Source organism: Dunckerocampus dactyliophorus, chromosome 12 (genome assembly GCF_027744805.1).
Source record: "Dunckerocampus dactyliophorus isolate RoL2022-P2 chromosome 12, RoL_Ddac_1.1, whole genome shotgun sequence".
Lineage (NCBI taxonomy): Eukaryota > Metazoa > Chordata > Actinopteri > Syngnathiformes > Syngnathidae > Dunckerocampus > Dunckerocampus dactyliophorus.
In genome coordinates this window covers 22,590,001-22,805,000 of record NC_072830.1, presented here as the reverse complement: position 1 = coordinate 22,805,000, position 215,000 = coordinate 22,590,001, and the positions used below count along the sequence as shown (strand labels likewise).

Sequence of the window (215,000 nt, the reverse complement as noted above, 5' to 3'; positions counted from 1 at the left end):
AAAACAACAATATAATGATCTGAAAAGTGGACAAACACACATTTGATTTTACATAATGTATAGACAATACATCCTCATAATATGTATGCAGATGCTTTAATGTAACAGTAGTGTTTTATTCATTGTAACTGTATACTGTGAAACTGTTGACAGGAGTATAATCCATAGAAACTGCTTGAAAAATATGTAAAGCATGCATATTATTTAAATTGTTACATCAATGTCCCTCATCATGAACATTGAACTGTCTGCACTAATAAAAGCTGCATAGTAACACTTTAAAAACTTGAACTCTGCATGTGACATGATTGGCGGAGCTACGGGGTGGCCAGGGGTGGCCGTGGTCACTCTCCGGCCACCCCAGTGGCCACCCTCACGGCTGGGGGACAATTTTGACAAACGCGACTCTGTGGTGCAGAACATTAGTTAAGCCTAACCGGTGTTTCCGCTTGGACGCATTTCACTGCAGCACACAACAGAAGAGAGCTGTCTATTTTGTGGAAGAGCTGTCAATAAAATCGTGTTTTTCCTGAACTGCAACTAAGTAAGTTTTCCATGATTACTTTGGTCGGTTGGTCGGTTGACTTTTACTAAATTCAGCACATAAATCTGTTAATTTTCGACGCTCTCTGTAGCAGCACGAGTGGGCATGTAGACCAAGGAGTCTAGAGTTAAAACAGGAGGGCCGATCGGCATCCACCTTCGTATTATGCCCTGCCGGGTTTGGCTGCCATGGTGGTGAGGAGAATCCAGAAGCTCGCGGAGTGACAGCGGAGATGGCCAATGACACGTTAGAAAAAAAATAAGCACAGCCAATTGATGAGCTTGTGTCTGAAGCGAGGGCTTCAATTTGAGCAGCCGTTTGCCTCTTGGTCCTAGTGCCTGGGCGGTCTCAATTTCCGTTCAGCATAGCGTACCATGAATAAAATAAAATAAATGGCCATCCATCGGCCCAATTTTGGCAGGCCCACCGGTAAAACACCCTGTAACCCCGATGGCCAATCAAGCCCTGTTGATGCTTCTTCTGGCTAAAATTGCCTTACAGTCTGCAGCGCCGCCATCACTTTAGCACACACATGACAGCCTGTGAATGTGTTTTCTTTGGGGTTTTTTTTGTTTGTTTTGGACAGAGATTGTTTAAACGGCACTGTGAGGATGGAGATTTTTTTCACCATAGACGGGCAATGTGCGTTTTTGAAAATATCTGTGTTTGTGCCGACATACAGTACCATGAATTGCTGTTTTTAACACCTGCTGTTCTACATGATGCTGACTACACATTGTTTCTTAATGTCTACAAAAATCCTAGTATAATTCACGCAGCCATACCATAGAGAATCAGTTTGTCACAACCCAACATGGTGCCTGCATCTACATGGTGTGTGTTCACACTCTCCGCATTTGTTTGGCTGTGTGTGAATGTTGTGCTTTGACGGATGATGTTTTGTCGACTACGCAGTGTTCCAGGTTATCAATTTGACTTACATGCAAGGTTTTTGACCTCATATGTGTATTTTTGTGTGCGGATGCTCGGATATATTCTGTTGTCAGGCACAGAGGGCAACACCAGGAAGATCTCAACTATGTATGAGTGGAGCAGGGAACCCCTCAGGGAACACAACTCGACAGAGAAGAACACGGCATCCTGCTGTGTGTGTGTATGTTCGAGAGAGCGAAAGCATGAGGGAGTATGAGTTGGATGGAAAAAAATTGAAATAAAAGAAAGCCGCATCCACCCCTTTGAGCTGCTGTCACTCTTCTGACCACTATCTTCTCTTCCCCACCGGTCTTGTCCTTCCCTCCTTTGCTCCATCCTGCCAGGAGATTAGAAGGAAGAGTGCAATAGCAGGAAATACACCACAGTCCACTGAAAAATAGACACTAAAGTAAAGAAGGGGGCACTACCATGAAATAATATGTACAGCACGAGGATGCTCCACTGCTTGACCCGAGTAAATGTCTGGTTTCCATCTGTAATAAGGGTTCTGCATTGACTGAGCAGTGACAGGAAGACCTTGGCAGGTGGATGAGAAGAACTAACATGATGTAAAGCTTACATGCATCCAACCCCATTAAAGCAAATTTGAAGCCTCTCATGGCAATGCCAGGGTAATTTATCACAATTTTCACTGGTCATTACACCAAATTATTTTCACATTAACAAAAGACGTTGCAGAGGGTTTGCACTGAAACATTGCGACTTCATTTAATTGGAAAATTTTGGTAAGCGTCAGTTCTCTGTGTGTGACAAGAAATGAGGTGCAGGACGGGGTGAAATGACGGAAAATGAAAGAATATCAACTCGGGGAACATGGAGCTTTCAGCGCAAAAAAACAACAGCTCATGTCCATGTTAATAGCTCATATGGTGGTTTCCACTCCAATTGATGCCCTTCTTCCATCGCCGCTTGTATAAACTGCTCCTGTCCTGTTTTCCTAAGTTACCTATAGTTTAACCTCGCTTTTCGAATGCCACAATATTTAGATGATTCAGTTTTTGAAGAGAACTTTTACCAAAATGCTGTCCCGGTCTGGGTTATGTACACTATCGCCAAAATCAAACAAATCAATTTTCCCTGTACTGTATTATTCGGTGGAATCAAGTGCCCAAACAAAGCACTCTACGTGTTGGTGACTCAGTCTGAGCATTTTTTCTTGAGCTCGACTGCTAAATAACCAGCCATGGGCACATACAGCGGAGCACCGACAGATCGCTCTAATACACCACAAGGATGTACAACACAATGCGCGTTCATACGCTGTTAGAAATATATGCTAAATCACACTTTAAAAAAATCCACAAAACAGCAAATCCGCAAAAGGTGAATTGCAATGTATCATGGAAAGAAAAATACTTTAAACATGAATGTGTTCCTACAGTTCCTACAGTCTGATTATGACCACAAAATGTGACAATATCTAACTCACTTGTTTTCCTCCACTTTTGCGAGAAGAAGCGCGATTGGTTTTTATGACATCACCTTAGGAAACACCTTCCTTCCTCGGGACATGACCCAACCCTAACTAACAGTCCAAACTCTGTATATGCCCACCACTTAATGGAGGACAGCTTTGTAAAAAAGCAGGCTTCGCTACACATCTTAAAATAAAGCCAGAAGCGTTTACTAAGCACTTTTAAACTAAACTAAATTCCGGCATCAAGGTCGGATTTTGGGCAACACACTCGGAATACACGTGTGACCTCTGAGACGAAGAGACAAAGTTGATGAAAAACTGTATAATACGGCAACTTTAAATCCACTTATAGAATTTGTCAAACTATTATATCTTCATCGTTATATTTATTGTTAAAAACAAATTCCTTAAAACTGTTGTGGCACGGGAGGTTTATGCGTTCCAGAGGAACGCATAAACCTTTGCCTTTACAATAATGATTACTGGTGAATTAAACACATGATGAGATGAAGTTATATATCCACATGTGTCTCAAAAACAAATATGTTCATTGTGCCCAATGACACCAGTCAGCCAGTATCGTTGTCCGTGTGCATGTCTGAGGTAAAACGGGCTGGTGTTGTCGCTTTCTGATTGGAGTCTCTCAATCAGTCTTTTTCCTTCTCTCCTTCACCTTACAACCTTATCCTCCTCTTCATCCCTTGGAGCAGCCGTCGCAGCACTTGATGGATTGTTCAGGTCAGCAGGGTTGACGGGCAGGATGATGTAAGAGACAGAGAGAGTGAAAGACATGCCTTGCACGTGATGTGGAGGACTCTTCTTCCTGTCATCAATGTATATACTGTATTTTTTTCTCTCAACCCACCATGATTGTCTGCTTTTCCAGGACCCTGTCATTTGCCAATCAGCTTGCTGTAGTTTGACATTTTTTTCCCATCCTCTCAGGAGGAAAAAAAAACCTAGTAGGGTAGGGTGACCATGCCTGGTAATGAGGTACTCAAATGATACTTGAGGTTTACTCAAAGATGCCTTGTATAATTTGAATATTTATGCCTCCTCTGTATTGCTAGAAAATGGTTACATTACAAAATACTATATATAACCAAAGACACAAATTCCAAAGGAAGAACCTTCAAGACCATTCAAAAAAACAGCACAAACGTGATTCCAAAAACTAAATGACAAAGGAACCTGAGGTTAAATGCTTGTTAAGTTTTGGGATGTTACCAATATTTGCGGGAACATGTATACTCTAAAGTTACAAGAACTTGGGAATTTGAACTGCCGTTGTGTTGTGTTTTTGTCCCCAGTTTTACTAGTGTTCAACTTGGCAGTCATCAGAGGATGTTTTGCGTCTTCTTTGGCTTTTTGGCAACACTGATTCAAATAAACGGCCACATGGCAGCCTCTCAGGTATTACATCACATGCAGCAGAGTGCCCGAATGCTGCTCAGTTTAATGGCCCTATGAAAAACAGGACATTTTCATCATTTTCTCAAGAAAAAAAAAACAGGACATGTCCTGGGGAAACAGGATGTTCGGTCACCGTAGAATAGGGTTTACTTTGAATGAGCCTTGTCAGTAACAAAACTGTTGACATCAACTTCAATAGAGTAACCATTGAAGTCATCTTGACATTATAAAAAAATATGTTTTTGTACTGGAGTTAGTTTTTGTTTTAACCACGGTGTTAATATAATAAACCACTCATTTACACCATGAAGCACAACTCATTTGACACCACTCGCTCATTTAAATGCAAGCTCCTGTAGCTAATCGCATTAAGCTACCTTACCTTCAAGGAATGTACCTTTGATTTGATCCTAAAACACTCCACTTTGAACAATTAACCCTTTGACGCATAATCTCATGCATGAGATGTCAAGTGCAATGGTCCCAGCGGTGTACATTTGACTGTAGGCCTACATGCAGCAGCTACCTTCTGATGGCACATTTCGGATGCACTGATCCTCGGCAAGTCAAAGTGGGAGCAGAAAATCACCAATTAGCTGGAGGGTTGCTAACACTTTTGTTTTGATCTTGAAAGATAAGGTAGCTCTTTAAATTCATCGGACACAGTAATTGGTTACATTGACTGTGCTGTGGTACCTCAGAATTCAAACACTCCAAAGGTCCACTCTATCCATCCATTCATCCTTTTTCTATCCTTTTTCTTTCCTATCCCAGCTGATTTCGCAACGTTAAAGAGTCCTTTAAAAAAATCCTGGAGCCAGACCACCCCCAAAAGTTAATCAGTTCTTCCATATCTCTGTTCTGACAATACCTTTCATCCAAATCCATTCAGAACATTTCAGTTTATTTTGAACATAAGCAAATAAATGCCAGCAAAAACATAACCTCTGCACTGCGCTTGCATTTTTTACATCCGTTTTTTTGCATAAGTGTGCATAAGTTTGCATACGTAAAAAATGCGTATTTTTAGTGTTTTAAGCCAATAAGTTCAATAAGCTTCTGTTTTTGTTCTATGCAAGGCCTACGCAAGTGTAGACTACAGCTTCTGTTCGGATTGCTTGGACCGTGGCAGCTTTTGAACTGTGATGAAAAAAAGCATCTGACGTCTCATCATCGGAGCTAACAAGCGACGCTGGAAACATGGAGTGGATGTAGGATTGCAAGGTTTATAGTGTGTCTTTCTTTATAGTGTGTCAGAAAATCCACTGTCACCAACAGGTTTCAAAACGCTGGACGAAAACTAAAGGGCTAATTTGCCTCGAGACGACACAGAGAGTGACAACAAAAAAGAGAGTGACTTGCAAAGCGTGTGACAAAGGAATTATGAGGCCGTTCAATTCTGACGCTGAAGAAGACGACTTGAGTGGTTTTAGTTCCCAGGAGGAGGATGACGACGTTGATGAATGACTTTTCTAGTAGGCTACTGTTTAACCAGTCATGTGACACACACTGTTCGGCACTGTTTGGGAAAAAAGCATTTATTTAATCAAAAGTTGTAAAAATCTTTGTGTAACATCTTTCTGTGTACTAAATATTCCATGTTACAACGCGGACACTTGCGGCTTATAGACCGGTGCAGAATATATATGTACAAATCTTTTTTTCTCTTTAAATTTAGTGGGTGCGACTTATGTACTGGTGCGTTCTACAGTCTGGATTACAGTACTTCTTAGTCCTATTTATGTATTTTTTCATTAACTGAAAAAAATGTACCTTACCTTTTATTTGTATATGAACTACATGCAGCCTACCCTGGTGAGCGTAGATATAGAATCCACCATCATGGCAGTCGAATTCATTCATTCATTCAGCAGGCATAAAAAAATCTTTAATGCGTTTGACTTCTGGCTTTCCAGCTGGTGCTGCTGCTGTCAAAAAAAACATGTTTTTTCCTCTCTATGGAAGGACTGCAGAGACGAGCACCTTTCACCGCATGTCCTTCCCCTTCAGGACGATGCGAGTGCTACAACGCCTCTACGTATGACCTTTCTATGCATTTTATTGTCTGATTAGCAAGAATAATGATGTCACACTTACATTAAAGACATTACACAGCCTGTAGAAAGTCATGATGTATGTATATTCTGCTACATTATATTAATGGCGACATGCTGACAAACAAACTGGCAGGCCCCATGATCCAACTCAGTGACGGTAGACAGGGCTTGCGCAATCAACTGAGAAGACACTCGCAGCAGATTCCGCTTTCTGCCCTTTATTTGATCAGACAATGTGCAAATTCAGCAATTTTTACTTGAGAAAATGTTACAAATGATTGATTTAATGGGATCATATAGAAAATGCATTTATAATACAGTTCAATGGACAAATATTAATATTTATTTTATGTTATCATTATTTGTTGCCTCCCCTGACCGCATGTCACTGCTGTCCAGGTACTATGCATAGGAATTGTTGTGCCAAAGGCAAAATAAAACAAACGGAAGCAATACAAATAAAAGTCAAGGCTGTACAAATAATGTAACAAGGTGCACACTAAAATGGAAAGAAAATGAGCATAAGTAAAGAACAAAGCACCAATAATCTATGCAGTGGAACGCTACAGGTAAAACCAAATTGCACAATACAAATGGTAATTGTAATTCGAGTTATGGGAATGTAATCTGGTAATTTTAGTAGCTTTTCTACAGTGTCCCACTAAATTCTTGTTAGAACACGTTCACTGCTTTGTATGATAGCATTTTGTGTTTTGAACCCTGCCGTCTTATTTACATTTGAGTTTGGATTCGGATGTTTGTGTGGTGCAAAGTAAGACAAAAATCTTAGTGTGTTTCCCATGTGCATTCCCACGTCCACATGTGCGTTTGGGAGTTTGGATGCTGTCCAACTTTTGTGCTTCCTGCTTTTCTTTTTATATCCAACTTTTTTACCACAAGGCCAGCGATGAAGTCAGGACCAGAATGTCGATGAAGTACATGTGTTCATTTGCCTTTGCATGTGTGTGTGTGCGCGTATTTATAACACAAGGACAGTGATGGGGGGAAGAGCTGCATATTGATTAACTGAAGTCGAAGAGAAGGCCTCTGTGTTGGCAGGCACAGCAACACTGCAACAACAAGCTATTCAACCCATGTTAGACACACACTCACTCACACGCCCATAAGTCTATGTGATATACTCTACATTAAGAATGGAAGCAGATGCTTTGGAAGAACATTTTCACTTCTTTCAAGAAAGCTCTTATTTTTTCATTATGCTCACACAGACAGAAATATACAATAAGGCGTTACAGTCTTAGAATTGTCAGGCAGACCATCAAGGATGAAGGCATGCTGGTGGAAGAAAAACGCAACTGAAATAGTGGAAATAGCAAGGGTGATGGAGAGACAGAAGTCTGTTAATTCACTTTTGTTTTCTTGCGTGCAGCACAGACAGGTAATGATGACGATGAGGAGTCCCTTGAACTAATTTTTTTTATGACGAGGGGAAGCATACAAAAGCGGCATATCGGCAAGAGCGAGGGGGAAGGAAAAAAAGGAGAGCAAGTCAGGCAGCTGCCGGAGTGAGAGTGACAGAGCGAAGGGGGGTGGAGGGGTGGGGGGGGTGCAGGCTTTCACAAAGAAAAGCACATACACAGTTTTCTTTCTATCTTTCAAAAACTCAGTGAGGTAGGACACACACATACACACGCGCACACACACACACACACTCATAACCAACACTTTACAGCAAGCGAGTTCTTGGCACCTGACAAAAGTTCACTAGTTCAGAGTTGCCACGGCAACAAGGAGATTCCTTGTTGCTACCCTCACAGCTTCGACTCATTCAACATGATGAGATGAATAAACTATACATCAAGTCTGAGGTAATAAAGCTACTTCAATCAGAAGACAGATAATTGACCTGTAACTTTGTGTGCACAGCGTTGCCGTTTAGTCAGTTGCAAATAATACTGTATGTTTGAGTCGTTGCTCTGACATTTCCATGGGTATTGCACCATGATTTGCATTCCTGCTATTGTACAGTATGTCTTCGCAGTAATTCAATCAATTTTGTCTTTGGTTGTATTTTGAATGATTGATTATTAAATGCCTGATTTAAAGCGGGACTTACATCCCAACCTACATGTTAGCACACGCACGGGCTCTGCAATCTTGGGGAAATTTGTTGGCCGTGGCCAGCACGTAGAGGAAGTAGCTATCATAGGGATTGCAAGTGTGTCGTACTTAGGGAGCAAGTGGTGTATATTGTGGTGTATTAGGGGGCGTGCGACTCGTGCGTGCTAGATGTGCTTCATGTAAGGCTGTCATACGTTTCACTCACTGGGGACGTACCGTGTGTGGGCATCGTACGAGGCTCGTGAAGCCCACTCACTTCGATTGCAAGATGGGCGTACTGGCTTCCTACGGCACCTATCGTGACCGGGAGAACCAGAGTGTACGGCGGGAAGAGCCGCCCGCCGTGGCCGGGTAAGGTGCATTAATGTCAGATGCGCTATGTGAGTAGCCGCCGTGCGTCCACGGAGGTCGGGAGAAACAGAGTATACAGCTGGAGGGGTCGCCCATCATGGGAGGAGTTGCTGCAGTGGCCAGCAATGTACACAACGTACTTTTAAAGTTGAGACACACGCACTTCTCCGTTACCCTGCCCTTGCGACCTGGCTGCGTGCAAGATTTTCCTGCGTGCACGCAGAAAATAATTTGCATCCCAATTTTCTTGCCGCAGGCTTTGCGTGCTGTCTGCGCGTTTGAAAATCCATGCAGGCAATGTGCGTGTCTCTTGCGATTTTCCCCATTTTTGCACGTAGCCAGCACATAGGAGCACATACTGTATGTCGGGATGGTCCCGCTCTACATATACAGGGTGTCCTAAAAAATGTATACACTTGCTGAAACTGTCTGTCAGGGCAAGTATTAGAGAAGACTTTGAAGAGGAGAAGTTTAATTTTCATTTTCAATTTTTGTTTTTGTATGTGTTAGTTTTCGTCACGCCTTTTGGTGTGATAACAAAAGCTGAGGTGTCACTGCATCCTCCTGATCCCCGAGGGGAAAAAGTATCTTTCTTTTTTTAATTTCTTGCCTCTTTGGAGCTCAAACAACTCACAATTTTGAATTGTATAAAATGTTTTTATTTTAGATTTTACATTATTCCTCTCACTTCTTTAAATCCATGCACTGACCATCCTCCTCTGTATCCACTCAGACATCCACCCATCTCGGCTTACTTTCCTGCCATTACCCCCTTAAAGACCTCCATGCACTGACCAGCCAACTCTGCATGCGAATCTCGGCCTGCCTCCCTTTCTTTTCCGCCCCCTCACTGCCTCCATGGAGCTAAAACAACAACTCATGACTTCATTTTCTTATTATTTGACATTTTACAGCATGCCCACATTAGCTATGGTATTTTGGTAAGCAGTTTCTCATCTTTCTAATGCAGAGGAACATCTTCCAACTGATGCACGGCATGTATGTTTTGCCCTTGCAACTTTGGATTCAGCGCCTCTCAGCTTGGCTGCAGCCATCTCTGGCATGTGCCTGACCCCATATTTTTGCAACAATGCTTCTGGTTGTGGAATCCTTCTTTGATAAGCGGCTCATATCAACTCTTCTGCGCTCTCCTCGCTGTCATCTACTGTCTTGCCAGCGTGGTCAGGTAGTTCAGCAGGTCATTTTCCAGATTTGCCAGATGCAAGTCCAGGAACGGTTCAGTGTTTGTTAAACACGATGCTGTCAGACATGTACTGGATCCAGGACAACAAAGCATCCAGCATCAGACCATCTGGAGATGCAAGGACATATACGGTTAAGACTGTTGGGTGTGGCTTGCCTGGAATAAATTTCCTGATGGGCTCGGGATCATTTGCTCATCGACGCAGACGTTTGCTGTTTTGGCAGATTAAGGCAGTCTTGCCTTACTTTGTCCAGAAGAGGCCTGGCTCTCCAAAGAATATCATTCTTCTTTATTTCTTCTAATACATCCAGGTCATTGACAATCAGCCGTGAATAACAGCCATGAACGGCAGTTATTTTATTTGTGCTAAAAGGCCGTTCAATTTGTAATTATGTAAAACATAAAAAAATGTTTTTTAATTTGCTCTATTAAACCACTATTGATAACATATGTTAGCCGTCGGCGGTGTTCTTATATTTTTTTTGGTCTCAAAACATGTACTTTGAAGCGAGCTGCATATCATCTGTAGCCCTCTCTGATTTGTGCATGCCATAGTTTGAAACTGTGTTTTTTTAGGAAAGTGCAAAGATACAGAACATGAACAGTTTGAATAGTCTGAATGATTATTTTATTTTTAGTAAATTCACCACTCGGTGTACTCGGTGGTGCAGATGAACATGGCCTCATTTGCATTTCTTGCAGGGGCTTCCCCCTTAGAAGAAGTTGCCCACTACCCTAATTAGTAGTGCAGAGCCACTGATGGGTTGGTGGTGAAATCACATCAGTCAATGGCCATGGCCTCTTGACTAACTTTGACCTGCTTCCTGAGATGACCAAACGAATGGATACAGCGATACAGGGGGCTAGTGCACACAACAAAGCCCCAGGTAACTGTATGGCCAAATGTAACCGCTGGTGTATGCTTCTGTGCGTTGTGGATGATGAGTGATGACAGACACAGGGTTGCTGTGGTTGCGCTTTGTTTTATTGATGGAAGTAACACACAAATGATGCAGCCACAATGTGTCCGAATAACGTGCCCCTACTCAGATTACAACACAAGACAAGAAAGGATAAGGAAAGAATGTTCTAAACTAAAACACAAATTTCCGGAGCCATGCGGACACCTACCTCTCATATGGAGATCACGAACAAAAGGGGAAGTACAAAGGCCTGGCCCAAACTTAGAATTAAAGGTGTCACACCAATTAGTAGTGGTACACAGTGACAGCGTTGTTTATGTTCTACATTAATGACATGACAATACAAACACATCAAATATGAATTGAACTTGTACATATATTTTGTGTAATTATATAACACATTTGCATATTCATGCATATTGCATATTCACAGTGACTTAATTGACCCCGTTAAACAAATTCACAATGACTTGAGGCTTAGGCCTTAGCTGAACTGGTTTAGCTGAGGCTGAGCAAGCTGCTGTTGTGGGAGTACTGGCGAGTAGGGCTCCTACCCGCAGTTCTGGTTCCATGCTCCACGGTTTTGGGGCATTTTCTAAGTGAAGATGAAAGACAATTTTCATTATGCGGTACTCATGTAACCTCTATTATTTTGGGGCTAGATTTTCGTATTTTTTCTTGAATGTAGCAGTGTTGTTTATTTCCTACGTTCTTTGAATGCACCACAGCATGTACATGGCACTTCGTACAAACACGCAGCAAGAGAGGTTGCTCTCCGTGCTTTGGGAGCTGAGCAGTGAGCAGGTCAAATGTCTGATTAGCGTGCATTCGAGTAAGAAAAATAACTTTCTAAAATAACAAAATTAATTGTGAAAGTTAGTTATTAAGCTATCATTTGTTTTTTTGAAAGGAGATGTGAAACTAGCTGGTAGACAGCTGCTGACATGGATTTTTTTTTGTTTCCTTCGAATATCCTGGTGAGTTGTACTTTTCATTTATGTATCTGGCATTCATGTTGTGATATACTAGTGATTACACTGCATTTGAGGTACTTGTAATCTGTTGTAAATTATTATTATTCCTAAAACCAGTCAGGATATGCTAATTTGTGGAGAATGTGGTTGCTATATGTTGCTAATTAGCTAGTAGCCACATTAGCTTTATCATAGCATGTAAGCTAGCATCCCTGCACATGATTATTTATGTGTACTATGCAAAGGACAGCAACACTTAAGAGATGGACTAGGATGTTTCATAGTGGTAATTCAGATGCACATTGGTGAAACGTGTACTACTGTTGAGCATATTTGGTGACTGCTCTGTGTAACGAGTTTAAAGCATTGTTAATTTCACCAAAACACTTAGAGCGTCATTTTTATATTGTATGTATAAATATGTTAGTGTACTGGTTTTGTGTGGTGCGAGTGTTGCGTCAGTGTGTGCTGGAGCGTGGTGACGTCATCACGTCACGGTGCGTGTGCGCTCTCGTCCATACCTGTTTCTGGCATGGACGAGGTGAGACGTAAAATGTGCTCATTCCCCGAGAGTTGTGAGAAGTTGGTGTACTGTGTCGTTGCAGACTGGGCTGTGTTGTGTGTAGTATCATGGATGTTGAGTGAGAGTCTTCGCTGGTTGTTTCGTGTACTTTGGAACTTTAATTGCTGACAAGGTGGAGGCTAGCTTTGCTAGCACAGGTCGGCTAGCGGCCGTCTTTTCATGTCTGCACATGTGCAATCCATTTAGTATCTCCTTTTTGATTCCCAGGGGAACCAGGGAATGCATGGAGGAGCACACAGCTCACTCATTGTATGTTTCGCACAGGTATGTCATTGCACCCGTTGTACATTTGTATTATTTCAAAGTTGTATTGTATTGTGTGTCATGTGCTGTGTTCCAATGAGTATTCGATACCTGTTTCTGGCATGGACGAGGGGAACCAGGGAATGCATGGAGGAGCACACAGCTCACTCATTGTATGTTTCGCACAGAAATAAAAGACCTCAAAGACCATCAAGTCTCCTTCCTTCATAACCCACCAGAACACAACGCAGAGGAAAGTAAGGCGGGTTACACTGGTGCCGTGACCTCCGGAAACATCTTGAGATCGATGCCGTCTTGATCGCCGTGGGATGCTCAACATAGTCGGCTACTTTTCTGTTCATTTGCTGTGACATAAGAATATTTATTTTTTTTTTCTTCTTGGTTGCCCTGTCTCATAAGTGTGATAATAACCATAGACATGTCTGTGCTAAGGGGCGAGTCAATGAGAGGGAATGTAAATTGCTCTGATATGGGATTTGGAAGAGGGTGGTTTCTAAGGGGTGATATCCAGTCTCCTGAAGTGGGTGGGTTGAGTGCCCCGGGATTTAGTTCCACACCTGTTCAAAGTTGCCCTCGTGACCAGCAGAGCGCCTGTAATGTTGAACTGAGTACCCTCGTCACTGATTTGGCTAACCAGATTGGCCAGTCTATTGCTGCTCATCTGAAGGTTGACAGGAGGGAGGGCGAGGCCGTATTGACAGAAGTTGCACATACAGCGCCGAAGGCGGACTTGAATTTATCTGATGTGAAACTTGTGGTGCATTCAAATGTGAGGGAGCCACCTGTTTTTAGGGGTGATCTTAGTGACAAGCTCACGGTCCGTGAGTGGGTAGAAATGATGGACCTGTATTTTGTGAAAGGTAACATTCCGCTGAGCCTACGTTCCCAGGAAATATTAGCTAGGCTAATGGGGAGGGCTAAAGACATTGTTAAGGTTACTTTGCGCCATGACCCATTTCTTGACTACACTCAGACTCCAGACTTGATCTTTGACATCCTAAAGCAACACTTTGGTGGACAGACTTACTCCTCCATGCCCATGGCTGACTTTTACAACACCAAACCATTGCCACATGATGGCGTGATGGAGTATTGGATCAGACTAAACAATGCTATTGACGTGGCAGATGAGTGCTTGAAGAGGAAGGGACGCTGTGTTGAGAACCCAGGGAGTGAGGTAGCCATGATGTTCATTAAGTATTGCCCAGATCCTGTACTTGCCAACAGGCTCAGTTTTAAGGCGTCTGAAGAGTGGACATCAAGTGAGGTCCAGGATCGCATCGTTAAGTTCCAGTCCGAACGCAAAGCAGGTACTCAGCCCAGTTTTCATGTTACACAGGGGCGGACAGTTAGCCACACCCAGTCACTTGTGTCACAGGCTATAGATTCTTCACTAGAACAGATTTTGCCGGCGCAGGCGTCTTTGCCCGCTGATGCAGCACCCCAACTGTCTGCTACAGCAGCTCCATTCATTCTGTCCTCAACTACTGACACCTCACCGCAGTCGCCGCAGCTAACTTGTGGCCCTCCACCACCAGGCCCAATTCCAACTAGCGACGTTCAAGGGGTGCATGCATTAATTGGTCTTTTGGATCGTCTGATGGCACGTCAAAATGTGCAAGCGGCTGCTGCTGCACCCGTCCCAACACCTTCATATGCCCCAAGACCCTTTCAGAAGAAGGTTTGTCGAGTGTGTAATGGAACCAATCATTCTACCCTCATGCACTGTAGAAGGGAGCATCTGCGTCTGGCATGTTACTCCCCTGGCCATTGGAAAAAAGACTGTCGAAGATTTGGACACAATCCTGCCAGCCAACCCAATCCCAGCCAAGGCCACCAGGAAAACTAACGCGCCCACGCTTGGAGAGGGGCCGCGTGGGTTGTGACAGAAACACCCTCTGTGTTGATGAGCCAGATCTCGAACTTCTTTATGTCAACACCTGTTCAGCTGTACCTGATGACTGTGAAGTTGTTGTTCAGGGTTCACCAGGGGTGCCGGCTTTCAGCGAGCTGTTCTATACTCAGGTCCGAGTGAATGACAAGGTAGAGCTGAAGGGCATGATTGACTCTGGGTCCATGGCCTGCACTATGAGTGAGGAGGCTGAGCGGTTGCTTAGGGTAGCTGATGCTTTAGTTGGTGAACCTCAACCAGCAGATCGGATTTTGTTAGTTGGTTGTGGCGGTAAACAGACTCGACCCAAGTGTGTGCACAATGTGGTACTGTCCGTCTATGGGGTCACATGTTGTGTCCCAGTGTTGGTGATACCTGGTCAGCGTGACGAACTTATTGTTGGCTCCAATGTCTTGAAGTATTTGATGCGTGTCATGAAAAATGATGTGGGCTATTGGAAGCTCGTGTCTGCAGGTTGTGAGAAGCCTGTTGACTGTGAACACTTCTTGGATATGATGTCTTGCACCACCAGATGGAAGGGCGGTGATGTTCCAGACAGAATTGGCACTGTGAAGCTGCAGCGGGCTGTCACACTTTTGCCTCGGAGTGAACACTTGCTGTGGGGCAGGCTGCCTACACATGCTCCGATGTCTCCCGGAAGCACTGTTATTGTGGAGCCTTGCCAGTCTAGGTCCAGGCCGAGAGACATCCTTGTTGGTCGTCTTGTCACACCCATGTGGGGTGACCGGTGGGTTCCCCTTAAGGTAACCAATCTGTCTTCTAAGTCAGTCACCTTGAAACGTTACTCTAAGTTGGCTGATGTTTCGCCGTGTAGGAGGAGGATTTTAACATTCAGCAGGATTCCTGTCAGGTGCAGAACGAGGTGCCGCGTGAACCTATTGGATCAACTATCACTGACGTTGACTTGAGTTCCAGACTTTCTGACCTTGGGTTGGGCGACCTTGACATTGACTCATGCCATGCCAGTCCACAGTGTAAGACTCAACTTGTAAGACTTGTTTAGGAGTTTGAGGACATTTTTTCTAGACGCTCGCTTGATTGTGGCGAGGCTAGGGATTTTGTGCATCGCATCCACTTGACTGACAGCCGTCCATTCCGCATGCCATACAGGAGAGTGCCCCCGGCTCACTATGACAAACTCAGACAGGTGCTCACAGAAATGGAGGAAAAGGGCATAATCCGCAAGTCCATGAGTGATTATGCGTCCCCTCTCGTCTTGGTTTGGAAGAAGGATGGCGGACTGAGAATTTGTACTGATTTCAGATGGCTGAATGCACGAACTTTGAAAGATGCCCATCCATTGCCGCACCAAGCTGACTGTCTCGCTGCACTCGGAGGCAATGCTTTCTTCAGCACAATGGACCTGACCTCTGGCTTCTATAATGTCCCCATGTGTGAAGAAGACAAAAAGTACACAGCCTTTACAACACCTGTCGGCTTGTATGAATACAACAGGATGCCACAAGGACTTTGTAATAGTCCAGCTTCATTTATGCGCATGATGTTGAGCATCTTTGGGGACCTCAACTTTACCAGTCTGCTGTGCTATCTTGATGACCTTCTTGTCTTTGCTCCAACAGAAGAAGAGGCACTTGACAAGCTCCGAGTTGTCTTCCAAAGGTTTAGAGAAAATAACCTTAAACTGAGCCCCAAGAAGTGTCATCTGCTGTGGAAATTCGTAAAGTTTCTTGGCCATGTCATTAATCAAGATGGTGTCGCAGTGGACCCCGCAAAGGTGGAAGTGATCTCTAACATGCCCAAAGAAGCCCTGATGGAAGAGGATGGACGTACACCCTCGGTGAAGAAGCTCAAATCCTTTTTAGGCATGGTCTTCTTCTATCAAAGTTTCATCCCCGGTTGTTCAGCAATAGCCAAGCCCCTGTTTGCTTTGACAGCTGGCCAGAAGAGGAGAGGACAAGCCGTGCGTGGTGCAGGCACATTCAGGATGTTGACTGCTGCTGACTGGACCCCCGAGTGTGACAGAGCCTTTTGTAGACTCAAGGATGAGGTATTGAACTGTGCTGTGCTGGCCCACCCTGACTTTTCAAGACCGTTTGTTCTCTCTGTGGATGCATCTCTGGATGGCCTAGGCGCTGTTTTGTCCCAACTGCCTGTTGGAGAAGATCGGGCTCGTCCCATTGCTTTTGCTAGTAAGTCCCTTAGCAAATCTCAGCGGAGATATCCTGCCCATCGGTTGGAGTTCATGGCCCTGAAGTGGAGCGTCACAGAGAAGTTCAGTCACTAGTTGAAAGGGCACAATTTCACAGTGTGGACTGACAACAACCCACTTACTCATGTATTGACGAAGCCCAAGCTTGATGCTTATGAGCTGCGCTGGGTGGCCAAGCTGTCGTCTTACTCTTTTGATCTGAAGTACATCCCAGGCCCAAAAAATATTGTGGCTGATGCCCTGAGTCGTAGTCCCTTCACGTCCTCTGTCAGTAGACGACTCATTGAGGAACCTTACAGTAGTTTGGTACAAGAGGCAGAAAGTGCTGAAGCGGACAAGATCCAGGATGTGCTGAGACTCGGGGCCCAACACCTTCAAGTGGTCCAGCAGCCGAGGCCGCTGCTCATGGCGTCAGGCTGTTGCGGGTCGGCTGAAGTGGAAGCTGCCCTCATGTGTCACAGTGACTGGGAGAAGAACACGGGACTGAGAGCTGCACACCTAGCTCACTGTGTCCAGCAGTTGCAACCTCCAGGTCAAGACTCGCTGCCTTCATTCACCTTGCACGAGTTGGAAGACCACCAACTTCAAGACCGCATGATTTCCGGAATTCTGCCATTTTTGACTCGCAAGAAACGCCCTTCCAGACGGGACAGGTCCAACATGGATGCTCGGCAGTTGACCTTGTTGAAGCATTGGGATAGACTTAGGCTTAGGGATGGGATCCTGTACAGGGAGTCGAGGGACCCTGTCAGTAAGGTGAAGACATTTCAGTTGGTCTTACCGGCCAGTTTAAGGGACAAGGCCTTGGAGGGAGTTCATGATTTGGCGGGACACCAGGGTCAGGCCAGAACTCTCCACTTGGCTAGGCAGCGTTTTTTCTGGCCCAGCATGGGTCGTGATGTACAGGAATATGTTCGGCATTGTGATAGGTGTGTGCTTGCGAAGACACCAGAACCTTCAGCACGTGCTCCTTTACAGAGTATTAAGTCGTCAGCCCCAATGGAGCTCGTGTGCATTGACTTTTGGCCAGCAGAAGACAAGAACAAGAGGTCTGTCGACGTACTGGTGGTCACGGACCATTTTACAAAGATGGCCCATGCATTCCCTTGCCGGAACCAGACTGCCAGACATGTCGCCAAGAAGTTGTGGGACTGTGTCTTTTGTGTCTACGGGTTTCCTGAGCGGATCCACTCCGACCAAGGCCCCAATTTTGAGAGTGAACTGCTGTCCGAACTGCTGCGACTCTCTGGCATTGCTAAGTCCCACACCACGGCCTATCACCCTATGGGCAATGGTGGAACTGAACGATTCAATCGCACCCTTGGCAACATGCTGCGTGCTCTCCCCCTCAGAGCCAAGCAAGAATGGGCGCAACAGATCCACACATTGACATTTGCCTACAATGCCACTGTTCACGAGACCACGGGTTATGCCCCGTTCTATCTAATGTTTAGATGTGTCCCACGATTGCCTGTGGATGTGCTTTTCAAGTCTGTCCTCCATGATCCCCTAATTTCGGATTTTAGCACCTACTCCAAGACTCTCTTATCATACCTGTCGGAGGCAGCCAGAGTCGCCCGACTAAACACCGACAAAGAGCAAGAACATCAAGCTCGTCAGTACAACAAGAAGATCAAAGGTGTCGCTCTGATGGTTGGCGATCGAGTGCTCCTTGCTAATAAAGGGGAGCGTGGCAAGAGGAAGCTGGCTGACAAGTGGGAGCCTGTGGTTTACACAGTTGTTGAATGAATGCCCTCCATTCATGTTTACAAGATCAAGGACTCCTCAGGACAGCAGAAAGTTGTACACAGAAACCTGCTATTGGACATTTCCTTCCTTCCGGTTCGTGATTCGCTGGACAGTCAGTCAGTGTCCCCGTCCTCTTGTGATGACTTGAGCATGGCGGATGGATTGAGCAGCTTACAGCGGGAATCCTCCCTGGTGCGAACATCTCTGTGGGTCTCGACCGAGTCCCAATGTGCTGCACCTGACTCATCTGACTTACCTGATTTTCCTGCTGACGCACAGGACTTTCCAGTTGACCTTGACGAGACTCAGACCATGTTTAGTGGGGGTGTTGACTTGCATTCAACCCTTTTGCCTGTTGTCCTTCAACCTCCTGTTGATCCTCAGTCTACTTCTGACTTACCTGACCTTGACCGACCGTTACCGCGGAGTAGTGTGATCACTCGTGTGGGTAGGGTGATTAGACCTGTACATCGGCTTATTGAGACCATGGCTTAGTGACTTTGCTTAGGACTATTACTGTCTAGAACTGGTTATCTGGTAGTACGAGATGCTTAGTTCATTTAGGCGTACGTATGTTTTACGGATGTTTGTTGGTTTTGTGCCCTAGTATGGTGGGACCAGGGTTTTGTGGTGTAGGCCGCACCGCATTTTTTCCTTTGAGGGTCTGGAGGCCTGATCAACCTCTCTACTCTTATTGATCTGGTTGACAGATAGTTTTCTAACTGAAGTGGGATGAGATCCTTCTGTGTCCGGTGTTATTTGAGATTATTGGTGGTATGGTAGTATTGGTGTGTTTAGTGATTTTGGTGAAATTCAGGGGGGGTGTATGTAACGAGTTTAAAGCATTGTTAATTTCACCAAAACACTTAGAGCGTCATTGTTATATTGTATGTATAAATATGTTAGTGTACTGGTTTTGTGTGGTGCGAGTGTTGCGTCAGTGTGTGCTGGAGCGTGGTGACGTCATCACGTCACGGTGCGTGTGCGCTCTCGTCCATACCTGTTTCTGGCACGGACGAGGTGAGACGTAAAATGTGCTCATTCCCCGAGAGTTGTGAGAAGTTGGTGTACTGTGTCGTTGCAGACTGGGCTGTGTTGTGTGTAGTATCATAGATGTTGAGTGAGAGTCTTCGCTGGTTGTTTCGTGTACTTTGGAACTTTAATTGCTGACAAGGTGGAGGCTAGCTTTGCTAGCACAGGTCGGCTAGCGGCCGTCTTTTCATGTCTGCACATGTGCAATCCATTTAGTATCTCCTTTTTGATTCCCAGGGGAACCAGGGAATGCATGGAGGAGCACACAGCTCACTCATTGTATGTTTCGCACAGGTATGTCATTGCACCCGTTGTACATTTGTATTATTTCAAAGTTGTATTGTATTGTGTGCCATGTGCTGTGTTCCAATGAGTATTCGATACCTGTTTCTGGCATGGACGAGGGGAACCAGGGAATGCATGGAGGAGCACACAGCTCACTCATTGTATGTTTTGCACAGAAATAAAAGACCTCAAAGACCATCAAGTCTCCTTCCTTCATAACCCACCAGAACACAACGCAGAGGAAAGTAAGGCGGGTTACATCTGCACAGGTTTTTTTTTGTTGGACTCAAATTCCAAGGATAAGAGCTGTGCTGTCCATGGAATGGATGCTGGATGCAGCCTGAAGAGTCTTCGCTGGATGAGTTCAACGCCGATGTTCACCTCTTCCCAGAAGGGTGGTAGGACCTAGGAGGATTTCCTTTCCCTTGGTGAGGATTGTCTTTTTCTTATCTCTTTTTTTTTACCTGAGATCTCGCAGTACTCTTTTTGGGGTCAGGCCTGACACCAAAATAATTTGTACAAATCAATAATTTATCAAAAAAATATAAAATTTGATGCATTAAGCCATAAATGAATACTTCACCACTTTGAGCATCAAAGGTGAAAACTGAACACAGCTGCTTTTTGCTGAAAGGACAGTGGAAAGAAAAGTGCACTTGAAAGGAAAATTTAAGACGGACATATACATTGTATCTTCTTTTCCTCGATTTGCTCGTGTCTATGACTTTGGGACTTGTGTTGTTAGTGTTGACATTTGACAAAAAAATGCACTTGTTTATTTAAAATCTCTGTGTCTCCATTGTGGTTGGAGGTATTATTCTCTCCATGTAGAGCTGTCACTGCAAATCTCCTTACGAACCTGAAGCTACTGAAACCCTAGTTATTGAATTCATATATTTTTGGAACTCTTTCATATCCAGGTCATATAGAACTAGACCAGGGGTGTCAAACTCGTGCCATGGAGGGCCGAGACACTGCAGGTTTTCTTTCCAGCCAGTCACTAAAGCAGGTGATTTTAATGATCAACACCTTCAGTTTGAGGGAAGGAGCTCATCAATTAAATCACCTGCTGAAGAAACTGGTTGGAGAGAAAACCTGCAGCGTCTCGGCCCTCCAGGGCACGAGTTTGTCACATGGGAGCTAGACCTTCCTGCACAGTCAGGTACTTAAAGGGTTACGCTCACCAGCAAGATCTCTGTCTTAATGTTCAAAAGGGGAAATATGCTCACTTGATCCAGAAGAGGAGAGGCAGGGGTTGTATTCTCCCCCACTTCCTTTTTGCAAAAACACACTGGTGAGTTCCCTCCCATTAACAATTGAACAAATTCTTCAAAATAATCCCATACCAAATGCTCCGCTGAAGGCTCTATTTCAAGCCATTTGGGGCAGCGACTGGTTCACACGGTGGACCTTTGTGACGCCTATTTCCACATACCCATACGCCTGGACCATCGCCGGTACCTGGGCTTCACCTTTCACTTGCTCCCGTAAGATAGAATGGCATCTGAGTGCGGAATAATTTACACGATTGGCTTGTGTGTGCTCGTCTATGAGCCTGGCCAACAAACACACTGCAGATGTGTTGATGCACCTCACTTCACTCGGCCCGCATTGAGTGCTGCTGGGTCTTTCTGCCACAGCGGCACATGCTGTGCCTCTGGGGTTGTTGCCTCAAAATCCTTGCATGGGTGGAGAGGTCAAGAGCTGTCGAGGAAGGTGTTCCCCTGTGCCCAGTGGGGCTCAGGGTGATTGTGAGCACAGATGCCTCCCAAACAGGCTGGGGTGCTGTCTGGGAATTCAGATCTGCCCGAGGTATTTGGCACCATGTGTGTCATGCATGGCACATCAACCCCCTCGAGATGGATGCATTTGACTTCCGGTTCCTGTTTCTGTGTATTAGCATTAGCAAATATGGACGTTTTGTGATTAAAACTATATTAAGAACACAGTTGCACTCACACAGTTTATGACAAACATGACAAGACACGCGGCATATTGTACGCTGCCTGGAAAATGCATGTAAAGCGAGGCAAAATTTGGGCATAAATATTCAAAGAACACGCTAACCGAGGCGGATAATAATGTAGTGCTGCTGCTTGGGCATCATTCTCAGTCTTTGCCAGATTTTATTGGCACAGTCTACCTTTTATAAAAAGAATGAACTTTCACGGTATACATAACTACACTATACATAACTAACAGATTGTTAGTTAAAATGCCATTATTAAAAAAGCAAGAAATCCACTTAACTCTTTATCTTCGAATACATTGTCACCAGTACTTCTCACTTTCATTTCTGCTAGTAACTTAGAGCATTAGTAACTTCCACCGGTGAGCGCTGGTGCTTGTAAAGTTGCCGCTCAGCCAAATGTAACAAGCGTAAATAGAACGGCTTGGTGATAAAGGGTTCAGGCAACTCCAAAACTGCACTTCAATATTATCTGGAGCAGTTCAGAATCAATATTTATCTAAAAACATGACAAATACATCAAATTTAAATAAAATACATCTACTCACCAGAGATTGTCAGTCAATCGACAGTCAATTGACAGTAAATTTGTCCTCTTCAGTCCGCCATTGTGGGTTTAACTTGGCATGGCATAACACATCCGTAAGGGACAAAGATGAGCGCATAAGATTGAAGCAACATGGTGCCATTGTTCAGTAAAGATGAGAACAGTCCTGTACGCTATAACCATTAAATCTGCACTTCAGGTAAGAAACTTTGCTAAAAATCAAATAATCATCACCCTGTTCAAACTCTTACACTTGCAGCTTCCTAAAACAAACACTTTCAGCCAGGGGTGTTGGCCAGCCGCTTGTTCTTTGTTCTTTCTAATGAGATATATTATTAGATATTACACTGATATGATTTGTCACCTATAAGTTCACAAAGCTTGTATACAGTAGCTTATAGTGCAATATACTGACCTACGTTGGACTGCTTTTAACATCTTTTAATGTACAAGTGGCCCTCACATCAACTTTGTGTGCTCTATCAATATTTACATTTTTTTTTATTTGAGAATTTTATTTATTGCAGAATTACCTGCCAGTTGATTGCAAATTCATTTTCATGCTTCATTTTGAAAATAATTTAATAGTAATAAACAACAGAGAGAATTTTAGGAGAAAACAGTTGTTCTCTTTATGTACAAAAAAACGTACAGACAGCAGACCAAAACCATAGCCCAAATACCGAGGTACAGATAGTACCGTGGGTTACCTGGGCCATTGCACTCCTAGTGTTCACATACATGTATGTCAACTATCATTTTTAATCGCTGGTTTCTTTATGGCACTATCGCTAACCATGACTCTGCTAGCCAAAGGTAGCCAATGTACTGTATTTGTCTCTGTGCTTCCTTAATAGACTTAATATTATTATTAATCAAACCAACTGTGGCACCCCAGACTTCAAATGCCATTAAAGGTGGTCAAATTATTTCAAATTGAGGCTGCAGTTGGCAAAGATGAGGCATCAATTGCACCATCTGCGAAGATGAGGCATTCATTGCAAACTAACTCGCAGTTTTCCTGTGGGCCCTTGTTATCTAAAGTCAAGTACAGTAAAACCTTGTCTGCATATATGTGGGAGTTATGTGAGTTATTTATAGTTTATATAATAAAATATGTCTTTATAATTTAGAGTATCTGACGTGTTTATATAATAAAAGTGTTGCACTTTACACTTTACTTCCTACTGCACTCCCAGAGAGGAACTGAGACGCTCCAGAATACTCCATGGATAAATATTTGTCTACTTGCGTTGGTTCTGAAGCCAAACTCATCAATTTGATGGCAGTTTTTCAACATATCCATCACACTGTGAAATGAAGATACATCCATCATAATCCAAGACATGTTCAACAGAACTGAATCATTTGTTATTCTTCCTTCAGTGCCTCGACGCCTTAATTTGTCACAAAAATGTGAGATAAATGTATGTACCAGCGGTGTCATTAGACCTATTTTAGGGGAGGGTGAAGCCTCACTAAAATGTTCTTAAGCCCTAGGAAATAACTTGGTCTTGTTTTACAAAAAAGTGCAGACAAACTCAGAATAAATTGGGCTCTAAATGAGAAAGAAGTATTTGTAAAATAAGGCACTGTGCCAATATGTGGATTTTTTAAATTTTTTTTATTCTTATTACTGTAAACATACTGTTCCTGTAGAAAAAACAGGCTAAAATAATAATAACTTTCGCTTACATCCTGTGCATCCTCTGGGGGCTAAGCCTCCCTGTCCTTAAAACCTAGTGGTACCTCAGGTACAGTATGTACTGTATCAATATATAGCTGTAAGTGGCGTCCTATTGCTACATACCAAAGTATTTTCAGCCATTGTATTCTGTACAGTATGTTGATTTATTAACCAATTAAGTTGTATAACTTAAATAAACCCTGTGACATTATTCACAAGGTTATTGCAAGATGGCATTATCATATCCCTGTTGCTACCTTGCTAGTTTTTATGACGGTTGTCATTTATGACAGTTTTCATGTGTAGCGCCAAACAGGTTCAGGCCCAAATCCTTACTAATCTCGTCATGTTTGGAGGTGATGTGAGCTTCTGGAGTGGTGTTATTACCTTGTGATGTGTAAGGGCAAACAGCACTCTTCACCACAATGCTTCGTTCACCATCTGTGACAAAAACTTGAAAGCATTGTGATTTGTCCAAAGCTGATTCAAATGGATTATCATAAACGCCTCAAGAGAAAAGCAGCTATAACTGACGACCATGCATCTATCCTTTTCCCAGGACAAGGGTTATACACCTTATCCTTGTCCTCATAAAGCTTTCTTGCTTGTAATGATGCTGCTGGTATTTACATATTTACAGTAATCCTTGGTTTATCGCGGTTAGTTGGTTCCAGACCTGACCGTGAGAAGTGAATTTCTGCAAAGCGCGATTCCTTATTTATAAATGGAATGTTTTCATAGTTAGAGCATAGATACTTTGTAAATCCATTTTTGTAAACAATATTAGTGCCCTTTAGACATTGAAATAACACCCCTATAGTCACCTTTACACTCGTATTACCCAGTATATCAGACAGACCACTCTGGTGCTAGAGGAGCTGAGTGAGGGACAGACAGGAAGGGGTTCAGAGCTGAGTTTCAGCTTAGCCTGGGTTACGGCTGCAACACTAGCCCATGTTTTTATTATGGAGTTTTATTCAAAGATTAGGTGAATGTATGTATTGTATATATTTAAGCTATGTATCATTTTGACTTTGTGTGGATTACAGAAAATTCAAAATAAATTCAAACTTGTGCACCCAATTCTTGTTTATAAAAAGAAGTCAAATAAGGTGTAAGGTGTACAGTATCATAATTCCACCCTGAGAAAAGCCCAACATGTAAATGACATTCAGGCCAATAATGAGTGCATGGAAACTTCTGACCACAACGTTCAATATGGTATATAAAAAAAGTAAATGTATTTTGTGTAACTCTAGAATATGCCAATGTACTTTCCTGACCGAGATAGCACACCTCCATACACACTAGCACACATACATACATAAGCCTGTCTGGTTGGCAGCTCTCAATGTTGAGTGGCCACTTTACACGAGACAGGATCGATACAGGGGAGTGAATTGCCAATTTCAGTTTGTTCTATTGAAACCGGCTCAGTTCTGCAATCCAGAGGGAGAGCACCTGAAATTGGCAGTGGCAGAGTGGAATTGGATTTGTAAAGAGAGAAACGCTGATGAGTGAGCAGAATGATCAGTCAAGGAGTGAGGAAAATGGTGCTATTCAAGACGTACTAATGTTCTTGTTGCACACACAAGCACTGTAAAAGTACACCTCAACACTGATGTTAGAGCATCTAAACCACCTTTGCTCATGATATCATCTTGCTGCATTGTGTCAACTGAATTGTTGACAGGGCAGATGGAGGTAGTCTTAAAATATGTACATGATTGCCATCTGATGCCATACATTTGTTGTATTTGGATGGCACGACGTTCGAATCTCCGTTGGGCATCTCTGTGTGGAGTTTGCATGTTCTCCCCGTGTGTGCGTGGGTTTTCTCCGGGTACTCCGGTTTCCTCCCACATTCCAAAAACATGCATGTTAGGTTAATTAGAGACTCTAAATTGTCCATAGGTATGAATGTGAGTATGAATGATTGTTTGTCTATATGTGCCCTGTGATTGACTGGCGACCAGTCCAGGGTGTACCCCGCCTCTCGCCCGAAGTCAGCTGGGATGGGCTCCAGCATACCCGTGACCCTAGTGAGGATGAGCGGCATAGAAAATGGATGGATGGACGGATGGATGGATGGATGGATGGATGGATGACACCAGCAGCTATTGGTTAGAGTAGCTGTAGGCTTGTAGGTATAGAACAAACAAGTGAGGACAGTATCCAATCAAAAGGCGTTTTTGTTAAATTGTATTTAACACAGAACAGTTTTAACACAGAATTGTAAATTTATTTTCATACAGCGCGGTTTTCTGAGTAATTTATTTCATGTTTGTTATCTGTCCAGGAGCACAGTGGCGTCACTCCCCTGTGCGTCATTCAAACAGCCTGGTGGGCACGGCTGTCATAATTCCAATCTCTTCACCAGTTTATAGGGTAGTAGTGGTTGAATGCTTTGAATTCAGTATGGCAGTATGTTGTTGGACAAACCAGGACAAAGAATCTCAGCAATTCTGGCTCTGTAACTAATACAATGAAGACTTTCAGATATTTTACAAAAACATGACATTTACATTAGAAATCAATGTAAACATAACCAGCTGCATGATGCTATTGTTTATGTGAATGATTACATTATCATTTATAACAAATTAATTTTTACATTTTTCTTACCGGAGTATAAGTCGCAAGTCAAAAAAACATACTATAAGTTGCATTTATTTAGGTATTTATTTCACAAAATTCAAGGCCAACAACAGACATTTGATCAATGTCTGATCTGAATTCTAAGGCAAGTTATTTAACTACACAATAGCACACAAAACAACAGGTTGATAAGGTTTCTGGTATGTTGAAGTAACATTTGAAAAGACTCAATTAACATAACAAGCCAGCGAGTCCAACAAGCATGTTACCAGCAAGTAAATTCACCAATCTCCTCATCTCAATCCACATTATCGAATCCATGTTAAATTATACAGTAATCCCTCATTTATCACGGTTAATTGGTTCCAGACTGAAATAGGATTCCTTATTTATAATAGCATAGAAATCATTTACAACTTTGTAAATATGTTTTCTGACATTATTAGAGCCCTCTAGACATGAACAAACACCCCTACAGTATATTCACCATGACACTCGTATTACCCAATATAGTAGCAATAAGAGTAAAGAAGCCATTTAAAACATAAACGCTCGTGTGTGTTGTTATAAATGTATCCCCTACGGGAGCGGTGTGGCGGGCGAACAGATAGTGACGCCGGGGCTTCAGAGTTAGGTTTTAGCTTGCCGTAGGTTACGGCCGCAACAGTAGCTTGTATTTTTACTAGGGATTACTGTGCTTGCTGTGAGATTATTCAAACCTGCAATAAAAGGCTGTTGTTGTTGTTGTTGTTGCTGTTGGGAAATTTGAACCGCATGTGACGAGGGACAGACTGCATATATTTTGATATTTAAGTTGCAGGACTAGACAAAAGAAATGAACAAAATTGTAACTCATAATTTAGATAATACGGTAAGAATTTGATATCCAATGTTTAGTGATATACTATATCACAAGTTACTTTTACGTCAAATTTAGAACACTGCGAAAGATAATCTGCACAAGTACGGTATGTAGCCTACCCAAGTTTAGCATTTTATTCTTGTGCCCAATATGCAAGGCTAACTTTAGCCTGATGTTTTAAATACCCAACATGATTATGATCCAAGGCAGTCTGTGTTTCATCAGATATAGTCTTGGGAAATCACAGTGTGGCAACATGTTTCAAAAGACCAAAATAAATCTCAACAGCTCAAGCGTGTACAATAGGCAAAGGGAAGATGAGTGTCTTGCCTTGCATATTTGCAGCCGGACTGCTAAATGAAGACAATTGTGTCGCTGTGATAGTGTCACAACAGAGGGACGGTAATCTGTCTTTTCCCCACAAAGCCTGGAAACCTTTATGACAAGACAAAAGCTGTGTGGAAATGAACAACAGCAGAGCTCTGTGGGGAGTTCCTTGGAAAAAAAAAAAACTTCTTTGCAGCAACTTATTTGAATGAACCTCACGCCTTAATGCGCACAGTAGTTGGCACCAACATACCTAACAGATGGGCAAAGCGACGCTCAAGGTTAGGAAGATACCCGATAAGTGTTACACTTTTGTATGCTCATTTCAGAGCATGCACTTAGACCATTAAACTGTGGAACCTCTAAATATAAACAACCTGAAGTTGTGTAGTTTAGTCTTTCTGTGAAGAGACCACCAAAGCATGAGCAGTTATCTCCCTCTGCACATTCGCTAAGGCAGTGTGCGTGCGTGTGTGTGTGTGCGTGTGTGTGTGCAAGGTCAGAACAGATCATGTGCATTATAAGGTATCTGGCTTGAGGAGAACTTTGTTCAGGACAGTGTGGACAGAGCCGAGGTAAGACAACAGCTGCCGTTATTCACCAACAGCAAATGAATCATTTATACTCCATGTATCTACATTATTAATTTGTACGACAAGTGAACTGTCTTTTCATTGTAGCCAGATTGTAGCACTTGTTCTGCCGCTAAATGATTCACAGTCAAGAAGTCTAGTGCGGTGCTGTTGGGATTAATTTTAAGTGTAACCTCAGCTCATGCAAAATTAATAATGAAGCTACTTTAAAACCTGTTGCAACAAAAGAAAAGCATGTTGCATTATTTGCAGCCTGTTTATGACAGGAGAGAAGCCAGGCAATGCGGGTGCCTTTGCTTGTATCGTAAATGATCTGGCAGAAGTTTACGAGGATGGTTTGATTACTGGAGTGCAAATCCTTTTTTTTTATAGCTGAAAGATTCACTGTGCTTTTCAGGCTGAAAGAGTGAAAAGTTGTTTCATAGAACCTGATCAGTGCTTGCATTAAGCTACTTGGTTTGTAGTGTGCAGCCATATCTGTGTATCCTAACGAATATACACATATATGGCCATGGTAAGGGTTTTTATTTGTTTCGGACAAGTTACTTTGTGGAATAACCAATGATTACGGTTGTACAATTCAACATGTCCAAAAAAAAAATACTGATAGTTCACATCCTGCATATGTGTCGCCGTTGTGTAATAGGGAGAGAACATAATATAGAAAGTGTAGCAATTGATAGCTGGCTAGTAATGAAAGGAAGAAAGAAGGAAAAGAAGTGTTCAAAAATGTTTTAAAATACATATCAATAAGTAATAAGAAAAAAAAATTGAATAAATTCTAAACAAATACATAGACATTAAAATAAATGAAAACAAATATAAAAAAATAAAAATAAATAAATATAAATACAAATATAAAGATAAATTAAAAATAATTGAACACAGTAACTTATTGAATAATTAGAAATGAATGAAATACAGTATATTGTTTGATATTGTTGCAATTAATTATTAATAATTGACGGCTAGAATGAATGTTTCTTTTGTGGTAGTCATCCGTGTAGTTAAAGCAGTTGCTGCTAATATCGGCAAGTGGATCTATTTTATTCTCCAAGTTCAGTTTTCGCTATTGTAGAAAATGTGCTAAATGAAAGGATTTGTGCTATGGGCATAATTGTGTTGCTGTGTTTTCCCATCTCTGCCTTATATTGAATGTTGGCGGGCACTTTTCGCTGGCACATAATGTGCATCTGACTCGGAATCATACGGGGGTATGAGCACGTTTGTCTCTGTCTTTGCCCTCGCTTGATCTTCAAGGCACATTAAACAGGATGGCAATAAACGTGTAATTCACCCAAATAGACACATAGCCACACAAGCAGCTTGACATTCACCTCGTTTCTGTCTCCAATAGTACATTGGAGTGAAGCTTAATGGCTCGAGTGCTATGATGAATGTCTTTGAAATGACGAGGGCAAACCTGTCTGCAAGTTTGGGCAGTTAAACATGGGCAAAAGTTTTAGGACATCTTCCCATGGAAGGAACTGAAAATGGAAAAGTAGCAGTTTTGTTGGAAGTGTAGTGGTTCATATAGTTGACTTGGGATGACACGTGTCCTGTGGCTATGAGATCATTGTGGATACATGGGAATACCGTAGTTTTAACAGCCCAGGTCATGATGGCGGAGAGGCCCTAGTTCATCTAGTTTGTCCCAAATGGCCTTTTTCAATATAGTCCCAAAGAGTTGGAAGTCAACTGTCTTGGTAATCTGGATATTTAAGATTCGAGGAGGGTCTTCCCCCATCCCTTTTTTTCCAATTACTGTTTCCGCCTCTCTGAACTTCAGATACGTTTCGTCGATGTTCGTGTTAAAGGTTACTTGTTGTTAAAACCCAAGCTTATAGCAGAAAAAAATAATGTCCACATACAGTATGTAAGCATTTTTTTATGTCCACGAGTGTGTAATCCTGCCAATGGGCCTCATTAGGCAGGAAAGAATGTGTGACCTTTGAGACCTTGCCTTTGGAGAGCTTGGTGTCATTACTGGGTGCTAATGTTGTTGGCCTTTCTAATCACTTAGCTTGCATGCCTTTGCTTTTGTGGTTTTAGATGGGGAGAAGACGGTTCTCAGATTTGGAGGTGACTCTAATGGTCATGTTCGCATTGATGTTGGCAACAGCCATTGCTTTAATAGTTCTGTTTGCTACTGGCGAACCTGGAACGATTAAGGATGGTAAGTGGAACGAGCGAGTGTGTGTGAATGTACATAAAACATGAACAGAACTTGTTTTTGGTTGCCGCAGGTATTAATGGAGCACTCTAATAAGGTCCTTTACATACCCTCATACATTTGTCCCAACTCAATAAAAAAGATCACCTTCCCAAAAACTACTGTAAAAATATTAAATATTTATATTTTTCCCATTTTAAAAAGTCTTTCGTCTTCCACCTGAAATATACACATCATATATTAAGGATGCTCCGATCAGGGTTTTATGCTGCCGATTCTTATGCCGATCATCCATGAGAGAAATCGGACGATACCGACACCAATCACATGGATTAATTATACATTTTTCTATTTATTTATGATGAGTGCTATTGACCACGGGTGCCGTATAAGGGGGAAATGTCAGGACAATTCCAAGGTCCCCTAACTCCCAGAGGCTCAAAAAATTAGTAATTACTAATAAAAATGAGTAATTAATTCATAAAAAAGGCGGGAACACAGAATTTCTGGTTACTGGCCTGCCTTTGGCTGATATGAAATAAGGAACCATAAAATCACCTTGAATTTAGATGAAAACATACTTGACTTACTTTTTCAAGAGGACATATACCACTCGTGAAACTTACAGAGGATGAGATGCCTTCATTAAGGAGACTTTGGATGTGAGATGGAGTACATTGGTGGAGCCCTTCCACTAGCGAGTGAGAGAGTAGTCAGCGAACCCGGTGTCTTCCACCGCTGAGAAAGGCTGGCCATCTCGTCCGATGATTCAATTATTTTTCGGGTTTTTTGCTTAGCCTTTTGACTGTCAGTCGCATACGGGCGCGTGCTGTCCAGCATTGTCAAGTGTTTGTTCTTCAAATGCCGTATTAAAGTAAAGCTTTTTAACGTGCTACTGCCGGGAGATATTTTTCATGGCATGTGTTGGCAGGTAAGTTCCACACGGCAGACATGCTTGTTTTTGTTATGGCATGCCTATACAGTGTGAAGAAAGGTGGGCGGAGGACGCTGCCCAAGACCTTAGTTAGGGCTAGACACTGCACTTGCACGCCGAGATTGCTGCAGCCTGCAATAGTACTAGCCACATGTGATCGGCTTTTGTGATCACGGTATTTATCGGCATATCCGGGGACGATCGATCGGAGCATCCCTAATATTATTTTTATCTGGGGGTTTTTAACCCGGCCGAGTGGTTAGCATGTTGGCCACACAGTCAGGAGATCCAGTCCATAGGTATGAATGTGAGTGTGAATGATTGGCTGGCGACCAGTCCAGGGTGTACCCCGCCTCTCGCGCGAAGTCAGCTGGGATAGGCTCCAGCATACCTCCACGACCCTAGTGAGAATAATAACCCACCCATCCATAGAAAATGGATGGATGGATGGGTGGGTTTTTAACCCATTAAAGGTCAGTATGTGTTTTTGTTTAAATTGATGGAAAAACAAAAAATGAAAATCATTTCAATAAAATACATTTCAAGGAGTATTTGTTTATTGTTATGATTAATAAGGCCTGAGACAGGTCAACAATTGCCAGTAACATTTGATTTTCATTGATTTTCATTTAAAACAGAAATTCACACTCAAAGCTCTAAGGAAAAAAAATCAGATTCCAGAAAGTGCTGTTAATATACAATATTTTATAAGAAATAAGGCTTTATGTGTGTAAAAATAATATAAAAAATGGTATAGATAAAAAGATAAATGTTTCAGTGGTTTTCAATAGGAGTTGTGTCAGTATTTGTGAAATTTTTACCATTTTAGGCTAATTTAAGGAATAAAAATGACAATTGTAAATTATAAAAAAAAAATGATTATCCTGCTGTCCTAGCAAATGTGAACTGTATCCATACAAAATAGCTTGAAATAAACAGACAAAACAAAAATGAATGGCACAAAATTTCCCTAGTTGGAGTAGATTTTATTTTACTAACAGAGCTACAGTATATATATAGTTTGTAATAATAACAACAACACTTAACCCACTGAACAATTTGTAACTATTTTTTGTTATCTTTTGGCAGAGACAACTGAGGTATTTGTTCCACTCTGTCCAAGCATTTCTTTTGCAGAAAGAGTGGATTGTTTCCCTGATGCTGGAGCCTCCAAGGTATGTTTGTCAATCCACTTAGGACAACATTTACAATGAAAAGTTTTGTTTTTGAGATTGTAGACCAGATGTGTGCAAACCTTTTCCACCAAGGGCCACATACTGAAAAATGAAAGGATGCAAGGGACACGGTGATATTTTGTAAAGCAACACACGCAGATATGCTAAGAAGTTATTTACATTTCAAGAAAAAACTACATCTGAGCTTTGTCATTTAGGTAAGAAAGCGTATTAGTGTGAACTTTGGTATTTGCTGTTTTTTTTTTTTTTTAAAGTTACCAAATATTTCAAGTTCCTTCTTAAACAATCTTCATAAATGTTCTTGTCATAACATTATGACTTTATCCCCATAATATTCTGACAATGTAAAAAATTACAACTTTATTCAGTGTTTTGTTTGCTGTTAATATTGTAACTTGAAAAACAATAAACATTTTATTTGATATTTCAACTTTATGCAAGTAAAATGCACTCATCAATATTTTTCCTCATAATATTACAATATTATTCTTCTTAAAATACTTTTCTCTTCTTAAACTTTTTTCTTACTGTTTTGACATTATTCTTGAAAAATGTTTTCTTAAAAACCAAAAAAAAAAAAAAAAAATTATATTTTTAGAATGTGCCGCAGACACCTAAAAAAAGAGGCGTCAGCCGTTAATGGCAGTTGGGCAGCACTTTGGACATCCCTGCTTTAGACATACTAGAGTGTATACACAACAGCAAAGACTTGATTTTTTATTTTATTTAACTTGTCACTATTAAAGGAAATAGGTATTATTTAGTTCCAAAAAGTACGCAAGTTCATTAAAAAGTAGGCCTTATCATTAGGAATGTGTCTTTTTGGGGTTGTTGTTAAATGTCCACACCATCTTTATTTTGAATCCTAGTGTAGAGAAAATATACCAATACTACTGTTGGTATGATCAAAATCTCACCTAATTTTATATTGTTTCAACAGGAAGGATGCAAGCAGCGTGGATGTTGCTGGAGTCCACTGGATGAACGAAATGTACCCTGGTGCTTCTTTTCCACCAACCACGGATACACCGTTGAATCAGTGGAGCAACCTGATCCTTATGGTAAAGTCTTGTGACCCGTGTTGATGAGCTAAAACATGGGTCAGGCACCTTTTTGGCTAAGAGAGCCATGAGAGCCACATATTTTATATTTTAAAATGTATTTCTGTGAGATTCAAATCATTTTTTTAACATTGAATACAACTAAATGTGTGTATTTTTAAGAAGAAAATGTGGTTTTCATTGTTCTTCCTCGGGCCATTAAACTGAACGCCATTCGGGCACTGTTCTACATGTGACGTAATCCCCGAGAGGCTGCTATGGGCAGTTTTTTAACGCTCTTCTTTGGCACTTTTTTTAAATTATTATTATTTTTTTTTTTAGCAACAGTCTGGTTTTAGCAATAACTTTCCAACTGGAACAGGACCAGACTCACCTGTTGTAAAGCAAAACTGTTCCGGCAAAACAATCATACAGTTCACTCATACTGCATGACTGAACTGCTGAACAGGACAGGCAAGGAAAGGCAAGAACACATGGTAATTCATGGTTCTTTACAGAAAAGAAGGTAAAATTGCTTCATAAAATTATTACATAAAATTACATAAATCATTCCATAAAACAAATAAATTAAAAATGAATTAAAATTGAAGAGTTCAGATAAAATACTTTCAATTGTCATATACACAGTTGAATAGGAGTGTTTTCAGCCTGGATTTGAACATTGCCAAAGTTGAGCATTGTCGCACATTTTCTGAAAGAAAGTGAAGATTATGTGAAGATTTTGGGAGCATAAAACTGAAATGCAACCTCACCGTGTTTAGTCCTCACACTCGGCACCCGCAGGAGACTGAGCTTCTCAGAGCCCAAGATGGTTCATGTGGCTCGAACATGTCAGAGATGTACTTTGGCGCAAGACCATGAAAAGACTTATACACAAAAAGCTGCTGATGTTATTGATCTAATGTGGCTGTTAAGTTCATATCTGAGTCCATTATTACCCCCAGATTTCTAACCTGATGATAAGGTTTTAGAGAAAGAGTCTCACGGTGACTAATTATACTTTTGTTTTGTTTCTGTGGGCCACAGACAATGATTTCAGTTTTGTTCAGCTGGAGAAAGTTTTTGCATCCACACACTCATCTGCTTGATGTAGTGACAAAGTAAATCTGCTGGACTCTGTTCACCTGTTCTCAGTGACATATAGATCTGAGTGTCGTCTGCATAGCTGTGGTAGTACACATTGCAGCTGCGTATTAGCTGGCGTAAAGGAAGCATGCGCAGATTAAAAAATAGGGGTCCCAGGATTGACCCCTGGCGAATCCCACATGTCATAGCCCATTTGGTCTGAGACACAGTTACCAATTCTTTTATATGAGGTTTAGCAACACAGAGGCCCTTAGTGTCTCAGACAGCAGCACTGACGCTGTTGGGAATAACAGCTATGGACACCGATGGTGGGGGCAGAGCTGGGGAGCTTTGGTTGGTGGAGTGGGCTGAGGAGGCCGAGGGGCCCATTTCTTTTTTGATGATAGAATCCTTGATCTTGCCATGTCTGGAGTGAGAGGAAACATTTTAATCCCTGATTTCACCAAGGTTTTAAAACGGTCAGGAAATCTCAGGGGTGATGTTGGAGACAGGAACAGTAGTGAAGCATCTCTGGAGGGTGTAGATGCAGCAGGTGGGTCCCAGGCCTGTAGTGAGGCCTGTGGTGAAGCTGAGGGAGGAGCTACTCCATCTGAAACCTGCGTTCTGGATTCTGGTTGCTGTGGCTGAATCCTTTGCTGGGTCCTTGGGTGGCGAGGCAGGAGTTCTTCTCACGTCTCTCGGTGGCAGCAAAGGATCTGGTCCAAGCCCCTTGTGATGCCTCAAAGCGTGTAGGCGGTTATCTGTCAGTCGTCTCACTCCACCTCTGTTCAGGTGTGTAAACAGCTCCTCTCTTTGCCAGAAGAGATTGAAATTCTCAATGAAGTGCAGTCCTCTGGACTCACAGACTCTGAACAGCCATGTGTTCAACTGAAGCAGCTGGCTGAATTTGCTCATCCTCTTGTCGATGTTTGGAAGAGGTCCACTGATGAACGTTGATATTGCCCCTTTATCAAGACTCTCAAATACTTCATTAAGTCTTTTTTAAGGTTTCAGACTGTTGATGTCTGACATCCACTGCATCCACATGAACAATCAGGTGTTTCACCCCTTGGTGTTTTGCCAGTTCCTCGGGTATCAGTTTTGTAATGTCAGAGACAGTGGTACTTGGATACTGGAAGTCACTATTCTGTTTATGTTTGTGTTAGGTATGGCTCCGTCTCCAAGCACCAGAGTATCTTTAAACTTGACACTTGGCACAGTTTTTCTGTCTGCCACTTTGTGCTGACTTCATGGTGACTGTTATGCACAGTGATTTGAGAGTTTTCTCTCTGTTTGTTATACACAGTCACATTTGGCTCTGACAATGGCAAAATCTGTTTGTTTGCTTTATTTCGGGTGATGTTAAATCTCCATAGATACCAACATTTTGACTTGGCTTCGTCTTAGCACCAAGAGTAAGAGGGTTGGGCATCGCTTGAATTTGAATGATTCAGATTCCGATTCCGATTCCTTGTTTCGATTCCGGTTCCTAACGATGCTTGAAAGAGTAAGGGGCAATAAAGGTTTGCATGGTTTAAATGAGGACGCTAACCAGAATTCTTTTTGGATGAAATGTCTGAACTTCTCCATGAATTGTTTAATGATTTTGACTTTTTTTTAATCAACTTTACTATGAATTTCTTACAGGGCTATTTTCAACCAACATATAAATATCAAACCACTCAATTTGAATATAAATGTTATGAAGTTTCTTTCTGCAAGAGTACACATTCACAAAAGATATAGTTATAGCTAATATAGTTAATGAAAAAACACACGTGTGTGATGCTGCAGCCACTTAAACATGTGCAATCAAACAACTTGTAAAAGATTTGTCTATGAAAAGTACACAGGCTAATGTTATCACTAAGCAATAGTATACTTTGTTTGCTACCTCAATGTTGGTGTAAGCTATTTTTCTGACACCCTTATTTTGTAATAAGTAAACAGGATGTAGCCAACGGAGCTCTTATTTTGAAGGCCGGAAGTGTGTTGTGTGGGTTGAGAAGTTTTGAACGCTGCTAAACAAGACTAGCTGTGCACATGAATAAACTTACCTCCTAGAGCCGTAGCTCCCGTCCTTTATTTACACTGAACTGCCACAACAGTGGGCACCCTGAAAGCCTCGGTTACATCGGCATGAGACAGTCGTCAATTAGTGTTTGACTTCCCTGATTCTGACTGCTTCCAGGAAGTCCAACGTAGCGCATCAAAGACAAGGTATTCATGTTATTTCGCTAATTGTTTTCCATTTTTCTTTGCATATCCCCTTTGACAATTGGCGTAACCCTTGGGATACACGTACCCCACTTTGGGAACCTAGGCTACAGCCTAGCCTTTTCAAAATAATAGCTGCAGTTCTTTTAAAGATGTTTTGTACTCTCGCTTTTTTTTGTAACATAACAAATTGCCATACAAGTAATCATTATCTGCTCTGAATTGTAACCTGGACCTTGCTTTTATTGTGTTTTATTGCAGTAATGAAGGCGAGTTTGAAGAGAATGACCTCTCCTTCCTTGTTTGGAGCAGATATACAAGAGCTGTCATTTCATGCTGAAATGCAAACAGACAAACGACTTCGTTTTAAGGTGTGCAGGTTAAAATTTGAACATTTGCCACACAAACACATCATTACACATCGACAGAGAAAAAAGGTCAAATAATTTATTTTTAGCATGAAAAAGTACAAGCCCAGAGATGTGTAACCACACTTTCTTACTAGCTGTGGTCTACTTAGATATCTGATGCCCGCAAGCAGAGGTTTGAGGTGCCCCATGAACACGTCAGCAGCCTCAGCAATCACCCGACCAGCCCCATTGGCGACACACTGGAGATCAGACACAACCCTTTTGGCCTGGTTGTCCGCAGGAAGGAGAACAACAAAGTTCTGTGAGTGCTCACTCCTCTGTGATTATTCTCTCTTAGATTAGACTTCGTGGGGATGGAACAGTGGTAGTAGTTTTATTGTGGACAGTCACACAGTAAGAGCATCAAAACGCTATAAAGTGGTACCTTGGATTTTGTTACTAATTTGTTCCAAAACCAAATCGTCTGAAAACTGAAAAAAATGTTCCCAAAGCAAACAATGTAAAAGCCAATTAATCCATTCAAAACACCCATAAATGTTAACACAAAACACTTTCAAATTAGAACAATTACAGTTTTCCATGCAGAAAAAAATGCAAAATGTGTAGGAGAAGCGAGGCAACATTTTGGCAAAAATCTTTGTCAAAAACCGAATCCTACGAAAACTGGGGTGTTTGAAAACCGATTGTGCAATCCAATGCCTTGTAGGCATACATTGTATATCATATACGTTAAAATTGTGATACGTTAAAATAGGCCACTATTGTTAAAAATCCATATTCCCACATAATAACAACTACATACCATGTTGCTTGAGTCAGGCAAATGAATCCAATTATACACACGAACTATTGTATACAGTGTTCCCTCGTTTATCATGGGGGATAGGTTCCCAAAATAGCCCGCAATAAGTGAAATCCGCGAAGTAGCCTACTTAATTTTTTTACAATTATGCAGACAACTGCAGACAGAAGACAGGGAAGAGAGAGAGACACAGCAACCTTATGCTAAAGCACAGAACTACAACAATCAACTTATCACAATGCAATTCTTCTTAAAGAGCGCCAGGCTCGGCCTGTATCAGCTTTGTTACAGGCCGTAACTGCAATGCTGTTAAAAAAAAAAAAGCACTAAAATTGCACAAAAAAAACTTCGCAAAACAGCGAGTACGCGAAAGTTGAACCGTGATTCAGCGAGGGAACACTGTACTTAATGGCTTTCTTTGCAGCATTATTGATGCAGCAGAATGATGATGAAATCACAGCCTAATATGACTTTGTTTCATTCCAACCTACATCAGCATGAAGCAGTATCAGTGTGTTTCCCAAAACAACAAGTGACCTTTAACCAGAAGCTGTGAGACTGCACTGGATATTGGCTGTTGTTTAGCAACCATCAACCACCTCACCTCAAGTCATTGGTGACCGGCACCATAAAAGACATTCAAGAGCCACATAAATCAGCACTTGTTTGCTAATTGTCACATTGTCTTCCATATGCTATATTTGCAAATGAGTTGTAGGCTAGCCAGATAAGTCTGATGACTTCTTTATTTTTTAACTATCCTATCAAAGCAAGCCTTGTAGTAAGATGGAAAAAACGTCTTATCATGTTATATATTTACATTTCACATCATAAAAAAACAGCAGTCATAAAATACTCACAGAACTGCTCTTTGGTCTGACCATCATCAGCAGAGTTTTTCTATGACTTCCTGCTTTGACATGGGACATTTTTAACTATGGTTGAAAGTTAGACAAAGTAAGTATTGAAAAACACTGCATCATAAAGTCTTAAGAATTGTCAGTCAAAGTAATATCCTAATGACAACAGTGTAATATGAACATTTCAACATTCTTTTCTAACACTCCAATTTGTGACCTGTTGTTTTGCATTTGCCTCCATTTTTTTCACTCTTACACTCATACATTCAGGTTTGACACAACGATGGGTCCATTAGTGTTTGCAGACCAGTTCCTGCAGCTGTCTGCCAAACTTCCATCCCATAATATTTATGGCCTGGGAGAACATGTGCACAGGCACTTTCGCCATGACACATACTGGAAGACCTGGCCCATCTTCACCAGAGATGCTTTTCCCAATGGGGTGAGGAAGAGCAGGATATCTACCCAAGCATACTGTTACTCTGATTTTAACTGTGTGAATGTGTATTATCATTTTTATTATCATTTTATCTACACTCAACAAAAATATAAATGCAACACTTTGGTTTTTGCTCCCATTTTGCTTGAGCTGAACTCAAATATGTCAAACCTTTTCTATGTACACATGAGGCCTAGCTCAAATATTGTTCACACGTGTCTAAATTTGTGTTCGTGAGCATTCATCATTCATCCACATCACAGATGTGTTGATTAGAAAGTATAATTATTGCACAGGTGTGCCTTAAGTTGGCCACAATATAAACCTCAAATACCATATGGAGTAATCCCTTTTTATCGCAGGTAATTGGTTCCAGACAGGACGGTGATAAGTGAATTTCCGCAAATTAGGATTCGTCATTATAAATGGAGTAAGCATAGAAAACCTGTCTCTGATCTTCTAAATATGTTTTTTTTAACAGTATTAGAGCCCTCTAGACATGAAATAACACTTGTGCAGTCACCTTTACACTCATATTACCCAATATAGTAGCCATAAAAACATAAAATAAGCTATTTATGACATAAAAAAAGGCTTGTGCTTGTGTGTGGTGTTATAAATATTAGGGATGAGGGAGTACACCGCTGTCTGTGTCTGCATCTGTTCACCCATCTAAATGGTCTGTATCCATATCTGTACGCTGAGTGGGTGGGGCATAAACCGGAAGTGGGTGTGGTTTAACCGGAAATTGGTGGGGCTTAATTTGGTACATTATTTTAAGTCTGAAATTGACATGGATTGTTCAGAAGCTTCTATATTTGCTTATTATTCAGCTATATGTGTACTATGTATATGGGTAAGTGATCTGTAAGACTTTATTATTTAATTATATTTTTAATGATCTGTGTGAAGTTGGTGATTCATGTAAACATCCAGTGATGGTAAACAGGGAAATAATCTGTCAGCCTTGTTCACTGTAGTTTTCTCAAAATCACCGCGCTCAGCACTACGAGCAAAGTTGTCCAGCTGACTTTATATCACCAGCCAAATTAGAAGCAAGCAAACGAGGAAAAAAAAAAAAAACGCAGACAGTGACCGACTCAATATGAGGCGTTTACAGCGCTGTCTTCTCAAATGCATCGCGTGCGTAACGAAATAAGTTTACTCATTCAAACCTGTCCAGAGTGGAGGCAGTGACCAACGTGACACGAGCCGTTTTCAACTCTGTCTTGTGAAATGCACCACGTACTTCTCTCTCTGCTCCGGCTGCAGGGAGTCTGTCTTGGGAGGGGCGGTCGCTGTGTGTGACTGGCCAATCACAGACCGTGAAGAGTGAATACATAAGTAGTTACCCAATGGAGATTTTCCTTCATCACAATTATGGATAATGACGAGCTATGCTCGTTTCATGCTCGTACTCGGCAAAAATGCATTATCTGTCTAAAACGAGTATCCGGCACATCCCTAATGAATACCTGTATGTTCCCTAGGGGAGCTGAGTGGCAGGGATATGGGACTTGACGTTGGGGGTTCAGAGTTGAGTTTTAGCTTGGCATGGGTTACAGCCGCAAAAGTAGCCTGTGTTTTTAGCCTGTAGTGAAATAATTCAAACCTGCAATAAAAGGGTGTTGTTGTGGCTATCAAGTCTCGTGTGTGCGTGTCAGTAACAATACTGACACCTAGTGACCAGTCTAGTTTACTACATATCATTCATATTGAATGCCTTATTTTTGTATTTTATTTCATTTAGCCATTTTCCTGCTTGAAAATGCGTAAGTTAGGCAAAATGTACATAAAATTTGCTTCAATATGCATATTTTTTACTAATAATAGACCGTATTCAACCACGAAACAGTATGATTTATTAATGCATATATTTTTGAAAAAAACGTGATAAAGTGATGCCACAAACTGGCGAGGGACGACTGTGCACCGATCCACAGCATCTCAAACATGTTCAATGGGTGACGTTGACTGTGTTCCAGGAATGGTGTACAGATCTTTGCAAAATGCAAAGTGTGCATTATCATTACCTTGTTACAGTATCCCTGTGTATTCTATACAAATGCCAGCAATGAAATGCACCTGTGTTTGTTTTCCATAACATACGCCTGCCCATACCAAAACCCCACCGCCAAAATGGGCCACTTGATCCGCAACGCAGGACAGCATACTCATTGGACATGTCGCCCTTTGAGCATGCTTGGGATGCTTTGGATCGGCGTATACGGAATTTGATGCTCACACCAGATACCAACTGCTTTTCGGACCTCACCCCTACCCCCCAATACAGTTGAGGGCCTTTTATTGTGGCCACACTGAGGCACACACGTGCGATAATCATGCTGTCTCATCAGCATTTTGATTTGGATGGATTATGAATCATGAATCATGCTTACTAGCACAGATTTAGACAGATTTGTGAGCAATATTTGACAGAGAGAGGCCTTTTGTCTGCATAGAAAATGTTTTATATTTAGTTCAGCTCATGAAAAATGAGAGCGAAAAAGTGTTGTGTTTATATTTTTGTTGAATATAATTGAGTAATTACATGTCTTATACTTTATAACCATGCTCTTTTCTGTCAGTTTGAAATGTTAGCAGCTCAGACTACAGTATTGCAGGTTTTATTCAAGATTCAAGAGAGTTTTATTGTCATGTGCATGGTAAAACAGCAGTTATACTGCTATATATTGATATATATTGATAGCGCTATAAACCCTTGAAACGCGTACCCTTATCATAAAGTACTGAAAATACAATTCAGAAATTGTAATGTTATTCTAATAAATACTAAGCAAATGCAAGAAGGATGTTGTGTTGGGTGAGTCTTGGACATGAGAAACAGATCCAAATTTTCAGTTGTGTCAAAGTCTTTGCTTCCCATTTGCATCCCAAACTTTCCCTTCTCCAGCTGTCAGTGCACAGTAGTTTAAAAAAAAGCCAACAAGCTAGCTACATGTTAACAGCGTATGAAATAATGCCATCTGTTCAAATGTTTATCTTAATTGTTCTCTCATCATCTAATGTGTTTTTTTTCTTCCAGGGAACACACAACCTGTATGGACACTATCCCTTCTTCCTTTGTTTGGAAGATAAGAGTGGAATGTCATTTGGTGTCTTCCTCATGAACAGCAATGCAATGGGTAAATAACTGCATACAAACACACATGCAAGTTTATATCCAGAGAATAAAGTTTTAAATTGGGGTGTCCAAAGTGTTGACCCGCAGTTCGTTGTTTCATTGACCCTCAACATAAGATATATTATTAGATATTACACTATATTAGTCCCTCATTTATCACGGTTAGTTGGTTCCAGACCAGACCACGATAAGTGGATTTCTGCGAAGTAGGATTCTATGTTAACCGGAATAGTTATCATAGTTGGAGTGTAGAAAATCTGTTTATGACCTTCTAAATACAGGTTTTAATGTTATTAGAGCCCTGTATACATGAAATAGGAAGCTACCGAGCTAACTAGTTAGCCTCTCCAATTTACTTGTTCTAAAGTTAAGAAAGTGTTTCAAATGGAGTGGGGAAGAAGGACAAAGTAGCCAAAAAGTTACCACTTCCACACGGAATGAGAGGATAGCCTTTTTTTCACTCCATCTCAGCCATGGCATGTCGGCTTGCTCAGCCGCCAGTCTCTTTGCAGTGTGAAAGGTAATGTAACCTAACGTCATGTCTAATAACATTACTGATGCCTGACGTGACTATGATAAGACCAGAATACTACAAATACTTGTCTTTCAATATTTTTTACTAATAATAGGCCATATTTAACCATCACACAACGACCATTTATTAATTAAAACTGCAACCGCAGTGAATACATAAAGTATAATGCTTAAAATTCTAAATTGTGTCATTTGTACCAATTTCAGAAGTGACTTTGCAACCTGCTCCCGCTGTGACGTACAGAACAATTGGAGGAATATTGGACTTTTATATTCTTTTTGGAGAAACACCGGAGCAAGTGGTGCAGGAGTTCCTTGAGGTGTTGTATACGTTTTTTAAATGCAGTTTGTGTCTATATTTAGCACAGCGTATTCATTTTTAGTGAAACAATTCAGTGTAATATTGTCTCTTGACTATATCATAACGATTGTGCTCTTAGCTTATTGGCAGGCCTGTCATTCCGCCCTACTGGTCACTGGGATTCCAGCTTTCCAGGTGGGACTACGGTAGCCTGAGTGAGGTCAAGGCAACCGTGGAAAGGAACCGTGCAGTGGAGCTTCCATACGTAAGATGATTCCCAATGCACCTTTATGTCATTTCAGACAGCCAGTATCTTTTATGTTCAATAAGCTTGTGTCAAAAGGTTTGCTTGCCAGTAGCAGAAATAATGTATAATATAATAACTGCATTTAGATCAGGTTAACCATATACATTTTTTTGTTACATACTTTTTTGTTAGCATACAAAATAAATATATAATTTTGCTGCAGAAACGTAGTGTGCTTTGTACAGTTGTGTTCAATGTTTGAGGAGAGTGGTGCAATATAACTCGTTATGTTTTGTGAAACATACTGCAACAACCTGTGTAAATCTTTCAGTAAAGGGAATCAATAGTTCATCTTGTGCGACCTGTGTTACATTTGAACACTTTAAAACTTCTCTTCTGTTGTTCCATAGGCCTGACATGTAACACTATCTGGGTAGGCTTCATATGCACGTGGAAGTGGCAGAGCGATAGGAATGGCCTTTAGCTTCGACGGGGTAATTCAGCTTCCTGCCAAATAACGGAATGTCTGCTGGGCTCTATAGGTTCAATCCCAAGAGCACTATTTTTCAAGTGTAACTGAATGTTAATACTGATCAAAGATCAATCAACCAAGTTCCTTTCATGATCTTATTTATCCTCATCTCAAAACCTACTCCAGACGCTCTCTCCTTCCGGGATGATAAATACCAACTCAGGTTGACATTTTCTTGAAAATGTGTCTCTCTGCTTATCTCCATAGTGGCCAACAGTCAATCTGCACACATGCACTGATGTTTGACACTCATTTTATTAGTTAATTGCTAAAGTAAACTCCTAATCTTAACCTTTATACTAACTATGATCATAAATCTGTTTCACAACAGAGCGTTACTTGGAGTCCGCTTATCTAATTGCCAAATACAACAAATGCATCACCCTGATAGTGCTCAATCTTTCTGTGATATCAAAGATTTTAGGAGGCAGATGCTTCCTCTTCTGCCACAGGGCGCATTTATGACAACCTATAGATAAAACATCAGAGAGAAGATGATTGGAGACGACAACAATAGGAGGAAAAATGCTCTCGCTTGACTTGAAGTCATTTATTTTTGTATATAATAGACTTAACTGAACTCAAGATTCATTCATTCATTTGCAGAAAGAGGTCTTGTCAGAGTGTCTATCCAGCTAATTATGATAGATATATCATATATATAGGTATATCGTGTCAGTGTCAAGCTCTGAGGATACTTTTACTTCAACTAGTGCATAACTGTCAACATTTGCATTCTAAAATAAGACAAATGTTCTAGAAAAATAACAAAATAAGGTAAATTCTGGTCTTCCATTTTCCGGTAGCACTCCCTGGTGTAAACACCAGAGGCGGGAGAAAATTAGTGTTTTGCAAGTCTCAAGTAAGTCTCAAGTCTTTAATTCCAAGTCTTGAGTCAAGTCTCCAGCATGCCCGCGACCCTAATGAGGTTAAGTGGCATAGAAAATGGATGGATGGAGTCACGTCTCGATGACCAAGTCTAAGTCAAGTCTCAAGTCAAGACAGACAGTTCAAGTCAAATCCAAAGTCATACGCTTGAAATTTTTGTGTCCTTTTGAGTCATAAACACTGTTTAGTATTTAGTTTATGACCTTGTAATTTGCAAATGCAAATGAAAAAAATATCCTCTGTAGCATGTTGACATGTTAATTACTGCCACTCTGCAGCAGTCTGGCGCTGATAGAAATGTAATCCACACCCTCGTTGTTTGTTCTGAAGCCTGATTGGACGTTAATAGATGCGATGCATTCAATGAGGCATATATGTGGGAAAATGTGTTACCTTGCTGGAAATGGCACAATAACGGTCACTTTAGTTGAATACTTTTAATGGGGACACATTTTACTCAACATACTCACTGAAAATCTCAAATAAAATACTAAGATCTGAGTCAAGTCCTGAGTCAGTGATGTCAAAGTCCAAGTCCAGTTGCAAGTCTGTTATGATATTGTCAAGTCCAAGTCACATGACTCAAGTCCACACATCTGGTAAATACTCAACCACATATTGTGGTGCGATCGTGTTATTCTACTGGTGTGCTTCTTTTATTTTGAAGGCCTGACCGGTTACAAGATTTTTTTTTTTTTATGAATGTAAAAATACTATTGAAACGGGAGGGTATTGGGGAAAAAAAGGGAAAAATACAATAGTGTTCCGGTGAAAACGGGAGGGTCGATGGGTATGATACAAGTAATCAATGGCTACACTCATGTAACATAAAGTCACTGTCCAATGAAAAGCTTGTATCTCCACATTTTTTCTCAAGTATTTGTATCTTTCAATTTTTCCCCAGGGTTTCTCTTTTTCATTCTCTAAAATGTTTTGTATGAAAACAAAAATCTCACAAAATTTGGAGGTACGTGCTGTCATTGGACAGTGGTGACATGTGATATTTAATACATGAACATATGTAAAGAGTTGACAATCTAATTCATGCCAGTATATCTAAAGTGATTCATTTCACTATCGTCTTGCAGGAAATCCAGTATACTGACATTGACTACATGGAAGACAAGAAAGACTTCACCTATGACAAAATCAAGTTCAGCGAGCTGCCTCAGTTTGCTAACTATCTTCACGAGAAAGGACAGAAATACATCCTCATCCTGGTAGGAAAGTCACACTCAATGTCATATGTCATTGTAATCTACTGTATTGACACAAATACAGGACCCGTAGTCAGTCACATGCACACACACCAGTGACCTGGAGGGATGCAGCTATGACAGAGAGCAAAAAAAGTGGCTCAAAGGTTGGGAAAATTTGCAAACAACCGAGCTAATTTTAAGGTAATCTGTGATCACTGAAGCAGTGTCATCAAACAATCTATGAAATATGATGTCATATTATTTCACTTATATTGAAAACTTAATTTAGTCTTTTTTGTGTTGGATTTTGTTAGAAATATTTTTACAAAGAAGAGGGGTTGCCTTATATTACCAGCATACATACTGCATATATTTTTTTTAGTACTACAACATGTACATTGGCTCAACATGGTACTAGGGGTGTCACAAGATCTTGCGCGTGGTGATATTTCTCGTTTAGACTAAAGCTGTCTTGCGGGAACAGGTTAGTCAGAATCCAATCAGACTGTAAATTATGGCATCGCTACTGTGAATGATAATACACGTAATATGGAAGTAGCAGTGCAGGAGGCAGGATTGGAACCACACATTAACTGCTTTACACACACTATATACCTTGCAATCCAACCTAGCTCAGTGTTCTCAGCGTCACTTGCTATTGACGTGTGGCTGTTTTTTCCATCGGAGTCGAACAGTTGCTGCTGTGTTAATGTCCAGGCAAGAAGCTGTAGGAATTCTACATTTGATCAAAGTTGCTTAAGATTTGCCAGATCAAAATACGGCCCATACTTCTGATACCGGACCTTTTGTGCTCTGAAATTGATTCTCAAATTAAATATTGATACTTTTGATACTTCAGTCATTTGAGGTAATGTATATCATTAACAGGAACATAGTGGAAAGTAACAAAATTGTTGAGATCTTGTCTAAATGATACGCGGTTGGTGGGAGCTACTTCTTCTTCCACCTGAGCAGCGGCGGAACACAACAAACCTTGTTAAACACCTCAGGTTGAACCACATCACTGATTACAGCATTTCAGAGGTAGACTGAAGAGGAGAGCAGTCAGAGCACAGTGTCAGGCGCTGCTAGGGCAGTGCTTCTCAAATACGACCCCGGGGGGGCCGCAGTGAACTGTCAGTATACTGTTGCAGTATACTGTTAGTATATTATTGCGGACCTGCCAACATTTATGAATTTATCGTACTCTCATGGAATTTGACTCTTGATTACGCTTGTAAGGTTCACTGCTCTCCATTTTGTTGCATTTTACTGGTTTCGGTTCCTAGTTCAGTCTGTACAGTACAGATAAATAAATAGATATTATCAGTTTCTCAATAGTATTTCAAATTGGGGAGGGGGCACAAAAACATTTCTGTCCTCCAGTGGGGGCATGTCGGAAAATAATTCAGAACCATTGTGCTAGGACAAGACACATCTCTGCCGCAGTCCGTCAGTGCTGCTTTCAGGCACTATCCAGGTACAGAGGGATGAAAATGTGGAGCTTTAAGCGGTGCTCAAGCACTGTTGCTGTTAGAGTTGTTCAAACTAAATATGGTTACTAAATAAGCAACTAAATAAATTATTGCTTCACACATAGCTGCATTGGTTCAGCTTGGAGTAACAGCATGTGGTATATGTATGTGATAACATGCTATGTGAGCAAAATGTGGAAAGAACACTAAAGAACCTTCCCAGCCCTGAGCAAATTAGCAGTGAGATACCCAGGAATTACTGTCACTTCTGTACCAGAAGATAGTTGTTTGAAAGGCGGGAGGGTTTCAGCAAAAAATGGAACAGACTAAAGTGGAAGACAGTAAATATGATATTGTTTCTTCACAAAAACCTTGGAATGAGGGAACATGTCAATGCTGGATGCTCTTGTTGTGTTATGGACATGTTCAGTATTTTTAGGTTAAAATGTAACTGAATTGTGAATTGGTTTTCATTCTTGTAGTAGTCTTTAATAAACAATCATTTATTTTTGTGGTTTTATTATTTCACTTAGTCTCTTTTTTGTTTAAAACATAATTTTCACATATTTTATATGATGTAGCGCTCTGTTTTTTCAGGTGTTGTATAGTTCAGAGTTTAAAATACATGAATGCATTTCTCAGATTTTTATGCTATAAGCTATGTTATGATTTTAAGCACACTGCTCTTGAAAATGTACACATTAGGTGTGTAAGTATTGATTTTGGATCTGTATCACCAATACCAGACTGAATGTTACTCAGTATCGGATCAGAAAGGAAATTAGTGGTATCACACAGACTTCTATCAAGTCATATGATATCAGCATCCTTTTCACTACGTCCCATTAGCGCCGAGCATTTTTGTTCCAATTTGTGTTACACAGATAAAAGCATCATACGTCATGCGTTGGTCATGCATGCGAAGTTATAAAACATTTTAAAATGTACCTACATTGTTTTGTCTGTTTGTTCAGTCCTATATTTTGTCATTATAGTTTTCTTAAAAGTAATGATAAAATATCGTCGGGTCTCGTTCTCCTGAAACCAATATCATGTATCGTCTCGTCTTGTGAGCTGAGTGTATCGTAGCACTCCTAGTTTGGACCATCATTTTAAGAATCCAAATGTCTGAGCTCTACAACTGGGTTAATTTTCCCGGGAATTTCCCCGGGAAAACCACAAATTACATTTTGAGAAATACAAACGAATGTCAAATCACTATTTGAACAATTAAATGTCAAGTTTAATAACAGGTAAGTGTTATGACTATGACAAGATCCTGATCTGAGAACCAAATTATCCTGTTTTTGTACTACAGAGCTTTATTTTTTTGTGAATTGAAAAATTATGTTTAATGGAATGTTTGTCTGTTTCCTCCAGGATCCTGCTATTGCCACTAGTAAGAGGGTTGGGGGTGCCCCATATGAGTCCTTTGATCGCGGGACAGAGAAGAATGCATGGGTCACTGAACCAGATGGGAAAACTCCTTTACTTGGAGAGGTGAGACAAATGAGGGCATAGACATTAAACTTTTAGTGGGCTTGGGTTTGGGTTTTATCTGCATTCATTGCTAACATTATACTCTTTTTAACAGTCACATAGATTAGCAGGTCCTTCGGCTAAATGAAATGAAATTGATGTTTACTCTTTGTTCTGTATATAAACAAAAGTTAAAGAGAGGAGATTGGTATGAGATAATGTGTATACTGTACATAGAACTTATCAAACATTCTCAGGAAAACTGTTGATTGTATCTCCGTGTTCTCTTAAGAATTTAGTAAGAAAGCCTCACTGTTCCTGCCCCAGCTTTGTGCGTTTGGACAAATTACAGCATTCCTGAGCACAGACCCTCGTCAAGATTGAACTTTTAACAAAAGCTGTCTGAGCAGCGCAGTTTCCTTAACCTTCAGTGTACACTGTGACAACAATGAGTCCGTAAATGGCAATGAATTACCTTTTATTTTGAAGTGGCCCAGACAATCATAGGACTTGGGTGTCTGTCTACCTAAAAGCTCAACATACAATATTTTTTTTCAAAACAACAAACCAAAAAACAAAACTCATATTTAGCATAAAATGATGACTCAAAAAACAGATTATTCAGAAAGTTTACAAGAAATCTAATAGTTCTGGTCAGCAGAATGGCCCAGTGGCTTACTTACACTCTTGCCCCACTGTGGGTTGTGATCGATCACAGGGTAAGTCATATAGAAATGGATAGATGGATTAAATCTATACTGAAAGTCTGTAGAATGTTTTGAGCCTCTGCATTAAATAATAGGTCACCAATTAAATAAGAGTATTTGCACTAACAGATGTCAGGGTGACTCGTTGGTCCCAATTTCCATCAAACCATAACACTCTCTAATGGAAGTTCAAGCCCCTGGAGTGCTATTTTTTTCCCTTTCTGCCCCCACAGCTTGTATTTAAAAGGCTCTCTCCTGCTGTGAAGGTTGGATATGTGAGGGATAAACTTGTGCTGGTCTTATGCTTTTACAGCCTTGTTTTGATTATGCACGCGATTAGGTCCAATCCCACTGCTAATCGCCTTTTCATGCTGCTTATAACAGGTCAAACATATGCATTGATTCCACATTAGTATTTAATCTTAAAATGTTCTGCATCACTGCATCACAAATTAAGTGTGCACTCGAGAGAGAAAGAAAGATAGCACTTTATGTGCAATTGTGCCTCGAGTTCTATTAATGAAACACTGTTTGTTGATTATGTCCATGCAGGCTTTTATCTGTGATGATTACGGAGGCTTGTTTATTTTCATTTGAATGTATGTGTCCTAATTATGAGAGCAGTGGGGCTCTTTCTGAACCACTGCATTGGCCTTGCTCGTGAAAAGACCACAAGACGTTTCGTTGCAAGTTACTTCCAAAACGTAACACATCACATCATTATGTCATTTGAAAGTACAGTTGTCACTCGCCAGAACAGAACGCGGCTTCACTCTGTCACGGTTTTTCAAAAATAATTCAGCAATTTCATTAATTAATTTAATTAAACAATAGTGCTGTTTTGTGGTTGAATACGGCATATTATTAGTACAAAAAATATGCATATTTAACAAATAATATAAATACATATTTTTTTTGCCTAGCATTCAAAAGACGCATTGAAAGCCCTTCAAGATATGTAGTATTCCATTGTGGTCACTAGGTGTCAGTAGTATAACTGTAATATTTGGTGAGACACACAAGGATCAGACTTGATTGCCAGAACCAGAGGCTTTCATTGCAGGTTCGAACGATCTCACAACAGGCACAATAAATCCACTGGCTACCTTTGGGGCCGTAACCCACTAAAAGCTGAAACTCAACTCTGAACCCCCTATGTCACTTTTTGTCCGCCACTCTTTCAGGTCCCTTAGAGAACACATTTATAGTAACACACACAGGCACAAGTCTTATTCATGTCTTAAATTCTTTATTTACTCTTATTAGGTCTCTTGTATTGGGTATAGGGAATGTAAATATAACTGTAGGGGTGCTATTTCAGGTCTAGAGGGCTCTAGTAATGTTATAACTGTATTTAGGAGGTCGTAAACAGGTTTTCTTTACTCTAGCTATATTCCATTTATAAATAAGGAATCCTACTTGACTCTACAATGAATTGTACAGTTGTAAAATCGTGATTGTTATATGCTGGAATTTCCATTTTTTAAGTTGAGCACACACAAATACTGCTGCTGTTTATTCCAAACTATCTCTGTTTCTCTCAGGTCTGGCCAGGAGAGACAGTATTTCCAGACTACACCAGCCAAAATTGCATCGACTGGTGGGTTGATGAGTACGTAAGATTCTATCGGGAGATCAAACATGATGCCCTCTGGATAGTGAGTTGTTGTTTTTTTTTTTTATATCAAAAAAAGTATAAAAAAATACATAATACAATTGTATCATGTCATTTATAATTGTCATGATTCCTTAAACTTGAGCTATATTAAGCTAAAGCTATATAGCTATATTGAGCTATATTAAAGTCGGCTTCTCTTGGTTGCAGGACATGAATGAGGTGGCTAATTTCAAGAAAGGATCAACTGAAGGATGCGCTGATAACAACCTCAACTATCCTCCCTACACTCCAAGTAACACATTATTTTCACTTTATCAAATATTTAAAAGATGTGTCCTAGCTTGATTATGTGAAGTGTACGGCACTGGATGAACCATTTAGCAGTAAACACATACCGTAGATGGCTTCAGGTGAGCACAAATGGCATGCACAAGTCAATGGGCAAAATATACTGTCTGTCTAAACTTGTGTAAGATTATTATTTTAAGGAAAAGGAGTAGGAAGAAGCGGAGTTTATTTAATCCTCCTCCTTCTCCATGTCGATCACTGATAATTCACTCACATCATGTCTTTTACTTGTTGACACTTAAAATATTTTGTTCATTAAGTTTTGTTCACTTCCTGTGTGGAAAAAAAGGAAGGTATTTGTTCAGTGGGAAAAAAAAACAGTGAAATAAGATAAAAAATTTAACAAAAGTAACAAAATAGGAATGCATTTTGTTTTCATGGTCAAATAAATTTTTAAAAAGTACATAAAAATAACCACAAATAAAAAATTGAAAATAAATGAATTAGATTAAGTGGAGACATTACATAATGATGAGTAAAGCAAGACATTGAAAATAAACAAATACCGGAGTAACATTTGTAACTGCACAATTCGTAATTCATTTCTGGATATAAATTAAATAATAACTTATTAGTCACGTTCAGTTAATGAAATCTAGTACTTAATATTTGGAATTTGGCGTGATCTGTTGTTATTATAGCGTTAATGTTGATTATTGATGACATCAAGTGGCATCATGTTTTTGTGAGTTGTGCCTTTTCTTTTTCTTGTAGTCAAGATGATCGTCAGTATTTTTCCAGTTACATAATGTCTTCAACAACAAGTACTTTGGCTTCCTCCGGTCCTCCAATTTAACTAGATGTAGATTTTGCAGTTGGCGGTCCGATTCCCTTGAGTTTCCTCCCGCTTCCTTAAGTCGCATGCTTTCTTGGCGATGTCGGCGTTGCATTATGTCAGATGCTCACTGATGTAGTTAATGTAGTTTGCTCCTTTCTGCTTACTTCTCTGCCTCAGCAATGCCAACTTGTTTTTTTTTTGTTGGTGAACTTTGTGTTGTTATTCTAACCAGACATCGAAATGCATGTGTCGGTGTTGTCGACATCCACATTCGCCTTCTTCAGTTGTAGAAAGTTGTCCGCCTGTTTCTCTGTTGAAGTAACATCAACTTGTTCACCTCCTCTGTTATGAGCTGCTCTTGCAAAAGACCTGCGTATAATGTGGATTCCAGTCACAGGCACATTGTTCAAGCACACGGAGTGTTCCAAATCATCAATTCTGCACATCATTTGCAATTGGAAGCGATCCTTTTCATCATTTTGCTTCTTTAAGGCAACCACTTTCTCTTCCAGCCCATCAAATTGTTTACAAAGTGATGCGATATCATTCTTCAGTTCCTTAATGTGTTTTGTTAAGTACTTATGTTATCGTGCTGTTTATCTCTTATATCATTCGGCCTTCCTTGCATGTCGTTCAACTTCATTATTACTTCTCGCAGACTACCTGCATCCTGGCTGTCTTCCAGGTCCTCTTCCTTTGTATTCGCTGCTGTAGAAGCCCTTTTTCCTCTCATTTTATTGCTGAGCAGTATCATTGAAATTTGGATGTTAGCGACGGTTAGCTGGTCTTGCTAGCGAGTGTCGGCACTCGTAACCCGCTTTTTCCGACAAGTTAGTTAGAATAGTGTCAAAATAGTCTGAAACTTTTCAGCTTGTCCGTCCTCACAGGAAGTGACATTGTATTTGCATAACTTCATAACTAGAAAAGACTTTTGCATTTTGATAACCTATCTCCTTAGCCTTTTTCTACCTCCATCATCCTTCCTCTCCCACTGTGGCCTACAGATGTTCTTGTTTGTGTGTCTTTACTAAACGCTTTTTCTTTTTTAACCGTCCTCTGCGTATCTACCATAATCCTTTCCACCAACAGAAATTCTGGATGAAGTGATGTACAGTAAGACTCTGTGTATGGATGCCAAGCAGGCCTGGGGGAACCACTATGATGTCCACAGTCTCTATGGCTACTCAATGGTGCTGGCTACTGAAAAGTGAGTACGGAATTAGTGTTAGAAGTGTTTTGCCAACGTGTGCTTTGGAAGCCAACTTGCTGACATTCAATTAGAGCAATGAGGAATTAGCAAGGAAAAAAATATGCAGTGGAATTTCAAAAATAGTAGCGTGCACATGTGTTAGAAAATATATGCATTTTTTTTTTAGTAATGATTAGAGACCAGAATTAATGAGAGGAAAAAAGACCCAAGACAAATCTGATGATTCAATGCAGCATATTGACTTTTAAATTATGGCTGCGACTCCTGCAGACCAATTTCAAGTTGGATCCCATTTCTTAACTGTAGGAATATACCTTTAATGAGCTCAGCTCCCAAAGTTTGTTAAGGGATTTTGCATCTGGGTCAGCACTTAAGTAAACCAATTAGGAGTCATCAATGTGAGTGGATTGTAATCATAAATATACTCCATAAAACTGGCTTAACTTACAGTCCTGTCTGTGTCTATCGTTTGTGGTGGCCGACAGGGGCAAATGCGCAGCAACGTCCAAACTTTCCCCACACAAAAATAATCCGTACCAAACACACACCATAAAACACATGCAACAGGAAAATTATGCAAATGGCAAATGCTGCAATAGCATCAACGGTGCAGGATCAAAAACAAATAAAAAAGAAAAATGCTGCACATGCACACATGCATGAAGAGAAATGCCCTGAAATGACCTGAGCGTTATCCGTCTTTAAAGATGTAAGCCAGGAGGCAATTGGGGGACTGAAAAGAAAAAGACAAATGTCTCTAAGTCTTTGCTAAATGCTTGGCCGTAATAATTGGTTGCTCTATAATACCGTAAAATATGACACCTTAAGTCTTTAAAGAGGAATATGCCTTACGTTCAGCGCCCCTGTTAGCCTGGCTACCGTTTTGTTCCGTGAACTTGCAGCATTTCTCTTGATGGTCTCAGAAGTAAATTTGCTGAAAGATTTGTGGTCACGTTTATTTTGACAGCCTTCCCGATTATTTGTCTCCTTTAATTCAAACTGTCCAAAGTAGGAACTATTTTTGAACATCATAAGGGCTTTGTATTGTTGACAAACAGTACAGTCTGTGGTTTTGTATGCATGTAGTCACTGTGTGTGTCAAAATGTGTGTGTGTGTGTGTGTGTGTGTGTGTCTTATACTGACAACTGTTTTATTTCACTTTCTCTCCTGCCCTTTGGCCCTTTTTTAATGTTTATGACCTTTTGCTGTTTCTCCTTGTTCCACAGAGCTCTGCAGCATGTGTTTGGAGGCAACCGTACACTGATGCTGACCCGCTCCTCCTTTCCAGGTGTGGGAAAATATTCGGGTCACTGGCTGGGGGACAATGCTGCCAACTGGAACGACATAAAATGGGCCATTCCTGGCATGCTTGAGTTTGGTCTGTTTGGGATTCCTTATGTGAGTTGTGAACTTTCTCTGAAGGGCAAATAACGCTCTTATGGTGTTTTAAGTATGAGCTGCCCTATGAAATGACAGAAACCTGCTTATCTCGAGGGGATTAGAAACAAGTAGAACACATTTATGCACAACAATGGGCCTCATTTTTATGTCATTCTTTTTACAATATGTATGCTTCATGTATATATTATTAACATTGTTATTTTTTTTTATTCCATTCATCCATTTTCAATGCCGCGTATCCTCATTAGTGTCACAGGGGTATGCTTGAGCCTATCCCAGTTGACTTTGGGCGAGAGGCGAGGTAAACCCTGGACTGGTCGCCAGCCAATCACAGACAAACATAGCAGCTAATGTAGACAAACAACCATTCACACTCACATTCATACCGATGGACAATTTAGAGTTGCCAATTCACCTAACATGCATGTTTTTGGAATTTGGGCGGAAACCGGAGTACCCGGAGAAAACCCACGCACGCACGGGGAGAACATGCAAACTCCACACAGAGATGCCCAACGGAGATTCGAACCCAGATCTTCCCAACCTCCTGACTATGTGGCCAACATGCTAAGCACTCGGCCACCGTGCGACATTATTATTATTATTTTTTAAATTATTATTATTAACGTGAAGGCAGGTCATAATTCTCAGCCCATCTTCTACATCATTCTCCATTAATTTGTAACAATAGAGTGACTGGCACACAGTAAGGGTCGTTGTAAGAGAGGGAGAGATTGGCTTATCGGGCGCAGGAAGTAATGAGACCACTACGCTGCTTATGTGACTTATAAGTTACTACTAGGGTTGTCAAAAATAGCGCGTTAACGGAAGTAACTAATTTATTAATTTAATTACATCAAAATGTTTATTATAATAAACACATGTGCACCCATGTCAAGCCACCCGTCTCTGTGTCTGACGCTCTTTTATAACTTTATTCTGACCTGAACACATCAATAGCAGTGCAATTCCAACACCATATACTGTATGTACCTCCAACTCACAAATACGTCTCTAGCCCTCCTCCTAATTGTCACTAGGCCACAGCGAGGTGCATTCAGGGGCACTCCGAACATCACAACAATGTTTTTTAATGTGTATGTAATGTGTATGTGTGGTCTATACAAACAGAAAGACAAAGAAAAACAATAATTAACAAAGTTAAAGTGTGATTTAAATGTTCTGCTACTATTAAAGAAACAAGTGTTAGCTAAATAGATTTTCAGACGTGTGCTACAGTATCTTTTATCATGATTTACATTTTCAGTTCATTTGGAGCTGTTATTACATACAAATATACAGTATATAATCTTGTCCGGTCATTTATTTTTTTCTTGATAAGATACAGTAAAAGGGGCATATTTCATACGTTGTTGCAAATGGTGATTAATCATGATTAATTAATTTGAAAATTTTTTCATCATTTGCGATCCTAGTTATTACTTCATCTGTATTCAGAAATGACTCATGAATTGTGCAATATGGTCCAAATTTTTACCCCATCATTTACAGTTATTCTGAATAATTATTTATTTTCTTATCCTTTTTTAATGTCCCCACTTATGTCACGACTATTTTCAATTTATTTTTTTGATTTGTGTTTATTTTTATTTTAATTACACTCATCAATTTCTTTCTTGACAAGAAAAAACACAACATGTAGCTGTAATTGAACTACAATCCAAGTACAACCAACTGTGAACCGTGCCAGCAGAGCAATGGACGTAAGAAGAACATATCACAGAGGCTGAGCCAGAGGCAATATAAATGATGCATGTTTCATTTTAGTTAACATGCAAGTCTCACATTCCAAAAATCTTTGCTGCTAATTGTTCAGACGGACAGTAGTCATGTAGGCAGAAGGACAGGCAAGAAAAACACATGCACACTAACACACACATATATATACACACACACAGACACACACACACACACACATACGGATATAAACAGACAAAGAGAGAAAGTACGGGGGAGAAATGGAATTTAGATCGATTCCCTCCCACTGAGTTTGTTGTAAAAAGTGACCAATCATAAACAATGGAAAGCAAGCAGTCTCTAAGGAATGGCCTTTGACTGAAAGTCTCTTTCTTAGACTTACATTGTACAATCATTGTAAATAAAGATCACAGTCCACATCTACTGTCTGCCAATACCTGAGCGGACATCAAAAGGCAAACACGCAGCCTGTTTATCAAACTGGTGCCGTTTAAAATAGGAAGACAGAACTATCCTATTTTCACAGTTTTATTTGAGATTGTTTCACACAGCTGTAATATTAGAATACACAGAATTTGTCATTGAAGACATTGATTGAAATAAATTGCAAGCTGTCAGTAATGTCAAGTTGTTGTCCCTTCATATGCTTCAGATTGGAGCTGACATCTGTGGATTTTTTGATGACTCCAGTGAAGAGTTATGTCGTCGCTGGATGCAAGTGGGAGCTTTCTATCCCTTCAGCCGCAACCACAATGCTCAGGGCTACAAGGTTCTTACTATCTTGTAATAAACTGTCAATGTAATATGTACTGTATAGCATGAATGCAATGGTGTGGAAGATAATGAAATATAGAGGCGAGCTGATCATTGATTGACCATTGTACTGCTGCGGCTTAAAAGCAATCGCTCATCAATCTCAGAAAAAAAAAAGTATAATGGAACCTTGGTCAAAAGGTCAAAACCATTTTTCCCATGGAAATTGAATTATTCCGTTCCAAGGTCAAACTGTTGCCACGATAAAATCTTTATTAACTGTACAGGCAGTGTTTTAAGTAATATTAACAATAGCACCTCCAAGTGTGATCATACTCCAAAATAATAGTATTCCAAGAGAATAGTCCAAGTATAATTTCATCCATGAGTCATGACTGTTCAGATTCAGATGTGTTTCAGCCGTTTCTTTCATTACTCATACTCGTACTGTACTGGCGTATTTACTCATGCTGTTCTATCTAATGTCTGTGTCTTAAGACTTCGAATTTGCCGCCGTATGACACTGACTAATTGGCCACTCAAAATTGTTGATAGGTATGAATGTGAGCGTGAATTGTTCTTTGTCTATATGTGCCCTGCGACTGGCTGGCGACCAGTCCAGGGTGTACCCAGCCTCTCGCCCGAAGTCAGCTGGGATAGGCTCCAACATACCCCCAAAACACTAATTAGGATAAGCAGCATAGGAAATGGATGGATGGATGACACTGTCTGACATAAATATTTAGATGGCGGTAGACGGAATCGTTAAACAGCAGTATGAAACAGAGCCTTTACCTTTTTATCTCTGGAGAAGGGTACAGACAGTTACTTTTGAATCCAAGAATTGGCCCCAGAAGGTACATTAGTGTAGATTTTACTTTGACAGACATAAATGATGCGATGATTGGTGCGCACCCAAGCAGTGGTGACCCAGAATTTAATACGGTGGAGGAAAGAATTAGGAATCGCTTGATTTTGACTCGAATTTCACGAATGAGACGAGGTTTAATGGCACAGAGAGTCATGGGAAAACTACCCAATGAGCTGAGAGCGGTGTTTTTATTGACATCAAACACTGATTATTTCAGATGAGCACAAATGACTGGGGAGAAAAATCAGACCCTTAGTGTTAAACAGCATGAAAATGAAGGCTGTGGCAGCAGACATGTGGCATTTCCATGCTCATCAGTGCTACAAAGATAGAATGGTTATAAATGGAGTGTGCGTGCGTGTTTGTGTGTATGCACCAGAAGAAGAGCTTTACAGTATTTGCTAGACGATGGGGAGATGAACATCCATCCATCCATCCATTTTCTATGCCGGGGGCATGCTGGAGCCTATCCCAGCTGACTTCGGGCGACAGGTGGGGAGATGAACATGAATTTGAAAAAGAATTTCGACAAAATGAGACAGCTAATATGTGACCTTTGCTGAAACCGAATCAAGTTTCTCACCCCCCGGCTGTGCACACCAACATGCACACACTCAAACTCAAAATCATACACACAAAGTCTGAGTTGCAGTCAGAGGCGGCATACGTGGATTAGCAGGTAAAAGGACAAGAGACTGACAAGACCCTTTTATTCTTAGAAATAAAGTGAGTAATAGTGTAATGCAAACCTTTACATAACCAAAATTAATAAAAGTACTCATGAAAACAGTAGTGATTCATTAGGCCCAGGGGTACGAATACAACCAGATGATTGCTCACTTTTTCTTTCTTCTGAAGCACCTTTTATGTTTTAATACAGCGTACCAACACCAAAATGGCGGAAACTATAAAGAAAGTAACAAAACCAACCAAGAAAATTCCAAACCTGATTAATTGCCATGCATCAGTAACCACAAGAAGTAACTGTTTCAGTACATTTTGTTCCATTTTCAATGTTGATAGCCACATTAAGCTCATCGACGGGAAAAAAGTGCCAAAACATGTCAGCACAAATTTTAATGTGCGATTATCACACCGCTGATCCACAATATCCCAGTTTCAAACCATACTTTTTTCCTAAATACACCTTGCATGGACCTGCATATGCTTTCAAAAAAAACAACAACCCAAAACAGAAGCGTCAGGCTTTTGCTCATCAACTCAATCCCTGTAATCGATGTTGTCTGCAGCCTCAGGATCCAGCTGCATATGGCGCAGGCTCAACCCTGGTGGAGAGCTCCAAACACTACCTGAGGATTCGTTACACACTGCTGCCATACCTCTACACACTCTTCTTCAAAGCCAGCACCACAGGGGAGACCGTTGTGCGTCCCCTGATGCATGAGTAAGTCTTTTTGAATACTGTGAATATACTGCCAAAATCTCAAATGTTTTTTAAGGTATTTTGAGGGAATATACAGTTTTTCATTCACCAGACTATGTTTATTAGTTTTACTTGTTTTGTTTTAAATAGGAATAATAATATCAATGTATAGCAGTATCAATTAATCAATGCTAATATTGTGCTTAGGAGTGCTCACATTATATTTGTTTTTATTTTATTATATTTATTAATTTATACTTTAATACTTTAAGCTTATGTAAATGACATTTCTTCCGTCACTATCCCCCTTAAGGTTCTATTCTGACAGCGCCACCTGGGATGTGGACCGTCAGTTTCTCTGGGGGAAACACCTGCTCATCACACCTGTACTGGACCCGGTTGGTTGGCACACACAAACAATTCCATAACACACCATTAAGTACTACATTTCACCCCCTTTGAGACCCAAACGTGCTACTTTATTTATTAAATGCAGTATGCAATACGCAGATGGGATGATGAGCTAATCTGACACACACATAGTACATCCTCTGACCTCCACAGGGAAAACATGACATGGGGTTTTCTTTGTTGCCCTCCCCTTTTCTCACCCCTCGTTCTTCCACTTTCATACCCAGCCTCTTTTCTCTCAGCTATAATGAGAGCACTGACCTCATTACAAGCAGATTAGAAGTGTAGATGGAAGTGTGTGTCTGTGTGTGCAAGGGCTAAGTTTCCTGTAAATGTGTGCGTCTGCACATGCATGTCTGTGCGGGCCGATGTAACAATTTCGGTCATGTCAAAGTGCCCTGATTAAGCAATTTAGCATGGCCCCTTGTGAATTACGGAATAGTGGAAAGTAAATTGGATCCAAAGTGCGAATGAAGTTACTTCAGAGTGTAAAAGTTGAGAATACTTGAAGGTGGAGCTGTCAGGGATTTATGGAAGTAGCAGTCATGGGAAGACTGAGCTAAAACCAATACAGGTGCTCCTCAGTGTACCGCGTCTCATGTTTCATCATTTTGTGGTCCCTAGGGGTGTTACGAGACGATGCACGAGATTGGGCCTACGAGACGAGACAAGTTAACATTACTTTTAAGAAAAGTACAATGAAAAAATATTAAAAATGTATGACAATATATTGCAATCTACTAATTTAATTTCTAATACGTTACAGTCTTCTGCACTCTGTGTGTACGCTAGTGGCCCTGCCGCCACCCGCCGAGACAAAAAGACTGTATGACTGGCTAAATTGCTCACTCTGTTTGTGCCGTTGCTCTATGAAACAAATGCTCCAAGGTGCTGAAACCATTGCACAGACTGAACTCTCTTCCTGCCTGTTTGGAGGCGGGAGATGAGGAAAACAGACATGCACACACATGGCAATATATTGAGGCTGGCAAATTAGTCATTTCATTTTCATTTATTGTGGGATTACAAACGCGCTTCCATAAATTACGTAAAAAAACAAATTTTGGTGCGTAAACACGAGACTCGCTCAAGAACAAGCTACAGCGTGGTGCGAAGAATACACTATGTGCTCAGTATTGGCCACACTTGTCTCAATCGCTTGACTCTCGCGACCATCATTAAAGATAAAGATGGTACTATAACATCTATCCGGATGTTGTGAGGATAATGAGGAACGGATCGATGAACAATCTCTTAATTGCAAAAACAAAACAGGCTGCTGTTGGCTGAACCATGCCAAAGTAACATCAGCAAACTCAACTGTCTTCTCTGCACGCAGCCACATTCAGGACACATGTCATGTTTACAGATGGTCGGAAATCACAACACTCTTTAACAATACGTACAGTACACATAATGTAACTGCCAGGTTGTTGATCCTCTTAAAGCGACAATAACAACTCGGGACTTGGTGGTCTTGTTGAAATGGAAAGGTTGCCAGTGCTTTCGTTTTAATTTTTTATACTGCTTTACTTCTTATATTTTGTGTTTTAATTACTGCATGTTGTGTCCTTTGTGTGTTCTGTGTACAGTGTGAGTGACTTAGGAGTTAATTTCGGTGTAATTTGGTATGAGATCCAATTTACACCACAACTTAACTAGGAATGGAACTCGTACGTAACCCGACGACCACCTGTTGAATCAAAATAAATATTTGGACAAAGCAAAGGGTAACAAAGTATTTTCTAGGGAACTTTGAAAAGGTCACAGATGCAACAGATGCACTGATCAACCCCAACCTTATCACAGTCAAATCAGTCCGTAAGGACATGGCCAAGGTTTGAGACATACTGTGGCGTGCAACAAAATGTCAAGTTGATGACTGGTTTTTGGGCAGTTGCCAGTTCTCTTCCTGAGCACAATGGAAGAGATTCCATGAGGCATGCAAAAGAATGCGAATCATTATTGCATCCCATCTGGGGAACCCTTGGCATGCATTTTGGATTCTGAGTCATCTGCTGCCACAAAGATTGTTTGGTTGAACCACTTTTATCTTACAAATGCCTTCTGTTGGATCTCATTTGATTGTTAAAGTTGATCTAATAGACTTGGAGAAGGCATTTGACGGTGTCCCTCGCAGTTTCCGCTGGGGGGTGCTACGGGAGTACAGGATAGGCCATTCGGTCATTGTACAACCGAAGCAAGAGCCTACTTCGCATTGCCAGCAGTAAGTCAAGCCTGATTCCGGTGAAGGTTAGCCTCCGCCAAGGCTGCCCTTTGTCACCGTTTCTGTTCATAATCTTCATGGACAGAATTTCTAGGCACAGCCAAGGAGTCAAGAGGGTCTAGTTTGGGGGCCTTGGGATCTCTTCTCTGCTATTCGCAGCTGATATGGTCCTGATGGCCTCATCAGGCTGTGACCTTCAGCGTTTACTGGGGCGGTTTGCGGTTGAGTGTGATGCTTCTGGGATGAGACTCAACACCTCCAACTCCAAGGCCATGGTTCTCAGGCCATGGTTCTCAGTCGGAAAAGGGTGGACTACACCCTCTGGGTTGGGAGCGAGGTCCTGCCCCAGGTGGAGGAGTTGAAGTATCTCGGGGTCTTGTTCTCGAGTGATGGAAGGTTGGAGTGTGCGGAGCTCCGAGTCGCTGCTCCTTCACATCGAGAAGAGCCAGTTGAGGTGGCTCCTCTCATCTAGTCCAGATGCCTCCTGGACGCCTCACTGGTGAAATGTTCCGGGCATGCCCAGCCGGGAGAAGGACCCAAGGCAGACGTAGGACACACTGAAGGGATTATGTTTCACAGCTGGCCTGGGAACGCCTTGGGGTCCTCTCGGTGGAACTGGAAGAGGTGACCAGGAGATCTGGACTTCCCTACTGAGACTGTTGCCCCCGCGACCCGGACCAGGATGAGCGGAAGAAAATTAAATGGAATGGAAGATTATCTAATGTTCTGGCCGGGCTAGTGGTTTTGATGTACTTTAGGTTCATCAGTGGAAACAGAAGAAGGATCTCGTATAAATGGGAGTTTTTCTTTGCTTGTGCATTTGCAAAGTTTTATATAAAGAGAACAACGCTGTCAATCCCAGGATCAGTCTAGTTTGCTGTATGCTGTATATCAGTGGCACAGAATTTAAGGTTCTGGAACATATTTTGTGGAGTTTTCTGCTCACCCCATACTGTTTCCTCGCTGTACTAAAAATCAATGCATTCTGTTTTTGACATAACTTAAGTAGGCTTTGCAGGTTTGAATTTTTTTATTTTTTATTTTTCTCGAGCTTCTGTACCTCTCCTGGAATCTTCAGGCACCTCCCAGGGGAGGCCCACTTCACGCTTTGAAAACCCTGTATATAATTTGTATCCACATTGCAAAGAGCCATGGTTCCACTCTGATGATATCTAATTTCATATGCTTTTTTGGTTGTACTAGTATATGGCCCGTCAGTGGGTCCCAGTGTGTAACTAATATACTGTACATATACGTTAAATCTAAGAAGCATTGCACTGTTTGTAATGGATGATTTCACCGCTTAGCAAGGCTTTGTGGTATCACAGACAAGGTAGAGCTAAAAAAACGAAAACAAAAGCCATATTCCTACAATTATGGCAAATGGTGCTACTGCTTAGCAGTTCTTGTGTCTGTCGTCTTTACATCTCACCAGGCAGCCCAGCAGAGCAGCTGCGCCCGTCACAGCCACTCAGTAGCTTCAATTGGTAAAGGAGTAATGGGCAGTGACTACATAATGTACAGTGACAGACCATCTTCTCCTTTCACTATCTGCAGAGCGTCATTGTAATCAGCCAGCGTATTATACCCCTGTCAGAGTGACTCACCTACTAAACTGTTCTTAGATCGGAGGAATGGAAATGAACAAGTTCCTAATAACATCTAGATAGGGGTAGGGGTAGGGTGCTGGTGATGAAGTCATCAAAACACCAAAATGCTCACTCTATTGTGTTAACCCTTCATCTTCTTACCTCACGAACGATCTTTTGCTTGAATGTCTCATCTTTCTGTATTCATCACTCCATCCATCTGCCTACCCTTCGCTCTAATGATGCTCTAGCTCCACCATTCAGATCAATAGACGCGCAGACCTTGATCTCTCACCATCATCCCCTCTGGTCACCATCGAGAGCCTCCTTGTGCCGATCTCTCGTTTTTCTTTTTAGTTCATACTTTCATCAAATGTTGGCTTCATTTCTCATCTTGATTCTCCTAATCAGCTGCTGTCAACTCATCCTTGTTATCCTTTTTCCACGTCATTTGGGATCGCACTGTCTGTACTGCTTGCTGTCTTTCTCACCTCTCCTGTCTGATTGTAGCTCACACGGGCATCAAACCATGGTCTACCTTATATTGTACAGTAGCTAAGAGTTTTCTTCTGTAGTGTGAGTGTGAAGAGGAGCACTGTACCTTATGATATCATAGCAGCCACATTAAGCTATTCCCTCCCATTAGTAGGGATGGGTACCGAAAACAGTACTTTTATAGGCACCGACCGAATTTTGTTGGTACTGCCGAGCACCGATTCACATAAAATCAAAAGGTACCATGTTTCGGTACCAAAACAGCAGTCTCCGTGGAGCGTCATGGCACATTCAATTCACAAGAGAAAATGACAAAGTCAGAGGAAGGGGGCAATGTTTACACCAAGAAGGTAGCTGAAATAAGGTATATATTTTAAGTAGGCCTATATGGATACAATAAAATCTACCTGTTTAATAAATGTCACTGTTCTGGAAGAACACACTTTCAATTCGTGACACGACGACTGGATGCATCCCATAGTTTAGAAATGACCAAACAGCCATATTACAACCAAACCAAACCACCAAAACTTCATTTTTGTCTTTACAAATGAATTAATATCGACTGAACATCGTATGTGTGTATTTCGTTCGTCAGGGATAAGTAAGGGATAAGTATACAACAACAATAACAGGTCGGTATTAAAAGTATGTGAGAAAGAACCTTCACAGCCAGGATGTTTAGTAATACTTTATTTAGTAAAGTAAGCCTGGACTGTCCATATGCAACAATTTAGATGTCATTGGCATGTAATGAAGCAATTAAAAATAATTCACTACGTAGCAGACAGTTTCTATTTAGTTAACATAATCTACCCCAATGGTGATTTCTTTCTGTGCCTCTCAGGAGCACCATAACCACACGAAACAAAGCGGATGTCATTTAAAGACACATTAAAACATTACCTACAACACAAAAGAGCTGTAGAAGTTATATCATCCGTTAGACCGACGGCTTCTACATGGAAAGCTTCTCAGCTAATAGCATGCAGCTTCGTCTTCTTCCACACACAGAGCGATTCAATGACCACAATCGCCCCTTTGCGTTTGTAGTAGTGTATGTAGTTCACGGCAAAGGAGTTTGCTTCACGTTAATTTGGAGTTTGTATTGCGGTACTTTTGACTACTTTTTCTTCATTTGTAAAATATTATACCTTTTTTATTTTCACTCCATCCTCTTTTGCTCATTTGTTGTAAACTTATTTGCCCTCCGTAGACCCTCATCACACAATTTTGGACATGTGGATCTGTGAACAAATGATTCATGAGATGTATTCCATTGTAACCTTCATGTTCAAATAAACTAAACCAAATCCAAACCAAACCAAACCAAACCAAAAAAAACTGCAAATATTACAATACAAACAGCTGGATGTTGTTTTGGTATAGTTGTTAAAGTTTGTATATTGGGAGAGAAATATCTTACATAAAAAAAAAATTAAATTAGTACATTAACATTTATTCCCACATAAACAAAAGTACTGAAAATTAAAAATGCAGATTCCCAGATACCGGATATTGGTACGATATTGGTTCAAATGTGAAAGGCACCCATCCCTACCCATTAGCGAGTGCCTGATGGCTTTTCACTCATTCATTTCACATGTGACACATGTTAATGCATTTGCGAGGGTAAACACTTGTATTTGATGTGCTTTTTATTTTGTTTTTGTGGATTGAGAATATGAAATGATTTGATTAACAGCACAGACTATGACCCTTTCCCCCTTTTTTTTTTACATTTGCTCTTTACAATAAAAAAAAATAGCGTACCACAAAAAAAAAGAAAGTGAAATGCATTTGATGGGCAGGATGGGTCTTCACTGCTGGCATATTACATTTAATATTTTTCTTTGAGATGGACCTGTGGCTCCTTCATTCAACGCTCTCCCTGTCTTTATGTTCTCTTCTCTCTTCCTCCCTGTCACAAAGAGCAGAGATCTGACAACGCTATCAAAGGGCTTGTGCTCTTCTATTGATTGCTCTTGTCTGTCCACCACCTTAAGACATGAAAAAGCTGTCACCAGTTGTCATTTGATATGGTCTTTCCCATCGAAGGTTGTGTCCTACTGCTGTGGACTTAAATAGAGTTGTCCCTCGCCACTTCACGGTTTGAATTTTGCGGCTTCATCCTTATTATGGTTTTTGAAAAATATAGTATTTAATAAATCATGCTGGTATGTGGTTGAATAAAGCCTATTATTAGTTTAAAAAAAAAAAGTGCATATTTAGGCAAATACATATTTTTCCACCTAAATTACACATTTTCAAGCATACAAATGGCGAAATGAACTAAAATACAAATACAAGGCATTCAGAAGACGCATTCAAAGAGGCTTTGATGACATGTAGTATTCTACACTGGTTACTAGGGGAGAGTAATGTTACTGTAATGTTCGGTCTCAATTGTCTTAACAGGCACAATAAATAATCCCGAATAAAAACTTAACTCTGAATCCCCAAAATCACTTCCTGTCTGTTCGCCACTCAGCTCCTCTAGGGAACACATTTATAGTGACACACACACAAGCGCGAGTCTTATTTATGTCTTAAATAGCATATTTACTCTTATTATGTCTACTATATTGGGTAATACGAGTGTAAAGGTCAGTTCATGTCTAGAGGGCTATACTGTAGTAATGCTAGAAATCGTATTTAGAAGGTTTTCTATGCTCTCGAAAATATTCTATGTCTAAAGGTCATTCTTCTGAAACGGGTACCAAAAGCGGGACATTACAAGCAAAAATACAAGTTGTTATTTTCTAACCAATTTGCATATTAAAATAATGTCACTGTCATGTGTACAGTTTAGCGTTTTTGGTGTTGTTGGGCTGACCAGGACACGATGTAATGGTGACATAATTTGACTAACACAGAGCTGGTGGATGGACCCTGCTTCAAACTCTGTGTGAGACGCAACACTGTTCTTCAAAGCATTGTTAGTTAGCACAAGAGTAGCACACTTCACCCTCCAGGAAACATGATGTAATATAATAGTTCCCCTAAGTGTATTGATTTAAAAAAAAAGTGATTAGTAGAAAACCGAATTGTAACGTGTATTCATGGACATTACGGCATATTTCTGATTTTGAATCAGTGTCATCCGGCATACCCACGACACTAGTGAGGGAAAGCGGCATAGAAGATGGATGGAATCAGTGTCACTTTCGTTATTGTCTGAATATTGACGGAAAAACAGACAAATAACCCGGAAAAACTGCGACGTTCACATTGGGTGCAGACGTCAGCTCATTTGCATATAGACTTCCTCAGTTCAGTTTCAGTTTTACATTGTGTGTGTGGAATACGCTGTTTACGTTGAAAAGGCATGGCATTTTATCAGAGTTTGCTCAAAGTACATGTTTTGGATGCAGCAAAATGTGTGTGGTGCACAATGAGGTGTTATACTTCGCAACTCACAGTAGCTGAAACATAATTTGCATCATTTTGTATTATTTCTTTTTTGTCTGTGACAAACTTTTGAGTGTCACAAAATGGCAGTGAGCAAATGGGCTGAAATTGACATCTCATCACACTGTTTCCTCTGATTATTTGATATATTTGCAGTATGTTTTAATATGGCTATATCGTCAAATCACAGTAGTCTGTATGTCATGCCCCTCGAAGTGATGGCACCCTCACTGGTACCCCTTTCAGGAGAATCATCCATAAATCAGAACTTGTACTTTGCGGAAATGTATTTATCACAGTCTGGAGCCAATGAACCGTAATAAACGAGGGATTACGTATCACACGGGGCTTTGTAGAAATCTCTCATCCCACTGTTTTAAAATGAGAATGAGTTAATTATGTCTCATTATGTTGACATTTAAGACATTTAAAATGACTCCCTCCCACACCGTGTTCGATTACTGTCAGCCGAAGGGCAGCGAGTTCAAGCTTAAGTTGCTCTTTGCATACACTAATGCACTAACATGCACTAACATTCATATTCTTCCATGCAAAATTATGAGCTGCCACCTGCTGATGTACAGTGGAACCCCCAAAGTCAAGTCAGTTCCTTGACTGTGTTTGACTCCTAAGTCCTTATTTATTTATTTGTTCAGTTAAAATTGCTGACTCAAATTGTTGCCAAACATTTATGGACTGTACAGACAACGTTTGAAGTCATATTTATTCATTAACTGGCATACACATATAAATATAATCACTGTGTTTTGGTTGACTTTTGAGGCATATTTACCCAAATTCCACCCATAATAGAAACATTTAGGTTTAAATTTGAATGACAAACGTGTTTTTTTGTTTTGTTTTTTATTACAGGGTGTGGATATGTTGGAGGCATATATCCCGGATGCTTTGTGGTATGACTATGAGACGGTAAGAGTTTCATTGTTCACTTTTCCACTGATTATTCAAGCCTAAAATGTTTTTTTTTCACAAATGAATTGCTAAAATTAACATTGAATTGTGCAATTAATGAAAAAGTACAAATATGTACACGTGCAAATTGATTCATATAATATTTTTGTCTCAAGTATGCCAGTGTTTTGGCAGAACTACATACATAGTTTAAGGATCCAAAAATACTTGATCTGGCATGTAATCCAAAACAGAGACAAGTCCTTTATTGATGTCAGTGGAGTCAAGCTGGCATTTCCTTGACACACACTTACTGAAAAGTAAACATCATAAGCTGCTTCAACAGGGGAGAGGGATCATTAATAGGCTAAACTGGGTTCCTTGCGGCTGCATCATTGCTGGATTAATTTATTGTGCCTGAATGCATCAATTGTACAGGTGCAGCCACTCAAATGGTGAATGTGGTGCTCAAGAGAATGATTGCAGTGGAGGCTTATCAGTATTAGAGGCATTAGCCCACACATAGAACACAGTATCACGTGAAAGTCTTTGCCTGAAGTTCTTTGTCGGGGACTCGGAGACAAGAGAGATAAGACAGTACAAGACTGGAGACAAAGATAGGGTGAAAGCAGGGGCACCAGCAACAGCGGAAAGACCATCTCGCTCACAGAGAGATAAAAGAGGTGTTGAGCTCCTTTGGGATCTTATTTGGACGTCACAGTGGCGATGAGAAGCGGTCGTTGATCAGATGAACGATTAGATTCTGGTTTCTGGGCCCTTGTTCTTGTTGGTCTCTCGTGATTATCTAGGTAAAAGAATGAGGTGAGCGGGCGGGAGGCTGGGGTGTACAGATCTAGCACAAGAAGGATAAGATTAACAGAAAATGGCATCATGAGGAGGAAAGAGAAGCCAGAATGGTTCCAATTAAAAGCAAAGCAGGAACATTAAGGAGAAAAACAAGGAAAATAGGAGGTTATGATCATGAGTAGCACCAACAAGAGCACAAGAAACCTTCTTAAGGCAGTCAATGAGAGAAGGTTCTTAAATTTCCTGTATTTATTCCACTCCAGATGTCACACACACAGCCATGGCATTGTATGTCATAAAGTAGTACACACCTTGATGGGAACATTGAGAACAGAAGAATTACAGCACCAGATGAGAGGATAACAGGACACAGATTGGAGGGCAAACCAGATGAGACTCGTACATTTTAAATTGATTTTGGTTGTTGGAAGAGCTCAATCTTCTGGAGATCAGAAATTAAATGTGCTTGTGCATCAGTGAAAGAGTGACTGGAATTGTGGAGGACTCTTCAAAAGTATTTTTTTTTACTAGAAGAAAGCTAGGATTGATTTCCACCTCAAACGGACTGCATGCTGCGTGACAAAGATCATTTCTTACAGGCATCAAGTCGAGCTTATAGGTTTGTAGAAAGAAAAATGTCTACATAACACATACGTATATTGTTCATAGCACCATTTCTGTCTTGCCGAAAGCATCACATTCTCCAAATCAAAGTGAGTTCAAATGTTTTCTTGCCTAACCAACCAGATGAAACCACTGTCAGACCGCAGACAACATATTCAGCTGCATTTACCAGGCGACAAGATTGGCTTACACATCAGAGGTGGTGCCGTTCTTCCCACGCAGATGCCTGATGTCACCACCACATACAGGTACACAGATACACTCAATTTGGTTAGGAGATAAGAGAGGCTAAAGCCCAGGACGTTCAGTCTTTCGGTCAGTCTCAAAGATTATGGGAAACCGTCCTCAAGAAGAGGAGACTTTTGCTCCATTTGTTTACAGCAAGAAAGGAGAACTGCTGACCTTGACTTAGGATGTCACCCTTGGGTAAAGAAGTCCTAAACCTTACAGACAGGCCGTCGGTTGTAAATGAAGAGCTGGATGCTTTTGGGAAAGCCTCGTCCATATCCCCAGAGGAGTTCCACGATGTTATTGAGAAACTCCTCCATGGCAGGGCCCTAGGTTTTGACGGAAACCCCAAAGTTATTAGCTCTTTTGGAGGGCATCCTTGACAGGGGATTACACTACTGGTAAAACCGTTAACCACCTCTTTTACTTTTTAGGAGATTTAAGCGACTATTAACGCTTGCCCAATTAGGCCGACATTAAAAGCACGCTTCGGCCCACTTGACACCGACAGGTGCATTTGGCTAGTGTGAGTGCTCTTAATGTATGTATCGCAATTGCTCTTCACCAGTTCTATATGAAAAGCGCCAACTCTCATAGTAAACATATATAATAAGAATCAATATAATGCACACGTAGTAAAGACGTATCATTTAATTGATCTAATGCTACTCCTATGAGATAGAAAGCATTGCCGCCTCATTGGACAAGGAGAAGGATGACTTGTATATAATGTACAACTATCGAGAGACCCATCACTAGCTCAAACATTTTCAGCTCGTTTGTGAGGACCTCCAGGAGCAGGACACAACTGCTGGGAAAGTGATGGAAAGGGATTATTGTTTATTGCGTTTATCAACCTGGTTTATTGTGGTCAAATGGTTCCAGAACCGACCGTGATATGTGAATTTCCGCAAAGTAGGATTCCTTGTTTATATAGCAAATCTTTTCATTTTTAGAGCACAGAAAACCTGTTTACAACCATCTAAATATGGCTTTTAATATTATTAGAGCCCTCTAGACATGAAGTAACACCCCTATAGTTAACTTTACCCTCGTATTACCCAAAAAGTAGACATAAATTCGCCATTTAATATATAAAAAAGACTCATGCTTGTGTGTGTTGCAATAAATTTGTTCAGGACGTGTGGACACGAGGTGACGTCGGGGGTTCAGAGTTGAGTTTTAGCTGCATTAGGGCCACAATATGATTAGTCTGAGAATGTTATTATTATTGTGCTTGTTGTGAGATAATTCAAAACCTGCAATAAAAGCCTTTTGTTCCGTTGATTAAGTCTGATGCTCGTCTCACCAAACATTACAGTAACATCACTACTGACACCTAGTGACCAGTGTAGAATACTACATTTAATCATCTTTGAATGCCTTATATTTGCATTTTGCTTCATTTAACCATTTTTATTCTTGAAAATGCTAAATTTAGGCCAAGAATACCTAAAATTTCCTTAAATATGCAAATTTTTTGACTAGTAATAGGCCGTACAGTAGCTAGAGCGATAGAGGGGGGGTGCGATGTTTGAACCGCGAAGTCACGAGGGACGACTGTATATAATAATCAATGCACCAAACGTATATAACAAATTGCATAAAATAATGATAAGATGGGCATAAATACTTGGTAATGCCTTTGAATCCATTTTTAATCCTTTAAGGGTTTGGGGAGAACCCTTCCCCTTGAATCTTAATTCTCTGTATTATCAAGAATTTTTTTTTTCCCAGACGATGTCAAAGGTATGAATACTCAGTCTTCCATTTTCTGCTGCTACAGATGCTCAAAAGTCCCAGCACATGAATCCATACGATGTATGTAAAAGGTGTTTGTGTTTGTTTTTATCCTTAGTCGGCGAAAACCCATGGGTTTGATCGTTGCTCTTGATGATAATGGCGAGGCCGCAGGGGAGCTGTTCTGGGATGATGGAGATTCCCGAGGTACAAATGTATTATGTTTCTAAAATGGTGTATTAATTGAAACAAATACTAAATGTTACATTGCAATACAATTGTGCAGGCATTCGCTTGAAACATGACACACTTTCTATATGTTAAAACATTAAACCATTTTAGGAGATGGGAATCACATTTAGAAAACCCATGTAACAACATTTTGGTATTGTGTACAATAGCGGACAATGACTGTTTCGATAAGAGTTTATTGCTTTGCTTTTTACTGATAAACGTGTATTTACAGCTTTTCCATGAATGATTTATAAACTCAAAATGCTCATAACTGATAGCTGGTTTCTTGCCATAACTGTTTAAACATTTGGCTCACACAGATGAACAAGTGAAGGTCAGTCACTCAGTGTGACAGTACACCGGCTGTGTCAAATTGCTGTGACAAATCCCAACATCTGTTCTCTTTTTTTCACAGAGACTGTTAAAAGTGGCACCTACATCCACTACAAATTCACTGTTATCTATGTAAGCTTGCCTTGCACACCTTTAAAAAAGTCCAGCTCTTTCTTTGTGTCTGATCTGGGTTCAAGTTCAAATTTCAAGCCAGCCAAGACTTTTCTGGCAAAGACGGGGTCAGGATTAATCAATCCTAATCTTTTCAAGCTTTGATCAGTTCAAATATGTATATCCCTGACTTGCCCAACACTGATGAATGATAATTGGAAAATTGATGGATAAAATACATAGATTTACAGTATATCAAGCATACAAATATGCCTCTTCCACTTCACAGGGAGTACTGACCATGCAGGTGACTCACATTGGCTACAGGGATCCGAACAACCTAAAGTTTGAGGACATAACAGTCCTCGGGGTGCTTCACCCTCCTAAGTCTGTCTCTGTGACACATGTGGGCTCTAAAAACTCTACCAGCATGGTTCCAGGTGCCAGCATACAATTTGATGCAGCCAAGGAGGTACGCTGTATTCATAATCATCCTTTTTCATCCACGTTATAACCTCAATGCTTATTCTACTATGTTGTGAATGCAGTTAGCAGCAAGCGAAATGAGTGGTAGAAAATGTTAAGCGTACAGTTGTTCCTCGCCACATCGTGGTTTGAATTTTGCGGTTACAAATGAATAAATCACGCTGTTTTGTGGTTGAATATGGCCTATTATTAATTAAAAAAATGCATATTTAAGCAAATTCGGACACATTTTTTACCTAACTTAAGCATTTTCAAGTATTAAAATGGTTAAAAAACTAAAATACAAATTTAAGGCATTAAGAACACGCGTACTACACTGGTCACTAGGTGTCAGTAATGTTACTGTAATGTTTGGTGAGGCAGAGAAGCATCAGACCTGATCACCAGAACAACAGGCTTTTATTGCAGGTTTAAATTATCTCTCAACAGCACAATAATAACAAAATAATGATCTGAATAATAACATGGGGCACTGTTGAGGCCGTAATCACCACAAGAGTATGAGTTTTATTTTATGAGTCTTAGAGTATTTATGTCTTAAATGGCTTATTGTCTTCTTATTATGCCTACTATATTGGGTAATACGAGTGCAAAGGTGACTACAGTGCTGTTATTTGGTGCCTAGATGTCACATCTAATAAGGTTAAAAACCATATTCTATGCTCTACGAAAATATGTGATTTATAAATAAGCAATCCTACTTTGCAGGAATTCACTTCAGGTCTGGAAGCAATTAACCGTGATGAATGAAGGATTACTGTATACTACATTGCAGTTTTACGCCGCCCAAGCACAATAAATAAACCTAACTATAATCTTTTATTGTTGTAATGGCAGGATTTTTAATGCGGCCAGTGCTTCTTTTTACATGCTCACTTCTCAAGTCACACTGATGCATGACAAATGCTGGGTGGGTGACTTCAGTAGTTGCACTTTTTCAAGGTTAGCGACTAAATGTGAGAAATGATAACAATTTTCCATGGCGGTGTGTTTATAGAAAAAGAGACAGGAACAAATTACTAAGAGCCTCAACCCTACCATGTGTGTTCAGGTTTATGAGTTAAAAGCTCATCGGACACAAGTCTATAAATGAAAAAAAAACATCCAGTTAGCCAATACCTGTATATTGAAGATATTTTTTGATACACCCTTTCCTCCCCTCCTAGGTACAGAAAAGTGTTCCTGCGTATGTAGTCGTGTTCAAGGTCTTTGTGGTTACACAGGGTACGATACATTTATCACATTTTACTCAGTTATTTCCTGGACGTGAAGGACACAAGTGCTCTAAAACCAAAACTGCAATTTTTCAAGGTCAATATCCCTTATACTTCCTGCTGGAGTGGGTTTAAATGTCCGTCACTCACAGTCAATATTGACCAGTTTAAATGTCCTGTTTTTACAGTATGAATCACTGCTGGTTTGATTTCATTTCTTAATTGTACTGATATTTGTCTACTAGGGGTGCAAAGCTATGCTATAATTCCAGTGTGGTACCTACCTCGGTTTTAAGTTCACTACTCGGTTCATTTTTGGTACAGTAAAACAAAAATCTGCTTAGCTTTTGTGCAGCTTTAAGTATTTTGTAAGCGAAACGTGAAAAACTGCTGGCAGGTAAGTCTCAACTACAAATAAAAACTTCAGATTTACAGTAGATATAGCATACAGAAAAAGTATGTGAGCCACACCACTGGTGTATTTAGTGAATTAAAGATGCTAAAACCAATCCAATTAATTTTATTTTTAGAATATGCCAGGGGCCAACACAAAACAAGCTGTGGCCTAGCCACAGTTTGGATAACCCTCTTTTTTTTCGGAAAGTCAAACAATTCAGACAAGCGCAACATTAACAGTTTGAAGTGTCTGAAATCGGGTTTTATTTTTAGGAAATTAAACTTCCTTATTGTCTAAAGTGCAGCATTAATAGTTGTAGCTTGTAGCCTAACTGCCGATCTCAACTGCTATTGTCTTCATCCGTTTGCAAATTTCACTGTGAAGGCAAAGTGGAGGAAACAGGAGACTAAAAACAAAAGAGGGTCTCCACGCTCTTGCTTGTGTTTGGAACTATTACTAGCCATGATTCTCACTAGCAAAGACTGGGCTTCACTGTATACGGTATGTTTACCGATAGACGCTTGACGTGAGGCAGTTAGACTTCCTGTCTTTCAGTTTTAATATGTATACCGTGTGGGAAAGCGGTACACCTCTGTACGACACCAAAGGTTCTGTACCAATTTAATTTCTTTTGTGCTTGTGTGTTTATCATCAAACTCAGTTTAATGAACATTCTTAAAAGTCTGCCCAGCAGCCCAAGAAGCTTCAGGGTGTTACTGTAACTTTCAGGAGTCAAAGAGCTCCCTCTAGATTTGCTGTGACTCATAGTTTGTAGAAACTTGTTGAAACAGCTTGGGAAATGAACATCTGTGTTTTAATTGGTATAGCACAAGCGGTGTTCAGCACATAGTCTTGCTTAAGCAAGCCTGTCTCTACAAAGCTGAGACATTGTCAGGAGAATGGACTTCATTCCCATCCTACCTTTTGTCTCAGATAACCACTTACAGTATGTGGGCGACTTACAAAGACCCCACATGTACGCATGTTGACCAGTGAATATACTTGTATACTTAGCTGCTGTCAGATGTGCATTTTGCCTTGATAAAAAAGTTGTCTTATTATCAGTATCTTTATTTGGGTCGGTATATCCTTATAATCCGCATTCAAACACAGGTTTTGTTCTTACGGAACCTGTCCTTAAACCTGGGGGAAACATACCTGGTGCGCTGGGAGGTGGTAAGAGAAGACTTCCAGCGCTTTGACTGCCACCCTGAGGAGCATGCTGATGAGGCAAAGTGCAAAGCCAGAGGCTGCATCTGGAAGGTGAGGCGGAAACGCAAACGTCACAAAATTCTATTGTTGTAAATGCCTGCTTTCTTTTCCACTTTGCTAATCAGGAAAGCACAATTGAACGTGTTCCATGGTGCTTCTATCCCAAAGACTATGGATACTCTGTCAGAACTTTCGAAGAAACCAGCTCAGGCATTTCGTTTGATATCAATCGGAACAAACGCCTCCGGAGCAGTGGTCGCCCGGATTCACCTGACATCGACAACCTCCGTGTTCAGATCAGCTACCACAGCAGTAATATGCTACAGTTCAAGGTGTGGGCTTACAGTACACTGTGTCTGTGCACATGTCATAGTATTTACAGTATGGTATGGTTTATTTGTTTGACATGCTTACCAATTTTGTTCAGGAACATCGCAAGGTTACATTTGCACAATTAAAAATGTCTGAAAAGGAGTAGGAAGAAGCAGGACTTATTCCTACCCCCTCTCGATGTCTATTGCTGATAATTAATTCACACCATGTCTTTGTACCAACGTACATGTTGACACTTAGAACACTTTGTTTGCTTTCATTATGTAATTTAAAGTTTGTTCACTTCCTGTGTTTAGGTGTTTAGGCACAGTACGGTAAATTCCAGACTATTAAGCGCACCTGAATATAACCTGCACCCACCAAATTTAAAGAGAAAAAACCTTTTTGCACATATATAAGCTGCACTTGTCTGTAAGCTGCAGGTGTGCACGTTGTCACATGGGATATTTACACAGAAAGACACACTATAAACCTTGAAATCCTACCTACACTCGATGTTCCCAGCGTCACTCGTTAGCTCCGGTGGTGAGACGTGAGACACTTTTTTTCCTCTGAGTTTAACGGCATTCAAAGTAGAAGCTGTAGAAATTGTACACTTGATCAAACTTACTTAAGAATTGTCAGAGGAAAACATGATCGCCTCATAGGACTACAAAATGTGACATTAGCGTCCACTTTACTACTCCAGTTCACTGCTTTCTGACTCCGAACTCTAAGCATCATGGGACCTGTAGTTCTTTAAACTGTAACATAGTTGCATCATTGTTTAAGCCGCAGGGTTCAAAGCGTGTGAAAAGTCCAGAATTTACGCTATATAGCATATTTTATACAGAATCATTTTGTTTACACTAGTGCTGCAACATGCTTGCGTGCTTGCCACACTTTGGCTCACACACTAATATGCCCTGCTGTCCAGATCTGGGACCCAGCCACGGATCGTTATGAGGTTCCGGTGCCGTTGTCTGTCCCACCTGTCCCTGAGACTAATGAGGACAAGAGGCTTTACAAGGTCCTTTTCAAGAACGATCCATTCGGCATCCAGGTCATACGGAAAAGCACAGGAACCAAGATGTGAGTGCAGGTGTTACAAGAGAGTGTTTGTTTTTTTTTCTGACCACTGCAGTTTACATGATGTTTGCAGGTGCAATCTCAATAGATTAGAATTCCAAGTCACTCTGATATTATGTAGATTCACTATACAAAGTGTAAAATAGTTCACAATGTATTTCTTAATTTTGTAATAGCTTCGATAATAACTTACAGCCAATAAAACTCCCAAATTCAGTATTTCATACATTTTTAAGATTGTGCAAAAGTTCAAAGTGGTCACACGCTAACGAGCAAATAAACTCCATAGGCTTCCTGAGCCAAGCTTTTTCCACTGAGGGCCACATACTCAAAATTGAAAGAATGCAAGGGCCACATTTTGTAAAGCAGCACAGACACAACACGTAGGCATGGTAAGAAGTTATACGGTATATATTTCAAGAAAAAATGGCACCACAGCTTTGTGATACAGGTGAAAAAGGGTATTATTAGTATGAACTTCAGTTTTTGCTCTTTTCCATTTTGCTGTTGTTTTTTTTCAAATATTTCAACTTTCTTCTTAAATAATCTTCTTTTTGTAATATTCTGACTTTATTCTCATAATAGTTTAACTTTTTTCCCCAACCAAATTTTCCAAAAATGACAACTTAATTTTATTTTGTTTGCTTCTCATAATATTACGACTTTTTAAAAAAATAACTTTTTCTTTATATTTCAACTCCATGCTATTAAAATGACATTTATTCTCATAACATTACGAGTTTATTCTCGTAAAATTGCCACTTTTTTCCTCCTTAGAAAATTATTTTTTTCTCGGAATATTTTGACTTTATTCTCTTAAAATTACAGCTATTTTTTCCATTTCTGCTGTTGTTTTAATTTTCCAGCTATTTGAACTTTCTTCTTGTAAATTTTCTTCTTCTAATTGTGACTTTATTCCCATAATATGTTGCCTTCATTCTCATTTTCATTTTTTTGCTCAGCGAAGCATTGCACGGTGATGTACAGCCAACATACTGTTTATTACAGTTTCAAAAGCAACACAGAAACCCCCCCAGAAAAGATTACTACATTATTATCGCTTTTACGGTGTACAGTATAATACAACTGAGCCTTACAATCTTTTAGATACAGCTAGATGTCATTAGTTTGTCCATGGTCAGTACACGAAAGAGACTGAAGAAAGGAATAAAAATGCAATATATAATAAATAAATTAGTGTTCCCTCGTTTATCGCGGGGGATAGGTTGCCAAAATAGCCCTCAATAAGTGAAATCCGCGAAGTAGCCGACAACAATTATTATTTTATTAATGTTTTAGGCTGTAAACCCACTCACCATACACTTTATAGACTTCTCTCAGACAGGCAATAACATTTTCTCACATTTCTCTCTTGTTTAAACAGCCTCAAAACAGTTCAAACCTTTTGTTTAAATTTTAATCATCAACACAAGATATTATTAAGTCACTCGTGACTCATGTGACCTTACCTTTTCGTCCTGCCGCCATTCCGCTGTACTGCAGCATTTTTGTATCCTTGTTGATACATATTGCTGCAGACGAACCGAAGAGTCATTTACAAGCTAGCAAGCAAGCTAGCGATGACACAGGAGACATGGCAGGACGGCACGAAGTAGATTGATTGACAGTGGTTTACAGCCAATCAGGACGGAGAAAACAATGAGCGGGGCAGACAGACGAGAGCGGGAAGAGATAGACACTCAACTTCCTACGATGTAATTCTTCTTAAAGGGCCAGGCTTGGCCTGTCACGGCGTTCATATGCTGTAATATAAAAAAGAAGCACTTAAAAAAAGTCAGCGAATCTGCAAGAGGTGAACCGCAATAGAACGAGGGAACACTGTACTTCAAAAATGAGCTTTCATTACTTTTAGATACAGCTAGATGTCATTAGTTTGTCCTTGGTCAGGACACAAAAGAGACTGATTGAAGAAAGGTATAAAAATACAATATATAATAAATAAATTTTACACTGTCCTAACTATATAAATGATTCCATGTGTGGTTGATTGATTTTAATCAATAAAAGAAACACTTTGTGTCAATCAGGAAATTAGTTACTGAAGTTATTTACTTTCAGCAAGGACAAGTTGCAACTTCAAATATATGGCATTTGCAGTAAATCACTTCTTACAACAATATGTGACATCATTCAATACACAGCAATGTCGGACGTCGATGGCAAAAGCTTTTTAATATAATTGCACACCTTACAGACGGGAATATAAAAGTGGACATGAGGCGCCCTCGATGAAAAGTTAAAGACGTCCAGTTGAAGAAAATGTCCAGATCATCCATATGTACAGCATGCTTCATAATTCAGTCCTAAAAAGCAACACATCGAATATGAAACAAAAATATTTTTATTTATTGTTGCTTTACACACTCAGAGGAAAGAACTATTAAAAAGAAAAAAAATTTTACATAAAGTTCAAGTATCAAGTGCTTTGAGCAAAGGCATCCTGAAAATGGACAAATAAATGAAATACACACCATGCATGTAACCAACCAGCAACATTCAATACAACTATTTCAGAATCTTATGTGCATATTTGAGCATCTATTTGAGCAGGTTTATTGTGTCATGTCAGCTGAAGTGTCGCTAATTAATACGTCTGAATCGATGCTGGTACATTCTTGAGGGGGGGAACGGTTATTTGTGTCAAACATTTTTTGGATGACGTCCTTTGACAATAATCCCCTCTTATTGATTTTAATCCTCTTGTCACTTTTCTCAGTTGGGACTCCTCTCTGCCAGGCTTTACCTTCTCAGACATGTTCATCCAAGTGTCGACGCTTCTGTCATCCGAGTACGTGTACGGCTTTGGCGAGACTGGACATCAAACATACAAACATGACTTGAACTTTCACACCTGGGGTATGTTCTCCAAGGACCAGCCGCCTGGCGTAAGTAACACTGCATACATGCACTGAAAAGGAAGTTTTGTTTTTAGTGCTTAATAGCTTTTACTTACTAATTCTACTTTTTGTTAGCGCTGAAACAACGCACTCGGCGTTTTGAATGTCACTAAACATTTTTTGAGACTGGAAATTGTTGGGTTTTTTTTGTTTTTTTTTACCCTACGGTACCAAGTTCAGATTGGATGAAGTGTCCACCCACGTCAGCATTATGAAATCCAAGGGAATGCTTGTGGGAATCTTCAAATCAATGTTAAATAATCAGTTCTGATAAAGGTCACTGGGTGGTCTGTTTACTGAGATAGACTTATTTATATATAAATAGATAGAAAGATGGATTTGCAATATTGTGCATATGAAGATAGTGTCTTTATGTCAGCATAGCAGCTTATGGGAAAAATGTATTCGGTTAGAGTACATTTTGGTCAAATTGGATCAAATTGTATCAAATTACGGCGGTTTTGGCAAGGCCAAGACCAATAGGTTGTTGTTGTTTTATTTTTGTCTGCATTATTTTCAACTCATCAAACTATTGTGGTTTGTCTCAAATTCTGTCCCCTAATGAAGACAACATGGTAATGCGGTAGTACAAATGAGAAAACTGCTACAATCCTGACCTTTTTCTTTTTTTAGTCAGATCAAACTGATAGTAAGGCATTGGACACGCACACGTATGCACACAGACATTACATGAAAGTTTAACAGCTCCTTAGGTACCAGAAGAGCATGAGTCTGATGGAGTGTGACATGCCCGTGGGCTTTCATCATGGATGTTGACGTCTGAAAGTGGCAGATTTCCTGTCCCTGGCACATCACTAAGAATCCCCTCATAGTCCGGTCTAATGCTCAATTGTGTGTTTAACCCTCTTTGTGATTCCTCACGTCGACATTCTCGAAGTAGCACAGCTCCTACCACACCTAAACAATGAAGCAACAAAAGCAAAGTGACATGTATTGTCTTTGTTACAGTACAAGATGAACTGCTATGGAGTACATCCATTCTACATGGGACTTGAGACCACTGCGGATGCTCACGGCGTGTTGCTGCTAAACAGCAATGCAATGGGTGAGATTTCATCTCAACATGCACGTGCACACACACACACACACGCACATGCTTGATGAAACATGTTATGTCAGCACGTCTTGAAATGGATGCAGTGGGCATTTTCTGTAGGTATTAATACTAATACCATGTTTTCTTAAGCATGTTATTTTAACAAGACTTATAAAAGCCCAGTACAATATATGACGCATGTTTGATCCATTTCCACATTCGAATTGTGTATGGAGAACAGTTGCACATTGTGATACTACAGCAAAAAATACATACTCTAATTTAAATGTGGGCTCATTCCACATTAAATAACCCTTTGTTTGTAAGAAAATGGATAAAAGAAAAGGGCTAAAGTTTTCTAGGCTACAAGATTCATACACAGTCGTCCTTGGCCGCTTTGCAGTTCGAATATCGCTGCTTCACTCTATCACGGTTTTTCCAAACTATATCAGTTAATAAATCATGCTGCTTTGTGCGGTGAGGCACACAAATGCCAGATTTGATCGCAGCATTTTATTGCAGGTTTGCATTATCTCACAACAGCCACAATAATCCCTAATAATGGGCTACTGTTGTGGCCGTCACCCACGCCAAGCTAAAACTCCACTACGAACCCCCGACATCTCTTCCTGTCCACCTGTCAGCTCCCTTAGGGAGCACATTTAAAGCAACACACACGAGCATGACTCTTAGTTATGTCGTAACTATCTTATTTACTCTTATTATGTCTACGAGACAGATACTTTATTCATCTCAAAGAGAAATTCACATTTCCCGCAGCTCTGCAAAAGTGTCATAATAAACTTAATCACTTCCAACAAGACAAAATAGGAGGTAATGTGATTGTAAAGGTGATTATGCAGCGTTAGTTCATATCTATTGTATCTAATCATGTTAAAACCATATTTAAAAGGTGGTAAACAGGTTTTCATGCTCTAACTACGAAAATATTCCATTTATAACAAAGGAATCCTACTTTGCGAAAATTCACTTATCACAGTCGGGGTCTGGAACCAATTAACCGTGATAAACGAGGGGTTACTGTATAGTTATTGAAGACAATCAATTTACACATTGTGAAGCATCTGGCCAGTTATGGTATATAATAATAATAATAATTATTATTGCTTATTGCTTTTCTTTAACTCAACTCTACAATTGCCGTATTGAATATAACAACCCCCTCCTTGGAAAAAAAAAAAGAACAATAAAATAAAATAGACTAATATACTGTATGTGTGTATATATATATATATATATATATATATATATATACACACATACATACATCTCAAACTTGTCTCTAGTCCCTTCCTCCTGTGAACCACACTTCCTCATTGCCACTAGATGACAGTGAGCTGCGTCCACTGACACTCTGAAAATCACAACAATACCTTTATTATGCTTGTGTGTGTGTGTGGTCTAAATAAATAGAAAACAATAAGTGGATATTCTCATCTCTCACTAACGTAACTCTTACTCTTACTCCAAGTACAATTTGCTGCATTTAAGTATGCTCGGAAATGACAGAAAATACATTTACACGCAAAACATGTGAAATCAACTTAAGGTTACGTGGTGTCTTTGAATGCAACCCTTCATGGCTCATAATACGGTTAAAGTGTGATTCAAATATTCTGCTACTATTAAAGAGACTAGCGTTAGGCAAATACATTTTCAGACGTGTGCCATCTTTTAGCTTGATTTACATTTTCAGTTAATTTGGAGCTGTTCATACATACAAATATATAGTATGTAATTTTGTCCTGTCGTTTATCTTTCTCTTCATAAAATACAGCAAAAATTGGCATATTTTGCATATAGTGGCAAATGGTGATTAATTATGATTAATTAATTTGATAACTGTGATTAATTTGGCTAAAATTGTGTGTGTGTGTGTATATATATATATATATATATATATATATATATATATATATATATATATATATATATATATATATATATATATATATACACACACACACACATAATAAACATTGAAATGAGTGAATGAACGATGAATGAACTTGGAAATCAAGTTTTCATTATCAGTGAACTAACAAGCTACATCTCTCCACGTCACTGGTTTGTGTGAGTGACAGGAAGAAAAGGAAACCGTCTTTTAATGCCACCTTCTGATGCGCATATATAAACCTCTAGATGCCGAATATACTGTAAGACAACCCGTCTTAAATTGTTTCTGGTTCACTTCTGAATTACTGAACATATTTTAGCACTGGGACTCTCACACTTCTATTGGTCAAAGCACTAGGAAAGACATATTTGGCAACACCAAGACCCACAATTACAAGCACAGGCGGTCTACTAAGTATTCGACATTTTCTGTTCTCCAGTCTCATGTCATCTCATAGTGAAAGGGGGTGTTCATCTCTGTTAATGAGATCTTTCGCGAAATGATGATCACACCTAAAACGAGTACAGCTATTAATTATGCATACAATTTACCTTAACTATGCAAATGCAGACACACTTTCTACTTTCTTTTTTTGGTGCATGTTTCGCACGCACAACGCCATATTCAAATACTTTTCAGCAATAGTAAGTATCATTTGCTTTGCACCCAGATGTGACGTTCCAGCCCACGCCAGCTTTAACCTACCGAACTGTGGGAGGGATCCTGGATTTCTACATGGTCCTGGGACCTACACCAGAAATGGTGGTGCAGGAGTACACTGCTGTAAGTTTTCTTAGGTCTCTTATTTGTTTGCGTATGTGTGTGTGTGTGTGTGTGTGTGTGTAAGAGACAAACATTTTAAATTGTGTTTGTGAGCCTATGTGTTGTGTCTGGCCCTGGGCCTCTGTTGATGGACTGTAGCAGCTGGGAGTTCCTCGCTTCATTGCGCTCTCTCATTTGGGCAGTCTAAACAAACACACACGCTCACACACACAAATACTTTTTTTGCAAAACAACTTTTTCTTTGCTGAAGTGTTTTGACTTCCTTGTTTGTTTTTCATCTTTATAGCTGATTGGACGACCTGTTCTACCTGCTTATTGGTCCCTTGGATTTCAGCTTTGTCGCTATGGTTATGCTAACGACCAGGAGATAGCAGATCTATACAAGGAAATGAGAGCGGCAGGCATACCTTATGTAAGTTCTCTGAAATCCATGCACTCCTGTGTATACACACAATTTTCCAAGGAAGCAAAGTATTTTCATACAATAGTGCATAAAGGTTTGCAATCTATATTTTTTATTATTAATATGAGATGTATTGTGTACAGTGTGTCAAGTTGACCTATGTTTGACCTTCCATTGAAGAAACACATTTTAATTTCAATTAGTGTCGTATCATAAGAAATAGCATGGCTGCTTATTCTAGTATATGCCGATCACATGCTTTTCCATGGAAATCTGCCGAGCATCGCCAAATTACAATTAACTACTTACAAAAATGTCTGTACCGAATAGACCTTTTTATAGGATCAAGTATTTTGTGTTGGACATTTTTTTTGTGTTCATTCTTTGCAAATTGCTGATATTTTTATGACTTATGTTTGTTTGTTTGTTTAACTGTAATGTGCAGGATGTGCAATATGCAGACATTGACTACATGGATCGGCAGCTTGACTTTGTCCTGGACCCCGAGTTTTCTGGACTCCCTGCCCTCGTTGAAAACATGCGAAAAGAGGGCATGAGGTTCATTTTCATTCTGGTAATAAACCATCATCAACCAGTCAGATTTTCCTGCAGACTAATAACAAATCAGACTAAACTATGTGGAAAAATCATTCATTCATTGGGTCAGAAAGCATTCACAGTAACATTCGCACCAATGGATCTTCAGTGAACCTTACATGCATGTTTTTCGAATGTGAGAGGAGATCAAATTAAAAACAAAATGACAGCGAGAAAATGCAAACACAACAAATGTTTGTTTTTGTTTTTTTTTTTTACATTTTCAATTCCAGGACCCAGCCATCTCTGGAAATGAGACTCATTATCCTGCCTTTGAGAGAGGTAAAGCCGCAGATGTCTTCATCAAATGGCCCAAAAACCTTGGTGGTGACATTGTGTGGGGGAAGGTAAGACGAAGTGGGTTGCCATTACTATTATTACATTTAGATATTATGCCATGTTTTGATGTGATGTCACATCATTGACTCGTAGGTTTGGCCAGATTTCCCCAATGTCACAGTTGATGAATCTCTGGACTGGGACACCCAAGTAGAGGTATAAATAAGCTAATTACACCATTATTGGGTGTTATACTGTACATTCAAGGTGTAAGATCTGAACCAGAAAATGTCTTAATATACAATATTTCTACAAGTCATAGTGACACAATGAAAAGGTTTGGCTGACATTTTTCGAACGTAATCATCTGATCACGTCTTTGCAGATCTACAGGGCTTACACCGCCTTCCCTGACTTCTTCCGTGATGTAACCGCAAATTGGTGGCTTCAAGAAATCTTGGACTTCTATCAGACAACTATGAAATTTGATGGCATCTGGATTGTGAGTGACCTGAAAGAGACCATTCTAATAAACAGATCATGTTCTTATGCTGTTCTCGTTATGCCCAGTTGACTTCTATGCTTAAAGAATCCTTTCCTTTGTAGGATATGAATGAGCCTGCTAGTTTTGTGCATGGTACAGTTGGGGAGAAGTGTCTGGGTAACAGTTTGCTTGAGAATCCTCCATATATGCCATGTAAGACAACAGTGTTTGCATATGTTCAGGTCCTGTAATTTGACAATGCAGCAGTAATTAATCTGCATGTTTTTTGTGTCCTTGTCCAAATAGCCTTGGAGTCAAAACATCTTGGCTTAAACCACAAGACTCTGTGCATGAACAGCGAACAGATACTCAGTGACGGAAAGGCAGTCAAACACTACGATGTCCATAGCATCTATGGCTGGTCCCACACCAAACCTACTTATGAGTAAGATATGCAGCATGATGTGTTTGAGCTTAGTTGCGTGTTTGTGAGTGCATGTAATATCACCTCACTCATCGGACTGCAAGAGTAAATTAATGAATGGATATTGGAAAACCTAATTGTAGTGTCTAGGTATGAAGGAGTAGGTTAGTACTTCTATTGTCATAACTTTGTGAGTATGATGGTCCAAAAGCCATCACAGAACGTGAGCTGAATGATTAACTCCTGAAAATCCAATAAGAAAAGAAGCTGCGGGCCGTATATGGCCCTGCACTTTGGACACCCCTGATGTAAGCAGTTACTGGATTAAAAATAGTGGCCTATGCAACCGAAAATTCATTTCCAAATGCAAAGCAAGCCACCAGGATGTATTTAATAAACTCCATAAGACCAGGTTGTACTTTTGATTAGCATCCAACAATTCAGAGACAATCTTCAAACTAAAACTTGGCAAAGGATATTGTTCATTTGCACATAAATGAAAATGCTACTGCACGTACAATATATTACAGTGTAAAGTTATCTCTTATAACAGGTGTGCAACGATACATACAATTCACAGTTCGGTTTGGTTTGATACTTTGGTGTCACAGTTCAGTTTTTTTCAATACAAAATGAGAAATGTTCATGCTCCCTGCTGAAATTAGCTGCTGACACTGCTGTCAGTGACTTGTCTTTTGTTTTGCTGTGCAAAGCAGGAACTGCGGTATCGGTGAAATAGGTTCATGAAGGAATCTTGTAACGGGGCTCAAGTGACTGCAGCGTGTCTTGAAAAACTATGTTGTCCACAACACAGAAGGGTTGCATTTCGACAGCAATAAAAGTCCCATTCACCCGGTCAATTTCTTTTGCCCTCTTGGAATCATGTGCTAAGGGCTGTAAAGTTTATAGCGCTTGGGCTTCTTGTTTTTGTCTCGTTCCACTTGTTTTTGCATCGGGGTGTGTTGTCATGTTTGTTGTATTTCCACCAGTAGTTTAAAGGGATAAATCTGATGATTTAACATAAAGTTGTATGACATCCCCATCAGCAGTGTCGTTCAGCAACAGCGACTTACCCCCCCACTCGGTCTCCTAAGTCCAGTTCTGGTCGGATTTTGGTGATGAAGAACGAAGTTCCGCTTAGTTGCTGGGGACTTTTAAGTGAAGAGTTTGGCTTCTAAAAACAATATGCGTTCAAAAGAGTAATACATTTGCATTTGTAAAAAAAAATTCCTTCTGAAAAAAAATCCGACCTCACAAAACGCTCTGCGTTATATTTGTCTGCCGCCGTATCCCCGCGCACTGTCACCTGTGCATTCATGTGTATGTGACGAACACACTTGCATCTTCTTCCGCTGTGTAACACATACGTTAACAAGATGGCCGCGAGTGTGTTCATCACATACACATGAATGCACAGGTGACAGTGTGCAGGGATACGGCAAGAGACAAATACTGTATAACGCCAAATGCTTTGTGAGCTCTGATTTTTTTGAGAAGGCATTTTTGTGATGCAAATGTATTAGTCTTTTGAACGCATATTGTTTTGAGAAACCAAACTCTTCACTTAAATGTCCCTAGCAGTTAAGCGGAACTAATTCTTCATCGCCAAAAACTGACCAGAACTGGACTTACGGGCCCAAGAGGGGGGTAGGTTGCTGTTGCTGGACTACACTGCTGATGGGGATGTCATGCAACTTCATGTCAAAAAATCCAAACTATCCCTTTAACGTTGTGTGACACTTGCGACGTACCGTTGTACTTTTGTCCACGATGCGCTTGCCATTATGCGTGAGAATCATTTTATCGGCAGCGCAGACTCTCACGTTATGTTAGAGACGCACTGTCAACCGATTGCTAATCTCGTGATACCCGATGCATGTCTCACCGGTTGATTAATCTAAGGATTTATGGCTGATTGTTATCGATTGAGGAGGCGGCTACCGACGCTTGTCTCGCTTGTCAAAGCGGATATCCGGTTGTATTGGTTTATCGTTCACAACCCTAATGCATGTATGCCTTTAACCACTTCCCTATAGCTCAGTGAGCTGCAAGGAGCATACCACCATCTAGTGTTGTGTAGATCGACATAATTTGGCCAAACATCTCCCTAGATCCAGTGCATACAAACTGGGACGCTGTCAGAGACTCATCTTTGAGTTATTGCACCACACATTGAAGATGACAAAAAAGTTTGCTGATAATAAGGCAGGATAAAACAACTATGGACAGCAGGGTAGGAGTCCTCCACACTACACACACATACAGCCAAACAGACCAAAGTGCATGAGGGAGAGCTGGTGGAAAACATGACCCTGCATGATCACGACTCTGAAAGACCTCGCTGCACTGTATCCTTCACAATTAACCAGCTACTATTGACCACTGCCTCAGTCCATGGGCCATCACTTGATGTCGACATGTTGGCCTGACATTAAACACATGAAAAGAACAGTGTGTTGGCACCACAGACCCATCACTGTGAACAAATCGGTTGCGAGTTACAACCGATGGAGCGTAGCCAAAAAAAGAAACAATACCAACATGACCTTTGACTGCATGACCACGTCAAGCATCATAGATCGGATATGATTCATGCTCAGCTCAGTAAATCCTGAAATATTAAAGGTGAGCCTGACAAGGTACATGAACTTACCCACCTGACCTCTGACCTCAGCTGCTTGAAAACTTGGGTGGGTAACCTTTACAATGCATACGGTTCCTATTTGTGACTCCTCTGCCTTTTTCTGTTGCCTATCTTTTACAGCACTGCTTTTCAACTGATCTATCATCACCCCTTAATGACAAGCAATGGCCTAAACTTTCCAACTCAAATTTCTCAAAGATCTTATATTAGGATGTAGGGAAAAGTAGCTACTGTGAGGTTACCTAGCATGCTTTGCGGGTATAATTTTGCATGTATGCTACTAGAGGTGTTATTTTGAGACCTGCATAGTCCGTGTGGTGCAGTTGCATTATGTGTTCTATTTGTGTTGACTTGTTGTGTTGGTTTTCATTGCACCCCGAGTTAGCTAGACATCTGTGTTGATGACTCCCCTGTCCGTTTGTGCTGTGTTGGCAGAGAGTGTTTTTGGCTTTTCATTTTCACATGAAGTGGACTTCTTTAAAGCAAGCTGAAGATGCCTCTGACCATTACCTGTGCGACTCGTCCTAATATACTTCTCCTCTCTACTTCTGTGAAAATTAGTTTCAAATAGCCCTACAGAGTGCTGTTGCCACCTTAAGAAGTATTAATAGATGACACCCCGCTGCTACAACCTTATCGTGGTGGAGTTTACATGTCCCGATGATCCTAGGAGCTACGTTGTCGGGGCTTTTATGCCCCTGGTAGGGTCACCCATGACAAACAAGTGAGGGACCAGACATAGAGTGGCTCAACAGACCCCTATGAAGAGAAGAATCGTTGGACCGAGTTTTCCCTCTGCTACACATGGAGTCCCTAGAGGGAGTACTGGAGAGTGCTCCCTCTGAGGATCCCCTTGTTCTGCTGGGGGACTTCAACACTCACTTTGGCAGCGACAGTGAGACATGGAGAGCTGTGACTGGGAGGAAGGATCCCCCTGATCTCAACCCGAGCTGTGCTTTGTTATTAGACTTCTGTGCCCGTCACAGGACTTGTGGCAATATGGCGAGTTGTCTCCGATGGTGGGGGAGGATGACGGTCAGACCTGGCAGGCCCAAGCGCATTGTGAGGGTCTGCTGGGAATGTCTGGCAGAGTCCCCTGTCAGAAGGAGTTTCAACTCCCACCTCCGGGCGGAAGGAATACTTGGAAGACCCTCAATCCTACCAACACGTCTTCTAATGAGGAAGCAGTGCCTGGGGACTCCGAGGTGGGCTCTCCTATCTCTGGGGATGAGGTTGCCGAGGTTGTCAAAAAGATCCTTGGTGACGGGGCCCGGGGGTGGATGAAATCTGGCCGGCGTTCCTTAAGGCCCTGGATGCTGTCTTGTCTTGGTTGACACGACTCTGCAGCATCGCAATGGACATCAGGGGCAGTGCCTCTGGATTGGCAGACCGGGGTGGTATAATGTAGGGATTCACATAGTTGACTTTGTTTTGGGGTAAGGATGTAACGTTTTATTCTATATTTCCTAAATTCAATGTCTCTCTTCATTGTACAGTGCCCTGCTGAATGTAACAGGTAAAAGAGGAATAGTGGTGACCAGGTCCACTTACCCCTCCAGTGGAAAATGGGCCGGGCATTGGCTGGGTGACAACAATGCCAGCTGGGACCAGTTATATAAATCCATCATAGGTATGTACCTGTATTAACACTTGCTATAATTAAACTGTGATCAAAACCTTTGGTTCTGTTTAATGAAATCAAGGATTACGTGCATGCATGTATTTTCGCTTATTGTATCTTTACTGTATTAGTATCAACTGTAGAAATTGCTCAAGATTTTTCTGTCTTGCAGGCATGATGGAATTCAGTCTGTTTGGCATCCCTTATGTAAGTATCACCATCTGATCTTGTTTTTTGATTAGACGTAATCTTATTGATGTGACCTTGTCCACTGTAAAAAGATTACACTGGCGCAGTGCTGTTATTTTATTTTGCTGGACACTTTGATCAAAGGACATCTTGTAGAGTATGTTCTTACAACAAGAGACAGGAAAGCTGATGCTGTCGGTCAATATCTACAAAAAAAGTGTGTCACTTCTTTAACCACCTATTCCTTCATTTACATTTTGGACATTTGTTGTGTGTTTGGTTGTGCCTTCTTAATAGTTAATAGCTACATTTTTTTTCCACTTTGGGCCACCACAGCTACAATTGCATGAATGGTTGTGGCTTAGTTTGTTTAGGCCGGGAATCAACCCCATGTCTTCTGCCATGAAGAGCAGAAGCGTGTACAATTACACTAACAGGGATTTCATAGAAAAACTAGATGAAGCAATTTCAGCAGAATTTGCGTGTGAGTGCTGAAGAGTTGAAGCTGAACTGAAATGCTGTTGCAATGTATGAATGTTGTATATAAGAAAAACTGCTGAATGAATGTAGGAACTGGTAAAACTAGTAAAACATTTTGCATTCATTTTCAAGGGGGAAAGTGTCGTGGAAAATATGGAATTACATTAAGTGTGGGAACTTTTTCAAAGGTCCTGATAGCCCACGTGTCCCGAATGAGCTGATTATTTTGATGTTTGAAATGGTTTGAATCGGATGAAACACGAGGAAGTAGTTGACGGCCAAAGAATGGAGTTGGTGAATGGTGTTAAAATTTAATAAGGATGGAAAAAGGTCACAGTGGGACTGAACCAATGGGGCGTGGCTCCCCCGCTCAATCAACCAGAATTCACTCTCACCTCAGTTCCACCATCGCTCCTAATTATTCTACAGGTGCGGTCAGTAGAGGACAGTGATGATTTCTGTTTGACTTCAATTATTAGAGTTCTTTCTATTCGATCGGATACTCATGTTTGCGTTTCACCAATATTTATGCGTCAGTGAGACTGTAAAGTGCGCCTCTTAGAATATAAGAATAAAAATAAGTGTAATGTGATTTTATAAAATACAGTACAGGCCTAAAGTTTGGACACATAGAACATCACTGATGGTCCCAACCTCACTAATAAGGCAAGGAATTACACTCAACTTGTTCAATTCAGCCTCTGAAGTGAAAACCATTTCAAGTGACTACGTTATGAAGCTCATTGAGACAACACCAAGGGTTTGCAGCGCTATCAAAAAAAAAAGATAAGACATACAATATATGTCTAAAATAAGTCATATTTAGAGTTATTTTACACTTCTTTGTTAAATACTTAATTCCACATGCGTTCATTCATAGTTTTGAGAATCTACAATGTAAATAGTCATGAAAATAAAGAAATCGCATTGAATTAGAAGGTGTGTCCAAACTTTTGAGCCTGTCCTGTATGTTGAACGACTAAACCAGAATCGAAACAGCAACCTTTGGGTTGGCAAACAACCACTGTACCACCTGAGCAAGGTCACCTTATAAAAAAAAAAAAAGTGGACCGTTAAAGTAATGTAAAATGATTTTTCAAGTAATCTGTCATTCTAAACTATGAATAGTTTTGTATTTTCTTATTGTCTGGCTTTTAAAAAAAAATGTCTTCCTCTCCTTCAGACCGGAGCAGACATATGTGGGTTCTTTAATGCAGCGGAGTATGAGATGTGTCTTCGCTGGATGCAACTGGGTGCCTTCTATCCATACTCACGCAACCACAACGGCAAAGGCAACCCGGTGAGTATACTCCTAGCAGGATGATGAAAGCTTAGCTTTCTATGACAGTCTAAGAGTCAAATGATTTATTGTCGACTGGGTGCCCTGTATTTCTGAACTCTGATCTACAGTATACCTAGAATGAATAGAAGGTCACATTTAAGCTGTCTGAATATCTCTGTTACTCTGAAAGACACAGTCTAAAACATGCCGAATATTAGCGAAAACACACACATTCACAAGATAGACCAGTTTGGTGCTATTGTATTGGTGGCATTCATTCTTGCAGTGACCTTTAAGAGCCCTGGAACACATCTAAGAAATCCAATAAGGCCCGTCCAAGGATCGATCCCATGAGGCAAAATTTCTCTGCAATGGAGTCTGAAGTACTCGACAGGATAGTTTGTGTGTGCGTGTGTGCATGTGTATTAGGGTGGGTGGGATGATTTAATTGAAGTCTCAAGTCTACTGTTTTGTATCCGTCTATCCATTTTCTATACCGCTTAGTCCTCACTAGGGTCGCGTGGGTATGCTGGAGCCTATCCCAGGCAGGGTACTCCCTGGACTGGTCGTACATATAGACAAACAACCGTTCACACTCACATTAATACCTATGGACAATTTAGAGTCACCAATTAACCTGACGTGTGGGAGGAAACCGGAGTACACAGAGAAAACCCACACACGCACGGGGAAAACATACAAACTCCAACGGACATTCGAACCCAGATCTTCCAGATCTCCTGACTGTGTGGCCAGCATGCTAACCACTAGGCCACCGTCTGGCCCCAGTTGTTTTGTAATGGCTTGCAAATGATGGTTTAACCACAGACGGCATTTCAGAGAAGATGAAGAAGATTACCCAGATGATGTGGGTTTGCAGCTCAGAATCACAAACTTGAAGAGCAGATCAAGATTGCTACACAACAAATCAAAGAGAAGCAAAGAGAAAAAGCAAAGGGCACACAAGGCTGGAAAAAAACGGATATTTTCGATTATGAAGTTAGCTATCTTTTTTGGGTAATTCATGTTTTTTCTTAATTTCATCTTTTTATATCAAAGTTGAAATGCATTCTAATATAAAAGTGATAAAGGGGACATATGATGTATATATCACAGATTTAAAAAGTTCCTAGGTGTCTTAATAACATGTCTGTGACATGATTGGGTCAAAATATCCTGACGATCAAGAATTAGGGCACACTATAAATCTTCTCAAAACAGCCCTGTTCAGAGCAGCTGATTTTGGGGGGCTGTCCTGGCCCCTCTACTGCACTAGAAGTCAGACCTGATGTGCTGGCTCTTTAGCGAGCGAGCGCCTGAGGGAGCGGTACAGAGAGGAGTGTGAGCAGCTGGGCACATGTCACACACAGCAAGAACAGTTTCACCCAGAAAACCACAGCTCGGGTCTTATTTCTATACTGGAGGGAAAGAAGGAGATTAGCCCTGAAGTCAAGACATTACAGACCTCATCCTTGGAGCGCCAGACGGAGATGCTTTGCACGCCCGACCAAGGTCTGAAGTCCCAAGAGGAACGGCTAGCAATAGGAAATAAAATGAATCCCCTTTTCTCTGATGTCATCTGTGGCAGGGAGGTGATGTAACGATGTGACCATCTGAGTATCCAACAGCACTACAACACTGCTTAACATTCAGCTTTGACATGATAGTGAGTCCGTGTTGTCAGTTACTAAAAAAGAAAATGGCGGCTCTTCGCTCAAAGAGCGGGCAGAGAAACTCATTGCGCGGGCGGACTTCATGTAAATTTGCACTATTGTTTTCTAGGGTCAAAATCTCCAGACACATTTTCGGACATAGTTTATTTTATCAAATAAATTACTTGGTTGTGTAATTTAACACTTGATTGTCGGGCAGGCACTCCAGAGACCCAAATATGTGTACCCAAATATGTTTTCCATAATATGTCTCCTTTAAGATCAAAAGGCTGTTTTCTTCCTGATTAATAGGCTTGGAAAAGCAAATTTCTCATTAGTGTTGCCATCTTTTAACGTGTGCTCTCTACGATTTCAAACACACCAAGGAGGTGTGAAATGAGGGTTATTCAAAGACCAAGACAGGTGCAAACTTCTGTACTTCCAGTTAATTACAACCGTGAACATTTCCTCAGAAATTAAAAGGTAATTTCCTTGGGTCAGAAGATAATGGAAATGTTGTACATTCCATCAGTTTCTGAAATGTCAACAGTATGTAACCAGTTGTCCGCAGTTTAAAAACATTTTAATAGCCATTATGTTCTTGCAACGGAAGCCAGCTAGTTTAGCTGTGCGATAGTACGTTGATACCCTAGTCACACTAGAGGTAGAATGAGCCAGAATCCTGGATATTCAAAGTGCATTATAAAAATTCTGACTGCACTCCAGATATTAGGGCCCATTCTTGTGGCCAACCCAAATTATTTTAGCATGCTAAAAAACATTTGAGGTGGATTTGAAGTGGAAAAATAATGAAACGGCATTCGAAAGATATTCAAACTGTACTCTGACTCTATTCTAACAGCATTCCAAACATTCTGATTGCATTTGACAAACAAAAAACGCAACCAACTGCCGCTGAAAGTCACTATTCAGTTTCAACTTATTCACATCACATTCAAACCACCGCCAAGGAAAAAAGAAGCCAAGTTAACCCCGACAGCGACCGCCGGCGCGGAGAGTGCCGAGGTGCTGAAAAGTGGTTGAAAGCCAATAAGCCCACTGAAGCGTCACTCGCCACTTCGGCATCGTCAATTTACATCACGTCATGCTGGCAAGAAAAAAAGGAGCCAAACTTAACACTGGCCGTCCGGCGTGCACAGTGCAGAGGTACTGAAATCCAGGAAGCCAGGAAGTATTGAACAGCATTCAGATCTTGTCCCGAATGTGGCGCGAATTTTTAAACGTATTCATTCGGCTGGTTCTGCAGATTCTTGCTTTGTGTGACAGGGGCTTACTCCCCGACGCCTCAAGAGCCGTGTGGGTCAGTGGGTTGGGAGCTTGGGCTTTTAGCTTACTGGCTAGCGTGCTCGACTCTCTGTCAGAGAGGCTGAGGGCTGTTATAGTCTCTAATATTCAATCTGTCTAATACGATCACACTTCTGAAAATATTTAAACTCTGGAGAGAGTCACATTTCACCCTAATTTACACACAAATGCATAATAAATATCTCTGACCGTGTCAATCAAACAATATTATTGTTAAAAAGGCTGATTTTTTTTTTATACCGCCCTTGTATTGGATCTCATTAGCTTGTGTAGGTGCACATGCTGTTGCTGTTGTTGAAAATGGCGCTGACTCTTCTCTTAAGTTTGTATGACTTCAAATACTAAAAAAACATCACAAACCAAAAAGTCCCTTTGAAATGTGTTTACTCAAACGCTGAATACTTGTGAATGTGAACATCAATCGGTACTCCTACTGATATTCATTATGTATTTTGTCACATTTTTTGGAAGGCAAGTTCAGCAGGATGCCTGAGGTTATTCATTCATTTTTTATTCACACTGTGTGTGTGAAAATTGCTGACCTCACATGGTTGCTTGTTGGAGGTCGAAGGTGTGCAGTCATGGGATCATTACCTTCAACATGGGGGGCTTTCAGGATGCTCTGAAGACAGTGTGATTGTTATAGACTAGCATTTAACGTTTGGGGTCAAACATAATTAAAACAGGCCTGTTGCTGCTGTTATCTGCAGAGACAAAAACATGTCGTACAACTGAAACTGTGTAGACATTTGAAAAAGTATATACGGTAAGTGGAACACAATTATTTTGAAGTTTAAAAAAGAGCCTAACTCCTGGTTGACACTGTATTGGGCAGATGGCAGGCAGGGATATGATGATGAGATCCTCATGCCCATTGGTCGGCCTGTTGATTACAGGATGATAATGCACCAGTCAATGCTACAAGAATCTGTAGACAGTTCCTGGAAGTTGAGAACACTGCAGTTCTAAACGGCACAGACTTACGTTTTTCTCGGCATATATACAGTAAGCATGTATGAAGTCCTGTTCTATCTTTCAGTTCACTGAAAATGTGAACGGTGTACTGTATTGTTCATGTATTATTATTTGTTGTTATCAGAGACAAGATCCGGTTTCCTGGAACTCCACCTTCGCAGAGGCGTCCCGAAAAGTCCTCAACATCCGTTACACCCTCCTGCCATACCTGTACACGCTCATGTTTGAAGCACATATCACAGGAAGCACTGTTGTCAGACCGCTATTGCATGAGTAAGTGCACCAAACAATGTCTAACCATTTTTGAGAACTTACTAACATAATCATACAGTAATCTCTCGTTCATAATTGGTTCCAGACCTGACTGTGATAAGTGAATTTCCGCAAAGTAGTATTCCTTATTTATAAATCGAATATTTTTGTAGTTAGAATATTAAAAAAAACACAAATTACAACTTTCTAAATACGGGTTTCAACATTATTATAGCCCTCTAGACATGAAGTCTGGTGATGTGTGTCTCATCGAACATTACAGTAACACTGACACCTAGTGACCAGTGCAGAATATTACATATCGTGTTGAGTGAGTGTTAGGTTAATTGGCGACTCTAAATAGTCCATAGGTATGAATGTGAGTGTGAATGATTGTTTGTTCATATGTGCGCTGCGACTGACTGGCGACCAGTCCAGGGTGTACCCCGGCTCTCGCCCAAAAGTCAGCTGGGATAGGCTCCAGCATACCCCCGCGACCATAGTGAGGATAAGCAGCATAGAAGATGGATGCATGTGATAGAGTGAAGCCGCAAAATCTGAAACAAAGTGGCGAGGGACCAACAGGTGAGGATACTAATTTTAAGATAATGGTGCTCAATGAAGCAGGGTCATCAAACTGTCAAGAGTAAGAAATATGATATCCTTTTATATTGTCATCTACCAGTTGTTACAATTACTATAATAATAGTATAATAAAGGACATGTATTTCCATTAATGATAGTAAGAAAAAACATAACATGGGGTTGGGAATGGTTATTTTGAGCGACGGTTTGTGATTATAACTATTGCACTATCAATGTTTTGTCCAGCACTGTTTTCATCAGCCAACTGCACACAAACTGACTTCACTTGGCCTTTGTTCATATTAAAGCACCTTTGACATTAAGAATAAAAGAAACCACTCAACTTTAAAGGCACACTAAGAAACACAGTATAAGCTTGTTATTCTTGAGTCATCTTTACTATAGTATTATCATCTGTGCTGACAGGTTTGTGAAGGATAGAACTACTTGGGACATCCACAAACAATTTTTGTGGGGACCTGCTCTTCTTATCACCCCTGCCCTTGAAGCGGTATGTACACATACACACATATTTCACCATTACAATATACAACATGTACAGTAAACCTGAGGCAACATTTGTGCATCTGGATATTTTGTTACGGTGATTTTGTTGATTTTGGAATTGACAGGGAGCCACACTTGTAGAAGGCTATGTCCCTGATGCACGCTGGTATGACTTCCACACGGTGAGTCCTTGTAGAAAGCAACCTGGACATCATGATGTCAACATATTTCATCAAAATGTATTAGAGTGTTCCCTCGTTTATCGCGGGGGATAGGTTCCCAAAATAGCCCACAATAAGTGAAATTCGTGAAATATCCGCCAAATATATTCTTGTACAATTACTATGTATGTTTTAAGGCTGTAAAACCCCTCACCATACACTTAATACACTTTTCTCAGACAGGCAATAACATTTTAGCACATTTCTCTTTTGTTTAAACACTCTTAAAGTTAAAATTTTGATGATTAACGTATGAGATTGGACACAAGGAATTGTGACTCACGCATATTTCCTCTGATCGTGGCTTGTCCTGGCACTGTTAGGCTGTAGCGTTTTTGTATCCTTGTTAAAACATACTCCTCCTCGTTGTCCTCCGTGAACCCAAGATTCATTTACAATATTCCAGTCGGCCTACAGCCCCGTAACTGCTGCCTTCTTTCAGCATGTACAATCCTAGCAGCTAGCGATCATATAACAGCAAACGGGCAGTCCTGCATGGAGGAGATCGATTGACAATGGTATACAGCCAATCAGAACGCATAACACAATGGGCGGGTTCTCCCTTAGCCAATCAGGACTATTGTGGCTCTATATTTACGGAGACAACTGGACAGTCTTCAACTCTCACATGAGTATACACCACCTTCTACTGGTAGCAGTAATAAATACAATAACAGACACACAACAGAGCAAGGATAGATCACTCTAATACACCACAAGGATGCAGAACATACGGCGGGTTTATTTAATATTTTATTATTATTATTTTTTTATAGTATTGCTATAGGTTACTGATTGAAGTGGATGCTCAGTATTTTCAGGTACCTGACATAAAATGTAACATGGTTGGGACTTGAATTTATTTAATCACAAAATTCTATTCGCAGTTATCATTATTGACTTTTGCATCAGCGAGAAAGTGAAACTGCGGTTTACATTCGTCAGATTTTTACTCAAGCATTGGCATTAAGCTAAAGAGAAACTACAAAACAGCTGAACAACCACATTGGATGATGAGATGTAATGCCTCATAAACGGTACGACGCACAAATAATTTCACGAGCGTAAACAGGACTGTTGTCCTTCTGTCCCTGCCCTCTTAAAACTTTAACAGGATGCAGTCAACAGCACAGTGCATTTCTGTTCTGACATTATGTCATAAGTTTGCACAACTGTCCTATTACGTTACAAGGTAATAAGAGTATGGCACGACAAATATCAGTCTGTGTTTTTCAAGGAGATAACTGGTAGCTTTTAATCAATGGCCATCCTCAATTAGTGTTCGTATGGATGCTGGAATTGAAGCAGTTTTATCAGATAAGTAAACAGTAGCATCTAAGACTGTTATTGATGCAAATTATGTTGACTATACTATTCTTATAGTACACACATATATATTTATTTATTTATTTATAAACTGAAAAAAAATGTTTTTGTACATGAAGTACACACGCCTATCCTTCTCCAGGAAAGCTCTGATACTTTGTTGTAAAATTGGCCTTCTGTTGAGCTTGGATGTATACAGTCACTGCCATCTTGGCAGTCAAGCTCATTCATTCATTCAGCAGAGATATATTTAATGCATTTGACTTGTTGCTAAATCAAGGTGTAGAAAAAAATACCAATTTTCTTCTCTGTATGAAAGGATGGCACCGACAAGCAGCCTTCCAATTTACGCGCGCCCCCGCCCCTTCACAGTGAGGTTGGAGTACTGCAGAGCCTCAGCATGTATCATTTCCCTGTATTTTATTGTCTGATTAGCATAGTAATGATGTACACTTACATTAAAGACATTACACGGGCATTAAAAAGTCATCATGTGTATTAAATGTTTCTGCAAACATTATACTGGTGACATGCTGACTAACACAAATGGGCACACGTCATCCGCCATCCAGTGCACTCAGTAAAGTGCACTCAGATGGTAGCCTCAGCTTGTGCAGTCAGTAAAGTGCACTCAGATGGTAGGCTTAGCTCGTGCACTTAATCTGAGAGGAGACATTCGCTGCATATCAGCTCGCTGAACTGTATTTGATCAGGAAATCTGCAAATTCAGCAATGCTTACTTAAGAAAGTGTTAAAAACCATCGGAATCATACAGAAAATAGATTCATAACACAGTTCAATGGACAAATATTAATATTTATTTTATGTATATATTCACCTGCCTTCCTTGACCGTACTTCACTGGGGTATTTTAACTCATGCTGTTTTGATTAGGCCAAAGATGTCAATGTGCGTGGCCAAATGGTCTCGATGCCCACACCGATGGACCATATCAATCTTCACATCAGAGGAGGATACATCTTACCTTGGCAGAGACCAGAGAACACAACAACCTACAGGTAAACTTCAGTTTATGTGAGTGTACTGTATTCATGTGGCACACAAGAAAGTCAATACCAATAACCCATTCAATTTTTGTTAGGATCTTAACAAACGTGGATACGTAAATGATAGATCCCTGTTCGCCTATTACTAACACATTGTCATTGTCTGCGAATGAGAAAGTAGCCTAATGAAAAAAAAATAAAAGATCCCCTTTAACAGGACAAAAAATGGTATACAGTGAGTCTTGCTGTCCTCTTTGACACAATTCCTATATAAGACCAATTTGCCTCTATACAAGTGAATTTCCGCGAATTAGGATTATTTATAAATTTAATATTTTCATAGTTAAAAGCATAGAAAAACTGTTATGTTTTAACAGTTTAAATGTGTGTTTTTTTTAACATTGTTGGAGCCTTCAAGACATGAAATAACACCTCTATAGTCATTTTACTCAATATAGTTGACATAATAACAGTAAATAAGCCATTTAAGACATAAATAAGACTGTGTGTTCCTATAAATATGTTCCCTTGGGGAGCAGGAAGTGATGTCAGGGGTTCACAGCTGCGTTTCAGCTTGGCGTGGGTTACTGCAGCAACAGCAGCCCATGTCTTTATTTGGGTTATTGTGCCTGCCGATAATTCAAACCTGCAATAAAAGCCAGTTGTTCCAGCAATCAAATCTGGTGTTTGTGTGTCTGACCGAACATTACAGTAACATTACTGACACCTAGTGACAAGTATAGAGTACTACATATCATTCACAGCGTCTTTGAATGCGTCTTCTGAATGCCTTCTGATTGTATTTCAGGTCATTTATCCATTTTTATGAAAATACTTAATTTAGGCAAAACAAATGTTAAAATTTGTTTCAATATGCAATAGGCCATATTCAACCACAAAAATAATCTATTAATTATTATATTTCTAAAAACTGTAATAGAGTGAAGCTGGGAAATGTGAAGTGGCGAGGGATTACTGTACTTCTCAAAATAAGCACAATGATTTGTTAGTACATTAATTAACATCATCAAATCACTCTAGCTTAATATATTTAATAACAAATCAATAAAATATCAGTCAAAAATAAGTTTTAACTTTTTTGATTGATTTCAGACTTAATCGTAGATTTAAGTTTCTGCAGTGTAGTGGTTAAGCCATACATACAGTGGGCCTACATGTATGGAAGGTTGTGAATGGCATGGATGGTCATAGTAAGCTTCAGAGCGATTACGAGTCACGTAGAGGGGGGATGAGTGAGTAAGTGCAACAGCGATGAGGCGGGTCCCCGCTAGCAAGAATATAAAAATAGCAGGTGTCCTTTACTGCTACTACCCTGTCTAATACTCCTCTCTTTTAGCCGGAAGAATCCCTTGGGACTGATCATTGCCCTGAGCGACAACGGGACTGCTCAAGGATCATTCTTCTGGGACGATGGAGAAGGAATAGGTGAGTTAAAGGTCAACTGTGAAAACCTCGCTACACAATGGTTGCTCAATTAAGAGGAGGGCTAGGTACAATAGCATTTACATTTACTTCATAATGCTTGTATAATTTTCTTCTAACGAATGTTGAAGGCTATTGAAATTATGGGAAACAACAAAATGCTAAGTTGGCCATGATGAAACAGATGCACACATTGTACGTCAGTACATATTTTTTTATTTTTGTTTTATGGAATGATTTATGAAATGGTCTGCACGGGGACCGAGTGGTTAGCATGTTGGCCACACAGTCAGGAGATCGGGAAGACCCTAATGAGGATAAGCGGCATAGAAAATAAATGCACTTATGAAATTATTTTATTATGGATGATTTAATGAAGTGATTTTACCCTTCTTTTCTCGAAAGCACTTTGAATTACCTTGTGTACGAATTGTGCTCGATAAATAAACTTGCTTTGCCTGCCTTACACGTCGGTGGCAAAGCCACATTCAAATCAGCCCATATACTGTAGTTGCTTCTAATTAACTGTATTATAAAGCTATTGTTAACATAAAATCATTGTACAGCATTAGTTTTTGTCAAGCCAAGAGAAAAAAAAAACGTTTTTTATAGAAGTTATTACATTAATTCCTCGTGTGTATGCCTCTCTGCTACTGCGTCCCCACTCCTTTCTCACAGTCTGGCCTCATTTGTCTTGTCTTGTTTGCTTTTCCACTCACTTAAGCGACTTATTACGTGCGTTTTGTTTGAGATTCAATGTAAGCAATACATTGAACTGCCATTCAGATGGACACACGCTTGTTTATCACACTCAGCAACTGCTTGCCTCTCTTTCATTCATCTTGCTCCACGTCCACAAGTTCACAGAACTAATTAATTACACTCCTTTCATTAAGTAAAGCAGTGCAGCAGTCCATTATTTGCTTAAATCATTCCTACACTCATTATTCTAGATACTACTTGAATAAACTCCAATTAGATTATTTCATGAGCCATTTGAACCTGCCAAGCTACATAGCCTTTTTACACATTCATGCAACAACATGCTGTTGTCACCGTGTATTGGACAGTGCATATAAAAAGCAGACACTTGTAAATGTTTTTCACATAAAAAAGTGGTGCAGTGGTTGTCAATTATTGTCTGTCATGACATCTTATTTGTATCCCTTTTATCTTCTCAGGCACGGTTGAAAAGGGACAATATCTGCAGACCTCCATGGTTGTGCAATCGGTGAGTTCAGATGTTGACAACATTTTACACCTCTTTCTTTCATTGTTGTCATTGCTATTTAAGGCAGCAAAAGGTTTGCCATGTGGTTTTGGTTTGCTGAATGTGAAAAGGCTGGACGGAACTTTTTTTGATGACGCAAGCTTGAAAAAAAAATCTCGGTTAAGAGTGACTTTTGTACCAATTGTGCTATGAGAGTAGTTTAAAAAAGTACATTGCCAAGTCCAAATGGGGGTATGTACAGTAGTTATAATGCCTTTTTTTATTGTGTAAAAATGTTAGAAATTAACGTACATTATAGTTGTTTTTATGTAAATGTATGTGGTAAATGACGTGGTCAGGAAGCAGGTTGTGGAATCAGAATGTGTTGACCAAGACGAGAACAATGCAGATCTAAGGGACCTGTTATGCTTTTCCTCTTTTCTGACCTACAAATGTTACAATGTTGTATTCTCGTTTTAAACGATGCCACCGTGTCAGGTAATGAGGTTTGCGCATTTTAAAGTGAGCCCTGAAAGCAGTTTTGGACGGCTCTGCAGGCTGTGTTTTTAACACCGAGTTCCACTGACGTCAGTCCAACCCGGACTTCCTTATATGGGCATGCCCAGGCAAAGCTGCAGGCCTGCCTTCCCAAGGCTCTGCTTCGCTCTGCTCTGTTCACCATGTTAGCACGTATGGCTCCCAGGAAATGTTTGTTCGGGTGTGCCTGAAGAGGCAAGCGTCAGGCAGAAGTAGTTGGAGTTGCTGGTGCTCGGCCAGCGAGAGAAAAACATGCTCATCTGTCAACGCCACTTCACACGGGACTGTTTTGTGTGGCTGTTTTTGTGATTGGCCAATACGAAGTTGGACTATTCGCCAAACTGTTGCTGAAGTCCGACGCCTTACCAACGTTTCTTTGTCGTGTTGAAGAGTCAGAAGAGCAAGCTGTTAGTAACAATTCATCAGTGTCCTAACTGTTTAGTTTGTGTCAGTCATCGGACAAAAGCAGTTGTCTCTGTAGCATTAAAGAGTGTGCATACAGCAAGTGGAGGGGGTGTGACCAATCACAGTGGAGTGGGCTCGGCGGGAGCTGTACCTGGAAGAGGGCTGGCGGTGGAGTAAATTACACAGACCGTTTGGGAGGGAGGCAGGAAACACTGCAGGAAGAGGTTCAGAGTCTGGAAGCTCGAGATAGCTTTCTGAGCGGGTTATCATGTGTAGCTGCTCTATAGGAGTCCAGAACTCAATACAAAGGCCCGGAAACGAGTATCATAGGTCTCCTTTAAAAGAAACTCACAATAGTGCCCCACTGGGATCCAATATCATTTTAAAAGCCCCTGAATTGAGCAGGATGGGCCCTCTTTATGTCTCTGGTGATTTTGGTTCTATGATTGTCCTGTGGAGTTAAATGGCATACTTGGAGCCGACAGCTATTTGATACTAAAATTACATTCAACAACCTCATATACAATAATTACACACACCCCATGACTTTGGTTCATACTTAGGGAGCGTTGCAATAACTGCTGTAGCGTTTGTGTTGTTGACTAGAAAAATATTACACACAACATTCATGCTGTTCTAAAATGAATTATACTGGGCCCGTGTTCTTGCTAGGATGACCGAGAATTGTGTTCTGCGGTTCCTGCATTAAAAAAGTCACTGATCACTGGGACTAATGGATATAACCCAGGCCCATTGTCTTTTGAGCCAGGCACAGACACACTATCACACACAGACACACATACATTTAATCCCAAACATTCACGGATATACACACGCGTACACACACGGCATCGCGTACACATACGGCGACCAGAGCCAAACATCTGTGGCTGTCCTCTGCCTACCATCAGGCTCATTCCAAAGCAATTTCACACAGCGATAAAGCAGGCACACTGTCTGACAGCCAAGGGGAGGAGGAAGAGAAAGAAAGCATCAGTGTGTGTGTGTGTGTGTGTGTATGTGTGTGTGTGTCTGTATACATGTGTGCGCGCTTGTTTTTGTGTGCATGTGTGCGTGAACAGGCAGATGTGAGGAGATGAGGATAAGTTGGGCAACGAGGCCAAAGCTGCCTTAGCACATCGCATGCCACTTTGGATGACACTGAACGTAAATGTGTGTGTGTGTGTGTGTGTGTGTGTGTGTGTGTGTGTGTGTGTGTTTCTTCCTCTTAAGAGTTTTGAGCTGAGGGAAAGTTTTGCAATCTCAGAACACTGCATTCTATTTTAAGAGGATGTTGGTACCTACTTAATAAAAAAAAAAAAAAAAAGAGTGTACACATTGAAAAGTAGAAGAGAAAAATAATAATATTGTGGCTTCAAGCCTACATCTCATGACACGGACAGGAGACTTTTTAGTGACCTTTTTATTTGCTAAAGGCAATTCACTTCTCCGACACTGTACTGCAAGCAGTCTCTCCTCTCAGGAGAGGGACCATGTGTGGTCAATTAAGTGGTAGTTTAAGGCGGAAGAACAGGTTGACATCTCCTAGCTAATCTGACACTATTAAAGGAAAATTACACTTTTAAAAATTTTCCCCATTATCCACAATCCTTAAGTGAAACATGAACACATATTTCTTTCCCTTTTATGTGTGTTTTAACGACCAATGCATGTCATGGGAGGTACCTATTTCGACCATGAAGCCCTCTAAAAAAAACCCACCAACATTTTCTTGTTTTATATACATGCTGTAATCATTAATTAACAAGTACATTGATGATAACATGTAATACTTACAGTATCTTACCGTATTTTGATGATTTAAAACATGACTCCTTTCCTAGGCACATTGATCTGACATAGCCCATATAGCTAACGCTACTTCTGTGAACAACAGCAACATAGAAACAGCAACGACACTTAGAATGTCCGCTGTAATTGGGATGGGTGAGTCTTCCAGCACAAGACTTGTGCTCCAGTCCTCAGGTAAAATATTCTGACAGCAAATGAGAATCTTGTTGAGCCTTCATAGCGAAATTGACAGCCAGTAGTATCCACTCTTCGGTCTATGCGTTGCAGTGGCTTGAGGCGTTGTGAGTGACGCTGAGATAAGCGAGGCGTCGTGTAACTCTGCCAGAAAAAGTTTTTTGTGTTAGCTGCTACAATGACAATATGGCTGTAGCTTGGTTAATATACAGGTCAGTTATGTAAATGGGCGCTGTTGGCGTTTTTTTGAGGGTTTTTGGTTAGGGCTTTAGCGCCAAAATAGGTACTTTCCATGATGTGCATTGTTAGCTGGCTCATACTAACTCGTTTTTTTTTTTTTTTAGTTTTTTTCTCGTTAGAAGGGGAAAAAATGTGTTCATGTTTCACATAAGGATTGTGAATGATGGGCAAAATTCCCCCAAAAAGTGCAGTTTTCCTTTGAGAGAAAGGAAACAACAAAATAAAAGCATGTTATATTGATAAATCAAAATAGATTTTAAAAATGCTAATAACGACTTGTGATGATGTATTTTATCAAGTTGTCTCATTTCTCATTTGGTTCTTGAGGTGAAAATGTTTGTGAAACCATAGTTTTGATTACAGTAATACCTTATTTATTGTGATCAATTAGTTCCAAACCCGACTGTGATAAGTGAATTTCCATGAAGTAGGATTCCTTATTTATATCTAATATTTACTTAGTTTGAGCATAGAAAACCTGTTACGACCTTCTAAATAAGTTGTTTGACATTATTAGAGCCCTTTAGACATGAAATAGCACCCCTATAGTCACCTTTACAGTCGTATTACCAATATAATAGACAATTCCAATCTAGATACACAGGTTACGATACGATTCAAAAACGATATATTTTCAAAACAGAATAATTCAATACGATTCGATGCAGTATACAAACGATATTATTCTATTTAATGTTTGCTGATGTAGACATGAATCTTACATTATAAAGCAAAGATGGCGATTATTTGAAAGTGGCATTCTTACAGTAGGTTCTAATGTATAAACGAGCACATCATATCTCCCCAAACATGCTGTAAAGCACTGGCAAAAATGAAGTCAACAGAATGACATGTCAAATGTATTTATTGTATAGACACAGACCAAAAAAAGAGAGAGACGAGTGTTCATGTCTCACATAAGGATTATGGATGATGGGCAAAATTCTAAAAAAGAAAAAAAAAAGTACAGTTTTCCTTTAAGAGGTTTTTAATCAGCCCACCCTTCTTCTGTGTCCCTCAGTCAGTGCTGTACGTCTTAGCCAATCAGCTTTTTCCATGCGCTTATGCGCTACCCTGCTGTTTTTTGTCAGTGTGATTACTCTTTTGTAGTTTTTGTTTTATTTTATTCTATTTAGTTTTTTCAGAGGTTTTTTAAAATGTCTTTTTAGTCCACATGTAAATGGATATTTTTTAAAAACCTATCATTTTCCTACCTCTGAGGTGGGAAAAAAAAATTGCATCCACACACAAAGTATAAAAAAAAATGGTCTACTTCAAAAAACACATTTTCAGGCATTCATGCAAAGAAGCCTGGAATAACAAAAACAAATGATTCCAAAAAGCTGCCTATTACCCGTCTGCACACAAACACTGAAGGTAGATTTTTTTGAAAGTCTTCATCCTGGTTGCCTTTAAGGATAAAAACGCATACGGACAAAAGGCCGAAACACAGAGAATATATGTGTTTTTGTAAATGTCTATGGATGTAAGGACACGGTCGATGCCTCCCATTTCAGTTCAGATATGCATTTCACATGCATGTGCTCGGTGTGTCAGCTCCTTACTTGCGCTTGTCTTCTACCCAGCTGTCTCCTGACTGTCAGGTTAGTTTGAGTTTATTTAGACTCCCAGTTTCAGTCCAGCCCTGTCCATCATGAGTCTAATTAGTCCCCCAGTTTCAGCTCAGTCTTGTCCTTCATGTGTATTTACTTCTTGCTGTGTAAGCCAATCACCTCCCTGCATGCCCATGTTCCACCCAGCTGTGTCTTGTTTGTGTGATTGGTCTTACTGTATTTAGCCAACCATTTCACTGTCTGCTAACTATCCATGGGGGGATACACATGGGTGTTCTTGTGTCCAGCTTTGGTCAGTGATGACCATCCAACCTTTCCATTTGCTGTTATAATTAATTTAATGGCCCAATCTCAGGGAGTGCCTTCAAGGTCAGTGGCACAAGCACCAATATGCAGATATCTTTGAAATCCAATATGGTAGATTGCATCTCTCTCAAAGAATCTGGTGAACATGACTTCAGGCAGCTGCAGTTGCAGCACTGTTTTTTTAATATGAAATCTTCCAGCTGCTGGGAAACAAGTCAACACACAAAACTATTATTTAACGAATCAATACGCGATATTCCAATGTTATTAGATATCGGTTCATGTCGGTGTTGATTTTTCTACCGATAATGATATCAGTGCACAAGTGATGACGTGCGCCACACAGCAACAACTTGCTAGCTCAGTATGTCCGTGGTGTAGAATTATTTCAAGGTTCATCTTTGGATTGTAAATATGCAGTTTGGAATGAAAGCCCCCTGGTCACGTGAGACGGGAGTGAGGTGTCTTCCTTCAATACTTCTAATCGAATATGTTTTGTTTACTGTGCGTTCATGCATGATGTTCTGAATGAGCCCAGTTTGTAATTTCATTAATCGTAAATTGTATTGTTAGCAGCATTTCTTTGGATTCTTATTTGTGACTTGCCTGCCTTACTTGTTTATACTGCAGTAGGAGAGCATGTTATTTTAGTTGACTTGATTTTTTTCAATGACTATTTTCTCGAGACAAAATATTTAAAATAAATATGGCGATTTGTCAATAACTTGAATAGCATAATGCAATATTTGTCTTATTTTGCACAAACAGTGTTTATTTGTGAAATGCGTTCAGTGGCATCACAGCAAAAGTAGCATAATGTGTTGATTACATGAGATGTGACCTGACGTTATCCATCCAGCCATCCATCCATCTTCTTCCGCTTACTTTGAGGGAAAAGCTACTGCTTATGTCAGTATCGGAAATGAAGTTCTGGAGTATATTGGATGTTGAAATCTCACATAGTTTCTGTTTTAAAGTAAAGCAAGGTTCATCACTTCCTTGGATGAATTTGGTGTGGATGCAGTCTTGACCTCAAACCCCTCAAATACCTTTGGGATGATCTAGAAGAGAGATTTTAACACAAACAAATAAAAAAAAAAATCTTACAGCAAGACGTCCTAGAAGAGTGGATTCTGAAATTGCCAGAAAGGGATGAACTTCTTTTTTATATATATTTTCACTTCCTGTAGATATGTAGTAACTAGGGATGAGCGAGTACACTACTATTTGTATCTGTATCTGCTCACCCATCTAAATTATCCGTATCTGTACTCGGAGTGGGCGGGGCATAAACTGGGAGTGGGTGTGGTGTAATCAGAAATGGGTGGTTATTTCATGTATCAAGGGCTCTGATTATGTCAAACTATTCAGAAGGTCATAAACAGCTTTTTTATAGTCTAATCACAAAAATATTACATTTAGAAATAAGAAATCCTACTTAACGAAAATTCACTCATCACGGTCGGATCTGGAACCAATTAACCATGATAAACGAGGGATTACTGTATACATTTTTTTCCACTTTTATGATGCTTTCTATCGAATCTGGGCCCGCGTAGAAACCTTTGATCTGAACTGTAACCTGAACAAGGATTTTCAATTGTGCTTACTCTTCAAACTCTTCACCCTTTAACAACATACAGTTTTTTTCTTCATCACCAATCTTCTTTCTCCTTTCCAGAACACCTTGTCGAGTACGGTTGTACAAAACGGTTTGTTTGCTGCTGACCATTTGATCCTTGGGGTAGTAAAGGTCTGGGGGACAGGCAGTGCTAACATCACAGAGGTGACTCTAACAGATGTGGCTGGAGACACCCATCCTCTGACACCTCAGTATAACGCTGACACTCAGGTGAGTAGTTCTACAGGATCCAAACCAAAAACAATAGTATTATACCACTCTCTGTTGTGTTTTTTTGTCTTGCAAAAGACGTCAAAGGGCAGCGTACTAAACAACACAGATAAAACATTCACAATACTGTTGAGCCACCTAGCAGACGTAGATTAACTGGTGTTTGCTTCAGACCCTTGCTCAAGGGCACCTCGACAGGAGTCAAGGACGAGATGATCCTTTCTCTAACAGTTTCATTTCTGTGAAAAGAAAACATCTACTTGCAGGAAATGGCAACTTTAGGGACAGTGTGGAACCTTGCTTACTCACATGAAATATTTACAGGCGCACATATGGTAGTGGAAACCAGATTACAGCAATAGTTCTGGTCCACATGGCATCCAAAGTTATTTCATGTCTCTGACTATAATCAATCAAGCTCAGTGTTTTGTTTTTGGGTTTTTTTTTTTACTGTATATCAGATTTTGTTTAACCTCTTAAAATTAGTCACACGTACTGTGTATCACGGAGGGAGCAATTTATTTTCTAATGTCAATGTAAAACTTGAACCCTAGTTTCCCTCAGTTTACATGTAGTTCCATCCTCCAAGCTACAATGGCCAAGGTCACCTTCAGGAGGGATATAGTCAAGTTAACACACAACAGAACGTGGGTTTTTTACTCAAGGACACTTGAGCAAGATGAATGTTTACCAAAACAGAGCTTGAACTCACTTCATGAAGATAAAGGACAGTCTCTCACAATTAGACATTAGGTCACAGGCATAATGATCCGAATTCCTACCGGAAGAGATTAGGTCATTGGGGGAAAAATGGTTGAATTGGTGAATAGATAATAAAGTGACAATGCAAGGATGTACTGTATGTTTGTAGATAATTCATGCAATGCAGAGCTATTTTATACCTAACTATGTAACACAATAACAATATTTGATCCCATTCCCAGGTCACACCATCTCTGTGAAACTGGACTGTCTTTTTTTGAACTGAACATTTGTTCTTTTCATGTTATCTACAGGAGCTGATTATAGATGCAACTGCAACATCTGTCCGTGTGGATCATCCTTTTACTATTACATGGAGGGCCAGTGTCTGACAGTATGTTAGTATGGTCAGTTGGTGAATATTTAACATACCTGTGCATAGAGACCCACTTATACCATGATACATTATTGTTACCAATTGATGCATTCACACTGTGAACAGGTGTAGGACATGAAAATAGGTTTGACAGGTAATTTCAAAATGTACAACTAATTGCCCTCAAAACCATGTTTGATTAAACTTTATACACTGTTGACCTGAACATTCCCGATTTCTGTCACAGTCACAGTTTTCATGTAATTGTCCTCAAATTTCTCATTTGCATATTCAACCTTTATTTTATTTATCACGCGTGATACACGTGTTAGTAGGTGATAGTGAATATAGATTAACAATACTACAACAACTACCAGTATGTGAGTGAATTTGGTAGCTGGAATTAGCCTGATGCTATTATAGCACAGCTTAGCACCATCTGTGCCATTTAAGTAAACAAGTAAATGCAGCTTCTCATTTTACTGCAGGCAGTAATGTGATATAAATGGGTCTTTTTTTTTCCACCAGTATTCCTCGCAATCGCCGTATCCCAGACTCTAATTACTTGACTCACTCACCAGTTTGACCAATCAGAGACTGCTGATGTTGAATCAAGCTTGGTCGACAAAAGTAAACACCTCTTCCTGATTCTGTAGTTTAGTGTGTTGTATAAGAAACACTACGCAGCGATAATGGAATTTCCACATTATGATTGCTATTTCCTGAGAAGATACCTACAGTACCGGTCAAAAGTTTTAGAACACCCCAATTTTTCCAGTTATTTATTGAAATTCAAGTCGTTCAAGTCCAATGAATAGCTTGAAATGGTACAAGGTAAGTGGTGAAGTGCCAAAGGTTTAAAAAAAAAAAAAAAAAGGTCAGATTACCCAAAACTGAAAAATAATGTGTATTTCAGAATTATACAAAAAAGCATGTTTCAGGGACCACACACAGGGTCAACAATTTAAAGCTGTTGTGCAGAAATGGAGGTTGGTGCAACTAATTCCTACAGGTGCTCCAAGTTCTGGAGTACTTACTGTGTTCGGGGAAACAGCATTCGAAGCACATTGTGGTACTATACCCTCGTGAACATCAGTTGAACAGCATTGTATGGAGAAATGAATTTGTTGCTATAAAAATGGCAAGAAAAAAGGGAATTAACAATGGAAGCGAGACAGACCATTTTAAGAGGTTATCTCAAAGCAAACTATGGTCGAAAACCACCCTTCTCATACTAAGAAAACCAATTGAATCCCACATACTGTAAACACACTTGGTAGCGAAGGCAAGGAAAACCCCCCTCGAGGGAAGAGACCCTGAACAGACTTCGGGGTGGCCATCTGTCTTGACCGGTTGGATTGAGAGCAGGGATCACTAACTGGTGTCACATCCAATACCGACCTGGACATATAGTCTCAACAGGGTGCTTCCATTTGACCAGAGCGTCTTTTTTTAGACGTTACGGTACGGTTGATCGGCTCAGGAACTGAGCAGCATGTGAGCAAAGCCATCCCACGTGATGCTACTCAGCCAGTCAAATGTGTGCATTGGCGCTAAACATTGTGACTCTAAAAACAACAGAGACAAATGAAAAAGGAGCAAAGCGAGGCCAGCGGCATGGAAGAAAGGCGTAAAGAAGATGGAAACTAATTTTACTTGAATCAAATAGAGGGTAGCTCGAGAGACAAGACAGGATAGAGGGGTTGAGTGATTGGGGGAGGGATAACAAAACAACGGGTATAACAGTAAGTACATAAATACCAGTGGTGATACCATGATGACAGCGGCAATGATGATGTTCCTACCATTACTATTATTAGTTTAAATAATTACATCAATAATTATTACACAATCAGTAATTACAATCATTTGCAACTAGCTTCCCTAATCATTTTACAAGGACTACCTAACCAGTAGTAGCATCTGGTAGTCGTCTTCATATTTTTGATTTGCTCAATTATCTGTGTGTCCGTTTTTTAGCTTTTTTTCCTGACTAAATTTACACACTTGACTATGTAATTAATACCCTCAATACAGTATTCATATTCATCAGCAGATCATAAGAAAGTGTACCTAATTCATGTCAAAAACACATTACCTGCAGTGTGAGTCATTTTTCAAAATCACTTTTCTTTCATCAGGAAGAATTGCCGGAAGTCAAATCGACATCTGTGCCAAAAAAGCGAGCAGATGTTCCTGATAAAATAATAACTAGAAATAATGCTCAATGGAAATGCATCTCAAGAAGTATGCATTTGATAATTGGAAAGGCTTTGATTTGTGGTGGATGATACCCTGCAGCACATAGGTCACACACAAAATAGCAAAATAGAGAGTGGAGGTGCAAGTATCAAGTTTTTTGGTTTCCATCTTCCGGTGTGTATTTGGCATCTGTGCTCTTCCATAGATGTACATGTGTGGGAGTGTCTGGGGGTACGCCAGGAGCTAAATGTTAATTATAGCTTTTACCTGCCCCGAGCTGTCTCTGTGAGCTTTGTCTCATCCCACTGCCTCCCTCTATAGAACCATAGATTTAAATATACAGTCATCCATTATTCACCCTGCGGTAAATGTACTGTTAAGCATTAGCTATGGGCCACTCCCATCGATTTGCACTCTCATCACCCCTCCATGAGAGCGATACTTATTTTTCTCAAGATACAACTGTGTCACTTCTTAGAAAGGAAAAAAAAGAGAAAGGAACGAGAAGCTTGAGTGTTTTGCATCTTAAAATGTGTTTTAATATACAGTAAATACTGATTTACCTATCAAGCTCAATTCCCCGGAGCGCATGCAATTTGACCAACATCTTCGGAAAAAATAAAGTCACATGAAACTAAATTTCAGTGTGTGCTTGTAGCTTCTGCTTTACATTTTTTGCAACACTTATTTCAAAAGACGATGAGGGCAACCATTCAAAACAACTATTTCAGTGACATTGTAATCTTCAATCAGTTTTGCGTTATGCTTTTGCCATAAAACCTTTTTTATAGTTTTTCTAGGGTTCCGCAAGAAGTTAAAATTTAACATAAAACATTGCATGAACAGTCATTTCTGGTTCCAGTTGCCAATTTGTTCGCTTGCTAATAGAATGCTAACAAGAAAGGCCGTTTTCTGATGGAAAAAAAAAAAAAAAACATGACAAATACAGATGGACTCACACACTGTATTAAAGGGGCCCTATTATGCTTCTCTTTTCTGACCTATAAATGTTGCTACAATATGGTATTCTTGTGTTAAACGATGCCAACGCGTCATAATGAGGTTTGCGCATTTCGAAGTGAGACCTGAAAGCACTTTTGGATGGCTCTGCACGCTGTGTTTTACAGAGTTTTTTTTAACACCTAGTTCCACTGACGTCAACGCAACCCGGACTTCTTTATATGGGCATGCCCAGGCACACCCTGTAGGCCTGCCTTCCCCCCCGCTCTGCTTCGCTCTGTTGGTGAAGACTTCACTGTGCTAGCACGTTGAGCAGTGGCTCCCAGGAAGTGTTTGTGGGGAGGTGTGAGGGGAAAGATCATTTTGTTTAGCTTTCCTAAAGAGGTAAGCATCAGGCAGAAGTGGTTGGAGTTGCTGATTCCCAGCCAGCAGGAGAAAAATATGCTCATCTGTCAACCGCACTTCACATGGGACTGTTTGGTGAGCATGGGCCAATTCCAAGCTGGACTATCTTCCAAACTGTTGCTGAAGTCTGACGTCTTTCCAACGTTACTTGGTCGTGTTGAAGAGTCAGGTGAGCAAGCTGTAAGTAACAATTTATCAGTGTCCTAACTGTGTGTATTTTGCCTCGTAATCAAACAAAAGGGGTTTGGCAGCTCTCCGGAAGTCCTCGAGAGCGCTTGGGAGTGACCAATTACAGCGGAGTGTGCTTGGGCCGGCGGTGGAGTAGATTACACAGACCATTTGGGCGGGAAGCACGGAAACCAAAGGGAACACTGCAGGAAAAGGTGCAGAGTCTGGAAGAGGTAGAAAGCTCTCTGTGCAGGTTATTGTGTGTAGCTGCTGTATAGGAGTCCAGAACTCACTACGTAGGCCCGAAAATGAGTATAACAGGTCCCCTTTAATAACACGACAAGACGCATGCCATATTGTACGCTAACCGGAGACTGCACGCAAACCGAGGCAAAATTGCTAACCAGGACGGACACTTACCGAGGTTCCACTGTATTTTTAAAAACCGTGATAGAGTGAAGTTGCAAAATTCAAAGCGCAATGTGGTGAGGGACGACAGTGCATATTGCACATATTACTCTACTGGTTGCAGTTTGTATTCTGTGCTGTTATGCTATAGCCTAAAGTGTGTGTTATTTGTAGCCTGAGGTAAACATTTAAATACTTCATAGGCTCTGTGTGCGTGTCAGTCACACCTTTGCATTCTTCTGCATAATAGCGTGTTATTCACATCATTTTCAGAGATCACCTGCGGTTGAGGCGGCGAAGAGGAGTTGGGTGACAATCACTGCAATGCTGGATTGACATCTCAATGACAGCAGATGACATTTAGAAATAGACTGCAATCTTTATTTTACCTTCACTCACTGTCCTACCATTAATGCAGTGCTCTCCTACACACACACTCGCACACCAGTCATACTGTACACATAGCTGAACTAAATGGCCGCTACTGTACTTCAATAGCACTAAACAAAGGAACATCATTTGTTTCTGACTGGGGAAGGTCCACAAAAGAAATGTTGATCATTATGTGATTAGAACTTTGGAAAAACAAAACCACTGGGAAGGTTGAGGAAGAAAATGACCAATCTTGTTCAGGTTTAATCGCAACATCTTTGACGGTTGAAAATGTTTTTAAAGTAGCCTTTTTTCTTCATCAGTGGTGGTGTTTTTGCATGATCTTGCTAACTAACACATAAACCAACCAACGGATGTGAAAGTAATACGTCTCACTTTCGCATTTGGTGTAGGCGCATTGATCACATTTTGCTGTCCATGTAAAGTCAGCTATTGGAATTACAGAATTTCATCACCGGCTGATGCAAGGATGTGTAAAAGATTATATGAATAAAATAATAAGTATGATGGCTTGTGTGTGTGGGGATTTTAGTTCATAAATACGATGTGTGAACTGAAGGGGTTTGGCGTAAATTTTAGTAACAGAACATGCAAAAGTAAGAGAAGACAATACCTTTGATGCAAAGTACTTTCAAAGACAGATGTATACTCAACGTGTTCCAGTTGGGCTAGAACTGTTTAGAAGTCAGTGCAATCTGAGAACATCAAAAAAACATGGCTGGATTATGCAAGGAATATTATTTAAAAAAAAGAAAAACTTTGTGGCAGCCAGCCGACTATGGAATTAAGCACCACAGGACAGCCGCACGCACCCATCTTCTCAAATCACATCAAATAGCTCATCAGAACTAGCACATATTTATCCACTCACGTTCTTTACAAATCAAAAAAGAAAAAGGAAAAAAAACACAGCATTCACAAAGCAAGAAGGGCTTGCCAATTGGCCAGACCATCCACGCAGAAAAGGATTTAAATATCATTGGAAATGGGGCCAGTGTGATTGCATCACTTCCGATTCAGCAGAGCTATGGAAATGCATCTGGTGTCATTCTCCATAAAGCGTACACTTGTTATCACCAAGAAACTGTAACCTCACAGAGAAGCATAGCAGCATGTACAGTCATTGTCATTATAATATGCATATCTACTTAACCTTTTACCATACCGTCTTTGTAAAAAAAAAAATATATATATATATATACTTTTTTTTTTTTCCTTTTGCACCCTCAGCTCACGCTCAGCTCTGCTCACTTAAGGAACTTTGCTTTGAAGCGGCCAATCACACGTGAGGATATACAGGTAGGTTTTATACCATGTAGTGAATGTAGAGAGGGAAACGTGTTCATTTGGAGACAATCTTCCCAAAAGCAGGGCGAAATAACCTTGGAAAGGAGGATTCATCATCAGGGCGTTCAAGCTGAGACATCTATTTGTTCTTAATGCCAACATGCACTTGGGACATTTATGCTTTTGGTTATACTGTGATGGGTTCTGTTTTTGTTCATTTGGTTTTTTGTGGAACTAAAGGTTTGACTCAAATATTAAAGAAAAGTAGGGAATGATTTTGTAACAGAAAGCACAGAATGAGGCAATGACAAGGCCTCTCGTGAAAACACTGAACGCAAAAGGGCTGATCAACACAACAAACACTCGTATTTGCCAAGTTAGGCTAAATTGTGAGGCTACAAATGACACCACTTTAAGAGCTGTTTGGGTGTCGGTGTTTCTTCAGGAGTGGAGCCAAAAGCTCAGCTCTCACGAAAGCGCCCAACTTCCCATCACAAGTGTGAATGGCTGGTTGGCGTCCTGAGTGGAACGCCTGATCTGAACAAGTGACATAATTAGAAATCTTACCTCCAATAGAAAAAAAGTTCTATCTCCAAATTTCAAATTGGCCAATAGGTTTATCAGAAATTCACCCAGAAGAAGTCACTGGAAGACGTCATCACAGGAAGGTCTATCATGGGGAAGGTGCCATTATTTCTGCATTTCAGTATGCAATCAATGGACTACCATAAAAAAAAAAAACAGAACTTCATTCATATTAAACAAAGTTGTCAACAGAGAACAGCAACAATAAGACAAGATTCATAATCCATTTTTTTGTCCTCATGTCCAGCAGTTGAGGAATAATTAATACCTGCACCATGTGGCTAGCTTCAAGGTATGCAGTGTTTGTCGTGGAAATCTTATAATTTTTATGGGTATATTAGTGTTGTACAAAATACTTTTTTTAATAGTGCCCGTTCTCTTTGTTCTTTCAGGTTGACATTGTAGCTCAAAATTACTACTCTCGATGGGCACCTGAATGTATCACGGAAGCCGCGTAGCTTTTGCGCGGAGTTGTCTTAACACGGACCTTGTTTGCTGTTTTAAGTACCAGCGTACGTCTATAAACGTGAGTAACTTGTTTATTTCTGACTTGCTTAATGTTGGACACTGTTTGCACCATGCTGCGATAATGTGCTGTGTTGTGTGCCTTTTACATCCAGCCGCCGAGCTGGTTGCTAACTGCTGGGCTAGTTAGCCTCGTTAGCATTGCCACTAAATGTCCTGTAAGCTTTGTTTGTACTAAATATGCCACCTTATATTGTTAGCGTGCACTTTCAGTGTGCTTACGTAGTGTAATGCTGACAGCTGAAATGTAGCGTTGATGTGTATTTGTGCTCATGTTGCTAACTAGTTGGTTTATAAGCATTGCAGTAGGCCATATGCTTATGCTTTCGTTTCATTGTAGTCGCTGAATTGGCTTTAGTGTTTATGCTAGCGTTGTTCCTTTTGTATGTTTGGTCTTTTGTAGAAAACCACACCCAACCAAACCCAGTTACCTGCGGTGTGTCACGTGGCTACAAATAAATATCGGAAGACATAAATCAGGGTGTGGACATTCCCTCCTTTTGGACTGCACTCACCTGTACAGAATTGCTGTTTTGACCCACCTTGGACTGATTGCTGACCAGTATTACACCCAATTAAACCCTCTCACTACAGCTGCTTAATGTGTTGAGCTGGTTGTGTAGATGGGTATAGTGATCATGACTAATGATTATTATCAATATAGCAATTCCTCGTTGCCACTGGAAACAAGACAAGGCAAACAGAGAGAAAATACAGAGGTCAGCTTTATCTTGTCTCTTATGTCTACGGTGGAAAAGATTCATGCCAATTGAGCTGGCAAAAATAATGTCAAGATAAAAGATAAGAATCCTATTTCTTCAAGTTACAGGGACAGTGTTTTTTTATTTCTATTTTTGGGAACTGAAAGCAGAGGCTAGTATCGACTTATAACTTCACTGGAGATTACAATCAGAAAAGTCAGAAAACGACACAACAACGATTCCCACATGTTGCACACTTGTGCGGGCAACAGTGGTAAACTAATCTTTGTGGAAAACACATTACATTGTCATGGGACAAAGCAAAAAGTGACAGCACCGATGCATTCTGGTGTATGTGTAGCTGAGACTCAAAATTACAATATTCGTTTTTGCAGGATAAAAATGGATTGGAAGGACACAGTCGGATTCATGTCCATATCAACTGAATAGAAGAATATTAAATGATCCATTTTTATTCTTATAAAAGCATTTTAAAAAGGTGTTAGTTTGATTCCCCCCTTCATCGCGGTTAATCGGTTCCAGACCCGAACACGATCTGTGAATTTCCACAAAGCTGGATTCAATATTAAAAAATTGAATCTTTTTGTAGTTATAGCATAGAAAACCTGCTTCTAATTTTGTAAACAACATTTTTACCATTATTAGAGCCCTGTAGACATAATAACAACACCCCTATAGTCACCTTTACACTCCTATTATTCTTTGTTTACACCACATTGCACCATTTACACCACATTGCTGTCATGCACGGACTACGGGATCACTGCAGGGACACGAGATGGCCTCCGCTAGCATAGCTAACTAGTTAGCCTCTCCAATTCAACTAGTGTAAACTTAAATATTCCAAATGAAGTGGGGAAGAAGGATAAAGAAGCCAAAACCTTACCACTTCCACATGGAATGGGAGGAGAACAGTGAGGAGAACTATGTCGTGTCGGACATGCCATGGCTGACTACATACAGTGTGAAGGTAATCTAATCTAATGTTATGTAACATTACTACGCCTAGTGGCCAAAATACTACATATAACTTGTTTTTCAATATTTTGTGACGAATAATAGTCCACGGTCAACCGTGAAACAGCAGACATTAATTAATTAATTCATTCATTCATTTTTTAAAAGCTGCAACAGAGTGAGGGAGTGATGTTCGAACCGCAATGTAGCAATAGTTATGTACAATACCACTAATTTCATTTCGGACCTGATACAGAGTAAAATTCAGGCTGGTATCGGCGATACCCATCTGATACCGATACTTTGCAAATTCACCTAATGTGTCTGGTAAATTTGAAAAAGTAGCAAGGGACGAAGGGACGACATATTTCAAATAAAGTGGCACATTTTTTTGGAATCAAGATTAATACTGCGAGAGGCTTTTCTTTTAAAAGTTGATTTTCCTTTCTTGAAGATTTGTTGCACACAGCTGACAGCAAACTGGAAGGCTCCAGAGAAGAGCAGATTACCATCACACAACAATAGCGGCAATGATGATGAATTGAGAGTGATCACCAAGAGTGGAGAGGGAAAGATGAGAAATGAGAGTGGAAACCGAGACAGGGGAGATGAGAGATGGGGAGCTTTGACATGGTGACGGAGTGGGTCAGGAAGAATAAAGGATTGTGGATGACGGTCGGGCGTATAGTAAGTTGGAGGGTTGGATGGTGGGACCCAGAAAGGAAGTGAATGTCCTCTTGGTAGAATGGCTCTGATTGAGGTCAGTTTTCCCAACGGTTCAGACTCCACTTTAATCACCCCCCTGTCTGCCTCATCACCATGGAGGGGCTGGCCTCATCACAGAGAGTAGGGACAGGATGAATTATGAAGCAAGACATTATACAACATTTGGGGAAGAAATGTTGGAGAGATGATGCCTAGAACTACAATTCTGCGAGGAAAGAAATGCAGCATTACACTTGTGGAGTCACCGTTTCTTCTTACAAATGTCCTTCGTCGTCCTTTCCTCACACTGATGGGGATCAGACGCAATGGAAGTACAAGGAAAGGGTCACAGTCCACTGCACCGCCGACTTGGCTGATCTGCTTCACCAATTCAAGGAAACTTTGAAGTTGCAAAGACGTTACTTGAAAGTGCAGCTTTTGAGACACAATACTCGTAGGAAGTACAACACACTGTGCGAGCGTGTTAGCAGGATAGCACCGCAAATTAAAACAAATTCATTTTATTTGCACCACACAGCACAAACGATGATGAAACTGTTTTGGTTTCATTTGGAGGATGCCGGGTGACGATGATGTCATCAGCTGTTTATGTAATCACTGGGAAATTTTATCTTAAATAACTCAAAAAGTATGACGGCACAAACGCTCATTTTAAATGCACAAAACAGCACAAACAAAGAGGGGAAAACAATTAGGCTATTTTGGATTCTGAGCATGTCGGGTGCTGATTATGTAATAGCCCGAAAACTTAAGTTGTTAATATCTCAAAAACAAAAGCAGAGCAAGCATTCATTTTAATTGCACAAAACGGCACTAACGTAGCACTGAAAAAATTACACTATTTTGGTTTAATTTGGAGCATGTCGGGGGCTGGGTGAACTTTGGTTGACCTATAAAAGAAACTGTAATAACTCAAAAACAAAACCAGCACAAACGTTCCTTTTAATTGCACAAAATGGCACAAATGCAGCACTAACAAATGAGACTATTTGACTAGAGTTTTGAGTGGTGTGGGAGGCCAACTTCACTCAGGTCATAATTGATGCATATTGGTGGACCTGATCATTTTCTTATTTCTTAAAAATAATAATAAAAATATATATATTAAAAACCATAACACAGCCAAAGCTTCATTTAAAAAACAATACACTGTAGAACGGGATGTTGCATTTGCCCCAACTGGTGCAAATTGGTTTCATGCTGTGCCCCAATAAACTAAGAGCAAAGTAAAACGAAATCAATGAATCTCTTGTTTTCTGGGCAGTACACTATAATATAATATAGCACAAAATTGAACACATAACTTTCTTGAGTTTGCTCCTCATAAATGCTTGTGAATTGCTGATTTGCAACCATGTGACCTAGAGGCAGCCAGCGTCACTTCCAGTGATCGGACGGGAGCCACATAATGACTATGAACGCATACAAACTCGGCATCGTTGTACAAGTCGCTGAAATTATTTGCTCCAATTGTGTGAGTGCGCATGGTGTGATGCATGACTACATTAAATAGTTGGAAACAAGGTGCTCTTACAGCAGGCGTATCTTCCGTGTCAAACATAATGTATATAGCAGATGAAAATAATGCTTTTAACATGTCTATCTGCATTCTTACACCAAATCAGCCTGCATGAATACATTCTTCTATGTGTCCTCCATTCACCGTTTTTGCTGCTGTGTTTGGTAAAGTGTATATCTCCACATACTGACCACAAACTGGGTAAGAATATGTCATGTGCATTTTAAAATCAAACAAAATGTTGTGGCAAGAAGTCCTATCAGACTGCAAGAATGTGAGTTTTAACATTAACAAGGCAGCCGAATAAGTCTGTCAACAAAAGCAAAATGGTGTAGATCTTGAACACCTCCGTAAGATCTAAATATGTGTTTCCTGATAAGGTTTAAAAGGAAAATCAAGTCAGAGGAATGAATGACATTGACTTTTGACTGTGAAATGACTTTTTCACTTTTGAGCAATTAACTGTGACATTGTGACAAAAGTCACCTTTTCAATTTTCAGTGGATGGCTGCTGATTTACAGATTTGCAGTCGATTTTGTGCATGGTCGCTCATGTAAGGGGAACATCCTTATTTTCTGTTTTCTATGTTGGTGTGTGTGCAAAATGACAGAATGCACATTGATTACAGAGTGCAATTAAATAATTTTAGCTCATCAGTCTGTCAAGTTTACCTTCTATGTTTAAATGTGCGTAACGTGAGAAGGACGTCAACGTGCTTGAAGCTTGCGTCTGACCCTGGGGTAACCTTGCGGTAAGCGCCATCCTTTAAGCAAAAGATGGTCCGTGTAGGACTCTCTGACACTGTAGTGCAGCTTTACTGAGAGATTACTTAACACCACAGGGGGCTACATTTAAATGTGTTAGCATAAGACTGGAGACAATCTTTTATTAAAATGAACATGGATTCGAAGCAGTAAATGCTGACTCGAAAGAAATGAATAGTGTTAATAAAGTAATTGTCCAAAAAGTATATATATTTAGGATACTGTATTTAAAGCATCTTGATGTACTTAATGAGATCCAATTCAAGTCCATAGCAGGGCTGTGTAAAATTTTTGCCACTTCAAAGGTCATAGTTCTTTTTTGTTTTATTGAGTGGGCTTTGAAATATACAGTAGATTAGGGGTGTCAAGGCGACCAGTCCAGGGTGTAGCCCGCCTGTCGCCCAAAGTCAGCTGGGATAGGCTCCAGCATGCCCCCGCGACCCTAAAGACGAGAAGCGGTATAGAAAATGGATGGAAATTTGTGCATTATGTATGTACTTTATTTATCCCACAGCGGGGAAATTAACTAATTGTGAAATTAATTGTGATTAATTAATTACAGTCATATATATATAATATATACACACACAATATATATGTGTTATTTATTAATCACGTTAATCTAATTTTTAATCTCTATCTTTAGAGTGTCCATCTGCAAGTTGTCTTTTTCAAAATATTAATTTTTATGCGTTGAGCTTCTTGTGTTTTGGTTAGCGTGGAAAACAATGGTCATTCCCACCCTGAAGTGGACATTGATTGGCTGTCATTGTGTTTGGGCTGGTTTAGCATAAGCTGATAGGCTCTTATTGTATGTGGGAGGGCAAGGTGAGGAGCTGGGAGGATACATGAAAATGGAGGAGCATGTGAGAGTTGTCAGTCCAATGAATTGGAAATTTACATTTCAAAAACACCCAGACGGCACCATTGATTAAGGTAAAGTCATATGCCTTCATTGCAAGAAGTTTGCTTACCACCGAAGCAGCTCAAGTTTAGCCCACCACATCATTGCAAAGCAACCAGTCGCGAGTGCAGCCATGGCTGACGTTAGCAGCGAAGACATTATCAATTTAGCGAGCCATAGCAAAGCCCTTCGACAAACTAAACTCGAGGAGAGCACCCTGTGTATCAGCAAGTCTGCGAATGACAGACTGACGAATGTTCTTGCCAAGTGGATTGGGATGAACTGGAGGCCAATAAACATCGTGGAAGATGAGGGGTTAACAGAAGTGTTGTAAACTGTGTCAATGTGTTGCAAACAGTGACCCATCATACAAGCCACCGTGCAGGACTATAGTGACAACCCAAATCAGCGAGATGTATGACGGCAAAAAGAGAAACAAACAACATTTGTTTTGCTATAACCGGAGATCAATGGACCTCAGCTGGCAACCACAGCTATTTGGGGGACCGGACACTTTATTGATGGTGATGAACAACGTTATTTTTGATGTGCTAACTTACAGCACTGTGATTGATGGGTCTGTTTTATTCATTTTATACTCTCTGAAGCAGCAGAAAAGCAACAAGTTCAGTGTTCAATGCTTGTATTGCTCAGAAAAGTGTTCTTCCTGTTTTTCAATGTAGCGCTTTACTGTATATGGACCTGATGTTTTATTATTTGGAGATTGACAAAAGAACACAGCAATATTCTCCCCTGACGGTCTAAACCCTAGGTTCCCAAAGTGGGGTACACGTACTCCCAGGTGTGTGTCAATTGTAAAAGGTGTGTGAATAAAAATTAAAAACTCTTAATTACGAATGTGCCTGACGGTGCACTCATGAATGGAGCAGGAAGGAGACAGCACACGATGTTGTTCGTTGCTCTATGTACATCATATGAACAAATAAATAAGTTTGAGTTTTAAGTGTTTAAGCTGATCCCCGCACGTTGCAGCGGTGAAAACCTGCTTTATTGTTGGTTGTATGCATTTTTGTACTTCAGATACTGCTTTATTGTGGTAAACGTCCATCCATCCCATCCATCTACTACGCCGTTTATCCTCACTAGGGTCGGGGGTATGATGGAGCCTATCCCAGCTGACTTCGGGCGAGAGGCCGGGTACACCCTGGACTGGTTGGCAGCCAATGGCAGGGCACATATAGACAAACAACAATTCACTCACATTCATACCTATGGACAATTTAGAGTCGGCAATTAACCTGACATGCATATTTTTGGAATGTGGGAGGAAACCCGAGTACCCGGAGAAAACCCACGCACGCACGGGGAGAACATGCAAACTCCACACAGAGATGCCCCACGGAGATTCGAACCCAGATCTTCCCGATCTCCTGACTGTGTGGCCAACATGCTAACCACTCGGTGACCGTGCGGCCCTCTATCCAAGTCTGTTAAAAACAATGAAGCTACGTTTTTTGTTCTATATCAATCTTTCGATCAGCCAAAATAATCTAATAAATTTCAATGAAAACACCTCAAAGTGAGGGCTTTTCTCAGCAATATTTAGGTGAGAATAAAAAATGAGATACCTGCTTTTCATGGGGGTTCTGCTCCAGACTTACCAAAAAAAAATCTGAGTAATTGAGACATAAAAATGTCTACTTTTGACACAAAGCTTGCTAGTTAATATACCGCATTATACGATATTACATGATCAAGTAGTTACTTGAGACAATGACTGTATAAGCCTTTCTCTGAACTCTTATCAAAACAATTTGGATTGAGGATTTAATTCTGAATAATTAACTGAAGAAGAAAATGCCGTCCCCGTTTATGCTCTTCATGAACCACTTTCTTATGTGGCTCTGTGTTTTAGTGATTTGCTGCTCGTTCAAGAATTGAAGTCAAAGATGAAGGAAGGACAAAGTTGGAACTAAATACTAAAAATACTTAAAGACGACGCGATATATTTGTTCACCACTTGAACTATTGCCATGACACCAAGCATTTCTGAACCCCGTCCAGCCTTTAATACGAAATCATTAAAATTTTACCTTTTTACATTTTCATGTCCCCATGTGTATAAACATTATGGCGTATTTTGGTTTGGGTAATGCACATTTAATGAGGGTTGTTTGTTTTCGACTGGCAATTAAGCACATTTGTCATATTTACTACATCAGAGTCTATTTTACTTTGTTTAGAATATTACCCTTCACATTTTACCATCTGCCCGGCTTTTGAGATGTTCGTTAGTGCAAATGAAGCATGCAAATGGAATGAAGTCATATATTTTTGCAGTGGCTCAATGTTATGCTACACTATGCCACATCAATTAGTTACTCTGTCAGAGTGCTGCTGCTTCTTTTTGGAGATGTGACAAAGTTCATGCTCGTACACCATTAAAGAGGTCATGTGATGTGTGACTCCACTTGTTTATGTGCAGCTATTGTCTAGGTTTTGGAATGTTATAATGGGTAGTTATTATTCCGAGGAAGGTGTCATTCACATTTAAGGTGTTGAGATGCTGGGAATCTCATAAATTCCGTATCTTGTTATGGTCATGTCGGATGCTGTTACCTTTTGTTCCCTTGAATCAGGAGTGCTCTTTGGATCTGGATTTCATTTTATCCCATTTTAACACTTCAACTCATAAATGTGACGACATTTTGCAAACAGTGACAGACAGCTGATTACAGTATATGGTAATAGTAATGGTTCAATTTATTTTGAACATGCATACTTGTTACTCGGGCGATATGGACCAAAACTCATATCCCGGTTGAATATACAATATATATCCCGATATTTTTTTAAGCAAAGTGATTTTAGACAAAATCAAAGCCAAATATGTGTGTCAAGTTGTTTTATTAAAATAAATACTTAACATGAGGTGTTTTTTTGAAATTTTAAAGATGCACCTAAAAAATTATTCACTAAAAGTAGCCTCTAAAATAAACTAGGCTCTTTTTTGAAATAAATATAGAAAAAGTCAAATATAATATTTTTTTCTAGCAAACATTTAGCTATGCTCAAATCCTAAGCTATAAAATATGAAGGAGTGCCCGGTTAAAGAGGAAATCTAAAAATGCCAGCAACTCAAAAATACATAAAATTGAACAGTAGTATGTTTTTAGGTAAACATTTAGAAGTCACAAGCGTGTCCTTTTATATGTCTTTATTTTTCCTTATTTTAACATTACATTTAACAAAATTACAATGAAAAAATATATGACAAAATATTACAATCTACTAATTTAATTTATACGTTACACTCTTCCTCGCTCTGTATGCTAGTGGCCCTGCCTTCACCTAAAGACAAAGACACTGTATGATTGACAAAAGGGACAAAAAGACAACTCTGTTCATGTCGTCGTTCTGTGGAACATACGTGCCAAGGTGCTGAAACCCATGCACAGAGTGAACTCTCTTCCTGCCTGTTTGGAGGCGAGAGACAAGGAAATTAACATGCTTGAGGCCGCCAAAGTTATCGAGTTCTTTTTCATTTATTGTGTGATTAATTACTTTATTATCGTCCCAGGCCGAGTGTCCAAAAGACATTTTCTGAACGAGAAATCTTGTCACGTTTTAATCCCGCGAGAGAATTTATGACACCCCAAATATACTTTATTGTATTTTGAGACTGAACACTTTGGTTGGTTGTTGTGGATGTATGTCATTCACTGCACTGCTTAAATTAGAATGACACTTGCATGCAAACACACACACTTGGACAGTGTTTGGGGGATGCTGTCCTAGGTGCTGAGATTTAAGCTCCTCTCCTCTTTTGGCATAGGCTGTGTCACCAAGGCTGCCACTGGCCATGGTTATGAAGTGGCAAGCTGTGTGTGTGTGTGTGTGTGTGTGTGTGTGTGCGCGCGCGCACGAGAGACAGAGTGTGTGCGCCTACGTGCGTGGTATTCCTGAGTCTTAACACCCGCAAAACCTTCCGCCCTGAAAATAGTCACTCAAGGGGGACTTCTCATTTTTATAACAACCCCCTGAAGGAGGATGAAAAAAAAACTCTCATGCTGGATTTAAACACTTCTATCCTCCTCCATCCATACACCGCAAGTCTTATTTTGCCGGACCTTGATGCCCGTGCACTTCACATGTTTAAAAGGTATACACCAGTGAAAAGACAGACATCTGGCAGAGAGTGATAAAGATGAGATGTCCTCCGGCTCCCTGACCCAACACATCCCCTTCCTTCATCTCATCTAGCCCACTCCATCATCCTGTATAGGAATCACTCCAATGTTTGACAGCAAATCAGGATAAATTGCTTTGGCTGTCCATTTACTTCCTCATGGCCACCCAAAATCTGAGGTTGAAGGTAAATGGGAAGAAATACAAAATGTTTTAATAATGTATTAGGCCAGTAGAGGTGGGTAAAAACTGTTTAGAGTAAAAGAAAAGGGGCGACAGAAAGATGAGTGACAGATGGAGCCTGAGTGAGAGAGGTGCAAACAAAGTGGGGAAGTAGGAGCTACACATAGACGGAAATACAAAAGGGGCAATCAAGGAAAATAATGAGGGTGAAATAGAGATGAGAGCGAAGTGGAAGTGGAGCAGGGATGGGAGATGGTGGCCAAGAAAGCCAAGAAAATGGAAGCTATAAGTAGGAGATGAAAAAGCCCAAATAAAAGTGCAAGTGGAAGCAGGAAAAAGCAAAAACTGTGATCCATACAATACAGCACATCTCAATTTTTCATTTTTAATGACTTTTTTTCCCAATGCCCTGCTCGCTTTTCTAAATTGGTATTGTTTTTTTCAGTTCTTAAAATGTCGTGTGTGCATCTTTTTACTTACCAACTGCACTCTATTAGGAAGTTTGCACATTGTAGTGAGAGCCAATGCAAGAGATGCTGCATTTACAAAGATGATTGGTCACATTTGAATGAGACTGTAGTGCATTATCTGACAACTGTGTCTAATATTTTGCTCTCAGGTACTGCAGTGTATTATGTTACGATAAGTGTTCATGTCACCAAAGCACATGTTAGTCTTGTTTCTTTTTCACTGTGGAAAAATAACGTTGAACGGCAGATTTCCTGTGTTAGATGTGTGCTCGTGTTTTACACTTTTGGTCACTGAAACCAGTCTCCGGAAGGAGGAAGTGGACATGCCATGGCTGACTTTATGGCTTCATGCAGTTTTAATGTAATGTAATGTCTCATCAATGTTTTGTGTCATTACTGCCGCCTAGTGACCAGAATACTACATGTCATTTGTATTTCAATATGTTTTGACTAATAATAGACTATAGTCCACCACGGAACAGCAATAATTAATTAATTAATTTCTGTAAAAACGCGATGTAGCGAGCGAGCGATAATCGAACCGCAATATTGCGAAGGGCGACTGTATTTTGTTATTGTTGTGAATAGTTTGCTTTCTTCGCTTTGCTGTTTCGGCATGACATCACAGCCAAGACGGTTAAGAAAAGTCACTGGGCGTTGGGGGGGTTGTGCGTTCAATTACTAATAACTTCATTTCACTTGTATTTTACAGTTGTTTACTGGCGGATCGCAACAGTATGACATAAACGTTGTATTATGTAAGTACTTTCATTTTGTTACTGTTTTTTTCACTTTTTTGGGACATGTCGTATGTCGGTCCAAAATGAGCAATACCATCTTTGAAAGGGGAGTTTATAGTCCAGTAGTCCACTAGAACCCGCTTATGTCAATGCCCCTCGGACTGGCTAAAGGAAAACACAGTAAGATGTACAGCAGTATTAAAATCAAGTGTGAAGGTTTCAGTGAAATACATTGCCCAAAGCTACAGTTCTCCAAATTAAAAGTGAAAATCTTCTGATGTGTTTGTTTCCCAGGTAAAATACAAGAAAACTATTGGATGGCGAAGCACTGGGAGAGTTCAACTTGAGGGTAAAATGCATTACAACACAGACACAGCGGCAACCACAGCTTTTGTCATTTATTTATTTGTTTTCCTAGAAGAATGACAGGTGCTTCTCTGGCAATTACTTTTAATTGGGTAAAAAAAAATGTGACTTATTGAAGAACACACAGAGCTCACATTGTTATAGTGCCATATGCAGAAAAGCACACCACATAGGCTAAAAAAGAATGTGTGAGGAACATATAAAGACATGGAGGAACACATACATCAAAGAGTCGGAATTCCCATGTCTGGGATGAGAAGTAGAATAAATATTAGAAGGGAAATTACTGTACCTGGGACAATTCAAACGAAAAAAGGCATAATGTATGTAAGCAGTGTTATGATGAGACTTCCCATACCTCTTGGAATTAACTGATGAAAGCGCTTATTTTTTTTTAATATGGATGCACACTTATATGATGGCATTACCATTTGTTACCTTTGCCATAACGACATCATTACCGATAAAGCTGACATAAGCAATATGGTGGAACTTCTAATTTTTCTTCGCTATCCAGCCGTCCTTTTAAAACTATTTTTTCCTTACAATAACAGAAATTTAAATAATTCCATAGTTATTGGGTTGAACTGTCACCATCATAACTGTCACCATCATCTTCATTTACTGTAGCCAATTTTTAAAGTGACATATCATCCAGGTGTAAGAATAACTTAACCATGGTTAATGTAAGGAATAAAATCAATGACACACTCAAGGAGCCACCTTGTGGTTAGCATGTCATCCTTCGGGTTCAAATAACCTTTGGAACGTGCACGGGTTTTCTCTGGGTACTCCGGCTTCCTCCCACATTCCAAAATCATGCATGCTATGTTAATTGGCGATTCTAAAATTGTTCATAGGTGTTTATGTGAGTGTAAAAGATTGTCTATAAGTGCCTTGTGATTGACTGGTGAGCAGTTCTGGGTGTACACAGCTGGGATAGGCTGCTGCACTTCCGTGACCCTAATGAGGATCCACCTTCACCTGTGCTCCCCCACCACTTATACCCTGCCAGCCCACATGTACCGTGCCACTCCATTCAGACCTCCAGCTTCCAGCAATTCTTACCTATATAATGTAATGTGATACCTTACTCCTTACCTTAAACTCAGGTTAGCGACCTGTCTGTCTCAGTGTACCCTTGTGTCTGTCTTGGTAAACTTGCAAGCCTTCCGATCCTGACTTCGCCTACCTGCTTGCTAGTTCTCCTCGGAGGGAAACCGTTGCATATTGACATCCCCATCAGCAGTGTAGTGCATCAACAGTGACTTACCCTCCACTTGGTCCCATGAGTCCAGTTCTGGTGGATTTCGGTGATGAGGAACGTAGTAGGCTACGTAGTAGGCCAATATGCATTCAAAAGAGTAATACATTTACGTCACAAAAATGCCTCTTTAAAAAATCAGACCTCACAAATTGCTCGGCGTTACTTTTATCTTTTGTCGTGTCACTGCACACAGTCGCCTGTCCATTATTGTGTATGTGATGAAGATGGCTGCGACGCTCCACATCTTCATCCGCTGTGGAACACATACTGTATGTAAACAAGACGGCTGCGATGCTCACGCAGCGGATGAAGATGCGGCGCATCGCAGCCATCTTCATCACATCATGCAAAATGACCCAAAATGGAGCCAAAGAAAGTTGAAAGTGCCAGCATTTGTGACACCATGTTGATTTCGCTGCCACGTTGTGTCTTTGCCTAACGTCTTCAATGAAGGTAAAAGTATCCTTAAATTGCCATTTGTCCCTTTCGTTCAACATTTACAATGGTTTTATGAATGTGAAACTATAATTGTAAAACTATAAAAAACATGTTTAGCTTGAACACTAAGACTAGCAAGGAACTACAGAGTCAACCACTGATGACATCATAGACAGGCGACGGAGCTGACTTCGGGTTTTTATTTCCATGTTTTAGCAAGCTGCTAACAAAGATGTTTTGTGATAAATATACACTAAGGACACAGTGGTGCGCCATATTGTATAATAGCTGGAAAACGTACGCAATCCAAGGCAAAATTTGGGTGTAATTTTTTTTACGTTAACCAAAAAAACACGCTAACCAGGGTGTACGCTAACTGAGGTTTCACTGTGTAGTCCAATGGTTGTTTGTACGTTGGTGATTTCAGAAATGTACCTATAATACCCACATGTAATGGAGCGTAGATGTACAGTATTGTATTTTTGCTCGTGGGTCTATGTTAATCAGTGCTTCAATATCAATGTGGATGTGTTCACATCGGCTTTTGCCAGCACTATTTTAAACCATTACATAGATCTAACATAATCTGTATTGGTTGAGTGCATGCACAGTTGAGTGCACAGAGGTTTATTTGACTAAAATCAATAGTAAATAAACTAGACACACAAATTAAATTACATAAGCGGTGTAAGCAATGGCAAATATAATGAATGCTACTGCCTTCAGTCTGCGTTTCAACATCTGGTAGGAAGTGATTACGTAGTTTCAAAAATACATTGCTGTTGTGTCAAAATCGGTGCATTTATTTTGTTTAATTTCAGCAAATAATATCATTCTTATGTCACACACCTAAACCGGTCAGGCTGATGCACTGATTGTTTCTCTATGGGAAGCCAAAGGGAACTAAATTTGAGCCAGTACTTATCGTGGCAGATAAGACATGATCATGACATTGAGAGATGTCTGTCATTTCAGCTGAACACTGCCGATGTCATCATGCCGGTGGGCTATCAAAGAGGGAATTCTGAAAAATTGGGTCATGCTTATTTTTGAAAAGCAGTGACACACACTTTTATGTCATCTCTAAATACTCCTTTGGTTGTGGGGTAGACATTTCATTTTATCTGTTGTACCTCTACCATGAAGCTGATATTATTTATGTCAATGCCATTTGTTTGGGTTTGTTGTGCAACTTCCTGTCTACTATTTTGGATACATCAAATTGCAGTTTTAATGATGGGGAAAAGGAAAATAACATAGCTGGAGAAGACATTTCTCCACAATATTGCTAGACAGGGATATTTACTGACCTGGACATAATTAGACAAACACAGACAAGTCTACTTACAATGTTTGTATGTTTTTTTTGGTTCAATTCTAAATACAACTGACCCATAAAGTGAAGTGACCACAAAGCTCTAAACTATCAGACTAGGACCCTATCATTTGGGAAAAATAAAAGCATACAAATGGAATCTACTGTTAAACGCAGACATAATGTGAATGAAATGCTGACATCCTGAAGAGAAGGAAGGTTTGTGCAGTGAAATATTTTCTCAGCGGACCGCTAATTCGTGGAGACATCTCACCAAAACTAACCTGCCCTTTCCCGAACTAAACAACATGTTGAAGCAGCCGCCTAATGTCGCTGGAAAAAACTTTTCATTTCATCTCTTACTCGTCACTGAGTGTGAGTGGAAGCGGACTGGGTTAGGTTAGTTTAGCGCAGCATACTAGTGCGGCTGTAAGAGTGTGTTTTACACTGTGGTGTGTTTTTTTGATTGATAGTAAAACGATTGGACTTGCATCGGCGGCGACGTCTTCCTTAACCACAAGCACGGACATTACAGTTTGTTGACGATGTTGTAGCAATGTGTGAAGAGGCTAACATCCCATTCAAAACGTTAGCGAAACTACATCCGTTTCTGAAATACTGGGCAAAATTGTCCAATGATGTAATGCATCAATAAATGTATGACATTTTGTTCACTGGCAAAAAAAGCACAGGTAAAAGGTTAAAAAAAAAAACGTAATTCTAAAAAAATGTATGTGGAAAAACAGAATTTGGTGGAAAAAAATACAAAAATGTCATAGGGCTCTAAAATATTTGGAGAGGACTGCCAACTGAAGACGCTGCCAGTTAACACGTTTTCACCCTGAAGTTGCCATTAGCTTTATTAGGTTCATGATATGTTATTTAATTTCCCAGCCTTCAACCTCCTACACTGCCTTTCACTTTTTCACTCCCTGTAGGCTTGCTGATGTTAGCGATAATAGATCTCATCACAGAAATACACTTCTCTGGAAATGCTTTGTCTGTTTCACTTCATGAGTTATATCCTAATGGGAAGATGAAAAAGGTGCTTTGCTTAAAATTAGGGTCACTCACTTGTTTCAAACTCATTTCCATCACCGCCACACCATTTGTCTTGATGGGTAACCACATATTAATACTATTAGTAGTTTAGTTTATGTCTGTTCTCCAGCTATGCGACACGTTAAGTGCTTTATGTGTGACCTGAATGCGGATCTCTGCATGGCGTCACAGGGTTGCAGTCTTTGATCGCCTTCACATCGCTGCTTTTATGAGTCTGTCATCTGTGTGCAAGTAAGGCTTTAGACTTTGCTAACAGCTGTGCCTTTGGCCCACAGCTGCAATAAGACTTTATTGTACATTTTATTGTGTTTGAGCATGTCCGCATTCATTGATGACTGGACAATAAATTCTTATAAGTAGGCTTAGATTCAGAATTCATGTAAAATTGCAATACATAAATGGAAATGATGCCATTTGAGAGGGCAATGGGGTCAATGTACTGTATGTGTTTACCAAGTACACATGACGAATAGCGGTTCATCACTCTAAGGGTGTGCTCACGCTAGGCCAATTGTACCATGCCTGGACCCACGTGACACCTATAGCATGGTGCGGCGCACCTGGAACGATTGGAACGATTTGGAATGATTGGAAGAGGTGGTCTAGGACCTGACACACATGCAATGTAGTGGAGTTGTAGAATGACTATGCCACAATCTGGCTCCATGCAGATTGTTAATCATAACTGACACAAATAGTGATAGAAATTAAACACAAAGCCTGATTGATCATTAAAATTCAAACACAATTTGCGCATTGAGAGTGTTCAAAATGTGAGAAAATGTTAATGGCTGTCTCAGAAAGGTGTATAAAGTGTATTGTGAAGAGTTTTACAGCCTTAAAACATATATAATAATTGTAAACAAAGTCTGCTACTTCGCGGGTTTCAATTATTGTTAGGGTATTTTGGAACCTATCCCCCCGCGATAAACGAGGGAACACTGTAGACATTTTTTTTAACAATCCTCATTTGCATGGATCTGCAAAAACACCTAAAGACACCATAACCTACGTATTGTGTCCACACTGCATGCACAAACCAACGAGATGTCCTTTATCAGTTGGACAACATGAAGCTGCTTGATGGTTAGTTGTGTTTGGTCCAGTTTAATTGAATCATACTGAAATTTGTAACTGTCTTTTCAAGTTCACTGCCTGACATTGATGCTTTAGAGATGCGTGGGCAGTGGGGAGATTAAAGAAAACAACATAAAATATATACAGTATATGTATATGACTGTCCCGATAACTTGGCAGTTGACTGACAAAGAACAGAGGAGCAGACGGAAGGAAAATTCAATCGGAAAATCACTGAGAAATTTGCATTTGCATAGTTTGTCAACAACATATAAACAAAATGAAAAAAAGTATTTTTCATCCATCCTTTTTTACACTGGTTATCCTGTTTAGGGTGAGTTGGAGCCTATCCCATTTGTTTCCACCCTGTACTGATAACCAGTCAATCATAATGCACATACTGTCTGAAGACAAGTATTAACACTCACATTCATAATCACTGAATGGGAACTAATCCCTCACTGACTGCAAGGAAGTCAGCCAAGTGAATTACTATGTGATCAGTGACCTCATGTCTTTGTGTGTATTTTTCTGTTCCTGTACACTTTTGTTCAGAAACCTCAAATGATAGGATGACTCAACATGTACTTTCGCTAGCCATGACTGGGCTGCACTGTTTCGTCTAATTTTCAGCACACTCCCCGGGCTTATGGTGGTGCATTGCAACAATGTACACCTTCTGCCCCTCACTTTACATGTGCACCATGGCAAATTGGTACACCTCTGTACCAAAGCGAAGTTTCCCTACTGAAACAGTCTATGGAGGTGATGTCTTCAGAGGCACCTCAAAGCCATGCCATCCCTTGTTAAATATGACCGTTGAGCATTTTGAGGATTTCCTGGTTGCATGAATGCTGACTTCTGTAAAACTACTTCTGAGCATTCACAAGCAAATTCTTAAAGGAAGTGCATTTTCTAGTTTAAAATGACCTTGCTTTACTGGCAGTGGCTTAGTTCTTAAGGACTTACCTTGGTGGACATGTGGTGACCTGTTATAAAGAGGTTGGGAACTGGGACTCGTTGGAGAGGTGCCAGTTTGCTTCCCTTGACAAAGGCATACATGTAGACGACTACAATAGCTCTGGCTCGTATGCAGTATGTGTGCAGCCTCTCATTGTTCATATGTATGTATTTCTAGCCATTGGGTGTTCTAGAACTGAATGTAAGTAAGAGGTTGACATACTGTACATTATCATTTGTTATGAGTGCATTACTTTTGAGAAACTGGAACTTAAATGTGTATATTTTACAAAAGCTGCAGTATGCAACAAAGGGTCTAAAAAGGAGGCTAGGTTCCTTTTGAGTTGTGAGACAGGTCGCAGTGACACGCCTCAGAATTTTACTCCTACTGTTCCATTTTTCTCAAAAGGTCAGAGCAAACGCTTGCACAAATGATCCCTAATTGACATTGCATTAGACACAGTGCACAGCATCATGTGTGTCATTGGAAGGGTTGTTATTTCTTGGATGTATCAGCTGGTGCGCGGTATTATTGTGTGCCGGCTACGTATGTCCATGCTTGTGTGTCTGTGTGTGTAATTGGCCTAATGCAGTTTGTGTATTTCAGCCCAGGGGAGCTAAGTTATTGGACTGACCTCTGTAGTGTGACAACAGTAGAGTCTGAGGCAATCTAGAGGACCAAACATCAGCAGCCACCAGCTACCAAAACGCATTAAAGATTAAAGCAGTCGCTCAGAACAAAGCCACCAGTGTGTTTGTGTGCTCTGGTCAAAGTGGACGTTGTGTGTTTCCTCGACCCTGCTGGGCCCTTGTATGTGTTTGTGGACGTGACTGCTAGCATGTGTGTGGCTTTAGGAATTTCAGTCACTGTGGTGTGGTTTGTTACTGTGGATTTGCTGAATCCACACTGGCTATTTTGCAATCCACTTATAAAAAAAAGCAGTGTGTGTGTTTTGTACAGTAACACTTGGACATTCGGACACGGTAATGCAGTATTACACTAGAGGTCATACCTTATGCCTTTATTATACAGCAAGTACTGCATGAACATTGAACTTTTTGGAGTAACATTCGCACGCTTGCACACATTTATTATGGTCACGTGTGCATGCACACACGTTTTAAAATGACCAATTGCCGTGTGCTATTTCATTATATGGCCAACATATTATCAACTCACAAGTGTAAGTACCTTGACCCATCCATGCATATAAGACGCCCCATTATAATACATAATTTTCAACAAACTCAAAGATGGAAAAAAACCCTAAATATTTACAAATTTTTTAGCTGCTTGGCAATTGTGTGAATTGTGTGACTGCCTTATTGATCACCATTTTCTAACCATTTGCATCATAACACCTCTGTTCTTGTCTGATTTGCCCAATCTGTGAGAAGCACTTGTAACATATACTTACAAACAAGTGGCTCTCTTTGTCAGGAGCTGGATCTCTTCAGGTCACTGTTGTGTTTGAGTGACAGGAAGGATAGGTCTGACTCATTTGGTGCCACCTGCTGGTTGCATGTGTAGATCTAGCAGGGGTGGGCAACCATTACCATCAAGAGTCATGTTTCCAAAAGTGGTCTGGAGCCACAAAACATGACACAGCTTATAAACTTTTAGAAGTTTGCATTTTTTTTATTTGTATGATGGATACACTTATGTATCTTTTATTTATAAATGCTTGTGTGTATTTTTTTTAAATGAGACCTTGATGATGCTAGTTTTGAATAAAACCCAACTGCCTAGTCAGAGTTTTTGTCTAATCTTTAATAAGTGAATTCAGCGTGCTTGTTTTTGTATATATTATATACAGTAGCTTTAAGATCATCTTCATCAGATACCTTATTTATGCCGCTTAATTGCAGAACAAACCTTTTACAAATATAGTTTCAAATCGGACTAGTTTATATTGAGGTAAAAATGCATACTTCCTTCCATAGAATGCGTAGAGGTCAGCAAGTCTGAAAGTAGCAAGGAATAAGGTAGGCCTTGCAAGCTGTTACATCAGCATCACTGAATGTTTTTTTATGAGTAGATATTTGCACCGTAGGTTTTTTTTTAATTTTCAAGGGTAGTTTAAACGTTTAAACACACCTTCACACACTATATCTTCACAGTCATCATTTGCTTTTTGTCTCTGCTTGAGTTGAGTACTTTAATGATGTACTAATTGAACTTTATATTTACTATTTTTTAGTAACCCAGCAGGAATCCTAATTAATTATTAGCACAATTTTTTTTTTTTTTTTTTTGCACTGTATTTTCCACTGTACTATTTCTGTGAAGACTTGAAGGCCTGGCTGTCTTTGGCTGCGGTTCAAAATGGATCCATGCCACTTTTATGATTCCACACAATGAAAGAAAGCACCCACAATATGTGACATTATGGTTAAAAGAAAACACAGAAGGAAACAAAATTACTGTTTTCCCAATCAATGAGATGACAACTCTCCCTGGTGATGAGGTACTTTAGTTATAGCACAGCTACTTCTAAGCTTTGGAAGCTGATGGAATTGCTGGCCTTTCCACCAGAATTTCACTGATTTTCTGGAAAATGTTCTTTATTTTCAAATGCAAATGTGGACAGTTCTAGTGTGTGCATTCTTCCTAATCTCGTTTAATCATTTTTTTTCCAGGAATCGGTGCATGAAACCAAACTGTCTCCCATGATAAACCATTCTACTTAACTTGTAGTGCAAGTAATGTGTGCATTTTTACTCTGTCAATGTGGGGGTTGAACAGTGTAATACAGAAGGCAAATGTGCTTATCTGAAAAAAGGCACAATCAAACAGAGTCTAAGAGGGTACAGAACACTTTGTGCTGCCAGTGATATTAAAGGAAAATGATGGAATGCAAAATTATGTGAAAGACAAGGGAACACTTGGAATGCCAAAGAGACTGGAGAGGAATTTATAAAGGACAAATACAAGAGTGAATAAAAACCTGGAGGGGATACTGGAGAACATTCAATGTGACAAAGTTTAAGAAAGCTCACTTAAATCTACCCTCAGACAAAGGTCACCTTGCAGTGTAATCTAAAAAGTCTAACACCACTGAGATTGTACTATAATATGGAATTTTGCGGAGTAGTTTGAGAGGAAAAATGTACCTCTAAAAGGTTCAGCAATTTATCAATATTTTGGGTTTACTTTGAATGAGAACATTAGATTATAAAAATGATTGGCAAACACACACACAAAGGGTAGTACATTAATCCCCTGTTTATCGCGGTTAATTGGTTCCAGATACAACTGTGTGATAATTGAATTTCCGTGAAATAGGATTCCTTATTTATAAATGTAATATTTTTGGAGAATAGAAGACCTGTTTTTGACTTTCTAAATACGGTTTTTAACATTCTTAGAGCCCCCTAGACTCAACACCTTTTGTGTGACTCACCAAACATTATAGTAAAATTACTGACACCTAGTGACCAGTAGGGGTGTAACAGTTCACATGGATACTGTATATTGAACTTGTGTACCGTTTCGGTTATATGTTTTGCTATTTTTCTCATTAAATTTATTACTAGAGTGATATAAGCGCTTCATGCGGAACTAAAGTCCAGTGGGCGAGTTTCCACGCGGACTCCGCCGAGTGTTGGACACTACTGACTGAGGGGGGGGAACGCTAGTAGCTCGCAGACGTCACAAATGGCATCATGGCAAATGCAAGCGAGAAGCCTGAGCTGGAAGACCCTCCAATCTCACTACGGTCTCCTGTTCGTGAATACTTTGGCTTCCCTGTTAAAATTACGGATGCACAAAGGCAAGTGGATAAATCCAAACTTGTGTGTCTACATTGTTCCACGATATCGGCTATGCTGCAGGAAACACGACTAACATGTTAGCACACCTAAAGCGGCATCATCCGGCAGTGAATGTTACATCTACAAGAAAGAAAACCATCTTAGTGCAAACACCGATAACGTCAGCATATAAACAACCTCTAGCAAGCAGCTCTGACGGGCCCAAAGCAGTAACACAATATTGGAGTTTTTATAGCCACGAGATTACGTCCATATTCAGTTGTTGAGAACGCTGGCTTTAAGTACATTCATGGAAAAATGATTAGACCACTCTTGTTTCTTCACTTTCTTGTTCATTTTAATGCCCGATACAACTAAAGGTACCTTTTTGTTTGGACAAATATAACAATGACAACAAAAATAGCTCATAAGAGTTACATTTTTTGGCAGTACAATGCTATAGCTATGTAAGAACTTAAGTGATTTTGGTTATTATCAAGAAAGCCATGGAAGTTGCTAGATATCAGCTCTTAAATTCAACTCTTATGAGCTATATTTGTTATCATCATTATATTTGTCCAAACAAATGTGCCTGTAGTTGTACCAGGTATTACAATGGATCAATAAACTGACAAAACAATCTAATAATCTAAGTCTAATAATTTTTCCATGAAGGTATATGATTAAAGTTCTTGAACCTTGCTACGAAATGCCATCATGTCCTCACTTTAGCCAGAAAGTTATACCAGCACTTTATGAAAAAGCTCAAAGTGATGTCAACGATTTATCACGTGTCCGCTATTTCACTGATGGCAGATGGTTGGACTTCACGTGCAACAGAGAGCTATTTAACTGGAACTGTCCATTAAATTTCCCCACCATTTTTAAACAATTGTTTAAATGCAGCTGTTTATTATTATTTTTCTATTTAAAAAAAAAACTCAGTCTAATTTATTTGAAATATCACCCAAATGGGTCACTTTTATTTATTTAAAAAAAAGTTCGGTTTGCATTTTTTTAAATAAAAGCATTTTAAATAATTTTTTCTTCCTTTTTGTACTGAAAATTAACCGAACCGAGCATTTCAAGAAACTGAACCGAACCGAAATTGCATTTTAGTGTACCGTTACACCCCGAGTAACTACTTTAGAATACTACATATGTCCAACATACCACATACAGTATCTTTGTCTTTGCGTCTTCTGAATGCTTTATATTTGTAATTTAGTTCATTGAAGCATTTGTGTGCTTTAAAATGCTTACATTTGGCAAAAGATACTGTTTCGACTAACAACACGCCGTATTCAACCACGGAAGAGCATGATTTACGATTTCAGACTGAAATTGCAAAATCCGAACCGCGAAGTGGCGAGAGACGACAAACAAGTGGGTTTACGGAAGACATGAACTAGCTGAGGAGGTCACTGAAACAAATGAAGACAAACTGAGTGGAGACAAATGGCCTCCCAAAAATATTTGTATTAATCATTTAGTCTTGGCTTGCGAAAGTGATGACTTCTCGGACTAATCCCTGCACAGAACCGTTTTCACCTCCCTGGATCCATCTTGTCATATCCCTGCACTTAGCCTCACTTGCCGCCTGCTCTGCACTCTCCCAGGGCCTCGATCCATCCTAAATACATCTGGCGGGATGTTGTAATACATGAGCAAATCCTGTTGATTTATGTGTGCACAAGTTTCAATCTGAAGTTGAACTTTGTGTCACCTTTCATGTGACGGTTGGCCTGTGAAGAACTTGTGCCTTTACATACGTAATATTCTTCCCTTTTGACACTTGTCAGTCAGGAATTGAACAATATGTCTATTATTATCGTTATTATTTTGGACCCGTAGTTTGAAAACTAAATGAATATTACGTTCCATGCAACAATAATAATTTTTAATGTGCACTTTAAAAGGAAACACTCAGCAAACATGAGCCGAGGCACGTCAAGAGAAAAAGACGTACCTTGAAACATGGATTTGCAATAGACTGGCATTTGAAACACTCTGGGAAGAAATCAATGGACATCAAACCTCCATTTGTAACTGACTGAAAACCCTCAGGGCTAAGGTAACTCCTTGATGTACTTTGCCAACATTTGACATATTCTGCTATTATACTGAAAATACACTGGCATGTTGCATTTCAAAGCTACATGCATGTTAACCTTATCCGGGGACACAAACACAAAGTCTCAATGTCCTTTATACAGTATATCAGTGGAACTAATCTTTTTGGGTTTTTTTACAGCATAGGTATTATTTCACTGAACTTTAACGCAGCACATACCAGTCCAAGTATTCCATTCACTGAATATATTTTCAAGCTCATGTGAACAAAATACCAAAAGAATTCATCATGTGCAAGAGCAGTTGTGTGTGAGTGACCCTGGTGGCAACAAAAAGATTCCATGCTGTTGATCCCCGTCTTTTTATGTTGTTAAAATTGAAAAATACACACCAATAGAATGAAAGTCCATTAACTATTTAAACAGTTCTGCATGCACTCGACAGTACTCCCTCTTGAATTAATGAAAGTACAGTGAAACCCCATTCAAATGAAAACCAAACACATTTTTTTCCATAAGAAATCATGTCAATCAAATTGACTTAAAAGCCATGCGGTCATTGTTTCACTCTCGTCCAGGGGTCAGCAACCCGTGGCTCCGGAGCTTTCTGTCTCTTTGTTGCGGCTCCCACACAGAGGTCTGGGATTTTTTATTTATTTTTATTTTTTTTAAACTGAAGTGGAGGAAAAGTGCATTTTGGAAAAGGGTTTGAAATATCCGACTCACCTAGTCTGTGAAGGCATCTACACAAAGTGTAGTGTGTTCTGACTGCTGGTTGGGTGAGCAAGGGTGCAGTGAGACACAGTGTACAGTGCAGTGTAAGCTATCCATAACCATGAATACGTCCCTAAAAAGAACAATCTTGGAAGAAAATAGAGAGTTTAATTCTGAATGGACGTATCCTTTGCCATCAGTACCCGTGATGTTGTCTTACCTGTACACTTAATATGTGGACAGAAATTAGCAAACGACAAAAAATGTAACATTGAAAGGCATTTTCAAAAAAAGTACCCAACTGCAGATGGGCGTACGAGAACCATTTCAAAACCAGTACAGAAGGTTGAGCAGAGCAAACATACTTTCAAGAAGTGGCTCCAAACTCGACTACGGCAGCTAGTGTTGTGGCTGCACGTCACATAGTAAGTTGAGTAGGACAGATTTCTATTTAATCAAGATATTTATTCGTATTATTTTATTCCGTTAATTTTGTTATCTCGAGCTAAAAAATAATTATTGAACAGTTTATTTCCCATGTATTAAAATGACTACAAAACATACATCAAATTCAATTCAGGTTTGCGTCAAATAGTACAAAAATTGTTTCACACAAAGGCAAAAAAAGACAATCCGCCTAAATGTTTATTTTTTAATAATTACTTATTTGCCAGGGGCCCTTGGAATTGTCTAACGGCTCCCCTGACCAATACCACTCATAAATAAATTGAAAAATGTACAGTTAATCCATGAGATCGGTATTGGCCGATCACACTCATGGATGATTGGTATTGGAATCAGCAGTATAAAATCCTGATCGGAGCGTCACGACTATAAATGCGTTGAAATTATAGCACACCTTTGGGTAAACTTTGAATATCATTAGGCGTACCTTATTGCCGAGCCAAGTGTTCTGGTTTTCCGTTATCGAAATGCACCTACTACACCGCCATTGTCACAAGGAACAAATCAACTCATCATGAAGCATGCTAACTGACTATTGGTCATCACACCACGCAGACGTCGATTTTTGTTTTCTCGTATGTGGTCTAAAAACACAGACTTAATAAACACATAGTTACTAATGTAACCCGCCTGCGCCACACTGCCCACGCTGGAGCTCGAACACAGGACCTTCGTACTGGGAAGTGGGAGGCAAGAGCTCTGAACGCTCGGCCAAAAGCCCAGCCTGTCGGCCGAGCGTTCAGCGCAACTCGCAAGCCAGGGTGGCGAGGTTTACCAACATACACTTGCGGAGCCGCACTGGCTGGCATCCGTTCCACTCACCTCCTCAAACCTCACTCCCACCGGCACCAATGTAACCTGCCTGCTTCACACTACCCACCCTGGGGCTGGAACACAGGACTTTCGGAATGGGAGACGAGAGCACTGACATACAGTTATTTTAACCCCTATTTCCTAACCTCATAAGCACATGTATAATGGCTTTGTAGCATAATTTCTTAATGGACATGATTCATGACTTTATATCTGGCATTGTTTTTGGCATCAGAGACCAGGTATGATTATTTAATATTGATCTTTCACACATATCACAACCATATCTAGGCTTCACAGTCATAGTCAACAACTATAGAATACCACAGAAGAAATATGGTACAGTAGTACAGTCTGTTGTTAGAGCACACAGAAAGGTAATTGTAACTCACCAGCAAAAGACCACATTTGACATCAGCCATGTCTGCTAAGAACGGCAAGTAGAGGCGGCACCTTGGTCTGTACTGTGTGGTTTGATCGGGTAGTGAAGCTCCATCCAGGCTGATACGTGGAGGTTTTCCCCCCCAAACTTATATTGCCTTTCTTGCAAATTGATGCAAACAAATTGGCAACTGCAGTGGTATTGTTGTCATCTGGAGAGAAAACTAGGCCGTCGGCAAAAAAAAATAAAAGACTGAAATGCATAGAGATTTGACATGAAGTGACAACAGAAGAAATAAGTTATAGGCTGACTGTTCTTGGCGCTTCTTATAGCAAATTGTTTTTGTATGTTGTATTTGTATAATTCAGTCTACGAATATATGGATACGTACATGACGGATTCCTTTCCCAGATCCATGGGACCAGCACTGACAATCTGTAATCTCAAGGCGAGACAGGCAGGCAGCAGCATCATACCTTAAAATGAGCATTGTCACGTCAACATCTAAGTATGTGGTAATGTTTATACATATATCATAGTCAACTTTGGTTAGTGAGATTAGATTCGACGATAAAACACAGTGGTTCACCAACATTAGACTAAGACAGATTTTGCTGATCTACAAGGGAAATCTCTTGGTCGCAGTAGCTCAATTGCAGAGAAAAAGAAAGGAAAAGTAGCACAAGGAAGTTAGGTATAGTAGTACATTAAAAGTAGTACATTACTTATTATGTAAAAAGCAATACAATAGAATAGATATATAGAAAGATACACTACTGATCAACCTTGGGAAAAATAGTTGCAAAATTGCATTGAATTTATATCTTGCACTGTTGAATGTTAAGGAGCTTCAAAATGCAAAAAAAAAAGAAATGGGAGTGAGACAAAATAATATTTGAGTAAGCAATTTATTGCAAACAACCAATAATGGAAATAAGCTTTTCATCAGGTGATCAAAAGTTTAAGACCACAGCTTTTAAAAGACCAAATCTTGCCGAAAAGTGGATGCAATACCATTTTCTGTCAGGTATTGACACAGTCATGATCTTTTGATGGCAAAGGAAAAACGGCTTTCTCTTTTTGAACACAGTGGGATTGTTGAGCCTCATAAGCAAGGTCTCTCGCAGCGCGCCATTGCTGCTGAGGTTGGACCGAGGAAGACAGTCATCTTAAACTCCTTAAAAGATCCTGAGGTTTATGAAACTAAAAAGTCAAGTGGTTCACCCAAAAACATTTCAAGGGCTCTGAACCGGAGGATGCGAATGGCTGTCCGTTAAGACACGAGACGATCCTCGGACCAAATGAAGGTTCTTACTGATGCCAAGTGCAGTCCAGTAACCATCAGACGGCATCTTCGAGAGATGGGTTTTAAGAACAAAAAAATGTCTCTTTCAACAGCACAAAATTTCCCGTTTGGAATTTGCACAAGAGCGGCAAACATGGGACATTGAAAGGTGGAAGAGAGTTTTATTCTCTGATGGAAAAAAAAAAATGTAGCCATGATGGTCCTGATGGCTTCCAATGTTACTAGCATGTCAAGGAGATCCCACCTGAGATGTTTTCCACATGGCACAGTGAAGGGGGCGCGTCATGGCCTAGTGTGCTATTTTTCTTCAATGGAACAATGGAGCTTCAGGTTGTGCAGGAGCGTCAAACGGCAGCTGACTATGTGAAGATGTTGCAGGTTGCATCCCTCATGACTGAAGGCTCTCGTCTGTGCGGTAATGACTGGGTTTTTTCAACAGGACGACGCTGCAGTTGGTTGCAATGCCCGTCTGACAAAAGACTTTTTCCAGAAAACTTTACTCTTTTTAAGCATCCTGTGTATTCCCCTGTTCTAAATCCAGTTGAAAAAATGTGGAAATGGATGGCGAGCCTAGCCTCCTGGAAACACTGGCATCAAGCATGCCCAAACCAATTTCTGAGGTGATTAACAAGAATGGCACAGCTACTCATTGCTCAGTCCTTTATTTAATTACACGTTTTTGCTATTTTGGGACGGGGTTTGAGTTTTTTGGGGTTATGGTTTAAATGTTTGATAAGTTGATGACCAGGCTAATTTAGTTTAATGATTGTCTGCAATTAATTTCTTTGTCAATCCTATTTCGTCTTTTTGCATTTTGAAGCTCTTTTTAGAAACTCCTTAAAATCTGTAAGTGCAAAATGTAAATTCTTGCACTTTTTCAACTCGGCTTAAAATTTTGATCAGGAGTATACAGAAGAAATGGGTACTTACATATGGACAATCATATGACTAAAAATATAAGTGAATACAAAGTAAATTTACACTATTTACAAAGAGAAGAGAGAGGACAATGCAGCGCAATAATGAGCTAGATGAGCAGTAACATGAATAATGCAGGATTATCTGTTCCATACAGGTGAGGTATTGTGCAGCTGGATGGAATGTGGAATGAATGATGTTCTGTAGACCAATTAATGGGCCACCCTGCACCGGTTCTATAACGTCATGCTTCAGTGCAATTACCCCGATCTCCACTGTCCCTCCCTGGCCTACACGCACATGCATTTCATCACTTCACGAAATGTTCCTGCATTTATGCACTTTTTTTAGACTTTGTGGCTTACCTATTATAGTAGTGATTACCTACTATACAAGACGTTTACATTGTGCCTGTGCATGTGTTCACGCATGAGCTAGCGTACGGTGGGTTTGAACTTGTGGATTAAATCCAAGACTTCTGGTTATTTTATGCTGTGCCCAGACTCACCTTCAAACAAACCACACTTTGTGTCAAGTGTGCAGAGGCCTGGTACAAATGACCTCGTGCCCATAATTAGGTGGTCTGCAGTTGCACTTACAGTAAAAGAAGTCCTATTACAGCATAGGATGTGAACACGGATTGACCACACAAAGTCTAATGCGCACCACGTGTAAAACACACACACACACACACACACACACACACAAACTGTTGTTTCAAACAACTACATTGGAACCTCAGTTTTTGAATGCCCCAGTGTTCAAATGATTCAGTTTTTGACGAAAATGCTCTCAATTATCGTACAATATTACACATAACAAACTTTGGCACGTTGCATCTTGTGGTATTAATATGGAGGTGGACAGACTGCTCCCAGCATTGCTTGTTTATTCAGCCATCTTGGATCACACACCCAACACCAAATTTTACATACTTACTTTACACAGTAGTACAGCATCCTGTCACAGCCGTTGTGTGTTGGTGACTTCAGTCTTGTCGTGTTATTTAAAGTGTGTTCAACTTTGCTTTATAACAAACGTGCCTGTTAGCACTCAACTCTCAACTGGAAACCCGAACCAGATTTCACTGTCCTCCAGCTATGTTGCCTGTCTGTGACATCATCAGCAGTTGACGCCGTAATTCTTTGCCAACTGCCACAGTTCTTTTATATTCATCACGGCTGCAAAATAACCCAAAATGGAGCCAAACAAAGTTACAGGAGCCAGCACTTTGATGAAGAAGGTGAAAAAAACGCTAATAAATATAAGAAATAACTCGTAGTAACGTACAAAGGTGTCATCCGTGTGGTTTTGTGTTAACATTTTTTGGTGTCTGGAATGGATTCATTGGCTTTACATTATTTTCTATGGGACAATTTTCTTTGGTTAGAATCCGTTTTGGTTTGAGTCAGACCTTCTGGAACGGATTAATGATGATAACCAAAGCACCACTGTACATTCTTGGGAAAAAAAAAATCAGTTTTCATACGTTTCGCTTTAAGACAGACTCTTCGGAACAATTTAATCACAAAAACCAAGGTTCCACCGTGCTCATACTCTAAGCCTCCAAATCACATCCACAAGCCGCATGTGTGCACACAACGATCATCATTCACATGCTCAAAAACCAGTACCATCTTTGACACACAGCTGCTTCCAGGCAGACATAGAGCTGTTATACGTGTCCATTTGGACTAACATTTATAACCGGTAGGAGACCCTTCGGAGAACCATTACAAATCCCAGAAGAGCATTTACCTGCAACAACAAATCAACCCTCTTTTCACCTATCCTCTTTCCATTTTCCCCTCCCTATCAGGAACCAACTGCTCACAGCAGGGGAGAGCTGTAACACGACACACTGCTGTAAATGACAAAAGCAGCACCACATGAGCAAAAACATGGGGGAAGAACACATGGAAAGACGGGATTGACAACATATTGGATGATGATGAGAGAGAAAGAGAAGAGCGAGGAAAAGGTTATTGGCACAATTAAAAATAGACCATGAGCTGACCTGATCTCAGTTACACGGTCCTCATCTTTATTATTAATACCTGCTGACCAGCATACTGACCCTGTACTTTACATACTGACATGTATTGAAATATCTAATGTAAATAATTAACATGTATCGATTGTTTCAGGATTGGCCGATTTGTCAGCTTAGTGCGCAAGCCCCGCCTACCGTGTGAGTGCACACTGAGTTGGCTCATGGCGCCCGCCAGTTTGTGTTTGTCTGCCTGTCGTCAATAACATAATGTTATAGAAACATGCATTCTGAAAGGGTAGGGGGGGCGTGCATGAGCTGGAAGGTGCTGGTCATTGACATCCTTCCACAGAGGAAAAGCCAGCGTTTTTTTGTAGGTTTTTTTTTTGTTTGTTTGTTTGTTTGTTTGTTTTTGGTAGCACTAGCCAGCAGAAAATCAAATGCATTGATTGTTTTATGCTGTGCGGAATGAATGAATGAATGAACTTGGCTTCCAAAATGGAAGGTTGTATACCCAAACTCACCAGGAGGTGATCGGACTTTTACAACAAAAAATTTGGTTCTGTTTTCTTTTAAATGCAGTTTAGGTGTCAACATAAGGGTGTTACACATATCGGTGTAGGAAATTGAGAGTTGGACAATATCAGCATATCGGACATTCCAAGTTATTGTTTTTGAATGCGTTAAGATTTTCAGATTAATCATGGGCGTTAACGCGGTAATGTTAACAGGCCTAATTTTGACATATTGTTTCTTGGGCTGTCAAAAACAGCGTTACCGGTGGTAATTAATTTATTTAATGAATTACATGAACATTTTTAGCATCATTTAAGCATTCGCATCATGACAAGCCACACCGCTCTGTTATGACGGGACAGTGTCGCGTCCCGACAGAGTCACACACAGTCTGATACTCTTTTAGAACTTTATTCTGACCTGAACACATCAACCGCAGTGCAATTCCAACACCATATATGTATCTCCAACTCACAAACACATCCAGTCAGCTCATCCTGGGTACAACACTTCCGACTAGACCAGTTGCATTGACTGACAATCCGAAAATCATACCAACATCTTTATTATGCGTGTATGTGTGGTCTAAATAAACAGAAAGACAAAGAAAAACAGTAAGTGGATATTCTTATCACTCACTAACGTAACTCTTACTACGGAAGTACAATTTGCTGCTTTTAAGTATGTTCGGAAATCCCAGAAAATACATCTACACTCAAAACTAGAATTGAGCTTAAGTTACCAGGTGTCTTTGAACGCAACTCTTCATGGCTCATAATAATGTGATTGAAGATACTAGTTACTTTAGGCAAATACATTTTCAGACATGTGTGCTATCTTTAAGCTTGATTTAAATTTTCTGTTAATTTGGAGCTATTAATACATACAAATACAGTATATATAATTGTTCATCCATCCATCTGGTCTGCTGCATTAACTTTTTGTTCATAAAATACAGCAAAAATGGCCATATTTCACACATGGTGGCAAATGGTGATTAATCACGATTAATTAATTTGAAAACGGATTCATTTGATTACAATTTCTAATCATCTGACAGCCCTATTTTTTTCGCTTTTTGTTTAACTAAATAAAGCTCTAAGTTTTATTTTTAATTTTAAAACCCACAAAAAAATCACCATATAAAGCATCAGTATATCATTTTCTGCACAAAAATACAGTTTCATCCTATATGGTGGTACATTTTAAAGGTCATGAAGTTATGGCCTTCCCAAAGACGGAAAGGTACATTTCAGATTAAGCGGATAGAGTGGCAATGAGTACGTGTGTGAAAAAGTTTGTGTGTGCAAGTATAATGATGTGAGTGCATGTGACAGAGCGAAGGCACTGGTTGAGAGGTGAAGATGGCCAAAGTGACAGAGACAGATAGAGATTTCAAAAGGCTACCGTTTCTTATCAGCAAAGGTCACTCAAGCAATTACGTGACACATTGATTTATATCCCCGGTGGCACGGCATCACAAAAGCAAGTGCAGCACACTCACAAACACCCAAAACAAACACACTTACATAGCTTTAATCAATCTGCTTCACCCCGCCTAATTATTATTGTTTTCTGTGGAAGTCTTGCGCTAGGAGAGATCATTAATGTCCCGGCCTCTTGGAGAATAATTTTGGTCGTCTGTCAAAAAATATTGCTAAAAGAAAAAGTACATTTGATATACCTCAAGTCACCGAGCCACTTGTAGCAACGCTTCTTTGTAAAGCACAGTGGAGCTCGTGAATGTGTGTGTGCTTGCCTGCATATACAGTCCTGTCAAATGGTTCATTAAACACTGTCGTCTCCTGCAGTGAGCCACGGTTTCAGTGTGTCGTTTCCTATACCCCACTTGGCGCACAAGAACATGTCAACATGCACACGTCCACTCACATTACAATAGATGCCATACATTCATGCTAATGCACAGCTGGGGCTGATTTAGAGTGATGACAACCTAATTTTACCCATTCTACACAAGCACACTATAGCAGAGCTGCATACATAAATAACGTAACACCCTGAAGTGCCCTGTCACTGAAGGTGACATGACTATATATTTAATGCCGCGACCTGAAGATTCAATCACTGGGACTTTACATTCATTTGGTTTGTGCAGAAGCCACTTCATTGACTGATTTGTCAAAAACACTGAAGCACTAACTGAATTGGTATGTAAAATATCTTAGCTGCACATCCCTGACATTTGCAATAGGTCAAAAGTGTTGATAGCACATTGGAATTATGTATGGCATGCAGTACGTGGTGTACAATTAAAAACAGTAGTGAGTAGGTAACAGTCCAAAAGTGATAGTAAGTTGTTCATTTATCGATCTGGTCAACTTAGAAGAATACAGAGAACAAATTTAAGAGCCTCTGAATCAACTCAAGCCTTGGTTACATTTTTAGGGTAGAAACTGTTGTTTTAGGTGCAGTACAAGGAGGAAGTCATAGTACAGTCTAGATGGTGGACATGTTAATCTGCCTGACAGTTCTTTGTTCTCTGGGAAGGCTACAGACAATTAGCTTGACATCACACATTTAACCGGGCTCCATTAAACATCATCTTTCAATGATAAAGTGATTGATGGATCTGACAGATCGTATCATAGAGCAATATCCTCTTTACCTAAGAGCTTGAATTTAGTTTGATATCAAATCATTCAAATAGAAGTATATATACTGTGTGCTCATCAACATTAGGCCAGCGGGAAATTAGTATATCTACGACCAAATTAGTCATTTTTGATTTCATAAGGCTGCGTGTGCACTTTCAAAAGCATGAATTTACAAAAATTGTAATGTTTAACGAGATTGGAAAAAGCCACGCTCCACTCAAACCTGCCAAGAATATCAGTATTGTGTTTGCCAAATTGTGACAAACAACAGCTGCTTCCGGATCTGGCCACAGTGACAACACTTTGCCAGGCCGAGGTGAGGTCAGGTGGATGAGTGGTTAGCATGTTGGCCACACAGTCAAGAGATCAGGAAGACATGGGTTCGAATCTCCGCTTGGGCATCTCTGTGTGGCGTTTGCATTTTTCCCCGTGCGTGCGTGGGTTTCCTCCCACATTCCAAAAACATTCATGTTAGGTTAATTGGCAACTCCAAATTGTCTATGAGTGTGAATGATTGTTTCTGTATGTGCCCTGCAATTGGCTGCCTCTCGCCCGAAGTCAGCTGGGGTAGGCTCCAGCATACCCGCAAACCTAGTGGGGATAAACAGTATAGAAATGGATGGATTTTCTTTTTGCTAACAGTGTCACACTCATAATTATCTGTTAAAATACACCCTGTATTTGACATTGTGTTCGTTTATGAATAGATTACATTACAAATGTTGTATATGTGAATATTGACACACTCCCCATCTTCATATCCAGACTCAAACCTCATCTATTCAAGACTGCATACTCACTTGGACTTGTTGACATGTCTTTGTTGTTTTGTCTGTATCATGTGCAGTGTCCTTGGGTTTTAGAAAGAGATATATGTCATAAGGTGAAAAACTGCACTGCGTGTGCATTCCTGCAGACTACGCAATGTGTGCAGACTACTGCAACAATAACCACCATTACCATAACCATCCATAGATTGACTAATTACAGAGGCTGATGGCAGTGTGATGAATGGCTTGTTGTTCTGCAATCCTCATTGGTTTGGCTTTTATGGACATTTCACTGACAGACCACGCCATCGTAAGGCCATGCATCAAGCGAGGGATGCAGTTTTCAATAAAGCCAAATCAATGTTCTCTTGAATATGAATTTGAAGAAGTGACTTTATTAAAAAGCGCTGGTGCATGGCCTGCTGAAAATAAATCTGGCCAATGAATAAATGAAATGGACGAAGGAGGAGTAGTATGAACTTTTGCAAACTATCCCACCTGAATGGGGGGGATTGTGGCATCTATATTGCATTGGAACATATTTGAAAACGCATTGCAAAACCTGTGGGCTTGAGGCGCTTTGAGGGACAATGAGGCTTTTTATGACTTGAAATTGACTAAAGTATTGGCATTACTGTACAGGAAGCTAAGAATGGGAGAACATACAGAGATCATTCATCCAGAAGAGGTCAGAGGTTGTTCATGTTGTGAGAGAGAGAGAGGCTCTTACTTCAGTTGCAGCGTTCTGTGAAACATCACAAAGACAAAACGTGGCATGCTGGAGATGAAATTTAGTAAATGAATTAAACACATTTCTGCTCCCCTTACGTGTTCATTAATCTCCAATTACGAGATGGAAAGAAGGCTCAAACTCCAATTGAAGATTTACAAAATGTATTGAAAATAATTCAGACAGAATAATTTCACATTCTTCGGATATCCGGGCTAACTCTCTCTCCTAAAGTTCTTTTGCGACTTCCTGACCAGAAGGAGAGAGAGTCGGCCTTGATCGCTAGTCCCCTTGATCTGGATAAAAGTATATTGTTTAAAGAAGCAGGTCGCTCGTAAGTGTTGTTTTATTATATTGTTCAATGTTAGACCATTTTAAAAAAAATAGATAAAATAATATGCTTAATCCCCCTAAGCGTTTGTTTCATTCCTTCCAGTTCTTAGTCGTGCAGAATATAAAAGCATGGATGCAAATGTATGATTATGTACTGGCTCACCAGTTACTTTTTGTGTATTTTGTTTAATTGGGTGTCTCATATCTATGTGTGTGGTTGTTGGTGCATCTCCTATTTGTTGAAGTGTGAGTTTCCCTTTGTTGGACATGAAGGGTAATTGCAGCCTTTGTAGATTGTCGAGGCAGGTGGTGAGCCATCTGGTGACGGCAGGTAAGAGAGGAGGATTGAATCTGTGGGGACAAAGGAGTACCGAGTGGCAGACGAAAGGATGGATTCACCCTTCCATCAATCACACTTGAATAAACAGTTGCAGTTACACGGGCAATGGAAGCCATAGTAGGAGGCCTGATGTAAAGAATGGGAGCTACTGTGTTTTCTCATTATCATGCAGTTAAATGTCTGCGCGTAGGTGATAATGATAGAGGGATTTGCAACAGATGGTCTGCTCACTTAACTGGTTAAAGGCTAACTGGTTTGTTTTTTGAAAATAAAGTGTTATTCCATTTCACATTTCATCTTTTGGGTTTCAGATGCATCGGTATCGGCTATCTTTTTTCTATTTATGTAGCTCTATGAAATGTGATGGGCCCCATACGTGGCTGGTTTGTGAAGGAAACTGAAAAAGATTTTCTCCAGACATAATGTACTGATGCATTTCAAACAATACATAGACACAAACATTATGCAGTTCAGTGCAGTGTAGTGGAATGAGGAGTGCGATGACCTCTACGGTGGCCAGACCAAACAACTCCAATACAAACACAACATAGGAGAGCGGTTTCTTCTGGCCCAGAGTCAGCAGTTAATTTGCATCTCAAAAAGAAGGAGCAATCCTTTGAGGACAACAATGTCCAAACTCTGGATAGGAGGGAGCGCTGGCTTGAAAGATATGTGAAAGAAGCCATCTATGTCAAATTAAAAAGGCCCTTCCTAAACAGAGGAGGAGGTTTGTGTCATCACCCATCGTGTGCTTACGACAATGTCCTGGTGTCTCTCCGTCAAAGATTGTCTCATTCAGTGGAAAGTGTGGCCTCTAACCATTTTTTTTGCCACCAGTCAGGTGAATGACCAATTGTTATGCAGGACTGTTGTTCACACGTCACACAATCACAACAACGACCCTAAATGTGACGACCCCGAGGAGACATTGAGATTAAAACCTGGTTATGTGAGTCTGTACTTACTTTCATCATCTTTGTTTTCACAACTAATCCATTCAGAGATGTGTGTTTCTTCAAGTCCTTTCTCCTTCTTGTTCAGTTGAGTCCACAGCTTTGATTTCACACTGGCTATCCAGAAGAAAAAGCTCCCAAATGTACAGCATGATAGCAATGCATACCCAGCATCTATCCAGCTGCCCCCCCGTACAGATGACAGACAAGACAAACCTTAAAAAAAGTATTTGTCAAACAGCTGACAGACTGGCTCTATGAAACATTCTCTGTAAACCTGCCAAAGTTTATGTCTCCCTCTTTGTCTTCTTAGCCCTCAAACATTTTTGCTGTCTGCAGGCGGGTTTTTGTACAGTGCGTATGGGTGACAGTGATGCCTTGCACTGCAAGACATGCTGCGGTATCACTATCATTCTAGCATTACCGCTACAAGAAGAGCAGCAAGTCAAACAAAAAGGCTCGAGGCACATGAGGGAAATGTAGAACTGCCATTTGGACCATTGTGTGCAGCTTATGAGGTCAAACCATTTAAGATTGGCAGTGCTGTTACAGAAAAGGGATCTTCTACAAATCCGTGGGCTCAAGGGATAGAACATATTCATGACAATACATCATTGATGCAATAGCACTTTTAATTAAAAACTTTAAGGGCACTACCCTTACAAACCATACAACCGCCTTCCCTACCTGTTAGAGTCCTGTCAATCATGGTCACACCGAACTATGAGTTCTTTGATGTCTGGACTGCAGTTTTTTGTCCTTTTTTAGACTTCCCATTCAGCTATATTATCTTTGGGAAGACTAATCATGTTCCTTCAGTACGAATACTCCACCTTCACTGATGGTTATATTGAAGAGGAGGTTGTCAGTCGATTGCGATGGAAAATGCTTGTTGTACTTAGCGTCTGACTCATCTACCATTGTTATCTCCTCTTTTTCCATCATTGCTTCCTTTGCAGAGTTGTTCAAATAAACTGGAGTGACAACACTACCAATGTTGAAGTACATATGTAGGTAATACTCATGGATAGTAAGTCAATGTTGTTAACACAGCAGCTTCATTAGGATGGGTGTGTCTCCAGTGAACTGTCCGAAAAAGAGACACTGACATTCTCTTTGAAAAACACTCAGGTCCGAGGAATGTGGTGCAAATATAGTCTTGATAAGCTGGTCAGTAAGCGTGTGTCTGTGATGGGTGGGGGAATGGTCTCTGTGGGGGAGATGGTAGAGAAGAGAATGAGGTGTTTACTATCTCCAGCAACTGCAGACACCCTCTGCATGAGACTCTTACAGCTCAGAGGAAAAGCCACAGTACAACAGAGAGGCTCAGGAGATCCTCCATTCCTGCTGCTATGAGACTGTATAACAGCTCCTGTTGACCATATGTGCTTTATTGATATCATTGGTATGACTAATATCATGGTAGTGTGTTTTTAGTGTATATTGTGTGTATTGTTTCTGATTTTATGTGTTGCGGGACACATAAATTTCCCCTGTTGGGGATTAAGTATTTATCTATGTATCTATCAAATACTTGCTTAGTTCACCACTGCAAATGGATCAATAACAAGTGGTCAATAATGAGAAACTAAGGGTGAACTGTGCTGTGCCCTTAAATTGGGTGTACACGCAACAGTTTTAGAAGTCATTAATCTGCTTTATTGTGTAAGATAACTGCTGCGACTGACATGCCAGCAATCCAACTGACAGTTGACGAATGATGTCCAGCCAGACTTGAAATCTGGACTGATTCAAAAGCGAATCAGCCGACTCTGACTCTGAAACAGGCTTAATTTGCACACTGTATGCCTGGCTTTGTCATGGATGGAAAATCGATGGAAATTCCTCCAAAAACAACTTTAACAAAGATAAAAATTCACATGCACAATGCATATTTTTGACTGACTGCCATTTTCCACTTGTAATTTGCAGTGTTCAAAAGCACTACTGGTATTACTGAGAGGTGTTCCTAAAAGCAGCATTCTTAGATCAGAATTTGCATGTTTTACTTTTGTTGTGACTGGTGTTGGTGTATTTGACTATGTCATACTGGCAGTACCCTTTCAGTATCACATCTCTTCGGATAAACCAACCCAGTCTATAGCTGTTTGAAGGTTTCCTGAACACAGAAGATGGCAGGTTGCCTCTGGCACTTTGGCTCGCTTGTCAGCTATCCAAACATTTCCGGCACCCAGGTTGCGTCTTTGCACTGACTGCAAGAAAAAGCTCATTTAACTTTGTATCTTATATCTCAATTCAGATTTAAGTCACTTTCAAGTGGGGTCATATTTTTGAAGCCATTGTAAACTTGGAGGCTATATATTTTTTTACTTTTTGAGGAGCATACCTTTTAACCCTCCTGGTTTCACTGGGAAACTACTGTATTTTTCCCTTGTTTCCTGACGCCCTCCCACTTTAATCGTTTGCTGTGCTTTCATGACCCCCGGAACCAGTTCACTAGTGCGTGTGAGTTACTGGAAGAGGGGAGAAGTTGTTTAGCCATGAAGTTTTTTGCTATTTTGCTTGAAAATGGCTAATTGTACAACCGCAAGGGTGTTTGATTTCCCACTGATCGATGCACTAAAAAATCAGCAAGCAACGGTAGTGTCGAGATGCACTAAGGATTATATGAAGTCGATTTATGCATCCTCACAAAAAGTTTTAGGCTATGTGGATATGAATATGGATTTCTCTAAAAACTAATATTTTTCTATGTGTTTTGGCTTTTCATCCATACGCAAACGAAGGGTATTGTCCTTAAAAACTGAGCTTTTGGAAAACTCCAGCCAGGTGAAGATTTTGGAAAACTCCAGCATCAGAGTATGCATGCGGAGGCCGAAGACTGAGCTTCTCGCTTGTTGCCAACAGATGACGTAACAATTATGTGCCGTCATTTGCACGCTAGATAATTTAATGTGTGCAATGGCAAACATTACATTGCTGGTTTTAAGCATACTGAAATTACTTATTTTGTGTGTACAAGTACACATACGCCTACTTTTGTTTTACATTGACAAGCAAAGGCGCCATGATGGGCTTCGGTGGACGCTGCTGCCGCTGTTTTGCTCTCTAAAACAGCTGCAACGCTCCTGCCATAGACTGTGGTTTGGGACAAAACCCAATTGGACCTCTAGCTGGTGGGACAACTTTGACAAGCACGTTGTTACACATTGAAGGCTTCCCTGCTATATAACTACTGTCATGGAGGCAATTAAAGGGATCATTTGGATATTTTGACATGAAGTTGTATGACATCCCCATCAGCAGTACGTCAACAGCCCCTTAACCCCCCATTTGGTCCCGCAAGTCCAGTTCTGGTCAGATTTCTGTGACGAGGAATGTAGTTCTGCTTAGTTGCTGGGTCATTTAAATAAAGAGTTTGGCTTCTCAAAACCATATGCATTCAAAAGAGTATACATTTGCATCATAAAAATGCCACCTCAAAAAAAATCTGACCTCCCAAATCGCTCGGAGTTACATTTGTCTCCCGCCGTGTCCCTGCGGACTGTCGCCTCTCCATTCGTGTGTATGCGATGTAGATGCTCGCGTCTTCATCCGCGACGGAGCACCGTGGCCATCTTGTTTACATGTGTTCCCCTGCGGAAGAAGGTGCGAGCGTCTTCATCACAAACACATTTAACTGCATTTTGTGCTCAGTTGTGTTGCCATTGACTAACATTTAAATTTATTTGATGCTCTGAAACATTTAAGTATGACAAACATGCAATAAAATAAGTCATCAGGAAAAGGGAAAACATGTTTTCACATCACTGTACATACCAGTGCACTCTATAGTCCGGGAAACACGGTAGGTAACTAGACCATTTTTCTGAAAGAAGGGTTGTTGTATACTGAGCCTGAAGCCTTGTATTGCTATTTGTGTGTGTACTGCTTACAGTATATACGGGTAGTCTTTCTCATGCATACTTGTTTATTTGCAGCATCCACCTGCAGTTCTTTTGCACCCTTGTTGTGTTCGTTTAACATTAGCCGCACACAGTATTGCTTGTCAAAATAACACACCGCAGGCACACAACAGTTCTAGAAAGTTGTTTACTTGTGTGTTGAGATGTCTCTAACGGTGTGACAGCGACTCTAGGTAAAGTGTAAGGATTCTTACCTTTCTCCGTTGGGATAATGTCATGTGTGTGGGATGTGTGTGTGTTTGCATGTCTCTATGCACAGGAGGTATTCACCTGCAAATGACTTTAATTATGTCTAGCACAGCACACTTTCTGAGACTATCAAAAAACTCAAAAAATCCCAAACTGTTGAGGATGGTGTTGAGTACAGTGGTTGGCATGGTAACAGGTTGTAGCCAGTATTGTACAAATACTGATAAAGCATTTTCTGTCAATGGTGTTGAAAAACATTAAAAGCCATCATTCCACATTCAATTTGAGTGACTTAATTGCTATTATCAATACAGACACCCAAATAATATCAGAAATAGAACACAATATAACCCAGGAAGCGCTGTAGAATTAATCATGTTTTGCCATAGTAAAATTAAGATATGATGCCAGGAAAGTGTTTGCCTGCTATGAGGGTCAACTACATGCTGTAGAAGAGCCTCCATCTGTCTTAGAGCACTTTTTCACCCTTCTCCACAGCCCATTTTTGTGTGGTATCCCCATAATTCTCTTTATGGTCATGTAAGGTTTGTTCCCGAAGCATCTCAGTGGCTTAGCTGTCATTGTGGAAGCGTTCCAAATCTGCTTTACTGTTCATCTCCCAGGGTAGTCCTGTTCCAAACAGCGACTTTTGCTGCTAGTACTACCACCCACAGCCTCCCCCAGCCTGTCTTGCCACAGTGTAGCTTGTTTGGAAAGCCGCCTAAATGCTGTTTTTTTTTTTTTTTTCCCCCCTGTTAAAGTTATGTTTTTTAAGGTAAAGTATTAAGACACAAATTGTGTGTTAGGTGTCTTATGGTTGATCAAGTTGACTTGTATCATTGTTATGGGAGTCATTAAGAATGTAAAAGGTACAGGGCTATTCTGCATATTTATTTAGAGCAGTGGCTCTCAAAATTTTCAGTCGCGTATTTCTTCAACTATCTGACTGGAAGTCATGTACCCCCTACACCTGCGCACTTAAAAAACATAAACCACACAATGAGACACATTTGATATATTATTAAATATATATTATGACAATATATTACTAAATCATGTCTTATTGTTCAACTGTGCACACAGGCTACTAATTTAAAACAGGTTTGTCTTCTGTTTGGCGGATTTATTTATAGCAAGTGGTGACAAGCTGTGGTAAGATGTGGTGAACTGATCCTTATGCTTTTTTGCTATGCTTCAGTTTGCAACAGCATGGAAATAATCAGTACAATCCAACTAATGTTACACGTAAACGTAATATAATTATGAAAACAAAGGCACATAACGTGCAAAAATCAATAAGGAAACTAATTCAATACGAGGCTTAATACTGAGCCAAATGGACACATGAGCAAATATAGCACGAGGTTATGCACCAAGCAAAATGCTCAACAGCACAGAGCTGGCATTATTTAACCTCACCTCTGTGCATTTAAGCACAGCATTAACATTTGTGAACAAGGACGGAGTGAAAGGAAGAATAGAACAAACAGGTCTGTCTGTGCAGCGTCAGAGAAAGTCATACACGCAAGTCTCGATCTGCGTCACATGTGGTGTGTTGAAGGACCGCCTGGACTCAACGCCTGAAGAAGACACATTATTATTACACGTGCAAAATTGGGGGCATCCAAAATGTAGTGCATCCATTCAACAAACACATGACAGGCTTATACAGCTCAGAAAACGCACTAATTTGGCACAGCACCACGTAAGAAGACCAGATTGAATTTAGCACACATTATAAATCTTCAACAGTAAACACTTTCAATGCACAACGTCATCATCAAACTTATTTGTCCGTCTAACGCACACAGAACAATGAGCAACTTCATGCTGTCACCTTTCTCCTGCACTGTTATACGGGATCAGGCAAAATGATCTGACACATTTGTAGGTTAAATAAAAGGCAAATAAAGTAAAGAAACAAAAAAAAGTGTTTCTTTTCTTTTTCAGTTGTTGCCATGAATTGGACTGGTGAGCATCGCACTTTCATTGTGGAAACGTTTATCAAAACAAACGAATCTGTAACTGCAACACAACGAGCGTCTGTTTGTACTTCAGTCTCGGTAGACATGATCCCATACCAGCTCGAAACACGATCTTGTTATGAGCTACCAACTTCAGAGCTACTGGATCTGCATTGAGTGTGTGGACAATAATGGATCCCATTGGACTGATTTAATTTTTAAAACATAATGAAACAGAATGGCATTATATGTACTTTTTGAAAATAAAAACACTTTCTTGTTTCTTTACTTTATTTGCCTTTTATTTAAGCTACAAATGTGTCAGATCATTTTGCCTGACCCTGTACTTACCTGCTGTGGCTGTTTACATGAGGCGTTCGAGCGCATTATGTGAATCTCAGTGTTCGGCGCTAATATAGTCAAGCTGTTTTTTAAATTTTTATTCACGTACCCTCTATGGCAATCTGCGTACCACTACTAAGCGGGGTATGCGTACCCCACTTTGGGAAGCTCTAGGTAGAGTCTGGGTGAGGCTGGGCCGCATCATGTATTGGGAGTAGGGCTGGGAATCTCAGGGTACCTCACAATACGATACAATTCACAATACATCCATGTGATAACACCACTGTTAGTTCACTGTTGGTGTTTACTTGCCCCTGTAAGTATGTAAGTAACGCTGAGCTTGCCTGGATGTTGCAGACTGCAGTTACTCTACTCTTTGATGTCCAGTCCAGGCCGCAAGATACGATTTGGTGGGCCACAAATGGCCCGCGGGCCGCGAGTTTGAGACCAAGGATGTAGAGTAATTTTTCAGAAATATGTAGTGTGCGGTCATAAAAGAGTCAAAGGTAGGTGTATGTGTATGAAGGTCTTCAGGTTAGTGTGTGTTCTTGTGTGTGAGACAGAGATGGATGGAGTTTCTGGTATAAAAACTAAAGTTAAATGTCACACCTGTCTATCACAACACACCTGCTCTCACTGATGCTTCAGCTGTGGCAGGCTGACATTTACACACCTACACCAACAACACACATACATGTACACAAATGTTCACAATCATAAAAGACATGGATATACTCTAAAAAAATGTTATAGTTCAACATTTATTTAAGACAAAACAAGTGAAATCAAGTTTTAACACTATAATGCTTGAAGATCCAGACATAATCCTTTTTTTTAAAGGAAACCTATTATACTAATTTTCAGCTCTGGACTCCCACATAGCAGCTATACACACACGATAACCCGAACAGAAAGCTCTCTAGATCTTCCAGACTCTGCACCTTTTCTTGTAGTGTTTCCTGCCTCCCGCCCAAACGATCTGTGTAATTTGCTCCACCCCCGGCCCTCCTCCAGGTACGCCTCCCGCCAAGCCCACTCCGCTGTGATTGGTCACACTCCAAAGCGCTCCCAAGGACTTCCGGACAGCTGCCGAACCCCTTTTGTCCGAGTACTTCCACAAAATAACCACAGTTAGGACACTGATAAATTGTTACTTACAGCTTGCTCTCCTGACTCTTCAACACAACCAAGTGATGTCGGAAAGGCGTCGGACTTCAGCAACAGTTTGGCGGATATTCCAGCTTCGTATTGGCCCGTGTGAAATGCCGTTGACATGTGAGCATATTTTTCTCTTGTTGGCCGGGAATCAGCAACTCCAACCACTTCTGCCTGATGCTTGCCTCTTTAGGCACACCCGAACAAACATTTCCTGGGAGCCATATGTGCTAACATTGAACAGAGCAGAGCAAAGTAAACCGGGGGCTGGGGGGGCTACAAAGTTTGCCTGGGCATGCCCATATAAGGAAGTCCGGGTTGCATTGACATCAATGGAACTTAGCGTTAAAAAAACACAGCATGCAGGGCCGTCCTACACTGCTTTTTAGGTCTCACTTCCAAATGCGCAAACCTCATTATATGATGCGTTGGCATTGTTTAACACTAGAATACAACATTGTAACAACATTTCTAAGTCAGAAAAGAGGAAAAGCATAATAGGTCCCCTTCAAAGTGTTTTTCTAGAAGTCCATACAGCATGCTGGAATCATTGTCAATCATGCATTGTCACCACAAAAAGTTCATGATTTCCATTTCCAAAATAATGGCATCATTATAACAATACTACACCATAATTAGAGATGTTCGATATTGGCTTTCTTACCGGTATACTGATATTGTCCAGCACTTCATTACCGACACCGATATTGACAGCAGCTCTTCCCTCAACCTAATGTCAGGTCACATTTTGTGTACTTAATGAACACATTATGCTTCTTTTCCTGTGATGCCACTGGATACAGTACACAAAACCCCATTTGTACCAAATATGACAAAAACTGCAATATACAGTACAATGCAAGTTATAGAAAAAGTGCCATATTTATTTTAAACAAAATAGTCCTGAAATAATTAAACTAAAATTGCATGTTCTCTTACTATTGGCAAGCAAGACATTAGCCTGTGTAGATTCTCAGTTATCCAGGTCATGGTAAATCCATAAAAGGCTGAATCGAGGCAACTGGACTCTCCTTGTTTGTTGAATATGTTGAAGAGTTCCCCTGTTTATATGTCCCAGGTGGGTGTGTCCCCCGGGGGTGGTCACAATGAGTTGTTGTTGTGGTCAGCGTAGCTTGTGAATGACCCTTCTGCAAAGGTTTTTCACCTGGTTGGTAGCAAAACAACTCGTTAATGGCCATTGTTCTCACCGAGTCCGAGACAGTCTTTGGGGGAGAGATGTCAGGACATGATTGTAAGCAGATGATAGGTGGTGGCGCAAACCTCCTTCTAGTTTGGCATAGATTGTATTTTCTCACACCTCTTTCAAACCAGTGATCCTTTCTATTTAGAATTTGGAGCTTTTTTGGAGCTGGTTCTCAGAGCTTTGGTTTTTCCTTTGTCATGGTTCCACAATTGGTTTGAACTTAGGCAATCTTTTTTGTTTCAACTCTGTCTCCAAAAGCTTGCTGGGCCGAGTGACCAAACCGTGCATAGTGAGGTGGGCGGGGTTACCTAAAAAAGTCCACAAATTACCTCCATCTTTATTACATTGCATTGCAACTCTAACAATGGAAAACGCTCTCGTAAACATGGACACCAGAGGAAACCCGCTGTCTCTTGTCCATTTGGACAGCCGAAGAAGTGCAGAAGAAATTTGAAACTGTGACAGGAACCCAGCCAATAGACTACTGGAACGTATCAAGAGCCGAGATGGCTGCTGCTTGTTATATTTTGGTCTTTCAATCAAATAACAAATTGAAGAATTTCAAGAAGAACAACAGAGACCAAAAGAATGACCTAGACAGGAGTGGCAGTGGTTGGAGGAGAGTAATGCCTTATTTTGAGGAGCTCGACAAAGTTTTGGGCCACATGCTGGCAAATAACTCCATCAAAATCCAGGTGGCCGTCAAAAAAGAAGACCCAGGCACAAGTCAGACCTGCCCGGACTCCAGTAAATTGTATTTGTTTAATTTAAAGTTCACAGCACAGTTTTGGGTGTAAATATAGCCTGCTGTTAACGTTAGCATGCTAGCTTGCTATTGTCGAATGAATGAAAGCCTCGCCCTTCTCCCCTTCCCCTTAAAATCTTTGCTTGTTTATTTATCGAATCATTTACTTTTTTAAAAGGAGTCAGGTAATTTGGCGTGCCTGTATTAGAAATGCATACTTTTACTGTGATTTACTTGGCATTGTTGCAGCTGTGTACTTAACAATTTATGCCACAATGGCACAGTAGTTAATTCCGATTTTGCTTAAGCACTAGCTAGCAATAACAGTCTATTAAATGGGTGTTTTGTAAATATCAATAACACTATTCACAGTTAAATTAAGTTTCCTTGCATTCTCACCTGCTCATTTGCCTGACTGCTGCCCTCACCATGTGGCCCTCAGTGAGGAAACCACATGAACCCAATAGCAGTTCAGTCAGTTCTGACAGCGTGTGTTTGCATTCACAATTTCATTTTTTAAAGTCTGTTACCTGGTCATCTGTGCCTCCTGCGCTGCTCTCTCTCCTTCTCTGTGGTCACCTGATCCACCATCGCCTGCACTTCCTCCGTCACCTCCTCCTCTCTCTTGCTCAATTGCTGCACGTCCTACAGTATGTCACCTCCTTCTCTCTCTTCTTCAATTGCTGTGCCTTCTTCTCTCTCTCTCTTTCTCTCTCTCTCTCTCTCTGATCTGTGCCATTACATTACGTTACCGATTACTCAACCTAGAAATGTAGTTAAACTAGAAACGCAGCTACCCAACACTGTGAATTGGAGCAAAGTCAGCAAAACTGTCGTTGGTCCTTCACAGTACATCCCTGACACCCTCTGGCTTCACCTCACAGGACACTGGCAATCGAAAAACTAGCTTGCCAACTCCAGTCACAAATCATCACCTAACTTAACAATACGGGTATTTACCTCTTTTTGGTCAGGATTTTTTCTTTTTTTTATTAGGTTTAGGTGTCAAGCAACAATGGAAATGTGTTGTCTGTCTGCCTTTTAGTGCTCTTTTCATGTTTCCGCGGTTCTGCTGTCTCCATCCATGCCAAACACACAGCAAATAGTGAACATTAGGTAGAGAAAGCGGGTTGGGTAATACCAAGTATTCATCGGGGGGGTTACATGACCGGATGATTAAACATGCTACTGTTTTGCTGGTAAATGATACAAAAGAAAATCAACAAGATATTAATGCAAGATAATGCATATTTTTATTAAATTGGAATGATGTGGTTATAGTCAGGGGGTTATATTGTCTGGATAAGATTTTTGCGGGGGTCATGACCCCCGTATCCCCCGTGCAAATTCCGCACTTGCCGTAAAGAATCCTGAGACCTTTGGTAATGAGGCAACATATATTTTAGCGTGCAATCTTTATGTTGAAATTTTTTTGCATTTTGTACCTTAATTTATTTTTTATTTTTTATATTTTTGCCCATAAATACTGTGCAGTGTTTAGTGTGTGTGTGTTTAGTTTGGTCTCCATCATGACATAGTTGTTGTGCGTCCGTGTGTGTTGCGGTGCTAATATCTGATTTGACAGACCAGATTGTCTAGGAATGTAATTGCATTTCAAACCCGCTCCACAACAGTTTTTACGATGTGAACAAGATGTGTGTATACGTTGCAGACCCATACGACAGTCTACTGGCTGCCTACTGTAGAACTCAGGTGTGTGGCTGGCTCAAGCAGCCCACTTCCTGGCCACTGAGATGTATTTGACAAGAGCACAGGCTGGAATTCGCACAAATATCTCAGCTGACTTAAATCTGCTAAACAAGTGTTACAAGAATTGACATGTAGCTTGCCAAGTACAAAATAAATCTTTGCTTTCCAAACGCAGTAATATTTCAGTGCTCTCCTACAGGGCCGCCATCTTTTGACGAAAACACATTTTGACAGAAGTCATGTCCGATGGGAATGAGGGTAGTGATGCAACTCTGTAGATAGTCATTGTTATAGAGATGCCATACTGCAGATAGATGCCAGCACTTTGTGGCATACAGCAGTCATGCATTGGCTTGTTTCCCTCTACAATGTAGGCTATATACGGAAGTAAACATTACACTGTGTTAGACATTGTTGGCTCTGCTGTCCATTACAGAATGATTCACTTACTAATAAATCAGTAACTCATCAAATGTTTAACTTTTACTAAATTGGTCACTTTTTGACCCTTTGAGGTTGCCATACTTCATGCTTAACAAAGTCAAAGTGACGGTGCAAGGCAGAGTTGGCATGTGTCACAGCAGACGACAGCTGTGTGTAGAGGCACACGTTTTGTTTTCTTTTTAGTCCATGTTTGTCATGCTGTGCATCTGTCTGTCCATTTACATAACACAAACGTCACTCCAAGAGGGAAACAAATACAGAGATCACAACCTCAGAGAGCACACAGATGTCTGTAGAGACACTTCCATGAGCCGTGCCTTGAGTGGATGTACAGTATCATATATGAAACACACAGTAATCGGGAATGAATGCGTCATGTTAAATGTCATGTTGACATCAACATCAGAGAAGCTGGCACCATTACGAAAGTGTCAAAAATGTGTCATCCATATGATCTATGTGTATCATTGATGAGAAGGGGGTTTTGATCTCGCCACTTCTCTTGTTCTGCCCGTCTAGAAATTATCTGTTTTTTGATTGATGAGTGTTATGTGAAAGGACACAATGAGATAGCAATAACTCTTCTCTTATCTACACCAAACACATGTTTTCCATTCGCTGGTATGTACACACAGGTACACATGGAGAATGTCAACAAATAACTTAATAATATATTTGTAATATATCAAGATACACTATATAGCCAAACGTATTTGCTAACCCATCCAAATAATCAGAATCATGTGTTCCAATCACTTCCATGGCCACAAGTGTATAAATTCAAGCACCTAGCTATGCAGACTGCTTTTCCAACATTTGTGAAAGAATGGGTGGCTCTTAGGAGCTCAGTGAATTCCAGCGTGGAACTGTGATAGGATGCCTCCCGTGCAACAAAGCCAGTCATGAAATTTCCTCGCTCCTAAATATTTCACAGCCAAATGTCAGCTGTATTATAAGAAGGTGGACGTGTTTGGGAATGACAGCAACTCAGCCACAAGTTGGAGGCCACGTAAACTCGGCTGCTCACCGGATGCTGAGGCGCATAGTACAAAGACGTCATCAACCTTCAGATTAGCTCAAGAACAGTGTGCAGAGAGCTTCATGGAATGGGTTTCCATGGCCGAGCAGCTGCATCCAAGCCATACATCACCAAGCGCAATGCAAATCGTCGGATGCAATGGTGTATCCAGGTGTTTTCTCCAATCAAGAAAAGACCAAACGTAATCCACGATTCATGTTATCATCACTGTACCTCAGTAATGTAACAATTACAACCATGGAATTTCCATTTCACAATTTCAAATAGAATGGAAAATTAACATGCTATAAGAAATTCAAGCTATTAACAACATATGCTTGCTGTTAGTGGCTGGAGCTTCAGCAGTGACAGTTTCTTAGACTTTGTGTTTTATGTGGACATAATGTGTCAGTGGGACTATCTGGACAGTCACACAGGATCTGGCCAAACATTAAAGCTGCATTGAGTCATTTATTCTCTATGCGTGTCCCCAAGCAGTCATCATGGGCTGTGAAAGGAGTCCCTCAGACATTTTTAGAAGTTATCCACTGAACAGACTTTGAAAGTACAAACCAATTGAAAGGTTGGTTTCCACCAAACTTCAATAGATCCGTTTTTAAAGTACGTCCAATAAGGAGGTTTTGTTTTCATTTGTGTGGGCTTGTCAATGTGCCACTTCCTACTGAGGGTTTATGAAAATGTTTGTGTGCAAAGCCACAAAAAAATAGAGGCAACAAATGCAACATAAATTAGTCATGTGATGGTCACGAATGAAACGGGTCTCTGAAGTGAGCTGCTGGCAGTGTGCGAGGCATTATTGGAACCGAACAAGTGCTTTATGCACACTATTAACCTTGCAATCCAACCTACCTGGTGTCAGCGTCAGCAAGTCACGTGTGGCTGTTTTTTTTTCCATTGGAGTTGAACAGCAGCCTCAAAGCAAAAGCTGTAGTAATTCTACCTTTGAGCAAAGTTACTTAAGATTTGTCAGATGAAAACACAGATGTTTGGACTAGTCTGCACTCTAAATCACCAAGTGATTCAATGTACTCTTGTTGCTTTTGGCTGAGCGGCAACTTTACAAAATCCGGTGATAACTCAGTGGAAGTTAGTTACTAATGCTCCAAGTTAGTTGAAGAAATTCAAGTCAGGCTTATCGATGACTATGTATTCGTAGGTAAATGGGTTACGTGGGTGTCTTGCTTCATTAATAATGGTACTGTGGCGACCATAACTCTGCTTCATAAAATACCCCATATGTAGAAGAGATCTGTGTCGACAATTTAGCGACATGGTCGCTACACTGAGCGAGTAGAGGTGCGTATTAAAGTGAAAGACAGGAAGTGTTTCTTGCGTGATGCATTTATTTGGTCATGAAATACAAGCGGTTAACAAAGGTGAAGTATCCGCTGTGCAGGCGAGCTGGAGTGGAATGCCACCTCAGGGTGTGTCGAAATCTCACCGTACCATGAAGTTTTGAAAGTTGCATGAACCCCTCCACAATGCAACCCAACCCCTGACCAGCAACAGAGCCAAAAAGGCAGAGCTTCGACACACTCCTCCATCGCCTGGTAACACCCCGCCTTTCTAGCGAAACACACATGGGTGTCCAAAGTGTGACGCAGGAGGCAGGTGTGGAATGAGGCTCATTGCCGAAATGAAATGAACAAAAACCCTGCAAAAGTGGCAAAATAGAGCGAACAGACATAATGTAACTATAAAAAGTTAAAATGTTGATACTTATAACTATTCAAACTGAAATATTTGTCTTTAAATATATGTATAATGTTTTTATTTTTATATACATATTTTTTTTTAATTATAAATATCCAAGGTCAGCTGCACAACCATGATGTAAATAGACAAAGACGAGTAGCTAAAACAAAAACAGTGAGCTGGCATTTTTAGTGTAATGTAATGGTGGCTTTAAATGGCTTTAAATGGCTTTACACTTTACACACGTATTGTATTACCCAATATAGTGGATAAATAAGTGGTAAATAGTGATAAATAAGCCATGTAAGATATAAATACAATTCCTGCTCGTGTGTGTCCCACTAAATGTGTTCCCTAGCGCACCTTAGTGGTGGGTGAACAGATGTGTGGAGGACAGGAAGCGATGTCAGAGATTCAGAGTTGAGTTTTAGCTTGTCGTGGGTTATGGCCCCAACAGCTGTCAATGTTATTATTATGATTATTGTGTTATTGTTATTGTGCCTGTTGTGAGATCATTTAAACCTGCAATAAATGCATTTACAGGTGAGCACATCTCACCGAACACAGACACCCTGTGACTAAAGTAAAGTACTACATTCACTTCTTCATTCATTTGCAAGGCTTCTTGTGCCTTGTGTTTGTATTTTAGTTCATTTAGTTAGTTCATTTGGCCATTTCTCTGCTAGAAAATGTTATATGACATATTTATATGAAAATGTTATATAAATATGTATATATTTTTTACTAATAATAGACCGTATTCAACCACGGGACAGTGATCATTTATTATTGAATTACTTTGTGAAAAACCACGAGAGAGTGCGGGTGCGATGTTAAATTGCGATGTAGCGAGGGGCGTCTGTAAACACAATCAGAATGGACCTTTTTGTTTCATGGAGATAATAGAGATTTTATTGTTTGCTGTTTTGTATTACTTTGTTCCATGCTAAGCATGTAACTAAAACCATATAAATAATAAACCTTTGATATAATTATATTTTTATATTACAAATTAATTGAACATATATTTTGCTACTATGTAAATCAATTTCAGCAATAAATAAATCTGAGGAGCCATTTGGGAGCCAAAACAGCAACTCTTATTAGGGGGCCGAGTCAAAAAAAAAAACGTCTCCTTCAAAAGAGCCGAAATTCCCATCACTGATATAAATGCATTTATGCTTGTTAATGTACATATTTTGCATTGGCACCTAACATCCTGGAAGCACTGACTATGCAGCTGCTCTTGATGGTTGATGGTAATGCCTTGGGCCAGTAAAAACACCCACTCCTCCACAAAATGTACACATATCAAAAAAGCCACAAAATATGCAGCTGGGATCAGAAGAAGCCAGAGCTTGAAAATATATAAAGGTACCGTTATTGCCATTTTTGTCTCTTGAGACATCATAACCACTTTACTTTTATTGTTGGATGATGGCTCAAATCACTTTACCTCATGTCACCCTCCCTTGATGGAAAACCTTACCTTGTCCTCTTCGGATGGTTTATAATTCATGTGGGTCTCTTAAAGCCAAACCAAGGTCTTAACAGTAGTTTGGTGGATCCGATGATGTACAGCAGTTAAATTTGGACAAGGACAGAGGCGTACTCCAAGATGCAGTCAAGTCAAAAACGCGGCGTCCTAAATCTGTTTTTTTGTTGTTGTTTTTTAGCACATTCTCTTTTATACATTACTTAAGAATATTCAAATGAGTATATTACACTGAAAATTAGTTGTCTATAAGTTCTTAGTTAAAACTGTTGTGAAAAATGCACAGTTAGTACAAACTGGCATGAGCACACAGACTACCATTTCCAGGTTGTTTACAACATCTGGCTGAGGCCCAGTCTGTCATTCTTCCTGGGCACAGAGAGAAACAGTGTGATGCTTTGGATCTCCTTGAGCTCTCATTGCTCCTGTCTGTAGAGATTTGGGGAGGGGGTCTGACCCCCAGTGTCTGTCGATACTGAAGGCTATTTGCATACAAGTCCCTGCTGAGGGACGGATGTGTTCTGCTACCACTAGGACGCTGTGTGTCTGTGTGCATTTTATGTGTTTATGTCCACTCATGACTGGCTTTGGCCCCTCGAGCAAGCTCGAGCTCAATATGTCGCTGTCATTCCACATGGAGCCCAATGGATGACTGACGTGTGCATTGTTTGGGAGCATCTACTGTGCTTGTCTCATCTAGCAGTGACACAATCAGGTTTTTAACTGTTTCTCAATTATGGAGTTGATTGTTGGAGTTATGCTGACTGGGCATCAATAACTGCAAATGTGAATGAAGTTTACTTACACTCAACAAAAATACAAACAATGGATTAGGATGGATTATTTTAGCAAAGGAGAAGTGCTCTCTAGCACAGATTTAGACAGATTTGTGAACAATATTTGAGAGAAATGGTGATATTATGTATGTGGGAAAAGTTTTACATCTTTGAGTTCATCCCATAAAGAATGTGAGCAAAAACAAAAGTGTTGCGTTTATATTTTTGTTGAGTGTATTTGGTTTGAGGTTTTTCTTGGCAATGCCATTTATTTACTTCTTTACATTGCATTTTACTTTGAAACATTATTTACCACACACTCCGAATTACCTTGCATGATGGCAACAAATCTCTTCATCATCTAGACTCGGTGGAGGAAGTGGGGGAGAGAAGGATGTTGGCTAAGCTGACATCCATCATGGACAACACCTCTCACCCGCTACATGACACTGTTGTTTCCCTGGGCAGCTCCTTCAGCAGCAGACTGTTACACCCACGGTGTAAGAAGGAGAGGTTCCGCAGGTCCTTCATACCGACCGCTGTCAGGCTCCACAACACCTGCACCACCTGAACCATGTTGTAGTTACTATGCATTCTTTACACTGTACTCTTTACTTGCGTATCTTGCTTGCTTGCTGCTGTAACAAGTAAATTTCCCCGCTGTGGGATAAATAAAGTACATACATACATACACATACACATCATTAAAGCAAATCAGCCAAAACATTCAAATCCAACATTCTGGTTACTGCAAAGAATGCACCATAGCTATGTACGTGTTCCATTTGTAAGTATCAATGTATGCCGGAATACATAAATACTGCATATTAATAGCACTATAATATTGAAGCTAAGTGGAAGTACGTGGTCTGCCCATGCGTTTGTTGCCTGTAAATGTTTGCTCGCCAGTAAATCATGTCGCTTCTTATAATTTCCTGCAGAGTAAAAGCATTTTTATGTTTCTTTTTATTTATCAAATTTTCACAAATACACTTGTATGCTTTGTTTTTTATTTCCTATATATTGATTCATGCAATCTATAATTAATCACATGCTCACTTGGAAGCTGATAAACACGCGCAAATGGAGGTTTAAATTATTGAATTTGTCTACTGAATAAAAATGTTGTAAAGTGAGCACATTATAAATGAACAGCTCAGACTTCAAAATTGTGTTTTTCTTATCTTTTGACATCACATGTAATAACAAGTGGTCGATTCATGGATGTATATTACAAGGCAGTTTATTTTATATTATACTTCATATGATAGCATATTTGCTCATGCTCATTGGTATAATTTGCATCCTCTCTCTTGTTTGATGTGTATGATGGCATATACTGGCATTTCTGACCTTGACCCATGGCAAGGTTAAGCACTGTGCATTAGGCTGTCTCATTACATTATAAGCTGACTAATGTTTTGGCTGTTACAATAGTTCACCATTAATGTGACTGTCATGTGCCTTCATAACTGCTGCTGTCGCTCCCCACACGCCACTTTGCCGTCATTTACAGTTTCAATGTATGGTCACCGGTCTATAGAATACTTAACATGAAACTCGAATTCAGTATAACTGCTAATAACATAATACACATGAAACAAAAAGCTCAGAAATACAGTGGAACCTCGGTTAGCATTTGCCCTGGAACTGTCAGGGAGGCGTTAGAGACAGGAAGTACTTTAAATGTTAGGTGCAGACCTGCCAACGTGTACCAATTTATCGTACTCGGCATGCAATGTCACTCTTGAATACGTTTGTATGCTTTACACTTCTCCATTTTTTTGCACTTGCCTTTGTTCATCTGTAATTTGAACAGAGAAGCCAAGGTGTTCTGAAACAGGAGACCGTAGTGAGATTGGAGGGTCCTCCAGCTCAGGCTTCTTGCTTGCATTTGCCATGATGCCGTTTGTCACGCTTGCGAGCTACTAGCGTTCCTCCCCCTCAGTCAGTGGTGTCCGACACTCAAGGGCGTCCGGACGGAAACTTGCCCAGGACTTTAGTTCCGCGTGAAGCGCTTAGATAACTCTAGTAATTAATGTAATGATAAAAGTAGCATAAAACACTGTATAACCGAAACGGTACACAAGTAGACTGAACCAAATATGCATAACCAAAATGGTCCAATACATCCATGTGCACCGTTTCACCCCAATATAGTACACATAAATAAGGAGCTATTATCAGTTTCTCAATAGTATTTCAAATTGGGGGGGGGTTGACAGTATTTCTGTCTTCTGGGGGACCATGACAGAAAATAATTGAGAACCACTGGGTTAGAGTATGAATCTGACCTGAACAGATTAATGGCGCTAACCAAGGTTCCACTGTATTTGGTAGCGTTGTAGCAATGCTTCTTGACAATACATGTCAGTCGCTGGAAAGCCCGTTTATTTCCCTGTTTAACTGAGAAAGGATATGTACTAGGGATGCTCCAATCAGGGTTTTTTGTTGGTTTTTTCATCAATGGAACAATGGAGCTTCAGGTTGTGCAGGGGCATCAAACGGCAGATGCTTATGTGGAGATGTTGCAGGGGTCATTCTTCATGACCGAACGTTGTCATATGTGAGGTAATGGCTGGGTTTTTCATCAGGACAATGCCACAGTTTAAAATGCCCGCCTGACAAAGGTCTTCTTCCTGAGGAATAACTTTACTCTTTTGGAGCATCCTGCATGTTCCCCATATCTAAATCCAATTGAGAACATTTGGGGATGGATGGGAGGTGAAATTTACAAAAATTGACGTCAGTTCCAGACAGTGGATTCTCTCTGTGAAGCCATTGTCACCACCTGGAGCAACATTCCCACTAGCCTCCAAAAAACACTGGCATCAAAAGCATGCACAAAACTATTTTTGATGTGATTAACAAGAATGGCACAGGTGGTGAAGAGAGAGCTGAGCCGGAAGGCAAAGCTCTCAATTCACCAGTCGATCTACATTACGTTCCCAACCTCACCTATGGTCCTGGTTTAATTCATTTTGAACATGTATACAAGTTACACTTGAGTAAATTACACAGTACAGTTCACAGTTCCACAGGTCCAAAAAGGAGTAGGAAGAGGCAAAGCTTATTTAATCCTACACCTCATCCTTATCAAATCAGTTCATTTAATTTTTTAAAGAGGGGCCAGTTGAGGTGGCTCGGTATCGAGTCCGGATGCCTCTCGGACGCCTCCCTGGTGAGGTGTTCCGGGCATGCCCTTTCGGGAGAATGCCCTGGGACAGACCTAGGACACACTGGAGGGATTATGTCTCACAGCTGGCATGGGAACGCCTGGCGTCCTCTTGTTGGAACTCGAAGAGGTAGCTGGGGACCCGGAAGTCTGGACTTCCCTACTGAGACTGCTGCAACATCTACCCTGACCCGGTAAGCGGAAGAAAATGGATGGACTTAGAACCTCCTCAAGATCCAACAGTGCAAAATGCAATAGTGCAATTTTTCAACTGGTCTAAAAATTTTGATCAGGAGTGATTCTGTTGTTAAATTGAGTGACGATGTTCTTTGGTGGATATAATCCATGAGTCAGTAACAAGGAAGAAAAGGCAATTTTACAAAGTATTATTTTAAGAAACAGTCAGGAGTCTCACCATCCTGGTCAGACAGTACTCTCGGATGGCATGTCATTTCTCAATCAGGAGTTGTCACAAGTAAATTGATGTGGTTGTGTTGGTCATGCTAGCATGAATGGCTAGCACGAGTCTTCCAACTGGTGTTCAGTTAGGTTTAGACCATTATCGGAACAATCCATTCTTTCAACACTCAAATAATGATGGCAGTCTCTGCTAAACACTGCTCTGTACTTATAAGTAATTGTGTTTTATTGCAGATGATTTGGCAAGAATTCCATTCCCCAAAAACATTTGACCATGTCAACAATTTAAACTCATTGTATTTTATAATATAGATGGACCATGGACAATTTTGCAACATGAGGTGGCAGTTTGACCAAAAACATGAAAAAACTCTAAGTGTCAGTAAGAGTGTATTCAAGCCATTAAAGATGTACTATTTCAAGGAATGGCAGGAGGCTTTTGCATTGCTCATAGCTAAAACTGTACCGAGTCTGATGAATATTTTAACTTTGAGGGCAATTACATGACTCTAAATGAGACGAAATGTACTTCAGCTAAACTTAAATATGCAGGAGCTGTGAAAGACATGGTGTGCAGCTCCAGACAAGTGAAATAAATCTGACATAATCACCTTCAGTATAAAATATGTTAATGAGTTACTTGTTAGCAGGAGGTAGGATGTCATTCAGCACTTCCGGTAATGGGAAGTTTCCATTTGTATTTGTACCATTTCTGGTGTAAAAAAAATAAATAAATAAAAGTTAACACTTTCATTTTATATACGGTGGTGATACATTTTAGCACATTTTGGAGATTGTTATACAGGGTCAGGCAAAATGATCTGACACATTTGTAGCTTAAATAAAAGGAAAATAAAGTAAAGAAACAAAGTGTTTTTATTTTAGAAAAGTACATATAATGCCATTCTGTTTCATTATGTTTTCAAAATTAAATCAGTCAAATGGGATCCATTATTGTCCACACACTCAATGCAGATCCAGTAGCTTTGAAGTTGGTAACCCATAACAAGGTCGTGTTTGGAGCTGGTACGGGATCATGTCTACCAAGATTGAAGTGCAACCAGAACGCTCGTGTTGCAGTTACAGATTTGTTTGTTTTGATAAACGTTTCCACAATGAACGCGCGATACTCACCAGTCCAATTCATGGCAGCAACTGAAAAAGAAACGAAAAACAATGGCATTATATGTACTTTAAGAAAATAAAAACACTTTTTGTGTTTCTTTACTTTATTTGCCTTTTATTTAACCTACAAATGTGTCAGATCATTTTGCCTGACCCTGTATAACACACAAGTCTTTTGCGGAATGTGCTTTTATCTGTGTTTGTTTTCTCCCTTATTTACAGTGCACACGCATCTCTTCTCTGTGCAGCATTACTTTTTTTTTTTGTTTTTTTTTTAATGCATGACCTGTTGGGTCCATCACAAGCCCTCCTGTCAATCACACTACTACTGCGGCCAAGGAAAAACAAACCATAAACCGCTGAGTCAGTAGTTTCTATTTTGCTGACGATGATTACTCCCTTACTGCCCCCTTCACTCTGACTAGTCGGACGAGGATGACTTACTACATGTAAAGGAAATGTGTGTGTCCTCACAAAACAGTGTTTGAAAGCATCTTTTTGTCTTCAGTCCACAAATGTAAGAGGTCAGACTAGATAACGATATTATCACAATTTGGGTCAAAACTCATGAACGAGGATGTGGATGCATGTGTGAACAATTCCTCCCCACAGACTTGAGCATAGGCCAGTTCATACATAATTCATTGCGAGCGTCTCCAAGAGGAAATGTGGAGAGATCAACATGCAGACAGAGGAAATCAAAAAACACCACAGCCAAAATAACACTTGAAGAATTAGATGATACTTATGCAGTGAAACCTCTACGGTTAAATGCCGCTGAGGTTGTCCAGTTGGACATACAACATCATATGACATATTTGTACATTGTTTGGGCTACATTGATCATCTAATTTAACTGTACCAATGCAGTTACAGTGTTCACTCATACAATATAAAATTGCTTTCTTGCATAGTCACTTTATATTTATATCAGGATCTCTTTATAGTTAACCATGCATACAGTATATTGCATGTGTGAGTATGTGTCAACATGAAGGTGGTATAAATAGCTTAAGCGTGTTCTGCGTGGCATGAACAGGACAGCGAAGAGGAGGCAAGGCCATGCCACACATACACCTGTACATGTACAGCTCAAAGATTTATATTGTGCGTCAATGATGTCCTGTGTGCATGCATGTACAGTATGTGTGTGATTTCTCCTTATGATGATTGGTCTTGTAATTTGGTTTATTTCTTGCAGGTGTTATTCACCATCATCCTTTTTTTTTTAAAAGGTATTCAATGAATGACCTAGAAATGGTGAAATCACTTGTAATTCCTCTTCAATGGTTTGCTGCTCTGCTTCTTGAGATCCGCATGGCTGTTTCAACCTTGCACAATTTTGACAAATATTTTTCAATCTTGAACCCATGAACTTCTTTTTATCTCTTGGGTAGATCATGACACCTGCTGCCTTTCGAATCGTAGTGCTGCATAGTTCTACTTTCAGACTACTCAGTCCAAAATGCCTCAGAGGTCTCAATCCACATCATCCATAGCTCTTGACATCTCTTCATGAGATTTACTTTAGTTCCTTTAGCTTAGTGGAAACACATCACAAATAGTGACAATTGAATGTATTGATCTGTGTGTAACGAGTTGCATCATTCTAAAGTGTATTTGCCTATTTACTTACTTTTACTTTACTACAGTATACACATTAGTTCAGCTTTGAGTCACAACTCACATAGCTATTGTTAGAGCTTTCAATTTTTGAAATACAGGCCAAAGTCACTGAACTCTCTATTAGACCTTTCCAACTCACTGTTTTAACAGTAGATCCCTATACAGCAGAGGTACCCACATTTTACACAGTGGAACCTTGGTTAGTGTCAGACTCAAACTGAAATGTAAGCTAACACAATAAAGTTTTCCAATAAGAAAAAATGTAAATTGATTGTATCGGTTCCGGACACCCAAAAATGTTAACACAATTTGAAATGCACAGACGAGATACAAAGAATAGATCATTTGTACACTTTTAATATTTATGCTAAAATAATGCATAAAGTTAATGAGAATTTGTTACCCAAAAACGTCATACAGTATTTCTCTACCAGAGAGTAGAAATATGATCTCAGGGTAAAATGAAACTTAAAACACTTACATGCGAGAACAATGCTGAAAACCCACAGCATTTCAGTATGTGGAATTAAATTATGGAATGGATTGAGTAAGGAACTCAAACAATGTACCGAGATGAGCAAATTAAAAAAAACAATACAAGCAGTTGATGTTTGCTAAATACAAGGCAGAAGAGTCTTGATCATTACACTGATTGCTCTGTCATGCTTGTTTTTTATTTTTATTACTGTATGTATTATTTATTGTATATAGCATCATTTCCCTCAAAATCCAGCATTGTTTCATTTCATCATTTCCCGCCTGGCAATACTGGTTGAAAGTCTAAAGTTGTTTTTGGACATTTTAATTTCCAGCGGAGTTAGTGAAATCATCTCTTTTTGGACCATGAGACTATTTCAAGTGACAACCTTGGAAAGTCAGACATTTATGTCAGGAAAAACATTGGAATCACTGAATCAAGAGATGCTTCTGAAATAAATTGCAGTATTATACACCAGTAATTCATGTTTATGTTAGCGGTTTAACAAATCAACAACATCTTTTTGCATTTACAACAGAGAGATGAGGTAACTCAGTGTGTAATTACTTCTGTGTTTCGCCACTGTAATGATTTTGTGGATCTTGCCTTGCATTCCTAAGTTGAATAGCTTGAAGGGTGTATTCACATCAGGCTCATTTGATGTACCGGTAGATGTTTCAGAATGAGCCTGCATCACCTCAGGTTAGTTCATTTGTGCAGATTAAGGAATTTCTGTTCAACTCTTACTGCTGCAATCCTGTTGCATCGGGTCCAACTGCAGCTCCAACAAAAATAGCTAGAAATTGTGAATGCAATCCACTTTGTTCTGATTAAGGACACTAGACTTGAACAGGACCGTCAACTCGACATCCACTTCCGTAGCATGCCTTGCCCCTGGGTTTGGCCGCCAAGATGGTGAGCAGAATCCAGAAACACTGTTGTAAACATGTCCTCGGCACACTGCCCAGCCATTAATTGTTTTAATAGACGGTCCGAAAGACCCGATTGTCATTCTTCAAGTTCTCCAAAAACAAAGAGAGGTATGTGTCAAAAAAATGTTGTAGATTTATAACACTGGTTGTTGTAGGACAGTGGACAAGACTCACAAAGTGTATATTAATGCAATATAGCTTAATGCTAATGTGTTTCTCTGGCTGATTAGTTTAATTAATAAATTCATTGTTGAATTTAAGTAAGTGATGATGATTTAGGCTATTGTTGATCAAATGTATTAACAATGGCATTACTAAAATACATATTGCATTGTGTAAATACTTCGTTAATTATCCATGTAATATAATTAACTGGAAGTATCTACACAATTATCCATATAATATAATTATTACTGGTAACACTAAGGAAGGAAAAAAAGTCAAATAAAGAAGGAAAATGTGTCTTTCATACTGCTGCTCAGGATTTATTGACATCTACATGTAGGATATATACAGTATATATATACATATATAGACAACACCCCCCGCCACTGAATAATTTTTCAGTGGGACATTAAGACATATTTTTTTTAGACAATAGATCTTGAAAATCCTGACTTGTGTGGTGGGAAAATGTATAGTTTTCAGGTATAACTTATAGCTTTGTGCAGGGTTTAAGGGGCTATCCACATGGAAATGTGGGTATGATGCACATGTATTTCCACTTTGTCGTAAGTCCAGACGAGCCTTAGAAAGCGGAGGATGATGGACTTATGCACACGTGCTCTTTCTTCTATGGTTTGGTGTGTCACTTCACAGCGCCACACGTAGGTGTGCCTTGTGTATTATATCGTTTTTACTCAATTATCCGTTCCCGTCTGGATGCAACTATTGAGTAATCCAGCACGGTGTGGACGCGACTTTTTTTTCACTCGCCAAAAAAAAAAAAAAAAAATCCCAAGAACGCTCCCGTGTGGACAGGCCCTCAATTCTTGTATCTGAGCACATCTTGCATTCCATTCAACTTTCTTGGCGGCTTAGCAGGAGGATGCCTGTAGCATGGGTGTGACAAACATTGTCAGAGGTCAACCAGGGTACCATCATTTGATCATGCTATCTCTCAGATGCTGCCCTAATAAAAGCTATTAGGGGTTAGAGGGTCCAGGAAACATAGTTGACACCTAAGGCACAGAGGAAGTATCATTCTTTGATGTAAGCTCTCTCCCCAGATGAACGGCACCTTGGAGTGATTTATTTATTTATTTTATGATGTAATTCATTTGCATGCGCTGAAGTATAAGGGTTGGACTCGGAAAGCCACTCCTGACCAGACGTCGCAGACCGCCATGAGCTCTGTATGTCGTTTGACCCCTTTGCAAAGGCATAATAAACTGCTCAAGTTCTGTCTTTGTTTCAGGAATTCTCTCTTTTTTTCCACAAAACTTGAAAACATCTTGTTTGCAGTCATATGTCATCTGAAATAAGCTTTCCCTGACATGTTATAGTTCTTAAGCTGCTGTGTTATTTGTAAAAGATGACTCATCTTGTTTTAAAAATTAAGACAACAAATCTGCTTTAGTTGCAAGTACATGCTGTCTACTTGCAAAAACGTGAGCAATACTTGGGGATCCGTAAATTGTGAGTGCCGCCTCAGTCTGGATTAGGGAGCACGGAGACACACCGTAGTACTTTTGGTACGTTCGGGTTGCGTCGGGCACGGATTAATCCCTGGTACGGGTGACGCGCGTGCCCTCTACAACCAATGATCACACGACGCACTAACTCCATGAACCTTTTAAATATTTCCCATGGTCACTTACTCTACGGACGGCGCACTTAGCACATGCATGCTGCGCACGTGATCAATTGCAGTGTCTGCCATATTCAGCCTAAATACCCCCTCCCACTCCAGATGCAAAGATGGTGTTTGCTGACGTCTGTGAGACAGGGACATGCGGTGAGGTTCATGGTGGTGAGGCTATTACAATTAGGTGTTACAATTACCACAGAAAATCTTCTAGAACGACATCAGAAAACTCAAATGGATGTCAGAAAGTTTTCAACCAAAGTAAGTGTTCATCACTGCTGCTAGTAACAGTGAGTTAGCCCCCAACAACTAACAGCAGAAAGTCCCATGTCATCAATGAGCCAAATACTCCATTATAACTAAAACCTGTTTTGCAGTTCTTGCAAGACTTAAAAAAAAAAATTACAAATACAGTACATTAACTTTTAAATCTGCCAACAAGAAAATAAAGTTTAATTGGAATTATGTGGAAAAATAAGTTGTGTTTGAATTTCTGTCATCACAAAGGTGACAATGCGGAGGGACACAGCGAGAGACAAATATAACGCTGAGTGTTTTGTGAGGTCAGATTTTTTTGGAGAAGGCATTTTTGTGATTAAAATGTATCACTCTTTTGAATGAATATTGTATATTGTATATTGTTTTGAGAAGGCAAACTCTTATGTCCCAAGCAACTAAGCGAATCCTAGTTCTTCCTCACCAAAATCCGACCAGAACTGGATTTAGGAGTAAGTCGGGGGTAAGTCGCTGTTGCTGGATGTCATACAACTTCATGTCAAAAAATCCGAACTATACCTTTTAAATTTAATTTAAGGTGAGTTTTTCCACACTAAAATAAATCACTACATCATCCAGTTTATGTCACTGAATTACCCAGTGATTTTATCTTGCTCTCTAAAGCAGGACAGGAACAGTAGCAGCTTTGCACATGCACAATTTATTTGCAGTCTGGACTCCAGAGTAAAAAGTAAACTTAGGGCAGGATTTAGAAAGTGTTTTCAGAATCGGCCTCGGGTCTAAATGGGTTATTATTTGAATTACAGTGATCATTCGCACCTTAGGTGGGGAGCTATTATTTAATGATCCTTTATCTAAAAGTAGGAAAGTAACTGCAGTCATGGAAAAAATGATTAGACCACCCTTGTTTCTTCAGTTTCTTGTTCATTTTAATGCCTGATACAATTAAAGGTACCTTTGTTTGGACAAATTTAACAATGACAACAAAAATAGCTCATAAGAGTTACATTTTGTGGCAGTGCAATTCTATAGCTATTCATGTAAGAACTTAAGTGATTTTTAGCAAGAAAACCATGGAAGTTGCTAGATATCAGGTCTTAAGTTAAACTCTTATGAGCTATATTTGTTGTCGTTATATTTGTCCAAACAAATGTACTTTTAGTTGTACCAGGCATTACAATGGATCAATAAACTGAAGAAACAAGGGTGGTCTAATCATTTATTCTATGGCTTTATATGGAGCTCGGTACACTTGCTGTATGCTGTTCGTTTTTATGCTTCTTATTTGCCTTACTTTGTTATTTTTGTGTGTATGTCTCCAGGAATGCCAGTGTGTAACTCCGGCCCCCGCCACACTGTGCCATCAGAGCAAGCGAGGAATGGTATGTATTTCTCATCTGAAATGTTGTACAAAATGTCACAAATCACGTTCACCGTAATTATTAATGATGCATATCCTTTCATTTAGACAAATGACTCCAGATCAGCTGACTTCGATCACGAGTCATCAAGTCAGTCATGAAGTCAGCCTTGGCATGTCCACCATGATGAGAGTGAAAAAAAAGTTCTCCTCCCATTCCGTGTGGAATCGGTATGTTTTTTGGCTTCTTAAGTTTAGAAGAAATACATTTGAGGCTGACTGGTTAGCTCGCTAGCTTGCTTGCTGGCAGCCATCCGGAGGCCCTGCAGCATAGGAGCTACGCAATGTGGCATAAACATCGAATAACAGGAGTGAGATTTCTTTTCTCTCAGTGGTGCTTGTACAGGTAGGTACTGTATATGTGTTTCTGTGCTAGGTGAATGCGCCAGCATAGGCCCAGTAGGTACTTTAATCCTCTTTTCCGGGGACCAACCTCATCTCCTTGCCTTTCAGATGTGTTTAAAGGTAAGTCTCTGAGTTGCACTGTGTGTGGTATTGTGTGAAATCAAAGAAGGTGAGTGAGTGCAGCCAGTGAGGTATCAGCATCTGGCTTCAACACCGATGGCTTTGCTCTAGGGCAAAGGATGTGTGAAATTGAAGTGAGGCTACATATTGTCACCCATTGCGAAACTCTGAAATGTCAGTCTTTCACTCATAAATTGATGATGCCAAATGCTTTTTATAGCTTGAATCAGGAGGGATGGTGATGATGCTTGGCAGAAGTGAACTAGCAGGATTATACAGTATGTCTTTTTCGAAGACACCTGCACTGTCAAAATGAGGGTTACAACAAATGCACACTGGGAAAAATATAATAAATGTGCCATTATGCACAATCTCTAAGGAAGAAAAAAAGTCTCTGTTTCAGTATCTCTGCACTGGGACCAATCAGTGTGTTTTTGCTGAGGTGTGAAGTGTTCAAGCAAGTGTGCATGCATGCATAAATATGTGAGTGTATGTACTCAGCATTTCAATGCTCAGGAGAGTTGTTTAAGGTATCAGAAACAGGAGTATTTTGAGCTGAACCCTTTGAAGCTCCTCATTTGAATGTCAGACGATAGCACTGGATCGTGTGTACACTGTGTATGTGAGGGGATTGGTGTTTTGAGTTTCACACTTTTTTCCATTTGTTTTATACTTTATGTGCATGCTTCTTGTATTATTTGCATTTGCACTGCATTATCAGTTGCTGCCTCGTGAAGGGTTTGTTTGCTCGGCGTTAGCTGAGAGCTGCTCCTTTGCTGACGTCACTTGGGAAACGCCCCCTTTCTAAGGATTTCAGACCAAAATAGCGCCCGCCACATATAAAAATGTAATTATTACGAATTTAACAATGTACAGCATAATTACATTAAGTAAAGTTGAAAAATCATGTCATGTCAGTGACTCGTTGACCTTTTCCCTCGACCGATCTTAGCTCAGGTTTTTATTTGCTTTAGTTATTCCATAGTACTGATCAATAGAGTAGGCTTACGCATGTTTGCTAGATATTACTAATGAACATACACAATTGTAAACAGTGCACTGAAAGCACCTGAAATATATGCCCTGCTTTATAAATGAAGACAAAACTGAATGCCTGTGTTTGAGTTTTAGATGTTTTTACACAGTCAGTTAATTGTTAGTAATAGGCGCACGCCGTAGTATACAATCTAATGCTGACCACTCTGTAACCGTATCCTTGGCCAGAGGGATGTGGAAGTGTGTCCCATATCCACCGTAATTACTACCCAAATCCCATAGGAGCAGAGTGGGCTGGAAAGGATATGAGTAGAAAATGACGTGAGGGCGGAAGCTGGAGGAGTGCTTGTCATAATAGGATATTTGCTATATTCCTAGACCGTAATGATGGGGATTAAAGGTGTGGGGGCACAAATTAAAAACTGTGCAAGATAATAATGGCTGCATATCACTTGATTGAGGAAAATGAGGAGGGAGGGAGGGCAACACACTTTCCAATTTGATATGCTTGGAAAATTTCAATAGATGTAGTACTTAAAATGATAATTTAACCAGTTAATTAGCACCCTGATTAATGGTGATGAACATATCATACATTGAGCTCGTGTGTTATGACTTTGACACCTCCCTCGATCCCTCCAGTCCTGTCAAACTTACATCTAAATGACCTGGAGGGCAATGAAGCATTTCTACAAGCATCCACATGGAATATCGGACTGACCCCGGAATCAGGAAGTATATATAATGAAAAATACCATTTTATTAACATAGGATGTTAAAGTCACTCATCTAAAAAAAAAAAAAAAAAAAAGTGTTTCTTGATTGAATGGTGCTGCTATTAAAAGACAGAGCATACAAATGAGCAAACTGACACGCAGCAGCAGCAGCATTAGTGTGTGAGCTTGTCTCTGGGCAATCATACAACTAATATGAAAGCGACCTGAATTGACAGCGAGCGAGTGAGAGAGCAAAAATGAGAGCGATGTCCCTCACTATAGTACAGCACCGAGATTGGGTCCGTTAATTATGAATGGCGATGTATTAAATATGGATGGGTCCCTCCGTGCTGTACAGCCATTGAGTGAATGAGGAGCGTCTGTTGTTCCTTCTGTCAGTACACACACTCGCACTGCAGGGGTGAAGGAAAGCAAGTGCATTTCAATGACGGTTATGAGCAAACCAACACGCGGAAACCTCCTTAGAGCTGCATGTCAAATAAATCATGACCGATATTCCACGTTCAGCCTTTGAGGTGCAACTGCATATTTAGACATTATAAACTCCTGATCAAAATTTTAAGACACTTTGAAAAATTGCAAGAATTTACATTTTTCATTGTTGGATCTTAAGGAGGTTTTCAGTAGAACTTCAAAATGTACAAATAAGAAATGGGAGTGAGACAAAACAATTTGGTCTAAGAAATTTATTGCAAACAACCATTAGAGTGAAATAACCTGTTTTATGAGCTTATCCAAAGTTTAAGACCACAGCCTTTAAAAGCCAAAATCTTGGAAAAAGTGTTGACTCAATGTTATTTTCTGTTAGGTATTCATGGTGTCATGATCTCTTGATGGCAAAGACAAAAAAGCTTTCTCTGTTTGAACACAGTCGAATTGTTGAGCTGCATAAACAAGGCCTCCGGCAGCGCGCCCTTGCTGCTGTGGTTGGACGCAGTAAGACACAGTCATTTTAAACATTTTAAAAGATTATGGAACAAAATAGTCAAGTGGTTGACCCAAAAAAAAATGTCACCAACGCTGAGCTGGAGGAGCCGAATGTCTGTCCGTCAAGACATGGGGCGATCCTGAGACTTGGACAAATGTCAGTGACGTGTGGTCAGGTGAGGCTACCTGACTTCTCTCCCCTCATGATGAAAAACACACAAATTAATAAAAAAAAACATTCATTTTCTATGCCGCTCATCGCGGGGGTATGCTGGAGCCTATCCCAGCTAACTTCGGGGGAGAGGCGGGGTACACCCTGGACTGGTCGCCAGTCAATTGCAGGGCACATATAGACAAACAACCATTCACACTCACATTCATACCTATGGACAATTTAGAGTCGCCAACTAACCTAACATGCATGTTTTTGAAATGTGTGAGGAGAAAACCCAGACATGCACGGGCAGAACATGCAAACTCCACACAGAGATCCCCAACGGAGATTCAAACCCAGATGGCCTGACTGTGCGGCACAAATAATAACCTAAAATAAATATTATTTGCCTATTGAACTGTATTATAAATTTATTTTCTGTATGATTCCAATCATTTAAAACGTTTTCTTAAGTAAAAATTACTGAATTTCCTGATCAAATACAAGGAAGAATGCTATGGTGAAGCCACCGTGGCTTCTCAGCTGAGTGCCCCGCCTACCATTTTGCGTATGTACATATAAATCCGATATGTATCCAAGCTACTGCAGTCTGAATGATGAGCTCACATATCTGACCTATACGTCACTGAAAGCTGTGTTTTGCCGTGTGATAAAGGTCAGTGACGTGCAGTCAGGAGAGGTGGGTGAGGAATAGCACGAGCTAGCTGGAAATCAAATGCATTCAATATATTTTTATGCTCTGTTGAATGAGTGGATGAATTTGACTGCCAAGATGGAGAATTATATACCCAAACTCACCAGGAGGAAATCTGACTTTTACAACAAAGTAACAGAACTTTTCCCGGAGAAGAATGGGCTACATGTACTTCATATACACATAAAATGTAAGAACATAAATGGTTTCAGTTGATTAAAAAATAATAACTGGGTCCGTGAGGTATCTATTTCTTTCTTCTTAATCTTAAACTCCCCTTGGACAAACTGAAATTGATGCAAGCATGCGAAGGAGAGCACAAATTGAGGCAATGTTTACTTACTACTTACTACGTCGTACTGCATGTGCATCACTTCGTGGGCACATTTTTTGACTGATGCGACTAAGACTACATGCACACTACAGGTCAATTCAGATTTTTTTGCTCATATGTGACCAGTATGTGATTTTTTTCATGTCGGTGTGAACAGTACAATTCCAATTTTTTCAAATGCAACTCACACCTATTACATGTGTAGAAATAAATTTGATATGTATCCAATGCCACTGCAGTCTGAACGTTCGGCCTCATATATCCCACCTATACAGCATCAAAAGGTGACAAACATCACAATTTGTCACCAACAGGCACAAAGAAATGGTGGTCAAAAAAGCAAGTGGCGAAAATGTTTCAGAACTGATAATGCACATCAGTGTCCCACCACTCCTGGCTCCGACATTCACCCACACGCTGCCACCACAAACTGCCACAGTCAAAATTCTTGCCCTCTTCCTTCATAATCTCCTATGCAAATTTTGTTCAGAAAATGGGGACTCTACATGCACAAAATCCTTGAAATTGCCACAAATGTGCCCGACTACTTCCGTAAACACACAGCACGGTGTGTGACATCATGTTTCCTGCGCATGCACGCCACTTCCAGGACACATTCCGTTCACATTACACACAAATACAAGTCAAATAGATTTTTGGTAACGTGGCCGACTACATAACAATATCTGATTTATCCAAAATTCAGAAGTGGACATCATACCCTGCAGTGTGAACGTAGCCTTATTGTCTGGAGAGACTAGTCCGGTGCATTAATACACAAATATCTTGCTAAGTTAGGTTACATGCATCTCAACTGTTCCACTCTTGTCATTAAAACTTGATGAAACGTGTCAATCAGTGTACAAACTAAACCAACCCATACTGCCAGTATGCGGTAGATCAGGGTAAAATTCAGTTGTGGGACTTCCATGTGTTCTTTCATGTGCATGCAAGGGAAGCCACAGGCATGCAGAGAAACAAGCAAAAGACCCCCCACAGGTTACACAACAGTCAGCACCAATGACAACACAAGTGACACTGATGCAGTTAGACACAGCATGCAAAAGAGGAGCCGGGGTGGAGACGAGCTGCAAAGTGACATCTAGGCAAAGTGGGAAGAAGGCATGGGCAGACTAAAGCAGCTTAAATAAGTGCTCCCTCCCGATGTGAGATTTGCCAGCTGACTGCCTGGAAGAGAATCAGCTGAGCCAAATCAAGGTATAGAAAGGGGTGGAACTGGGTCAGCAAGCTGATGTGGGCTGCTTTTGGTTCTATTTTTCGTATGTGGCAATAGGAGCAGGGCCGAGCTTGTAAAAGTGGCCTACCTGAACAAATGCTGTGCTCAATTTCTATATGGAAGATAGACCCTTAAAAAGTAATCACATCAGCTTGATGCTGTTATATCTTAACAATGTTTCATTCTCTTTTGTCACATTCTCTATTCCATTGCTTTGCTGCCTGGCTTAGATGAATAGAAAAAGGCAGGCAAGGCAGAGTTTATTTTGTTAAGTGTTCTTTCTAATGGTGATGTCCATTGTTTTAAGTTGAGAAAAAAGACATTTTATACATTTTGAAAAATCCTATCCTTCATTCCCATCACACATACTGTAGCATTCAAACGTTTATGGAAGCTACCAACCCAGGTGAAATGGCCAAATATCTCAATACTTCCTTCTAATAGTCTATTTTGCATTGTAGATTTCAATAGCTGTGGAACTGTGGTTAGCGTTATTAATTAAGTACATAAGATCACACTCTAACTGAAATGAACGCTAACCGAATACATTTTTCCATCCATCTATTTTGTATGCCGCTTATCCTCACTAGGGTCGCGGGTATGCTGGAGCCTATCCCACCTGACTTCGGGCAACAGGCGGGGTACACCCTGGCCTGGTCGCCAGGGCACACATAGACAAGCAAACACTCACACTCACATTCATACCATTGGACAATTTAGAGTCGCCAATCAACCTAACATGCATGTTTTTGGAATGTGGGAGGAAACCGGAGTACCCGGAGAAAACCCACACACGCACGGGGAGAACATGCAGACGCCACACAGAGATGCCTGTCAGGGCAACTTGCCCCCAACCTATGAATTTACAAAATGACAGACTACAAGGCTTGAGATTTTCTCATGCAAGGGGAGAGCGTCCGTGCCACACGGAACACTCTCAGACCACACTCTCCTCCTAACACGTAGATGGACTTGGTCAGTTAAGTTTCGATATTAGTCACAGCTTGTTCCGGTAGTGGACCGTCAAGGAAGAGGCTGTGAGCACATAATCGTGGAATGTGCTTTCCGTCCTTGAATTGCCTGTAGCTGCCCTGAGCCCACGCATGTGAGGGGACAGCCTTGGTCGTGCCTCGCACACCAGGTGCTTCTTTATCTCAACCGCTTCCTCTCAGTCCACACACGGTACTTTTCCACTTCTAAAGAATAAACAGAGAATCAGAGTGACGCTTGAATCAGCTATGTTTGATCAACTTCAGATAATAAACTAGAGTAGCATGTACATATACTGTATTGGTATTTGATATTCTAAGACAACCTTTTAACAATGCCCGACGGAGATCTTAAAGCATTACTAGTACAGTTAATGAATGTTGTTATTGTGCTGACAGTTTGATGCTAAGGTGAATTATTTCTTCTGGAAAAAGCATTTACCTAAACCATGTCAAACAACAACAACAATAATAATACAAACAAAATATTGTGCTGATCAACTTAGTGTTGCACAATACATTTAAATTTTACTCTGGAACACTTTTTATTCTTAAAATTGGGTCGATCAACCCAAGTGTAACACAGGTGCCAATCTCAGCCTGACCTTTTGATACCAGATATGTGAAAAAATAGCTATATAATCTTATCTTTTCACTTCCCTCTCCCAAGGATTTAATTGCAGTCAGGGCTGTGAGGTTCTATGGAGATTTTAACCCGATGTGATGCATCCTATTTCTGATTTGTCTGTCTGATTGCTCACCTATCAAAACACGGTCGTGACAGGTGAACAGCTTTGACAAAGCATACTGCCAATATTTCTACCCTTTCTGAGCATTTTACAATGTCTTATTTCACTTACACGGTGATGGCTTTCCTTTTCTTTGACACATTGCAATTAGAAGAGTACGCCTTATGCTTGGGAGACATAATGAATATTAAGAAGTCAACTAAAAAGAATGAAAGTGACGTGCTTCTTCAGTGTAGATACGCACAACTACGTATTCTTACAACGCACGCACATAACCAGTTTTCTTGTTTGTGAATTAATAATTTACGCGTGTAAATCGTAACACGAAATGTCGTAAAACAAGGACTGTCTGTACTCTTACATTTCAGGCACCTCTCTTGGCAACCAAAGACACTTTGTATGATGGCAAAGACACTCAACTGGCAGTGGCACGTTCTTCCATACATCTCTTCATCTCGTTTCTTTATTTTTCTATTCCCATTGTACCTGTTTTTCTTCCACTTTGCTGATCCTGCTCATGTGTTCTCTCAGCTTCTGCCAGACCTTGAAGAGTAATGATTACTTGAATGTCTGCCCGTATCATTTTACAATGACACAATGGCACAGCTGATATTTGTACCATCGCTACTATTATTCTTTGACCTTCCCCTCCCGCGTTTCTCTATGTTGTGTGCAGCCATTGTGCTTGGATTTTTCTCCTCATCATGTGGTACTGCCTTTTGAGGGACTTTGGTGTTATAGAGAGCCTCTTATTGGCTTCAGTCCATGGTGAGTTCAGTTTATACAGTAGGGATGTAAATCTCTTAGTGATAGATGATTCAATTCAAATTTAGATACACAGATTACAATACGATTCAAAAACGCAATTTTTTAAAAACAGAACGATGGATACGATGCGATGCAGTGTGCAAATGATACGATTTGATTCAATTCTATGGTTACTGTTTGTTGTTGTAGACAATCTTACATTATAAAAAAAAGATGCCAATTATATGAAAGTGGCGTTCTTACAGTCTTTTCTAATGTGTCAAAGAGCGCATCATATCCCCAAGCATGCTGTAAGGCACTGGCAAAAATAAAGTCAACAGAATAACATGTCAAATGTATTTATTGTTTAGACACAGACCAAAAAAAAGGACTTGATTTTTCATTTATGAGATCAATATTTTACATTGTATGTGTTTTATATAGATATTTTTCTATTACATTTGGATTTTCAACATTTAAGTTTTAACATGTCTTAATGTTGCTTAAAATGCAAGATTAGCCACCGAACTAAGTCTGGTTGTATACTGAGTGCAATGACAATAAACATCCATCCATCCATCCATCCATTATTCCATCTATCTACCTATCTATATAAAATATAACAATGAAAAAAACACAAGTCTTAACTTTCAGTCCAATTAATAAGACAAAATAAATAAATAAATAGATATATAATAGATAATGGCACATCTCTTCCAAGCACAGATAAGTAAATATAAGTGTTTTGTCAGCAGCCCAAGCTCAAGTGTAGTTTATAAGATACTGTCAACCGATTGCTTCTCTCGCGATACCCGGTGCATGTCTCCACAATAGATTCATGTAAATTTTATGGCTGATTATTATCGATACATCATTCTTTTCGGCAAATCGGAATCGTTAGCTCCTCGAACCGATTATCCGGTCGCATCGGTTTATCGTTCACACCCCTAATATACATCTCACACAACTGAGTATACCCTTCACATTTCAGCAGACATTTTTTTTTTTATACCATATATCTTCTCAAGGGACAAAGTTATAGAAATTACACTAAATTCCGCACTGGTGTATAAGCCGCACCCACAAAATTTAGAGAAACAAACAGATTTGTTCTTATATAAGGTGCACAAGCCGCAGGTGTACATGTCATAAAATGGGATGTTTTGTGCACAGAAAAACGTTACACAGACAAAGACGTTTCTTTTTAAACATTTTAATAAAATAAATGCTTTTGTGTGCAACACTGCTAATTAACAGTGCAGAACAGTACACTGCCAGTTAAAAACAGTGTTGAATAATGCATGTAACATACAGTCGATAATAGCCTACCCTCTTTCGTATCAGAATTGAAAAGTGTCCTAATTCCTTCATCACACACGTCGGCTCTCTCTCGCTTTCGGTGAGCTGTGTCCTCCTTCAACTGGCAGTAGTCCTATGCGAAGCAGCCATGTTTCCTTGTCTTGACGGCCAAATCCATTGCCATCCATCCATGTTTTCTGTGCCGCTTATCCTCAAATCCATTGCCTTTAACTTGAAAGCGGCATCATATTCATTTCTATGATGGAAGCTTGTCACTACCGGGTTGTCACTGCGAATGTGCACAACGCGTCTTCATTCCGGTACAGTAGTTGGTTGCGACACGCCATAAACAAAAAGAAGAAGAAGAATGTCCACATCCGGTCCCTTCTTTTCTGTAGTCAGTGTTAGATGGACAGATAGATGCTTTATTCATCTCCAAGAGAACAACGTGTCATTTTGTTTCTTTTTAGTTGCTTGATTGTCTCTGTATTTCTATTTATCAATGTATAGTTTACGTGAGCGGATATGATGTTTATGACTGTGGCGTATCCTCAGGACTTCATAAGAACCACGGTACAGTGGCACCTTTGTGGCCGCCTTTGAGTCGTCATCAGTGCGTGGATCCCTGCATGGATTGTCCTGCATCCAGGTATGTCCCCGCTTTTATATGTTACATTTCCTTTGTGTTTTCATTCATCATAACAGGCTTTGTGATCTTGGCGGTATATTTATGGTGTTTATTGAATAATTCCAATATATGTGCTTGATGTTGCTCACACAGTGTGTGCAATGAGAGCGACAGGGTTAGCAAATGCCGAGAATGGTGGCTTCTCCGAAGTGTTTTGGTTGTTTCCTGAACTTTTTCTTGCCCTTATGATGTAAGTAATAACGTTTTCCAAAATATATAATTTAAGCGGTTAGTAGTAGTTCTGAAATATAGATGTCATGAAATTAGAACATGACCGTACCAAACATTATGGGAAATGTAGTTTTTAGCCATAAATTAGCTGCACTGTTGGTAAGCCGCAGGGTTTAAAGTTTGAGGAAAAAGTAGCGGCTTATAACCTGGAAATGACAGTATATACTTTGGAGTAGTCAGTGTATAGCATGCGTTGCAGTATAAATTTATTATAGACTGGAAATGACTCAATAAACAACCATGATTGTCTAAATACCTGGCAACACAAGTGAGTATTCAGATAATTGTGTTTTTTTTACATGTATTGTGACATTCTGAAGCAGAGTAGCAGTTTCCCAACATGATAACGTCACCAAAGATGACACCTCATAACCCTTGCATGCAATACATCGCTGTAAGTTGAGTTATTTTCCATAAATGTAAACTGCTTTTCCAGTCGTACTACTACTAAGTTATACACAACTTTCATTCCTATAGTATTGTGCCTTGAGAAGATATAATAAAATAGTCGCTGAAATGTGAAGTGTGAATTTCTTTTGAAGAGCAGTCAGTGCTAATTATTTGTTTACTAAAAATCACCGTATCGATGACATCAAAGTCTGCCTTGAAGCGTTTCCTCTCATCATACCATCAGCAGCTTGGCGTGTTCTTAAAAAGCAACCACCCCTGACCTCACATTGTTATGCAGTTATCTCAGTCATTGACAGTCACTGATGCGTTCATGCTTGTATTCTTCACAGCGCTCCATCTTCAAAGTCACAGTTGAAGTCTCTCCCTTTATTTCATCCTCTTAATTCTACTAAAAACTTTCCCAGAAATATTCACTTCAACACACATTTAAACCAAAGATTACTATTCAAAATTAAATACGAAAACTTCTTTAGCCCAAATGAAGTGAAATACTCTTCTTGTCCTACTCTAATTAATTAAATCTATATTTTAATTCTGTGTAAATACTAGAGATGTTCCCAGGTGAGTCCCCCAGATACTGTCCTTGGAGTGTATATGAATGCATATCTTGTGCCTGTTGAACTCATTTACAAGCATGCTGTTGTATTTTCATCTTTTCCTTCTTTCTAGCTCTCAGCCATCATCTTATCTGGTGATGTTATCCAATGAGCAGCCAAATCTCCAGTAGTGCAAATCTAACCCATGGGAGTTCTGACACCTCGTTATCATAGCGCATGCAGAGCAGCCCCTGTAGCATCCTCCGTACATGACATCCTCTTCCGAGGAGGAGACAGACAAATAGAGTACAGAGACAAAAGAATATGAAGAGCGGGAAGGGGTGCATTGTTTAGCGAGAAGAAAAGGAAAGAGAAGATACTTCAAACATCCATTTATCACGTATACATTTAGGCTTCACACGCTGGCCCGTAGGGATTCGGAGGACAGACCTTGAGTTTGTTTTTTCTCTCTGTATTTGCTTTCTTGTTGTCTTCGTTGTCAATATGTTTGCCAGCTTCCACAGAAAAAATAATAATGAAGATGTAAACCGAGTCACTGACAGTGTAGTGGTTCACTCCTTTCCATGCAGACAAAGCACGTTCAGTTCTTAATTATTGTGAGAAGACCCTGAGCAGGATAAGTGGTAGAAAATGTACTTGTATATATTGAAATGGAAAACTAGACCCATCAGTTTACAGTGGTGTCCAGCTGTCTCTCCCATAACCGTACAGACCCAAATGTAAGACACTATTTACTTCCCTGTAAAGAAGTTGGAAATAGGTGGTATATGTAATGCTGTAAAAAAATAAAAATATAAAAAATGGGAGATTGATTCATTTTGATCTGTAATTTATTGGTCTAATTAATCTCTTTTAATCTCACCTAAAGATTTCTGAGAAAAGCCATCACATTTCATTCAAAGAAGGCAGAATTGTTATAAAATATTGATAATTTTTTTTTTAAAAGTGGCTTTATAATGTAATTTACAGTTGCCCTTTGCCACTTTGTGGCTTGAATCACGGTTTTTCAACAATATGTTAATACATCATGCTGTGTCATGGTCGAATAAGGCTTATTATTAGTTAAAAAAAAAAAAAAATATATATATATATATATATGCATATTGAGGAAAATTAAATTTTTTTGCATAAATTCAACATTTCCAAGCATATAAATGGCGAAATGAACTAGATTTGATCAGATTTGATCACCGGAATAACAGCCTTTTATTGCAGGTTTGAATTATCTCACAATAGCCACAATGATAATTAAAAGACGGGCTACTTATGCAGCTGTAAGTCACACCAAGCTAAAACTCAACACTGAACCCCCAATGTCACTTCCTGTCCGCCTGGCACTCTGAGGGAACACATTTATAGCAACACACACAAGCATGAGTCTTATTTATGTCTTAAATGGCTTTTTTACTCTTATTATATCCACTATATTGGGTAATATGAGTGCAAAGGTGACTCTAGGGCTGTTATTTTATGTCTAGATGGCTCCAATGTAAAAGGGTGTAAACAGGTTTGCTATGCTCTAACTACAAAAATATGTAATTTATAAATAAGAGATCATACTTTGCGGAAATTCACTTATCACGGTCGGGTCTGGAACCAATTAACCGCAATGAATGAGCGAGTACAGGTTGAGCAGATGCAGTCCTAGCCTATTGACACTACACTGTATTTGAGGCTAGTCCCAAGTGCTGCCTGCAACCTTTAGTTTCAAGCTGTATTCTTTTGTCAATCTCCAAATAATTCAAAAATAAAACATCAGGTCCACATAAAGCGCTGAAGTTAACACATCAAAAAAGAGTAACAACTGAACAAATTTTGGGGGGGGGGCATTCATTTTGTCTTAAAAAAAAAAAAAAAACTTTTCCGAAAACAGTTCTTGCAAAAAGGTGTCATCTTATATTGAGGTTGCAGGCTTCTGGAATAAATAAAATAAAGAAATACAACCTTTCATAACTGGACAGGATTTGTTTTAAGACACATTTTAACACACTAAACTGTCATACAAGGATAAAAAAAATTACACACTCTTAATTTTCATGAAAAATCACAAGTGCACAATAATGTAATAAAAGCATGCAAATATTTTTTAATGGCAGAGACTAACAGTAGCAGTAGTCAACCCTGCTGCATGGACATATTTAATAGACTGAGTTTTTATACAGCTTTAGTATTCTATCTGTCGAGATTGCACGGGTCTACGTGGGGGGTGACTTTGGCTAATATCAGAGATGCTCATGGACATCAGTTTGAAAACAAAGAATAGAATAATTGCATACAAGATTAGTAAATTTGGGAAGAAATTGTCAAAAAGCAAGAATCCAACAGGAGGATTATAGCAACATTCCAGTCGGCAGAAAGTATAATTGTGTCTGGTTCTGACAAGCCCAGGGTCATGCCTATTTTCTTTCCCCGCTGTGCTTAAACTGAGTGAGGCGTACAAATGGAAAAGAGGCACGGCAGGGAAAAGAGAGATAAGCAGGAGTAGACACAGTTAAGAGAAAGAGAGTTAGAGCTAGAAGGAGATGAGTTGAAAGAGAGCTGGGAGCAGGCGAGGGTAAAAGAGGGAAAAGAGAAAGGGCATCCCCAATCAATGGCAAAAACAGTATGCTCCAGATAGACACTAAAGCATTGTTTCCATCCCTGCTCTGTCACTTTCTGCCTGTCATTCTGTCTTTGTGTCACATTCCTTTTAATGTTATTTCCCTTCATTTAATTTCTTCCGAACTGTAGAAGTGAGTGTCTCTCCTCTCCCTCCGACTACAAAAGCTGTTAGAAACAATCTCCTCACTCCTCGCTACACTTTTGTGTGTTTGCTGGCTTCCTGTCTGGATTTTAATGGGGTCAATCAGTAACTCAAAGTAATATCCCAGCAAGAAGTAATTAAGTTGTCAAAATAGGGTTCTTTAAACTTCTGCCCACATCTGATGGTGTAATTCAGTCTCTGCCTCCTGCTGGTTCATTAGCATATTTTTTATTATCCATCATTAACTCAGAGTTGACACTGTGCTCATTTTGTAGATACAAATGCGTGTATGCGCAGAAACGTGTGTGTGTGCTCTCTTTGCTTGACACCGCGTACTCACATTAGAATGTTTATCTCAGCCAAGCTCAAAACGGGACATTAGTAGGTTTATACAGTCCTGTATGTTCAGGAATCTTACTAAAACGTAAACATTTTTCCACCAAAAATTGTGGCTGGTTGAGCTGAGGATATTTTACATTTTACTGCAGACTTTTTGGTTTTATCATTTGTGAGTGAGTGAGTCAAGATGTAGCAAATATCCCTCAACCGATTCCTAAGAAACTTTGTTGCTGCATTTTTCTTGCAATAACTCATTAAATTGTGTTGCATATCCGCATAAAAAAGTTTGGTTTGGTTTGGTTTAGTTTATTTGAAGATGAAGGTTACAATGGATACATCTCATGAATCATTCATTCACAGTTCCACATGTCCAAAAGGAGAATACAAAAGTGAAAAGTGAATACAGAAATAGATTTGATCATGTTGTCCTTTATTTATGGTGCAATTGTTAACTGATATGTTGCAAATATGTTGTATTTTCAGATATTTTTACACTTTGGTCTGCCTTCTAAATGTTGGTTTATGTTTCTGCATCCGGCTTGAGTGTGATTGTGCGACATGCACCTCCCAAAAAAAACTCATCTGGAGTCACAGCTGGCTGTGATTGATTGCCATTTAGAACCGTGACTTCCGGACTACTGAGCACACCGGAATATAAGCCGCACCCACTAAGTTTAAATGGAGAAATACGGTGTACAAATAGAAATGTGTACATATATAGGCCGCACCTCTCTATAAGCCGCAGGTGTCCACGTTGTAACATGGAATGTTTAGTACACAGAATTTTTTTAAAACTTGTAATTAAATAAATGTTTTCTTCCGAACAGTGTGTATAAGACGGCTGTTTAAACAGTAGCCCACCAGAAAAGTCATTTTTTGTTCTTTGCAATTTAATTTAACAGCATCTACATGCACTCATTTACAATATTCCACTAGCTGCCAATGACATGGAGAAATTTAACACTATCTGGTCTTGTATATACTGTTTTATAAGGAAGCATTAACTCTACTGTGGCACAACAGTGGGAGCCCCAATATGAGGGAGGAGGGGGAAGGAAATTAAGCGAAAATAAGGAGTAAAAGCTGCAGAGAAAAGAAGAGCAACATTAAACTATAATCCGGTTAGCTACAGATGGGTGTAATCTCTCATTATTAACATATTCCCAGTCTAATCTACAAACTATCAAAGCAGGGGTGGGGGAATTTTCCATTCCAGCAGTCAGTTCCTTTTTACACATTCATGAGCGTTGTTGGAAGTGTCATTTTTGCAGACGTCAAATGTCAGACGGCTTGACAGTTTGTCAGGCGTTGAAGGGAGAAAATAAACACTGTAATTATAAATACAAATACCCCCTAAAACCCCTGATTCCAAGTGATTAGTGACGATAAACAAACTGTAGTAAGATACGTTGGAACAACTAAATCACTGAAAATTGAAGTGTGCTTGTCATGTAGGGCTCATAAAACATGCATAGGTGCTTGTGTAAGAAATCTTACATAGACATTTGTTGTTTAGAAATAAGATGGAATCCAACAGGCATGATGACATTAAGGCTGGATTTACACTACATGGTTCAAGTGACCCAATTCCCATTTTTCTGGGATGGGGCCCAGTTTGGGTATGCGTCATAGCAGTTTAAGCATGAAAAAATGCATGGATTTGGGCTTTAACCTCTTATGCACCCTAGCTTTACAAGGCTCTGGCTATATTTCAATGTTAATAAGAAATTTATAGTCATATTCACTGTGCCCAGTCAGGGGAGGCAGACCCAAACGAATAATAACATAAAATACATATTAATATTTGTCCATTGAATTCTGTTATGGATGTATTTTCTGCATGATTCCATTTCCATTTTTTTTATTTAAAGTAAAAATCGCTGATCATTTCCAGATCAAATACAGGGCATACAGGTCATGGCACCTGCTGCTTTCTGTTTGTCAGCATGTAGCTGATACTATAATGTTGCAAAAACATTTATTATTGTGTAATGTCTTTAATGTAAATGTGACATCATTGTTCTTGCTAACCGGACAATAAAATACAGAGAAATGTCACGCAGGAGGCGCTACAGTAGTCGCCTCTTCCCTGAAGGGGTTTTGAGTGAACTGGAAGGTGCTTGTCACTGCCGTCCTTCCATCCATCCATATATTTTCTATGCCGCTTATCCTGATTAGGGTCACGGGGTATGCTGGAGCCTATCGCAGCTGACTATGGGCGACTGGTCGCCAGCCAATTGCAGTGCCGTCCTTCCATACAGAGGAAAAGCCAGATAATTATTATTATTTTATTTTATTTTTTTTTTACAGCAGCAGCGGGTCAAATGCTAGATATGTTTATGCTCTGCTGAATGAATAAATGGAGTTGACTGCTAAAATGAAGGATTATATCCAAGCTCACCAGAAGGTGAGGTAACAGCACTTCTGATCGATGATAGTTGGCGGCTGCACTCATTTGCGCTAGGTGTAGTGAAATCGGAGGAAAGACATTTCTCCGAAGCATGTGCTCGTCAGTTTCTTGATGTTGCTAAGAAGTGGGGGATAATAGACAAGTTTACCACTATAGGGGCAGATAGTGCTCGGAATATGATGGTAGCAGCCAGGAGTCTACCATAGCAGCAAATGCATTGCTCAGCAAATAAAGACATTGGATTGTCTTTATGTGTAGAGCTGTTAAAGTTTTAAAAGGCTGGTTTGGTAAATATTTCTTTATTCAAACACTATACCTGTACTAGCTTTATCTCAAAACAAAATTCAAGCCAATTGTAGTACTTGAATAGATAAAATCTACTTTATTAAGCCCAAGGCAAGTGTGATTTATCATGATTGATCAGAGTAGGCATGTGATTAACTTGATTACCTTTTTTAATCAATTGACAGCACTAGTCAGAACATAACCTTGAGACCACCACCATGAGATAGTCATTCATTTTCTACCGCTCATGCTATTAAAGTTATCAGGTGGCCTGGAGCCTATCCCAACTGACTTTGGCCGAGAGGCAAGGTACACACTTGACTGGTCGCCAGTCAATCACAGGGCAACCATGAGAGATTGTAAGAGTTAAAGTGGAACCCAGCATTTGATTTGAATGTATTTTCCCTTTTCCAAGCAGTTTCTATCAGCCCTCACCTTGATGGACATCCTTGGCATGCAAAAACACACTTCACCATCATTCCCTCCTTGATCCGTCACACCTACTTACACCTGAATTGTTTCACCCTTCCTTACCTCTTCTCTGCCTACAGCTTGTTACTGTACATCTGTTAATTATATAAACATTGTATAAACTGTAAACATGTTGATGCTTATGGAAAACAGCAGAAACCTATTTTTTCTTATATAATTTTCATTCCAGTGCAACAAATTGAACCTGTCTATGTAACACAATAGCAAGAACATATTCAAGTATGCACACACTCACATGCTTTGCTTCCTTCCTGCAAGCAGGTGCTTGGACACAAATACAAATTGGGGCTGTCGGTAAGAAAAGCAGTCCAGATGCAGGTTGTACAAGCCACTTGTTCCGCCACACACATTAGGAAATCCAATATGAATGTGTTAAATGAATTCTTGGCGAGACAGAAAGAGCAAGCGGGGTGAGGGACGGAGCGAGGAACACAGACAGGAAGCCAGGCGGCTTGTTGATTACTCTGGTGTTTAACATTATGAAATGCCAGAATGGAAATAGACCTCATATCACCCTGTCAACTGCCTTGTTAGCTTGGTGGTTTAAATTTCCATTTGTCTGAGCAAGCTTTGGGGAATAGGCACATCCAAAGTGAAGCGTTTTACATTGCGCGCGCATACACATGCACACACACACACACACACACACACACACATACAATATTACATTTGAAAGTGTACAAATAAGGTGCACGCTTATTGCCCGAGTCCACAAATAACAGGAATGTATTTGAAATGACCAAATGTCATTCATTCCAGCTCATACGCGGTTGCTACCTTGCCATTTTGTGGGCTGACCACCCTTCAGTTCATTCCTCTGTCACACCTGTTGGTGCATGGGAGGAGGTAAAAGCGGAATATGGAAGCAAAGTGGCAAACAAGTGAGCATTTGCGGTCATGACGAGGTTACTGGATACCTGCCAAAGAAAATATGTCACACTCAATGCACTCGAGGCAGAAGGACTCTTCAAGTTTAATAGATGTGGTAAATGGATTTGTGTGTGAAAATGACTCCTGCATTGGAACGCTTGTCCCTGAACATATACTAATGGGTATTTGTATCTATAATATCTCCCAAAGTACACCCCTTACGTTTTTTACCATATATCTTCTCAAGGGACGATACTATAGATAGGAAAGTTGTGTATATTTTAGAGTAATCTTTGTACAGCTTGTGAAGCAGTATAGATCTGTCCTACTCATTGGAAATGACTCAACATTATGATCTAAATCTAGCAACATAAGTGAGTAGCAAAATAATTGTGTCATCCCTACAGTCATGCATGCTGGTAGTAGAGTCATGGTCTGGAGCTACATGATTGCTGCCGGGTCTGAGGAGCTACGGTTCATTGAGGGAACCATGAATGCCAACATGTACCGTGCCATCATGAAGCAGAGCATGTCAGAAACTGCGCCACATGACGGTTTTCCGTGTTTTCCCAAACACACCTCGAACCACTATCTCACTCGCAGTGCAATCAACACAAACACAAGGCATGCTGGGAAGCCCTTGCACTTTCTGCTGGTGGTGCCACATCCACCACATAAAGGTAATGACGCTGCAGGAGAAGGTTGAACTAAAAAATGGAAAACAATATAGAGTGACTGAACGAAGAACATCAAAAGCATGATACAGTTTTATGTAACATTGTATGCATGTTTGAAATAAATCCAACTAAATTAAACTGGGGTTCCAAGCATGCCAAGTGATACCATTGAGGCAACACCAACCCCTGCTGTTTGCTCATTGGTTAAGATGATTTGCTGCAGTAATGTAGATTTTATATTTAAACACTAAATGACAAAAATGATAAAATATATGTTTTTATCCTGCCCTCAGTGCTTTATTGAATAACAAGCGTTTGTTCTCTCCATTGTTGTGTTAGTGTATCTGTATAGTCTTAAAGGCGTTAAAGGTTAAAGGCTAAAAGCGCCGCTATGCAGTGGATATGACAAGATTCCACCTAATATCTAAAATGATACTGGATTGTATGAAACCATGCCAAACTTTCTGCAGGAAATGACTTCTCAATGACCTTACTCTTAATAAAACACCTCATCATACACCTCTGGAGACAGATGTCCATAAACATCACAAAGCCTGAAGTAACGATAACAATGGAGAACAATCTACTTCAATGGGCTGTCCTCCTTTGACAAACCTTAGTTTAATCACTCTCTAGAGGTAGTCTGAGTCAGAGGCTGCAATAATAAATGTTATAAGCAGTTCCTGCATGACTACAAGGGGACACAAAGAGCCCCTGAAGTCATAATCACGCCATCACCATCAGACCTCCAGCCCTCAAGAGGGCAGTAATCATGTGGACTGCTTGGTAATCATCATGATATTGCTATTATGTTTCTGTCCCGGTCATGCCCAGTAATCAGTGTAGTTTAGTTTTTGCCCACACCCACTTCTACTAATTCTCCTAATGATGTGTTTTTAGCATTCCTCTGGTCATTATAATGTAATTTACTTCTCTTGATCATGGGGTATTTGTATCAGGTATAGCAAATTCAAAGCTCACCGTTTGCTTTGAAGTGCAAAAAGTGGCAGACCGGGCTCAGGCACGTAATGACAAACACACACAGCAGTCAACGGAGTAAACATAAGCTGGTAATTATGTATGTAGTTTGTTATGAATGTGACACGCGTCCCCCCTCCTGCAATTGGACAGCTGTGTCAACACACACACACACACACACTTTGATGCTACTTCTCCAGATTAGAAGATGCAGTTACCGCTGAGTACCATTACTAAATACACTACACAACAAATTTATATCCAAAGTACTGTCAAATTTTCATTTTCGAATGCCAGCATTTCATATGATAACTATAACTACAGTATCAATGAATACAGCTACTCAAAAAAAAAACCCAATAAAAAGTATAGTTCTAATGCACAGCTTTATGAATATGATATCCTGTGGGTAGGAATGACAACTCCAATTACTGATGATTGATTTTCACATTGTGGTAAGAGTATATACTGTAGGTAAGGGTGCTTTAACACAGCGATAGCATGGCGGCAGGCAGATCAGCTGAGAGGTCAAGCAATGAGAGGACGTGGAGGTGAGAGAGAAGATCTATCTGGTCATTATGCTCTATCAGTTGTATTTTTTGTAAATATTGTGTGTGCCAGGAACAAATTAATTGGATTTACATGATTATATATAAGAAAAATTGGTACGGTTTTCGTACGTTTCAGTTTTTGTCTGACCTATTGGAATGAATTAATAACCAAAATTGACGTTACACTGTATTCTTGTTCACTTTTAACTTAAATCTCTCCTTTCACACAGTTTGTCTTATGTTATGTGCTCATTAAACATATATAACATGCATTAATAATAAGCAACATTGGTTTTGATCAGTAGGTCCCGAATACCTGGCATCTGACTAATATGATATGCCACCCTTCCATTTTGCGTACTGTCCCACTGCGGTTACTAATCAGTGCCACAGGACAAACAAAAGAAGCATATTTGTCAAAGCAGCTTCTTTTCCACGTAATGAAAGTTATAGCTTAATAACATCGCTGAATTCTCTTTGTACACTTTGTTGTACTTGTATGAACTTACTTAGCGCTCCCATAGAGTGCCATAACTTCTTCATAGTGCCTCCATTGAGAACTTGGCAATGTCATTGCGTTCGGAGTTAAAGGAGAAAAAGACAGATAAAAGGAACTTGACATAGTAGAGAAGAAAAGCAAATAACAAAGAATCTTAAAAGGAACATTGTGGAAAAGAAATAAGGACAATGCTTTTGGTAACTTCAAATATATTAACTATTGTGAAGGTGTTCTCTTTCACAATAAAGTGCATTTAAGGGCTGTATGGGAAAACGTAAAACTTAGGACGCACAAGTTGTACGTTTAATGCAATTATTAGCATTTCTCATGTCATGAATTTCTTTGCAGTTTGCATGAGAAAATACATCTATAGAAACATTTCAGAAGCAATAATAGCATTGGAAAATACTTCACTGCTCTTCAGCGTTGCTGTCGAGCACCCTGCTGGAGACTCACTTGTACTTTTAACAGTATAAACTTCAGAATACGTAGAAAGCATCATTTTACATTTGCCTGTTGCTTGCTGTCACACTCTGCACGCTTATAACCATTACCACCCTTGAATAAATGCACTGCACATAAACTACAGTGACCGAACATCCTGTTTTCCCAGGGCATGTCCCTGTTTTCACGGCCTGTCCTGGCTGATGATGAAAATGTTCCTCGTTTTTGTTGTTTTTCACTGGGCCATTAAATTGAGCGGCATTAGGGCAGCTCTGCTGCATGCGACGTAATATCTGAAAGGCTGCCGTGTGGGCAGCTTTTTTAATTAGTGTTGCCACACACAAAAAGACAAAGAAAAAGCAAGACATATGCACAATTGTTCCCCTGACCCTCGCCAAGTTTAAGTCTCGGAAAGTCTTGCACAACGGTGGTTCAATCCTCATAAGTTCTTGCACATTTTTCCTGCAAATATTACGTTACAAACAGTACATTCCAAAACTTAACAAGCATTTTTGTGTAATTGAGATGGGTCTTTCTTTTGTATTTTAGGACTTTTTTGCAGTCCGTTTCGTGTTGAGCATATACATGAAGCCGTATAAACAACACACATTTGATATAATTATATTTTTACAAGTATTTTGAGAAGAAATCCATTTAAGCAACAAAACAATATGAGGAGCAGTTTGGGAGCCAAAACTCCCGTAACTACCAGCTAGCATATGTTCCCAGTTGTGGTTTCAGAGAACAGATTGTACAAAAAAAGTCAATATTTTTAGCAATTGCGAGGGCAATGCAGTTTATGGGTGTCGCTCACTCACGGCTCGTGCACAGGCACATGCCTTGAGTGTGTGCGCACATACACACACACGCACGCAGTCTCAGAGAAGCTATTGACAATTAGCAGTCATGGCTGAGCAGGAAGAATGTGGAATAGATAAGAGTGCATTGAGAAATCTTAAAATGCTGCACTTAGGGGACCAAAACATATTTTCTTCTCGCTTTTTAATTAAAAAAAAAAAGTGTTTGAACTTTAGTGCCCCCATCGCAATACCTAACTTTGTGTCATCGAAAACCTCATGTATACAGTAATACTGCCATTGCCTTAATGTATTGAATCACATTAAAATTCATGGTCCAACCATGCGACTATGGGTCTAACGTCTTCTGGTTTGTCTGTGGTGCTTCTCACGTGGCTGCTTCAAACCTGAATGCTTCTTGAACGCTAGTGTCACAAATATGACATACTGCACACAAGGGGTATGTTAAAAAAATGAAAAATAACTATTCCTCAGATTTGAAATAGATATTTTTGATGCATGGCTTTGTTGGGAAACCAATTTCCCCAAAGCTACATAGCTACCAGGGAAACAAACAGAAAACCACTTGCTTGCAACCGGTGTTTTCAAGGATTTACGAGAGGCTCAAAGCAATTTGTAAGTCTGCTTGACAAAAGGGAGAAGTGAGTCTTTATAAGCACACAGCTTTACAGTGTTGATGGAGTTGAGAATGTTAAGTGTTTAGATTGTAAATATTTATTCCAGGGAGACACGCAAGGGAATGTGTCTATATCTATCCTGCAGATCCACTGGGTGGGATGCACATCTCCATGTTTTATCATATTAGTTTCATTCGGGCTTCAGGTTGGCTTTCTCTCCCTCTCCCTTGTGGTAACCTTCCATTCCAACCACAATTGTCAAAGGCCGATGAAGTGCCTCTATCTGGCCCACATCAGAGCATCTGGAGACAATTCCTAGAGGAATTAAATAACATCAGATAAAGGAAGAACAATCAGTCATTGAAAGTGTGGAAACATGCACATGTCAGTATTTGAAAGTGTGTGTTTGTGTTTGTGTTTGCATTCAATTGAGCATTTTTGGTTGCCAGTTGCCAAGAAAGTGTACATGACTATACTATACTATACTATACTATACTATACTATACTATACTATACTATCAGGCTAATACTTGTGTTCAGCTGAGTCCATCACCATGGTCAGGTCATTTTACCCCAACAATGTTTGTCTTCCCCACAAGTGACTCACAAAAAACATGTGAGGAAAAGGAATCCTAAGCATGCATGTTGATGTTCTCATTTGTTTGTAGTGTGGGTCCTAGGGTCCCAAAGTGAGGTACGTGAAAAGTTTGGAAACCACGGCATTGTAAATAATCCCTTTTAGCTATTCAAATGCAAATTGTACATGGCCATTCATCAGTCAAAACAAAGCTATCATAATAAAAAAATCAATAATTACCTATTTCTACCTCCGCTTAGCATGACAAGGTTAATTAGGAAAAAACAGTGAACAGCTTCCTTTATGACACGTGTCATCGCCCATCGCTACGTCGCGGTTCAAACACTCTATCGCAATTTTTTTAAACCGTGGTTGACTATGGACTATTATTAGTAGGGATGAGCGAGTACACCACTATCTGTATGTGTTCACTCACTCATCTAAATTATCCGTATCCATAGCTGTACTATGAGTGGGTGGTTTAACCGGAAATGAGGGGGGGCATAGATCGATAAATTCTTTTTAAGTCTAAAATTGACATGCATTGGTCAGAAGTTGCTGTATTTATTGTTTATTATTCAGCTACATGTGTACTGTGTATGTGTGCTTACCAAGTTACAAGTTTGCCAATCAACTTTAGATACGAGCTGAGCTGAGGAAAACCTAAAAAAATCCGTCCGGATTGGAGGCAGTGACCAACGTGACACGAGCCGTTTTAAAATATATTTCATTTATTAATATTGTATCCTACTTTGTGGAAATTCAGTTATCACGGTCGGGTCTGGAATCAATTAACAGCGATAAACCAGGGACGACTGTATTGGAATCCACTGGTGTTGCTAGCACTTATGTACGTCAGTCGTAGTGGTGACTGTGTATCTGAAAATAAGGGGACTTCTATTATTATTGATACAGTTGGTATTGTGGCAGTCTTACAGTGATTGCGGCTATCTTACTTAATGTGTTTTGTTTTTTATACTGGCTGTCACGGTGTCTGGCGAATAAATTCTGGTGAGCCCGTTGAAGGCCTAAGTATCAAATGCACCACCCGCCACTGTTGGAATCTTTAACTATCTGCATGAAATTTATATGAGCACTTAACACCATCTGTAATGATCTCAGTTGTATGATGCCTTTGCTCTGTGTATGAGAAAATAAGCCAACTAAGTGGCCCATACTGTCACCAGGATAAATCATCGCAGTGAGCAAAATGGCTGTTGTGTGTATAGCATCGTAAATGATGGATTTTAAACAGAACCAGCCTAAATGGGCAGAAGAGCACAGTCACTTTTGAAAAGAGTCTCTTGTGTAGAAGAGCTCTCAATAGACCCAAAAGCCCACAACAAATATAGTATAAGTACTGTACACTTCAGATAACAATATTACCGATGTCATTGATAAATCTGTTGTCATCCATTATAATGTACCCTAAGCATTTGTTTGGATTTTTCAGTCTGAAAGAACATAACTGCAAGTAATAAACCTACAGTCTATTACATGCAAAATTTTCCCCCGTTTTGGAGTGACTTGTCCAGAATATATCACATCAGTAGCAGGGATTTTATAAGCCTTATGTCTTGCTACCCAGTCCACTGCGGAGGGACTGCATGTGCAGATGTTGAGATTAACTGCAGGTTGACTAGTGCAGATGTGCTCGTGCTGTAATTCAGACATCAAACTGACAGCTCGGCAGCTTTATGTGCTCAACCAACTGTGTTGTTGTCACAGGTTCAGGCCCGGCTGCCTTGATGTGGCGTACACAGTGTGATGTTAAATAAATACGTTCGACTACACACACACACACACACACACACGCACACACACACAGAGCTGTTACAAGCTATCTGATCTGTCTCCTGATATGTCATCTAAAAGTGTGGGTTCAATTATTGGAACGTGTGAAAGATATCTCTTGATGTTGCATGTCAAGGATTTAATAGCCTATACAGTACACCCACTGTGCATGTGTCACTTGGGTCAATTTTTTTGTGTGTCAGATGTGTTCTATTTTTACAACCATGAGAATTATATCAGTAATAGATGTAGACAATGTACTTATTCACAAAGTAATGATCTCATCTTCTTTGGGATTTGATACCACTTCAACAGGTTAAGGTCTCCCTCAGTCGGAATTTGATCAGACGTTTAGTGGGAATTGATCCCATGCCAGTTGCATGTCCACTATTTGAACAAATACACTACTTTCTATAGAATTCTGCCTTTGTCCCTCGGCCATTGTCCAATTTCACATCCAATCCAAAAACCCGCAAAATCAACACAAGTGCACACACAGCACTCTAGCTTGAGCTGGTGTGATGCATGCAGTCGTGTCTGATAAATGGAAGTGTCGACAAAGAGAAGTGAGCCGGTGCCTTGACCTCCCTCCTGGCATGGGCATCCTTCTCCTGACTGCCTCATCATCAGACAAATGGTTGCAATGGAATAAACATTGCTCTCCAAAAAAACATGCCATCCTCGAGTAGCCCACCAAGTATTCACAGCATCAACTTGGAAAAAACAGACCAAACATAAAAAGTTATTTTGATGTGTTTTTTTGTTTTTTTTTGTATTCCTTTCATTGAACGTTATGATTAATAGCCCTGACACTGTTTTGTCAGCGCAGACATTTTGCTTTACTGACAAGTTGGAGCTGAGTGCAGAACATCAACAAAATATCATCCAAAAATGAATGAATATTCCGATAGCGCAGTGGTCACTAATGCAGTGCCTGTAGGCACCAGGTAGCCCCCTCATGACCACATGAGGTGCTCGTGAGTCAGGTTTTCAGGTTAATAATGTTAGTTGAACTAGAAAAAAAAATGCAATCTGAAATACTAAATTGAGATGGACAACATTTTTTTGTCAATCAAAAATGTGAGCTGCGGATGCCAACATTGTGTCAATGTTCTGGTAAAACAAGCATATTCAGTTTGTTGGGTTGAAATAAGCCTTGTAAATAAATGGTACCAAAATCAGTAGCTCCCGGCCAATTTTGTTTTTTAAAAGTAGCTAAAAAAATGAAGTGAGTCTAAAATGTTCAGTGTAGGGATGAGCGAGTACGCCACTATCTGTATCTGTATCTGTTCACCCAGCTAAATCAACTGTATCCGTAAATGTACTTGGAGTGGACGGGGCATAAACCCGAAGTGGGCGTGGTTTAACCGGAAATTGATGGGGCTTAAATCAGTACATTATTTATTTATTTTTTTTTTTTTTTATTTTTTTTTTTCCCCTGTCCTGTCCAGCCTTTAAAGCAGATAGAATTGTATACCTAAATGCCGTCAAGTGCTCAACAGATTTACTCTGCCAGAGAGAAGTGTGATATACACTTCCCCTGTCATACAAAATTTATTCGACCTTGATGCTTGTTATAAAGCAAATTTGGAGCGCCCGGACCGGAGCAGGAGGGGACAGAGAAGAAGAGAAAAGGAAACGGGGGGGGGGGGACAAAAACAAAAAAAAGAGAGACAAGAGACAAGGACAACAGCAGCAACAACAACAATTGTGACAGAACAACAGAAACATACCGAACGACATCAGCAAATAAATGTCCGTGACAACTATAAAGACGAACAAGGATAAAGGACAAATCAATATCAACAACCACAATGACAAAGCTGTCAATGACAATCAGACATAATAGCAGTCATGAAATGATGACCTATGACAGTGATCACAATGACAATACTGCATTGAAACAGTCGCACACAATAGCAGTCATGAAATGATGAATTATGATAGTGATCACCATGATAATACCGCATTGAAACAGTCACACATAACTGTAGTAATGAAATGATTATCCATGATAGTGAATAGAATCAAAGTTACTGTAATGCACATCATTGTAAAAAAAAAAAAAATACATATACACACATATATACATACATACACATACATACATACATATATACATATATATATATATATATATATATATATATATTTATATATATATATATATATATATATATATATATACACATATATACCGCACATACACACACATATATATATATAGTCATACTGCTGAAATCACCGTCGCTGTAATAAAACCAACAACATAATAACACCCTGGATAACTCAGTGAGTAATGTGGGGAAGTACGTATGTACTGTGAGTGTGCATATGTACAGGTATCTTTGTATGTAAGGAAGACTTCATATATATATAAAGGTGCAGGAATGTGTGGGCGTGTGATTGTCACTGAGAGTGCATGAAAGGAAAGGGGCCGCCTTCCACCTCCCAGAGAGCCCCGCCCCAAATAGCAGGGCCGGGCCCCGGCCGCCAGAAGGCCACCAGGCCCATAGGGGCAGGCAGCACAAAGATCAGTGCCCCAAGAGCCAGCCCAGAGAGCCCCCCCCCCCGGGAAGACCAGTAAGGGGCCGAAGAGAGGTAATCCCAGCCAAGGACAGGGCGCCAGCGGGCCGGAGGACTGCCAACCCCCGAGACCAGCGAGAGATCACACCCCACAAAGGCAGACGGGTACCGGGGGCCACAAACCGGCAGGCCCAGAGACGCCTCCACAGCCGGAAAGAAGCCCGCCCGCGCCGGAAGCGCCAATTCCCCCCCACCGCCACCCCCACCCCCAGGGAGCGGAGCCCGGCCCGCCCCGGGCCAACCCCCGCCCGACCCCCGACACAGGGCCGCCCCGCCAAGGGATGCAGGAGGCACACCCTCCACCCACCCGGCGGAGGCACGGGCGGCAGAGATGTATCGCCCAGCACCTGACCCCACGGAGCAAACCCCTGTATGCCCCCCCCCCCCCCAAATAAATAACTAAAATAAATAAATAAATAAAAATACACACACGCACGCACATACACACTCCTACGCACCCACACACACGCACATAAACACTCCTACGCACAAACACACCCCTATGCGCACGCTCATACACACTCTTACTTACTCAAGCGCGCACACACACACACACACACACACAGTGGTCGACTGCCCGACACCCGGAAGCCCCACCCTATCCCCCGTTGGTAACCCAAGGAGCAGCGGAGCCGGGGACCCCGGGGTCCCAGACATACGATTCAGAACCCAGGGGCGGAGAGCGCAGACCGCCGGGGAGCAGGAAGACACCCGGCCACACCCCCCCAGCGGTAGGACGCCGCCAGCGAGGCAGACAGGGGAGTCAGCGAGGAGGAGAGCGGGAAACCGAGCAGGCAGGCGGGAAAACGGGCGAGCAGCCAGGCGAACCACCACACAGCGCCAACCGAGACCCGCGGGCCAGCAAACCCCGAAGAGAGAGCGGGAGCACCACACCCCAAGCCGCAGGGAGGCCAAGCACCAGCGCCGAGAAGGCGAGACCAGCAGCCGACCAGCCGACGGCCCCCACAAACCACCAGAAGCCAGACCAGCCACATGCCACCAGAGCCGACAGCGCACCACCCGCGCACCGGAGCCCCACCCCCGACAAGCCCACAGACAGACCGGGGGAGGCGAGGACACAGACAGCGGCCCGGCAGCGCACAAAGCGCAACGGCGACAGACGCCCAAGCGCCCGGCAGAGCACGACCCCCCCCAGCGAGCCCGGCCCCAGGGCACCCGCCCCCCCACCCCGTCACCCAGGCCCACAGTACCCGCAAGCATGACCAAGCCCCAACCCACCAGCTGGCCCGGCGCCCCAGCAGCCGCCACAGCGCAGCAACCACCGGCCGCCGCGACAGCACACGGGCCACCCGAAGCACCAGCACCGCCCCCCGGAGACCGCCGAACCCGCCCCAAGAGCGCAGAGGCGCCCGCGGCACGTGTCAGTCCAGGGGGGGCACCGCAAGCCGCCCCCCCCGGCGCAAGCCCCGGCATCAACAGGCCCCAGAGGGCCACCCCAGGGAAGGGCAGGCGAACCAGACAAGGGCACCCCACAGGCCAGGCCGCCCCGGGCGAGCCACCGCGACGGCCAGGCCCCCGGCCACACCGCCGACCCTGGCGGGCAGACGCCGAGGTGCACGAGGCACCCCAATCCAGCCCGCCCCACCCGTGTATGTGATAAGGTGTGATAGTGTCTATGATGCAATTAAAAAAAATAAATAAATAAATAAAATAAAATAAAAGAGGATGGTGTATCTGTGTGCATGTATATGGAGTGTATGTGGATGATAGCTAATGATGCAATTAAAATCGGGGGACAGCTGCCGCTCGGAGGGCCCCTCACCTGGCCAGCCCCCCCAAACCCTAAGTGTCTACTCTGCGATTAAAATTGGGGGGCAACAGGTCAGTGGCACAGCAGGAGCAAAGGAGCCCCGCAAGGCAGCTCCCCTCCCCAATCACGCCCGACCGTAGGCCACCCCCCAATGTCCTATATATATGTGAGGTGGTGCAGTGGCACAGGAAGGACGGGGGCCCCACACCCCAACGCCGCCCAAACCGAGCAGGGGGGGGACCAAGGACACATGACCGACCGGCCGCCCACCACAGCCCAGGCTCGGGCGTGCCGCAGGACACACCACAGGCCCTACCCGGCCCGCCAGGATGCCCAGTCCGGCCCACCCAACCCCCCAGAGGCGATACCCCCAGCGCCCCCCAACACCGGAGCCCCACCGGAGGTAGCGTTCACAGCGCCACCCCCAAACCGCCAAACACCACGGACAAGCCACACGCCCCCAAGGCAGATCCGACCGCCACCAGGACAGCGGGAGCCGCGCCCACGCGCCCCCCGCATACCACCACGGCCGGCAAGGGAGCAACACCACGACGACCACAAGAGCACCGGACCCCACATAGAGCGGAGCACGGCCGCACCCACGAAGCACGCAGGCCAGAGGCGCCAGGGAGGGACAGAGAAGCAAGCACCGCACGACCGGGCCCGCGAGAGGAGCGGCCCCCGCCCGGCGCCCAAGCAGATGCCCCCGCCCGCCCCGCCCACCGCCACGCCACAGACCGGCCACCGCCCCACCCCCCGCCCATCCACCAACACGCCAAGGGGGAAACCCCGGAGGGAGGGAGACAACCGCCGGCCCGGAAGCAAGGACCAGCCTGACACCAGCAGGCAGCAGGGACCGCCCGCCAGCCCCCCGCCAGCCCGACCCCCAAGCCCCCGGCCAAAGCCACCCCCCGACCGCCCCACCCCGGAGCAAGCATCCTCCCGCCGATCCCGGGAAGCACCACGCAGATGGACACCACGCCGCCCGCCCCCACGCGCAACCCGCCCACGGCCCCCACACGCCCCACCCACCGAGCCACAGCGGCCCCGTCCCTGAGGGGAGAAAGCAAGGGATCCCCCCCACCCCAGCACCACGCACCCCCCACCCCGAGCCCAAACCGCACATCCGCGACCCCCACCTCCGCGCCCCCCGTCACCCGGGGGACAGCCACAGGCGCCGGAGGATAACAGGCAGCTCCCACCTATCACACATACACCACACACATAAATCAGCGAAATAAAATAAAATAAAATAAAATAATTAAAAAAAAAATAAAATAAAAATAAATAAATAAAAAGGGGCAACCCAAACCACCCTCCCACCCAGGGGAGATGGCTCCGCGGGGGCAGCTGGGCTCAGGCACCCGCGCCCCCACCAGGGGGAGAGGCCGGCCCCCACACCCCACACCGGACGGCCCCACGCGGCAGCCGAGCAGGAGGGCCCAGGGCAGTCCCCGCCCCAGTACATTATTTTAAGTTTGAAATTGACATGGATTCATCAGAAGTTGATATATTTACTGTTTATTATTCAGCTGCGTATATGTGTACTGTGTATGTGTGTAAGTGATCTGTAAGACTTTATTACTGAATTATTTTTAATGATCTGTGTGAAGTTGGTGATTCATACAGTGATGGCAAACAGGGAAATAATCTGTCAGCCTTGTTCACTGTATTTTTTCTCAAAAGCACTGCGTTAAAGTTTTCCAACTGACTTTATATCACCATCCAAATTAGAAGCAAGCAGACGGGGGTAAAAAAACAAAAAGCACAGGCAGTGACCGATGCAACACGAGCCGTTTGCAGCTCTGTCTTGTCAAATGCACGGCGTACGTTACAAAACAAGTTTACAAAGTAACTTTAGATACAAATCAAAATCGAGGCAAGCTGAAGAAAAACTAAAAAAAAAAAACTGTTCGGAGTGGAGACAGTGATCAACGCGGCACAAGCCGTTTTCAATTCTGTCTTGCCAATTGCACCGCGTACGTTGCGAAACAAGTTTACCAACTAACTTAAATATCATACAAAGCAAAAGAGACGAGCTGAGGAAAAGTGAGTCAAGCCACTGTCTTTGTGTTAAAGAGTGAGGCACGGCTTCTCTCTGGCTGCAGCCTGCAGCAAGTCTGTCTAGGAAGGGGTGGTCGCTGTGTATCCAATCACAGAGCGTGAAGAGTAAACACATATGTACTGTAGTTACCCAATGAGGATTTTCCTTCAGCTCGAGTACGGATAATGATGAGTTGTACTCGTTTCATGCTCATACGTGGCAAAAATGCATTATCTGTAACAGATACTTGTCTAAAACGAGTACCTGGCTCAGCCCTAGTTCAGTGTTACTATTGGAGAAAACTATACAAGTTACCCGCAAAAGTTTCATCGAGGCAATTGGACTAGTAGTTGAATTTCAATTACAGCATTGTTTATAATATTCTGAAATAATAATGTTTATAATATTTGTTTTTACATGTTTACAATATAGCAATTTTAGTGTCTGAAACATAAAAGGTTTTACACCGGATGCCTTTCCTGGCGCAGTCCTGGCCGGGAATCAAAACCATGTCTGCTGCCGTGAAAAGTGAAGTGTTTACCAA

The 215,000-nt window shown here is 40.4% G+C and overlaps 1 protein-coding gene and 1 long non-coding RNA gene across 7 annotated transcripts; both read left to right on the top strand.

Annotated features, from left to right (window-relative positions):
* The first annotated feature begins 20,193 nt into the window (after positions 1–20,193).
* si (sucrase-isomaltase (alpha-glucosidase)) lies at positions 20,194–116,394 on the top strand. Of its 6 annotated transcripts, XM_054793560.1 has the most exons (49): positions 20,218–20,342; positions 30,550–30,673; positions 32,694–32,779; positions 33,741–33,861; positions 37,405–37,514; positions 37,664–37,815; positions 39,447–39,618; positions 42,662–42,761; positions 43,502–43,614; positions 43,735–43,860; positions 46,351–46,482; positions 49,317–49,436; positions 51,667–51,780; positions 51,948–52,032; positions 53,956–54,073; positions 55,304–55,475; positions 57,850–57,966; positions 60,072–60,226; positions 60,519–60,603; positions 69,212–69,268; positions 70,805–70,929; positions 72,768–72,856; positions 73,299–73,348; positions 73,617–73,799; positions 76,538–76,687; positions 76,762–76,968; positions 77,886–78,040; positions 80,775–80,943; positions 81,925–82,021; positions 84,601–84,713; positions 85,000–85,125; positions 85,562–85,690; positions 85,947–86,060; positions 86,146–86,208; positions 86,378–86,494; positions 86,599–86,689; positions 86,783–86,921; positions 91,041–91,174; positions 91,338–91,372; positions 93,018–93,134; positions 97,194–97,342; positions 98,333–98,417; positions 98,539–98,595; positions 100,855–100,979; positions 102,325–102,413; positions 103,592–103,641; positions 110,350–110,520; positions 111,537–111,629; positions 116,015–116,394. In XM_054793560.1, the coding sequence occupies exons 2-48, from the start codon at positions 30,550–30,552 to the stop codon at positions 111,612–111,614; spliced, it is 5,466 nt and encodes a 1,821-aa protein (XP_054649535.1). In that variant the 5' UTR covers positions 20,218–20,342; the 3' UTR covers positions 111,615–111,629; positions 116,015–116,394. The 6 variants fall into 6 exon arrangements, 5 of the variants coding, with proteins under 5 accessions (XP_054649537.1, XP_054649535.1, XP_054649534.1 ...); XM_054793559.1 differs by lacking the exon at positions 116,015–116,394 and having other exon boundaries at positions 111,537–111,962; XM_054793561.1 differs by lacking the exons at positions 20,218–20,342; positions 116,015–116,394 and adding an exon at positions 27,711–28,479 and having other exon boundaries at positions 111,537–111,962.
* Positions 116,395–118,463: 2,069 nt separating this feature from the next.
* LOC129190900 (uncharacterized) lies at positions 118,464–183,745 on the top strand. The gene is made up of 4 exons (XR_008573105.1): positions 118,464–118,532; positions 129,961–130,015; positions 182,628–182,687; positions 182,774–183,745. It is a non-coding gene; the product is annotated as an uncharacterized LOC129190900 (long non-coding RNA).
* Positions 183,746–215,000: the final 31,255 nt, after the last annotated feature.

Coding starts and splice junctions, on each gene's coding strand:
- si (XM_054793560.1), top strand. CDS start 30,550: ATGGGGAGAAGACGGTTCTCAGATTTGGAGGTGACTCTAATGGTCATG. Junction 57,967..60,071: donor ACAATGCTCAGGGCTACAAG/GTTCTTACTATC, acceptor TGTTGTCTGCAG/CCTCAGGATCCAGCTGCATA. Junction 86,495..86,598: donor AATTTGATGGCATCTGGATT/GTGAGTGACCTG, acceptor TTTCCTTTGTAG/GATATGAATGAGCCTGCTAG.